Genomic DNA, 238,347 nt, shown 5'->3' on the forward strand with positions numbered 1-238,347 from the left:
TGGTTTAAAAGGGTTTAAGCTTTCTTGAAAAATCTCTTTCTTCCCACCTGATTAAGGAGGGTTAGCTTTTATACCTGCGAGGATGAGTTAGTCATACGGGGTCAATTAATTATAGTCGGTTTAAGCTTATATGCGAGCGTCGACCAACCTACACGGATCAGCGCCGCACGACGTCACCTCGAGCTTTCCGGGATGATTGTACCTGTGATGATATCGTTTCGTACAGAATGGTTCCTCCGCGGAGTACGGCGGAAGACGAGGGTCAGAGCACCGGCCAGGTTTCTCCTCCGTCTCTCTGTCGAAAACCCATCCACTCAGTAGCATATCTTTCATTTGGCACGAATGCAATAGTGTCAGGCCAGATAATGACGCTCACTTGCGGACTTCATGGTCTCTTCTCCTCTTGGTCATTTGCCATGTTAATCCAGTGCTTGGATCTACTCCCGGTTGTGATATCTCCAGACTATGCTGCTTCACTATCTTAATATACCTGCAAGTAGAAAGTTGTGTCTGAAAGGATATGCTCACAAGGCGGAACGCACATCCAACATGCAAATAAAAGATGCATGTATTTGGCCACCAGACAGAGAGGCCGTGTCCTATGCATTGTGAGCTCAAACACCTCCTCCACATCCAACATCCAACTAAAAGATACGTGTGTTTTGCCATCAGACAAAGAGGTCGTTTCCTATGCATTGTGAGCTCAAACATCTCCTCCACATCCAACATCCAACTAAAAGATACGTGTGTTTTGCCATCAGACAAAGAGGTCGTTTCCTATGCATTGTGAGCTCAAACACCTCCTCCACATCCAACATCCAACTAAAAGATACGTGTGTTTTGCCATCAGACAAAGAGGTCGTTTCCTATGCATTGTGAGCTCAAACACCTCCTCCACATCCAACGTCTAACAGAGCACTTAGCTCGCCAACGGAGAGAGTAAGAAAATCAAGAACTCATAAGACCGTCGAACTCTTCCTTTTCCTTACGCTCAAGAATATCTCCTAAAATTTACATGTTCCGAAAAGATAAAAACATTCTCACATCAGTATCAGTGAATAATGCACCACTTTCCGTTTCTTTCTTCGTTCAGGATAAAGATGTGGTCGAAGTCCATTTTTAATATTTTGGTAATAGAAAACCCACACATGATAGAAAGCCAAACAAAGATATGGTCGAAGTCCATTTCTAATATTTTGGTAATAGAAAACCCACACATGATAGAAAGCCAAACAAAGATGTGGTCGAAGTCCATTTCTAATATTTTGGTAATAGAAAACCCACACATGATAGAAAGCCAAATAAAGATGTGGTCGAAGTCCATTTCTAATATTTTGGTAATAGAAAATCCACACATGATAGAAAGCCAAACAAAGATGTAGTCGAAGTCCATTTCTAATATTTTGGTAATAGAAAACCCACACATGATAGAAAGCCAAACAAAGATGTTGTCGAAGTCCATTTCTAATATTTTGGTAATAGAAAACTCACACATGATAGAAAGCCAAACAAAGATGTGGTCGAAGTCCATTTCTAATATTTTGGTAATAGAAAACCGTCACATGATAGAAAGCCAAACGCAAAACTTTCTACCTAAAGATCTCCTATTATCACCAAATCCCTAGTAATCTTGGAAGATCCTGCCTCCTGCAGGCAGGCACGTCAGGTAACACTCAACTGCCCTATAAATACCCCCGAGTTCTAAAGGAGAAGGGGGGACCTCTTCATACAAAAACTCCCTCCACATCATCTAACTTGATCGTCGGAGGGGTCGGGCCGAGCATCCGACCCGACCTGTGTGCAGGTACAAGGGCGGGGTTGCATCTCCCCGGCGCTGCGGAAAAGCTTCACTCCCCACGCAACGTCCCAACCGGACCACCGTAATCGGCCACCTCAGCAGTCTCGAGGAACGCCGTGCAAGATCCCCGCACATTAGGACCCAAACCAAGCCGCATCGGCCCCGAGGCCACGGCATAAAGTTGTTTACACTAACAGATTGGCGCTAGAAGGAGGGCCTTCGAATGTCGAGCGATCAGCAGATCCACTCTGGCGAACCCGCAGCTATGGGGTTGCATCCGGTCAGCACTCCGGAAGAACATCCCCTGCGTGATGAACCCCGAGACGAACGCACCGCCACAACATCGGAGCGCTACTGGTGGTTGTTCAACGACCCGGGTTTATCGCCACCCGACACCCCCGTCGGCCCGTCACCCGTATCGCCTGAAGCCTTCCACGACCTCGCTCATCAAGTCCGAGCACTGGCGGGCGTGGTGAAAACTATCGTCCCGCTCGTCTACCAACCGACGCCCCCGCATATAACCCAGCCTCTGCAACAGCGGGAGCCCCACACCCGGACTCATGCATCACTTCCCGAGCTCCCCGCTTCGCCTCGGAACCGAACAGCCCAGCCCGGGAACCGAGAGGCGGAAGACACGTCGAGTCGCCCAAAGCTTGGGGCGCTGTCCGCGGACTCGACGAACGCCCTGCGAGCCCAGTTGCGCCTCTTTAGTCAACGCCTCGACGAAGTACAGTAGGAGGTTCGCAGGTCAAAAGGAGAGCTCGGAGCGGACGGACACCAAGGGTCCCCGTTCGCGCCCGAAATACAAGATCAAGTGATTCAACCACACTTCCGGCTCCCTTCGCTGGACGCCTATGACGGCGCCACTGACCCCGCGGACCACGTAGCCGCCTTTCGCGCCCAAATGGCGCTATATGGGACTTCTGACGCCTTGATGTGCAGGGCGTTCCCAACGACTTTGAGGGGGCCGGCCCGCGCATGGTACAACGGCCTGAAGATCAAGACCATCACCTCCTTTGACCAGCTCGCTCGAAACTTCGAGCTCAACTTCCTGGCCTACGCTCGACCAAAGCCGTCCGTGGCGTTGCTCCTCGGACTCAACCAAAGGGAGGACGAGCCCCTCTCCCATTTTGTGAACCGTTTTACGACGCAAATCCGAGGGCTCTCGGATGCTCACCCCTCTCTGTTGATGCAGGCATTCATGATAGGCCTGCGGCCTTCCAGGTTCTTTTGGTCTCTTGTGGAGCGACCCCCCACGGCGGTACCCGAGATGCTCCAGCGAGCGAGCCAGTTCATCGCCGCTGAGACATGAATGGCCGGGAGGCGCGAAGAGCACAAGAGGGTCAAGCCAGAGCCGCCCCGGCAGCAGCAATCCGCTGCATCACGGCGTAGGTTGGACAGATCCGACCCGCCGGCACCAAGGCCCCCTCTCCCCGCTTTGAGCTCGTCCCAAACAGAAATATTTCTCCACATAAGGGAGAAGGGGCTGCTCAAAGAATAGCGTTGTATGCGGTGAGGAGGTCAACCACTAAGAAGGTGGTCATCACGGTCTTCGACCTCGGCGGGGCTCCCAGGGTCAAGGGCAAAGTGATTGCCCCCAACGGTGAGATCGACCTCGTGGACTCCTCATCGGGTAGGGATCTTTGACATGGATGGCTATAGATACTGTTTTCTCAATCAAGCTAGCTGACTCCTATGGATGATTTTCTATTCGGTGTGGTGGTCACCCTTGCATACAATTATCACTGTTTTTCTATTTGGTGTGGCAGACACCAGCCTTTATGTGTGTGTTGGCTTCCTTTTTTACTTTAAGTAATAATATCACAGTACATTAAAATTTTACTTGTTAACCATCTTTGTAGTATCCCTTCCATCTAATTGCTACCTTTTGTAACACGGTGATTCTGTTGAACATAACCTTCGTTGTTGGGTTCTCACTCTAGAGTCTAGACACCTATATCCAAATCCTTGCAGAGTCCTGTTACGCCTGGTACTTCATAAGTTCAATATTAGAGCCCACGACTCTTAAACGATGGATTGCATCAACAATTGATTCAAAGAATTGATGTGAAGGATTTTGATGACAGAAGTTGGATGGCAAATTTGATACAGTTGTGGGGTTGCTGTGGGCTAACTTTATGCAATTTGTGGTATCTAATGCATGTAGAAGATCTGAAAGGCTACACTACAATAACCACAGAAAGTTGTCAGTTCAACTAGCCTAAGAGGTCATACCAGATGAACCATTCCATGAGCATATTGAAGAAGAGTGATTTGTTTATCAACTTCTCTTCGAAGAGCCACTGAAAGTGCAACAACAAATACAAAAGTTGGTTTTGCATATTTGGTGATCCTTATGTTGACATTCAGGGCAAATGGAAGATCAAACTAATAATGGTAGCCGTTGATGTTGAGAAAAAAAGAAAGATGAGCATGAGATTTGACAATTATGCACCAATTTTTATGCAGGGTTGTATGAAAGTGTTTCATGAAGCTTTGAACTTTGCTTAAAGCATAAACATATGATGTTTTGAGTACCTGACTGTTGCAGGCAGCAAGCTGATGCAATTCACAATAAGTAAGGTTTAGATGGACCTAAGATCTAGTTTGATCATATCATATCTAGAGATCTAGAGCATTTCCACCTATTTTTAGGATTTTTTTTTGGTGGATTTTTATGGATTTTCTTTACTGCTAAAGAGGTCCAATATGTTTTGTTTTGAACTTGTTTGAATTCAGTAGGAACCATTTATATTATGTAATAGTTAGTTGATATTCTTTTTGGGTCTCTTTTAAAGAGTTAAAAGATGCCTTCACGTCAGTTTGCCCGGCACAGCTCTTTCTCGAATTACGAAACATAAGTATGCACTAGTTTGTTTTCCGTATCTCTGGTTTTGTTCACATGAGAAATAAGAGTTGCTGATCACTTTTGCTTCATTTGGGTGTTTGGGTTATCTTCGCTACTCTTTCTCTATAGTTTTTTATGTTTCTTTCTAAACTTTTTGTATTTTTTTTCCTTTCTATTTGCTGTTTTCTTTAACCAAGATTTCTAAAAAGAGTATGATTCCTGTTGGGTTTTTCTATTTACCCCTCAAATAAAATCCTGGTGGTCGTCATCCCTGATATTGCATAACTACTGGCTTCCAATTGTTCTAATATGCCTCAAAACATTATGTAGGATACCCTATAACCCTAATTAGGAACACTAGGCATCTTACTGCATTTCATCTTTTTGTGTGTGAAATCCTCTGGTTGCTAACATGAGGAAATGCAGAATTTCCACCATAAAGAAAGTCAGATGAATAGTTTATCAGTTTAGTTGATTTGTACATGGGGATAGTTTATATCACGGTATAGAAAACCTTATGACACTTAAGATCCTTTGGAAAAAACTCCCGATAACTTGCACACCTTAAACAAAACTTGAACCACTGATATAGAGATACTCAGCATCTTGGTAATCGACCAGTCAAATCCCTGGCCAAACTGGGACTGTCCTTTTTTATCTCTTGCAGTCCAATGCTCTTAGAACGACTATAAAATCTAAAATCTATGAAACAAGATAGTCTCACTTTGTTTTGAAGGTCTCACTCCTTTCATTTTGTGTGATGTAGTTTTGCTTTCTTATTTTGATATCTTGGTTAATGTATCTTCATTCAGCGATTTCTTTGCTTGCACATCGTCTGAAGTTATAGCTATTACTTGCACTGTCTTTTTGAATTCTCGGTTGTCCATTTGTGTTTTAGTTGATAAATTTAGATGCAATGAGTCATTAAATTGTAGTAAAGCCATATAGCAAAATCAAATCTTCAGTTAGAGCAGTCTTGTATATTGAACTCCTTTCTTTGGTGATTGATGTCTTTCATTTCTCGCTTGTGTTTAGTCTTTTTTCCCCCTCTTTTTTATTTCTTGGCCTCTTGACATCTTTTTGCTAGGTGATAACAAAAGTTCTGTTCGATCGAATTGCCAAGTATGCTTTCGAGTACGCATGCCTTAACGATAGAAAGAAAAACGGTCACAGCTGTGCACAAGGCCAATACTATGAAGCTTGCAGATGGACTGTTGTTAGAATCATGCCGTGAGGTTGCAAAAACATATCCAGGGATAAAAAGTATAATGAGATCATTGTTGATAACTGCTGTATGCAACTAGCTTCAAAGCCTGGGCAGTCTGATGTTATGGTATGCTGCATCATATTTAGTTCACATTTAAAGTCCAGCTTTATTTTCCTTTAATGATATTTGTTTTTGCTTTGCTAGTTCTATGCCTCGGCAGCTATTGTCATACCTACTGTCAAATACTATATACACCACTGTAACAAGTTTAACAATTTATACACTACTGTCATACCTACCTCTGTCCCTCGTTTTCAACCTTGCTTTTTCTTTCAAGTTCCACTTTGATTGATCGTTTGATGGATTTTTCAACCGTATCGACACTTGCAATCATGTCGAAGATTAGAGGCTTCTCCGCTTGCTTGTTCTTGTGACATAGAATAGGTTACCGAAAAGTTCTTGTTTGAGTCCCTAAGTTTCTGCGAGTAATTAACGGAGACGGAAAATGGAATTCTGAATCCGAAGTTGATGTTGCCTATCACTGGTAGAGGTGGAGAATGAGATTTGTTACCCATCAGTTACAGAGTTAGATATATGTATAAGTGTATTTTTGTCATGTGGCAAACCTGACAAAGGGCTAAGGTTTGCCACGTGTCAAAAATGCACTTGTACATATACCTTATAAACTCTGCAACCGATGGGTAACAAATCTCATTCTTCCACCTCTACCAGCGATGGGCAACATCATCAACTTAGGATTTAGAATTTCATTTGCCGTCTCCGTTAAGTACTCGCAGAAACTTGGGGACTCCAACCAGAACCTTTCGGTAACCTGTTCTCTGTCACGAGAACAAGCGGAGAGGTCTCTAATCTTCGACATGACTGCAAGTGTCGATACGTTTGAAAAATCCATCAAAGTGGAACTTGAAAGAAAAAGCAAGGTTGAAAACGAGGGACAGGGGTGGGTATGACAATAATGTGTGTAAACCGTTAAACTTGTTATAGTGTTGTGTATAATATAGTATTTGAATATTGGACTGTGTTAAGTTGTTCATCTTCCTTTAAGGTAAATGCATTTTTTTAATATCTAATAATTTGCCAAACATAGTAAGTATTAACAAACTTTTCTAACCATAGCCAAGGTGTCAAGCACGACTCGGTCCATTTGTCGATGTTCAAAACTCGGAGTTGGCTCCATGCACGCTTCATCTATCGGTACGCATTCTGCTTCATCGTCGCTAGGCTCCTGCACACAGGCCTGAGGCGAGAGGGGAAGGGTCTTCCGACTTAACCCCTCCAAATGTTAAGTTAGCACCGATGTGGTTTAAAAGGATTAAGCTTTCTTGAAAAATCTCTTTCTCTCCACCAGAAGTGTTAGCTTTTATACCTGCGAGGATGAGTTAGCCGTATGGGGTCAATTAATTACAGTCCGTTTAAGCTTATGTGCGAGCATCAACCAACCTACATGGATCGACGTCGCCCCGAGCTTTCCGGGATGGTTATACCTGTGACGATATCGTTTCGTACGGAAGGGGCCACAAGCGATTGTCCGCCACATTAGAGTAGAATGGTTCCTCCGTGGAGTACGGCGGAAGACGAGGGTCAGAGCACCGGCCAGGTTTCTCCTCCGTCTCTCTGTGGAAAACCCATCCACCCAGTAGCTTATCTTTCATTTGGCACGAATGCAATAGTGTCAGGCCTGATAATGGCGCTCACTTGCGGACTTCATGGTCTCTTCTCCTCTTGGTCACTTGCAGACTATGCTGCTTCACTATCTTAATATACCTGCAAGTAGAAAGTTGTGTCTGAAAGGATATGCTCACAAGGCGGAACGCACATCCAACATGCAAATAAAAGATGCATGTATTTGGCCACCAGACAGGGAGGCCGTGTCCTATGCATTGTGAGCTCAAACACCTCCTCCACATCCAACATCCAACTAAAAGATACGTGTGTTTGACCTCAAACACCTCCTCCACATTCAACTAAAACATAGTTGTGAGAGATTAAGGAAATCAAGAGCTCATAAGTCCGTCGTTTCCTTACCCTCAAGAATATCTTCTGAAATTTACATGTTCCGAAAAGATAAAAACATTCTCACATCAGTGAATAACGCACCGCTTTCTGTTTCTTTCTTCGCTCAGGATAAAGATGTGGTCGAAGTCCATTTCTAATATTTTAGTAATAGAAAACCCACACATGATAGAAAGATCTTAAAACTTTCTGCCGAAAGATCTCCTATTATCACCAAATCCCTAGTAATCTTGGAAGAAGTACCAAGAGATACTCGAGCATCAACTCTGATTCGAAGCAAAGCAAGTCAAGAACAAAGTAGATATTTCTAAATTTCAGCACTATATCTCATAATTATTCTTTTGTGGTTTTTAATTGGAATTGAATAGAACAACCGAAGTAGGTTGCTTGCCAACACGAAGAACCGCGATGCATGGATGTCATTCAGATCTTGAGTTTTTAGAAGGAACCCAGTTGGGAGGTTTATTATTCTTGCTTTTTATCTCTTATTAGATCTCGTTAGATCTACTTTTCTTTTAGATTTTCTAGTGATATGAATTTAAAGATTTTCTTAAATCTACAAATAATTTATTTTACATCTTCTAATGAACTTTTCACTCCATTTCTTGGTGATTTAGTTTATATAAAAAATTCTATCAAAGTTTTTTTAATTTTTAATCCTATAAAATCATCTTTTTAATTATGTATAGGGTTTCAATGTTTAACTTTCGTAAGTATAAATATTTCAATGTAATTTTAAAAATGTAAGAATCAAAATACTAAAGATAATTAATTATAAATGATAATCTATAATAACAGTTGAATTACCATATATCACTAATCTTATTCACAATAAAAGCAACTTAGTGCCAACGCTTTAGGGAAAAGTAATATTGTTCCCAAATGTGCTCCATTCTCACACGAAATATGATATTTGGATTAGTGAGTACCAATCTAATTGTTAATTATGGTCACCTCTTGATGGTGGTTCGTCAACTATAATCTGATTTATTAGCAGACAAAGGGCTCCAATATGCTCCATTGCTTCATTTACTTGTAATTAGATAGATTAATTATGTTCTCTTCTTTTGTGTTATGGATCGAATTATGAACGATGAAATTAAAATTAAGATGTTACGTTACATGATAAGTTGTTGCCATCTCTTTACTCGCTTGACAAAATGACTACAAAACCCCTCTCTAGTGAGGGTGTCTTCGTCATTTGGTCGTTCTGTCTGAAACCCTAAACCTTTCGAATCGATGACCCAAAGACCGACATGGCGAGGCGAAGCCCTTCGCTTCTCCGCCACCTCTTCCGTGATGCCGCCGTCATCGTCTCGCCGCGGTCCCCGCGTGGCCGCGCCGAGGGCCGGCGTTTCGTGACCTACATGCCCCGCCCCGGGGACGGATCACCGAGGCCCGTGACCTTGATCCCAGGCGATGGGATCGGGCCCCTCGTCACCGGCGCCGTGCAGCAGGTCATGGAGGCGATGCACGCGCCGGTATACTTCGAGACCTATGAGGTCCACGGCGACATGACCACGGTGCCCGCAGAGGTTATCGAGTCGATCCGGAGGAACAAGGTCTGCCTCAAGGGCGGCCTCAGGACGCCGGTGGGCGGAGGGGTCAGCTCCCTCAACATGCAGCTGAGAAGGGAACTCGATCTCTACGCGTCGCTCGTCCATTGCTTCAACCTTCAGGGACTGCCGACCAGGCATGAGAACGTGGATATTGTGGTGATCAGGGAGAATACCGAGGGGGAGTACTCCGGTCTGGAGCACGAGGTCGTTCCTGGCGTCGTGGAGAGTCTCAAGGTATGAAGCTTTACATTTCTGCCAAAGCTTTGCGAGTTGGGGACTTGGACGAGGAACTTTACCTAATACTTATGATTACAATTCTCCAACTTTATAATTCTTTTCTATGACCTGTGATGAGGGTAATAATGGCGACACTCTGTCCGAAAGAGGGCAATAATGCCGACGTGATGTGCGCTGACGTCACCCGCTCTCGAACAACGACTTCATTGTTATCTGACCCAAAGCGCTCGACCGAGGCAGAGGAGAACGACCACCGAGGCACGCCCATACCCTGCGGCAGTTCGGTTCTCCACGCAACGTCAATAGCAATGTCAGACGCCATCAGAGGTACGATCCTGCCTCCTGCAGGCAAGCACGTCAGGTAACACTCAACTGCCCTATAAATACCCCCGAGTTCTAAAGGAGAAGGGGGGACCTCTTCATACAAAAACTCCCTCCACATCATCTAACTTGATCGTCGGAGGGGTCGGGCCGAGCATCCGACCCGACTTGTGTGCAGGTACAAGGGCGGGGTTGCATCTCCCCGGCGCTGCGGAAAAGCTTCACTCCCCACGCAACGTCCCGACCGGACCACCGTAATCGGCCACCTCAGCAGTCTCGAGGAACGCCGTGCAAGATCCCCGCACATTCGGACCCAAACCAAGCAGCGTCGGCCCCGAGGCCACGGCATAAAGTTGTTTACACTAACAGATTGGCGCTAGAAGGAGGGCCTCCGAATGTCGAGCGATCAGCAGATCCACTCTGGCGAACCCGCAGCTATGGGGTTGCGTCCGGTCGGCACTCCGGAAGAACATCCCCTGCGTGATGAACCCCGAGACGGACGCCCCGCCACAACATCGGAGCGCTACTGGCGGTTGTTCAACGACCCGGGTTTATCGCCACCCGACGCCCCCGTCGGCCAGTCGCCCGTATCGCCTGAAGCCTTCCACGACCTCGCTCATCAAGTCCGAGCACTGGCGGGCGTGGTGCAAACTATCATCCCGCTCGTCTACCAACCGACGCCCACGCATACAACCCAGCCTCTGCAACAGCGGGAGCCCCACACCCGGACTCATGCACCACTTCCCGAGCTCCCTGCTTCGCCTCGGAACTGAACAGCCCAGCCCGGGAACCGAGAGGCGGAAGACACGTCGAGTCGCCCAGAGCCAGGGGCGCTGTCCGCGGACTCGACGAACGCCCTGCGAGCCCAGTTGCGCCTCTTTAGTCAACGCCTCGACGAAGTACAGCAGGAGGTTCGCAGGTCAAAAGGAGAGCTCGGAGCGGACGGACACCAAGGGTCCCCGTTCGCACCCGAAATACAAGATCAAGTGATTCAACCACACTTCCGGCTCCCTTCGCTGGACGCCTATGACGGCGCCACTTACCCCGCGGACCACGTAGCCGCCTTTCGCGCCCAAATGACGCTATATGGGACTTCTGACGCCTTGATGTGCAGGGTGTTCCCAACGACATTGAGGGGGCCGGCCCGCGCATGGTACAGCGGCCTGAAGACCGGGACCATCACCTCCTTTGACCAGCTCGCTCGAAACTTCGAGCTCAACTTCCTGGCCTACGCTCGACCAAAGTCGTCCGTGGCGTTGCTCCTCGGACTCAACCAAAGGGAGGATGAGCCCCTCTCCCATTTTGTGAATCGTTTTACGACGCAAATCCGAGGGCTCTCGGACGCTCACCCATCTCTGTTGATGCAAGCATTCATGATAGGCCTACGGCCTTCTAGGTTCTTCTGGTCTCTTGTGGAGCGACCCCCCACGGCGGTACCCGAGATGCTCCAGCGAGCGAGCCAGTTCATCGCCGCAGAGACATGGATGGCCGGGGAGGCGCGAAGAGCACAAGAGGGTCAAGCCAGAGCCGCCCCGGCAGCAACAATCCGCTGCATCACAGCGTAGGTTGGACAGATCCGACCCGCCGGCACCAAGGCCCCCTCTCCCCGCTTTGAGCTCGTCTCAAACAAAAATATTTCTCCACATAAGGGAGAACGTGGTGGGGAGGTCAACCACTAAGAAGGTGGTCATCACTGTCTTCGACCTCGGCGGGGCTCCCAGGGTCAAGGGCAAAGTGATTGCCCCCAACGGTGAGATCGACCTCGTGGACTCCTCATCGGGTAGGGATATTTGAGCAGCCCCTTCTCCCTTATGTGGAGAAATATTTCTGTTTGGGACGAGCTCAAAGCGGGGAGAGGGGGCCTTGGTGCCGGCGGGTCGGATCTGTCCAACCTACGTCGTGATGTAGTGGATTGTTGCTGCCGGGGCGGCTCTGGCTTGACCCTCTTGTGCTCTTCGCGCCTCCCGGCCATCCATGTCTCTGCGGCGATGAACTGGCTCGCTCGCTGGAGCATCTCGGGTACCGCCGTGGGGGGTCGCTCCACAAGAGACCAGAAGAACCTGGAAGGTCGCAGGCCTATCATGAATGCCTGCATCAACAAAGGGGTGAGCGTCCGAGAGCCCTCGGATTTGCGTCGTAAAACGGTTCACAAAATGGGAGAGGGGCTCGTCCTCCCTTTGGTTGAGTCCGAGGAGCAACGCCACAGAGTCGAGGAGCACGACGCAGGCGGGCTGACCGCGCAGGTGTGTCTCGGGGAGCATTGGGCCGAGGAGCACGACGCAAGCGGGCTGACCGCGCAGGTGTGTCTCGGGGAGCATGGAGCACGACGCAGGCGGGCAGGTGTGGTCTCGAGCATCATGCGACCGAGGAGCACGACGCAGGCGGGCAGGCCGCGCAGGTGTGGTCTCGGGCATCATGCGGCCGAGACACACCTGCGCGGTCAGCCCGCCTGCGTCGTGCTCCTCGGCTCTGTGCTCCCCGGGACACACCTGCGCGGTCAGCCCGCCTGCGTCGTGCTCCTCGGCTCCACGCCCCCCGAGACCACACCTGCGCGGCCGGCCCGCTAGCGTCGTGCTCCTCGGCTCCATGTTCCCCGAGACCATCTCCCTCGCCGCGGCCTGCCCGATCGAGACGTGCTCGACCTCGTGTCGCCTGAGACTACTGCGGCGCCAAAGGGTGGTGGAATCACTTGATCTTGTATTTCGGGCGCGAACAGGGACCCTTGGTGTCCGTCCGCTCCGAGCTCTCCTTTTGACCTGCGAACCTCCTGCTGTACTTCGTCGAGGCGTTGACTAAAGAGGCGCAACTGGGCTCGCAGGGCGTTCGTCGAGTCCACGGACAGCGCCCCTGGCTCTGGGCGACTCGATGTGTCTTCCGCCTCTCGGTTCCCGGGCTGGGCTGTTCGGTTCCGAGGCGAAGCGGGGAGCTCGGGAAGTGGTGCATGAGTCTGGGTGTGGGCCTCCCGCTGTTGCAGAGGCTGGGTTATATGCGGGGGCGTCGGTTGGTAGACGAGCGGGATGATAGTTTGCACCACGCTCGCCAGTGCTCGGACTTGATGAGCGAGGTCGTGGAAGGCTTCAGGCGATACGGGCCGACGGGGGCATCGGGTGGCGATAAACCCGGGTCGTTGAACAACCGCCAGTAGCGCTCCGATGTTGTGGCGGGGCGTCCGTCTCGGGGTTCATCACGCAGGGGATGTTCTTCCGGAGTGCCGACCGGACGCAACCCCATAGCTGCGGGTTCGCCAGAGTGGATCTGCTGATCGCTCGACATTCGGAGGCCCTCCTTCTAGCGCCAATCTGTTAGTGTAAACAACTTTATGCCGTGGCCTCGGGGCCGACGCTGCTTGGTTTGGGTCCGAATGTGCGGGGATCTTGCACGGCGTTCCTCGAGACTGCTGAGGTGGCCGATTACGGTGGTCCGGTCGGGACGTTGCGTGGGGAGTGAAGCTTTTCCGCAGCGCCGGGGAGATGCAACCCCGCCCTTGTACCTGCACACAAGTCGGGTCGGATGCTCGACCCGACCCCTCCGACGATCAAGTTAGATGATGTGGAGGGAGTTTTTGTATGAAGAGGTCCCCCCTTCTCCTTTAGAACTCGGGGGTATTTATAGGGCAGTTGAGTGTTACCTGACGTGCCTGCCTGCAGGAGGCAAGATCGTACCTCTGATGGCGTCTGACATTGCTATTGACGTTGCGTGGAGAACCGAACTGCCGCAGGGTATGGGCGTGCCTCGGTGGTCGTTCTCCTCTGCCTCGGTCGAGCGCTTTGGGTCAGATAACGATGAAGTCGTTGTCCGAGAGCGGGTGACGTCAGCGCACATCGCGTCGACATTATTGCCCTCTTTCGAACAGAGTGTCGTCCAGTCATGGCTGACATCGTAACGCGTCATGTCACCATTATTACCCTCATCAACTTGTATGCTCCTTGTACATGGAATGGAATTCGAGTTGTCACTAGAATTGCCAATATAAGTTTTTCTTTTCATTATTGTTTGCATAAGACTTTCTTGTTCTTGTGGATCATTAGTTCATGTAGATAAAAATGTGTTTGGTCACAAGTGCCAGAGAGCGTGATGAAGCAAATGCATAATTATTTTCGTAATAGTAATCAGTAGGCAGTGGCAAAGAAGAGGTCGTACTGGTGGTGGCGAATGCCTGAATGTGGTGGAGATGAGGGATGATGTTGAAGGGGATTGAGCAAAATGACTGAATTTATGGTTGCTGTTTTTATTTTGGGACTTGATGCATGCTTTTTATGTAGTATTACAAATTAAATTAGCAGAGTTGACATGCATGGCTATAGATATTTGTTTTCTCAATCAAGCTATTAGACTCCTATGGATGATTTTCTTTTTGGTATGGTAGTCACCCTTGGATACTCTTATCGCTGACTATATATTTGGTGTGGCAGAGACCAGCTTTTATATGTTTGTGTCTGTGTGTTGTCTCTTTTTTACTTTAAGCTATAATATCACACACAGTACATTAAAATTTTACTCGTTAACCATCTTTGTAGTATCCATTCTATCTAATTGTTAAACTTTTGTAACCAAACCTTATTCACGGTGATTCCGTTGAACATAACCTTCATTGTTGGGTTCTCACTCTGGACACCTATATCCAAATCCTTGTAGAGTCCTGTAATGCCTGGTACTACATATGTTTGTTATTAGAGCCCTTAAATGATGGATTGCATCAACAATTAATTCAAAGAATTGATGTGAATGATTTTTATTGTTGAAATTGGATGGAAAATTTGATAAAGTTGTGGGGTTGCTGGGCTAACTTTCCCCAATTTGTGGTATCTAATGCATGTAGAAGATGTGAAAAGCTACACTACAACAACCATAGCAAGTTGTCAGTTCAACTGGCCTAAGAGGCCATATGAGATGAACCATGCCATGAGCATATTGAAGAAGAGTATTATGTTTATCAAATACTATTCAAAGAGCCACTGAAAGAGCAACAACAAATACAAAAGTTGGTTTTGCCTATTTGGTGATCCTTATGTTGACATTCAGTGCAAAAGGAAGGTCATATTAATAATGGTTGCCATTGATGTCAAGAAAAAAGGAAGGATGAGCATGAGACTTGACGATTATGCGCCAGTTTGTAGGCAGGGTTGCATAAAGGTGTTTCATCAAATCGTGATGTGTTGCACTTTGCTTGAAGCTTATACATATGATGTTTTGAGTACATGATTGTTGTAGCTGCAAGCTGATGCAATTCACAATAAGTGAGGTTCAGGTGGACCTAAGATCCAGTTTGAGCATAACATGTCTACGAGTTCTAGATCCTTTTCACCTTTTCTAAGGATTTTTTGGCATATTTTTTTTAGAATTCTTTACTGCCAAAGAGGACCAATATGTTGTGTTTTGAACTTGTTTGAATTTGGTAGGAACCATTTATATTATGTAATAGTCAGTTGATATTCTTTTTGGGTCTCTTTTAAAGAGTTAAAAGATGCCTGCAAGTCAGTTTGCCTGGCACAGCTCTTTCTTGAGTCATGAAAAACAAGTATGCACTAGTTTGTTTTCCGTATCTCTGGTTTTGTTCACATGAGAAATCAGAGTTGCTGACCACTTTTGTATTTTTTTTTTCCTTTTCTATTTGGTGTTTTCTTTAACCAAGATTTCTAAAAGAGTATGATTCCTGTTGGGTTTTTCTGTTTACCCCTCTAATAAATTCCTAGTGGTCTGTCATCCCTGAAATTGCATAACTACTGGCTTCCAATTATTCTAGTATGCCTTAAAACATTGTGTAGGATACCCTAAAACCCTAATTAGGAACACTAATCGTCTTACTGCATTTCATCTTTCTTTTTGTGTAATCATTTGGTTGCTAACATGAGGAAATGCAGAATTTTCACCATAAAGAAAGCCAGATGAACAATTTTCACTTTAGTTGACTTCCACATGGGGATAGTTAGATCACAGTATAGAAAACCTCATGACACTTAAGATCCTTTGGAAAAAGTTCCCAATAACTTGCACACCTGAAACAAAACTGGAACCCCTGATATAGAGATACTTAGTATCTTGGTAATCGACCAGTTAAATCCCTAGCCAAACTGGGACTGTCCTTTATCTCTTGCTGTCCATTGCTCTTAGAACCACTGTAAAATCTATGAAACAAGATAATCTCACTTCGATTTAAAGTCCTCACTCCTTTCATTTTGTGTGCTGTAGTTTTGCTTTCTTATTTTGATTGCTTGTTTACTCTAGCTTCGTTCTCTGATGTCCTTGCTTGTACTTTGTCTGAAGTTATGACTATTACTTTGACTGTCTTTTTAAACTCTCAGTTGTCCATTTGGAGTTGGATCAGTCCTGTTTTAATTGATAAATTCGGATGCAATTAGGCATTAAATTCTAGTAGAGCCATATAGCAAAATCAATCTTCAGTTTGAGCAGTCTGTATATTGTACTGCTTTCCTTTAGTGATTGATATCTTTCATTTCTTGTTTGTGTTAAGTCTTTCTCCCCTCTTGTTTATTTCTTGTCCTTTTGACATCTTTGCTAGGTGATTACAAAGTTCTGTTCTGAGCGAATTGCCAAGTATGCTTTTGAGTACGCATACCTTAACAACAGAAAAACAGTCACGGCTGTGCACAAGGCCAATATTATGAAGCTTGCAGATGGTCTGTTCTTAGAATCATGTCGTGAGGTTGCAAAAAAATATCCAGGGATAAAGTATAATGAGATCATTGTTGATAACTGCTGTATGCAACTCGTTTCAAAGCCTGAGCAGTTTGATGTTATGGTATGCTGCATCATATTTAGTTCACTTTTCAAGTTAATGAAAATTTTGGATTATTGTTTCTTAGATCTATTATTAGAGTGATTATTTTCATTTGGAGGGACAATGTAATTTGTGTAACTACTTTTATTCGTGTAGCTTCTGGACTGTTTGTTGACCACCATCACTATCATGTTGTTGTGGTATAATTTTGAAGTGCCTGGCTTCCAAGCAGGGACATGACTTGTGGCATGGGAACTACATGATATGTCATGAAAAATCTTAGTATAGTTGGGCATGGCATGTCATGGACACCAATCAATTGTTGTGTTTTCCTAGATAATGCTACATGTTGCATACTAGGACAACCTTGTACAATTTCAACAATGTATGATCTTTAGAATATGTAATCGTAAGAATCTCCAGCCCATCCCAACAGAATAACAAGAACATTTATGCGAAACATAAAAAAGTTAAATTCACTTTCATCACATGAGAAAGCTGATTTGAAAGGTTCAAGATACATTTGACAAAAATTAACTTCCCTCTTCTTGCATATGTAGCATAAGTTAGCAAATTCGAAAATAAGTTTATGATACTTCTAACAAGGCATCATATATCATTTATTTCATGCTAAAATGTGAATGGTTTATTTTGATTGAGCGTGGCCTTATGTAATTTAAGTAACATGTACTTTATTTACTAAATATGGATGATTTATATATTATGATTCAAGTGAATTGTATGTTTCAAACACAGAATATCTTATACACATGCTTGCATATAAAGTATCAGCACTAGATTGAATCTGAATCATCCATTTGCAGGTCACACCAAATCTTTACGGCAATCTGGTGGCGAACACAGCTGCAGGTATTGCTGGAGGCACTGGTGTCATGCCAGGAGGTTAGTTTAACAATGTTCTGACCTAAAGTTTCATTTTTGCTCAATTGTCTATCATTCATGCTGATGGAGGGGACCATGGGGATCTAAGTTATCGGCTTTCTGCATTTGGAGGCCGTAGGTGACAAGAATTTGACACAAAAATGTAGTACTACTCTTAGGGTGTCGACTCCTGCAATGTGCCCGTTACAGCTTTAGACATTGTTCTGTCTCCTTTGGCCTATGTAATTTTAGATTTAGATATATGGTATCTAGTTTATGTAATTGAACCTATCAATGCTGGCGACACATGGCACTACAAAGATTATACTCTAATAATCAGTCTCTTAACTTGAATTTACATCTGATCATCTTCTTTTTTGGGTTCTCAGGTAATGTTGGTCAAGATCATGCAGTGTTTGAGCAAGGTGCTTCAGCAGGCAACGTAGGGAATGAGAAGATTGTGGAGCAGAAGAAGGCAAACCCGGTGGCCCTGCTGCTATCATCTGCGATGATGTTGAGGCACCTGCAGTTCCCATCCTTTGCAGACCGGCTTGAAACCGCTGTGAAGCGCGTAATAGCAGAAGGCAAGTACAGGACTAAAGACTTGGGAGGAAGCAGCACGACCCAAGAAGTCGTTGATGCAGTCATTGCAAAGCTGGATTAAAAGCAGTTGATGCAGTTTTTGCTTCTTGTTGTTGTTGATTACTTATTTTTATTCGCAAATTTTGCAGGATTTGCTCATGGAATCCAATGAGACGTCATTTTTGTATAATAATACAAGGATCTGTCACTGAATCCAGGTGATATTTTGCATGAAGACAATTCACCTGTGAATTAAGCAGGTTGCAGAGCCAGGCCCTATGTACTGTGTATTATGTATTTAGAGAGGGTTAAGACACTGTGTTCTTGTAATAATCTTTGGAAAAGAATCATGGAGCCTCTGCACGAGGTGCTGAGCACGTATTCGGTTTTCATCTCGATACGATCCGTTCTGATCCGACCCGATATCATCAGTTCTCTTCGCACCTGCGTCCGAGCGACCTGTCGCCTACCTTAGTGGCGTGACGTGGGAGCCAGAAAACTTATCAGCGCACCAACCATTGTTTGGGTTTTCGCGAGATGCCACAACACCCGATGGAAGTTTCCAAGGTGATTCAGCCAACCCCCTCATTTTGTCTAGCGTCGATCGCGCATGAACTCAAACAGACGTCAAACTGACGTTGACGCCGTCGGTCTCACGTTCCAGGGGAGGAAAGGACGTGAACACGGACAGGTGCGCTTCTCGCCCTCCCCGAGGAGGTGAAAGAAACCCCGCGAGCAACTCCACCGCTTTGGCCTCCCTCATGGCGGAGCCGATGAGGGTTCGCGTGGAGTTCGAGGACCATCGCCGACTGCTCACCAAGTCCCAGCGGAAGGACGGCCTCCACCACTGCTGGATCCTCCTCGGCCCCCACCTGCCCACCGTCGCTGATCTCGCCGCCCACCTCGCCCGCTCCTTTGCTCTCCACCGCTCTTGCCCGCGCGGCATCTGCCTCTACGTACGCCGTTCCTCGCGCATCTCCCTCCTCCCCATCAAGAAACATTGTAATGATCTTGAGCTTCAAATCCTTAATATCATCTCATAATGGCGAAATTTTCTTGGTGCATTACTTCTTCTCTCTTCTTTTTTATCTATTGTCTAATCTTTTTTTACTTTTGTGTATGTTCTTGTTTCTTGATGTGTTTCTTTGAACTGCGTCGTCGATGCTTCTGATTATTGTTATGGTCATCATTCTAATGGAAGAAGCAGTAATCGAGTTTCAATTTGGGTGGGCATCCACATTATATGTATAATTTCTTAATCTATTTTTTTCTCCTACTACAGATGGATGAATTTGTCTTACCTCCATTTGAATCAACCAGCATCTTCAGGGACAAGGATATCATCAGGTATACATTCTTTTGACTATTTCACTTTTTAGGAATTATGAGATTCACTAGGACAAGTATCGCAAGGACGAACCTAAAGGTTGAGGGTAGTCTTCTCATATACTTCTGCATACTGCGCACTCATGATGTGTAGGCTATATTAAATTTGACTTCAGAGGATTCTAGTATTGGTCTTCATTCCTCACAAAATCAGCTGTTGAAGGTGAAGGTATTAACTATTGTTGTTTCTGTAGCTTGCTAGAGCATATTCAATAATTGTCTGAGATCCAATCTAGGTTAAGCTGAATTATATACAGTTATAAAAAAATGATCATTTTGTACATTCTAGGTTAAGCAATTCCTTTTGTGCAACTTTATACTTTCACTTGCTTTGAATCAGTAGACCTCCTGATGGTTTCCATCCTGTCAGATCATTATGTTACTCTTACATCTTCTCTTGTATAAACCGTTCATAAGTTGGCTCATGAGAAAAGGTTGAATCCTTGATGTATGTTTTAGTTTCCAATTTAAATGATACACAGGATTTGGTTACAGTTTAATTTTGTCATTTTAATTTTTAAGTGTATTAGTTAACTCTTTTGTGTAAAGCCATCACAATCAGGGAAGATAAATCTTGGAGTACTGTTCTTTTTTCGCTGCTCATAAATGTGCTGCTTCAGTGGTGAATTTTACATTTTTGATTACTTCCCTTAAAATGCCTAGTGTACATTATATCTTGTTGATTTCTTCTCATGATATCCAGTAAATTGATACTCGATGGAGGCACAATGACATAAGCGAGGAGAAGGAATTTATACATTGTTATCCTGTATTCTTGGAATTGCATTTCTTATAAGTATTTGTCATAGTAAGTTTCCATGGCATCATGGCCTCCCATAATGACACTGTGCTTCTTTTATTCTAGGGTGAGAAAGAAGGCTTGTAAACAGAGGCAGCTTCTTGGGACATGTAACAGTGCATATTTCATGCAAGATTCTGAGAATGTTGTGAAACAATGCATGCAAATTGATAAGAACCTTCTCGTTCATCCAGATCTCCCCGTGAACTCACGGACTAATAAAAGAAACAAAGGAGAGGGTAGCTGTGATTTTCAACAGAACACAACAAACATCCATGCAATTTTGAGTGAAGAGACAAACTTGAAAAAAAAGGAGCATATGAACAAGACTCGGATGTTGAAGTAATTTTTATTTGCTTTTATCTTTTATTTTTTAGAATTATGATTCTCTGTTTACCGTAGTTGTCTATGAGTTTTTATCTGCATTGCATCTTATTTTTGCTCAGTTGACCTTGTAACTTTTAACTTCATACGTTGTTAATCTTATTCAACCGTGCACTGAACATTGTAACATAAGTTTCTCCAAATGTTTCTAATTGCCTACATGCTGGAGGAAAAAAATATTGTAATGCTGGTGTTAGTTCCAGGATTCTTGTTCTACGTGTAATCCATAGACTTTGTTTACATGTAAACTAGATGGCACATTATTTTTCTTGATTTGATTAACTTGTTTCAGTACTGGCAGAGATGCTGTTTTTGATGGATGGATAATTCACAGGCATTTCTGTAAGAATTTCCTGAAAGAAATATCATTAGCAATCTGATTGAACAATCTAAGACTTAAATTACTTGAAAATCGGGATCTTAACAAACTCTTGGACATGCATTAGGCATTAAGGACATATATGTATACACATATACATATGTATGTGTATACATGTATACAGATACATGTATATGTACATGTACACACACACACTTTATATATATATATATATATATATATATATATATATATATATATATATATATATATGTAACAAATTTTATCGTCCTACTAAGTTTTTGATTCATTTCATTTTATCTTACATGATAGTTGCAGGGGAAGATTTATATAATTGACCATAGTGGAGTAACCTATAAGTACTAGGAGAAGGACCAGGGGCAACTTGGTCTTTTCCTAGTATGAGAACTGATAAATTGCTCCACTAGGAGCAATGTACTCTCCTCTAGTTGTAAATATTTCTTTTAATTAAGTCGCCTCTTATTCTTTGATGAAGGAGAAGGAAATTAAATCCAAGCAACACTGAAAAGCCTATCATAACTGCTGAGCCAAATGAGAACGTTCTATTCGAAAAGAATGAACGCTTTGTTCGGAAGAGAAGCAGCTTAAGGAGAATTTTAAATAGGAAAGATGGGACATCTGATGGAGATGGCAGATGTGATTCACTCATTTCAAACAGGCTTCATCAGGCGCATGCAAACTATTGTAGAAGTCAGCCTGAATCTCATGCTAATGGCAAAGCAGAACAGGTTTGTTATACTTACATTGCTGTTAAGCTTTTATAATTTTTATGAGATAGTTATCTTGTAAACTTTTGATCATAGATAATGTATAAATTACCTTTTTAGGCTTAAAAGTTTATAATTTCCATTATTTTGGTGTTAAAAGAAATCCTTGGGCAGTATTTTCAATTCTGCAGTCAAATGACCAGAGGCAAACATATGTGTAGATTACCTTATTTTCTCCTATTTCTGTTATGTGCGTTGTTCTTTCCCTCCTTAAGTAGCTGCTTGGAGTCTGATATATTGCAAAAATTATAAATTTAATGGAGTAAATTGGCAGATAATTCAGCCAGAAGAGATTTCTCGACAGATATTTGTCATAGTTTTGGAGCATTTTTTTTATCTGGACTTACCTCTGTGATATTATATATATCTGAAAAGTATGAAGAGTTTCTTGGTGGCTAGCCTTTGAGCTACTAGGTGGTTAAGTTGTCTCTGTGTGTTCTAGCAAATGATAGATCTATTTTCTTGAGTAGGGCACCCATGTTAGTCTGATTTAGCTTGCACTTATTTTTCTTGGTCACTATGTTGGTTTTATAGTTTAGTTAAGTTTAGAATACTTAAATCTTTATTTATAATTTTTTTATAAATTTTTTAAGTCTTCCTCTATCCCTTCATGTTTCTACCCCTCAATGTTAGTGGTATTACGAGGAGTAGCATAAGGAGATATAGAGGAATATCTAAAAAGATTTTAATAAAAACTATAAATAAATATTTAGGAACACTAAACTACATGGTATACAGTACCGAATGGTACCATTCGGTACGGGCGGTATGTACCGGTCTGACGGCATACCGGTACGCGGATCGCCCAGTACCACTACAATGCTATAGTATTATACTGTAGCAGTGCTACAGTGCTACAGTAATAAAGAAAATATATAAAATTATTCGGTACATCAGGGTGTACCGCTCGGTACACCGGTACCGTGCCGTACCGAGCCAACCTCGAAACACCGGTACGATACGGTATTGCATACCTTGCTAAACTAGACTAAGTATATGATTTTTTTACGTATCTTAATGAATCTCAATAACAACAAATGATCTATATTGTCGACCCCAAATAGTTCGGATTTATGATTTTGTTGTTGTATATATTTGGTTTTAGACTTAATTTGCTTACATGATTTTTCTTCGAACAACAGAGTGAATACCCTTTGCTTGTGGATGTCGGTTTGTTGAAAGCAATTTCTACGAGTGATGGAAGCAAGATGGCTGCACCAGCAAACAACTGGGAAGTAGCAGTATCAGTAGCAAGAGCCAAGGAGTCGAGTACTCATGTCACAGGTATCAACAAACTTTGCTCAGTGTGAAATATCATTTCGGCATCCGATTCATTTTTACGATGAAGCTGAGTTGCAGTTGTGGCAAATACAAAAATTTCTTGTCTTGTAGAGCCAATGCCAAATTCTGACTGGGGGCAAATGCAGCAGTGTTTGAGTGAGGGAATGAAGACTCGGCTTCAGGAGAATAGATGGGATTGCTGGATAGCAAATAAGATTAGTGCAACTCCCTGGCCATGGGCGGTGAGTGGGAGAGGTGCAGTAGGGACTGCTGATGGATCTTTTCGAGGAAAATGGCGCAATCGTGCTCCTGCCAAGTATGTTACTAATCTCAAATCTTCCAAGTCTTAGTCTTTTATGGGATTTGCTTCCCATTTATGTATATATTTTAGTAGTATGTCAATACGTTAGGAAACTGAGTTGTGGAATTTGTTAGGGATTACAAGAGTAGTTTAACCTAAATCTTGGTTTCTTTTGCTTAAAAATTTCATATTTTCTGCATGAGAGATAATGTCGAAATGCGATGTCTGTTTTCCTCTCATTTTCGAACTGTTTGTTTTGAGAAGATACTGTAGTAATTGCTGTTTAATTTACGTTAAGTACCGATTTGTTCTCTCGTATTAAACTGTAATTATAACTGTATTAACTGTAATTATAATTGAATATCGAATCATTAGCACGATCAATACGAGAATGATGTGATCCATACTGCCGCTCCCGGCGGTTTCGCACTCGTCGCCGAACGCCGCTCGGCACGTGACGACGTTCGTTACCGACAGCGCCATCCTGCTCAGGTCGATAGGGGACGACGACGAAGAGGGAGCGAGCCGCCGGATCGAGGCGACCAGAGACGCCGCCGCGGAAGGATCGCACCCGCTTGGCGCTTAGCATCTCCACCATGAACATCTTGCGCGCCTGCCGCCAGTACTCCCCGTGCGGCGCGAACGCCACGTCCCGGAGGCCGTAGGACAGCCTTTCCGCCGCGTACAGCGTCGGCCTGCCGGCGAAGGCGAGGTCGTGGGCCCTGAGGGCCTCCCCGGCGACGTGGGCGGAGGAGATGACCACGGTGGGGATGGAGCCGAGCTGGAGGAACATGAGCGGGCCGTGTCGCTCGGCCAGCGCGCGGAGGGCGAGGTGAGGATTTGCCCCGACCTGGTGGAGGTTCCCGACGACGGGGAGCCTCCACGGCCCCGGCGGCAGCCTCGATCTCTTCCTCCTTCCTTGCTTTATGAGGAAGAGGAGGAGAGGAAGGGAGAGAAAAAGGCATTCTAGTCCTTGTTGCAGCAAATTCTGGTGTGAGATGAAGTGCTGATTCCCAGTTTTAAAGAAGAAGAAGAAGCAGAAGCTTGCCGGCAGAGCTGGTAAGGAAGTCCGCTTGCAGCGTAGAGAGCCAATGGAAAGAAGTAGCTCCTTTCACTTCTTACCTGGTTATCTACGACTTGTCGGCATAGGTCATTAGTGGTTAATGGGGTTACGGCACGACTGCAAGTCAACCCAACTAATTTGTGGTGTCAAGGGGGGTTACGTCTCGACAAGTATTCAGTGTCATGTCGATGCTGGTTTCAAGTCAACTTCAAAGGACCAATTAGAACTGTCATTCCTAATTCGTACGAGCATCCACACACACGAAGCAGAACTGTGATCATCTCAATGTGAATCACTCGTTGCAGGTATTTGCTGAGGATTTTAGGGTTCTCAATCGGCTATTTTATGAGAAAGCAATCAGTGCATGGAGCGAGTTCGATTGGTTGTGCTGTGCTTCCAATCTGTGGATGGATTTACACAGCCTGAGATAGTCAAGAATGTACCACCAAAGGCTGATGCTTCACTTCTTAGTAATATATTCTATCATAATGCAAATATTGCACCTTTTATGCTACTTTGGAACAAAAGCTAATCTTTCCATTATAATTTCATTAATACTAATTTATGAATCAATTTGGGTTCTAAAGAAAAGCTCATTTATTAACCTGTGGAAACTAATCCATGCCAAGCAATACGAATTGAACTACCATATACCAAATCATCATCATCATCCATTGCTTCGATTAATCTAATCGACGCCATTAATATTCTTGCGTCTTCTTCAGATCCTCCGTAGCTTGTCCTTCACGACGACGGGGTTGGCCTCGGCGATCGCCGCGCGGCCATGCGCCTTGTAGTCGAACGCGCACTCGTGCGTCTCCGGGAGGCGGTGCGCCGCGCAGAACGTGCTCCCGCACCGGCACTCGAACCTCGCGCACAGCCTCACCTTCTTCTTGCACTTCCCGCACCGGTCCGCCGCCTTCGGGGGCTCCTCGCCCGGGTAGGAGGAGGACGGCGCGGCCGCGACCTTCCGGCTCCCGGCATCGGACTCCGCAGCGGCCGAAGGCGGCCGCATCTTCTCGAGCCGCTCCATGAGGCAGACGTCTCGGTAGCACCGAGAGCACAGGCCGCGCGTCGCGGGGCTGCCGAAGAAGCCGCAGCCGCTGGCGCAGGGCGAAGGGTTCTCGCGGTGCTCTCCGGAATCCATGGCGACAGAAAACTCAAAAGTCTCTGCTGATTGGAAGCGATGCAAGGCACAAGAAACGAGCGAGAAGTGGATTGCTAGAACGACGAGGCAACATATATAGAAGATTTACTACACAGTCCGAATCAGATTCGGACTTTTCCTAGTTGGATTCGGATTCCGAAGCCTACTGGGGAGAGGATTTTGTTTCAATTTGTTTTCGTATTCTTTACGTCGGGTCCGGATTCTTTAGTAGCCGAAATCCGGACCCGCCAGATTCTGACCTCCCCATCCAAACTCCCACTGCAAACCCGATACTCGTCATCCTTATCCTCCTTCCCCGAGTCGACCCGAACCGCTACCAGCGACCTCACTCCGGCCACGTGCCCCTGCATCACGCCCAGGCAAGCGTAGCCCTTGCCTTCGCCTTCCCTGCGCCAAATCCTGACCGTCCGATCGCTGCTTCCGCTGAAGAGCACGTCGTCGACGCAGGCGAGGCAGAGGATGGCCTTCCTGTGCCCCCGCAGCGCCCCCGCCACCGCCATGTGGCCCGCCGACTCCTCACGCTCCCACACCAGGATCGACCTGTCGCAGGCGCCCGAGTACAGCACGGCGCCGTCGCCGCTCAGCGCCAGCGCGTTCACCGCCGACCGGTGCCGCTCCAGCGTCGCCACCAACCTGTGCCGGCGCCTCCGTCCCTCCTCGACCAGGGAGCGCGTCCACGCCCTGATCCTCCCGTCCGCTGAGCCCGTGTACACCGTGCCGTCTCCGGCCACGGCCACGGCGTTCGCCGCGTCCTCGTGGGCCGGGACGGACTCCAGGCAGCGGAAGTCGCTGCCGCCGCGCCAGACCTTGAGGGTCTTGTCCCACGAAACGGAGTAGAGGAGGCCCTCGCGGAAGGCGACGGCGGACACGGCGTCGGCGTGCTCGACCCACAGCCGCTTCTTGTGGCGGCGGACGGCGACGTAGTTACCAGGGAGGGGAAGACGGCGGAGGCGGTCCGCGACGGTGGGGAGGGTGGCGTCGAGGCGGTGCCTACCGGAGCGGACCGACCGGCGCCACGCGCGGATTCGGCCGTCCTGGTGGGCGGTGAACAGCCTGCCGTCGGGGGAGAGGGCGACCGACTTGACGAACCCGGCAGACGGCACCCCCGCGAAGGTCTCGACCGGGCGGGCGGAGACGAGGTCGAAAACCGTGATCTCGGACTCAGACGCGGAGTAAAGGAACGAGGAGGTGGCAGAGACGGCGAGGGCGGCGGCAGAGGAGGAGGACGTGAGGGCCTTGATCGACGACAGGCAGAGGTGGGAAGCGGAACAGCGTACACTGTCGGGGTAATTGTAGATAGGGACAACGGACTGAAGGGAGGGGAGAGAAGGGAGGGTCCCGACGGAGGTGGCGTCGTCCTCCGTACTGGAGGGAAGGCAGAGCGACATTGCAGATGCACCGGCGAGAGTGGGAAGCGGAGGGGGGCGAACTACTTATCGTGCGAATGACGTAGCGATCGCGAGCTGCGTGGCGAAGCCAGAGAGAAAGAGACGTGGGTCCATCAAGTGGGGCCGAGAACTCCGCGTTACAACCGCATCCACATCTGCAAGCACACGTGCTCAGCGCGTGACGACTAGGTGCACGAGATGAGTACAAGTCTGCGTCACAGCTCGGTTCTGTTTCGCCGACGTGGAAGCAGTAGAGTAAAGCCCTTTATCTCTCATTTCCGGGGGGTCCACACGCTTCGGTGACCAAAGCCACAAACCCTTGTTTTGTCCCGCCAACGCTGCATGCCCGACAAGCAGTTGCCATGCAAGCGCTCAGTGATATCCAGTTGTATACAGACCACACCTCGTAAGCTCCAGGAAGGTATCCATGGCACGAAGACTACAGTTGGATGTGATAAGACACATCTGATAATGAGAAATATATCAATAAGAGCAGCATACCAAGTGTTACATGGCATCAGTGGCAGCAGAAACAAGAAGACAAAAGCAACATGGTTAACGGAAGCTGGCTTCACAATAATTGACACAAAGAGGACCATGGAACGGAGACAGTCAAAAGACATCTTCTCCAGAGTTTGCATGTCAGCTTCTCCGTAGAGTTGAATTGCATATCATCTTCTCCGGGAAAGCTAAAAGTTCAACTAGTGCAAAGTGCCTGATTCATCGAAATCTGACACAAAAATAGCTGAGCATAAGTAAAAACCAAGGTTAAGTTGTCTCTCACTTTGCATGGATCTTTTACTTTCCATTGATCCGATGATGCCAAGTGAAAATTGCATCATGGTCAGTGATGTAACCTTCCAAAAAGAGATTGTGAGCTCTCGCAGAACTGTGTAACATTTACTTCATTTGCGCATGAGATCCCATTAAATGCAGCAGAATTATTTACAGAACAAGTGCCAATGCTGTCGTCTTCTGCTGCTTCTCTTAGCTCAAGATCAAACACAGAAGGAACACATGAATCCATAGTATACCTCTCTGGCATCCTCAGTGTGTGTGCCCGAGCTACTCGAGGGTTAGGAAAACCTGTGTGGCACCTGCAGTAACTTCCCATGGAGCTAAGCATAGTTTTCGGTGCTGCGTTGAAAAGCTACCGGTTAGCATGGACCACACTGCATGCATAGTTCAAATCCATAGTCTCAGAAAAGGTAGGCGTGATGAAGTGCACTAATTGAACTTGTTTGATTGTTGTGGGTCTTCAGACATGGAGGGTCACCATGCTGGTGCAGCAAAGGTGTCCAAGAGCAGTGATGTCGAAAGAAGCCTAGAGCTCTCTTGTAGGCCTGTGGCTCATCGAGTTCCATCGTCGGAAGGAGCTCCAGAAGGTACGCACTATTTTGACGATGGCATGAGCTCATCATATTCCATGAAGCACGTCCATGTCTCGGTGCTGAAAGTACGGTGTGATGGACATGGCAGTCGGCATGCTGCCTGTCGCTGAGGGTTGGGCATTGAGGAACCGTAAAGAAGGTAGTCGACTGTGGATCACAGTGAGTTAAGTCCTCGGTGTCGTGTGTCAGGACAAAGAAAGGATGAGGAGGAACAAACAGCTCGGAGTTAGGTCAAGTTGGCTGAGGAAGAAGAAGCATTGGCTGTGTATTAGATTGAGTCTATAAAGAAAGGTGACAAGGGGAAGAACTGATCTCATGATATCGAGTTGTTCTTGCAACACCAAATAATCATCAAAGCTGTTTCAGATCCAGTGATGCTAAATATAGAGATTCATGCCATTTCATGGGTGTTTATGTTTCTATGTTCTGAGACATCATATAATATTTGTCTTTGATTACTAGTAATAAACTCACATATGAAGCTTACGCCTATAATAACAATAATTATTTAAGATTATAAATCTCAATTATTTGATATCGATTTACATGAAACATTTATTGCATGAGATAGATAAAACTAAGAGTATTTAAATGATTATTAATTATATTATATATTAAAGTCTTTTATTAGGTATTTATATACCTTTACTCATTATCATTTTACTACTTCTATCCAATATCGTATTAAACTTAATCCTCTCATTTCATCTACTATTAAAGTGAAATCTAAGAATTCACGAAGATTTGAAGGCGCATCATTTATTTGTCTTTGATTACTACGATCAACTCATACATGCATGAAACTTATAAGATGAATCAAAATCAAATTTGTTTTGATCTCATGGCAATATGGCATCTGCTTCATGATATAATTGAGGCCACTTATGACATAGCAATGTAGGAAATTTTTTAGCAGGTGTTTTACATGGCGATCACAATGTTAGTTCTAAATGCTATTTTTTTTGTTTATTATGTTTTTTATCTTCAACAATTTGAGGATCGTGTTACTATAAGAACAAAAAATGAGTATTTTTCTTTAAATACCGATCGATTAGTCCTCTACTATATATATGTTGACTTAAACATGCTATGATCTTTGATAACGAATCTACTATCAGCTGATACGTGATTGATATAGTTACGTTGATATACACTAAGTAAAATAATTTAGATCTTATTACCCCAAAAATAATGCATATATTCAAATCATTTTACCATCAACATGAACTGAAAATTATCTCTCTGTCAAATGTTGACACACAGAAAAGTAATATCAATTTGCAAATGTAGTGCCCGAAAAGCCATCATTCAGCATCTAATTTTATATAGTACTGTGAAATCGACATGCACAAAGTACCTCATCATTCTTGTAGGTCACACAAGCCTCAACTTGACCTTCTCTAGGAAGAATCAATGAGGCGTGAGGCTCAACGCCTTCTTAGAAGTCAAACTAATAATTAATGCTAGCTTTTCCTTGGGAGACAAACAAGTACCAACTTACTTGTAGGCGGCAGAATCCCATGATCCGAGCCGCATGTCTAATCCTATCTTATCCTTCTTTCCTCGATTATTAATTTTGTATTTGAAATCATATATTGTGCTAAAATCGATGTGGTCCTCTCCTTTAATTTCAATGATTTGTTTACATATCTATCCTTCTCGGAGATATCAAGATCATTCATGTGTATTCTTTACATTAGCATTCATCTAGAAAATTTAGGTAAATCAAGGTTAATAATCATTAACATTAACTATTTTGAATTTTTAAAAAATATACAAAAATATCATGATACTTAAAATACTTGCACTATGCTTATAATCATAATGAGTTTTTTCTTTTCTGATAAATGGTAGACGATGAACATGAGTATTGATCTCGGGATCGATAGTATTTAATAGATAAACAAAATAGCACCTTCAAATAATAATTGAATGTGTGTTCGGATCGAGATAGATTAACCAAATATATAATCAATGGACTAATATATTAAGTGTACATAATTTGTCGAATAAAATTAAAAACCTTCAATTAAGTTTGATATATCATTATTAGATTAATATTTTATTAAATAAAATTTTAAATTATTGTCATAATATACCATCATCAAATCAATACTTTTAACTAATAGCCAAATGATATTAGTGACAAAGATGAACTCTATATATTTATATATATTGTAATGCTATACATATATATATGTGTGATATAATATTTTAATTTTGTTTTATAAACCATGTTTCCTTCTCCACCATCTCACTCATCATATTCCAAGAAACTATATGACAAAAACATGCCCATTCAGTAAAATAGAAGCTACAAATGCCCCCACATGCCTTTGTTTCCTTCCTTCCCCACATTGAATATTGGAGGAGGGCACAAACTTGCAACCCTAAATGGGCAATGGGGCATTAATTTTTGAAAGCTTAGCTGATGCACAGAAACCATGGCCACTCGAAATCCGGATTCTTGTTTCAATGGTTGGCATGCATGTTGGTGTTTTGGAGATTGTGTTGTTGGTAGCAAAGAACCCCACACACACACACTCTCTCTCTCTCTCTTAGACCACTTGTAAATGTAGAAGAGGTTTTTCAATCATTTTATATTTTTATTTTTAATATATCTTTGAGATGGATAATATAAATAATTCTTAAGACTATTTTTTTTCTTCTATTTTAGGATTATTAAGAAGTCTTTCTTTCTTTTCTAGTGCACCTTTTTTTTCTTTCAGATATATATGAATTTCTTTTATCCAAAATGAATATTTTTATTTAATTTATCAAAAGAATATTAGGGTGTCATTCCAAGTTGACATTCAGTAATTTCATCTTCATCTCTCTCTCTCTCTCTCTCTCTCTCTCTCTCTCTCTCTCTCTATTTTCTTTATTTAGTCCTATTATATTTTTGGCCCAATTTTTTTTTCTTTTATTTTTACATGTTTTGTTTTTTTAGTCCATCTACCTAATTCACTACCCCTCTTAAGTTGCATTGACCATATTAAATGTATAAAGAAACAGTCATTCATAGTTCTATAACTTATCAAGAGATGTCTGTCTTAACTGAGTTTAATCTAACTTATTATCCATTGGCCAACCATAAGCCTTTCAATTACTCATCTCAATAACTTATATGACTCGTTCAATGATGGTGTCATGCAGCTTCAGGTCAACCACATGTCAATTGGATCATGAGGTGGCCTAACCCAACCATGGTCAAACTCCCTCTCTCTCTCCTCTGTGGATAAGCTCCACATAGTGTTCATAATTTAGTAAACTTAGCATATATGTGATTTTTGTATTTCTCTCTCTCTCTCTCACTATATATATATATATATATATATATATATATATATATATATATATATACATGATGATTAATCTTTATTGATTGTTCTCTCATCCCTTATATGCTCTGTATTTATCCATATTATTTATATTTTAATATAATAAATCATTTAAAAAATATTATAGAATATAAGAATATTAAATTTATGAGACAGCATTGGTTGATCCAACAAAAGATCTAATGAATCGAAATTTGAATGGTGGAAAAAGCAACAAATACTGTGAAGTGGAAAGCAAAGCTTTCGGCTTTGGGATGAAAAAGAAAGAGAAGAAGAAGAAGAAGAAGAAGAAGATCAAATCTAGTTAGATTGACCCCCCGAAATCCAACAGCTTAACTCGTTCCTTCCTAATATAGTAATATTATCTCCCTTTCCGTACTATATCTCTCTTCTTCTCACAGGGAGACACACACCCACACGGCGCCGGAGAGGGAGAGAGGTGGGGAGATGGGTGGGGTGACTTCCTCGGTGGCGGCGAAGCTGGCCTTCTTCCCGCCATCGCCGCCGTTGTACGAGGTGGTGACGGAGCCGGAGTCAGGGGTGGTGCGACTCAGCTGCTTCCCCCACCGCGAGAACGTGGAGGTGCTCCGCCTCCCCACCCGCCGCGGCACGGAGATCGTCGCCCTGTACGTCCGCAACCCCTTGGCGGCCTCCACTCTCCTCTACTCCCACGGCAACGCCGCGGATCTCGGCCAGATGTACGAGCTCTTCGTCGAGCTCAGCATCCACCTCCGCGTCAACCTTTTGGGGTACCTCCTCCGTTCTCTCTTTCGCTTTTGGTGTTGAAAGATCAGATTTTGATGGTTGGAGAAAAATCTATGCTTCTGAATCGTAGCCAAAAAAAAAAAAAGGGGTTCTTTGATGCAGTTCTGAAATCCTCGAGTCAATTTTACATTAATTTGCTTCTTTTTGGAGTAGATCACGGTCTCAGATGAGTTCGATGTGATGCCCTTCTCCTATTTGTGCTCTAATTTAAGTGATAAGTTAGATTTCCTCCGGATTTGGGTCTATCGAGACTTACCTTTCAAGCTCAAGATTGGTACGAGAAAAGCAATTTCTGTTGACTTTGATCAGTATATCTCATTTGCGGATATAAGCAATCCGATGATTAGAAGGTTGTTTTCATGTCCAAAAATCTGATTCTTTGGTCATATTAGAAGATATATGTTCTGTTTTGTTAAATGTGTGATTAGCATGATATTGTTTATCTATTGACTACAAATCTAACTTTAGAATAATAGCATCACGAAAGGAATGATCTTATGCGTGCCATAAATTAACAAGTCTCTGCCCTTTGACTTTGATGACATATCTTAAAATCCAAACAAACCAAGAAATCACATATTTGGTTATCTGTCATTTAAATGCTTCCACAGCGCCTTCATTGCATGAATAGTGTGGATCTGCCCCTACATTCATGTCTTCGTATTAAAATCGTTCACTGTCCAAATTATTGATTTTGGATATGGTTCCTTCATTATCCAAATCAAGGTGTCAAATTTTGGTTTGGTATCGATACGGTACACTTGCATACCAATCATTACGAGTTTATTAGGGGAAGGAGGCAGAGGCGGAGGAGGAGGAGAACGAGAAGAAGATGAAGAGGTGGATGCAGGGGCGGCTAAGGAAGAGTTGATGTTGGGGGAGGAGGAGGATGATACAGCAGTGAAGTATATCGAGGAGAGAAAAGCAAATAAAAAAAGACAATCATAACGACTATCATTATATTATAAAGAAAAAACTTTCCATATGTTAACTTATAACCTAGTAAGCCTGATACAGTGAGCTTACCTAATTAGCTTTGTTTTGAACCAGACCGAACAAAGTTTCATAGTTCACTTATCAGTAAATACAAAGTCTTAAATACTGATCCATATTACCATCTAATTAATTGACAAGCACACTACCTAGTACATCATATCTGAGTTAATCTTGTTGGGATAAGCTTATATATGAGTTGACCTCAAAACAATGTTCTTCTACTAACACTGGTGAGCTGAGCAGCTTATTATCAGCTGATGTCCCTCTGAGTTCTATTATTGAGCTGCATTAAATTTGTTGGACTGACATTGAATTCTTTATTGATCTGTAAGATATATCAAACCATGAACCTTTCTGTTCTGCAAAGCAAACCTGACTCATCTTTATGATCATACAGTCACTTTCAGTTTTTGCGAAACCTGAGGTAAGAAACTCTGTTTTCAGGTTTGCAGACGTATGTTCATCAACATTTGTCCTTGTCATTCTAAGTTCTTTATGATAAGTAAAATGCTACTAAATAACTAAACAGTTGTCGGTATTGCTTAATACCAACATTTATAATCTACTCCAGTTGCTTTATTTTTTAGTGCTGGCTTTTAACTCATAACTCTTTTCCCTAACTTGGCTGAAGCTTTCATATGCTTGCAGGTATGACTATTCTGGATATGGGCAATCATCCGGAAAGGTTTATATGCTCATCTCTCTACCTCTGCTTGATGACTTTTTTTTTTTTTTTGCTTTAATAGGTACAGGGTAACTGAACAGATTTGTCATATTTGTAGCCAAGTGAGCAAAACACATATGCCGATATAGAGGCTGCTTATAAGTGCCTTGTCGAGATCTACAGTGCTAAGGAGGAAGAAATTGTCCTCTATGGTCAGTCTGTCGGAAGTGGACCGACGGTGAATTTGGCTGCCCGACTACCTCACTTAAGAGCTGTCATATTGCATTGCCCTATACTCTCCGGTTTAAGAGTGATGTATCCCGTAAAACACACATATTGGTTTGACATCTACAAGGTTAAATTTCATGCAATTGCTTATGTTCCTTGTTTTTTATGGTTCAATTGTGTATCTTAAATTTTTTACTTTCATTTTGTCCAGAATATTGACAAAATATCATCGGTCAATTGTCCTGTGCTGGTAATTCATGTGAGTATATCTCTCTTACATTCTATTCTGAATATAATGTAAATGAATATAATATAAAATGTACATGAGAAATTTCCATCCTGAAAGGAACTTGTATTACTACTGACAGAAAAATACTTAAATACTTAATTGAGCTACTCCTTGAATTATGATGACATGATAAATTTTATGTTTGCATCTTTGAGGAATGTTATATGATATCTGCATCATTGCAAGTTGGATTTGTAGCTTCAGAGCTATTCATGGGTGCATAAACAATGACCTGTATGCAATTTCCGAGTTAGAAGTTCTCCAATTTTTCATGTCATAATTATTTCTAAATGTAATTACAGGCACTTACTAATACTTATTTCGATCTGCAGGGAACATCAGATGAAGTTGTGGACTTCTCTCATGGCACAAAGCTTTGGGAATTATGTAATAAGAAGTATGAACCGCTTTGGCTCAAAGGAGGAAAGCATTGTGACTTGGAGCTTTTTCCTGAGTACATCAAACACCTCAAGAAGTTTATATCTGCGGTCGAGAAATCGCCTTCTCAGAGGAGCACCTGGAGAAGAAATGCAGATCAATTTGAGCTATCGAGGATGAGCACCAGCCGCTTGGAGCCATCAAGGATGAGCTTTGGTCGGAGAGAAAGATCTAAGCCAAGCACTGCAAAGTATAAAAGCAAGGATCAGACGTCTCCCAATGTGGAAAAGCAGGAGAAGATGAAGATATCATTTGACAAAACAGAGAAGTCCAGGAGAAGTCTGGATTGCTTCAGACTTTCCGGGAAGCACGTCGCCGATCAACCGGATAGAGGACGTCGGAGCGTCGACAGATTGGATAGGATATGGGCCGGTTGAAGTCTTAATTTGTTTGTGGAATCCATACATGGGCTTGATTGTGTTGGGAGAAGTATCTGTACATTTATTTGTGCTTACCAATCATGTAATCTGTTTGTGGATGTTTATATGGCAATGAGTGGATGCTGAAAAGGAAGCCTAGATGACAAGTGATTGATGCTCTTGGCTTATAATTTAGCAACATTTTTATTCTTGATGTTTAAGCAGCTTTAACAGGGTGGAATAAGTGTAGTTGTTCATGTGGTGTGTATGTAATTTGTTCCTGTGGCAATTGACAAGAATATTTGGGAATGAAGCTAATTCTCCTACAATTGCAGTTAATTTGTTCCATTGATTTTTTTCATGAGGAGATAACTCCTTCTGCCTCTTTCATTGAGAAATATTAATGTCTCTGGGGAGAAGGATGCTTATAGTAAGACATGGAGATGTACAATGCCATAGAAATATGCAGGTCTATGTCATGGTACTCTGCTAATGCAACATTAGTGATCTATAGGACTTTGAGTAGATTTGTAGTTTGTTTAATCTGAATATTCTGTGTTTGCTACAAAGGTATTTTTCTATCCATTTGAGCAGATTATGCTTCACTTTTCCTTCATATATTTAATTGTTCCATGAACAACTATCAAAGGGATATATTGTGATGGATGTTATCAAATTGAAAATTATGGCTGCTTGCATCCATCAGTTGTCACCTACTTCTGATGAAAATTAGACATTTCAAAATCTGTTCAGTATCATCAAAAAGAAAATGAGTTTATGTTAACAAAATGGAGAAACTTTATGCTTGTACTGCACATTATTACAAAAAAAAAAAAAAAAACAGATGACAAAATTTTATGGATATAAAAGATGCTGCAACACAGCAAGACTTGGTGAACAACACAACATTCAATAATTTACTGGAAAGGTCAATTTAAGTAACAAATTTGAAGATTCTTGCCATGTCAAGAATCAGCTACCATATCATATAAGAAAGGTTTCAGCTCAGATGTATGTCAGAGATAAAGAGGCTAACTAACACAGCACACTAGTCCCAATTTAGCACCATGATCACATTAAAGTCAGATAATTATCAATCTGGAAGCTAATAATTGATGCCAATTATTATTGCTAGACATGCCTTAAGCATCACAGTATGAATGTAGGCATGCTTCAATATCCAAAATAAGCTAAAATATAAGTGATGGTTGAAATGTATTCTTAAGGATTTAGCACTTTTTCATTTGGAACAAACCAACAAGACTGCTTTTTTATATGTCAGATTGAGTTCTTCATAATGCAAAGTTAATATACTTTCAAATCCATTCAAAAGTCAAACTTATACATGATAATGAGAGGAAGTTCAACATATGACCCCCTATGTTATTGCCAGCATAAAATGGCAAGATAACATCATTCTGAGAGAAACCAAAGCATTAGCAAACTAAGTTTGCCAGTGAATCAAGCAGTTCAAACAGTAACAAAAATTACATTAGTGAATCCTTCTGTTTTGCTTGAGCCAGCAGCTCTCCTCTAAGTTGCTTAATCTCCATTTCCCTCTCCAATCTCTCATTCTGAAAGAATGGAAGTGAATCAAAACCACAAAATCATATCAGAGGCATAATTTAATCAAAGAAAAGAATAAGATTTTCTAAAGGCTATAATTGTTGCACATCATAGAGCATTTGTTCCATATAGTCAGTCATATTCCCTTATCCAGTTTACATTACTTTTATGACCAGAAAGTCCCTAAGTTATGACTAAAAGAACCTAAGATTGGTTATTTATATGTTGGCTAAGAAAGAATGCATAGTCCAGCCTGATACAACATCCAAAATAGAAGATCATTACCACCCATCTCCTTGGAGATCAATATGAGTCTGGGCAGAGCACTGGCAGTGAAAGACAAGTGACAGGAGGAACAAAAGGAAAAAGATAAGAAAATGAAAATGTGGCAGAGGAACTTTTAAACCTTGATAATGTTTATTCCAACTCCTTTACTCTGCAGATCACAACTGATAGGTTTGTTCCTTTTTCTAAGTTGCATCTTTTACAAATTGTTTAACTTCATTGTTGTCAAAAGCTCAATATTTCAAAAGGATATTTTTTCACTTAATTAACTATATTGGAGCAATAAAAAAAATTATACAGGATGCAAACTGGTACATTCATCATAAAAAAAATATGTTTTTTTCAAAAGGTATTTCAGGGAATATGATAAATAAATGATGATGATATTTAAAAATATTTTTAAGAATTATAAGAAATAAAGGGAGTCTTTCGGATAATATAAAAAATAATTACCTATCAGAAAAAAAAATAAAAAAGAAGTTTTTTTTTTCTGATAGGTAATTCTTTTTTATATTTAATCAAAAAATTAATTAAATATATATATATTTGAATCCTACTATGATATTCAAGTGTTCCTGATATCCTTAATTTATTTTTGACTTATTATAATATTTTAAAAAATATTATAGTATTTTTTATTATCAAAGTACTAAAAATACCATAAAACTATTAAAAAATAATATAAAGTGACATCATGTTTTAGGTTTTACATTGGTTTGATTAATGTTATGAGTTCATTTATATAATTTATAACTTTATAGTATTTTTGTTGTTGTGACCAAGATATTAGAACTGTAACAAACCAAAAATACTCTAACATACATGAACAATATAATCTTTTTTGAGGAACAATTAAAATATTTTTAAATTAAAAATATATTATTTAAAAAACAAAAAGGTGATGTCTTTTGGAAAAAAAATGAAAAAAAGATGTCTCGAGAGACAAGTCGTTTAAAATAAAAAGTTAGGCAAAATAAAATATTTAGGATGTTCTTAATGTCACATAAGAGTTAAAGAATAATATGAAAGAAAATTATTGCAAGTTTCAATAAATAATTAAATGACAGCAAATGGACAGAGATATGATATGCACGCATGTGCTTAGGTTTTAAGGATATATGTTAAATTTATATTTGAAGGAATACATATACAATTCATTTCTTTCATATATATTATAATATTTTGTGATACTTGTTAGCAAATAATTATGTTTTTTTCAAAAGGTATTTCAGGGAATATGATAAATAAATAATGATGATATTAAAAATTATTTTAAGAATTATAAGAAATAAAGGGCGGCTTTTGGATAATATAAAAAAGAATTACCTATAAAAAAATTTAAAAGAAGTATTTTTTTTTCTTTCCGGAATTCATATTTAGCGCCCCAAATCAGCAACATTTGGCGGAGTGGAAACGGAAAACATTTTCGATCATGTTAACAAATGATTAAGATCAACCACACGCAATAGCGTCAAATTTTGGCTTGGCCGCAACAATCGATGGAACGAAAAAACAAAAACAAAAAGAACCGCAACGCTTTTTGCATAGGATTTTCTTAGGGCTAATAAACCGGGGGCAGACTTGACTCGCTTCGTCCGGGACCTGTCGGAAGCCGAAAGGGGCGGGCGATGATGGATTTCCGTTGAGCCGCCGCTGTCGCTTCGGATCCACGCTGCTCCCCTCCTCCTCTTCCGCATTATCGCATCGAGATCTACATCAGCGCCGCCGCCGACGGCGCCACTACCATGAGCGGTTGCCCATCGCGGTGCCACGCCTCGGATCTCGCCGGCAGATCCGCCCTCAAATATCCAAATGGACGCTACCTCTCGCCCAGCGGTGGTCATCGACAATGGCACCGGGTATTTCCTTGTGCAATTGCGTGCTTCTAGTGTAAATCGACTGCTACTTTGATTCCTGGTTGCGTAAAAGTCGTGAATTATAGTCAAAATTAGTTGATGAGTTGACGACGTAAAGCAAGGGATCATTTTGGAGGAGACCTCGAGGATGTAGATTGAGATGTTGAATTCCTTTTTCGTCACTTGTGGATGCATCTTTAGGTTCATAAGTTGAGGGTTGTGAATTTGGTGTCGATCAGAAAGGGATTGTGCTCTTGAAATGATCCGAAGGTGAAGTGCGTGGAATCTCGAGGTTGGAGTGATACGTGAGAGGGCATGGAATACGTGGTCGACTGCAGATACCAGATGGCCATAAAAAGCGGGGTTAATTGTTAGACCGATGCTATGGCTGTGGTACTTTGCTAGTGTGTAGCAGGGTTTTGTTGATGCTTCTCGGCATGTGTTCCTTTATCTGTTGCGTGTTACATTAATGGGGATGTGGGTTCTGGAAATTAGTAATACGTTTTCTGATATGATGCCTTAACTTGCTTTGAAGTAAAATTGACAGCATCAAATGATGCTTTATTGTTCAAACACGAAGGCTGTTGTGAAAGAGGGAATGCCAAAGGTTCAACAGCTGAAGAGAATAAGGAAAACCATATGTTAATGGTCCAGAAAATTTAAACTGTATTGTTTTGGACTAAGTGAATTGTGCCATCAGCACTAGGAATAGCTCATCAGTTTTTTAAGGGCATTTCAAAGGTACATTGGTTAAAGTGGATATATTACTTTCACGGGAAACTAAACGATTGAATTTTTTAGAACTAGCAAGATTTTCCAGTTTTCAGTGATTGTTTAGTTGCTTCGTCAAAGGATTATAAAGGATGGTCAAGTTACTCCTTACCGAACTGAGAGAACAAAATTCGAGACACAGAAACAATCTCTTCAAGGATAAGTATAATTAACTCTTCCGTACTTCACAGGCGGGAGCCATGCTGATTCATCCTTTGGCAAAGGATTATCAAGGTCATTATGATGATCTTTTGCAGAGAGATGGGTTGAATATCATATTGTGATTTTTTTATTTAAATTTGTTTTGTTTGGTTCTTTTATATGAATATGACCCTTGTCGCTGAATAGTTGATGAGATTTGATAATAATCTTCCATTAGATTGCAGTCATGTTTGAAATAGTTCTAACTTCTAACTACATATCTGCTTACATGATGACCTGAAGCTTTTCCATTATTAGGTATACAAAAATGGGATTTGCTGGCAATGTTGAACCTTCCTTCATCATCCCAACCATAGTTGCTGTCAATGAATCTTTTTCGAATCAACCAAAGAGTTCTAGTAAGGGAAATTGGCTCACACAGCATACTGCAGGTGTAGTGGCGGACCTTGACTTTTTAATTGGAGAAGAAGCCTTAACATGTTCTCGCTCTAGTAATATGTACAGTCTTAGTTACCCCATCCATCATGGTCAGGTATGATAGTGCCAAGATATACAGGTCCATTTAATTTTATTTTTTTGTGGATTTTTTTGAGCTTATAGTGCCAATTTTGCAGGTGGAAAATTGGGATACAATGGAAAGATTTTGGCAACAATGTATCTTTGATTATTTACGTTGTGACCCTGAAGATCACTATTTTCTTCTAACTGAGAGCCCCCTTACTGCTCCTGAAACCCGTGAATATACAGGAGAAATCATGTTTGAGACCTTTAATATTCCTGGATTGTATATAGCAGTCCAACCAGTTCTAGCCCTTGCTGCTGGTTACACTACTTCAAAGGTACTTTCAGCTACCATTTTAGGACATTTTTTATTTTTAAGGTGGCACATGTGTTAAGTTACACCTATTTTTTGTTATGTAGATTAACACCTAGATTGCATTTTGATCTTGAGTTGAAGAAATTACTTGGTTTAGATAAATATATACCATTCTTGCTTTTTAATTTTATATGAAATGACATGCATTTCTTTTATGATTTGGAATCTAGGATAATTCCTGCCTTGAACTTGTAGTTACTTGTTTTGTGATTGATTCTAAGATATGAAAACTTGAGCCATTTATAGTATGACAAAGATTTGGTAGTAAGTTATTGCCAGTGTTTTGTAGGATTGCTTCTTTTGGCGCATAAGATTGCACAATGAATAGCATCTAGGTCTCATGCTGTGCCCCTTTCAAATATTACCATAGACATGAATTTGTTCTCTCTAATGAATGTGTTTTTGTTGTAGTTACTAGTTACGGTGTAAGTCAAGAAACTTGAATGTGATCTGGACTCATTTTTTTGGGCTAGGTGTTGTTCGAGATAAAATCATTTGAAATTTTGTATCCAAGTCTGGCTTCAACAATTGTTTACCAGATCCCATCTAGACCAACATTGTTACTTTGTACTTTGAATAAAAAGTAAAAAATTTGTATGCTATTTATATAATTTTTGGTTTGCTTTAAGTGATTTCTTTAGTTAGTGAAAGATTAGAAATAGTTTCTTTAAGGTTTTGCAGTTCTTATAATATAAATAAGATGGAATGTTTCCATGACTTTTTGAAGCAACAATAAAAAAAGAAAATAATGTAAGAATGATGACTGCTTTCTTCAGTATTTGGTTCAAAGCAAGTTTTCAAGGTGCATGGGACCCCATCAAGATGGTATTATTCTGGTCCATTTCTGTTTTCTCTTGTTTTAACTTTTTGTTGTTTATTTGTTGTTCTTGGCATAAATAAAAAGATTTTGTATCTTTATTGTCACATCCCTGATTTTTTTTTTCCATAGGATTACAACATATTTTCATAGGTACATAAAGAGCCAAATAAATAAATATTATTTTATTAATAAACATAAATTATAAATATTTATTATAATTTATTTATTCATGAAAATAAAAGTAAAAAATAGCCATAGGCTTTATTGAGAAACATAGTGATGTCAACTTTGAAATAAAATCCAACTGGCTCTACCTAGTGGTAGAGGAAGGTCTGCTCTCCATTAAAATCCGGTCTAGTGCTATTAGGAGGTTGTTTAGAAAACATAAAACAAAACAAAGAAATTCCAGTAATGCTGAGTAGGAACCCCTATAAGTCAATTGTAAAATAAATACATATCTAAAAATCAATCATCCTACTAGCGTATATCAAATACAACAAGATGAATGAGGAGGCCCATAGAACAAGATTTAATATCCATCCCGGGACCATCAATATGTATCGAGATTTGCATCAAAGCTATTAATGGCGTGGTATGAAGTGAGATACAGCAGAGCTTGTCTCTAAAATCTAAATGTCTAGTTTGCCACAAGTGAAGATAGAACATCAAGTACCTGTGGGAAGATTGCAAAAGATTCTAATTCCAGTATGGAAGTGGGAGTAGGTCTCTATGGATATTGTGATAGGATTATCCAAGACTACAGAAGGATATGATGAAATTTGAATAGTAGTGGACATGCTCACTAAATCTGTTCACTTCCTTCTTGTTAACAAGAAGTATTCCTTGGATAAACTAGCAAGTTTATACATTAAGAAGATCATTCGATATCATGGGGAGCCAGTTAGTATTATTTTTAATGGAGATCCAAGGTTCATCTCCATGTTTTGAGGAAGTTTGTAGAAATCCTTAGTTACACAATTAAAGTTTAGTATAACTTTTCACCTCCAAACAGATGGTCAATATAAGAGGACAATACAAACTCTTGAAGGCCTCTTATGTGCGTTGGACTTTAGTGGAAGTCGGGATATACTTGCACCTAATTAAGTTTTCTTACAATAATAGCCACCACTCTAGTATACAGATGACCCAATTTGAAGTTCTGTATGAGAGAAAGTGTAGGTCACTTGTGTGCTCGGATGAGGTGGGAGAACAGAAGCTTTTGAGACCTAAGATGATTCAAAGAGATGCTAATAATGTTCGAACTATATGTGTAATACCTTGATTAATTCTATACCGAAAGTGGATAAGACTAAGATAGACTTATAAGAGTATGAGTGTACTACTATCGACTTTAGCTTAAGTATTTTCTCTAGTGGTTTGTGTTCAATAAAGTTGACAGGTCAGTTAGCTTATTAGGCATGGGTTATAACATTTGGTAACAAAGTCGACCTAGTATTCGAACATGGTAAGGGGGCTCGAGTAGGAAAGGACTACCAGTCGATGGAGTCAGAGGAGTCATCACGACATAGAGCCACCATTGGGTTACGTCTCATATGCATTATGCTATAGTTTAATCTAGGCTATGCTTGGCCTTGATGAGAACATCAAGCCCTTAAATGGGGGAGTTTGTGATACCCTAATTAGTCTTACATCGGAAGTGAACAAGACTAAGATAGATCCATAAGGGTCTGTTGTGTGTACTACTATCAACTTTAGCCTTTAAGCCCTTAAGTTGGGGAGTTTGTATTCTACATCCACTAGTCCCGCCTTCACATCTATCTATGTTGCTTTTACTCTGATGATGTTTATAAGTTTGTACTTTGCATTCTCTGCCATCTAAAACTGAATTTCTCATTGTAGTTCTTTGAGATTGTATATAGTCTTATGGTTCATATTAACCAGTCTTATAATTTGCCTTATATAGTTTATGTTGACCAGTACAATTTTCAGTGTGAAATGACAGGTGTTGTAGTTGATGTTGGAGATGGTGCTACACATGTTGTTCCGGTTGCAGATGGTTATGTGATAGGCAGTAGTATCAGTTCAATACCTATAGCGGGCAAGAATGTTACCCAGTTCATTCAGCAGCTTATGAAGGTAAAAGTAAATGAATTTACACCTTCTATGCTTTTTAAGTAATCCAACATATTCTAAGTAATTTAGTTCTGCATTACATTTTGGGCAAAGAAATTTGTAACCATTTGATGGATCATAAATAAAGGGTTTTGATAAATTTTTTAGCATAGAAGTTGTTGAAATGAGACATCCGTTTACATTTTATATGTTCTTAAATTCATCAATTCTCTCTTCAAGATTTGCTTTTCTTCTCATATTATGTTTTCATTTTCTTGACTTTCTTGTTGTCATAGGCATGCATCAACTGATTAACATCATAAAAATATGTCTCTTATGACCTGTTTGGCTCAGATAGACAGGCATGACCTATTTTATTAGGTAACTATCAAATGTCTCAAGAGGGGAGGATAGAAGCCAAGAGGTCCTACGTGTGCAGACTTCTGGAGATGCAGAGACCAGCAGTTTTAAACAAATTTGGGACCATGTCTTTGGGTGGATCTCGAGAAGCAGTCTTCATGTGATGAAGTTTTTGGTGCTGAATAGACTCTCACCTCCAGTAGTAAAACCTATTACTGTTTGTTATGCTGACTTAACCTTTGGCCTTTTGATTTCTTCAATTTTAAATAGTGTTATGACTCTCTCTGATTTATTGGGGGTGGGTTGGTATGTCTGAGTTCCACCTAAGCTGAATGATGGCATCATTCGAAGGTGCTAATAATGTCTTGATAAGGGCCATACACCATGAAAGATGAGCTTGAAAAATTTTGCCCATGTTGAATCTTTAACGGTCATCAAGGACTGAAACTTGTAGGTAGGTCAAGGAAACTTAATTATGTTATTCACATCAACTGTAAATTTTTTGTTTTCAGAATCTTCGTGTCTTAAGCATAAGCATCCAATTTTCAATTTCAATAAGGTGTGGCCATTGTTTTAGCTAGAACCACTTGGATTTTGATTTTGCAAAAATGCTTGGTATGAATTTGGACACTGTTTTAAGAAGCACACATTGTGGCATATGTCCTGGTATTCACGATTAGCTATAATCATTCCTATAGGAGAGGGGTGAGCATATACCACCAGAAGATTCTTTTGAAGTGGCAAGGAAGATTAAAGAAGCATATTGCTACACGTGTTCGGACATTGTAAAGGTAATTTGCTTTCTATTTATTAGTTAATACATGATTTGAACTCAGGAAGGGGAAATATTGGCTTTTGATGCTTCGTGTAAATTTTTCTTAATGCTGTATCAACTCTCTTTATGAATACCGCTTTGTGGATGATGGATGATTAAACTTCTGTTTACACATTTCTGGTGTTTTAAGGAAATTACTATAATTAAACGACTTCATTTGGACATTGTCTGCTGCATGTAGATATGTTCATCATGATTATAATGTTTCTTGGGTAAAATGATCATTAATTTACACAAGATCTTAGAGCATAAAAGACGTGCATTAACTCCATAATAACGTCTGCATTTGAGTAGTGGATTTTATTGAACGGTAAAGTGAACTCATGCGTGGACTGCTCGTAAATCTCTCATATAATTATAGCCCAAAATTTTTTTCGATGGAACCTTTTGATGGTAGACAGCTAGAGATGATCCAGTAAAAATAAATCCACTCATAAGTGGCCATTTTAAGTATATATTTAACTACTTTATGGGATTTAATTGTCAGTAAAATCATGTTATTGGATTTCTTATCAATTTAAATGCAACATGCTTATGTGATGTGGGAGCTCAATAGTGTTCTATGATTTTCTCATTCTTAAACTTCGTGTGAGATATCTAGTTAACTGCTATGAATTATGCGGCAATAGATTTAGCAATAAGAAATTAAGAACTTCTAATAATTGTTAGCTGTTATATTTTCAATGACTAATTATTTTATTTTATGATATCAGGAATTCAATAGGCATGACAAAGAGCCTGGTAAATATACAAAGCAATGGGTTGGTACTAAACCAAAGACTGGGGTGCGATACTCTTGTGATATTGGATATGAGCGTTTTCTTGGTCCTGAGGTATAAATCCTATCTTGCCACTTCAATTGATTTTGGCTTTCAGACCAATTCTTATCATGAATAACTTGACAAAATTGTCATAATATGTTCATATCATGCAGATTGTCTTTTGATATAGCAATTTGTAATATGAAATCCTCACAAGATTTATTTCAACTGTTGTAGAGGTATTGATTAAATTGCTCTTTCATGAAATGCTATGAACCAAATCTTTTTACAAGTGATTTAAACTGATTTTTGGATTATCATAGTATCAAAGCAGGTAATTTTTTCAAATTATTTCTTCTCTGTCTTGTTTCCTTCAAATTGCTAATCTTGTTATGGTATCAGTGTTAGAATTTCTTGAAATGATCTTTGATTTGGAATCTGGAAATAGTAGATAACTACCTTGATGTATAAGATGCGATGAAGCTTGGTTTTTACCATGGTCGGTCCAGAAAGATATGAGCTACAAATATATGCACTGACATTGCAGAATACCTTGTTACACTTTTTCTTAATCAAGGGCTGTGGTAGAGGCTTGTGTCATAACTTAACTTTCTCGTGATCACTAAGCAAGCTATTTGATAAGATGGTATTTTATTATTTAGTTTCTCCGCTAACTTTGTAGATGCTACATCCAACTGGTATCATCATTAATGATGCACAAACATATTTATGCTGTACACTTCATCAGACCTGAATAAATTCTTGCGTTTCTAATCACCTTCTACCAGTTTTTGTCCACAGATGACTTGATGGATGTATTTTTTTCCATCTCAGGCGTTTCATGTGTCTTAATTTCTCCATAGCCAAATGTCTAATTTTTTTGGGCTTTAGTCTTTCCTTTCGAAGTCTTTTTGGAGCCCATTTGTGCTATTATCTGCTGGCCATTTTGGCTGGAAAGGATTTTGTGGCTATGGGGTTGAATGTGTGACCTTCTGTTTGCTGTCATCTGGCTTAGTCTGGTCAAACTGCATTGCAAAATTTTAAATTTGACATTAATTTTCAAAGCTTATGGACAATTTGAATAATGTGTTTTTGTGGTAATAGTCCTACTGATAATGAGCAGTTGTTTTGTATGTGTTGCTAAAGTTACTCCATGGACTTCTAATTTTTTGATCCTTTTACTATTTTCAATACAATTTTGGAGTTCGTATGATATGTTCACTTCTTTTTCACTAATAAAACAGGACTGCATTCACAACATCCTGTTGTTTGTTCATTGCCGTTGTTTGTATTTACATCTTAAGCATATGTTGTTATTGCTGTTTGTTTCAAAAATTGGTTTGTTATATGTGCAGATTTTCTTCCATCCTGAGATATACAATAGTGATTTTACCACTCCTTTACCTGCCGTTGTTGACAAATGCATTCAATTATCACCAATTGACACCAGAAGGGCTCTATATAAGGCAAGTGTTCAAATATTGTGGCTTCACAATTTAACTTTCCAGTTTCTAGCCATCATATATTCATGTTACTGTCTCAGAATATAGTGTTATCTGGGGGATCAACCATGTTTAAGGACTTCCATAGAAGACTGCAACGAGATTTGAAAAGGATAGTGGATGCACGGATTGTTACATCTGAAGCCCAATTCAAAGATGTAAAAGTAAGTAGTCTAATAAAATTCAATCTTCTTCAGCTGCTTGTATAGGGGGCTAATTTTTTGTTGTTTGGACTCTAGGCTCAACCCATTGAAGTTAATGTTGTCAGCCATCCTATTCAGAGATATGCAGTTTGGTTTGGAGGTTCTGTGCTTGCATCAACTTCTGAATTTTATGGGGTAATTCTGAACTCGACTTAATGTTTGCAATTATCTAACTAGCTAAAATAGGAGAATAAAAGCTCTCATTTAAGTGCGTCAAAGTGTCAAACTCTATATTATGTTTATCAAATGATTTATAATCTTTGCATTGTATGTATGACAGAACATTGGATTCAGTAGATATTCAAGTACAAATACACTTTTAATCCTTTGGTCGACCATGATTTGTAGAACTAAAGTATGATTTACTTTAGGTTTCATATCTGTAAAGTTTTAGGATCTTTCTGAACTAGAGTGTGATTTACTTTAGAACTAAAGTATGATTTACTTTAGTTCAGAATGATCCTAAAAATTCTGAACTAAAGTATGACTTGTAGAACTAAAGCAGATATTCAAGTTATCTGTATGACATATATGTATGATCTCAAACAACAGAAGCCCAGATTTACTAGATCCTAAAAATTGATACAAGATCCTAAAAATTGATACAATCTTACCACCATATCAGCTCATTCAGAATGATTCTTTGGGACCTCAAACATTTATAAGAATAGATCAGAAGGTACACTGTCTTTTAGTTAATACTCAAGACATTTGTAATTGTAATCTTTTTTTTTACGTCACTGTGAATTTTTTCCTTGCATTGTGGATTTAAATTGGATGCTTCCCTTTTTCATGTAGGCTTGCCACACAAAAGCAGAATACGAGGAATATGGAGCTAGCATATGCCGAACGAATCCTGTCTTCAAAGGAATGTACTGAAATCGAAGGATTGAATGCCAGCATAAACAAAGTTCATAATCTTTTATGAAGCCACAAACGGGCAAAAATCATTCCCAATCTGTACATTTGAGAGGCAACCAGAGGGGATTTTCAAGTTGTATATTAGATGTGTCATTGCCTCAGGTATGAATTACCATAGCAGTGATCTCTGAATACCCTGTTTGTGTTTTTTGTTTGGGTTATTCAGCACATATTCCTGTAAACTTCTATGGGATTATTCAGAACAAAGATGAATCACACCAACTCTCTCTAAGATGTCATATACTCTGTCCAAGCAAATGAACTGCCATGGTTGTGTTAATATTTCAACAGCACCAAATTATTTACTTTTAGAGAAATCACAAACTTGAGCAGAAGCATACTTCTTTGATGTTATCGGTGCAAATGTCATTGGTTCATAATTGCTTTAAGGAACAGGCAAATTAATTGTGGAATTGTGACAGTCGAAGCAGGTTTAAATGAGACAAAATCTGTGGGATTATTAACTGTTTTTGTTGGATTTACGTTTTCCAATACATGGCCAAATTTGGTTGGACTCAAGATGAGCAATGCAAGTTGGCACCTCAGCGGTACGAAGTTGAGAGAAAGTTTTTGGCCTCTAACGTACATTTCAGCAGTGTTTGAATCGTGGAAGTAAGTAATATTTTGCTTCGATCCTCAAATCAGTTCGATTGACTAATTAAATTCCCTTCGATGCTTTATATGTTATTAAAGATATTTATTTTTTAAAATATACATCTAAATATTTTTTAAAAGATGAAAGAAAAATTTATATATGTCAACGTATTTCTTCTTCTCTAGTTGTTGTCACTACTATATAAATAAAAAAAATATTTTACATAATATTATTTATAATTATTTTATTTTTAACATATTATATATATATATAATAAATTCATTGTCTGATTAATTGATTCAATGGTGACACGGTTTTGATTCTGAAGATGATAAAATAATAACGTGCTCCATTTCGTTCTCTCAAAACAAGGAAATAAAGAGTTGGTGGGGTCCGGACATGGAAAATGTGAAGGGACGTACCTTCGGTGACCCGCGCCGGTTTGTTACCGGCCTACTACTTCGTGGGGTGGGACCCCAAGCCCCTGTCACTCTCTCTATCGATTGTAGCGAACTTAACGTGCGGGACCCGCACGCGAAGGTGCGGCTCTTTTCTACGTCGGCTGCGGTTGGACGTGACTCTGCGCATCTCCTCTCCCGGCCAAAGGAAGCCGGACGACTCTGTCCGTCTCACCGATCCTTAAGCTGCCCCGCTTCCCCCCGCCGTTGCGATCCTCGCGAGGTACTCTGGTTCTCTCCGCCGCCGCAGGCTCCTCTTCTCTCCTCCTCTCCTTTCCCTGCTTCTTCCGTCCGCCGCTGCAATTTGAACAATGATGTTTCGACTCAAGGCGAAACCCTAACCGGTAAATTAGCTCGACGACGAATGATTTGCGTGCTTTGTCCGCATCTTACCCCGCGAATTCCCCGATTACCTTGGACTAGAATACTCCGGGCTTAGCATCGAAGCTACGCCGATGACTTGATCGTGTTTTCATCGTCTGATTCTTGGATTGTTGTTGCCTTTCGATGTGCAACAGTCCTCCCCTAGAAGCACAATAGAAGCCTTTTTTCCCCTCAAAGCTTGGCAGAGGCTGATCACTAGTTCTAGGAAGAATATTATAACTCTTTTTTGGTGTGTACCAATAACTTGGATAAATCAGCACTTGATAAGGCCATAGGAATGCCTCTTCTAATAGACATTTGTCTCTGATCTCATGTTAACAGTATGCTCTTTTGTAGAACTTGCCAATGACTGCAGAGGACTATTATCATTTCAGTTTTGTGCCGTCTAATGTCTCTCTCCCCCTCTCTATTTATTTTTTTCACTTTGTCATGACTCGCTTTAACTTGCGAATTTAAATCCTTGATTTCCAATCAACGAAAGATTGTACATAAAATTGAAATGGAATATCCTGACGTGTTACAAGATTAGCAAGATGAAGGGAGTATGAGTTGCACAGGTACAAAATATGATGTAGCAGGAAGAAAGGGTGACAGCCTTGTATGGAATGAATAACCAATAGTCTTCTAGAGCCACTGAGTAGATGGCTAGGCTTCTAGGTTATGGTTCCACATTAGATTTGTTCATAAATCTGCATGGTCTATATACCATGTATTCTGTCATGCTATGTACTAAATGGAACTAAAAGCTCTAGTCAGTCTGTTCAACAATAATATATTTCCTTTTTGTATAACACGTCCTCTTCTCTGGACCAATTTGAACTAGAGATATTTGTATCAAAACACTGCATGCATTTGCTTTGTTTTGCTTGATTAGTTTGCCAATAAACTTTTCATGCTATTTTGGTTATGATCATTCTCTCTGCTAATTATTTTTCAGATCAAGCACCTGTTCTATTCGTGTTAACAGGAATTCTGCTTCTTTCTTACTTCCTTGTATGTGGTCGTGTAATTTAATGTTACTTACTCAAAACATAGGGCTTGGGACCTTCCGTGTTGCTACAATCATCTTATCTATCTCTTATGGATATTCTTAGTTGAGCTTAAATTATATACAAAATATTGGTAATTATTTTTAGATTGTTATAAAAGTTTGCTTTATGCTGGATTTTTTGTAAATAATTTCTTATGCAATTACTATGTTTTGCAATATTGTTATGATATACTTACCAAGTTCTGTTATTGTGATTGATGATGATTGAATTCTTCAATATGCAATGCTTTGTGCTTAAATTATTAGTGATTGTTGTATGATATGTGTGTCCATCTTGTTGATCTTGGTTTTGATTGTTTAAGTCACTAGTTTCTGATTTGTTCAGAATATGTCATCTGATATATCCCTTTCGGTGGATGATGTTGATACTGTTGTTTTGAGTGGAGCACATGTGGCATTGATAGGTTATAAAGAAAAGAGGCAATTTGAACAAACCACATCATGCCTCAATAGTCTAGACTCAAAGATGAACATTCAGAGGCACAGGTATTTCATCAGGCTTTAGGAAGGAATTTATGTTTATAGGATCTGTGATAGATTAAGAAAAAGGAACCTTCTCTGTGATATATTTCATGTTAGACTGGCGAAGTAAGTTGCTTAGTTTTTGCATAATGTGTGGCATAATGTCAAAATAGGGTAATTGTTCAAAACTTTCTACACTACGAGGCTGTCAAGGTATTTCAACACAGGATAAGACAAACATTTTTTATAGGATCTGTGATAGATTAAGAAAAAGGAACCTTCTCTGTGATATATTTCATGTTAGACTGGAGAAGTAAGTGGCTTGGTTTTTGCATAATGTCACAATAGGGTAATTGTTCATAACTTTCTACAATACGAGGCTGTCAGGGTATTTCAATACAGTTACATTTGCAATTAGTGAAATTTTTACGAACTTATTAGGTCTCAATCTCAATATCACTTGGTATTTTGATTCCATGCAATTTTTCGGTATATGTTGTTTCCAACAACTACTGTTATACAGCATGAATCGACAACTGATGTTCTTACATTTTCAGGTACTTGGACATCATAAGATATTATTATTCTGTCACCAGATTTTAGAAGTATGAATAAACACATATTCTGTTATGTTTCTTGTGTATTTTAATGTTTCTAACATGTTTTACTCAGTTATATATCCAATGCTGATTGGATATGCGGGGAAATTAAATGCAGGAATGTTCAGATAACATAGTGCATTATGGGTTGGCTGAGCAGATATTTTAAAGGCTCCAGCCATAGAGTTTCAGAAGGACAATATCATGGAAATTATGGTGATTATGGAGTTTGGAATGAACGATCCAGTTCTTGGGTAATTGCAATGCTTTAGACTTGCTTGTTCATCTTCTTTACATTTTCAAGGGCTGTCTTTAAGTTCGATGTTATTTTTTGGAAATATGATATCTTCATTGCAGTTCTTTCCTGGGTGAAGGGTGCAAGAATGAAAATATAGTATAATCCAACTGTAACATGCCTAAAGGGAAAAATGATCTGCTTAGTGGATCCCTTAGTATTTAGTAAATACTAAATATGATTTATGCTCCTCTGCATTTCATTTATTTTGAATAAAAGAGTTATGATCTAGCGCAACGTACAAGAGACATGTGTCATATGTTCAGTGTCATGATGATATATCTTGTGTTTTCTGTGCCATGCAATATCATATATATATATATATATACATATATATATATATATATACATATATATATATATATATACATATATATATATATACATATATATATATATACATATATATATATATACATATATATATATATATATATATATACATATACATATATACATACATATATATACATATACATATATATACATATATATATATACATATATATATATACATATACATATATATATATACATATACATATATATATATACATATATATATATATACATATATATATATATACATATATATATATATACATATATATATATACATATATATATATATATATATACACATATATATATATATATATATATATATATATATATATATATATATAATGTTTCACTTGACTTTTGATAATATAACAGCTTTTGCAAGTTTATACAGAAAGTGTATTTTCTTTCTCAATTAAATATTCTTTTAATGGTGTATTATGTTAAATATGTCAAGACTTTCTATATTATTCCAAATTAGAAAAAGTTAGCTAAGATAATATGTTATATCATGTGTGCAGGATGCTCTGTCAGAGTTTGAAAATGAAGATGTGGACCGTGCTATTGCAATTTCCCTATCAGAAGAAGAGCAAAAGAAGGCAAAGGCAACTGGTCAGTTCTATGCTATTTTCATGTCCAGATAATAACTTGTTTTGCTACAAAATCATTCATCAACACCTTTCTTTCTTGCATATTTATTCAGGATTCCATAATTTTGGTAATGTTTATATCATTTTCTGCTTCTCTCTGTCTCTCAACAAAAAATGCATTAGAAAACTGTTTTTTCATTGAAAGGCATTTTCAGAATGGAAAAAGGGGAAAAAAGACTGACAGTAGTTAAAATGATCCTAACAAGCATGATCGGTTTTTGATAGCCATGGAAAGCTTTAATCCGCATCAAGCCTTTTATTCTTGTTTTCTTTTATGTTCAAATAATTGTGACTGGCAAGACCACATCGCTTTCTGATAACCATAGAAACTCTAATCTGCATCAAAGTGATTATTTCTTTGTGACATAGTTAAAGACATTCTTTAATTATTATAGACAAACTATAGGCAAAGTTTTTGTATTATATGGCCCTGGTATTCTCAACACTCTTAATATTGTTGTAAATAATTTCTATGTTTTTGTATTATTCTTTACCATTATGTTGTCTATATGAAAAAGTTAAATGGCTAGTCCATCTTATGACCTTATAATTTCTATTAATTTCTCTTTATTTTTTGGGGCACTGTTATTAAATTAACTCCTTTCTTGATGAGTAAAGTTGCAATAGTCATTAATTACTTATTAGTTATTCCCATTACTTTTCATTTATGGACATATATTGAGACTATTTAATTGGATGTCAAGACTTGTCATGGATTATATCATAGATCCAAATATATTGTTGATGTTTTACATGTGCCAGATTGTACTGCCTTCATTATATATATCATGTCATATTGGACCCTCTCGGTATCTTGTCTGTATCGACGAGTTCATGTTGCTCAACTAACTGAAATAGTATCATCTTTTTCAGTCGAAATGCCATATAGTTTAGACTATTTTTTCAGGCTATGTATCTTCAACCTGCTTTGGCTGATAGGAATGCTTTTGGCAGAGTTAGAACATCGAACATTCTTACTTCTATGATCTCTTTATATATTTACGTAGTGCTTAAAGTTTAGAACAGATGCATCTTTGGTTGTTTGATTTTTCAAATTTTGTCTTGGAAAAAAATTTAGTTTTACCAATATTGAAGCCTTAGTGAGAATCATATTTCTAAGTTCTAACTATGTTTGGCATTTGACGAATTGTTGCTCTATATTAGAAAATGCATCTACCTTGGAGGAAGATGAACAACTTGCAAGAGCTTTGCAAGAAAGTCTTAATGCAGCTTCCCCTCCTCGAGGAAATGGTCATGCTTTTCAACAAGCACCGTTACTCTTCTCGTCAGGGTTCAGGTGATTTTCACTTCACATTAGTGTCTATCTATATTATTAAATGCTAAGGTCTAATCATTGATCATCTTTTATCTTTAGGAGTTAGTGATGATACCAAAATTCTTTTGTATTTATTAATATTATTGCTCTTGTTTAAAGAGTAGTGACTAGGATTTATTTGTATAAGCTGCCTCTTTGCTATTAGGGAAAATATTAATTCATTGACCTTTATCAATCCTTGCAATTGGTGGAAACCTTGTGTGCTATGCTGCTGTTGCTTAAGAAGTTATCAGTAATGGGTATGCAATACCGAATGGTACCGCCCGGTATGGGCGGTACATACCGGTCCGATGGTATATCGGTACGCGGACCGTTCGGTACCGCTACAGTGCTACAGCATTACACTGTAGCAGTGCCACAGTGTTACTGTACTATACTGCAGTAGTGCTATAGTGTTACTGTATGAAGAAAATATATTAAATTGTTCGGTACATCAGGGTGTACCGCTTGATACACCGGTACCGTACCGTACCAAGTCAACCTCGAAATACCGGTACGGTACGGTATTGCATATCTTGATCTATATTCTGTCATACACCTGGAATAGTTTGCACTTGTTAAAAGCAAAATCGTTGAAGATAACACTTTACTTTTTTTATCACTCACCAGCTGTAATTACATGAACATGTAATGATTTCCACCATTTACAGAATTCCCACGGCATCTGATATCTCAATTACCTCGTCTAAAACTTTTTGATCTCATGAAATTATGGGGAAAATTCAAGAGAATCCTTATTATTGCATGTATAGTTTATTAAACTGGTTCCATTGCAGAACTTGACACATAATTCTATATTCATCGAACTTTCCGCATTTTCTGCCATATAACTTGTATTGCTTGTTAGTGACACTACAAAGTATTGATACTTTTTAAATAAATTGGCAGTATCTGCATGATACTTTAAAAGCCTACATGTTTTCTATACTTGAACATATATGCTGTTTACAATCTTATGATCCTTTTATAAGAAAATGTACATTTTCTATGAATTTTAAGATTTTATTTCAATTTTCATATGTCAAAAACTAAGATTTCATTCCAATCTTCATATGCCAAAAACTCAAAACACAATGGGACCCATGTTTGAGGTTCTTCTGTCTGCTTTTTCTTTGCTGATAAAGCACTGCATCAATTGTTCAGAAAATGTGTCACATAATTTATTTTTTCCTTTACCCTTAGAATTAAAGCATCTTGCAATGACAAAATGCTGCAATCATTCTTAGCCTTTTTGACTATAAGGATGGTGATTCATACTTTAAATTGGAGCTATTAATATCGACGGTCCTGTTGAGTTAGCCAGTTAACATTGCTAGATATTATCAGAAATAATAGTTTTGTTATGACAGGTGTCCATGACTCTTATCAACTGATCAAGCAGTTAGTAAATCTTAATTTGAAAAGGGAAAAATTCCTCTTGTTTCATGGTCACTACATATATGGACAGGCTTGATGATACTCTCTTATTGAATAATATCTGAATTCCATGATAAAAAAGATTTTATACAGTAAATCTGCTGCAATGTATTTTATTCATATTGTACCATGCATTATAACTCCAATGCAAGAAACTTTATCATCTATGTTCAATGTAGTAATGGTCTCCTTTTTATCATTCAGAACTTTTCTGGTTTTTGCTATAGGATATGTGCTGGATGTAATACTGAGATTGGTCATGGACGCTTTCTTAGTTGCATGGATGCTTATTGGCATCCAGAATGTTTTCGCTGCCATGCCTGTAGTCAACCAATATCTGATTATGAGGTAAGGAGAAAATGAATTATCTTTGTCAGAAATTAAGATCAAGTCTAATACTTGACATCTTTTTGGAACAGTTCTCCATGTCTGGAAAGTACCCCTACCATAAATCTTGTTACAAGGAGCTTTATCACCCAAAATGTGATGTCTGCAAGCAATTTGTGAGTGCTTATCTTGCTAATTATGTACTTGAAAGATCATAGAATTGAAGCAGTTTTTGTTCATTCTGGAAGGCTGTCAGGTTGTCTGAGATATTATTGATACACTGGTGCACTGTTGATGAACATCAGATCACAATATATTGCTTTTAAGTGCTTACTATAAATTTAGAAAACGTCAAGAGGACCTTGTGGCGGTCATTACAAATTCGAAAGCATTTGTAATGCTGTAATGTATTTTGACCTTACTGCAACAAAGGATAATTTTTCTTTGTCTGACAGGATTTTGGCAGCATTTGATTATGCAGGTGTCAAATGTTCTGAGTTATTGTATCTAAGTTACTAATGGATATTGCTTACCAAGATTACTTTGTTCAATGAAACAACAGCAATACAACATGCTCTCTCATTGATGTTGAAAATATCTAATCTTTTATTATTAAAATTATAGATTTAATAACTTTAGAAGCTCATGATTTCATGACCTGGAACGCACTTGAATTTGTAGCTGAATTTCTTTAGTCTGAATTTAAAATTGCATCAAGGAATGCCAGGGTAGGGTGTCTTGCAATTTTGATCCAGCTTGTGGATGTTCTTATTAATCACTCCTTTTCTGAACTTGTGGCATATGTTTAATCTATAAATCTGAACTCCTTTTCAGATTCCCACAAATATGAATGGCTTTATCGAGTACAGGGCACTTCCTTTCTGGTTGCAGAAGTACTGTCCTTCACATGAAATGGATGGTACACCCAGGTGCTGCAGTTGTGAACGAATGGAGGTTGGTTTTAGAACTTCAATATCATCTTCTAGGTTCTGTAGAATTGATAATGCATCCAGATGGCTCTCCATGTGATTTAAAGTTTAAACAATCGGTTTACTTCTCTATAAATTACATGCATCACCTTTTTACTGTGTGGTGCTCTTTCTTTCTTTTTTTTTGTGCTTTCCAGCCCAGAGACACAAAATATGTCACTCTGGATGATGGGAGGATGCTCTGCCTGGAGTGTCTAGACTCTGCAGTAATGGATACAAATGAATGCCAACCTCTGTACCTTGATATACAGGAATTTTATGAAAGTTTAAATATGAAAATCGGACAGCAGGTTCCCTTGCTCTTCGTTGAGAGGCAAGCTCTAAATGAGGCCATGGAAGGAGAGAAAAATGTGAGACAATTGCATCAAAAGTTTCATCATTAATGCTTCATTTTTACTAGTGAATTGGTAATTTATCTTTCCATGGGTGTAGGGGCATCATCACCTCCCAGAAACAAGAGGTCTTTGTCTATCTGAGGAGCAGACTGTCAGCAGGGTGAAAATCTTCGTCATCTATTTTTGGATGTCATGTTTGTTGAGATTGTGTTTCTTATTTACATTTTAGATCTATTGGTCTAAAAAACTTTGGGTTGCCAAATCCAGATTTTAAGGAGGCCAAGAATTGGAGCTGGAAACAAAATAATGAACATGATAACAGAGCCATGTACACTTACTCGCAGATGTGAAGTAACTGCAATTCTTATTTTGTATGGTCTTCCAAGGTATTGTTTAGTTACTTGAATTATTCTTGGCATCAGAAATGATTTTAGTCCCTACTAAAGTTGGTGTCTACCTTTTTGAATATAGCTCGAACTTTTTATATTGCCAAATGTTTGAGTTACTTCTAGCTAAAATCTTGGCATTAATGCTAAGATTTTTATCAATTTTCGAGATCTAGCAGTGATATATTTTGCAATCACTTCTAAAAATACATTCTTGAATTCTCATCTATGCAGACTGCTCACTGGGTGTATTTTAGCTCATGAGATGATGCATGCATGGCTTCGGCTCCAAGGTACTTCTCTAGTTTGAAATGTTTTTCTTATTGCCTTTCTTGTTCTCATTGTCTATTGATCTTTTTGGTCTTCTGTTGTATGAGTATTTTCCCATTTGAGATTACTAGCTAGCATCTGATTTCATGTATTAGTGTGAGAACTTTATTGTTTCAACTTTCAACATCTCAAACCCCACAGAATTGGTTGGTTGGATTAAAAGAGGCTTTTAGTTAAATTTTCCGATATATATTTTGCTGGTTCCTCTCGTGGTCATGATTATTAGTCTGATAGATAATGGCCATCTCATAATCGACTTTTGAGTGGTTGTCAGGACATTTCTTGGGGATATGCTCGACCAGGCTGCTTGTCCTAGGTTGATCTGGGTGGGGTGTTTAAAGGGTGATGAATTCTCTTGGACAAAAATGAGGACTTCTGAAATGCTAATTCCCCTGGCTGAGTTATTGTGTTTTAAAGTCGAGCATTTTCAAACTCATGACTTGCTTTAAAATCATGATTTATTCAAGTGACCATGTCCCAGTATTGAACAGTTGGATATCTTCTATTTTTCCCCAGTGGCTTGTAGCATGGAACCAATCAATCTTGGTGTAAAGTTGCCGAAGCAAATTTTTTTTTTCAGTTTTGCTGCCACCCATTTAGTATGTTCTGTTGTCTGATATGTTTCTCTTGAGTTAAGCAGCAGTGGGATTGAATCGAATTAGGTTGTCCAATCAGTCGAAATTCTTGAAAAATAATCAGCATCTCCATACTGCAGAAGACAATCATTTTTTCACCACCAACCACAAACAAATATTAATTTATGAATAAAAATTTCATAATTCATCTAAGGCATTGAAATCTCAAGTACAAAATAGCCCTTGTCATTTCACATTGTAGTTCACAGCATGTGCATTGGTTCAGTTTTGCTCTCTATTAATTTTACTAAATAATCTTCTGATTGTCTTACAGGATATCGTTCTCTTAGCCAAGAAGTTGAAGAAGGCATCTGTCAGGTTCTGGCGCACATGTGGCTGGACTCTCAGATCATCTCAGGGTCTGGCAACAATGTTGCATCCACCTCATCCTCTTCGGCATCTACAACATCGAAGAAGGGTTCCAGGTTTCAGTTCGAGAGAAAACTGGGCGACTTTTTTAAGCACCAGATCGAATCAGACACTTCACCAGCATATGGAGATGGTTTCAGAGCTGGTAACCGTGCAGTTCTGCAGTATGGCCTCCGGCGAACTCTTGATCATATCAAATTAACAGGGACATTTCCGTGCTGAAATGAAACGAAGAAGCATGATCTTTTTTTATATATTAATACACGATTCATTACTCTTGCCCTCAGATTATATTTCAGGTACTGAAGCTTTCAAAAGAATTATGCTGAAGAAAATAGAACTTTGTAAGCTTCTGTCCTCTAATGATTATTCTTTTTTGTGAGCACTTGCTGTCATCTATACAGAATAAGTTGGATATTTGATCCACATGATTCATTTGATAATTTTCCTGTATAATTTCTTTGTGCAATTCAGTATGAATGCTTACCTGGTTTGTGTATGTGCATATGTTTGACACGATAGAGATTGTAATGGTAAATTTATTTCTTGTGTTCAACTCGCTTGTTGTATTGTTGTTGTAATTGAACAATGGTTGATGAGTGACTTCAACCATGCGTTCGTCCGTTGATTTTATGTGTATGTGTATATGATTTATAAGAATAAAAAATAATATTAGATATCTTATAAGAGCATAAACTAAATCTTAAAAGCAAATCGCTTTTGTTAGTGTTTTTGATGAGGGATTAATTCCGTTTCTCATTTTGTTCCATTTGAGCCAGTAACTTTTACCGGAGCGAAAACCTACGTGTCTCTCTGGGCCTTTATTGGCCACGTGTCTCTCTGTGTCCAAACCATACTCTCCCAACGATATATATAGTATAGCGAAGTCGGTGGTTGCCTCTGGAATCCACGACTGCCACGAGTGCTGTCAAGTGGAGGAGGGACAACAACGAGGCGGAGGAGATGGCGTTGGCGTTCGACGAGTTCGGGCGGCCGTATGTACAATCTTGGAAAAAGGCGAACGAAAACCCAAGAAAGAGAGTCCCAAACTCATCCGAAATAACCTAAATCGAACAATAAATCACCGATCTCGTCACAAGAAACGAAAACGAATACCCCAGAAGCATGATTCTGCAAGCAACAGATGGGTAGGTCGATCGTGCTCGACAGCAGCTATTTCGCGACCGAACCCCGAGGGCTTTGTCCGGCCACGAGAAAAGGGCAGGAGGAGGAGGAAACAACAAGAAGATGCTTACACACCCATGGCGAGGTGGGTGCCGAGGCTGGAACCCACGAGGAAAGCTGCGGCAGATGGTGGCGGAAGAGGAGGAAGAAATCGCGGTGGCGTGCATAACTAAGAGAGCGGGGTTTGGGCTCGGGCAAGAATCGATATTAACGAAACGTCGTTTGACCGAACCAATTCCTTTGCCTCGTCACTTCTTTCTTGCCTAAGAATATTGACCTATTTCTTTCTGCATATGGAAGTCCAAAAAAATGCTCTTTTATAAAAAAAAAATAAAAATCTTTTTATTGTTTTTGTTAATGACAAAATTGTGTTAGGTTTATTATTATTATTATTATTATTATTATTATTATTATTATTATTATTTCAAGGCTATATGATGGATGATTCACTCATAAAAAATAATTAGGTGCGTTTGGATTAATGTTTGTTAATAAAATTTAAATGCTTTTGATTTAACTAAGGATATTATTCTATAAAAGGTGGATAAAGAAAACAATTATTGTGATTGTTGATGACTGACTACATTACATCATGTATGATGTCAAAAATCCACTAACACAGTATAGAGACATTTATTTCTTATTTCTGGCAAATGATTTGTATGTCAGTTTATTACAAGAAGTGAATGGAGTAGACGTATTCTCTTTCCTCCTAACAACAATTCTGTGTGATGATGATACCTTCTATATTCTTGTATTACAAACATGATCTAAATCCCAAGATTTAGGCACAAGATTTGTTGGACACAACAAAGCATTAAACAAGAAGCATTAAAGTTCATGGCTAACGAGTGAACATACATAACCTGTCAAAAAAAATTTCTATGTAGCATGTAATATATTATGCATGGGCAAGATATATCTTATCACCTTACATTTGTAAGGTAGCTAATAAATGATCTGAATACATGTTCAACTAATGTTGAGGGGAAAAACGAATGGGACATTAACTAAATATAAAAAATTAATGATAATAAGAGCTTATTTTTTTTTACTTCTATGTTACAATTTGTAATTTGTAGCTGTGCTGACATTGTTACAATATGGTGCCTAGCAACCATAGATGCAAGAAGAACATGTAAGCCATGATACTTAGCCTTGTTCCAGGACGACGCATCAGTAACTGACCACCAGAAACCCTGCAAAAGCAATAAGCATGAAATCGAATAATATTAACCTGTGAACAAATCAAACTGGCATCTATTAGTTGAAAACTATGCGCCTCGGAGGCAGAGATATGCATGGTGTTAAACTCGGCATTTGAAAGAAACAATACATATGAGAAGCATGATAAGAAAAATGCTGAAACACAAGAAAAGAGTTTATTTGTGTCAACAAGGATCGTTTATGTCTGTTTCGATTTTCTAAAGAACCCTTGCTCTGACTGGATCCAGGAAAATGCAATGACCAAACAAGCACCACCTTGCAAACTAAATTTCTGCTGAAAAATGAGTTTCGCAAAACAATTTGGCAGTTTAGGGTCTTAATGAAGCTACTGATATTTATGCTTTGTCTAATTTGGTATGTTAGTGTTCATGAAAAGGACAGTAAACTGATGTCAGAGAGTGACCTAACTGCCTGAATTACCTGTATCAGATATTTGTAAGAACCTAGAGAAAGAATGTGTTTGACACTAAGATAAATACATCATAGAAGTTGGCACTCAAGGGAGATATTAGGAAAAAAACAAGATAGCATGACAACATCAAAGGATAAGATGATGATTAATAACTCACCAAACACCATCAATTCGATCTGCAATCAACTTCCCTTGTTTTGGGATTAGACCAGTAGTATTCAGAGATTTGAAAACATGGCCTGTTCAAGACAGAATGGATACAGAGTTTTCAGTGTAATGCAAATGCACGAGTGCTGATGAACTATTTTTTAAATCAGAAGCTTGATGTCAAACCTTTGGCATCAATCTCCCGGGCAGCAATTGAATGAACAGGCCCTGAATCAATGTTGAGGATGAGATGGTCATTTGACCCCTTCCGCATTGTTCTCAATTGAGCAGCAGTTGCAACAGGTAATATGTTCTTTGCCAAGAGTCCCTGCAAAATATTCATGCGGAGTAAAGCATCATGACTTCTCATAACTTGAACTACATACTACATATCCTTGAAGGGTAAACAACTTCTATTTCATTCTTAAATATGCATGCTTTTCTTTACTTATAAAAAGGTTAAACTAGAGCCAGATGTTGAAAAACTTAATTGTAAAGCCTGTTTTAGGTAGGACCATGGCCTGACAGGAAATGAACAAGGAAAAATATGATAGGGACTTTCTTCTACAATTGTATGTATTTTATTCTGTACATAAATTTATATAAAGAACACGATTCTCAAATTGGTTTCTCTTCTACAATTCTGGAAGCGATTCTCAAATTGGTTGAAAATAACACCTGCACGATTAAGTCCACAATGTCGACCAAAACCAGACAATTCCAGGTGGAAATGACCCAATTCAGCTGATTTGATGAGTGGGCTTGCTAGAAGCACCAATCTGGGCTGGTTCCTGGGCCATATACGCATGACTGGGTGGACCACGGAAGTCCAAACCCGATCCATAAGCTTGGGTCTGAAGACTCTTTGGCAGAAACCCAATCCACCTATTACTTGCACAGTTTGACTGAGTTGATAAAACAATTATGACCAATCAAATTCGAACATCAATTATTCTAACCTTGTGCAATCAAATGAGAAAATGGAGAAGAAATTATGCGAGGTTATGTGTGTGCACTTAGCAGGATCTTGAACAATTTAAAACCAACTGACTTGTTAATGTTTTATCATACAATAATCGTTGGGCATTAGTACTCTTGCTGATAAAAAGCCAAAAGACTAACTTGCAATTGTTCAGAAATCAATAAGATAATGAATAGTGGTTAATGGAAATTTATGTGATCTAGGATGTCCATGTTTCTTTAACTCTACAGATATTGTACAAAGTTTCTTAATTTACCTGGTATTGCACTAATAAGTTCTTTGGAGTTATATCTAATTCAAGGCACTCCAAATTCATTATGACCAGATGCAGCCTAGTTATGTTCAACATATTACTAAGTGATTTTATTTTAGACCTTAATACCTCTTCCCCTTTTCTGGATCACCTTACCAGATGTTCTTTGCATCTGAATTTAAAAGAAATAGCCAAATTGACTAACCCAGTACAGTAACATACTGTCACGGACAAACTTTGAAACAGGGTGTTTGATGTAATGCTTATGTATGTCCGTGTCTGTTGGCATGTTCATGCCTTGTACAGTGTGTAGAGGGGCAGCCGAAGGCTTATAAGTCCCATTTTAGTTGGGTTGGTGGCCTCTTTAGGCTTGTAAATAAAGGTTGTGTCATGTGGACACGTGAGAGAGCTTTTCGGTCTGTAATGGACCATTTTACCCTTTGTTGTGCCACTGTTCAGAGCTTGTAAAGTCTGTTTGTATTTTGCATTGTCTATGAAGTGTTTTTCGGACATGTTTGCTTGTGGATCCCAATTGAGGCGTTCTCTTTTGCCTGTTCTCCCTTTTGTTGGTCCTAAGGGACAATGGGAGTCTTCGGGGAGGCTGACCTTTGCGGACGGACACGCAAGGGTGCCGCACGACTTAGGCAAAACCAGCTAAGGTCGTGACATTTGGTATCAGAGCGGGACAAGCACTCATAGAAACACTTGACATGCAAACGTGGGGGACCTAGCAGGGCTGCGTTGAGGGCAGTCAGCACACGCGCGACCGTTTGAGGGAAAACGGGCATGGAGATGTAGGGAAAAGAGTCGCTCAGAGGAGCGGGCATCTGGCATTGGCATTCAGAGGAATGGCCAACCCTTCGCGCAAGAGGCACCACGAGAACAGGCAAGCTTGGAAGAATTTGGAGCGCACAAAGGTTGGGATGGCTGAGTTTGAGCTACGGCTCAACGTTGACAACTATACTTGATGGTGCTCTAGGCAAGCGAGGCGCTTGGCAAGAATGAGACCATGCAAGGTGGAATGAGTTGCTCAACGACCAAAAGAGTTATGCAAAGCTCACAGAGGTGAGGGGAATTGCTAACTCGAAGAATTTGGTACTCATGCATGGGCTTGTATGCGGACGATGGAATGTTCGTGGCCATCCCAAGGCGACCGAGACTCGGCGCCATGGAGCATTGAAACTTTCTCTTCGGCATGCGAAGGATACGTCCGGAGGAGGCTGAAGTGTGCAACGAGTTCAGCATGTTGCTAGACCTTGAGGGGTGCAGTGGGGGCTGTATTGACGGGGAGTCGCAATCTAGCAAGTGCGTTTGCAGGAGGCAGAACAATGCACAGTTTGTTCAGCAGATCGGAGTAGTCCAAGGGGATGGGGGTCTCCGAAATGAAGAGAGATGTTGCTCCAACGGGATAGTTATCCAGGAGGGATAAGTCTCGGCACTCCAGAGGGAGAATCATGTGAGACAGACTTCACATGTTGAGGATGAGTACCTCACAAACAACAACTCCACGAAGCTCGATGGACTGAGCAAGCGGCGAGGAGTCGTCGCATGATCTCGCTCGAGAGAATGCATTGGTGGATGCATTGCGAGATCAAGTGGGGGAGCGACCTGAAGCAACTTAAAAGAAGGCACACTTGGAGTCGATGTGGAGATCGGACTCAAGGGAGGGCTGACCCGTGGAATGGTGGGCGCGAGGGCCACCATCGACTCAATGCAGAAACGAGGAGCGGAGCAACTTGGGTGTAACTTGGCGAAGTACCCAAGCCGCATGAAGGGAGCCAGCAGAGAAGTTGGAACATGGAGCAGAGGCATAGTGCTTTTCTTAGACAGAGGTCAAGGACATGAGCTCTTGCAGAGGCAAAGGCAGGATCATGTTGTTCCATGGGTCCTTCATTCTGACGGAGTGGACTCATCTTGCATGGTGCCAAAGACGAAGGGAGCTTCGGGGCACATGCACCTTATCTCGGAGGAGTATTTAATGAAGGAACTAAGGCGACTCAATTTGCGGAGGCGAAGTTGAGTTCAGAAGGCCTTAGCACGGGGCAAGAGGACGCAGAGGCGGGTACTCTTGAAGAATATGCCACAGTGTTGCCATTCGAGTTGCTAGGAAGGAAGCGGTGCGCAGCAGAGATTGTGCTGGTAGGGGCAGAGGCCCAGGATCCAGGCAATGGTGCACAAATTACAGCGAAGTCGGCGGACTTCGGGAGATACTAGGCGACGGACTGTCCTAGAGCGGTGCTTCATCTAGGTGTGACCCAAGAGTGGGTGGATGAAGATCGATTGCCAAAGGAGCGAACAAAATCGAAGGTGGAAGAGACCCGGCGATGTATTGGCAGAGGCCACACATGGAGGGTTCACAATTCGAGTTTATTCCCCAAGGATCAGAATGCAATGGAGATGTCACCAGGAGGCGACATGGTGCAGCGGATCGTGGTGGAACAGTTCGTGGCAATGCGATACACACAACTTGTCCCGTGAGGGATGTGATCATATGGAGGTATGATCGGGAGCTACTGGGAGCTCCGCTTTGGTGAACAACACGACGGCAAGAAGGGCTATGGATTCAAAGAGTGAAGGCCATGGTACCGCAGAGGCGGGTCTTCCGGGCGTGCACCGAATTTTGCATCGGATGAAAACCTTGGTCATCAGCATATGGGGGCTGGGTTCCACCAAGGGAAAAGTTCGAATGCAAGTACCAGTGAGTTCCATGGGAGGGACTTGATCATGCAGAGGTATGATCGAAGCAGCTGGAGAGTTGGATTGCTCCAGAGCTCATATTCGCTTAAGGGAGCCCGGCAAGTCAGAGGACAAGGCCGAGTAAGCGAACGTTGCTACCAAGGAAGCTATGGAGAACAGAATCGGTGCAAACCCTACAATGCGATGGCAGAGGCCATGCATGGGAGTGCAGTCTGTCTTTCCATCGACCAGAAGGAGCTGCTTGGAGAACACAGAGGTGTTGAAGCAGGGGGTCGAAAGGGGCGAGGAAGCGACGACGAGTCCAGAGGGACTTAGCTACCCAAAATCAAGCATCAGTTAGAATGGAGGTGGACTCAAAGGAGTGCCACGGAGACATCTCTACTGATCGTGAAGAAAAGGGATTCAGATGCGAGGCGACGGATAGTAGGGCCATGGGCATGGCAGCGCCATGGTACCGCAGAGGCGGGACTTCCGTGCAAGTCATTGATCCCTTGCTCTCACGGAGGGAGAGCGTTTGGTCGTGAAAGGGGCCGAGGAGGTGGAGCATGCAGAGGCAATCTCCAAGTACCGGGACAAGGCTGAAGGGCAGAGGCCGAGGAACTTCGTAAGACCGGTGTCAGTGTGCTTCTCATCAAGACAGCCGTAAGTGAAGGACTTCGGGTCATGCAAGAGTGCACGACCAAGGAACGAAGCTGGCAGTACGCGGTGCTGTACCTTTGCTACTCAGTGGAGTAGGCGGCAGGGTTGATGGAGAAGACGGTACAATCCCAGAGGCGACCTCATCTATCAGAGAATTACTCCAAGTTGGGGTGAAAACTTCCCGCATTCCAGAAGTTCGATGGCATTGAGAAGGTGAATCACAGTAACTAACTCAATGCAAGGAGTGCAAACACTTCAAGTGCTTCAGAAGTGTGAGCAAAGAGCGGGCGAAGACCAGTAACCAGCTCGATGCATGAAGTACAACCTCGAGAAGGCGGGCGAAGTCAAGTAACTTTTGCCTTCTCAACTCTTAAGAGAATGGGCGAAACCGAGTACCCCAATTCTCTTATCTATCCAGCAGAGGAGCTCTGCACAAGTTCAAAGACCCTTCGAAGATAATGGAAGACAATAGTTGTCAAATCCTCACCAACGGTGATCAGTGCTACTGAGAGTAGATTGTCCGCTTCATTTCCCAACGAAATGCCAATCGAAAGCGGAAGTGATGCGAACCTACTTGGATGTGACAACTAACTGAAAGAAGAGTCAATGAGCAGATTTTGTGGAGGAAGGACCCAAAACTTCAGAAGTTTGCGAGGCGATGCTCGTTAAAGCTCCAACAAGCATCCACCCAGTTCAAGCAGCATGTGGAGATTTTGAGAGACTGGCGCAGTAAGGATGGTCTTTTCCTTCATTTGGTGGATCCGCAGGAATCAACGAGGATCAACACAACTCAGCCAACCCCACACCAGAGTCAGAGTCATTGGCGAGTTGAAGCAGCATGGCGGATAAAAGGTTCGACTACTCAAAAAAAAAAAAAAACAGCAGCGGAGAGCAGCTGGGAGCCAGGAGGCGCATTGCAGCTGGAGCAGAAGATTGAAGACTCAGCAAAGGCGAAGAGTTGCAGTGTTCACAAAGGCTTCGACGAGGACGTCGAAGGGATAAGTGGGGGAGAATGTCACGGACAAACTTTGAAACAGGGTGTTTGATGTAATGCTTATGTATGTCCGTGTCTGTTGGCATGTTCATGCCTTGTACAGTGTGTAGAGGGGCAGCCGAAGGCTTATAAGTCCCATTTTAGTTGGGTTGGTGGCCTCTTTAGGCTTGTAAATAAAGGTTGTGTCATGTGGACACGTGAGAGAGCTTTTCGGTCTGTAATGGACCATTTTACCCTTTGTTGTGCCACTGTTCAGAGCTTGTAAAGTCTGTTTGTATTTTGCATTGTCTATGAAGTGTTTTTCGGACATGTTTGCTTGTGGATCCCAATTGAGGCGTTCTCTTTTGCCTGTTCTCCCTTTTGTTGGTCCTAAGGGACAATGGGAGTCTTCGGGGAGGCTGACCTTTGCGGACGGACACGCAAGGGTGCCGCACGACTTAGGCAAAACCAGCTAAGGTCGTGACAATACGGTACCAGGACCGATAAAATATCAGCAACCTCAACTGTTCATTAATCTAGCATTTCACTGACTCATATATTGCACTTAGAAAGTTAAAAAATTAAGGAAAAAAGTAAAAGTTTCGGGAATATCTCACCACATCTTCAATTTCAGATATCTCCGGTTCCAATGTTGTGGGAGTTTCTTCAAAAACAGTCCTTTCTTTTGTGACATCCTGCTGAGTATGAATTGAATCCTCAAGAATTTTTACCTTCTCTGACAATTCTTTGATAAGATTATCTTTTGCTTGTAATTTAGCTCCCAATTCTTGTGCTTTAGATTTTAAGTTTTCAGATTCTAATCTTGAGGCTGTTATCAGTCTCTCCAGCAGTGCTAGGAGCAGTTTTGCACTTAAAGGTTTTTGATCTTGGAGTGGATCATATCCCCCTAATCTTTTTACGATTTTCTCCAAATCACCAGTGATTTCTAATAATTCATTCTTCTGCGATTCCAATTCCTGATACTTGATATCGATTGTTTCAGCTGACCTTTTCAGATATTCAATCTCACGCACATGGGACGCAATCATCAACTGCATGTCTTCCTTATCGTAAGTCAAGATATCCATCTTTTTCTGCATATCAATGACTTTATCAACTATAAAAAAGAGTTTCTCAACAGGACCTGAGTACTGAACTTCAGGATTGTGTGTTTCTGTCTCAATGAAATGAACTTCTAGCTTATTAACTTTATCCATCAGCGCGTTCATTTGGCTTTTGAACAATTCCAGGCCACCGATTTCTGAATGACAAAAAGACAAAAAGAATGAGAATTGAAGAAGATAACACAAATATCTAGAAGAATAGCTGGATGTTATGAATTACCTCTGTCTAAAGCATTTTGCATTGTCAGAAGTTCTTGTTCTTTGTCCTTCAACATATCCTCCTTGGCCTGATAATTCTCTACCTTAATTTTCATATCATGGCATAACTCTCTCAATGCTTCAAGATCTCTCTCCAATGTAGAAATTCTTTCTTGGTCGATCATCTGCTCTTGAATGGCAGTTTTAGCAATCGATTCAGCTTCTTCCAGTTTGCTTTTCATATCATCTGTGGCTGTTAACCAGACTTTCTCTGAATTTGATGACTGTTGATACTGATTCTTGATTCTCTTTGCTGCAAGTAATAAACTATCTGCTGCCTTAGCATAACATTCAGTATCCTTCTCTTCTAATCCTCCTGAAAAAGCTTCCTTATCTAAGGAAGACAATGTGCCACTTGAATCACTAAATTGATTGAGTTCTCGCATAGCATCAATGCATGCAGGAAAAAGTGTCATCAATCCTTTCTGTAAAGAAACAAGTTTTGCTTCTTGAACCTTATTATGAGCTTCTAATTTATGTACATCCAGCTTTAAGGACTCGCTATGCTCAAGAACATGAACAAACTCGTCTCTAGTAGCTTGCATGGCTTGCAATATTCCTGCTATGTGCTCGTCTAGAATCTTGCAGAAAACTTCAAAATTGTCACCACAAAGCTCAGCTCGAGCATGCAGACTTCCTACAATCTTGGCCAAGGATGAAATATCTTCATTGTCAGCAGCACTTGCCTCCAATTGTATGGCCCTGTTGTCCATGAAGTCCTCAAATTTTGGTAGAGAAGGAAGCTCTCTAAATGCAGGGTCATGCTGGTGAAGTACATATCAATAGAACAATTATATCAAAGTTTCAACATAATCCTCTTAAAAACAAATAACACAACAATCAAAAATTTTATATTATAAATGGTAAGATAAATCAAGAGGCAAAACAAAATGAAAGGTAGCATTTGAACTCATCAATTTATTCAAAGCCTGAAACTCTAAAGAAGCAAATGAATGGTTGCAATATGTTCTCATCTCTGACATATAAAAGCTCAAATGTTATAGTATTTCTTTGTTTCACTTACTATGAAAACTCATATAAACTAGAACATAGTAAAACTGTCACTTTGGTGTTGAAGCAAAGGTTTTAATTTCTGAGACTGTTACAAAGAATCCTATCGGACCAATAGGTATTAGTTGGAAAGAAAAAAATTAAAAGTATTGCTTACCATGTTGATACAGTCCGTATACTGGTGATATTGTTTGCTCATTTTAAATTAGGCAATCATCGTGCATGTTTCACTAATATTTGACATGATCATAACTTGATATGAGTATGTTCCATCATAGCCTTAATTTCATCTTTCAACTCTCCGTGAAATAACCTTCCATCTATCAGCTGTAGAGCCAAATCAAGTAAATGATAGTGGCAAAATTAGTATCAATCACTCTTTAAAAGGGCTGCTAGTGCACAGGACTCTCATCAATTTGGGGTCTAGAGAGGTATCAATGTACATAGCCCATACCAGCTCAACTCTGGCCACCTATATCACCAATAAGCAACCTTACAATGAACTACTAAGATGCTGCAACCTGTCCTCTTACTTCCTTCCACTTGCACATCGACTTGATTTCTTCCCTATTTTCGTCTTGTTTGTTTTCATCACTACTACAACATGGGTAAAAAGGCATTTGACTAGCAGTGACCAAAAACAAAAAAGCAAGAATTATATAAGCAATAAACCAATACATATAAGAGCTCTTATATAAGTGAAAAAATAAATCACAAATACCTGCATGCTAGGATGCACACGTAGACCCACTGAAGAAAAGTGGCTGTGCATATTCTGAATAAGATTGTTCATTGTTCTCAATCCCTCAATACTTTTGCTGAATTTTTCAGCCATTCTGGAAAATAGACTCTCATCCTTTATGAACATTTCTAAATATCCAAGTTGATTATTTAGCTCAGCTGAATGGTTCTCTATAATTTCACGAGTTCCTGCCAACTCCTCCCGGCATTGAATTAATTTGGCATTCAAGTCAATGATCTCCTGTTCACTTTTGGCCTCCAATTCTTTCATGTCAGTATTTAGTCGAACAATATCCTTTTCTGCTTCTTGTAATGCATCTTCAAGTGACTTTATAGTGGCATAGGCCTCTGATAACTTTCTAGCATGTGAAGAACTCTCCTCCTTGAGCTTCTCAAACTCATGCTCAATAGAAATCTTGCCAAGTTGGATGACATTCTTTTCTTCAACAGTAAAAGAAATATGTTTTTCTGCCTTGGACAATTCATCCTCTAATGATTTAATAGTTGCAAAGGCATCTGATAACCTGCTAGCCTGTAAGCTAGCTTCATCTTTTGCTTTATGAAGCTCTTCTAATGCATTACTTTTTGCCACTTCTGTTTGTTGAATGTATTCAGCAATCCAATTAACCTTTTCTAAGGGCCCTTCAAGGACCTCAACACTAGGAACAACAATTTTTCCTATAGAACTAACTAAATTATTTAATATGGTGCCTCTCTCATGCAAAATTTGTTGGCTTTGCTCTCTTTCATCCTTCAATAAGACTATATCTGCCTCTAGCTTCTCAATGTGCTCAACTTTAGCTGACAAATTTTTTATCTTCTCTTGGTACTCGTTGATAGTAGAATCTTTTAGCTGCAGCTCATGTGTTCGGTTTTCAATTTCAATTTCTTTCTCTTGTACAGAGAGTTTTAAGTGGTCACGTTCTTGCATTAAACCCTTTCCTTTCTTCACAGCCATGGATAGCTTCTCTCTAAGCAGAGAATTTTTCTCCTCAACTAGATCTAGCTGTTTCTGTATGGAGTCCTTCTCATTTTTTAAAACAAATGCTTCATTTGACAATTTTGTCAGCTCATCTGATAGTTTCACCATGGCAGATCTGTCAATCATCTCATCCTCAAGAATCCCCTCACACAATTTCAATTCCTGAGCTGTTAAATATAGTGTGCTCAACATCCTTTCATACCGTTCAATTTCAGCAAGAGATGACTTCATCTTTTCACTGACCATAATCATGCATTTCTCCGCTATAGAACTTGTATCCACAGAAATATGGTCATCCAATGTGCTTTCAGATAATTCCAACAATACTTTCATCAACTGATCTTTATCAGAAGAAAGTGTAGACAGTTTTTGAACCATCTCCTCATATTTGCATTTCAAATCTTCATGTTCATTATGAAGAATTTCTTTTGCTGACTTTTCTTCCAGAAGATATGATTCCAGGCAAGCAATTTCCTTATGTGCCTCTGACATTTCTGTTTCGTGTGACACCATAGCAAGCTGGAAGCCACTAATTTGATCCCGCAGCTTACTGTTATCATCTTTAGCATGCGTGAATGCAGTCAAAAGCCAATTAATTTGATAATCTAATTCCCTGGGTGAAACATCTTCTGGTAATTCAATGGAAGATATGGCATCTCTGATTTTCTTATTTTCCAGAATTATGATATCTGCAGCATTCTTTTGGTTAACAAACCACCTTACCCTATCAATTGTCTCCATGGAAAGCACTTCTTGCAGGGAATTTGTCGCCAACATAATTTCTTCAATTTCTTGAAGAAACTTATCCCTTTGCGAAAGTGACTCTTGAAGAGCGCTAACTAAGTTATTGGTTGCATTCAAATCCTCAATGATCACCTTAGCGGTCTCAAATTCATCAGTTTTATGTTGCAACTCCTCCAAGCACGTCTCAAGCTCACTTGTCCTCTCATACAGTAACTCTTTCAGCTCCTCAAGGCTGACTTCAGTAGCTTGTAGAGCCTCAGACTTCTGTTGCAACTCCTGCATGCATTTCTCCAGCTCACCTGTCTTTTCTGCCAAGGACTGTTTCAATGAATCACGATGTTGAACCAATGATTTTCCCTTTGTCACTGCAATACTTAGCTTTTCTCTGGTAGCCACCAACTTGTTCTCTGACTGTTCAAGCTCTGCCTTTGTCTTGTTTTTCTCCACTTCTGCTGCTTCTAGACTCTCTTTCATTCTCTCAAGCTGTTCAACGAGTCTCCTATTTTCTTCCTCCAATCTATTCATTTCCTCGTGAAGATAGCCCTCCTTCGTCTTGCTTTCAAACAACTTCTCACGAGCAAAACTGAAAATATTACCCAATTCATTTTCTTCTGAGGCTGTGAATGCAGGTCCAACCTCTGCTAAGCACTGCTGAAGTAGATGGATCTCTGATAAGAACTGGGAATGTTTTTCTATCAACATTAATGTTTTCTGCTCAACAAGAGAGATGTCATCAGTAGGAGAATCTTTAATGGACATGTGTGCTTCCCCAACCACTGATTCAAGGGAAGAGAGTAACCTTCTGGTAAGAAGGTTAGTTGAGTCCTCCATAGACTTTGACCATGTTTTGCGAAGTGAGCCCAAGTAGGAAAAAATGACATCATGAGAAACAGAAGATTCTGAGGCCTTGACATTGAGATCCTCGATTTCTTGGTCTTTTTCATTTAGAACAGCACGAAGCTCCCTCATTATACCATCAGAATTTATCCTCTCATCTAAAGTGGATTCCAAATCAACTAAGAATTGGGAACATTCATTCAACATCAAGTGCAACGGTGTGGGTGATGACAATGCCCTATCCTCACCCCCACTTGTTTTAAGCTGAGGGAGACTAACTGACTCATCATTTTTGGCAGCAGCAAGTAAAGAATGACGATCAAAGATGTCCTGAAGTCTTCGCCAAAGGCTGACAACTTCCTTTCCAAAAACCTCTCTTTCATCCTGAATCAAGAATTCAACTTTCAGTTTCCACTTCATAGAAATTCATCGAAAGAAACTAAGATCGAAAGAAGAACATAACCTTGTACTTCTGGCATTCAGCAACAACGTCCTCTAGCCGAGCCTGAAACCTGGTAAGTTCGTTGGTGCCCAATCTCCCAGTAGAGCTCTCCCCGATGTCAATCACCGCCATCGACTCCTCCAGCCGGAGGCTCCGCGAGACCGCCACGCCTAGTTGATCCGGCGCATCCTCAAAAGTATCCTCCCTCCCCGAGTCGTCCGTGGACTCCTGCATCGACCCGTCGATATTTACCAGGATGCCACTGTCGGGTTCCCCTGGCGACCCCCTGGAATCCTGCGCCGCAAACCCTTGAGAACGCAATCACGCGATCCAAAACCACCACAATCAAGAAAAGATCCCAACTTTCAGCCTCCAAAAGACACAAATGACCATCCGAATCGAGTACCTGATCCCGGTTCCCGGGGAGATCCACGAGCACGCCGTCGCTGCTGCCGCCCTCGTCGGAGGACTGCTGGGCGTTGCTGGGAGACCCGGGATCGGCGAAGCTCCGCGAGCCCCCGGCACGGCGGATGGGCTTCACCTCCTCGCTGCCGGAGCTCGAGTCCCCGCTAAACGACTTGGGGGAGGAGTCGGAGTCCGAGCGGTCCGGCATTACTCACAGATCAAGAATCCTCGCCAAGCAATCGAGAGGAGCGGCCAAACCCAGAAGAAAAAGATAGAAGATCCAGAATCAATTGGAGAGTTCAAAAGAAGCAGTAGATCCACGGGACTCGATGAATTCAACACAAATTGAAACCCCGAAGGAATCGGGATCTGGGGAATGGAAGAGCAGAAGCCGCCCAAACGGACGGAGAGATATTGGAGACGTAACGATGAAACGTTACACCGAATCCGGAGAGAAGTCGGGGAGGGGGATACGAAGAAGAGGGGCGAGGGTGCGATGTGGTATGTCTACGTATAGTCGTTAAAGCCCCGGACCCACCTGTGGGACAACCCGGTGCCAGCAATCACAGGGCAGGTAGCCGGCTGGGTGCACGTCGACAGCGAAAGACTTCTTTAACAGAGCAGGAGGTAGGACGAGACCACGAACACCACTTCAAACTTTACAGGAGGAAGCATCAAAAGAACTCCATATAGCAAGACAACATGATCTGCAGATTTGCTAATTTGCCTGATGCTTTTTCAGTCATTGCAGGGGAATTGAGATGAGATTTGCAACACTGATAAGGCCAAAAACATATGCAACATGGCTTTAATTACCCAAACAGATCAACAATCCAAGAGTCATACAAGTTGCAGCTACCATTGTTCACCATCTATCTGCAAATAGAATTTGTCGAATAGTATGGTTTCTTCAGCAGCCTTTCAAATGGTTTGCAATAAATAAAGCATTAACAGCAACCGATCGATGGTTTATTGAGATTCCATCTTCTGACAAGGAAAAAGAACTGTGATACTAGGCCATTCTTTTGGATGAGATTACAAGCATAGCCGGTGCCATTCCGAGTGATGAGCCTTTCTCTGTGAAGCCTATGACTTTGAAACGAATGTAGACTCGGCAAGATCAATGGCACGAGCAAGCGCTGCAGCTTTGTTCTCACATTCTCGCTGCTCATCATCGGGGTTGCTGTCCGCCACAATGCCAGCTCCAGCTTGAAGGTGCGCAACCCATTCTTGGCGCCTGCCCATGTCCTTGTATGAATACATGGTGTTGAATCGGCTTCCAGTTGGAAAGACTATGGTACGGAGGGCAAGCGCGATATCCATGTTGCCGGTAAATGAAACCCCTCCAAAGCCGCCACTGTACGGCCCCCTTCTTGTGACTTCCAGCTGATCAATTAACTCCATCGCTTTTACCTAATCCAAAGCAAATCAATATTAGGAGTAGGACACAACAAAGAGATGAGTGAGGACCAATTACGAAAAAAAACAGATGCTTTTGTGACTTAAGTCTCACTTTCATTATGATCGTAATGTAATGTAGCAAAAAGTTTCTTTGCGACGTTCTTGTATCAGATGTCCAATAATCAAGAAATAGTAATTACAACAACAAGGACCATATGATCACTTTATTTCTACAGTATCTCATATTAGATGGCAGCAACTAACCACAAGTAATCAAATTCCTAGTTGGTAAAAGGAGCCACATATCAAATTAGTTACATGATTAAGCAACAAGCAAAATTAGAGAGAAAAGGAATGCCCGAAATGCTGGCATGCATGTTCATGTGCTATAGAGAATCAAGATAATAAAGAAAGAAAATACAATTTGGAAATGAAGGTCTATGGGGCACAGAGACCAATGAGAAGGCCTTAAATGGTGGTACTAGGTATTAGCAATAGGTCAGTTTCGACAATAATGAGGATAAGGTTCTGAATCTTCTGATTGAGGAAATTCGGCAACAAAGAAGCACAATTCCAAGCAATCTCTATGAGATTGCTTCATCTGAACAGACCTATTTCATATTTAACACAACAAGGATGCAACTTACTTGGAATAGAATTTAAAATAGTGAAAAGATTTACCCAAAGGTCTTGACAGGCATACACATTAACTTATCAATGCAGGTACTATATTTCCATGAGCAAGCCAAACTGAAGATAATGCATTCCAGATAAGTAAAATGTTGAATGGAACCTTTGGAGCTCCGCTGACTGTTCCTACAGGCAAAGCAGCACGGAGAGCATCCCAGCAAGTGAGATGATCAAACAACTCTCCAGTAACCTGTAAAAGTATATGATGTCAACTCGCTTCCTAAAAACATAGATGATAAGAAAGTGCTTATAGATATGTAAGTTCCATAAAACATGGTAAGTCCTGATCCTTAATAATCAGAAACAGGATTGGTTAAGTCCTGATCCTTAATAATCAAATAAGTCAGAAACAAAAAGAAATAAGAAATGACCGTTGCAGGCTTGATTAAAAGCAGTAGTAATAATAAGACTACTAGCTACCCTAGTGGCATGCTCACTATGTTATTTCAAAATAATAACAAAGTCAATGACATCAAATGTAGATGATCTAAACTTGATGAAATTCAGGTGCCAAAATATGACCATCCATGGCAACTGTTAAAAAAAGGTTTCATGTTCATGTTTAATGGAACAGACCTATTTAGATGATAGCTTTTGACTATAGCATTTTGTCAAAAATAAAAAATCATAAAAGCCCAGCATGGTTAAATTAGACAAAAACCAATCATCTTATTTGAAAATTGTAAGGACTCACCGTGGAGCTGATGTGCATCACATGCGAGTATCTCTCAATATTCATAAGTTTCTCCACCTTTACTGATCCAGGTTTTGATACCTGTCATCATAAACATGTCAAACGATAACAAATTAGGGGAATGAAACAAACTCATGCAACAGAAATAAAGGCCAACAAGTTTTGCAATGGATATGCCAATAATAAGTACTGTGATATTTCTTAATGCATAAGTTAAACAAGTAGCATCTATATAACCTTGATAATGATTTTTTGGAACTGAATGACTTAAAGGAAAGGGGGGATACACTATGCTTATAGCCATAATCCCTAATATGGTATGAATTATAAAATCACCAACTATCATAAACAGCTATCCTATGAATTATCTAACTCTTATTGCTTGTCTAAAGTCTCCTCATCCATATTAAAAGCTCATCATATATCAAAGGTGAAGACATTACAGAATATATCACCATAAAGAAGGTTGCAAACAACAAAATTAACTTGATGAAGGGACAAGTTTCAAAAAACAGTGAGCCAATCTCAATATGCTCGTCCATCTATTAAGGAACATTAACCATCACTCATGTTACTGTAGTTACGAAAAAAACATGAAATGTAGGAAAACCTTACACCCTGCCTTGACAGCAGAATGCCATTAGAGATATCTCAATTGTGCAATATTGAGATTATATGAAAACCTTACACCCTGTTCTTCTTTTGCAGAAGTATCTTTTGCATACTTCTGCAAAAGAAGTTTATATGAAACCATATTTTTTGCAGTTTTGCAAAACATAAGAACAATAGTCTTAAATTAAAAAAAACATGTCAAGCACATATAAAGAAATCAAGACAAACCCTTCCAACATCATTCCGTCCCAAATCTACAAGCATAATGTGCTCAGCACATTGTTTTTCATCATTAAGTAGCTGTTGTTCATTCAATTTATCCTCCTCATCCATTCTTCCTCTTTTAACTGTCCCAGCAAGAGGTCGATTAATGATTGTCCCCTGCGAACAAGAGGAAACTTCAGTCTGCATATGACAAAAGATCATTGTCTTTCACATCATAAAAGTATCTGAGAAGAAAATTCATAATCTGAATGTACAAAAAGTTTAACAAGAATATCCAAATGTTTGAGCATCCACAAAAACTAAGCATAAATTTTGATGTTACAAGTTTTTCATTATATAGCGCAGGATGAAGATAAGAGTCTTGACTGTGAAAAATATAAGTTCCTCCAATTGTGGGTGCAGAATTAATAGCTCATGGGCAATACTGCATCTCAGAATTGAAAACATATGGATTAGCATAAGAAGGCAGCAATGGAACAGACATCCAATTAGATGTATCAAACCAAAAAGGAGTAAAGAAAAGATATAATTCCATTCTTATAGAAATTGCATATCTATATGTCAGTATAAATGTTTTTATTTGTTACTGAACCTTAAACCAACTTCAGGAGATTAAAAATATGTTTAGTCATCCAGCATTGATATTTACCAAGATATAAGTATCCAAAAAGCCAGTGCCGTAAGCATTGGCGTGATGAGTCAGATGCCATGAGTAACAGAAAGGAATAGTGTAAGATACAACTGCAATCATTAAAGATTATAAGTAGTCACTAACTACCTATTACTATTGAATGATAGAAAATCAACTAAGTTATGTTGGGCTTCATCCAAAATTGATCTATAGTCAAAATTATTCACAACAAAAAAGATCAAGGGAGATCAAAGAAATGGTTTGTCATCGTGATTTCAATAGTCATGATAAAATAGGTCAAGGAAAAAATTTATTGCCTTTGAATTATTTACTGGCATTAACCTCAGTAGAGCTTAATGATGAGAGAGGATCCATTCAATTCCAAAAGTTGGAAACAATGACCTTTTCATAGTAATAACTCAGATAATCCAATTGATGCAGTCTCTACAGGCAACTTAGCAAGTAAACTAAGCACGACTTTTGAATTTCCTTGTCCTCCAATCAAATTAGTTGTTTCATTGTACCATTGAACATATTGCTACCATGAATTGCACCAGCTATGTCTTGGAAAGGAACAGGATTTTGATTAGCACACACAACTCCTGATAGATAAAGGACATATCCCGTAAATGAGGCACCCAAAAATATAAGGTCTAGGGAGGATCAATATAAACAGTCTTCCGAATCCCAAAATATAAATAGGTTGTTTATGTGACTCGAACCCTTGTCTTTCAGATCACAAAGGAGCAATCTTACCATTGTCACAAGACTTACAACTACTCACATTGGAAATAATATGTCTAAGGTAGAAACAATGTGTAAGGTACCTTATGTTTCAACCTTACCAAAGGCCAAGGTAGAAACAATACCAGCTTATTGGATTCTCAAAAACAACTATGATAAAAATGTTGAATCTCAGATTTTGATGATGAAACTAATTGATTGTGTTTAGATGTTTAACTGCATTTCGAGTGATGCAGGTCTACTCGATCAGGATTAGACAGTTGACGCAGGAGGAATTGACGTTGCGCCGGAGGAGATCACGTCAGGATATTGGACGGCAGAAGGCTTCGGACGTTGGGCATCGGGCCAAGGAGAGCGGAATTGCGCCAAGGATATCGGGGTTACGGAGGTCAACCGCCGATTGGGCAACAAGCCACAAGAGAGGACGATGCGTTGAAGAATCGGACGAAGCGCCAACCAATGACGTGCCGGGCAACAGAATGTCAATTCGCGTTGTAATAATTGTCTAAATCGGAGTAGAGTTTTGGCTTGTGTGTGCAAGATTAACTACGATAAAGACGAAGACATAAAGCGAAACAAAGTGTCAAAGTCAAGCGTGAAGGATTTGTTGCAAGTTCGAGAGTTCGACGGAAGTCCGAAGGTTCGTCGGGAATGCTGTCGGAACTAGCCGAGAATGAGTAGGGAGCTTGCCGAAGGGTTTTTCGGAAGCTCGCCGGAAGGTTCGTTGGAAGTTCGCGGAGCTAGCCGAGAAAGGTCGGAGCTTGCCGAAGAAGCTCGTTGGAACTCGCCAAGATCAAATCGTGAAGTCTAGGAGCTTGCCGGGAGTCCACAAAATGTTCTCCGAGAGTTTATCGGAAGACCGCCGGAAGTTCGCTGGAAGCTCGCCGGAAGAAGTCTTGACTTACGGACTTTGTAATAGCTTAGGAAATGTCTTTAAATTTGTAGTTAGCAAATAAATTAGGGTTAGGATTAGGTGTTAATCCTATAACCCAAGTAGGGGCCAATTGGGCCCGAGTTCGGACTGATTTGGGCCAAGTTTGGAGCCCAACCAGTGAGCTGAAATAGTGTAGGCGGTGGCACCGCCCAGAACCCGAGAACTGGGCGGTGGCACCGCTGGATTGAGCGGTGGCACCGCCAGCCTCGGAAACCCAAGAGAATTCAAAATTTGGAGCCCAAATTTGAATCCTCTTGGGGCCTATAAATACCCCTCTATTCTCAGCTGAGATAACAACCTTTGAGAAGCAAGTGACTGAGATAAAAGTCTTAGCAAAGTCTTTAGCAAGTTTTTGTTTTCAACAGCTTGAGTGTTCACCTCCCTCTTTCTCTTTGAAAATTTGTAAGAGTGTAAACCACTTGTAAAATGTTGTAAGAGGGGTATTTGTCCTTCCCCTTCAAAGTGATTTGCTAGTGAAAGTTGGGAGCCTCATTGAAGAAGGCTTCGCAAGTGGATGTAGGTCATTTTGACTGAACCACTTTAAATTGGTGCGTTCCTTGAATGTGTGAGTATTTACCTTCCTGAAATTGTCATTTACAATACTGCTAGCTTTCGGATCTTATTTTCTCATTTTACTCAAGTTACTATCAAAACGAAATTTCTACGTATTTACGAAATCGTTTTCAAACTTATGAGTTTTAATCCGCTGCACTAATTCATCCCCCCCTCTTAGTGCCGCTCCGATCCTAACAAGAAACAATATGTCTAAGGTATCGGAGTTTAATATTACCACAGCAATTGCAAGCTAAAAATGCAAGATGTAATTTGATTCATGGACACAAATGCAAAAACAACAATACCTTCACCGGAAACAGAAAAAGGCCATCTAAAAATGTTCATAAACTTCAACAATTTCTATTACATACCTTCTTTACACGAGTAAGAATTTCAGGGCTTGATGCTACAAGAATACATCCCCTTGCCTGGATTTTTTTCACCAAAGTTAAGAAAGTGCATATAATAAACACGAGAAAAACAATTTATAAATACACACTAACAGAAGGAAGGCAGCACCAAATTTATCAGCATATAAATACTTCACAACAAGATTTCAAATATCGATTAGTACTGTCCATACCCACAGATATTTGCTGGCACCGGACAGTATTAATTTTTATTTTTATTTTCTGAACTGTCCAAATCAGTATACTATATGAGACACTGGTACCATGTGCACCAACCAGTATTTGCAGCACAGGTCAGTCTAATGTCTGATATACTGATACTATACCAGTTCGGTATATTACCATAACCAGTTCTGATCGAGATTCCAAACCTGCTTTAAAGTAAATTGAAATGCAAAACGGTTGATGAAAGCTTAACATACTTGTAAATATGCCATATATGGGCTTGGATTCACAATTCTTAGTGCTCGGTAAACTTCAAATGGATCTGCAAATGTACGCCGCTCAAAACGTTGGCTCAAGACGATCTGAAAAATATCACCTGCAAAGATACGTTCTTTTGCCTGCAAAACTGCCTTCTTGTATTCTTCACTTGTCATTGATGACTTTGTTAAAGTAGTACCAAACTGCTGAGTATGCATTTTTACGGATCCAGCAGAAAGCCTGGGCCTAAAATATGAAACTACAAAAGATTAATATGCAGAAAGCTGACAAGAAAAAAGAAGATAATTTCTCAACTAAAAGAACTGACATAATTACTCACACATTGACATTCTGCACCTTAGACAGAAAATTATCCAAATGGTTCTTCCCATCTTGATAGGCTTTCTCAACACAGGAGTACCGATCCACTTGCACCCAATGAATCACATATGCTTTCTGTGATGTAATTGAAGTATTGGCATTTGAATCATGAAATAAAATCCTTTACAAAAATTTGGAAACATCCCAAGAATAAAGTATCACTAAAAGTGAGTTATTTGGTTATGGTCACCAAAACAAAGTAACATCTATAAAATACATAATTTGACATATTTGTGAAATGTGTGGGGACACCAGCTAGTACAAAGAATAATTAAATTCAAGACACAAAACCATATGACAGGGCTACAAAACAGATGCCACTGACAATTCATACATAATATGGTCGTTAAATTGTATCATATCTCGATCAGATATCAAAACAATATACGACATGAGCTCTTCTTACATTATTTAATACCACATATAATTCCTGTATTCGTATTTGAAACATTGTTGAAAACAATAACAAATTTTATGTTCCCTTCTGTAACGAGTTATCGCAAGGTAGAATGGTAGATGATAGACACTTATGCATTAACAGATAAGACTAAACCAATTAAACCACAATGATAGTTTCTCTAAAGTTAGAGATTTGAACTAGCAGTGATTTCAAAAGTGTTAGGCGCTAATAGGCGCTAAGGTCCAAAAACGCCTAAGGCGCTAGGCGCTCGCCCAGGCGCTCGCCCGAGCGAAGCGAGGCGCTAAAATATAAAAATATATAATATAATTAATAAATATAATTATTTAAATAAAAATATGCTATTAAATTAAGAAAATTAGGTATAAAATCACAATAAATAAATAAATAAATCATAATAGTATATTTTTATTTTTAAATAAAAATACTATCAAATAAATAAAAATTAATAATATTAAAATAAAAATAATATATTAGTAATCTAATAAATAAAAATACTATTATTAGTATATAATTAACAGTATACTGTTAATATACTGTCGACAGTATAGTGAGAAGAGTGTGAGAAGACCGAGGCTGCTGAGGCAACGGTAGCAAGCGACAGTCATAGCTGGAGCGGGAGCGAAAGCGGCGAGCGGCGGCGACAGCGGGAGTGGGAGCGGGAGCTGCGAGCTGCAGTAGCAACAACAGCGGCGAGCGACGACAGCAACGACGAGCAGCGATTGTGGCAGCGGCGAGCAGTCGGCGAGCAACGATTGTGGCAGCGGCGAGTAGCGACAGTAGCGGCGAGCAACGACAGTTGCAGCGGTAGCAGAGAGCAGCGACAACGGAGAAGAAATCTCGACGGTAAAATTGCAAGTGTTAGGGTTGGGGAAGTCAGGTAAATCACGAAAGGGAGCATGATATCGGTGATTTAGTTGGTTCGATTGAACCAACAAAGGCACCGGAGACCAACCGGACCTAAAAATCTGGTTCGGTCGTCTAGTTTAACCCAGGCGCTCGCCCGAAGCGCCCGACGCCTGGGCTTGGGCGAGCGCCTAGGCGGCGCCTCTTTGAAGTGAGGCGCCTAGACATGAAGCGAGGCGCTCGGGCCTCGCCTCGCCTCGCCCGAACGCCTAGGCGAGCGCCCGAGTGCCTATTGAAATCACTGTGAACTAGTATTTCTAATTTCACATAGATAGTATCCAACTATCCATCTCTAGTGTCATTGCTAATTCAAGCACCAAACAAGGTAACATCTCTCTAAAGTTATAGATCTTTCCCTATCTTTCCACCGCACAAGTCATAAAATTTTTCTAGCTAGATGTGGAATGCATTTCAGTCATTAATTAAGCAATTACATAGGTTAGCCTTGTACATCAAGATAAATCCATTTAGTGGACAGAAAATGTATTGCATTATAATAAGCATGGGCAGAGAGATCTTCAGTAAGATAATAGTCAAAATTAACTCTTTGGTTCAAGATCAGGTGACTGACACAACCATATTCACCAATATGGAAGTTATTGAAACAAAGAAAGAAAGTTATGCGGGACCATTTTCATTATTTCCTATTTATTTAATTTTTTATTAGATTCAGGTGTCTTTTGCAAATTTTATAAGTTGCCACATAACATTTGTTGCAATCCGATACTTGTCACCATGATTATCCAAGAAGAAGTAAAAAGTAGCCAAACAAAAGGAATGAGACAATAACAGTTTTGATTGAAGTTCTTAAAGAAAAAGGGAAGGAAGATTTCATCTCTAGAAGGAAGTTTCTTCTTGATTAAAGATCATACAAAGATGAAAATATATCAAGATATATGGGAAATTATTTTCCAAATCAGATCTAAAAATTTATTTTCTTTAGAGAAGGAAAATTGTCATGAATGATAAGAGCATAATGAGATACAAAGGATCAATAAATAATTAGTCCATCAAAGGAACAATTTATCACCCTGAAGAAAGAACAAATACCTCGTGTGGAAGTTCAAATTTGTAATAAACAGACCAAGGAGGAAGATAAACAAAAAGGAATTCCTTATATTCCACAATGGAACAATATACAAGAAGGAAAAAAGACATAAAGATCAATTCACATTAGAACTGCAAAGTGCAATAGCAAAAGAGATGAAACACTAATAACATTCTCACGTTCCTACATCTTCTCAAGGCAACTGACAGTACCAAACCTCTTAGCCTATCTTCTTTCCTTGTTTTTTATCAATTTTACCTTTTTCTTTTTTTTTAAGGAGAAAGATGAGCTGTCATTGTGAAATAAAGAAATTAGCCAATTGAACTTCATCAACAAATCATGCGAACATAATAGAGTATGTGTAGTGAATCAAGACATCATTCCAAGTGAAGCTCATTGGAAGTTATTAGGGTCAAAAATATCATACCTTTTCCACGTGGTCAAACACTATGACATCATTGTAGAGTCCTAAGTGGACATCTGGTAAGTTCCTGTCATCCTTAGGAGCACTAGAGAATGGAAGCTTTTTCTTCTCAACATATCGCACTGTATCATAGGAAAAATACCCAACCCATCCACCTGAACAGAAAAAAAAAAAAAAATCATGGAGCACTCGTGTAACAACATTTAAAATTTAATGTTTTTCATTGCATTCATATGCATGGCCTGTGATATCCATCCTAAAACAATTAAATGAAAAAACAAAGATTGTACTAGAGCTTCCTATTGCCAAAAGGAAACAATATGTTAAACCAAGAAGTATATCATTCTAGCAAATTTGATCTCTAATTTGGAGCTAGAATTTGCATTCAAGAGGAGAGGATTCTATTAGGTACAAGTCAAAACATAGAAAGGCAGCCTAGTGTATACAACTCTGAACTCCCACCAATGTGTGGTCTAGGAAGGGCCAAAGTTCATAGCCTAGTGTATACCCATTCAACAATGATTGAAATCTAGATCACTTGTGTTGTAAAGGAGAAAACTCACGATAACACCATGGCCTATGCTTTTATTCTAGATAAAATATACTTCTAAAATTTTACTATATACAAAATGTTGTATTTTACAGCAAATCAGTTGTACACACAAGATCATGCATACTAATGCTTACAAAGCATGAACATACAAGGAATTGACAAAATTGTCTCTATGCTCTAGGAAGTGGGAAATTGCTGAAAAAAACAAATGATAGCAACTATATACTGTAAAGAAAAATTGGTTTATCTTTCCATGTAGAGAAGTGTCCTTTAGCAATCATAACCAAAGTAGGATTTGTAAATGTAAAATTTAATAGAAAGAGGACCTTCAGGCATGACTTGCCTTCATTGCATGTAATTGTCTTTACAAAAGAAAGTACACATTGATTATGCACCATTATTTCTCTACTTTTTGTTCCCCTTCTATTTATTCTTTAGACACAGCTACTACCTCTGCCTTCAGTATTATCCGCAGAAGAACGTGAACATGAATATCATAAATTGCAATCAGAATCAAAGGGCAAGATGATTGGCTTAGAGCCTCCTAAACGGTGTAGCCACTAGTAAAGAAGGTTACAGACTTCTGATGAGACCTAAAGCACCAAGCATAAGCTCAGTTAGCTTAAAACCACCCAATGGGTCACATTAACACCCAAATTTGTCGAATAGGTAGGACTTCTAATGTTTAGAGCGTAAAAGTGGTTCCATATATGACATGATGTTCAGCAACTCCCAAAAGCACCAAGTAGCTATTGATATTCCTAGGATGAGGAAGGATGCATACAATCCTTCCATCGTGCTCCGATAATTCTAAACAGACCAGAATTATCAATTTGACAAGAGTTTTCCTTGTGAACTTTCTCGCAATCGCCTACAGCGCATGTTTATGTATGGTTTTAGAAGAAAAGTAAGAGTTGATCATCAAATAAAAAGGAAACAAAAGGTTACCACAGAAGGCATCAGGAAGTTCATCGATAAACTGTGGGGTCCAACCCTCCATGATCCTCCGGGGAATTTGCATAGGGTCCTCGACAGTCTCCTCTGTCATGCGCCCTTCCTCGTGGTCCATGATGGAGACCGTGTTCTCCTTCGCAACAATCTCCATGGCTGGCTGAGCTCCCACCACGCTGTATCGGCCCTGACCACGAGAAACCTTAAACAACGAGAAGCGAGGAGAAAAGAATGACGAAAGATGAACAGCAGGTCTTACGACATTAGTCCCCCGGAGACCTTGCTCCACCGACTCAAAAAGAAAGCTGGGGGCGTCGCGGTCATCCTCCTTCACGAGACAACGATAGGCTTGCACAGGGGTGAGGTGATCGGAGAAAATGCACTGGTAGAGGGGCACCAAATTACCCTTCTTGGCGGCCTCCATGAACTTAAAGGGCTCATCATTGCCAACTAGAAGAAAAAGCAAACACGTGGCGCGCATTATTCGCATACAAGATACTCGAGCTAATGCTGCCACAAGGAATGACGACGGCGTCGGTACCTGTGGCGGAAACAGAGGGAGGGGGGACGGCGGAGCATCTGATAGAGGGAATCGAGCAGGAGGACAGGCGGCGCAAGCGGTACCTTCTAGTCCAAGCGGCGGCGGCAGCGTAAGGGGAGCGAAACGCCGGGGTCGGCCGGCAGCGGAAGAGGCTCGCCGGCTGGACGCGGGCTGGAGCACAGGTTGGGATCGCGAGGGTTTCCATTGTTAGTTACCTCCGCAAGAAATGACGAACAGCAGCAGCAAACCAAGAAAACAGCGAGCCAACGCCGACAATCCCAAGAGTATATCTCGTGTCACACGATCCAACTGCGGTGACGGCATGAGGTCAACGTCGTAAACGTGGAAAACGAACTAAATCAACGTGAATGAAGTAAACGAAGACCGAAACCAAAATCTCAGGAATCTCAAAACGAATGGTCCCAAAAAAACCCTCAAGAAGCAAACTTTAAGCTACCAGATATCTTAAACCAAAGAGAAGTAACAGACTCCTGGAGAACGAGACGCACATCCGAAAGAATTCCTCCTTGTTTCCTCGTTCCTCGTCACAACATTACGCTGCCATCGAAAAAGACGCGTCAGGAAGATGACACAAGTGTAGACTGGCTGCGGAGACGGCAAGCGAGGTAAAGAAGAGGGGCAAGGGGGAGATGGAAGGGGGGCCCGTGTGTGTGAATGGGTTTCCCACCCCTTGGACGGGTACCTGCCGACAACCAGCATTATTGCGAACCACTCCGAGTGGGTCCCAATGAAACACGACTAGAATACTGGCAAACAGTGCGGGTGAAGTGGTCGTCCGTGATGATAAGGGGCGATTTTTGAGGTCGAAGGAGGGAGGAACCAAGGGAAGAGATACACCAATCGGGGGCCCATAAATGCTCGCCAATCTCACGCCGGCAAAGAGGGGCTAAGAACCGGGACCCACAACAGCAGACGATCGAAGAAGCCGTCGATCACATCAAGAGGCTACTTAATCACCGTTGTTTCATTGGTGATGGCTGCCCGTCCATGGTACTTCTTCTTCGGTATCTTTAACGAATAATGTTAAATCGGAAAGAACGCGATCATGTATTTAAAGCTTCTGAAACCGTCGACCAATATTGCATCGCTCTATTTGAAAATGGCTTTCATGTTTAGGAAAATTACGATCGAGAAGTATTTGATGACCAGTTATTGAGATTTTTAGATTTCGAATCTAATGTGGTGAGATCTTATTCTTTTTTAAGGTGGAAAGCGCGCATATGGTAGTCTACTGTAATGGCTCATGATTTAAAACATAATGAATAAAATGCGATAACAATTGTCTAAATCTGGATATCATTTATTATACTATATTCACACAAGGTTTATGTAGAATCGAAATAAAATAAAATAAAAATGCGCAAAAACCTACCAGGAAGCTTACAGCTTCAACATTAGTAAATACAACAAAAGAGCAGACGTATATATACTTTACCAAATGTTCTCCAGATGAAAAAAACACTTGATGGGGTTTCAAATGCCTAAATACTTCACAGGAGTATTTGATGAAGGAACAGAAGAGGAGGAACTACCCCAAGGAGGTCATAGGGTAGCATGCTCACAAATTACAATCATTTTCATGCATGCACGGAATGGCACAGCATTTGGGCCTCTCTAAAAGATATGACTAAGCAACATCCAGATTATGAGTGCACAGTTGAGACGTCTAATGATTCAAGCCAACAAACTACAGTTTTATGTTCAGCTATTGAATCTTAAAGTAGAACAACATGATCAGCAAACACACAAAATGAGACACAAAGGATATCGCTTTAAGACACTTGTTGAGTGGAAAACATGAACCGGCATGAGGGTTGCATCTAGAAGCTCGAGAAGCAATGGTATATAAATGAAGCAAATGAATGGAGATGAAGGTATTGGAATAAAGGATTATTACAACACAAAGAACGGCTGCTGTAGATTGCATACAAAAATGCTGTCCGTTTAGTGTACATTAATATCGGTGAAGTGCCCAAGCTGGCTTACTCAAACACATTTCGGCCTCAATGTACAGACTCCCAACCTGTTATCATACTAAGAGCACATCCACATGCTACATTTGGCAGGTATGTCATACAGATCCTCGAGAGTAAGGACCAGAGAGTGTATACTGGACTATCTATCAAGATACTGAGCTTCAAAAGTTGATCTGATACGCACTCAACCCGAACTTCTAAAAATCCATTAGGGCAGCATCAGTGTCAGATAATGGTGCTGCAGAAGGATAAAACATTTTGTGTCAAGAATTTGTTGAGAACTTCAGGTGAAACACCAGTATGAAAAACTACATAGCAATTTTAGAGATACATAACATTCCTGTTAAATGTATAATTATGTACTAACTCGCATTAGTGACAGTGGGCAGGCACTATAAAGTCGACCATAAAACATGAAATAATGCAAGAAATAAATGATATCTCAAACTACTCAATATTATGTCATTTATCCTAGAAGTTAAAGACATTTGAACCTCATATGAAATATATCTAAAATAGATACTTCAGTCAACAGATGTCGGTGTATGATGTAGTGAGAGGAAAACAAATGTACTGTTACTACTATAGACAAAGATATAAATGCATAAATAGCAATCAGTTGGTGAGAAAAGTATACCAAGCAAGTCCTCATAAGTATCCTGGAAGAATGATGATTCCATTAACAATGGGGGTGAGAAAACTTGATCGAGAGCATCATCAATATCAGGATATACTCTTTTTGAATTAACAGTGGCTGGTTGAATTAAGCCTGTCTGATTTGTGTGCCCGTCAAGCCCATATGAATTAATTGATAAAGTTTGAACAGAATCTAGCTGGCCCTCGGAGTTAGAGAAAAAAAATTTTGAAATATTGTGATTGTTGTTTTCTGGTGGAGACAAAACTAATTGTTGTTTTCTTCGAATAGCAACAGCATCTACTTCTTTTAGTGGAACTCCTGTAGATAGAGGTATGAAGAAGTGTTCAGAACCATCATCTTTGCTTCTTTCTTTTAGCAATTCTGAGTTTCTTAATGGTCTTGACAATGCTGCTTCGCGAACAGAACGCCTTATACTCTGAACATTGTAATTATCATCCTCTGTATAACAAGAAAAAGGAATTATATATAGAGACAGAAACCATGCTTACTGAAATTAATGTGACTGATAACCAAAGAGTGCAATGATAATATCAAAGAGAACAGTTGCCGGTATCTAAAGTTGGAAGACAACTGTTGATGCTAACCTTTTGCTGCGCTACCTGTACGGTCATTTGTGAACTGAGACTCTACTGATGTTCCCACTGGCAAAGATTCCTGGATGGATTGAGTGATTATAGCAGTCCTCTTTGATGTGTGTGTATTTTTTCCTGATGAATTGGGGGCCAGGCTGATTAAATGAGGGAGTTTCAGAACAGGACTTGTGGAAGCTTTCTCAAGCTGAAGGGATGAGAGTCTAGAATTTAACGTGACAACATCATCGGTAACAATATCCTGATCATGAGTTTAAAAAAAAGGCATTATTGTAGAAAGCATAAAAAATAAATGACATTTATTTAGAATTCTCAAACAAATTGAACAGTTTCACGGACAAAGACAGGATTCTTACTTGAGCCCCTTGTGACTGCATATTTAATGTTGGTCTTGCATTAAACCCATCCATTGTAGTTGATGAAATATTTTCTACTTCTTCAGTGAGATCTGCAATAGATTTTTGCATTGCTGGAATGGCTTCCTTAAGTTGACTAATTAGTCCCTTCATTGCAGAAAAAGTTGTGATTAAAAAATTGCCACCAAGGCATCAAATCCAACCTGTCTTAAAGCAGGCTAACTTAAAAACCTTTGATTTAATGTATTTGACCTGCAAATGAAGGACCAATACAAGATACATGATTGAAACAAATTTTGACTTGTAAGTCATTTTTTATTTTTTTATTGTCTTATGCCGGCACAAATTCTTAAAACTCTTTTTTGTTAGTGCTTTCAGGTTGTGGGTAGCTTCTCTAGATCCCAGCACCAAAATATTCGATTGAAAAAATTTCAAGGGATTTTAAGATAACTATAGTTTGGAGTATCATGCAAAGACTTGGTCTGTACTAAACTATTGATAAATTTTAGTATATACGGAATTCACAGTGGGTGAAACAAGCATCCAAATGATAAAGCAGAAAAAAAATGTACCACTAATGGAAGTGTCAACTTACCTGTATGCTAACCAAATGTTGGCGATGTTCTGCTAGAGTTACAGCCAAGGACTCAGCATGCCCACTCATAACATTATCCGATGAGCTGCGGAGTAGCTCTGGGCCCTCCCCATCATTAGCCTTGACCTTCAGTAGAAAAGGTTAAACATATGTCACCAAATTGTTGAGATTAAAGATGAAGTTACAAAACTACACTATATCAGTATTTGCTAAAATAACTTTGCAGCCTGTAATTATGATTTCCAAAACCACCCCACATACGACAGAAGGTTGTTATCATATTCAGATTACCCAATATGATAAAAAGCAAATAGGCCTTTCTCTGCCTTATTATTAATTTATGGGTTTATTTGGAATATCCAGTATAACCATAAGAGCAGATTGAACTATTGTGAAATCTTAATCTATCGATCAAATCGCCAAGTCATTGCATAAATTTCTGTTGATGAAATCAGATTATCATGATCTGGCTTATTTAATAGTTTAAAAATCATTTAACAATTACATGTGCTAGCAGTGGACAATATATATCTTTTTTGGAAAATTCAATCATTACAATGTAGATTGACATATTTAAACGATTGACAAGCTGAAAAGTTGCTCCAAAAATACCCCACTTGTTTGTTGGATGGTGACTTGCAAATTATATGAAACAAACAACTTTCCAAACATCTATAACACATACAAGTAGTATACACAAACTCTTTAACTATTTGCACAATGTTCGTGCATGCGTCGTTTTTAATCACCAGTTCAAGGGTTGACCTTCTTAGGACTTCCTTTCGAACTTAGCTCGGTACAGTGTGTGTGTTAAAAAAAAACTATGTCGCCTCAATACTCCCCGTGCTCTGCCCGCGTTAGGAGAATGTTTCCTTCTCCCCGCATGAAAAAAAAAAAGAAAGGCGATGTCGCTTGGTTTCTACCCGCATGGGGAGAAGAAACTGTTTCCTTCTCCCCGCACGAAAAAAAAAAAAGGCGATGTCGCTCGATTTCTGCCCGCGTGGGGAGAAGAAACCATTTCCTTCCCCCCACGCGAAAAAAAAAAAAAAAAAAAGGTGACGTCGCTCGATTTCTGCCTGCATGGGGAGAAGAAACTGAGGGTTCCTTCTCCCCGTGCAAAAGGAAAAAAAAAAATGTCTCGTTCCATCTGCCTGTGTGGGGAGAAGAAATCGCTTCTCCCCGTGACACCACCGAGGCTTCTTCTCTCCCCGCACGGATGAGGAGAAGTCGTCGACGATACCGAAGCCTCGTCGCCTCAGACGAGAAGGCGACATCAACTGCGGCATCCGATGAGGGAGGGCAGGGACGGATTTGGATCGTCGAGGGAGAGTGGTGCCGGATCTTCAGGTTTTCTCTTTTCTTCTTCTTCTTCTTCTTCTTCTTCTTCTTCTTTCTTCTCCCTTTGCTAACACCATTTGGTAGCGGGCGATGACGGTCAATTTCGGATGATAACAGAGCGAAAATAGCTCCAATCGACGCTACCGCCCGGTAACGAGCAGTCCGCGTATCGGTCTACTGACGGACCGATACGTACCGCCCGGTACAGACGGTATTATTTGAAATTAAAATCCTTGGAAATAAACGATGTGGGTATGACCTGATCTAATGACTGAAAAATTATAAAAAGCAGACTGCAGCAAGTAGAAGCAATGGAAGATCTCCAACTTAATGCTCTAAGGATACTTGTGAACGAGGTCCTAGTGTAAGCAAAATCATATGGCATGGACTGAATATATGGATAACAGTAAGGAAAAGGACAAGTACAATTTGCATGTCAGATATAACTAACTACATTTTTTAACCTCCAGGGTATCCTGTCATGCCCAAACACATTCTTTTGCAGATTTTTAAGTTGCGTGGGCCAAACACAACCTCCATGACTTATATACCGAGCGGTATATATATATATATAAAACAATGTGCAATGTCGCCTCTCTTCTCCCCAGTAGGGGCGACGTCGCAGAAAAACGAGGCAGTATATATATATATGTGTGTGTATATATATATGTGTGTGTGTATATATATATATATATATATATATATACCGCCCGGTAGCGAGCGGTCCGCGTACCGGTTTTCTATCGGAACGGTATGTACCGCCCGCACCGAGCGGTATCATTCGAAATTGTATACCTTTCTTCAGACAACATACGTCGAAAAACCTATTACAAAAAAAAAAGAGGTAAAAGAGATGTATCTATGAAAATTAGAAAGAGGTGACTTAGATAGCAAGGTGTTTGTGGAGTCTAACATGACCAAAAAGAGTATAACTTTAAAACACATCAAATGTGACAAGGGACATGAAATAGCATATTTCAAAATTTTGGCAAAATGATGACCTAAGTTAAATGAGAAGAAAAGGTAGAACTTAACATGCTAATAGATGGATATTATACTAAACGAACCTAATGCAGGATACTACATCCGAGGGGTATAAGATCTCCAATCATCCACGGCAAAGATAACAATGGGGATACAGAGACAATTACACCCTAAGAGACATTTACATCTAATTTTACTAAAATGAACTGGTTTTTTGTCTAAGTAGCTAATGATAATCAACGAGCAGCATAAAAAGGTTTTACTTTTTTAAATATGCCTGTTATTAGCTCCTTTGATACAATAACCATAAGGTCCCTAGTAAGTGGACATGAAAAGTTGGATACAAAATCATACCAAAATCAAAACAGATCAAAAAGTAATCATCAACAAACTAGAACCTAGCTTCCTCTTATTTTGAAGGGGTTTCATTGTCATTTTTGCAGTTGGGAATAAGTTTTTATCTTACCAAGTATTTGAAAATGGTACTATTCCAACTTAATTGTGAGGGCTAATGAGGAATCCATTAGGCCAGAAAACACAATAGGCTTTACAGAATCAGAAGTACTAGTAATTATAATGTGAAATAAGCATGATGTCAATATCAAAAAGGAGATGAAGACAAATAAGTTGACTATGAATTATCAACTACGAAAAACAAACCCTATATATGAACTAGGAAATACTGTCAAGTTGCTAAACTATCCATTAGCCACAGATATGCATGATACTAACAAGTTCACCATTTGGTCTTATGGAAGAAGAATGATATGAATGTTGAAGCACATTCTGGTCCAATTCTTGTGGCATAAATTGTTTAAGATGAATCAACCTACCAGATGAAGAGATTGTTTATGAATACGTTGTAAAGCATGAGTCCAACGTCTGAGAATTTCAGCAACATCAACTGTAGGATGAACTATTCCACCCCTATCAACCATCTTTGAAAGAGTCTCACTTTTCACTTGAGGATGAGGTAAATTCATCTGCTCCTGAACATCTACAGGTGAAGACATTTCACCAGAAGAAACTGATAGTATGCCCGAATAAGGAACATGTGAAGTTGGATCCATAGCTGCAACCAAAGATGACCCAGAGATGCGATATCTAGCAAATCAAAGTAAATATAATGAGAATCCTAGTTATTATGGAGGAATTTCTACCAATTATTGAACTTTACCTATGGTCACGATGGGCTATCAAATCCTCAATTGGGCCGGATGCTAAAACTTCATGTTGACCTGCATATCAAATAATGATAAAAGACTGAGATGAACAAGATATCAATTTATCACAAGTGGAAAGCTTAAAAAATGACAAAAAGGTGAAGAAATTACAATTCCTTCATTAATGTACAATCAATAAAATAATCAATTGTCCTTAGATATATTGACCTTTCTCCAAGAGCTCCAGTAATCATCCAAATAAATGGTTCAATTACTTCCAAATTCATGAGTTTTCGTACTAACATCTCTAAACCTATAATAATTATTAAAAGTTCAATTAGAAGTTCTACATTGAAATCATTGTTTTGGTATTTCACAGGTAAATCAGTATTTTGGAAGAGATTCACCAATCTAGTTCATAGTATTTTGGTAACGATGTACATTAATTACTTTCTGAAGTCACTTGCAAGTTGCAACATTAAGCAAATTATTTTGGTCTTTGAATGGATTCCAGAATAAGAATGGTTTGTCTTACTTTGGTCTTTCAGTTGTTAAAAATATATAACTGATCAAAATAATTTTGATTGGAACCTAATTTCAGCATCTCAACACATATCATGGAAAGTGCAAAAAGCATCATGAACTGGGATATGAAACTTAGATTAACTGAAAAGAACAATGCTGATGATTGTATTCACAACACCAGCAACCTAGCATAGTAAGTAACTTCAATGAGATAAACCAGACAATGTAGCTTCTATTGTTTTAAATTAATTACTACTAACAAACCGATCAAGTTTTAATTTTTGCAAAGAGTATGTGCCGAAAGCATAATTCGAGCCCAAAACCTTGCAATGATCTGTCAAAGTCTTTACCAGCCAGGCTAGCTAGCACCTTCGACAATGACAACTCCATTTTAGTCTATATGCAATTACTGAGATATAATCTCCTTCCATTCAGATTGTTAAAATTCAATTTAAGAAGGGCCATAAGTAATGTCAATGTGAGAATAGTGAACATAGGGAAGTATGGGAACACGGATTTTTGCCATTCTGTTGTTAAATAAATATTTACCCATTATAAAGTTTTAACAGGGCTTAAAACTGCAATTAAAAATAATAAAAGCTCTAATGAATTTTGTGTACTTACTCCTTCGAGCTAATAATGACTCCCAAAGGCGAGTAGCCTTGGTTATTAACTGTGAATTCTGAGCAGAACTGGAGACATGATCTTCACATGATTCCCCTTCCGATTTAGCTTTGCTTCTTATGTCCTGCAGTTTTTCCAACTCTTGCTGCAAATAGGCCTAAATAAAGCAATTGGCATTGAGAAAGATAATATCAGTTGTGTTGTCTGCAGAAGTAAATATAAAGAACTTGGAATCAAGAAAAGCCGAAAGCTGCAATTCTATGAAAGAAACTACCTCTTCAGCACAAAGACCACGAAACTCAGCAGTCATTTCATGGGCCAAGTTTGACCAAGTGGTTTGTCTGTGAACAGCAGCATTTGCATTTTTCAGAAATCTTCTTCTTTCAAGAGCTATTCTAGCCTGCTTAACAAAAAAATTATTACTAAAAGATAAAGCAAGCTCACTAAAGTAAATATAATCTGTTAACGATAACAAGAGTATACTTTTAATATTTTATATTACAAGAAAAATATATTCAACAACCCATGTATTCCAAATTGTTCATAGACAAAGAACAATGCAGTTAGAAAAAAATATATACACAAATTTTAGCTCAAATCTAAGGCTTGAGAGAAAGAACCAACGTAAATCTGATTTTACATGTTTGTACTGAGTTTCACATTTTAATCTAACTCGATCTGAGAAATTAGTTAATATACCTGAAAATGTTTCTAACATCTATATTTGATACAATCATTTAATGCATAAAAAAGTGTTCTGAATCCACATCAAACCATTGGATAAGGTTTAGATCAATTTGGTAGTTCTCCATGCCTACTGACAACTAGATTACAAATCCATCATCACATTTTAGGATAGAGAAGCAATGAAAAAAATATTAAAGATGATCAGAATACAAGATAAAAGGTCCAGTATGATTATTAACATGGAGAACAAATAAAGGAATGCAAAGACAACTTGTGGAAAAAAAAATAGAAGAACAATAATCACAATCAAGCAGTTAAGTCAAACTGATATGGGACTTGAGAATGAGGAAGAATGGAAAAATAAAAGAAGTGATAGGTCGATGCAAAAGGCAAAGGTAACATTTTCATTTGTAATGTAACATCTTGCATCATCAAAAGGATCTTCACTTGCTCATTTGATATTTATTAGAAATTGGGTATTGCTTTTCTAGTTTTCAATTCTATACTGAGAATTGTGACTGGCTGGAAAAGAAGATCCTGGCCGGAAATTAATAGATGCAATACCCCAAGTCAAGAAAGGTACACTAAAAGTTTACAGAATTATCTAGTATCAAGCCAGTGAAAGAAAGAACCAATTCATGAGATTACCTTAGTCACTGGAAGCAATGCAGCAGCGTGTTGATAGGAAGCATCTGTTAGAGCAGGAGGCAGAGGATTAGAAGCAACATCAGCAGCAAATGTTCGTTTGTGAACCTCTCGCAAGGCATGCACGGAAAGTTGCCACAGAAGCTCAACAAATCTGCATCCAGGAATCCAATAATGTTCCATGTCATAAAGGTTGCAACAGTGTAGCAAAAGAATCAAACAAAGGAAAGGAATGTTGTCTTCATGTCTTGTAAAAGGCATATTGTCTTCTATCAATACATTTAAAATATATCTATAAAGATCCTTGCAGAACTTTGACATCACTCGGCTCTATCACAATAACATTTCCCCAAATCAATGAACAGTAACTATCATGTGTCTTGACGTCTTCTTTCATCATGTTTAGCATACAGCACCCTAAAATCCTACCACCAAACTCAGACCCCAACACCCTTAACAAATTTGGGAGTCTTTTCTGCTCTGGATCATTCCTAACCACATCAGGTGCAAAATATTATAGAGTGTGATCTGGATACATAAATTTTAGATTATTTGTTCCTTAGCACATGAGTACCAGGAAAGAAGAAAATTAACCACTAAATTAACTTGATTTGGACTCGCTAAATTCAAGTATGAGTCTTTTTCAGAATTATCATCTGCATGGCTTTTCTTTTTCATTGAAGATACTTCTCAACAAACTGAATGTTACCGATGATCGTAGGAACATGGTCTCCGGTTGATTTTTCATTCTGAAGCTACAGAGAAGAGAATCCTTTGTTTGGTGGTAATGAATATTAAACCCAATTATTTGGGTTGTCTACATTTTTCTTACCATTGAGCTCTATTGGGGAAAATATTGTTACTCAATCTCAATCTAAATCAAGCATTTTAAATTATTTCCAATAAAGATTCAAAATATTTCTTTTTATCTCCTCACGCCATTAGTTCTAATATACTTAACCTGTCTATAGATCCCTTTTTGAGACACATGCCACAGAAAATGGGTTTTGCCTCAATGAAACCTCAAGTGGAGCTATTCTCAATTCTTTACGAATATAAGGATATACATAAATATATTCATTCAGGCCTCTTCGATAACTACACATGTCAATTCTAACTAAGTTTGCCGTTCACCGCATAAAAGAAAAAATAACACAAATTGCAAATAGGGCCAATAACCTCAAACTAGAAGGAAAAAGGAATCTGGATCCCATTCTTTCCATATGGGAAGCCAGATATCAAAGAATGGAGCATAAGAAGTTAACACTTGACAGAGAACATAGAAAATCCCTGTGCTGACCTCGGCCCACAACAAGTTGCAAGGGACGAAACCCTAGAATTACTCCGCGGCAGCACCCCTTGCGATTCTAGCTCACTAATAATCCCTTGCACGATCTGCAAATCAGAAACCAGACATAATTATCCAGAATAATTTACATGAATAAGCAAGAAAAATTGACATGAAATCAGCGATGAAGACAAACCTTTCGGAAGTCACGAGACTGGGCAGAGTCGAAGATAGGCCAAACTTTATCAAAATCCTACAAAGAAAAATCAGCATATCCCTATCAGCTTTGAGAAATTAGGGAAACCGTCCGACAATCTGAATCAATTCGATCTCGTTGCCTTGGAGGATCCGCGGAGGGCGCAGAGTAAGAAGTAGAGGAGCTGCTCGCCCAACTTGGGATTGGAGTGGCGGAAATGCCCCAGCCTGGGACCGCCGCCGAGAACGGCCGGATCGAGGCCGAGGAGGAGGCAGTTGGTATACATCGCGTTCTCGAGCTCCGCCTCCCTCTCTTTCTCTCGCTCCGTCGCCATCTCTCCGCCCCCTCTTCGATTCGATCTTTCTCTCTCCTCCCTCTCCGCCTCGATCGTTCAATAGATCTCCATGGACGGGCCTCTCGTTTCTGTCTCCGCCTTCGTTTCTTTATTTCGAAGGTTTTGGGGCTGGCCAAGACGGAAAGGGCCCACCATCAACGGAGGCCGCCGATTGGTCCGTTTGAAATTCTCGGGGGGTGCGGACACCACCTGTGGTGTAGTTACCGGCGTGTGGAGTTCGTTAGGGATTCCAGGCAACCAAGAACGACTCCCTCGCGCCGGATATGATCAACGGGATCAGTGGGTGAGATCGACGGTGAAGAAGCGTTTGGTGTCGTGATCGGGTGTTCGTGTTTGAGTGTCGAAACCATTACTTCGAAACGCTTGTACCGTCTTACTCATCTTCGTACCCGTCCGGTCGAGATGGCCCCACTGATGAATCGCGACAGGCGAACCGCCCCGTTCCGATGCTTGTCTTGGTTGTTTGAATTTGAAACGACGTTGGTAGACGTGGATGCAACGCACCGTGTACGTCCGATGTCGGGTCAAATTCAACGTACCAGTTTTTTGACAATTATATTTCATTTCTCACTCATATATATATATATATATATATATATATATATATATATATATATGAGTAATATATTTAAAAAAATTCGTATTGATAACGTCATATTAAGAAATTAATTTTTTGATTATTTCTTTATAAATATATCATATATATTCTTAATTTATATTAATTTCAATAACATCTTTTTATTCCCTGGTTACAATTTATTTTTTTTTCTTTTGCTTATTCCTCTTCTCCTTTTTCTAATCGCTGAAGGTGAGATAAAATGACTGAGAAAAACAGATGATAAAAAGGAAAAATATGATAAATAATTTTTTGATGTTTATTATAATAATTTAATATTTTAGAATTATGTACATTATATAATAATAGTCTAAAAATATCATATTCTCAATTGTATTAACTCAGGAGATATCATTTTTCATATACTTATAAATTGTCTAGCATAATGCACGGGCAGAGAGCATGCGATGATGGTAAGAAAGGAAAAAAAATGATAAAAACAAAATTAAAGAGTCTGTGAATAATAAAATATTATTTTTTATTAATTTTTAAGAAATCATAAATAGTAAAAAGGGACTTTAAATGGTAAGCTTGTTATCTCTCCTACCATCCCTCGCCTCCTCCTCTTTCGCCTCCTTCTCATGGTTTATCTAATTAGTTATTACACTCAAATTATACTCATTCACAAAAGAAATAAAAAATATATTATATTATATATTATATTTATTTTTAAAATTTTAATTTTTTAAATATATATATATATATATATCAATTTTAATATAAAATCGTCCTAACTTATCCAAAAAAATGTTACACTTGATTTATACTTTATTCACATAATAAAATAAAAATATATTATTTATATATATAATTATCCTTGGTCTATGAATTGTGTCCTACTAGTTCTAGAAAAAGTTTAGATTGATTTAGTAAAATTTAACTCGAGTTATACTCAATGATAATTATTTTTAAAAAATAATTTCTTAAATGAACATTGATACTGCCCATGTTTACGGGCTAATACTTCATTTAAAATTTTAATTATTTTTAATTTTATAAAAAAAATAAAAAAATGATGCTAAATATCTTATAATAATATGAAAATAATTTTAGAGAAGTTTGGATTAATTTGTTGTAAATTAACTGAGTGAATCTCACCCTAATAGTTCTAAAGAAGTTTAGATAGATTTGATGAAATTTCTAGTTACACTCAATCACCAAAAATATCATATTTAAAAATTTATTCATCATAAAATCATAAGAAATTAAAAAAAATCTTATAATCATATACTAGTAATTTTGGATAAGTTTGAATTGATTTGTTGAAATTATTTTGGTTATACCTAGTTGAACTCGAGTTATACTCGTTTACATGTTAGCAAAATTCAACATGATCTATTAAGTTTTGACCCTAACAATCCTTTGATTATATTGAATCAGCCTTTGAATCCATTTTTTCGAAAGTGGATGTAAGTCATTTGATTGAACCACTATACATCATGGTGTTTCTTGAATGTGTGAGTGTTTAATTTTCTGAACCATTTCTCTACTTAGCTGCGAATCGTTCGGTTTTCATCTTCCTATTATTGACTATCTTTACTCGAGCTATTTTAGCTAAGTCATCATTCGTCGAATCGAAATATCTATACATTTACGAAATCGATTTCAAACTTAAGAGTTTTAATCCGCTGCACTAATTCACCCCCCTCTTAGTGTTGCTCCGATCCTAACAATCCTTTGATCGTATTGAATCAGCCCTTAAATCTATGTCTCCAGATAATCCGATTCAATGGTATTATTGAGACTTTTTAGAAAAGAGACATCCCTTTATAAAAATTAAACATGAGGCATCGTTTGCTAAAAGTTTAATACTAAAATTTTTTCTAATAAATTAGTATATATATATATATATATATATATATACCCAAGAAGTTCCCTTTTGAACGAGGCACTAATTTCTTAAAAGGGAAAATTTATGAAAAAAATAAAACATAAAAAAAGAGAACACCATAAAACGAAAAGAAAAAAAAAGCAAAAATCAAACATCTATATTCCTCATGATCAGTGATTGTACTTAAAACTTTAAAATTAACGCATATATATTTATGTAAAATATAAATACATCATGATTAATTTCCTATATATAACTATTATTTGATAATAAATTAAAATTTTAAAATGACATTAGTATAATTTAAAATATTATAATCAGAACCTTAGAAGTATATAGGTATTTATTATTATTATTTCTTTGCTACTCGAACAGAACACGTTATTTTTGGACTTGAAAAACGATGGATATGTAAACATGAAGAAGAATGGACGAACGAAAGTATAGAACAAGAGCCAGACGTCACCCATCGATATACCCATCAAATAACTTACTGCGGGGTCCACTGCTATCCCGAGGTACGTGAGACGGCAACAAAAGCCTGGTACAGGAAAGAATTTTTTCTTTTGTTGGAGCACTTCCGCACCCATTCCACCTCGATCAAAATATACTGGATGGTCTCTTTCCCTTTCTTTTCTCCCGCTCCGATTGGGAATTAAGATCTCCATGGACGCAGAAGAACCAAAGGTATTCTTTCCCTCCCGTCTCTTTCACCTATCTCGGTTCGAGTCTCCATCTATTGTCACTCGTGCTTGTCGTGTGTGCGATGCCTTTACCCCGCGCATCAGTCCTAGGGTTTTCTGTTGCTGGGAATGATGCGGACGATTGCTTCAGTTGTCACGATATCTATGGGGATTTTCTCAGTAAACTCACGAAGTTAAGCGATCGATTATATTAAAGAAAGCATGGATGAGCTGATACTTGAGTAATTTGCATTCGTTGTATGTAACTAGTACGAGGATGAGTCTTGATCTGCATTGCGTATAACAGTTTATAGGTGTAGATAACTAACGTGACAAGAGATGTTTGTGTTTGTGCTTTATCTAACCAGAGAAGGCGTTGCCGAGCCTTCTCTGTGTAGTTAAGGTGGTGGAACTGACTTTTGGGAGTTGGATTTTGTTTTCCTCCTTGGATTTACGTCAAAAGAATTTTCCGTGTTATGGATTAATATCTGATATGTTGACATGTTGGTGTGACTGTATATGGCTCCAATCTTATTTAATCCACACAATTCGTGTCAAATGTTTTCAGGCTAAGCTCTTAGCTGTGCAGAAGGAACTTGGTCATGAAATTCGTGTTTTCACTAACACAACAGCCTCTGAAAAACCGGACGATGTTTCTGCTTCGGCTACAGGTTTTTATCTTTGAATTATATCATATACTACCATCCTCTTTGTTCCTGTTTATTCTTTTTTCACATGTTGTTATATTCTAATATGGAAAGAACCTAGTAGAGGTTCTTGTTCATGATTGATATACTTAAAATTTTCCCATATGTAATACTTTTATTTGGCTTAAGGTTAGCCAGGCTATCCAGAGTTGTGTTTTTTCTCTTCACATGATTAATTAACTGCTTATGCTATGTGCAGAGGAGCCAGATGACTTTTATGATTTTACACCTGAGGATTATTATCAAATAATGTCTGAAAAAATTGGAGGTAATATTGACAATGTTAGATTAAATGATTTGCATTTGGAACTGAGTTCTGTGTGGTGGTAGTTATATTTTGAGGTTTTAGTTCTCACTATCCATGGAAAACGATGCATTATTATGTTGTCCAAGCCCCTTACACCATGACCTGGAACATTTCAAGTAAAGTTCAGCTGAGCACTCTTCATTCCATGGAAAACATTTCAAGTATTATACTATATAATACTTTTGAACTTTTTTTTTAATATTGTTATACTGAAATCCTGAACAGCACAATCACAAGTTCTCAAGACCCGTAAAATACGGGAGGCGGAAGCAGCAGTCCGTAGAGCAAGAATAACCAAGGTACATAATCTAACTGGATTTGTCCTCCGTTCAAGATTCTTACTTAGATGACATGGGATTCAGCTTATCTTTCTCCTTTGCTACTTTAATTAAAGATGCTTGGCCATTTGTCTCTATGAGTGAATGGGGGAAGGAGGGAGGGAGGATTTTATGTTGCTAGTAATTAATTCCCTTTTTTAATCTTTTGTAATGATCATTTTGTCATCATTTAGATTCTCTCCCATTCTTGTTTTTGTATATTGTTTTGTGTTGGGGGGAGAGAGAGAGAGAGTCAAGTATATTGTTTTTGTTTCTTCCGCTGACATGGAATAGAAATTCAGTCAAGTTCCTTTGGAGTTGAAGTTGACATCAATTGGAAGAGGAGCTAAGAAGCTATTGTTGAGTTAATACATGAATCCTGTAATGGAGAGTAAATGTCTAGTTCTAATCTATATACAGACTGTGTGGCTGGCTAGATTGTTTGGCTGGAGGAGTCTTGAATGGGCTCATATTCCACCTAAATCGTGGCTAGGAAGGAATAGCAAAAAATTATGCAATTATCTTAGCTAAATTAATTGTTTAGTGATAGATAAAATCTTAAGGTCCCTGACTGGTTTGATCGGAAACTTTTCCTATGAAAGAGGAGATGACATGCTAGTTAATTTCTCTGAAATAAAAATGACATGTGCAACCTCTGTCCCTCTTACTGTCTCCTTTGTCAGTTTTTTGATATTTCTGTTTTCTTTCTTGGTGCGCATCTCCTTCTCCTCTCTCTCTCTCTCTCTATTGCTCTAGCAGTCCGGCTACTGTTTCCTTTTTAAAAGCAATATCAATTTAAGTGCTTATTTTTTATGGTATTTGTAGTTTTTCTGAAGGAGTTATAGCATGAGTTAACAAATTAAATAAAATGCTAAAACAAGAGAGGAGTCAATATAGCGTATTTTTGCAAGAGTTTTTAAGAAGCAGGTCTCATTGGTTGTGTACTAGCCCTTTCCCCCTGTTAGTATCTACTGTTGTGTTCCTTTCTTTGGAACATGGTCTCTGATTTCCGATTTCTATTTATTTTTTCTTCTCTAAATTTTCATGCAGGCTGTTATCAGGGTTCGCTTCCCTGATAACTATGTTCTAGAGGTAAAGTTTCAACCAGCAGAGAAAATTCAAAGTCTGATGGATCTTTTAACAAAAGTAGTTGCTCGACCGGATCTGCCATTTTATATATGTAAGTAATGAGCCTGTAACTGTATCTTTAAAAGCACAACATAGCATCAGTAAAATGTAATCCACAGATAGTTATATCAACAAAATTATCTTCTGTGGTAGTTTGCTGTAATTTGTCTAAATGCAAGTATTCCAAGTGGCTAATCTTAAAAGACATTAGATTTTTAAAGTAAAACATTTGATTATATACTCTAGTGAGGTAATTGACAAATGTGCATGGATATGATATGTCAAAGTTTGTGCCATTGATCTTATTCAAGGTTGTAAGATAGCCTGTTTGAACCTTAGTATATCCTCTACATACATCACTAGGCATTCTTGCATGTTTGATGGTTGACCACTTGTATAAGCATCATTCTTTTGGTCTCTTGTTCTCTGACCATTCCTATTGACTTCAGCATCAGATGTTGCTTGGGGCTTTCCTACTACCTGTTTGACAACTTTCCTGTTTTCTCATAGTGATGTGAGTGCCTGTCTAACAACATTCCCTGAATTTTATCCACATGGATGTTGGTCTTGTGTTAGTGTCTGCTACATATGTTGTGGTGCATAATGCGGTCATAAGTTAGAGGCATGCCATAGAGGATTGTACTCCATATATTGATTGTGAGTAAATGTGTTCCAATCCAACCATTGCATGGTAATTCCTGACAAGCATATAAGGTTGGATAAAACATTAGATGCGATACTTGATATTCTAAATAATATGCTCTAAAGCTGTTACCTCCAGCTTCTTCAACACAAAAAAAATGTTGCTTTATCCTCTTTTTAATATTAGTTGAAATTATCTTCAGTTGTATAAGCTAAGACTAAGACATATCAAGGTGATACTAGACAAAACACGAGAATTTTGAAAATGTTGTATAATTACAATGCACATAATTCCCCATCATGAAAGTGTGCCTGTTTTTGTCCTTCTTTTATCTTTCATAATCTTCAGAAACATCTTCCATTCTACAGTTGAAAACTCTTCTCTATATGCAAAATTCTTTGACTTGATTATTTGCTTTTATTCTTGACTTTGGTCATGTTTTTCAGTATACATGCATTTCCTTTTTAAATCAGATTGCTTTATCTGATGATTTGCAAGGTTGAAATATGTCATCTTGTATCTATGTTGGGCTTGCATACCATGTGGATACATGGTGAATTCAATTTTTGGCCAGTGCCTGTGGCACAAAAGGAGCATGCCAATTGCTATCACCTGGTACATATAATGCCAAAGGGGTACTAGCATGTGTCTGTTCCATGAAATATTATTTTTTGTCTGTAAATATTCTTCTAAGGCTGTTTAGTTGGCACAAGCATGGTTTTTGCTAAACTGAATACTTGATTTCCCTAAAAAATAAGTTGCTATATGTATGATAATAATACATTTGTGGCCTAAATAATAACATGAACTTTAAAATTAATTAATACACCCTTCAGACAGCTGTGGTAATCATTTTCTTTAATTGGGAGTTCTATCCCCATCATCCAATTTTTTTCTTTAAGTTATCTATGATTTCCTCTATGGAAAATGAGGTATATATCATGCATTTTGTTATCATTCTTAGAAATGTTACCATTTAATTTTTCGTAAAGGTGGTGTAAAATAAGAGTTTTTATTTGTAACATTAAGAGGCTAATGAAACTAATGTCATGCATGTGAATAATTCTCTAACAAATTTTGTTTCAGATACCACTCCTCCAAAGGAGCGAATCAAAGACACATCAAAGGACTTCTACTCGGCTGGTTTTGCTCCTGGGGCTATCGTTTACTTTTCTTATGATTGGCCAAAAGGTTTATTTACTTAAATTATATGCTAGGTTGATTTGGTGATTCATCAATTATTGCAATATTTTGAGAAGAGAGCTACTAACTGGTAGTTGTTTTACTATGTACAATCCAATGGTTGAATAAAACTACGATATGTTTCTTGATAGTGGCACTGCCTGGTGACTTTCTGTGTGTTACACAGTGTGCTTTTTCTGTCTACAAAATCTAAATAGTTACTGCTGAATTTATCTCTTCTGCCATTTGGATGAGACCTTTTCTCAATTTGTTTATTGCTACTCATAATATAAAATCTAAAGTGTTGCACATTTGTTTCTGAAAAGATGCACTCAAAACTTCATATCAGAATAAACTGAACCTTTTGAAATATATAGTCATTGTCTTTGGGTTTTTGTTTTGTAAATTAACTGTTATGTTTCTAAAAAGACAATTTTAAGATGGGCCTGCAACAGAGAAGTTGTATGATTGTAAGAAATTAGCCTATTTAATGAGTACTCAAATAATTTGTCTTGGTTGTACAAGAATTTCTTACATAACTGGAACTCCGAAGTGCTGATTTATTTTCTAAAATTTTTCAGGTTAAATTGCAAATCTCATTGTTATGTTAACTATCTGTCTTATTTGACATTATTGTCCACATTGAATTTCATAATTTCACTAGGTTGATAATGAACCACAAATTCATATACTAAAGAAATTTGTTGCTTGGGACATTCCTTTATGATCTCCTTTTTACTACGTTATTAAGTACGCCACCATGACTTCTGTTACTGGCACAGAATTATAGGAAAGAAAATTTCCACTTTTTCCTAGTTGCCTGTATAGAACATGCTTGACATATTTAAATTTAAATTTTCTAGTGCACTAATGTAGTTCAACGATCTGCAAAGCCTGTTTCTGTGAAACTTTTACGATGTGTTTTGATATTATGGTGTGGCTTGTTGATGTTAAGAAGTAGTATCTTGGATTTTGGTTGCAGATTCAGTGTATGATAATGCAGTTGCAAAGGAGGGGCCATATCTTCGTGATGATATTCTATCCTTGAATGGATTGGATTTGAGTGCCGAACAAGTGGAGGATCCTGTTCATCCTGAACAAGAGCCAAAACCAAAACCGCCCGAGGTTGCATCTCCTCTTCCTGATCCTAAGCCAGCTGCAAAGAAGCCAACCAAGCCTAAATGGCTTAAACTGTGAAATGTCTCTATAGGTAATTTTCTGCCTTCATTTTCTTGTTTGTTAAACAAACCAAAATCTGCACCAATGAGACTTCAGATGTTGTGATTTCTCTTCAAGAAAAAGATCCATTATTGAAATTTGCACGTATTGAATTCTATGGCTCCAGTATTTTTTTTGGTTCTCTTGTTTGTTCATTTGCATTCTGATGGCTTTCTTTCCGATGGCAAAATTATAACTACAATTGTCAACTAGGTGCTGGCAAAATTTTCTTGTGATATTAGGTACTGGCGGCATGAAAACTCCAGGGCGCTTTGTCATGGATTCCCATCTAAGCCTAGCACTTTGGTTCTTTACCGTCAACAATCAGAGGTGGGGAGTAACTTGTAAAGATGATCTTGCACTTTGATAAATCAGTATCTTGTACATTGTTCAAATATAACTACTAACTGTTTCTGGTGAAAATGCTTCTCTTTGGTTCACAGTTCCCTTCCTTTATGGGAAACTCTTCTTATCAAAGCTTTTGCAGGAAAAGCTAATCTTTCAAGAAATGCCCCACTATAAGCGAAAACAGCAAAGGTAAGACCCACGCTCCCCACTGGTATCACTTTTATGTGATTTCTTATTTGCAATGGCAGATGAGACTGTGTGGTGATCAAGATTTAAAGTCGTTGCTTTAGGGTTGAGTTTAATTAAGGGTTTGTCATAGGTGGTTCGGTGGTCAAAAGAACAATAGTAGGTGCAGTCCATAATTCTATATATTATTTTTAGCCGACAAGTTAATTTTATTAAAAAATCATAATATTTACACAAATAAAACCTTCGAGTGAGGTTGACATGATCTCATTTGTGAGCGGCATATGCCGTGGAATCTACAGACATCGGTGGTACATGTGATAAGACTCGATAACTCGGTCGAGCGAGAGTTTGGTGGAGTTCGAGTTGGTACCCATATACTTAGTATATTTTATTTTATTTATTTAACCGTTTCAATTATAATTTGAAATAAATCTGAATCCAATTTGAAATCGAACATGAAACCAACGGGATCTGAAAACACTCGACCTGCCCTAATTACCATCCATAATAAATAAGAAATATATATTTTTTTAACCAACATGATAAACAAGAATAAGAAGGCCCCAAAATTGTGGAAGCCAGCCTGTGGAAGCGGAGAAGTTTGCAATATCTACGTAGCCAACTTGTATTTTGCTAGCATATCCCACTGAAATGTTGATTCCTTCAAACTTTCAAGTTTGTATGCATACTGAGCCAGAACGGTGTTGGGGAAGGCAGCCAATGGTGAAAACGAAAACGGTGGTCTGAAGTTGCAGCACGGAAATTGATGACTACGGCCTCATTCCATTGATCGGAGACGTGCTGCCATTATTTGCACTATTGCTTGTTCTTTCTTGTGCTTGTTGTGAACATGGGGCACCTCCTATTTATCTGAACAATACAGGCGTTGGTAACGGTTAGTGTTTCCTCTCCCAATTAACGATCCAAAGCAACACAATAATTAATAAAACCCAGAGGAGTAAGCGAAGTGGCTGTACTTCAAAGAGCTACGTCTCGTTTGTACTCTCTTGATGGACGAAATCCAACGATCCATGCGCTGCCAACTCATCGCGTAAAACTCCCCGTAATATTTTCTGCATTTTTTTTCTCCTCCTTTTCTTTTCAACATATCGCGCCGCTACTTCGAAACCGGCGGTTGGATGGGGGGAGAGAGAGAGACGGCGACCGAAGAGGGAGAGCTTACCTGCGAGCATAAAAAGGAGAGAGATCCCCAATGCCTCCGTCGCCATCAGCAAGATCGCTCGCCGCTTGATAGTTACGGTTTCGCTCTCTGCTCTCTGCTCTCTTTCTTCCAGCGATTTCTACTGCTAATTCTTGTTCTTTCTTTGTATGCCATGGACTTGGTCTTGTCCGAAATTATCGAATCTATTCCTTCTCTCCTCCTATCGTATTCTCGGCCTTAGTCGATCGCATAGGTTGGAGAAGTAGACGGGCGTAAGTGGGTGGCGATTAAAATTCTTTTGGTAGAAATACTCTTTCTTGACTACAGATGCAATCAAAATGCTTTACAGAGGTCAAGTGGTTTGCGTGCTATGTTGGCTCAGTGGCTCTGTAATGCTTGGTTCATGCAGCACATATGCATGCTAGATAGACTCTATATGCTATGCAGCGCACTAAATGGCATCGCAGTATAACAGCATAGGGTTCTTACCGGTGATAACACACGGTGATTATTGATTATCATTCAGACACCCTCACACGGTTCATGTATCTAAGAGTCAAGGTTCTGCCCCTCGATTCAACAAAGTTCCTCCGGTTTCATGCATCTTTGAGAAAATTGGTTTTAGTATTTTGTTTTATATGTTGTTATAGTGTCATGTCAGTAGATAAATAATCACTAATGCATTCTTCTTTGCATCTCAATTTCTGCCTTTTTGTGGTTAGCCTTTTCCTCCCACAGTCTCTTTAAGAGAGATATTTGTGTGATGAAATCCGATCCATCCTCAATGTGTGAATGATCATTTCTCTATCTAATTATGCAGTTTTTATCTACAAAGGATAAGATCATCATACTGTGGTCAGCCATGTCAACTGTATCGGATGCATTTCTGAGAAATGACTCCTTCAGAAGTAACAGTTTGAGGAGTGAATCTTTTTCAGAAGAGAAAGACACGGGTATTGTACAGGAGGTTGGTTGCTTATCCATAATTGTGCTGGGTGCTTCAGGTGATCTTGCCAAGAAGAAAACATTTCCTGCGCTCTTTCACCTTTTTAAACAGGTTCATGTCGCGTATCTGTCCTGGAACTTTGTCATTTATAACTTGATGTGTTAGAGTTCATTATTCAGATTAACTGTGTAGTTTCCTTTGCTGACTAATATGTATAAGGACCTCCTTATAACTATATTTTGTTGGCAGAAATTTACTTAAAAACCACCCTGTTTTGTAATTGCACTAAGATGTTTAATGTTCGCTTAATCTTGATCAATGCTTTATTGGCTCATGTCAGAAGTATATTAATGTCTTGATTTTATCAAAATTATGGTTGATGTCTAAGCAAAAGGCTACTGTTTAGGATGTTAAAAATATGATAGCTTAGATTCTTGAATAACATGAGTTTTTTCCTATTTATAATGTGATGCATGAGACAAGGAGAAACTATGAGTCTTCTGTCCTTGATCATTTTTTGGCCATTGTCAAATAATATATGCACAATATTTTTTCTTTTATGTTTTCTAATTACTGTACTGATGATAATCTGTCCATTTTACCTTGTCAATTACTGTACAAACATAAAAGAAAAAATATTGTGCATATATTATTTGACAATGGCCATTGTCAAATAATATATACACTTACCTTTTAATTTGGTTTCTCGGCCAATATATTTTTCTTGTTTATCTTTTTTTTTGTCTATTGCCATGATGGAAAATTCAGTAACAAAAGTGTCGAGACTGAATATGAGGTGGCTGCTGGATCCCCATTTACTGGCATTCTGCCATTTCATGAATAATTCTATATTGAAGATAGTTTGAAGATTTTGTTTAGTTATTGATTGGTTTTATTATCCCATGCATGTCTTAGTTGGTGAATAGTCTCTTTATGTTTTTGTTTATCTCTAGACTCATTTTTAATGTGTCTTAAAACTTGGGTTCATGCATCCTATTACACATTTAAAATTACATGTTAAAAAATGTTAGATAATGTCTGATTATTTATGGACCATTTTTTCAACTTTTTATGTTAATCAATTAATCACGTGAAATTTTTCCTGGGACATGTAAGCATGCTAATTTCACGTTTTTCGGTTATAACATCTGAGCTTTCTTTTCTTTGTGATATATGGTTTATATAATTGACATTTCTTTTGAGTAAACAAATTATATAATAGATGTAATTACTCCACTAAAGTTCTTATATTAACTGAGACATAAATAGGGATTCTTACAAGAGAATGATGTGCACATTTTTGGTTATGCCCGGTCAAAGCTATCAGATGAGGATTTAAGAGAACGCATATGTGGGTAAGATTTTGTTGTTTCCATAAAGCTTCTTGATTGCTAATGAGCTTCTTCAATAATATTGGCCTTATCTACTTTGTGAATTGTGAAATATCATCTTGGGCATTCTATTTTGCATTAATTATTGTCTGAGATTTTGATTGTGCATCGGAGATTTTTTTATGTAATGTATATAATTTTGGATATTGAAACAAGTTGCTAACTCATGTATGAAAGGAAAAGAAAAGTTCCCAGAGAATATTGTCCATCATGACAAAGGGTTGAATCTTTTACTTGAATGATCTTTAATTTCTTTTAGCAGGACGAAGGATCAAATATGTCAGAGATTTCTAGTATGACAAACTGGAAATGTTATCTCCTGGTATAGGCTAATTATGTTATCTGGCTGATCCAGCTGTCATCACCTGATATATCTTGGTAGTTCACTCCCCAGGATTTGTTGTATTCTGCAACTATGATAAAGTTGGAAGGTTGATAGGATTTGATGGGGCTAATTGTGGTTACCATTTTTGTTTGGGTTCTAGTGAGGTCTACTTTCTTTGTGAGTGCTTCCACCCTCATCCTCTTTTCCTTAAAGAAGAAGATAAAAAATAGTTCAATTATCATGCCAAAAAGGATCTTAACATGGCACGGCACGAACAATCTGAAGCCACATGAATTAAAATTGGAGAAGTATGTTGTGTGATAAATCCAGGTACTGGTTTTTTAAGGCAAAGTTTTGGAACATGAAAATGAAAGCATTAACTTGAAAGGTTGAAAAAATAAAAGTAAAAAATCTTTTCTAAGTGGTGGGTTCAGAAGTGGCCAATTAAAATGTTAAAATTTTGGGATGTGTACATAAACCTATATACTAGGCCAACATTTCGTGCATACACAATCAATTATGTGAGTGAATGTACCGTGAATATCATTGAAAAGGTTGTGCTGCCCACTAGAAAACAGATTTTACTTGTAGTTGCCTATTCATAGCATCAATCATGTTCCGATATCCTATAGTGGCGAGTGCAGTGACATAATTCACCATTATTGCTGGACTGGCTTCTTCATTTCCACCTGTGGGAGTATTTCAGAAGTGAAAATGGCCTATAGAGTGTATATTAAATGCAGTAGGTTATTGCCACTTGCATCTTCATTGCTATAGTGAATGATCGTATTCTTTTTAGCTTATTGGAAAGTGTTTTAACTTCATTTTACTGGAAATGTTCCATTATCCACTTGCTCTATATTGTTCAATGACTTTCAGTTCTCTCCTCATCCACCACTTTTGCTGCTGAAATCAGTGAGCTTATGCTCAGCCCCTTTTTCTTAAAGAATAAAACAAAATATTGTTTATTGTCATGGGCAAAAAAATCTTTACATGGCACGACAGGAACAATCTGAAGCCACATTAACAACACTCAATTTTCTTCATTACATATTTTACCCTATGGGAGTTCATGTTTGCAAAGTTCATAAGACTCAAAGGATATATAAACATAGGAAACTTTGCAGGTTGATAAATGCAAGCACGAGAGTTTCGATTGCATTTATGCAAAAAATTGAGTGCCACAAAAATCCATCAATGAGATATGATGGAACTTAGTTTGACTGGTGATATTGCAGCTGACAAAGCTCAATGGTGGGAAAAGATTTATGCAGCTAAAATGGTTGGGACCCCAGACATTGTAATTATTGTTGTTGAATTAGAAATCAGCATATGTAAACTTCTATACTTTAACAACTTGTGATGATATATTGATGTTTGTTACATGTGAAAACATATTATGAATCAGCAAGTGAACTAAGATGAGGGTTAAATTAGATAAACTGATTAAGCATTAATGGTGCTAGGAAAGGTATTGGAAGGTCTAAGAAAAGTTTATTAGAAAAAAATAAAAAAGATATGTGAGAGCGTTTATTGAACTAGTGATATTGCCCTCAACAAAGCAAAATGGCAGGAAAAAAAGACTAATATAGCTGAACAAATAGTTGGGACCTTATAATTTGTTGTCATAGTAGCAAGTGAATCATGATTTTTCACTATTGATGATGAAAAAGCTAGTCTACAGGATAGATGAAGATGTATAGTGCTTTCTATGGTTAAACTGAGGCTGCTCAAGAGGGTCGACTCCAAGCACAGCATAGGGATGTGTTGCATGTTTTAACTGATTACATTCAAGTCTTCGAATAAGCCTCAGACAAAAAAATGGTAGTACTCCGTATAAACAGACTTCTGCTTCCTTTTTGCAAAGACTTTTCTGTTCAATGTTCAGTTAGGGAAAAATGAGCAGTGGAAGAAAATTAAGCACTTGCAGTATTACAGTGAAGATTCTAACATTAATTTCTTTCTACAAGGAAGTTTATAATAGAAATTAAATTTTGTTAATGCTATTCAGATACCTTGGGCAGGCTGCTTCAACTGAGCCAACAGAGGTTCTATCAAGGTTCTTGCAATTGGTAGATTGACTCTATCTCTTCGATCTCTCTTATTCTCTGAACTTTTGAGTACAGGAAATGTAAAATTTTATTGTTACTTTGCAGATTCAATATGTTAGTGGTTCATATGACAGTGAGGGTGGTTTTCAACTATTAAATAAGCAAATTTCTGAGCATGAGATATCAAAACGAAGTGAGCCAGGAACCTCCCGCAGGCTATTTTACCTGGCACTTCCTCCATCAGTTTACCCTTCTGTCTGCAAAATGATAAGAAGATACTGCATGAACCAATGTAAGCTTCCCATAAATTTGATAATTTGATAAACAGGTTTGCCAATATAAAATGGTGATAAGATGCACTTCTTGTAGAATTTAGCATCTGTATTTACCATCTGAATTCGAATATTTCATGCTTACTATTATGTAGATTAATGATTGATATAATTTTAGGCTATTTTACCTGGCACTTCCTCCTTCTGTTAACCCTTCTGTCTGCAAAATGATAAGAAGATACTGCATGAACCAATTGTAAGCTTCCCATAAATTTGATAATTTGATAAACAGGTTTGCCAATATAAAATGGTGATAAGATGCACTTTTCGTAGAATTTAGCATCTGTTTTACCATCTGAATTCAAATATTTCATGCTTACTATTATGTAGATTAATGATTGATATAATTTTTTCTTCTTTCTTATTATTGCCACTGAAATGGATAAATAGTAATTGAAGAAACCATTGGGATCATCAGGTTTGTTGATGACAAGTTTGACTTACTGCTTGTTATAAGCATTCATTTGGATAAAAGTATGCTTCACCGGTAAAATCAATTTCTATATGAGAACATGCCGTACACCAATGGGTATATTTGTGGACGTTTATGTTTGCCATGTCATTTGAATTTGTAAACTTTATTTATATTATTGATGACAGGTCTTTTAATTTATTCTTTCCTAGATACTTTACTATGGTTAGTAGGTTAGCAAAAAGTTTTTAGAGTCAATTTAGCACATATGTGAAGAATTTTTTTTTTTCTTTTGATGATTTTATAAACAATTATTTCTTTCTCTGCCACATTAGAGAGAGTGTGCATTTGTGTTTAACTTTTCATATTATTTCCATTTTATGTCTGTTCCCCTTTCTTCTTACTACACTTAGTTCACAATCTTAACATAATAAGTGGGTAATTTTCTGCCTTTGCTTTAAAAAAACCATCACTGTATATTAGGATTGAAGAGCGAACCACTGTATAGGTTTTAGCAAAGGTCTGGAGAGTTCTATGAAGCTTCATTAATTCTTGTCTCACTACACTTAGAATGGTCATGGTCACTCTGAGAACAATTAAATCTTGGTTCTGATAAGTGTTACTAGATGTTTTTAGGCTTTTAGCTTACACATTGTGTAGCACAAAATCTTAATAAAGAAAATATGATTCAGAAACTGTTTTCAGATAAGTTTGATCTTATCAGAGGTTTTGTCTTCTTTTTGCACACTTGGAATTGCAATAACATTGATAATTTACTGCTTAGTTTTTATCCTATGAATGATATAGTTTTAAAAAACATGGGTAAATTCATGAGCGACAAGGATCTATCATGCATACTTACTGTTACAAGAATCACTGTACCACTCTGTCCTTTGCATTTAAAACATATAATTCTCTTTCAAATTTGCCTTCTGGTGCACTATCTAAACTTAGATTCTTACCTCCTTTTCCATTTTTCTTGTAGATACGAAGTTAAATCTTATCACATCACTTTGGAGGTTGCACTGTTGATGCTTACATTCACAAATTGAAGTTAGCATTTTTGGCAGCCTAGATTTGTAGATTCTGTATGATCTTATGTTATCGTTTCATGTTTCATTTTTAAGAAAACTGCTTGTTATACAAAAATATTCATCCTTTGCTATGTGATTATGTCCAAAGTTATTTCTTGCTGTCATTATAATGTCTCATATTCTTTTATCTGATATGAAGCTACACCTTTCCTCGTTCTTTAAACTGATACTTCTCAGCTGATCTTGGTGGGTGGACACGCATTGTGGTTGAGAAACCTTTTGGAAAGGACTTGAAAACTGCAGAAGATTTAAGTTCTCAGCTTGGAGAACTATTTGATGAAAAAGAGCTTTACAGAATTGATCACTACTTGGGAAAGGAGTTGGTTCAGAACTTGGTAATAATGTGTAACTGGAACTTATATTTACTTTCGAAAGGAAAACTGAAGGGAAGACACCCCACAATCTTCTTTGAAATTTCTATTTTCATTTAATTATCTTCCTATCTCTGTTTGAATTTACAGCTGGTGCTACGTTTTGCAAACCGCCTCTTTTTGCCCCTTTGGAATCGAGATAACATTGACAATATACAGGTAATTTTTGTATTACAGTAGAAACATGGTTAAATCCATGATCCATGAGGATAACTTAGAATTCTGTCATGCATAGTATTGCAAACAGGTACCTTTGTTCTGAGCTTTTCATCAGGAGCATTGCAGACACCAAATATTTAATTTTCAGTAATTCAGTCCGAAACCTTTACCTGCCTGGTCGGACCAGTATGGGTCTGGTACTTATCACCATACTGACACATGGTATGCTGGTGTATTGGTTGGCGAGGATCAAACAGGAAGAGGGTTAGGGGAGAGGAGGAGGAGGAGGATGGGGGAAGAGGAGGGTCATCCAAACGGCTGTCAACAGCAGTCGAAATTAAATATAAAAAAAACAGTTCGAAACTGGATCAGGCAAAATTATTTGATCCAGTTGTCGGATCCTGATTGGATCAATGCTGATAAATACTGATCAATACACAAATCCAACTGGTTTTTTGAAATCACTATTTCTCATTTTGCCTTTTGATGTGATCATTTGGAGGGTGAGCCATTAGTACCATGATTAAGTTTTTTTTATACAATGACTATTTATTTTCTTTTCTTATCCTATCTTTTCTAAAAGCTCCACGACCATTATTTCAACTTCTTCAACTCAGTGGCACTAGCTTTTGGATGTGTTGTTTTCTAAATCCTTACTGTTTAAATCACTTTTGTATTTTGGTTAAGTGCATATAAAAGGCACTTCATGTACTCGATATTATTTTATGGTGACGCAGTCATTGTATTTCATGAGTTTGAGAGGTGTTGCCATTGTTCTTGCTTCTACCATAATGGTTTAACTTTTTGATATCACATAAAAAAATTATTTTTTAATGAAAAATATGTCAAAACTGGTTTGGCCTTGTAATCTACAATATTCTCATTTACAAGTCTATCTGTGATTCTACAGATTGTGTTCAGAGAGGACTTTGGAACTGAAGGACGAGGAGGATATTTTGATGAATACGGGTATGTCCATTATATATATTTTGCAAATTTGAAGGAAACATATCCTCTAAACTAAGAACCAAATCTTTCTCTTGGCATTGGGAACACTTTTGTTAACTTTAGCATTGCCGAGATTGTTGTTGAGTGAAGACACATGTTTATGGTGACAGGAAAACTCCAGAGATAATTTTGCATGTTTTTAAGTGAGATTATGCCTTGGAGTTCTTAGCAGTTATTTGTTTATTGAAGTGGGGCTCCAATTCCAACCTCCAACCTTTTTCCCTAAAATGATTTGAAATTTTGAAGTATAGAAAATTTCTCTGTAAATTGTTAAGATTGTTGGGGACCACACTTTTAACTTCCAAGGAGTCCATTATTTGCAATGCAAATAGCTGCTACTGCTAAAAAAAAGTGGGGTCAATATCTTGTTTATCTGTCTCTTGTTTTCTTCTGAAACTATTGGTCATGAACTATCATACTTGTAAATTTGTGGCGAATAATATTCGATTACACTATTTGGTAGATTAATTAAAAAATAAAGCTAACTTCATTCATTATTTTGCAGAATCATTCGTGATATCATTCAAAATCATTTGCTTCAGGTAATGGAAATTGGAAAATTAGAGATAGTTGATTGTTTAATCTAACAAACTGTTTGGTATAAGGTTTTTTATTTCATTGAATATATAATAATTGTTAAATAAGTTCTTATGTACTGATACAGGTACTTTGTTTGGTTGCCATGGAGAAACCCATTTCACTTTATCCTGAGCACATTCGGGATGAGAAAGTGAAGGTCATAACTGATTTTCTTTGGTGGAGAAAGCTTTGTCTTCATTTTATAGCATTTCTTGAACATGATCATTCTTAGCCATCCCACTCTGTAGTACAATGTATAAATTATGACGTTTTTTTTTTTGCCTCATCTATCCAAACTTTGTCACATGAGTATGGTACCTTTTTCTTACTTTTTCTGTTGCTATCAGGTTCTTCAATCAGTGATACCAATAAAACTTGAAGAGGTCGTACTTGGACAATATGAAGGCTACAAAGATGACCCAACAGTTTCTGACAGCTCAAACACCCCAACATTTGCAACTATTGTTTTTCACATATACAATGAAAGATGGGAAGGTTTAGTTTTCCTTTTGGTAGACCTGTCAATTATAATACTCAATGTGCACATATTTTTATTCCTTTTTATTGGTCATCTCTCCTTGCTGCAATACATAGAACAATAGAGAAAGGATTGTCATGTTGATCAGCCAACTTGTGTCATAGATATTGACAGTGGCATGATTTTGGCCTGTGCTAGCTGGCATTAGGAACATGTCAACTGGCACATCATGATATCATGTTGTGCTAGAAAAATATCAACATGTTCTCATTCTATGAGATGACTATCTTTGCCATGATGATATGTGGCAAAACAACTTTTGAACTGCCATTTTTATTGTGCTTTTATGAATTTCACTAACACTTTTAAATCATGCAATGCAGGTGTCCCTTTTATTCTCAAGGCCGGAAAAGCTTTAAATTCTAGAAAAGCAGAAATTCGTATTCAATTTAAAGATGTTCCTGGGGATATCTTTGAAAGTATGGCTTTTAAAATTTCAGTTAGACTCTTTATTTATTTGTCAACATTCTCTTTTAAAAGTTTTCTTTTGGTCAGTCTTGTCCTACCCATAATGATGAACAATGTCATGGATCTTGGATAGCAGTTCACTTTAGACGGTTTCTGGGAAATTATAAATTAAATAAACATAATAATGTTGATGCTTCTATGGTTCTACCTTAACTTCGTTTCTTGCCCACTTCGTAATTTCCTTTCCATTATCTACTTACAGAAACTTATTTCAATGTTTTCTTACTAAATGTGATAAGGTAAAAGGCACGGGAGAAATGAATTTGTCATTCGCCTGCAACCGTCAGAAGCCATGTATATGAAACTAACAGTAAGTTATTCATTGCTTAGAACTGTCAGAGAGGGTATGATATCATGTCATCATCAGTCTTGTAGTGTGTATGCCATCTAATGGAATGTGCATTTTAGTCATAGGCAACTTTTTGGTCTCTTGTTATATTATTTCAAGAGTTGTTAGACATCAGACTCCAGCCTTTGTGCCTGTCTGGCTGCATTCACCCTGTTGGTTGACTGTAAGAAGTTCAATAAATATACCATACGGTCATTTACAATAAAGATTCCATCCTTTGAGACCATTGCATGGTAGATAGGGAATTATATCATATTCCAGTGATTATCATCAGAATGTTGATATCATGCTAGGACTATTATGACTTATCTCCTGCTTTTGGAACCACTAAAATGTTTTTTTGCTATTGTATGTCCACGCTATAACGATTTAGCTTGTAATTTCTTTATCTTCTTCCACAGGTCAAGAAACCTGGACTGGAAATGTCAACCATACAGAGTGAACTAGATTTATCTTATGGGTTGAGGTATCAAGATGCCAACATCCCAGAGGCATATGAGCGATTAATCTTGGACACGTATGTTCAGTAACTTCTATTAACTAGTATTGGCTACCTTTTATACAGACTCGGACTATATTCACTATCTGTATCTTTATAGCTTGCCACATATTAAACATGATAGATAGTCTGGAAACTACAATGACCATCTGCTATAGTTTTGAAATGTCACTGAGAAACTTAATGGAGGCATAGGATTCCAAAATTGACCAGGATTACAGAGATGATTTTATTTCTTGGCTCTAAAACATGTCCTAGGAAGTTCAAATGCCAATCTCTATGACTACCGAGAATGTTTGATGTTTCCAGTGTATGATGTCTGAATTGATATGCTCAACCAACCAATAATATATGTATGCATACGAACTATGAATTTCTCATGTTTAGGGAATTCATCTATATACTGCAGCTTTTATTAAGTCTCAAAATTTAGCCTGATCTTGGCGTTTATTTGTTTTTTTTTTTCTTGTTAATTTGAACTTGTGATTTCCTGGTCACCTATTTTCCCTTCGCTATCTGTTATCATAGTCCTAAAATTGATTTCTCATTGCATTTAGAAATCCATAATTTTCTATATTTCTTGTTGAAATTTTTTATCTGCTCGGGAGTGGGTCTGTTCTACATCACCTAACTTGTTGAATATTCATTTTGACAGAATAAGGGGTGACCAGCAACATTTTGTGCGCAGAGATGAACTGAGGGTATCTACATGCATAATTAATCAACATTAAAAAAAAAAAAACTATGGTTTGGTTTTTACTGTATTGCTTGGGTTTATAGGTGGCATGGGAGATATTCACTCCTCTTTTAAACAGTATTGAAGAGGGGAAACTGAGGCCTATTATGTATAAACCAGGCAGCCGTGGTCCAGCAGAGGCAGATGAGTTACTTGCCAAAGTGGGATATGTGCAAACTCATGGGTACATATGGATACCAGCTACCTTATAACTTGCTTTGATAGTACTTATTAAGTGACTTCTTTTATGATTTATGCTTCACTAAAAGAGTATGTTTCCAATTGCAGTATATTTCCCATCATGTTTGTGAGCCTATGTATCTATGAGCACAGAGCTGTGAATGGCTGAATGCTTTGTGTCAGATAATATGGTTCTCTAATGAGTAGCAGTATTTCATGTTTTTCTTTCTTGTGCTTATTGTTGGATTCCACTATGTGCTCAAATTTTAAATAGATAAAGTTTCCTCTTGCCTTTTTGAAGTCCAATGTGCCATTGATGTGTCAATCGTGTTAGAATGAAACATATTGGTCTTAATCTGTCTGAAATATAGCAGACTTGCTGATTTACCCAAATGTCTCTTGGGCCATTGGATGCTTGTTGTGCTTCTCATCCTGCAACATAGGTCACAAGGTCTCATAAGATTACTTGAAAATATGCAGCCCGTATAAGATGGGGGGTGTTCGACAAACTTTCTCTATGGAAGAGAGGTGCTTTGTTGTCCAAGATAGGGGATGGTGGCAATGAATTTGATAAGTAGGATTTGCATAAAAATAATTGAAGGGATTAAAAACTTTTGTAGAGCCAAGGATTCGAGCATCTTAACCATTTTATTTTTGCAGCCCTACCACAATCTTCACATTGTGTGTTGACGCATTTGTTAGCGCTGCTTTATCTTATGTCTCATATATCTCAAGTTGATTGGGATCTTCATATCGATGTAACATCTGACTGTCCAAATTAAAATTATCAGAGCTCAATTATAAGTGGTGGATGTTGATCCATAGCCCAAAAGCAGAGGGACAATAATTCAAGCAGACTTGATTGAACTGTAGTGATTTGGAAAAGAAAAAAATTGTGGACTCAAAAAGGCTTGTACGTTGGATTTATCTGACACAAGTTGGGCAGATTTTGCATTACACATTAACATGACAGGCATCTGATACAGCTGATGTTTTGATTAAGCTTTTTTCTATCCCAAGTCCAGAGTGTGATCATATTGCACCTGAAGGAATTTGTTTTGCAATGTATTTTGTTTATGCATTGACTACCAGATAGAATAGGGATGAAGGATTTTTATCAAATTATTAATCTAAACTATCAGCTATGAGAATCATGTAGAACTAGACATTTTGTAGGAAGATTGATTTAGGTGAATAATTAAGGTGACTAATGTAGTTCATCAGGATTTTGTTCTAGTTATGTTGTCTCTCTTTTCTGTTCCCCTTATCTGTCCATCCAGCAAGTCTATTATGATTTGGTTTGGGATTATCAATCATTGGTGTTACCCAAGGGGGCATGGCTTATTTTTATCATAAATTTTTATTAATTGTGGTGACTGATACAGGTTTTTACAAAACATCTCTGTTGCATGAAGCAAGTGTTCTTTTTCGTTGACATACAATTGATGTGTTCCATCACAAATAGGTAAGTAAAATGCTAGCTAGCTATTAAAGCAGTAAATATGTCGGTAAAGCTATTCATATGTGCCGTGTGCGTCAATTTTTAGTCCCAAGTGTTTTTTCTGCTTATGTTAGTGCATTCAGGACCATACTTCTCATTGCGCCAATAATTGGCGATAAAGTTTCATATTGTTCTTTGACAAATATTGGTAAGGTAGAGTGTGACATCTGATTAGCTCTATCTTCATTCAAGGAGGGTGGTGAATGATCATATCTTCTGAGTGATAGCTCCTTTTGCCCTTTAATTATGATTGTGGTGGTCACAGGTGCACCTGTAGGCTTCACACTCCAAGCTTTTTTCTTTAAATTTTCCTTTCCAGTTTTGATGTTTGACTCATTGTACATTCTTTATGGGCACAGCTTGGAGTTTAGTGATTTCCTTATCTCATGGAACATAAAGTTTTCCCATGTCTGTTGTCTATCAGAAGCAAAGTTGAGAAAGAAGGGTAAGAAAAGGGGAATAAAGAGAGGTTTTGGTAGTTAGTTAAAAGGATTGTTCATTGCTTGTTGCATTGTGGCAGGCCATGCTTCCTACATGTCATGTGCTGTCTTGAAGCTTTCATGCTTGGACTCAGATTGGGACCATGACTTCTCTCTGCTTTTCTTGCGAAGCACACCATGTTCTGCTTGCTACTTTTTTTGGGGATAGGATGACAACTATTTTCATGCTTCTATTTAGCTGCACAGACAAAGAAACTGACCACTGAGCTAAACCAAAAATGACCTCATCAGTTGATCACTCTCCTGTTCCTGCATTCATGGACATTGTTGGCAAATCTTCAGTCTCCTGATTACCTGAATACAGTTGTGGTTAAGTTCTAACTTACCAGCCTCAGAAAAACTTTTGATTTGCTCCATCTGGGGGAGTTACAGTCATAAGTTGCATGAATTCCTCCAGTTATTTTTTTGTTACAGAATTTAATTGATCTTCTGTTTGTAGCATGTGATGGTTACTTTTGGTTGTTCACTTTGTAGTCCATTGGCATGTGATGCCCTCCTCCTCATGCTACTTGCCACATGTGGTGTGTTATGATCTTGTGCCCCTTGAAATGCCACAGATATTGGTGCCTGAGAAAAAAAGGGAAGCAGGAGAATTTGGATCTAGAAAATAGCACTTCCAGAACCCAACAATTTCTGCTGATTAGATCAGTTGTCACCCCCTCCATCACAACAATGATTGGAGTTGCTTAGCCTGATTAATGAACAAAACATATGATTGGATAGAGTAAGCTGCTTCTCACCCTGTTCACTTTTTCTCCATGCAGAGTGACAGCTGAATGCTATGCTACTGACTGAGATTTGAATTCATGTTGTTGATTGTTCCAGCAATATACTTGGTCAAGTAAGAAAGATTTAATTCTCCTTCATGACATCCTCATGTTAATTTTGCTTGATCTTCAATACTGTGCATGGTCCCAAGTTAGCACATTTAAGTTCTGGCAAGTAGATTAATGTATAGTACACTACAAAGAGTAATGAGGGCTTTAATTGAACCTCTTTGTTTGGTCCCAAGTGTCATCAATGAGAACTCATATCTTCTACCTCCCAAAAGCTTCAACATCACCTAATCCAGCATATTGTGTGTCAATGATGACATGCAATTTCTAGTGTGGGTTTAATGTGAAGTAGAGTGGTCAACCAATTACTGTCCTTCCATTGATTTTTGCATTTATGATTAGATGCTTGTGAAGTGATGGTGTTGCCATCACCAAGATGTGCCAAAGCTTTTAAGTTAAGGCCTAATCTCTATCAAATGCCCAACATATGCTGTTTTATTTGTCCATTTACTAAATTATATAGCAAATTCTTGTGATATTCATCTATTTCCTCATTTCCTCAATACAATTTTCTAATTTTGTTCTCATTTTTCAGTCATTGATTTATTTTTTTTAGCATAAAAATAAATATACTTCATATTTCAAGAGGCTTATGAACAGACCTAGCCTATTGCGAAACATATATACCATCAATTTTAGATGAGTAAAATTCTTTATACAATTTAAGCATGAAAATTATTAATCTAGTTTAGTCCAATCGATATTATTTAAGTTTCATGTACCTTACAACTAATATGAAGATATCTTTTATTTTTTTTTCTTTAAGAAATTTCCTTTTAGAAAGATTAATTTTGTCTCTGTCTATGTCTTGGGTTGAAACAAATCAATATAATTAGTTGGCTCCTAAGGATCAATTGACATTTTTCATTTCTTTTATGAACAGAAGTTATATATATATATATTCTAATTTGAATTGTATCGAAAATACTACAAAAATCACCTAAGTATTTGAATCTTCATTTCGAAGTATACGAATTATACCTCCCTGGTTAAATCTAACAATTTTCTTCAATTTTGACTCTATTCCAGTAGAGTATTCGTATAATAAAACTGTTTTAGATCCTCCAGAAACATATCTTTATTATCTAAGCATACTCGAACATGTCGTTTGAAATCACCCAAACAAGGAGAAGAGCTCAGAATGACACACGAGGAGGAGCAGCTCAAGTCAAAGACAGTTTTAGCTTTCACAGTTAAAAGAGGCAGATTCTTGAGATGTATGAAGAGAAGACCTCGGTGATGGAGAGGATGTCCGGCCCCAGGAAAGCGACTGCAAGCCAAAACAGATGGAAGTCCGGATTTCCCAATGCCACTCACTCTGCCTGCTTCCTGCCTTCAATATCTGAACTCAATCGATGGCTTCTTCTTTGTTGACAAAGATGATGAAACAAAAATGTTGCACGGACTCCCACTCGAATCCCCACGAGCATTCGGAGCAGCATCTCATGGGGTTATCTTCTTGTTTGTCTCTTTGCGGATTTGTACTGTGTGTGGTGTGCATCCTCTAGTCATCTTCTCCACTTGTCTCGAGAGGTTGTAGTGAATTCAATCTCCTATCCTTCGTTTGTGTGCTCTGCTTTCTTTATCATTATAACTTCCAGCATTCCAAGATGTTCGTAGAAAACCAGTGGCCAAGACATTCTTTCTTTTCACTCAGACGCTGACAAATGATCCTTCACATAAAACTAATTTTCTGACGTGGAAAATGATATGATACTGCATTAGCTAATATCTTTATTCTTTCTGTCTGAATGTTTTGAGGGAATATATATATATATATATGTCAGATTGATGCAGTGGGAAAAAGGTGAGTTCCAGAAGTTTGCATGAAAGCCACAGTGTGGATAGCATTTGATTCAACTTATAGAGCTTGCATCATATTTCTGGTGATTAGTCCTCCCAGATATCAATGAATTCATACTTGTAAAGAGCCACACATGTCACTGCTACGTTTTCTTTGCTGACCAACCATTCCTTCCTTCTATCAGTCCATGACCTTTTCTGAGAGGTGGTGTAGATATGATGTAATATCACACACAAGAGGGACGGAGAGAGAGAGAGAGAGAAAGAGAGAGAGAGAGAGAGGTCCCATCATGTTAAGCACAATACCACTCGAAGCTTTTCCCCACTTTTTGCTTTGGGTGGCAGAGAGCAGCCTGTGTTTTCCTTCTTCACTGCAAACCACCCTTCCTAGCCCTAACCACAATTACCACCCCTTCATGCACTTGGAGAGAGGACCACACACACCTCCCCACATCCGATTCACACCAATCTCCTCTCTGTTGCCTTTAAGTTCTGATGTCTCTCCATTTCATTTCGCCAACTGCTTGGCTTTGACTTGGTCATATCATCCACTGTAAGTTCTCTTTCCTAATCCTCTCACCTGTCTCCTTACCATCAATCTATTATTACACTCAGTTGTTCATAGTTTTTGCTGTTTCTTTGAGTCTGTATCAGCTTTCCTCCTATTCTCCAATTATTTTAGCTGTATATACTCTTTTAGCTTCTTGGAATCTGTCTTGCTCACATCTTTGTTCTGCCAGCCTTCAATGCTTTGAACTACCATGAACCATATTATTCTGCAGTGTCTTGGTATTGTCTTCTTGCTTAGTTTTCATGTGATGCATTTGATCTTCCTGTGCTTCATGATGCTGCATAGAATGAGTTCTCACAGTATCCGCTCCTCTTTGCATTTGAAATGGTTCGCCTTCCTCGGGCATCAGCTGAATGCCGGATTCTTACTTCCCCCTCCGGTGGGAGAGCACCGGAGACCAGTGGTGGTACGCGTCCCCGATCGATTGGGCAGCAGCTAATGGCCACTACGACCTCGTCCGGCAGCTGCTGCATCTCGACGCCAATCTCCTCATAAAGCTCACCTCCCTTCGCCGCATCCGCCGGCTCGAGACGGTGTGGGACGACGACGCCCAGTTCGTGGACGCCGCCAGATGCCGGTCCACCGTCGCTCGCCGCCTGCTCCATGAGTGTGAGGGGAGGAACGGGAAGAACTCGCTGATCCGTGCCGGCTACGGTGGATGGCTTCTCTACACTGCAGCCTCGGCAGGGGACATGGGCTTTGTGCAGGAGCTGCTCCACAGAGAACCACTGCTAGTCTTCGGTGAAGGGGAATATGGCGTCACTGACATCTTCTATGCCGCGGCGAGGAGCAAGAGCTCGGAGGTCTTCAGGCTTCTGTTCGACTCTGCGGTGTCACCGAGGCGGTCCATAGGTGGCGGTGGAGGAGCAGACTCTGGTTTTAGGTGGGAGATGGTGAACAGGGCACTCCATGCTTCTGCCAGAGGAGGGAGCTTGGAGTTCTTGAAGGAGCTTCTGGTGGACTGCTCAGATGTGGTGGCTTACAGAGACATCCAGGGATCCACCATCTTGCATACTGCCTCTGGTAGAGGACAGGTTGAGGTGAGACACTGCTTGTGCTTTCCACAGAAGCCTTGATCTTGATTCATTGTTTGCTCTACAACTTTGTTTGAACTAGTGATTCTTCAGCACTCATGTTGTCTGTGGCATCAGAAGCACCAAGTTTCAGCAACTTCATTCTAGTTTCCATCAGACTACAAAAATTAAGGTTTGCGATACCATCCGATACACAATGATACAGAAGATATTTATTTGTCTGAAAATTTAAGGGTAAACAGGGGGATACTCCCAAATACAGGCCTTAATACCGTCCGATACTCCCGATAATAGGACAATTTCTTCATCTTATCATTTGAATTTTTTTCTTCTTTTTTTGAAATTTGGTATATCATACGGACCGATATGGTCCTAGTCAAAGCCCTAGTAGTATCGATACACGAAAATTGTAAAGCATTGCTGCAAATAAAGACTCATATTGATCATGTAGCAGCAAATTATTGTTGTATCTGTTTGAGGTTTCAACATCATTAGAAGAAAGGGTATTCTTCATTTCTACTCTTATGAAACCTTTAGGGAAAGAACAAATCTAGGCCAGGTTGTAGACTCTATATCTAAAGATGAACTTACAGCCTTCTCTAACTGGTTTTCCTCATACATGAATCTTTAAACATACTTCAGCAATCATCCAATTTGGGTTAATTAGTGGAGTGTCAATGCTGAGCACCTGCCTTTTACAGCATCATGGAAGTCTCCACAAGGCTAGACATGACCAACTAAAACTAGTCAGGTATCAAATTTGGTGCTAATGGAATCTCTCTCTCTCTCTCTCTAGCTCTTGTGTCATCCAAGTCTTAAATAGTTCCACTTAACCAAGATTTCATTTCATTTCAAAGTGGCATTGCTATGTTTTGCTTGAATCAGTTGTTAGCTACACTACTCCTTAGACTTGTGACTTAAAGGAAGCAGAAGCTAGAAATTGAAATACATGCAACATTTTTGTGTGATTACACATTGTGAGAATCATGATGACTCAATTGTATATCTTACTTCTCTATCTTGCAAGTTGAGCAACTTATTTAGAGAAAAAAAAATACATCTTATGAACTTTAAAATACTATTATCTTATTTAGACAACAAGTTTTCTTTGACTAATTATATTATGAACTAAAGCAAGCAAAAATGTTTGTGTTCTACTCTAAAGCAGAATGGATAATGTTGCAGTCCACTGGGTTGAACATGGCATGTTCTACCTTAGAATTCTACAAAGCATCTTTGCTTTTTGTGTTCTAATGAATTGTACCTCAATCAAATGGCTACTTTTCTAACTATAATAATGCAGGTAGTCAAGTATCTACTTGCATCTATCGACATGATCGACTCCAGAGACAAGAAAGGGAACACAGCATTGCATGTAGCAGCCTTTCGAGGACACTTACCTGTTGCAGAGGCCCTGATGGCGGCTTCACCCTCTTCCTCCCGTTCGATCAATGAAGCTGGCGACACCTTCCTTCACATGGCAGTGGCAGGCTTCAGAACCCCGGGTTTCCGCAGGCTCGACAGGCAGATGGAGCTGGTGAGGAAACTGATCGATGGAAACGCTGCGAGCGTTCAAGAGATCGTCAATGTCAGAAACAAGGACGGGAGGACCGCCCTCCATATGGCCGTGATCGGCAATGTGCATGCGGATTTGGTCGAGCTCCTGATGACGGTCCGATCCATCGACCTCAACGTTCGAGATGGCGATGGCATGACGCCGCTGGATGTGCTCCGACAGCACCCTCGATCGGCGTCGTCGGAGGTGCTGATCAAGCAGTTGATCTCTGCGGGAGGGATGGCGAACTCGAAGGACTACAGAACGAGGTCGGCCATCGCTTCCCACCTAAAGATGCAAGGCGTTGCGAAGAGCCCAGGCACCGCGTTTAGGGTTTCGGATGCGGAGATATTTCTGTACACGGGCATCCAGGCATCGGACGCCAGTGCGAGGCCGAGCTCGTGCTCGAGCGCCAGCAAGAGCGAGGTCAGCCACTTCAGTGCCGGTTCGGATAGGAGGAAGAGGCAGCAGATCGGTTCCATCGGCAATGTGGCGAGGCATCTGAGGGTTCTACTCGGGTGGCCTCGGAGGAGGGGGGAGACGGCCGAGACTTTAAAGAAGGTGGTGGGAGATGATGAGTCGTTGGAGTCCTTCAAGAAGTTGGTCGACCGGGGAGAAGCTCCGACTCCACTCCGGCAGCAGTTCTCCAAGTCGACATGGATGATGATGATGATGGCAAGCAACAAGCGACCTCTTTCCGTGAGAAGCGCGGTGCCGAGTCCAGCCACGAGGAAGAAGTTTGCTGCATCGTCTGCGATGGAGAAACGGAAGGGCATTTGTTCGGAGAACGAGAATGATGGCGCCTCCTGTTCCAGTTCCTCCATGAATTATAGTGCGGTGGAGAATGCGACCCCGAGATGGAGCCTTGTGAACGGCAGACTGATGAATCAGTACTTCTGCTTCGGGGCACAGCACACGGAAGCAGATGAACAGCAATCTAATCATGCATCCAAGCCCTCACTGGTGGTATCGGCGGTTTGATGATCTTTAGTTTAAGCATTTGGTGCAGTCAGTAATACCCTACCCATGGAGTTTGTCTACGTTCTGCAAAGCTTTTGAAGTTTGCATCTGCTTTGTGTTGTGTGGAGTTTCATATAGCTGCTACCTGTTCGGAACCTTTTATAATAGGAAATGAAGATAAAAAATAGAACTGATGCTGTTCTGAATTGCGTTTACTAACGAGTAATCGCTAGCATATAAGCATTTGCTAGACATGCCACGGAACAATGTTGACAATATACAACGAAGGATACGCCAACTGACTAGGGGCAATTAATCCTCGTAGGCAAAAAAATAAGATCCTGAAACAGCTACATCAATCCTATCTTGATTTGGTAACAAATCACAAACAAGTTGTTCTAAATGAACAAAACTCGACATCTTGAATCCGGAGAGCGATTCAATGAGAGCATCGGACAAGAAGTAAAATAGTAAGACCTTATTAAAGCTATTTACTCGATGGACTGTATGACAATTTGAATCCCAGTGGCCTTACTGTACTTCCCGAGATAGTCGGCATTTTCAATTGCTATCGGTGAAATCGGCGTCAATCACATCGCCATTCTCAGACCCCTTGGAAGATGGTCCGGAAGACCCAGCATCAGCTCCAGGAGCAGGACCAGAACCGGCACCAGCACCAGGACCAGCACCGGCTGCGCCTGGCTGGTTATAGAGCGATTGTCCGAGCTGCATCACCTCCTGGTTCAGGGCTGCCATGGCATCCTTCATGCTCTGAGTTGATCCACCAGCAACAGCGTCCTTGAGATCCTTCAGCTTTCCTTCCACCTTTTCTTTGACAGCAGCAGGCACCTTATCTCCGAGCTCCTTCAGTTGCTTTTCTGTCTGATAAATCACAGACTCAGACTGGTTCTTTGTGTCGATGGCATCCCTCTTCTCCTTATCCTCTTTGGCAAACTTCTCAGCTTCCTTCACCATTCTTTCAACCTGGATAGCACCGTTGGCAAACATCAGTTAGAAGTTAGAACATATGTGGATTTGCAGACAGCCAAATTCTAATGTTTGAAACAATAATTATGGTTTAAATGGATAAACTAAATCGACAGAGAAGTGCAAAGGATCACAAGCGTGTTGGCTTTAATCTTTCCAAACCATCTATGCTTTCTTAACACATTTGGCTGATCTTTCAACACAAACTTCAACCCGTAGAAGGTAATGAAGACAAACTAGACCTTCAACATATCGATACTTGACCTTTAAAAGATGGGAATGGAAACATCTATGGATCATTCTACATATGCAACAACAAAATCCTGCGATGAGTGAAGAATGAAGAAGTGGTTAAATATGATACTGGGAGAGCTCACCTCATCGGTGGGCAAGGTGCTAGCCCCAGTAATAGTGATATCTTGTTTCTTTCCAGTACCCTTGTCCACCGCGGTAACAGAAAGAATTCCATTGGCATCAATATCAAACTTGACTTCAATCTGTGGTACCCCACGTGGGGCTGGAGGGATTCCATCAAGACGGAAACTGCCAAGTGATTTGTTGTCTCTCACAAACTCTCTTTCACCCTGAAGAACATTAATCTCGACACTTGTTTGGCCATCTGCTGCTGTCGAGAAGACTTCTGATTTGGATGTTGGCAGTGTTGTGTTCCTCGGGATGATCTTTGTCATCACACCACCCAGTGTTTCCAAACCAAGAGATAGAGGTGTAACATCGAGAAGGACAATATCACTGACATCACCTGCCAACACTCCTGCCTGAAAAGTTGAAGTGCAGAAGTAATTAACAACACTAATATAAGAGAAAAGACAAGAATAAGAAAGGACTATTTTATCTTTTTACAAGCACTGAAATCTGATTTCAAAGCACCTTAATTTGAGTTCATTTACAGATTACAAAAACAGAACTTCATTCATGATAGTAAATCCTGAAGATGTACTGTGAATTCAATTATAAGCATGCTAATAAAATTGGTGCAGAAGAAAGAGACCAATATCTTTGCACAAATTTGTGTATGGGTCAACCGGATGACCAACAGCAACAAAGTGCTCAGGACAGATTTTCATCAAAAATATTTATCATGAAGTCATCAATGCACAGAGGTTAAGGACACTAGGGTCTCCCATCATAGCCATCAGAATTTTGTGTAAATTTTCAACATCAGAGAGTTCTGCACATGCCATGGCACCAGAGTTATGGCGGCATGTAGCTTGAAATACAGATATCACCTGACCCATAAAATCACAAGTAATGCAACAGATGTTCTATATATCCGTCTTATAATGCTGTGTTGTATAGATAAATTACTCTTATCAGTTCTAGAAAATATGTATGTTCTATTTTGAGGTTCATTGGAGTTTAAAAAATTAGTAGTAATCATCGGATTTCAATATGAATAAATAAAGTGACTGAACTTTTCATCGTCATAGGAGCACAACCTTGTTCATATATTTATAAGATTCTAGCATAAAATTGGCTCAGTTTTGTCACTTAGGTAGCTCACCAATTATTATAAATTGAAAATTTGAACTAACAACATAAATTTCAAATTAACTAATTGCTCGAGTCCATGCTAATGTTTATGGAAGCCAAACCTGCACTGCAGCACCAAGAGCAACAACCTCATCAGGGTTGACAGTAACATTGGGCTCCTTCCCAGTCATCTTCTTCACGAGTTCCTGAACTGCTGGGATACGAGTTGACCCACCAACAAGGATTACCTCATCAATGTCTTTAAACGAGAGCTTTGCATCTTTTAAGGAATTATCTACAGGAGTTTTAAGCCTGTTTCACCAACGGCATGAGTAAAGATGAAATAAGTGTCAGAAAAAATATGAAGCACACATATACATTATCCAGCCAATAGACATCAGATCAGATCCAAAATTAGTGAAACAACCAGAAAAGCAGTCATCAGTGTAAATCATAATGGTTTTTTTTGCGTTTTATACAAAAAGCGGCCTGAGCAGGCTTAGATTCTGTAAACTGACTTGTTCTACATCGCAGAAAGAAAAATTCATGATATAAAATTTTACTATACCTGTCAAGAAGGTCTGAACATAGTTCCTCAAACTTGGCCCTTGTAAGTGTTGTCTCTATGTGCTTAGGACCATCAGCAGTAGCGGTGATAAATGGTAAACTGCCAAAAGATCGGACAGAGAGTCTAGATTAGAGAGGACTAAAAATATCAAGAAAACCAAATTCAGAAAGAACATAGTGAAGACAAAGAAAACATGGGCACAACAGAATCTAACCTGATGTTTGTTTGGGTCAAGGAGGACAATTCCATCTTAGCCTTTTCTGCTGTTTCAGTCAGTCTCTGAAGGGCTTGTTTGTCCTTCAGAAGATCAATGCCTTCATCTCTCTTAAAGTCAGCAGAAAGCCAGTCAACGATTCTCTGATCAACATGGAAAATAATATGAATGCATTTATACCATCCACATAAATGCATTTTCAGTATACACAACTTATGTGGCGATATATATTCTTCAGTGAGCATAACTTAGGATGCATTCCAGTGAACAGGTAGATCAGCAAAATTTTGTCAAGTGTGTAGCTGCTTAAGTGTATGTGAGAATAAAAGATTCAGTGCTGACACCAGCACAACCCTGTCCAGAACATGCTAATAGAGATGCTGTATAAACTATACTATAGTTTTTTGTTAAAGGATAGAATAAGGAACTGAAAGAACAGGAGTTATGTTAACAAGAGGAGATACTTTCAAATGTCAGTTTGATACTAAAAGTTTAAGAGGAGGGGTATTTAAGACTGTAGCCAGATTAAAAAATAAAAAGAAACTAATTGACTGACATTTCATATGAGCTCAAAAAAAATGATAGAACATTAAGCCCAAGTTCATAAATTCATCTGAAAAGATGAAAAAGAAAAGCAGTCAATGGAAAGAAAAGACTGGACTAGAAGCTACAGAAAACTTGTACCAGAAAGTAGAAACCAACAGGAAGAAAATAACATCATCCGTTCCCTCTCCAACAGTAGGTTAAGTTTTAAATGGTATATAATGCTACTGTTCCACACTGGAGAAGAGAAATGTTACTCATAGTTATCCTTTCTAGAAAAAATATTATGCTATTCACTAAGCTCATGTAAATAGAAATGATTATTCCCATCCCTTGGTTTGTCATGTGGAGCTCACCATATTCTGGCAACTAAAGACAACCAAACTACAATATATAACATAGATAACTTGCACTACTCAATTCAATGACTGGAACTGGTATATCTATGCAACCATGATAGCTGCAAACACTGAAAAATTTAGTATTTTACCATCATCAGCAGAACAATTGCACAAGGGGGCACCAATCATGTGCTTAACACAATACAGATCAAGCATAAGATAACGACAGCACCGGGTTTCATATTCAAAATACAAAAGAACAAAAAAGTAAAAAATAAATACTACCAGAGTTTCGCATATTTAACATAACCAACCTTGTCAAAGTCATCACCACCAAGATGTGTGTCTCCTGATGTTGAGAGTACTTCAAAGACACCATCTCCAACCTCAAGAACTGCAGTATATTGACATAGAGGCTGTTACAGAAAGTTAAAAGGAACTACTTTTCTCAATAAAGAAAGGAAATAACTTTAACCCATGAACTTCAAGATTGGAAGGAGTAAATCTAAATGATTTATGCTTGGCAGAAGCAACAATGACACAGAGTTATGGAAGCGGTGTTTGGGAGAATAGTAAGCCCCAGTACCTGAAACATCAAAGGTGCCACCTCCCAGATCAAATACGAGAATAGTTTCATTACTCTTCTTTTCAAAACCATATGCCAATGATGCAGCTGTCGGCTCATTGATGATACGAAGAACTTCTAAGCCAGCGATACGACCGGCATCCTTTGTAGCTGTCCTTTGGGAATCATTGAAGTATGCAGGAACTGTAACCACTGCTTTTGTAACCTTGTCATTCAAAAACTTAGATGCATCATCCACAAGCTTTCTCAAAACCTGAAAAAACAAAGACATTCAGCAATCATGGAGAAAATAGAGAATGCACCCCATTCTTAGCCTCAAAACACAGGAAGGCTATAAAATCACTAAATTAACTTCAAATACCTGCAGCCATGGTAAAGTTCACTCATAATCTCCAACTATTTGACAGATACCAAAACTCAATATCATAACAGTCTAACAAAAAAATTTAATTATGTAAATCAACAGTAAACTATTAAAAATTTTGAGCCTGGGATTTTAACATCATAATGAGGAAAACATACACCATTTAGATTAATCTCCAATTGTAATAGAAAACCACAAACAAAAAGAAAGTAGCAACCACTATAAAGTGTACTCTACATGTATCTTCAAAGAGCAAGTTCATTGTGTGGATTCCATAAAAGAAACTAGCAAACAGATGCACAAAACACAACGGCAAAGAAAAAACAACATCAAGAGCACAAAACATGATGCTTCAAAGAGTTTGCCAAACTCAAAACACTATTTGATCAGGTTAGTACATTCGTTCCAAGCTTCTGCCGTAGGAACTTAAAGAGAAAGAACATGCAAGAAGAAAAGCTGCCAAACTATAATCTATCAGAAGCTGACATTTTCCATAAAAGGAAAGAAGAAATAATTATCCAAGACTAAGGCATTAACATATGGTCTCTCCAACAAACTCCAAACATGGAACAAGAAGCATACTGGTCAAAATTACTGAGAATAGATCATTAAGCTCGTAAGTATTTACTGTTCTACAAGATAGTGGCAAAAAGCGAACTAAACGGTTGGGTAAAACTTCAAGATAGAACTCAAAATCCATCACCTGAGCCGAGATCTCTTCAGCAGCAAACTGCTTCCCGATGGCAGGGCAATCAAGTTTGACATTCCCGTTTTCATCCCTCAGCACCCGATACGAGACTTGCTTTGACTCCTCATCCACCTCCGACATCTTCCGCCCGATGAACCGCTTGACAGAGAAGAAAGTATTCTCCGGATTCACCACTGCCTGGCGCTTGGCAATCTGCCCGACCAGCCGGTCACCGTTCTTCGTGTAGGCAACCACCGACGGCGTCGTCCGCTGGCCCTCGGCGTTGGTCACGATGGTCGGCTTCCCGCCCTCCATGGCCGCGACCGCCGAGTTAGTGGTCCCGAGATCGATCCCCACCACCTTCTCGCACACCACCCGGAGCGGCCCATAGCCGGACCGCTGGTTCCGCCTCCTCGCGCTGAGGCGAGCTCCGCTGGCGCTGCCAGGTCGGCGGACGCCGAAGAAGAGGGAACTGGATGCGGCGACGCGGGAAGACGGCAATTTCGAGGAAGGAAAGAAGGGGACGGAGCCGAGAGCGTGGATTTGAGCCGCCGAGGTCGCCATCGACGGTGGAATACAACCTTCAATCGATGGGGGCGACCGTAGAGCCCAAGGCTAAGCGCCAACCCTAATCCGAAGCCAAATGAGGGGGAGAGAGAGCAGCTTTAATAGACGACTTCGCTGGTGGACGTCGGAAGAGATAAGGGCAGGGCAGGGTTTTCTGATGAACGGTAAGGGGAAGAGGAGCGTCCTAATCCAACGGCTCCCGTGAACCCCACACCAGGCGAACGGAGCGCCGTGACGGCCGTCTACTCGCGTCTTCCCAGTGGTTTAATGGAGGAAGGACAGACGCGTGGCTGCTTCCCGACCGATCTCGACGAGTCTTAACCTGATGATGCAAGGGGACAAACCATAGAAGCCAATCTTAAATAGGGACAATTAGGATCCAAAACACGCTCGTGGAACTGTTTGATAGCATCATGAGAATGTCTATTATAGATATTATGATTAACCAGTTGAATCAGACTTGAATTGCTTCACCATTAATGACATCAACAACTTATAAACCATCTCCAATTTCTTCCCACTTATAGACTAACTCGAACTCAATTTGTTGATGACAATGTTCGACAATAAGATTGTCACGCTAATAAAATAGCACAAACAATCAATGGAGGGATATTGCATCAAGCCAAGTGCTATGGAGAAGATGAAGATGATTGAAATATAAAGCATTCAATCTAAAAAAACTCTTTCTGAAAGAGCCTTAAGGCTCAACTATAAAGAAAAATTGTGTGAGCATGATATGATCATATCAAACATACGAGAAGAGAGGAACATCAATTATAATGCTTTGAAATAACTGAGTTCTTTAAAATCTTATTTCCAGGCAGTAGTTCAAGATTTAGCATTCAACAAAACGAAAAAAGGGAAACAACTGATAAAAAGGAAAGTTTGCATAGTTATCCAAAATCTAACATGCTAGTGAACATAGCAATCCAAATAAAGGTTAGAGGTTCTTCAAGACGGAAAAACTCATCCCATGTTTACATAACCATCCCGCCATCAATGGTAAAGACCTGCATTGTATCAGAGTAAATATTCTCAGAAAAAAATTGCAAAAATAATAATGGCTAAAAGCAGATCAGTGATGAAAGCCAATAAAATAAAACAAAATAAGGTTGCAAATATTTTTGTTAACTATCATAACTGTCAAAAGCATAAACCAAATCATCTCAGGAGAATCATACAACAGGCATCTGTTCATTAACTAAAATGGCATTTACCTGCCCGGTAATGTAACTCGATGCAGGATTAAGGGCCAAGAACTCCACTAAGCCAGCAACTTCTTCTGGTTGGCCATACCTCGCTGAAAAGTCATTTTAAATAATAACGTTCTTCTTATATACATAAATTATGACTTTCTGCAAAGTTTCTAGAGAAAAATGGAAGCAGTTTATAATCTAATCATAAGTAGCTCAGCCCAGAACAACCCAAGACCTCTAGGTTTACAGAGGTAGCCTGAAGCGTCAAACTGAAAGGGAAAATGGGAAGGCTAAAATGATTATCTTTGTAGTCTTGCCAAGTCAGGTAAATTTCTTCCAAGTGGAGAGTTGCAAGAAGAAATACATGTCCACAGACAATAGTGAAGTTTACAGCTGTTGACAGTCACTATAGAAGATCTGCTCAGTATGTTATTCCAAGAAGTTATATTTCCAATCTTACCTAATGGAATGGTCTGCAATATTTTCTTTTCGATGTCTTCTCCTAGTTTAGCAGTCATATCAGATGCAATGAACCCAGGAGCAACAGCATTAACCTAGGAAGTATCACCAAACAGTCATATAAAAGGAATTCACAAAATTAAATTGCAAGGTTTACAAAAGAGAATAAACTGACATTGATATTTCTGCTTGCATATTCTTTTGCAACAGTTTTAGTAAAACCAATCACCCCTGCCTTTGCAGCACTATAATTAGCTTGGCCAATGTTCCCCACTAGTCCAACAACAGATGCTATGTTGATGATCCTTCCCTGTCAGAAGCATATTGAACAAAAATTGCATCGAGTTTGAAGAATGATTTGGACAAAAAACAAAGGCATAAATCTGCTGGAGCAAATTGATTAACTGAATACGACAATCTGAGTACTTCATATATCGATGAGTCATTTTCCCGGACTGACTATATCTACTATCATGGAGATATAGACATATAGTATTTGGTAATAAAGCACAAATGATCAAAATTACTGGCCTCACGAACTTATTGATAGTATCTGCTTGCATAACAGGTGACTGGGAAAACTTCAGGTTGCAGACCGTTATGAATCTTGTTTCCAGAAATAATTCCTAGATATGTGGAATGATTTGGGCACTCGCTCTCAAGGTCCAGACTAATTCAAGAATACAATACCTATCTGGAGTAGTTTCTAAAAGAAGAAAGTAGTAGAAACAAAAGATTTTAAGTAATTATTAAGAAAATAAAAGTCAGGGAATCCATTGCCAGGAAAGATGTGAAAAGTGTGTTTAAGAGCCAACAAGATGAAATCAGGTTAGTTCAAAATTCGGTGCTTAGACTAAAACCTTTTACTTGAATATATTAAGTAGAGAGTATAGAAATAAAGTAATGGGAAAACTTAAGTAAACCATGAAAGCTTGTTAAAATTCCCTTTGCTAATAACTAACCCTAAACCATAATTTCTTGATAAGATTCAGTCAATCAAATTTGATGTGTACTTGAATTGACAACTGCATCCTAATTCAAGTTATCCCCTCTCTAATAGCAAACTATGATATAAGACCTTATGCAGCTCTAATATACCCATTATCACGAATATTTTCATGTGATCACATGAACATGATCTTAGTTACTTTACTGCAATGACAATAACTGGACAAACACTAGTTGTCCTTCTTTTCTTGCTATCATATTTTAACTTATAATAGAGAAACAAAAGACGACAAACAAGTCAAAAAAAGGTTTTCCGATGGTACTACACAGTATTTCATATTGATAAAATAAAATGAATTTGTCAATTATTCAATGAAGAAAAATCACCTAAAAATCTAAAATTCCATGAATTTCAAAAGAATATTGATTTCTTGATACTGACTTCAAACATATCCCTGCCTCTCAACCCTGCCCCACCATTATGAATAACCATGACAAAGTTATGGTTATGAACACATGATCTATAACATATAACAATTAGAACATCGAAATTTTCAAGCATCTCAAACAAATTAGGCAGTAGCTTTCTGTTAAGTATAGTTTACTTTAATTAGCACCAAAAAGAGCATCACGACAGACAAATCAACAAAGTTTCCTTTTCTGGATTTCCAAGATTTGCCATGAGCCAAAAAAGATTTTTTTAACGTTAACCCAACAAATTATGTAGATAACTTTTTTCTGGATCACAAATTAATCAACCACTATCTATTAACAAACCAATGCGAAAGAAATCCTTAGGCGGTACCTTTTTCTTCTTCAACATAATTTTGGCTGCTGCCTGCAGGAGAATTTATTGCACCAATGAAGATAAAAGATTCACCATCCAAAACTTGCAAAGTCAATTCCAGAAGGTACAAGAACACAAACCTGTGTGCAAAGGAAAACACCAGTAAGATTCAGGTCAATGACTTCCTGCCATTGTGATTTTTTCATTCTCATCAACAGAGTGTCCCGTGTAATTCCTGGAAGCATTAATGTTTGGTCTCCATTAGAAAATATTAGAAGCAAACAGATCAAGTAGTGAAATCCTAGGAACCTGCATTGTTGACTAAAATGTCAACCGTTCCCCATGTATCAACTGCCTGAAGAATCACATATGCCATAAAATCAGCCAAAGATTAGGTTTATAGATTTGTTGAATATATCCAATGTTCTTGACTAACAGTTTTTATCATAGATTCCACATCAGCTTCTTTGGAAACATCTCCACCAAAAGTAATGGCTTGACCACCGTATGCATCTATCTGCGAAGTACATCAAACATCAGGAATATGCAAACAATGCTAAAAAAAATTTGTTAAGTGCATTGTTAAAAAATTTATGCTGCTCGTTACTTTAGAAACAGTACCCTAACCCTTTAAGAGTCATGTATCAATGTGTATCATCGTCATATTTCTGTGTAAAGATTAATTTTGATGACACACGAAATATGCACTCACCAGTCAGACCACATGCCAATACATTGTATGCCACATGCTGACTAACAATCGAACATTTTTCCCCAGTAGTATTCCAGGCTACATAATAACATAGTTGTACGTGGTTGTATATACCAACCACCAGTATTCATGGTGTATATACCAATCACCAGTATTCAGATCCTAATTTTCATTTATCACATACCAACCTGAAAAGTTTTTGCTGGTTGTATAACTTATATATAGAATGGATCTGAAACAAAACTAACAAGAGTTAAAATGATTTCTGAAGAAAAAAAAAAAAAGCTATTAAGAAGAAAATTTTGTTTGTTCGGCGCAAAGAAGCAAATGCGACAAATGATGAAGAAATTGGGAAACCCCAGACAATCATAGTGAACTTTCCTCTGAATTGAATAGAAAATAAAATTTGTAAAAGATAGGCAATATGGACCTACTTCTTTGGAGACTTCTTCAGCTTCCTTTGATGATCGTGCATAATTCACGAGAACCTGAATCAAACAGAGAATTATGCGATAGAAATTCAGAAAAGCTGTTCAGCATTAGAACTACAATATGAATTTTTGCATAGTTATATGAATTACACATTCATGACATTTACAATACAGTAGAGATAACTCAATGAACTTTTAAAGCCCATGAAACGATTTCTTTGGTACCTTACAAAGCATGACAATTGTCTTTTAACAGAAATGTAAGTTCTAGGTTCAAAGTCGCAGTACAGCAAAAGAAATGATCATTCAACATGTTGTCAAGATGTAGATATATCTCAACAAAAATTTCAAAATTCTGATATATATCAAAATAATATTTCAGTTTTTATTTTTGGCCCCATCCTAATTCCTGCTCTACAGCACCTAGGCCAATCCCTATTCTAGTCCTATGATCTTGGTAGAAACCTTGTATATGACAGACAATTATGACAATAACCTCGGATACAAGCTAACATGAGAAAGCGAGTTTGCTTGGTTGCATGAAGTTGGTCTATTACAGTAGAAAATAGAATGTCTGGTCTTAATAGTTAATTCTATCAGTAGGCACACATCTTATATCAACTGACCTTGCAACCAGCTTTGCCTAGTGTTAAAGCTATCGCTTTTCCTATACCTCTAGACGCTCCAGTAACAATGACAACAGGTGCTTCCACTTTTTGAGCCTCTGTAGTAATTGACTGTTCAACAGCTGCAACATACGTCCTTACACCTGTAAATGTCATTAATAGATGGACCACATGGTCATCATTAAAACTAGCTACTTGCAATGGAAGTATTAAGAAGAATAAGTAATAAAAAGCAGCTGTCAGAATTTGCTTATAAACAGATTTTTTTTCTATTAGAAATTATCATACTGAACTCGATTCCAAATCCGTTGATCAAAAACAAAAAGCACCGGAATATGGAATTGATGGAATGGCATTAGGCATTTAAAAGAAGAAGTTTTTTTTTTTTTGAACTAGAGCCAAAAAAATCAATTTTTTCTTGAAGTCCACGATAGCATCGTTTTGATCTATTCTTTTAATTGCCAAGTGTCGTAACTCATAACTTGTCAGATTGTTCTTTAACGAATGAAGAACGAAATTGAGACTTGTTAAAATTGATAATTATTCTTGAAAACCCTTAGGACACCATCATCTATTTAGCATTTTGCAGATGGACATGATCTAAATCACATCTCTAGAGTTATACACCTTTTTGGTTCTCCTAATCGGGTCGCAAGAAGGAAACGGTTACCAGAGAAGGCGACAGTTCTATCAGGTCTGGAGTTGGAGTTGAGGGACAGGGACCTGGCGACGAATCCATGCCTGGACATCGGAAGGAAGCTGTGGAGGTTCGCGGACCTCCGGAGAGGACCGGATCTGACGGGGATCAAAGAAAGGCCAGTGAAAACAATGGAAGACGCCGCCATCACAGATCTGGAGAGCGCCAGAAGGCGAAAAGAGAGACCGGATCCGTAGGGACGGATGGTTGCCAGAGAAATGGAGTAGGAATGAACTAAAAAGGCGAGGTCGCGTCGGAATTCTTGGAATCCCCGAAGGCGAAGGAGACGAGTTGGGGGTTTTGGAATGGGTTTGGGTGGGGTTCGACTCGAACCGTGAGGCGGTCGGCCCGTTTCGGGTGCTTCCTTTACGTCAAGATGCGCGAAAGATCTGATGTCTTAATCGACCACATCCGTTTGTCGAGTTTATTTAGACAAGCCTCACGTAATTGTCGAGCAGTCTGCGGGAGTACTCTCTTAAGAGCATTGTTATGTTATAGACACGATATAGTTGATAATGTCTTAAGAGCATTGTTATGTTAGCTGAGGATGATGAAAGTGCTATGGATATGATGTTAAAATATCAATCACCTAAATATCGATATGTCAATTATAAAATGCTTATGTGCTTACCACATGGTACTAGTCACTAATATCTAAGGAGCATCCTCACGTCAGTCATGTACAATAAAAGTGATGTAGATGTGACGCTGAAATATCGATCACTTAGACTATCGACTATCTATCGTTAAGGTGTCGACTATTTAGTACTGAAGTGTCGATCATTAATGATGATGTAACGTTGAGGTATCAATTATATAGCATCGAGATATTTACCACGTTATTATTTTTATACTAGGTATCAAACTAATGATGATGTAGATAATGTATTATTCGAATATGTATTCATTACATTCAATATTTTAACATCCAAAATAATAGTATAAAAAAAGTGTTTTTTTCAAAAAAAATATTCAAATATTTTAATTTCATTAAAAAAAATATTCTTTTATCTAAATAAATATTCTCTTTTAATATAATGATTAGAGCAACCAATACGACAAGATAGTCAAGATTGTGATTGCTATACATCTTTAAATATGGACCTTTCAAGATATCTATGGCAAAGATGGTGTAACTTGTTGGACGGATCTCAACCTCGACCCAAAGCTAGGGTCGCTAGAGCTCCCATCGCTCCCCTCGCTCGCCGAGCGACCCTTTTATCACTCTATATTTGCATTGGCATCAATGCAAATGCAAAGTGATGCTGCTTGCCAACTACATCGACGCCAACACAAACGTGTCATATGTTGTTTGAGCCAGGTCGATAGCCAAGGAAACCAAACAACTCGATCCAAGGGAGTCGGACCATGGTGTCCACGATGAAGCACGCTGCCTTGCATGAGCCGTATAAGTTGAAGAGCCGGAATCGATCAGGATAGACATTGCCCTATTGAGCACTAACTAGAGCTCATCCATGTCTTTGTTGTCGTGTGAGAGGCCATTAGAGCATAGGGCGAGCACAACTACGAACGAGTCGAGGGAGGAGGCAAAGCACTTCTTGCACATGGTGAAGAGCTTCGAGTGGGTGGGAGCGGACCACGAGAAGGAGGGGGTGGGTAGAGGCGTCTTCGACTATGGTGTGGTGGGAGAGGGATTTGGGGATTTCAAGACTTTGTTCCCAGGAGAATGGGGTGGTAGAGGTGTGGGGGGATGGGGAGTACCCACCATCTACGTCAACGCCAACGTAATTTGTGAGTGGTAATTACATCAACATTGATGCATAGTGACGATGTGGTCGACGATATATTCCTCATGGAGGCGGGTGGTGTTGGAGACAGTTAGACAATTGTGTCAATATCGATGCTAGTGATACTGTCGTTTGTTACTACCGATGTCGTTCGCTACCGAACGTTAAGATCATTTTTTTTATCCTTTATTTTTATATTTTTATCAATAAAACTAATATTACTACGACAAATAGATATAAATATTTTATTTTTATAATTATAAAAATATTAATATATATATTTTAAAAATATAAGAATCGAAATGTTAAAGATAACAAACTATATGCAATCAATAATTTAGTTGGATCGCTGGGTCTGCTCTCGAGAGTTGCGGCGCGGCGTTTAGGTCCGATTCCAACTTCTCCGAGTTCACCGAGTCGACCCATTGGGCTCATATAAAAGACAAAAGCGACAAAAAAGCCGAGGCGGTCTGCGCGGGAAGTCAGACGACGAGCGAGCCCTAGGGTTTCCGCTTCTGCCACTGACGACGTCACTGGCCGAGCGAAGCCGCCTCCTCTCGCTGGTACTGTTCTCTCCGTCCCTCTCCGCCCCTATCTGCTCCTTCCGTTTCCTCTTGTCTCTTCTACGTCTGTATCATCATAAGGTCTCCTACCCTCTCTGCTTCTCTTCTCTCCGCTTTTCGCCTTCACTATCCCGTCTCCTCCCCTCTCTCGTTATGTCTTATCTTCCCCTCTCTGATGATATATATGATGAAATCGCCAATTGTTTGCATTCACATGTTCAGATCTTGCGGTACCATTCAGCCTTCGTGTTGATTCTTGGATGGTGTTAGTGTTTTGACTTACCGAGAGAAGTACTTCCTTCCTGTGTCCTTCAGTTGTCTGAGTTGGTTCATTCAATTCCATTGTGTTTTAATTCAACAACTTCAAATATTCTGTTAATATCCTGTCAAGAGCTGGACTTATCTAAGTGAAGTAACTCAAATGCATACTAAGTGTTCCTTTTCTTATTATGTTTGCACACTTGTTCATGTACTAGTGCATATAATTGGTTTAGGCGAGTCATTTCATATAATCTCTAATGTGTAGTTCTATATTTGCCTCCGAGGTTTATCCATGTGCATAGCTTATAACACCTCTTATTGTGAAAAGGGTTATTGTATGCCTTTTATCTGTCATGGATCAGAAACTAAAAAACATGCATTTGATCGAGGTTAAAATATATTTAATTATTACAATAAAATATCATCATTGATGTGAATGACCACTCTTTGCCTTAAATTAGTATCATTCCTGAATCGAGCTACTTGAGTGGAGAGACCAATTGAACTGGTGTAAACCTGAAAGAAGAGCACACAAAGCAATGAAATTAGTATTCATTCTTACAAATAAGAGATTCTGCATTAACTTTAATAAAAATGCAATTATTAACTGAAGAATATACGGGAGTTACTAATATCAACGAAAGAATTGTATATAAATTTATTTATTTATGTGCATCTAACAATCCAAGTTTGCAACCCTTTTCAATCCTAGGTAGGAAAACTGAGTTTGACAACACCTCATGCTAGTGAATTGGTTATTAGTTATTACATATGACTTCCTTTTTCTTTTTTGCTTCTTGGCATTCATGCAACTAGCTTGTTTTCATTGCTCTCCATTATGCCTAAAACCATGCTACTTCATTCTGACTGGATCCTGATATTGATAACTATTTGCATTCATGTTTATGTATGTCATAGCGGACTGACTATTCTGGTTGTGTCTTGATATTGTGGTAGCATATTAGCACTGAGCACAGGCATGTGCCAAGACTGATGCTTGCATGTAGCTGTTAATGTTATATCCAGGTGACTGGAGTGGCAATGACTTATGTCGTATTATTGGTACATGATGAATTGGGTGCTTGAATACATGCTGCTAGATGATTATCAGCTTGCCCATGTTCCCTGGCAATGAACTCGCTGATTTTGAGATATAGCCATTAGATTCAAAATATATACAAGTTTCTTGCTGGAAATTTTGGTAGCTCACTAGTAATGTGAAAATTGGTACATTAGTGTTTTACATATGGTACCAGAAAAAACGTGTGCTGTCACAGGGTCACTTGCAAGCACGTAAGTCGACTACAACTTGGTTAAAATAAATTATGATATAGATCGGTGATGGCTTTTTATGCTCATCAAAAGGCAACTCTTCTTTCTGTGATGACAGGTTTTTCTTGGTCAACTAGCTTTGTTCTTCAGATGACATACTGCATCATTCTATTTTCTATGCTTGATGTTCTTGTATTAAGCTGAGATTTTCTCCAGTTGCAAAAGTTGTGACTAGGAGCAGAGATGCACATGTCTAGTTTTTGCAGTTGCAAATGATGTTTAAGGTCCGCTCTCAAGAAAGCAACATGCAAGTTTGTTGGCATGCACGCACCATGTATGTCACTGTGCATCTTGAGATATAGTTATGATTCTCCTAACTATTATGGAAGTTGCTAGATGTGGATTAATAATTGTTCTTAACACCAAAGCAGATCCAAATTCATTGGGCCTGAGTATACATGAAAAATATATATAAGTGAAAGATAAATTGTATGTTTTCAATTAATATGATTTTATATCTGATGAATGTAGTTCTGCTGTTGCACCTGAATTGTATGAACCTTCTTTTGGAACTGAGCCTGTGTTTATTTTATGAGTATGTGGCGAACAGGGAGATTGTAGTGGCCCTGTTCTAAGTGCACAATGCTCCTTTCTTTTTGGGCATTCAAGATCCCAAAGTTGGTCCTGCAGCTGTGCCATTTTATGTTATAAGTATTCTAACAGCATTGAGACCTAAGAAGTTAAATTTCTAACACTTTTAGTTAACCTTGGCTTATATAGGAAATAAAAGTATGCAGAACTGTGATTATGTGAGGTTTGTCAACTTTGTTGACACTACTTAATTTCATTCTTTGCTTGTATGAATTGTTATGAGGCATCACAAACTTCTTATTTGGTGATACTAAAATGGCAATCTGTTTTACTGATTTGAGGCTTAATCATGTCCAAAGAAAGTTAAATACACAATATTGTTGTTTCTTATACTCCTTACAACACCATTAGATTCAGTGAGATCTGAAGGCCTGTCATGTTATCAACATCTTTAGTTCTCTTTCACGAGAAAAATCATACATAACTGTTTATGTTAACCCGACCAGGTATTATAATTATAGGTTTTCTTTTTTATGAATCTTTTGGACCAATAATACGTTTATCCAAAAAGTTATAATCTTTATTTGATTGTCACACAAATCTGATTTTTAAATATTTATGGCACAGAGGTTTTTTGGAGCATGTGTTGCCAGCATGACATGGTATCTGGAGCAATAATCTCAGAATTTGATGAAGGCATGAAGTTTCCATAATTTTTGACAATTTGTTTTGACTTGCAGGAACTTTGGAAGAGTGGGTCCTCTAAGGCATCCAAAGATTTGTCCCTGTAGCCAAATCAGGAGCTCATTCAGGCAAATGCAGATGAACACTGCCCACAATGATAATTCACGAGGTTCCCTTATTGTTCTGGAAGGACTAGACCGCAGTGGGAAGACTTCACAATCTAATAGACTGGTCACATTCTTAAAGGAAAAAGGATTATCAGTTGAATTATGGCGGTTCCCTGACAGAAGTACTTCTACCGGCCAAATGATATCTGCATATCTTGCAAATGAATCACAATTAGATGATAGAGCAATACATTTGCTTTTTAGTGCAAATCGCTGGGAGAAAAGGTAACATATGCCTGATTTGCCGAGTACTTACAGTTTATTATGGTATGTATCACCTCCACTTTTGTTGTGACCCTTATTGTAGATATGAAGGTTCCTTATTGAACTAGTTTGATGCAAATCTATGTTTCTGCAGAATTTCAGTTTATCCATAGCTTTTGTGATCCATTGTTGACAAATTGATGTGGCAACTATTCAGTGATTAGATATGTTTGGCATGGCATACATCCTAGGATCTGAATGGGAGGAGTAATTTTGTTACTGAAAAATTCACCATGGTCTTGACATGTCCATCGGCAAATTCATTACATGGCATGGAATCTTGAAAATTAATTGTTGAGTTAAAGCTATCTTCTGCAGATAAGTCGGCCTTGTGTTATACTGGTCCATTTATGATGTGAACTATAATTACCTTACTCTATTTCTTAATCTGTTTTCTAACTATTGTATCTTCTTTTTGAAGCTGACGTGCATGTTTAATAAGTTCATAAGATACAATTTGTGAACCATTTCTGTCAAATATATAATCATTTAGCTGCAGTATCTGGAACTGTTTATATAGTTGCTATTTAGATGCTTCAGGAATATATAGCCATGATGAATATAAATGTATTGCTTCTGTCATTTTAATATCTGCCTTCAATTTTCATGCTTGAAGACAGTTATACATTTGCTTAAATGCATCTATGGTTGATTCCTTATTTGCAGATCACTAATGGAGAGCAAGGTAATGAGTGGAACCTCTCTTATTATTGATCGCTATTCATATTCTGGAGTAGCATTTTCTGCCGCAAAGGGGCTAGATGTAGAGTGGTGTAAGGTAAGTTTCCATGAAACCAAGGATCTGTATATCCAAACATTGAACCAGCTTACATTACAATATTGTATTCTATCTATGTAGGCTCCAGAAGTGGGACTGATAGCTCCAGATCTGGTTATATATCTTGATATATCTGCAGAGGTGGCTTATATATTTTTTGTATTTCATGTTTTTTTTACAATATTCAAGGAGTATTAATGGTCATTTGTCATAGTTGTAAAATACCATATTTTGAGAATTTCATGGACAGTTTCTTGTTGTGATGCTTAATCCTGTGATGAACACCTAATGGGAAATCAATCTAAATTGAATCATGTTATTGGAACAATGCAAATAATTCAAATCCTCATTAAGGTTTTGCCAAATGAATACGTGTTCATTATAGAGTACACACGCTGAAGAAGGCTCCATGAGAGCGCTGAGAAGATTATAATGAGCAATCAGACCGAGTTGCATCCTTTAAAAGTTAGTGTAGTATATATGAACAAGTCAAATGGAGGTAGTTGAGAGTTAGCTAATTAAGATGAACACCTTTGCTTTTTGAGAAGTCAAATTTAGACAAGTCGCTTTGAAAGCCTTTGCTACTTGACAAAAGATAGTGTTTTTCTTGTTCTCATTGAAAATTTAATATGTTTTACTTGTGCACTGTGTATGCCTATTTGCCTGAGAGCCTCATTTAGGCTTATCAGGGGTTATTACCTAGGACAGTGTTGCGAGATTGTGGTGGTTCTTTTGTTATGCCAACTAGTCATCATAGTGCTTGCTACAGGATCTTATCTATTATGCTATTCAGGTTGAATTATTAACTTATCTATGCTTTTGTTTTAAATATGCATTACACGGGAAAATATAAGTGCTTGCAGTTATCAAGCTCGATCATGAGGACAACATGTGCTTTTTCCTTCTTTATTATTGCTCAGCATTTAATGTTCATCATTCTGAAATCTGTAATTTGAATCCTATTCAGAAAGCGGCAGAAAGAGGAGGCTATGGCACTGAAAGGTATGAGCAGCTGGAATTCCAAAAGAAAGTTGCGGAGCATTATCGGACCCTTTATGATGCTTCTTGGAAGGTAGCATTCATTTCAGAAGTTTCTGTACTAAATGTAGTTATTTGATTCTACTGTTGCATTCTTTTTAATACACTGGTTCTGGTGTTAGATTTACCTGTTTCATAATGTTGTGTTAATAATAGCCCTTTAATACTTCTGATATTTTAGTTATAGCCAGTGTTGATCTACCATAATTGCCCATTTTCAGAATACACACATTGTTCAGATGATATGTTCTTTTTCTATCACCCAGACTAGGTTCATGCCCATTATAAGAATTTTGTTTAGTTTCAGCAATCCAGTTGTTCTAGAATGTTTTTTCTTTTGGTCTCGTCTATGTCTAGTAAAATCAAGTCAATATCATCGGGGTCGAGCATTCTTGACATAGATTTCTTGAGTGAAAAAAAGTTCAGCATAAATACAACAGATTTAGAGAACATGACAGTTGACTTTGTCCCAGTGAGCAAATATTTATGCACAGACTGCTTCAAATTTCATTTCTTGCAATTAATAATTTTTTATACTTTTTCTCTAAACAGACTGTTCTTGCAATATAATTTTGTCATCATCTATTCTGTATCTTACATTTGCTACAATATCCTGATGGCACTGACATGCTCAAGCTGCAGATTGTTGATGGTGGCCTCCCTGTGGAAACACTGGAGGAACAGATAAGAGAGATTGCGTTGGGTTGTATATTGACATGCCAAAAGGGCAAGCCACTCAGCAAACTCTGGCAGGCCAAATAGTTCTCTTTAATGGAAGTCTTCCTTCATAACGACCTGCATCCTGCAAGTATATATTTAGATTGTATCCCTTTTTTGGCTGTTCATATTCTATTCATTAATGCGATGATTATCTTGCCATACAAAATGGCTTTATCTCACATAATCATCGGACATATCTCGATTGCTTGCAGAGGCTTGTAACTGCATGTACGCTTCATCAGCTGATTTTTACGTTCTTGATGATGATTTCTTGGTCCTTCTCGGCCTTGCTGGTGCAGCAACTAAGATTTTCAGGTTCGTTTTATAGAAGTAATCTGTGTTGGAAAGCATGCACATCGACAGTAGATGATTCTTAGCTTTTGTTGTAGGCGAGTTGAAGACCCACGTTTGGTAATTTTCCTGTAGTCAACAGCTTTAAATAGTTCAGGGCTCGACTGTCATGGTTTATTTACCTGTAGGAGCAGTTATTATACAGCATGGGTGAGTTGTGATTGACCGAATACACTGTTTTTTCCTCTGAATTGTGATTGATATCCTCGTTAGCATTTTTTTTTTTCTCTTTCAAAGAACTTCTCGAAGTAGCATTCAATTTGTAAATGATAGTTTTTTGTTCAAACTTTCCCATAAGCACAGTAGGAAACTATTGTTCTTAGTGGGAGAAAGACCAACAACACCTACTTTTTTTATGTGAATCCATTCCAAATTTTATACTGGTCGGGTAGGTGGACAGGTGTTTAAATATTATAATAAAGATGCAGTTTCTAAATGTTATTTTTGTTATAGAATGAAATTGGGAAACCTGATGATTAAAATATAAAATTTGGAAAAATAGGCCAGCAATATTTAACATGTGGTGAAAGATTAATGGTGAGAAAAAAATGAATAAAAAGGATGAAAGAGAAAATAAATAATTAGAGAGATAAAGAGTGCGTGTGATAAAGAAAAACACTGACAATAAAAACAAGAGTGATATGATAATATAAAATGATGATTAGAGCGAGGAGTCAGCTCGCTTAAAATACATTTTATTCTTTTTCTTTTCGTAAAAAAAAAAAGGACTGAAACACCTATGATCAAATATGGTCGATGTCGGAGGTTCGATTCTATCCGACTGTTTTCGTTGAGCAACAAATCAACACAGTAGAAAAAAATCGGCGATTAAATAAGCTTGAGAAAACGTTGCGGAAGATGAACAAGTCGACGTGCGATTGTTGCAGAAATAAAAAACATGCCCCGAAAGCCAACCTATTTACGTATCATCTCTTCCTCCGCTGCCGCTACTAGCTGAGACTTAGGGCCGCCTTCACGTCCAGCCTCCACGCGCAAACGCCGCCGTCCAGCCTCCACACGTCGCATGGCGCCGCCAGCGACGACGGCGGAGGCGGCGATGGAGGCCCTTTCGTCCTCCTCAGTCGCCTCGCGTACCACACGCGCACCCAGCACGTGAACGCCCGGCACCTGCCCGCCGCCGGCAGCAGCCCCTGCGAAACCAGCCCCACCCTCACCTCCTCTTCTTTCTCCGCAGCTCCGCCTCCCTCTAAGGAGGAGCAGCGCTGAGCCGTACCCACCACCATCCTCCGGTACGCCTCGTTGATCCACGTCACCCGGTCCCACTCGTCGGACACGAACCCGGGGCACTCGTCTGCCGCCAGCGCGGCCGCCACCGCCTCGTCACTCCTCCAAGCGACCTCCCCCTCCCTCCACGCGTCCGTCTCCGTCACGCACTCCACCGTCACCCACGACCCTATCGCCCCGACCGGCGGCACCACGCGCGGAACCACCACGGCCGAAGGAGGAGAAGGGAAACTAGGAGACCGCTTCGGCGCCGCTTCCCGGTCGCCTTTCCTCTCCGGCGTCTCCGGTATCAGCGACAACGTCACGATCGTCGACGACGACGGCGACGGGTTCGCCTCCGCCTTCCTCGGCTTCCTCCCACTCGCGCCGGCGGCGGGATTAGCGGATCCCTTCCGTTTCGGCCTCCTGGGCGCGGCGGCCGTCTCCGCTGCGGCAGCTACGGCCGAAGGGGACCCGGCGGCAGGTTTGGGCGCTATAGGCCGGAAGCGGATCATTGCCCGGCCCACCTTCCGCGCGACGTCGGCGTCTCCGCCTCCGCCGTACATCGTAACACAGCAACCGCCTCTCCTCTCGATCTACTCCTCCCTACTATTTTATTTATTTCCCTCTTATTTACTTCCAGTAGCGATCAACGAGGAGACTAAATAGCGCGAGGGCGGCCGACACGTGTCCACGAGGCATCTCGCGCTCCCATTGGAGCCAGGCTACAGGTGGCGCGTCCAGAGGCAAAGAGCGCGTGAAGGTCGGGGTGGGGCCGTAGCGGGGTGGGAGGAGGGTCGTTCTCGCCAATGAGATGGTGCCAAGTTCTTCTCTTCGGATGTGGAACTCTAGACGTAGGGACGAAAGAACTGGACACGTGGACGTATGAGACGGGTCGTCCATTGTTGCCGTTACTGGGGGTTAGACAGAGACGGCTGGGTTGCCTCGCATCAATCGACGCCTTTGAGAATCGTGCCTTATCGTATCTCGACCAATGATCAGCTGCCGCATCGCTCACGAAGCTTAAAGCACACGACGTGGACGGTCAAATCCATTCTTCGTCTTTTGGTCGTGTGATCTCAAGATGTTGGCGAAGAAGACAATTAGCTAGCTATACTATGTATACTATACTGACACATGATATATAGGAGTGTATCGTTCGCATCGACCTTCTATTAGATTGGTCTGTACTCCCGTACCGAGTGATACGTCGTAATACATTACGATGAATCTTGATCGTAATATAATTTAAAATATATTATTAAAAACTTTAATTAGAAGAAGCGAGATAATTCGTATTACCAATAGTAGGAGAAATCTAAAAAAAATATTGAAACTATAATAAAAAAAATTAATTAAGAATATTGTCTATTTATGAAGTTGGACAATATTTGTAATGTTATGGCTTGTTGTTGTTGTGTTACTATTTAAGGGATACAAGTACCAAAATGTTGATGATGGAAGGGTATGCATGTAATTTTCTGCCGATTCTAAAACCACTGGATCCACTGCACTCACCACTGCTGCTTGGGACCTTTCTGTCAGATGGCCTATTTCTTCCATCTTAGTTCTAGTAAAAGCTATCCACAGGGATGGAAGGAGGAGAAGAATTGCCAGCTTGCAGAGTCAGTGTGCACGTTATGCAAGCATCTGATGTTTCACCAAACATGTCCTCCTCGATCATGGAGTTCGATGGCAATGAATGAATGAATGTTGATTTTGCAGCTTATGATCGTTCTTAGTTGAGATACGATATGAGAAGCTGATGCTGTAGTAGGTATATTCTTTGTATGATTACTTGGTGTTATCTGCGTAATATCATGAAGAAAAATATGATATTGATTGAAATCTTGGCTTACAACACTGTTTTCCAAGCTGTAGTTCTCGGCATGGTGGATGCCAATGGAGAATGGGGACAAGAGCCATGGAGACAGTACAGTTGGCTGCTATAATATTTTGCTCAGTCTCACGTTGCTGCAGCAGCAGGTTTCAGAGAGATTCTTCCTCCTCCCTTGAGAGCCTCCTCCGTCACCTGCTTTCCTACTGTGAGAAAGGTTGCCATTTCCAAGGTGGTATCATTCCTTCTTTCCACTCCTCCACTGGATCTATCTCTTCACTTCCATTCCCTTGGCCCGTTTCCCGGAACTCACACCCATGCCTCCTTCCCAAGCAGCCTCCTTTGTCATCTCCGGCTCGAACAGATCTTTAGATCTTGCTCTGTGGCTGTGACTTGGGATGTGGTATGCTAAGCTGCACTCGATTTTGAGCTGCAGTTGCGGGTACAAGTAGAATGAGCTCGTTCTCTTAGCTTACTTGTGAGCGGATCTGAGCTACCATGGTTTCCGTTCCTTGATGTGAAGATTTGGTTGAAGGGATCGGATAGTGTTCGATGTGCCGTCCATCGCACTGGTTTCTGAGACAATGAGGCCTATGGATAAGCCCTGCGCCAACGCATACAGCTTTGAGTTCCACGATGGCGCCGTCGCCAACAACGCTCTTCACCGCCGGAAGGTGTTGGGGTCGCGCAGCAAGCCGACCCCTTCGAAGTGGGACGATGCCCAGAAGTGGCTGGTGGGGCTGTCCGGCAGCGGAGATCACAAACATGCGGTGAGCAAGCCGAGGAACTCGAACGCCGACGACAGAAGGCTGCTCTCGTCCTTGTCCCAGCGAGGAAGGGACTCCTGCAGCAGCGCTGACGGAACCTTGGAGTACGACATAGTGCTCGCGGTCACTGCTCAGGAAGACGAAGGGGAAACGAAGAAGATAGACTGCAGTGAGGCGCTCTGGCGGACGAACAAGCCGATCGAGGACTCGTCCATGGTGGTCAGATCGGTGTGTCTGAGGGACGCAGGCACGGAGATGACGCCCATAGCGAGCAAAGAGCCATCGAGGACCGGCACGCCACTGCGAGCGACGACTCCGGTGTCGAAGAGTCCGATCTCTTCGAGGTCGTCCACCCCGGAAAGATGCCGGCGGCACGACGGCTATCAAGCAGGGATGAGGAGTGCGGAGAGGATTGGCTGGCCTTATGGAGGGGAAGCAGAGGTCGACGGTGGCAAGTTCTCTGAGATCAATGGCTCAGAGCAAGGTAGGAGTTCGAGCTCGCTGGAGTCCCGAGCCATGGCATGGGATGAGGCAGAACGCGCAAAGTACATGGCCAGGTAACTGTGACTGGTTTGCTGCTGCTCGTGTTCTTCCTCGTTTGCTTTGATCCTGCTCTGTGGCATTGCAATGAAACATGAAGCATTCTCCTGCCTTTGTCCTGCATTTGTAAGGAGTTTGATGCATACTACATTTGAGCATCTACTGTGAAATCATAATTGATTGTTCTTTGGATAAATCTAAATAGTTGTTGATTTAGGCTTAGAGAAATATTGTGAGAATTCTTGCATCGAAGAAGAAGGAAAACAGGGCAATCGGACATCGACGCAACCCAAAAGCTTAAACTAAAGCTCGCGATGCAGCATAGAACAACATAACATTAGAATGCAACATTGATCTCAGAGAACTGCAATTCACGTATATATGTTGAACCGCAATTGTATTACACTTGACGGCATTGGGTTTTGTTGCCTGGTCTATATGATTCACATATATACGTTGAATGCAACATTAGGATGCTTGGCTGCATCCTAAGAGATGAAAGAACTGCAATTCTCATCATCCAAATTTTGTGCGATCTCTAATGAAGCTGGTGGATGTGTTACATTCGCAAAGCATGAATGCGAACTATTTCTTCATGTTATTTAGGAAATATTTTGCACAATAAAGTTGCAAGTCATAATTATTTTAGGTCAATGGCATGGATCTTTTGCCGTTGTTGAGATATGTAAGAAACTAAGTATTTTGCAGAACATGCCCAAATATTTCTCTTCTACATGTTGAGAGTCCCAAAACAGTAAGTCCCAACTATTTGAGGTTGGCCGCATGAATTGTTTACCGCTATTGAGATCCGTAAAAAGCTAATTTTTTTGCAAAACAAGAAAAACTATTTCTCTTCTACATGTTAAGAGTCCTTTCTCTTCTAGTGCTCAGATGCATATTGTACATTGTTATACTAGAAAAAATAGTGATTCTGCTGCTTTGTCTGCGACAACGCATCTGCTATTAGCATCTCATTATTTCTACTTGTTGAAATGATTTTGTGTTATGCATCTTCAGATATAAGCGTGAAGAGGTGAAGATACAAGCATGGGAAAATCATGAGAAAAGAAAAGCTGAAATGGTGATGAGGAGAATGGAGGTATAAAACAAGCATATTTTCTCCCCTTCTTTTTTATTTTCCTCATGGAAGTTTTTGTCTTAGAAAACCTTATGGTTATAGTTGAGGTTACTTCAAATTGTCAGAGTTGGAGACATGAGGCATCTGTCTTGATACCTCTATAAATATAATTCTTGGACAGTAATTAAACTAAAACACATGCTTGGCACGATACGGTAACTTGCGCATTTTCTTTTATTCTCTATGAGATAATTCTGGATAATTTTCATTGCTTGTAGGTTAAGGCAGAAAGAATTAAATCACGAGCTCAAGAAAAATATGCAAACAAGTTGGCGGCAGCACGAAGAATGGCTGAGGAGAAGCGTGCCAGTGCGGAGGTCAAACTGAATGAGCGTGCCGCAATGACTTCTGAAAGAGCAGATTACATTAGGAGGACAGGGCACTTGCCATCCTCAATTTTCTCCTTCAAGTTGCCTTCTCTTTGCAATTGAGGGCCATCGGATGTATTGTAGGAGCCGGTGCTTTAGGTGTTACTGCATTACTTCTACTCTTGCACTGACTGTATCAACTGATGTTCATCATAATTTCTATTTCTTAAGAGAAATGCATTCCATATGTATCTTCTTTTTGCTCTCAACCTTAAAAATAAGAAGAAAAAAAATCTTCTTGAATTTGATATATTTTGGCAGTATCGATGCCATTCAAATCCAATGTATGAGACCAACCAATACGAGGTCAAAGAAGGGTCATTCTTCTTCACTGCTCATAGGTCAAGGCAAGAAGAATCAGATTGCAAGCTCAAGAAAAATTAGCATAAAAGTGGGCGGTGGCACGAAGAGTGGGACAGAAGCGTGCCAAATCGGAGGCCAAACTGACCGAGCGTGCCAGAGGTAACTCCCTGAGTGCAGATTACATTAGTAGGACAGGAACACTTACCATCCTCTTCTTTCTCCTTCAAGTTGCCATTGCCTTTGTAGTTGAGGGAACTACGACTTTGATCCTGCTCTTGCACTAACTGTATCAACTGATGTTCTTCCATGGTTTGTATTATGAGAAAAAGCATTCAGTGGATCTTCTGTTTGCTTTCATCTCCAGCATTTCGTAGAATGATAGTGACACATCTATCTTCTTCTTCTGAACCAATAACTAGTTTTGTGCCTGCTTGAAATTGATACATCTTACTAGTATCACTGCCATCTTATAGGTGCTATATCCATATAAATTATTTGTACTCTTCTTACCAAAGATGACAAATTGCAGCAAATATCATCTTCAAGTTGCTGGCATTTCATGTGCGCTTCAACCCTATACATGGTTATCGATGATCCTTTCTAACTTTAACTCCTTACTATGCCAATACTAGTTCGACTCCGACACCCAAAAATGCTTTGCATATTCATCTAACACGAATACAAACTACTAGTTCAACTTTGATACCTAGAATACTTGGTAGATTCATCTGATACAAATATAAACTACAATCTGATTAAGATTTGAGGTGGAAAATATTATGAGTGTCATGCCACAATAGCATTGTGACGATATCTATTTTATCTGAAAGAACACAATGATGAATCTTCCAATTATCCAAGAAAAATAGGGTTGAGAAATGTTTTTTTTTTTTGAAGGAAAACTTTGGATCTATTTTGGTAAATAAATCATGCTACTATTCTTTGAATTTTTGGGAAATTTTTTAATTTAATTTCCAAACTTAACTTCCTTCATTTTTTTAATGTTTTGATTAAGACTTGCTCATAACTTCTATAAATAAACTTCGACAAATTATTCCAGCATAATTATCAATGAATAATATTGCTTGGCAGATCAAAACACTGAATTGCTCAACATGCCCCAAATGTTTTTTTTTTCCTGAGTTATATTTGATTCAGATGATAAATTTTCTCATTTACATTGAATTACAACTAATACTTAAATTCTATCATGCAATGACACAAAATTTTTGAAGATATATAACTATTAACAGTACAATTTACTCTTCTCTAGATAAATATTCCTCTAAATTTGATGCATAATGCATAGGGAATATTCCTTCAAACTAATATTTAAAATACTACATGGCAACTATCAATTGTAGAATTAATGAGATCCATAAAAAATAAACAAATATTTTACATATATATGTAATATTAAATTCAAAGTGATATTTAATATTAAAAAAAATAAAAAATAAAAATTTAATATTGCATATATATATATATATTTAATATTAAACCATAAAAAATAAAAAAAAATATTTTACATATATATTTAATATTACACACACACACACATCCACAAATTGAAGTCTTTTACACTTCATTATTTATTTTATGAATCTAACATTTTCCTGAAAATTCTGAAAATTCTAATACGAGGATTTTTTTTAAGATCACAGGACGTATGAAAAAGCACAAACATATATTACTCGTAAATCGAAACCACTATCTTCCTAACTATTACTTAACTTCGGGTCGGGTCATATGGGTTCGGTTTATACCCGATCCTTATTGAACCCGTAAATGATCGTTACTATAAATATAAAACCCAAGTGAATGCTCCTCTTCTCGCTGTAGACGCGGAGGGATCGAGAACTCGAGCGGTGAAAGCGAAGGTCTCGGTGATCGATGGCGTCGTCGTTGATGCAGTGGCTGATCAATCCCCGCCGCAACTGGTTCGCCGCCCAGCACTACAAGGCCCTCTGCAATCGCCTCAAGAAATACGGTGATCCCACCATCCCTTGGCCCCTTCTTGGTTAGGGTTTCTGTCTTGGATTTTTGGATCTGCTCCGATTGATCTTGTTCTTTCCCTTTTCCCCCCTCTGGTCTAGGGCTGCGGTACGAAGATCTGTACGATCCGTTGTACGATTTGGACATCAAGGTGGCCCTGGCGCGGCTGCCGCGCGAGGTGGTGGACGCCAGGAACCAGCGTCTTAAGCGCGCCATTGATCTCTCCACGAAGCACGAGTACCTTCCCGAGGACTTGCAGGTGGCACCGGATCTTATTATAATCTCTTTAAGCTATTTGTGGTGACTATATGATTGTTTCGAGGGTGTGGTCATTTGAATGCGTGATGGACCGAGCAGATTAGTTATGGTTTTTAGGTGACATGAAATGGATGTGGTTTCGGGACTTTAGGCTGCTTGGAGTCTGACATTGGGCAATGATCTCGTGTTGATTTGTAGTTAGGCTGAGGGTTGAATTGCTTTTCTATTGACGCCGCTGGAATTAGATATAATATGAAAACCATAGAGATGGTCTTCTGGTGTGTGTTTGTCGGGGTGATATTGGATTTTAACCTGGAGGAACCTGGGACCGTAGTGTTTTAGAATTACTTTCAATTGATGACATTGCATTTTATTGCTGATGACTTGGGGCAATATATATTATATGCATGCTGAAAGTCTTTTACCTATTTCCTTTTTCACTTATGATTATCTTTGTTCTAGCCGGAACAGACTATACTTGGTGGTGTCAGGGAACACGTCTGTATGTTAGCTAAGGAAGACAGTGTAAATTGTGGCACATGACAAGGCTTCAATTTTGAGAAGCTTATTTTGGATGAGCAAAACATGGGCAGCACCTATATTCAAACAAAAAGTTTTCTGTTGTCTTATCAGGATATTTGGGTGCCTATCCAGTTTTTAGTTATCCCTACTTAGCCTTTTTTTAATCGACATTTATTTTTTGAATTTTAAGGGGGATCATGATCAACCATGAAACTTTGAGGATACTGAGAAGAACATGCTTATTCAACAAGAGAGGTGTAAAACATTCAAACGCGTTATTAGAAAGGAGATGACTTTATAGGCTTAGGCTTATTGTTTAAAATAAGAAATTTAGATATTTGAGAATATAATCTAATTACAAGGTAATTTTAGACACAAGAATTGTTAAATTTGTATCAAATTTGAAAATATGACCTACCTCGCACAAGATGTAGTTCTTTTGGGAAGAAAATGTCGTTGGTTATTATTTGGAATTGGTTGTGCTGTGGCATCAGCATAACACTTACGCTGTTTGCTTTTGCTTGTTACTAAAGGAATTGCCAGTGCATGAAACTCCTACCAACGCTGGGAGGGTCACATTACCTTGCTCTTGCAAGCGGGGTGTTTTTCTTTCTAACTTTTTGTTTTGTTACTTGAAGATTGGTCACCTGGTTCAAAAGGGAGAAAACTTATCGAGGCACTAAACTCAGCGTCATATTAAAAATCAAAATGATCCATAACTTGTTTTCCACATATATAATTATTTGCTTTTGCTTGTTGTCATATTAGGAAAGCAGTCTCATCCTTGTTTATCATTACAATAATGTGACATTTGAGGCCTATAATATGCACTTGACATGAGCCTTCTCATGTCTTGGTGAGATATCCTGTTGCAAAATTTCATTAACTAGTAACAGAGGATTTTTGCAGTTGTCAAGAATGTTTTACTAGATTATTCATAATATCTTGGAGAACTACATCCATTTCCTTGGTTGAACATGAATACACAAAAGGATGGGATGCTATATAATTCTTATGCTTGGTAAGTATCAATGGTTGATTGACTATATATTATCGACTATATCTTAAATTGTTCCACGTTTGCACTAATTTTATTGTACAACACTTCCAGTCCTTGCTAGAGATATTGATATGTTAGCACCATTAGATGTAAGAACTTCTTCCTATAATTACATGGTGTATATACTCTCACTTGTAAGCGATGCAGAACGATGACTCTTTTATTGGTGATGCCTGCAAAATTTGTTTTGTTATTCACAGTTTCTTTTGGCTTTGTTCATGATGTAAAACTTCTATATTCTTTTTGCTACTCTTCTCCTGGCTCGTAAATTAGCTCGAATTACATATTTCCATCTATACAAAAAATCATTATTACATTCTTAATTATCCGGGATGGATCATTTGACCTTTAAGTAGGTAGTCTAGACTCATAGGTAATTCATGTCTAGTAATGTACCATAATTTCTTATTCGAGATTTACCTTGATTACCATTTGTAACAAAATTTTGTCTTTGCAGGCATTGCAAACACCTTTTAGAAGCTATCTTAAAGATATGCTGGCTCTCGTGAGTATTTCTTATGAACAAATCTTGTTCTCTCTCTTTTATATACTTTATAGACATGTAAAATCTTATTTCTCTTTGATGCTTATTGACGTGTAGTTCAACTAGTATGTTGCACCGTCACTTTATTTGTCTATTACTTGCTTCTTATCTTATCCCATAAGTTCCAAAGAAGTCTTTCTTCTATAATTCGTGATACACTACATGTGATTGAGAGTGCTACCTGGGTAGGGAAGGGGAAGATATCTAAACCATATTCTAGGTCTACATGATATTAAGTGGTTGCTCTAGTCATTTAACAAGGGCCTTTCTCCCCTCTGTACTGCCACCTGACTAGTGGCCTGAGATATTCTCCCACCTCCGAGTCCGTTCCATCACCTCTTCATTCTTGGTTTTAGACTCAGTTTTTGTTGCCAATCTTGGTCATAAATTAGGTAACATAATCATGTTGCATTTAAAGGCCATTCTTCTCGTCATCTTTTTTTCCCCTTAGTTTCTTTATGTGAATTTGTGATTCTGCTTTTTATTGTGTTTCTTTAATCATTCTTTTGAGTTATCCTCAACAGCCAACATGATGTTTTCTTGTTGTGTTTTCTATAGTCAAGAACGTCTTTTATTCCTTTTAGGTAATATATTCTCTTGTGTCATCCGCCACAGCCATGTCTTTCTAATTGTAATATATATACATAACTTTTCTTTTTTGTGTTGGTAATATGTTTAGCATTTTTGGTAATATATGTTCTTAAGTAAATAGCCTCTTTATGGTTCTATTTTAGTTTTCGGCTTGTCAGAGTTCTGCATTAAATCAAACGAAAATGTGGTTGCTTTGCAGGTGAAAAAAGAGAATGCAGAGCGTGAGGCATTAGGTGCCCTCCCTCTCTATCAGCGCAGTTTTCCATAAAATACCCAACAAGGTTATACCCTTCCCTGGCCACGAAACTATAATGAAATAAGCCTGACAAGTGACATTGGAGGCTGTTAGTGGTTTATGCAACCTTTTTCCATGAAATTTTGTTGGGTTGACTTTCCATGTTCACATTCTTAAATCATTTTATGGCTGTGATAGTCATGGTAGCACTTATAAATTCAAACCCTTGTGGTAAATTTGTTTTTAATCACATTGTTGTGAGTTTGTTTTGACATGGTGGTGATATCTTAAAGAGTTTTCACAAAGATGATGGTATGTTTGCTGTTATCTTCTGGGTGTTGCCGAGTGCTAGAGGTGTGGGCTACATATCTCACCGATATGTTCTCGCTGGGAATTAATTGAGGTCCTAGTTATTACAGTGTTCCGTGAAGTTTTAGTTAAATCGAGGTTTCGTTGGGTTTTTTTACAGTGTCAAGTAATTTACAGTGTTCAGAGTTCACTGATAGTTGTTTGATTGGAGCCGTCTTTTATAAGAGATTTGACGTGATACAATTGGATTTATTTCGAAATCTTATTTCATACATCCGTTATGATCATGATAGTGGAAGAGGTACATCTATGGAGGAATAACGTGGAGCATGCCACCTTCGCTTTCTTGTGAGGTTAGTAGATATGACAAATATGATCGAGTCAGGAACACGACTCGGTCATAACTAAATATATTTATTATATAAATCATAGTACATGCATTCCTTCAAATATTAACATCCTTTAGGTATGCCTGCCACTATAGTTAATTTTAGTTTAATCATTTCTAATCATTAGTTTGTTTAAACTCAAATAGCATGTAAAAAAAAAAAAAAATCTAACATATTCCTAATATATTTTACCGTCATGATGAGTTTTTATAATATTATATATAGATTAGAGTTTCAACTAATAAACGATAGCTTAGAGATTGCTTATATGTCAAATTCAAACTTAAGGGCGAATAATATGATTTTCGATGGATAAATATGTATGTTGTTTTATGAAAAAAAATAATGCATATAGGTAGTTACTTACTGTTATTGGGCTGACGAATTTGATGGGTTGGGACTTACGAGCCAACTACGCTTAATACATTATCATTCAGGAATAATTTAGAAAAATGAAATTACTTTTGTACTTAATCTATTGTTTCAGATATTATATATATATATATTTACCATTTTACTATTAATTTAAATTTAATAGCGCGTGGCAGCCGGGTAGAAAGTAAAAGCCAACAGTTGCGGCCGGAAGCCGTCCTGCGCTTCCGCTCTTCATTCAGCCCGTCTCTGTTAAAAAGCCACCCTCTTCGCCTGTCCACCGATAACAGCATCAGATCGACCGCCGAGCTGCGGAAGAAACGACGGCCGGCTCGCCCTCGCACGACCTTGGCGCCAAGGTAGATCTTGAACCCTAACCCACGCTTCCCTTTGAAGCCTTCGAGTCGTTCTTGCGCCCGTCCTTCGCTTCATCTTCCCCTAGGCTACAATCTTCCAGAGCGGCAAGATAGATCTCGAGTTTTGATCGACGCTTCCTCCATCCGCTGCCTCCATTCGAACCCTTCGGCTCATTCTTGAAACCTTCGGATCATTCTTGTACCCTCGAATTCCTCATCTCCTGGATTTCCATCTCCAATGGGATCACCCAAGGCATCGGCGGGTACTCTCCCTCTCATCCTGGACATCGACGATTTCAAGGTATTCCCTTTGCATTTTTAGGATCTTTCTGCTCGGTGGAGCACGGATTTCGTCATCTTCTTTCGCGGTTGATTTGTTTCTGGGGAACTGTAGGGAGATTTCTCGTTTGATGCGTTGTTTGGAAATTTGGTGAACGAACTTCTCCCCTCGTTCCAAGAAGACGATGCCGATGGCGCGGATGGCGGAGGAGGGCAGGACGCCCTGTCGAATGGCCCTATGCGAGGGCTGCAGGGGACGGCGATTCCGATGTTCCCGGCGGTGGAGGATCTCCTCGCGCTTTTCAAGGATTCTTGCAAGGAGTTGGTTGATCTCCGGCAGCAGGTTCTTTATCAACCAAGGTTTTTGGTGTCAAATGTTGATTTTGTTTTCCGCTAAGTGCTAAATACATGCACTTTGGTTGAAGATCGATGGAAGACTCCAGAATCTGAAGAAGGAAGTTGAGGTCCAAGATGCAAAGCACCGTAAGACGCTTGCTGAGGTTAGCACAACATGCTTTTAGTTATAGGTGATCATGGAGTAAATAACTCTTGTGAATGGAATTCGATCGAAAGGTTTTATATCATTTGAAGATTTGTGCCTATTTACTGTAAATCTTGCGTTTTAGAAACAACTTTTAGCAAGTATTTTCAGATTACCTAAACTTTGGACTTTGGGACCTTCCAAGGAAAGATAAATTATGAATACCAGTCTTTATTATTGGCACTTGTGGTCATCAGTAGAGTTAAGGGCATGGATCATCTGTTGATTCTTTGGTGTAGGGCTGTGAGTGGATGATTGACAGGGTATGGAAATATGGTAGCACAAATATAACTTGTCATACTAGACTTTCATCTTGAGCTAAAAGTGCATTATGACAATGGAAGGGAAGAATAACACATCACTTTAGCATACAGTTGTATGAGTATAAGAGTGTTACCTCATGCAACGTCAGGAGTATCTTTCCTTTTTCTTGTTGCACATAATAGTTGTATATACTGCTGAAACAGGATGTCTTCCTTGGCATTCTGGTACTCATGTTTGCTTATTGGAAGCAGGCCTTTCTACATAAGTTATCTCATGCTGATTGATGGTCACTACCTTTTACATCCCTGTCTGAACATGCTGTTTTGCTTGTCTCTTGCAGTATGCTTCTAAAGGTTATTGTGATTCTTCAACGTCAAAACTTCAAAATTACCCTCTTGTGATTCCATCATATCCCCTTTTTTCTCTTTAGGTGTTTCATGCAGATCTGTGATGCGAAGTCTCTTTCATCTGACTATTGATTAATATGAAAAACAGGTATTTAAACATGTAGATTTAACTAAGAGTGCATATGCTACCTGTCCTTCAATTGAGAGTAAAATCTGAAAAAAAAACATTTACTTATATACTCAACTCCTTGTTCTTCTAGAGTCCAGCATTGATTTTTTAGGTGGGTTATGTGGCCAATTATAGCTACTCTTATCACTGCTTGTTGGACAAGTTGAAATCCCTTGTCACCTTCCAAAATGCTCGATCTAGTATTGCTTGCATGTAAGAATGTGATACTTGTCTATTTTCTTTCGATAACAAAGTTGGGCATGAATGTTTGTGATTTTTTTTTTCTTCTTGCCATCTACCACATAAAATGAATTATTATCTTTCCCCACTATATTAGGAACAACTTGGTTAAGCTATATAAGTTGATCTTTATGGAAGCAATGAGCACTAGTATTTCATATATTTCTGCTTACTTTTTTCTTCATTGTTTCAGCTTGAAAAAGGGGTAGATGGTCTACATCAAAGCTTTCAGAGACTGGACTCCAGAATTTCTAGTGTGGGACAAACTGCTGCCAAAATTGGGGACCATCTGCAGGTAAAGTTTTTGCGTAGGGTAATAAATGAAGGAGCATTACTTGGGACGATGCTGCTTCTCTTACACATGCTTATGTTGCAACAGAGATTTATGTCCAAAGAAGTTCTTAGTCTGTGCATGCTTGAAGGCAATCATAGCTTGCAATTCACTGAATTTTTATTTATTCTATTTTTGATTGTTAGAGTGCAGATTCTCAGAGAAAAACTGCTAGTCAGACCATTGAGCTTATTAAGGTAATGAAGCAATTACTTGAGGCTATTTATTTTTTCTTCTGTTTCCATTTTCTGCTAACCGAGTTCAGTTTAATTTTTCAAAAAAATTACAGTACTTGATGGAGTTCAACAGCAGTCCTGGTGACCTTATGGAACTTTCACCTTTGTTTTCTGATGACAGTCGTGTTGCTGAGGCTGCTTCAATTGCTCAGAAATTGCGTAAGTTATCATTTTCTCTATCTTATGGGTCTTCATCCTTTTCTAATTTCTTTATTTATACAAACTTGTACTTCATTAGATATCATAATTTATATGACTAGTTAATTATAGACCAAGGGTGCTAAGATTGCTCCATAGCAACCTATGCATCAAAATTTGAACCACAGTAATGATCTTCAGATCTGTGGATTCATATCTGCATACATCTGACCCTAGTTCAGTATTGGATTTTTTTAGTTTAATATTTTGTTTTTCTTTGAACATTTATTCTTTGCCATTTACCATTGGTTTACTGCTGTATCTTTTTGTTAGAGATCACCTGTTCACATGCATAGCTCCTTGGGTATTCTTGACTAGGTGTGGAAATGGAATCCTAGTCACCTTTCTTTTTCCTCTCATTAGACAAAATAATGGTAGATATACTTGTTATGATTGATTTCCAATGTCTCTTTATATAATAAAGTGAGTGCTGGTGAAACTGCTCAATAAACCTGCATTTTTTTTCTGACCATTTTTGTTTCAGGAATTTAGAATTGCCAATTACTAAATTGTGCTAGATTTATTGTTATTTTGTTGCTATAATGACTACACAGTCAATTGAGGAAAGAAATCCAAATGAAATTAGCTTCCTTATTAGCAGTTACGAATATAGTTAAACTGATCTAGATCTTCCTCAGTGTACAGAGAGCTCTACAAAGTGTTTGGTGTGGCAGGACTTAGATGAGTTCAATCAGGAGCGTGAACTAAAAGATATAATGCATCCAAGACATTGTATTCATTTTCGGTTTTGTTGATGTACCAAGCCCTTGCTTGTAGCCTTTTACCTTGTTTGACTTCTATTTTGTTGGACCGGATGGAATCATTTTTAGGGAATGGACTAGCATATCCCTTAGGAAAGACTGGTGGTACTTTTGGAAGGGTCAGTAAAAAAAGACTGGCGGATAAAGTCAGTTTTCTTTTGAATGACAGGTTTGCAGATGACAAGTAATGGATAGAGGACTTTGTATCGAAGCAATCAACTTTTTACAATATGTTTGCTTGTCAAGAAGTTGTTTATGTTGCATGGCAAACAAGATTAAAAAAAAAGTACACTTGACTAGGATGGATTCTTGCTCATGTTCATTATGGGAGAGCTTAACATAGATTTCCAGTTATATAAATATAGTGGTTGTAAGAATTGCTATGGCATGCTTGCCCAAGATCATTATTGAGGTCTTGTTGAAAATTTTTTGGAAAACTGAGATTAGTTATGAAGGGGTTGGAGGGGCATGGGTGTCTAATAAATTCCTGTTTTCGTATTGGTTAGAAGAAAAGTAGTAGTAGTTGATTTAAGGACCTTAAATGATGAATCTTATGCTACCAAATGTTTTGAAACAATTGTGCAAATGATCTTGTTGCTTGCATTACCTGTTATATTGGTTACGTGAAATGCTGTATTCCCATGGATATAGGTACAAAGGACTGGAAATACTTGGTATTAGAAAGTAGGTTATATTCTTAATGGTTGTATTTGGAGATTTTACTATCCTTGCATTACTAAATACTAAAGACGAAATGGATTAGAGAGGTGGTAATTGTGAATTGTGATTGCCTTTTGGAAGTTGACACAGTAAAGCTACAATCCTAACTTATTATGAGCATGAAATAAATACAGAAAACAAAAGATGAAAGAGAAAATACAAGGCAAGAAACTCAAAGAACAAGATTGCTCAAGTGAAGGATAGATCTTTGTACTGAAGACACTTGAAATTTCCTATCATAGAGGCCCAAAATAATTTACTAAAATAATTCCTCTTCAACTTTTAATCATTGAAGGATTCTGTTGACAATATGGGCGGGGTGTCTGATGATCTTAAGATTCTGTTGTTCTTTTTCTTTACACGACACAACAGAGAAGGAGAACAATCCTGCCATTTCGAGGTGAAATCAGATCCTTCAGGAGTCCCAGATGTCCAAGATGGAATGATTAGGCGCCGGCATATATTTATCATGGCTCCTTTATAGGTTAATGGTGGTTTCTGTGTGGAATTGACTTCCATTAACTATTTGGATATATATATATATATATATATATATATATATATATATATATATATATATATATATCTGTGTGTGTGTACATATACATATACATATATACACATATAGTCATTTGTGGTTATTTGCCCTCTTAGTTATCTGGCAACTTTTGTTGTAAATGATAGGATCATTTGCTGAGGAGGATGTTGGAACACATGGAATTAATATGCCATCAGCAGTGGGTGCTGCAAATGCTAGCAGGGGTCTCGAAGTTGCAGTTGGAAATCTTCAAGACTATTGTAATGGTAGGCTTTGGAAGTACATGGTTTTCTGATAAGTATTTCATGTTCCTTCCATTCTTTTAGATATTCACATAGATATCTTTTTCTTGTTTAGAGTTGGAGAACAGATTGTTATCAAGATTTGATGCAGCATCACAGAGGCGAGAATTGTCTACGATGGCAGAATGCGCCAAGATATTATCTCAGGTATGTAGCTTTTGCTGATATGGTATGGCTGGTAACATTGTGTTTTGACTTTTGTGGATGGCAGGTTTAGGTAGTTCCTTATGGGTTTGGGTTGCAAATGGGTTCACATGATTAAACCCAATTATTGATTTGGTGGAGTTTGGATTTAGGATTTTGACAACAGGAATTTGAATTAACCCAATTAATAATCAGTTTGATGCATTAATCTCTCGGCTTTTGCATACCGTTTTAATTGTATCATGCCTGAATCTTCTGAATGAGTCAAATTGTGTAGTTACTGGGCTTATCAGATTGTTCATGTCAAATTTCAGGTTTTGTGAGCAGGTCAAATCTCAAAAAATTAGTTTTCTCAACCTTAATTTGATCTGATGAACCTCTTCATTAAAAAGGTTACATAGATTGGCTGAGATCACACATATCTTTAGGTCGGTTGAGGTAGCTTTTGGCTTAATTATTATATGGGTTGGGTTTGTGTTAAAAGTCCTATTCTAGTATATGCATTTCATCGGAACACAAACTATACATAACTCATTGACTCCACTAGCACAAACCATCAAGCCCATGTTTTATGTTTGGACTAATGGAATTAATTCAGTTTGAAAAATCTAGAAAATATATATTTCTGGTTTGTTTTAATTTTTAATTTTTTTTGAAATCAGGTTGAATTGTATAATGCATCTATAGATAACCATCTATGTTACTGTTATTGTATTTTATTTATTCTAAAATTTTATTTCTAATTATAAGTCATATGCTTTCTTTTCTTCATCTTCTACATACTCTCAAGCAGGGTCTGCAGTACCGAACTATACCGTCCAGTACGGGCGGTATGTACCGGTCCGACAGGTTGCCGGTACACGGACCGTCGGTTACCGGTTCGAGTGCACTGTAGCACTGTAACAGTGCTACAGTACTCGGCACACCTGAGTGTACCGCTCAGTACATCTGGGTATACTGCTCGGTATACCGTACCGTACCGATACCGAGCACATGTCAAAATATCGGTACGGTACGGTATTGCGAATCTTGCTCTCAAGTCTCAAGTGTCATCTTTTTATGTTTTTACAATTCTCATTTTTCTTGATAATTCTTTCTGTGTCTTCTTTGGAAGTTTTACTTTCATCGAGCATGCTCCTGTTACTCTCATCTATATATGGTTTTATATCATGCTTATTTACTGATTTACCAGAGACTTCATTGAAGCTAAAACTGTAAATTAGAGATTATTATTTTGCAAAACTCAAGTATATCTATGTTTGCTGAAGTTACAGCGTTTCTCTAATGAAAGACTTTTATAACTTCATGTGCAGTTTAACAGGGGGACTAGTGCCATGCAACATTATGTAGCTTCACGACCTATGTTTATCGATGTAGAGGTTATGAACACAGATATCAATTTAGTTCTTGGTGACCAGGGTTTACAAGCTGGTCCTAGTAACATTGCACGTGGCCTTTCTACATTATACAAAGAAATAACAGGTTGTAATTGACCCACTCCAACTAAATTTTAAACAATTGGCTGACATTTTTTTCATAGTTTGTATTTGTTGACTTTGATTACAGACACTGTGAGAAAAGAGGCAGCAACGATAATGGCTGTTTTTCCATCACCTAACGATGTCATGTCAATTCTTGTGCAGGTATATAATTGGAAGTCTGTAAATCCTCATTAATGCTGAAGCAAGTTGCAATTTTGGACGTGTAAGACAACTAATTTATGTTCATTTGTCTGTGTCTCAGCGGGTTCTAGAGCAGCGAGTAAGTACAATTCTGGACAGGTTATTAGAAAAGCCATCCCTTGTGAATTTACCTCCTGTCAATCAGGGTGGCCTTCTTCTGGTAAGATGTGCTGATAGATTGTGCATTTCAATTAGATATTAGAAGCACTAAGAATCTCATATTAATTTCTGGTGTTTGAATTGGATCTGCAGTATTTAAGAATATTTGCTGTGGCATATGAGAAAACAGAAGATCTTGCTAAAGAATTACAATCTGTTGGCTGCGGTGACTTGGATGCTGAAGGTATATACAATAGAATAAGTATCATAAATTCATCTGATTCACTTTTCTTCTACTATCTGAATGAGTCGTTGCTAGTCTTCTGGGTTAATGCTTTTAGTTACTACTTGCTAGTAAATACTATTTTAAGCCTTAAGTTCTATTACAACATGCATAATTCACAAAAAATTATTTCAACAATATAAACACTAGTAGAGAAGCTACAAACACATATCAACCTTCAGGGGAAAGATAGACATCGACTGCGAGTTGAGGGTTGGTTAGGTTGGGATTAGATAGGAGAATGAGGCTTATGCTTGGGCTATAAATGCGTATTTATAGGGACTGGTCAAGATCAGCTGTCCGTTTTTATGCGATGGGTTTATGATACAGAGACATTATTTTGTTTGGTTTGGGTTGAATTAGGTTTTAGCTAGATAAACCGAGATTGGATCAATTTTTCGGTTTTTTTCATTCTTTAAATCTTAGTAACTCAGTGAATCTGTTTTTGGTCAGTCTAAATGCTTAGCCACAATCAGAATGATGCTGTTGGCTTAAAATCTTTTATTTTGAGCTCAAGCTCATATAATAGATGTTCTCAAGATTCAGTATTCCTTAATAAGTAGTTCATATTATTTTACAATTTGTTGGAGATCACACTACTCGAGTATTTTATCCTATCTTATCAGGTCTCACGGAGTCGCTGTTTCTTCCACACAAAGACGAGTATCCAGAATATGAGCAAGCATCCCTACAACAGCTGTATCAGTCGAAGGTTTAATTTCATATGTGCTAATAGAAAATTATTATTCTGTTTCAATATTTTTCGTTTTACGATTGTAGTACATAAATACTGGCTGCTTTGACCTTGTGCTGCAGATGGACGAGTTGCGTGCAGAAGCTCAGCAACAATCTGAATCAACTGGGACAATCTCACGTACAAAAGCAGCGATAAGTCCATCTGCAAGCCAACAGATATCAGTTACTATAGTAACTGAGTTTGTGCGGTGGAATGAGGAAGCAATATCTAGATGTACTTTATTCTCTTCACAGGTTAGCACTAGTTTGTCCCTTAAAAACTCACTCCAACATTTTGGTTTTAAGTATATAGTTGGTGATAGCTGATAGAGATTTGACTTAATGGATATTGGTATTTACTATTTTTTCCAAATTTTGTATTTTAGTTGTCTTTTAACATATTTTTAAGTGTATTAGCAAACAATATTTGTTGGTCAGCCATGATGATCTAGAATCTGTTCTAGCATTTCGTAATTTATGTCCATCTTTTGTGCATGTCCTATAGCATTTTGTGCAACACGTATAACAAAGCGAAGACTGTGTTTGAAGGTAAACAAGACATGCCAATGATTCTGTGGCATCCCATCATCCTTAATGGTTACTTATCTTTTGTTATGGGATTCTTATCCAAATTTTGAAAAATATCATGAGAGAAAGAATAAGAATTGAAGGTTTTATGATTATGGTTTCCCAAGAGGTAGTACCCGACTACCTGTTACATGGTTATGATAAATTTTGTCCAGGGGTTGTTTTCAGTTAAAGAGGACTAACATCATAATTACCAATGAATAGTGGAAGAGGGCTTTCATTTTGAGTCTTCTCACTTATCTTGAAAATTTTAGGATGTTTCCATAGCACATGCTTGGTAGATAAATGTTTCATTAGACGGGTAGTGATCGCCCTGAGTTCTTATTTGGAACAAGATTACTATTGGTATATAACCTTGGTAAAAGTCAAGGGATGCTGATGACTCACTTGTTAAAGGATGTGAGGTGCAAAAGGTTAAAGTTGCAGATTTTTTTTCTTCTAACATGCTTAATAACAAGAAGCATGTGTTTAACATGCATTTCTTTGATTTGTTCATTTAGCTAATTGTTGGATAACACTGTTTTGCAGCCCACTATCCTTGCAGGTAATGTGAGATCGGTGTTTGCCTGCTTATTGGGACAAGTAAGTTTGGGACAAATAATCATATTTACTATGCTGACTTATCTCCTTTTAATTTGTTTTATTATAATGCTGAATTCTTTATAGGTTAGCCAGTATTTAACTGAAGGACTTGAGCGGGCCAGAGAGAGTTTAAATGAGGCTGCAGCTTTAAGGGATAGATTTGTTATTGGAGCAAGTGTCAGCAGAAGAGTGGCTGCAGCAGCTGCTTCTGCCGTATGGTTATTCTACATTTATCTTTCTTCCTCATGCTGACCTTTTTGTATATTGACATCGATACAATTTGCATGCAATCGTAAGGCTAGCATATTGTGAACAATTACAGGCTGAGGCTGCTGCTGCTGCTGGTGAGAGTAGTTTCAGATCATTCATGATTGCTGTGCAACGGTGTGCTAGTAGTGTGGCAATACTCCAGCAAGTAAACCATCCAGAAACATCTTTACTGTTTATTATACTATGTACAACTGACATTACCACTAACAATTGCTGTCTTTTTTAGTATTTTTCAAATACTATTTCTCGGCTCTTACCACCTGATGCTCATGCGGCGTCTCTTGAAGAGATGGGCACAGCTGTCTCTAGTGTAGAGGGTGCTGCTCAGAAGGGTCTTCAACAGTGTATTGAAACTGTCATGGCTGAGGTCAGTATTTGTAGTCTTATTTCTTTCTTTTCCCTGTATCGTAGTTGAAACATCCACCTTTCTCTTTATTTCTTTGGAACACTGCTTTGATCATGAGAGTATTAGGTTGTTAAGGTATTAAATAAAACACGGGTAGAACCGATTTTGGTAGAATGGATGTCAAATATATTACAAAAACTAAAGCCAGATCGTGCCATTTGTGGCCAGATTTAGATGGAAGTCGTCTATTTCACTTATTTCTTATAACATAAATCCATGATTCTAAAGATGCTTAATTTTTTTAGAACCTGGGGTGTATTTTGGACTGAGGTAATCACACTCAAACTCATTAGAATATATAGTTTTGATTTGTTTATTTTAATTAGCTTGCATTCAAATTGTTAAATGTCAATCTAACTTAAGTGCAGGTTGGATTTTGGATAAACAATCGGGCTGCCAAATGTAACCTAAAATTTACATCTCTTGAGTTCAGATTAATTATTTCAAGATTGAAGTAATTAGTAATGTAAGATAATAGGAGGTGCAAGCACAGAATTCCCAGTTACTAAAGGATTTTGTCAGGTATTAAGTTTATATCATTACATTTTTTTTCAATGGACAAATTTACTAGGAAGATTCACGTTAGAGCTCATAGTTTATGTTGTTTATTGGTGACATATTCTGATTAGTCATAGTAAGGACAACCTGGTTTGGGTGCTGGTTCCTGGTTGGACTGCCAAATACCAATCGGCATATATACCGGTCCAACCAGTTTTTAAAATCATGGTGTGTCTAACACCATCCTTGATCAACAAAAGATTTGGATGCTTAGACTTTTGCAACTTAATACTGTCAACCTACTCTTCATACTCTACTAATATCAAGATGTGCAAAATATAGGATGGTGTAAACTCAAAGCAATTTGTTGCCACATCAGAGTACCTTGGCAGTACTTATGCCACATCAGAGTTATATGTTTCCCTTATTGGCGATCCTTTTTCTTGCTAATTTTTCCTAATTTTACATGTAAAGTTTGTTAATTCTCAAATTCCAGGTGGATGCTACTATCTGGGTTTTATCAGTTCTGTATATACCTTTTGCAGGTTGAGCGATTGCTGTCCGCAGAACAAAAGACTACAGACTACCGTACTCCTGATGATGGAAATGCTCCAGACCATCGACCAACAAATGCGTGCATAAGGTGCATTTGAGTTTATTTTGCTCGACATTTGGGTAGTAACTCATGTATCACTAATGTGTTCAATGGGGACATCTTCAGAGTCGTAGCCTACTTGTCTCGTGTGCTTGAGTCTGCATTCAGTGCTCTAGAAGGTCTCAACAAGCAGTCATTTTTGACAGACCTGGTAAGCTTACATATGTAAAAATCTTTGGTTATGAATCTTTAATTGTTGTTACATGTTATCGACTGACTAATTGGTAAATTACACAATTGTAGTTGTCAAAGAATGATAAGTACTCTGTCCTCATTAATTATGCTGGATATCCAATCTCATGTCTGTGTGTCTCACATCTGTTAAGTTGAGTTTATCCTTTTTTTTCTGCCTTAGAAAAAATAATTTGCACTTCTGATATAGTTGAATATCCAGATGGTAGAAATCTCTCCTTAACTATTTAAACCTGGTGCATATATTCATTGTGCTACTGGAGCATTTTGAGGACCAGCATGTAACATATTAGAAATGGGATAATTAGCTAACCAGTAGTCATCTACTGATAGCCGTGCCTACATAACCATATTATAGGAGTGAATTCTACCAGACGTACTATTAAACAGACATGGAAATGCAATACATTGAATGTTGATCATGTATTTGTTCTCGAGATCAACAAATAAGTTTTTCTGATTGTAGCCTGCTCAATTTTGCTATTCATCATACATCAGCATATGCCTATGTTATATTCTTGATTATCAGAAATTTTACTATTGTTAATGCATGAGAAACTGGCCCCACATTTAGTGGATATTGACTTATTGAATGGAATTCTGTAACTTCAGGGGAATCGCTTGCACAAGGGGCTGATTAACCATTGGCAGAAGTTTACTTTTAGTGCAAGGTAACCATTTAAGTTACTTTTGATTACGTCAGTATTACCAGAAAATATTCTTCAAAAATGTCCTTTATTCTTATTATATTGGAACTTAGTGTGATTTGCAAATGCTTATAGTAAAGCCTACCGAAAAGTGTGACCATCCTCATTAAAAGTTTATAATCTCACCAGAGCAAATGCAAGTCGATGTAATAACAGGATCATAAAATTCACCATTTGGACTTTTTTTAAACAAAATTGATACTTGTTGATTGTGCATTGAGAGGATTTCTTTTTGCAATGATGATGTCATCATGTATCATTTACTTATCATGACATCGGATCCTGTGTGTCATTTTTGTGAAGAAACTGTCCTTTTTATGGTTATTCTAATGACTGTATTTTTGACCAATGTATAAGATTTACTTCTTTCCAGTTACTTTGTAATGGATAACATATATTTGTTTAAGGCATGCCGCTGTTATATTACTATATATTTATTTGTGCAAAGCACAAACTAGGCTATAATTCTGATGTTAATATTGAAATGGTTTAAAAATCAATGGTAATTTATTTGATATAGAACAGATATCAACAAAAGAATCTGAACCTGAGTAGAAAAATAGGTCCTTTGCATTTTTTTTAATAAAGAACCTAGGTTTTGTCCAAGCCTGTCTCTGCCTACGAGTATAGAAAATGAGCACTTAAACAAGGTTATCTTGATGAACTGATGTTACAATGAAAATTCAAGTTAAGAGAAGCCTCAAATCAAAATAGCAGCGTAATGTTCATTTCTTTGCCATCATAGTTAAGATTATTGATTGCATGAAAACATGTTTTTCAGGTCGACAAAGGGGGCCATTAACAGACCTCCTTGAAACTATATGTATATTGTCTTGGTAATAACACTGCTTGATTTTACCCCACAAAAATGTTTGCAAGTAGAAGTAGCCAACACTAAATCTGTTGAAGCACTTCATCTTTCTGTAGTTTGTATAAGTGCATTAGTCATTCAACTTTTTCGAATAAACTAGAATTTCTTCATAGGTTGGAATTCAGTTGTATTCTTGTTTCTCATCCTACCATTTTGTTTAAAATACTATGTTAACCTGATTGATTACCTTACAATGTGACACCATCAATTATTTCTCTTTTGAATGAGTGTTTCTTAATGTAACTGTGCCTCTGATTCAGCTATATAAGTTGGGTTTTCATGATTTTTAATAAGTTTTTTTTTTACTAAAGTTTTCTAGTTTTCTTAAGAGGAAGAAAAAAGAAGCCAACAGAATATGATATAAATCAAAATTCTGCATTTGATGCTTTTGTGAATCACCTGTGGTTCTCATATTGAACACTCACTCACAGTGGTGGGCTGCGGCTGAAACGTGACATCACAGAGTATGGGGAGTTCGTTCGCAGCTTCAGTGCTCCTTCCATTGATGAAAATTTTGAATTGTTGGGCATGTATGTAATTTCATCCACATCATTTATTATTTGCTGGAAGTGTAGATCATACAATCTAACATACGATCGTTTACAGAGTGGCAAATGTCTTCATTGTGGCACCCGAAAGCCTTGCTTCCCTGTTTGAGGGTACACCAAGCATCAGGAAAGATGCATTGAGGTATCCACCACCAGCTTTTTTGTCATTACAAACCTTTTCTAAGCAACCTAAAAATTTTGTTCACCGTCAAAATAAGATGGGTTTGACTTTTTTTAATGATCTTTCTCTTTTTGACTTTTTTCAGGTTCATTCAACTTAGAGATGACTTCAAGACTGCTAAAATCTCATCCATGCTCAACAGCTTGAAGACGGACTCATAGTTTCAATAGAACAAAAGCAGTAGCACAAAGAGTCACTCAGTTTGTAGAATCGGAGCAAATGGAAGCTGCCACATTTGGAAGTTCTGGCTGTCGGGAGTGTCCACTACTATCAGGTGGTCGTGGATTCTCACTAGTGTTCATGAATTAGAAAACTATTTCCTTCCAGTATTTTGTTGTAATTAATTTTGCCCACTTCGTGTTAGTTTTGCATTACAACGAATAGACGTCATTTCTTTTAACTGATGTTTGCACTATTGTTTGAGTGGATAACGTGCAATAGATGTCATTTCTTTTAACTGATGTCACAAAACAACAGGACATGAAAGGGCATATGCAAAAAGAAGATAGTGGAGATTGATGTTTTGACTGGTGTTTTCTTGTAACTGATGTCACAAAACAACAGGACATCAGTTATAACTGATGTTTTGTTGTTATTCCCACTTCCAGTGACACTGCCTGCCACTCCTTAAAGCTCTCTCTCCGTTTAGATAAATGTTAGATAACTTATATTGATGGTGACTTTGTTCAAGAAGCCATCTAATTCTCCAAATGATTTGGAAAGCAACTTAACCTTATGTCTCAGGTTTGGTGCGTTTTTTTTTTTTTTAATCTTTCTACATTTGTTAATGTAAATTTTAATTTTTTCTATGTCATAATTAATGATCATTAGATAAAATTTACGTTGATGGATGATTGAGATGTTAGATAAAAAAGATGGTGAGTTCATGACAAGATGCTTGCGCTAATCTTGAAGTTGTTATTGCCACAAAGATCGCTATCAAGTTTAGATGACAAAAGATAGACTTGTTAGGATGATCGAGTTGTTAGCTTAGGGAGATGCTAACCCTAACCCTTATTCGATCCCTGTGTGCTTTGATTTCTTGTTGTAGCCTCCTCGAATGTCTCTCTCGAATGTTATCATAAGTATATGATGAGATTGACCGAAATTTGTATGCAATATAGATTAGAGAAAATAGAAAAGACAAAAAAAATATCATATAATAGGCTTAATTGGATTGGATCTTGGATTGATGATGCTCTAGAGATTAAGATGGGCAAGGACAGATCCGATCGATGTGTGTACTTTTAAGTAATATACCAGACAGTCTTCTTTTAGGTGATGATCACGACAGAATCGTGTGCATGCTCCCACAAGGACAAACAATTTGTCCCGAGAACTCGAAAGACACTTTGTGCGCGCGCGTTTCAATCAATTTAAGGTTAATGTTGTCCGAGACATGTGTTTATTTAGGACAAAAGGAGGAGCTCAGTATAATGTTTCACAAACATTTCTCTTCTTTTGTTTTTTCTTGTTCTTTATATCATTTAAATTATATAATGGGATTTTTACATATCGAGTCTTCTGAAGTTTTTTGAATTGCGTATTTTTCTATATTCCTTTTAATTTTAATTCCTTCCATTAGCACTCGCCCATTTTGATCCGGTTATTTGGATCAAATAAGAAATCATCGGGCAGTTCGGGCGTTCCCGATCATGCACGAGTTAGAAAGAATGCACTGTCAACTCCACCCACGTGCGAAGAGTCAGAAAGAGAATTCGAAGAATTGAGATCGTGACCCCTCACATGGCGGTACTTTGAGGGAATGAATAAGTAGCGTTCATAAAGTGATCGCCCAACCCTGAATTGACTCAGTGGTGATTCAATTATTCGACAACGATTCCAAATGTCCGACGATTATACATAAGATTAATTTTCTTCTTACTCCATGGGATTTTGTTATAAATCTCTTAAATTTTTATAATTTACTTACATCTAAAATATTTTTTATATTTTTAAAAATATAATATATAAGTTTCTTTCGTCAAGATTGAGTTAATATTCGTTAGAGTTTACTCATAATAAATTATTAATATAATAATATATATTTTATGATTAAGATCTATTTTAATTCTTGTGATTTTAATCATGAACTTCTTAAATCATAATAATTTACTTTTATTTAAAATAACTTAAACATAGTATATAAACTCTTTATGTCAAGTTTGAGTTAACAGACATGAGAATCTGTTTACGTGATATATTGATTCATAATAAAATATTAATATAATTATATGTATATTTTAAATTTTTAAAAAAAATTAAGATTTTCGTCAATAACAAGAATGCAAACGATCACCAACGGCAACACCGCTGTTATCTATAAGGGTATCGTTTTCTGCTTGTGAAGCAGAAAACGAAGTCATCTACTCTTCTATGTGATCAGGTTATGTGGGGGATGAGGAAGCCAATGGGCGGGCTTTTGACTCCAGCGGCTGGCTGAAGACCGGCGATCTCTGCTACTTCGACGGCGATGGGCTCCTGTTCGTGCTGGACAGGTTGAAGGAGCTGATCAAGTACAAAGCCTACCAGGTTCGCGCAGCAACTGTCTCTTCGTGGAAGAACGAGTGTTCAACAGTGATAACGTGGGTGAGCTGCAGGTTCCACCGGCGGAGTTGGAGCACCTGCTACAGTCGCTACCAGGAGTCGCCGATGCTGCTGTGGTTACCATTCTCTCTCTCTCTCTCTCTCTGTGCAAACGGCAGTTATCCTGATGCGGAAGCAGGTCAAATACCCGTGGCGTTCATAGTGAGGCAACCAGGCCACGACCTAACACAAGCACAAGTCATGGGTTTCGTTGCAGAGAAGGTTATCTCCCTCATCCATCTCCTTCAGAGCGCAGAACCAACCAAGATCAAAGCTGACGCGTCTCATGTGTGTTACAGGTAGCAGCATACAAGAAGAAGTTTCGCGGAGTTGTGTTCACGAACTCGATTCCCAAAACAGCGTACGGGAAGATCCTGAGGTCCCAACCGCGCAACCATGTCGAGACTGTGAAGTGGCAGACTACGTGCGACACAGTCCCATGCATCTTATGCCATCTCTATGGAATATGACTAGAAGTTGTTGTTATGGTTGATCGGATCTTTCTGTGAAGTCGACATCATTCATTGCTACCTCCAAATATAAACAAAGACCATTGCAATCACGCACTAAAAATCATGATGGATTCACACAAGAAAGAAAGATTTCCATAGCATCAAACTACAAATCACAAAGGATCAAGTTTCATTACACACAAACTTGTACTAATCAATGCTTGAGGAAATAATCACTCGACCCCTCTTTATTCTCATCATCTCCTTTGACCATCATCATCATGGCCAAAGGAGGGAGCATCTCAAGCAGGAGCTTAGGAGTGAAGGAACCGAGTGTACCAATTGGCAGATGACTTGAGGTGGCGATTGAGATTGTTGTCATAGTCAATGTAGGTGAGCCCGAAACGTTGGGTGTAGCCTTGCTCCCATTCAAAGTTGTCTGTGAGAGCCCATGCAAAGTACCCTTTTACACATACTCCCTGTCTGCAATGACGAAAGCAGAATACGATAGAAGATCGATCAGAATTTTCTTTTCACTATATAGCTCTGACTATTTAAATTAAATTCAATCTTTTTTTATAGCAGATCACAAGAGTAAGGAACATTAAATAGAAAAAGGATGAGAGAAGAAAGCAAGAAGAGGGTGAAGATGGTATATAAATTTTTACTGTGGTAGAATAAAGTGGATTTTCGGTCTGTAATGGACCATTTTACCTTTTGTTGTGCAACTGTTCAGAGCTTGTAAAGTCTGTTTGTAATTTGCATTGTCTATGAAGTATTTTTCGGAGATGTTTGCTTGTGGATCCCGATTGAGGCGTTCTCTCTAACCCGTTCTCTCTTTTGTTGGTCCTAAGGGACAATGGGAGGCTTCGGGGAGGCTGACCTTTGCGGACGGACACGCAAGGGTGCCGCACGACTTAGGCAAAACCAGCTAAGTACTTGACGTGGAGTCGCAATATATACACACACTCATCAAAACAAGTTTTCTATTGAAAGAATAGTGGATTTTGAAATAGCTAATTTAAATGACAAACTAAATTGAAATTTCTTCCATGCATGGAACCATCATAATACCCAAATGATATGAATAGTGGATTTCTTTGGTTGTTTATATGGGAAAGAAGATGACAATAATCATAACAACAATGTGATGATTAACTTATTAAAAAAATAAATATTTAATCTCAAAAATAGCCTTCTAATTTTGACAATATGCTATTGATTTTTTTTTTGGCTTTGCTAAGTTTCTTCCTAACAAATCAATCTTTTAAGTTCATATTACTCTAAACATTGCTAAATACATAGCTTTTTATATACCTTAGAAACGAAAAAGAATGCATGTACTCGAGCTCAAATAATTAAGACTTACGGTTTTATATGTCTACAAATAATGTGGTTTATTAATAGCATAGTAGATTTTTCAATATTATCGATGCAATAAATTTATTTAAAATCATAGAATCAATTATATAAAGATCTACCAAAGTAATTTACATTGAGATTAATAGCATACCGAATGGCTTGTCGAACCTCAGCTAGATGAACAGAAAGATAATCTATTCTGAATTGATCTTCCAAAGCTTCGTCCAAGGGCAGTTTTGGGTTATCCAACTCACATGTTCCTACAAATAATAACTTAAAATTAATGTACCAATGAATTGTTATGTTAAGCAACTTCTTATACTACTTGAATAAATTGATGCATAATTGTTTTTTTATTTAAAATATAGCTCCAAAAAATATATATATATATATATATATATATATATATATATATATATATATATATATATATTTATATTTCATGCATCATTCGTTATGCTTAAACACAAAGCTTTCGAGTTCATATTTAAGACATCAATTTCACAATCCAATTCTATAAGCTAACTCTAAACTTCATAAAATAGTGATGAGATTTCTACTAACCGTTCTCAGTAATGTAAATATGCGGATTTTGATATCTCTTCTTCATATGTAATAAAAGTTCTTTCATACCATGAGGATAAACATTTATCCAAGTGCCTTGCTGCAACAAAGAAACATAAATATATTGACTATTTAGGCATAAGAATTAATGTAGAACAAGCAAGCATTATGCATGGATAACACAAATAAATAATATAATAATTGCATTGATAAAAGTTAGGTAATATTATGAATCTATGAGCTCATATAGTTGCATTAAGAATATGGAAACTACTAAAATAATTTTCAATTTGCATAGACTCAATTGAACAAGTGATGGATGTATGAATGTGGAAGGTGATAGATAAAATGTCTAAAGTTTGGATAAAGGAATTAAAATGCAACTACCTATTATATTCGATATTATTCCTTCCTTAATCTAGAAAATGTATATTTTGTTATAGTATATATTAAGAGTTATAGGAGCGTAAATTGTCGGATCAAACCAGAAAACCAGAAATGAACCTAATGGTTTGATCACATAAATGAATCGAAAATAAAAGATGATTGGTTTTATTATCATAAAATATATCAATGTAATTATAGAGATAAAATGTATATATGTGTTCCAAAAAATATAGTGCATTTTATCTTCATGAGTGAAATAAATTTCATGGCTATTATAATTATAATTAGGAAAGCTGTGGCAACTAAATATAAAATATATTAGCTATAATTCTTATTTCTTATGGAAATCAGATATGCTTGACTTCATGTAATCAATTTCTTTATACACCGGTTATTTAAATTATATAATACTCATTAATAACTAATTCCATAAGAACAAAAATATAAAAGTATATCATTTGGTAATTGTTCATTTAAACTAAAAACAAAATGAATGAGCCACTTCATATGGCACTAAAATATATAATGCATACCATTTATCATCAAATAAAAAGGAAAAAATGTTTGTTTGAATCTTTTATTTAAGTTAGTTATTTTCTGACATTACTTGTAAATACTGTGTCACATTAATACAATATACAAGATAATAATTAATTAATTATATATATATGTATGTATATATTTTCATGAGGGCTAATCTAAAGAATAACACAAACAAAGAGTTACACACATCTAAATATACACATAAGTCTAGTGTATATGATCTACAAAATTTTGGTGATATAGAATATCAGAAAAAATTAATGGAATCAATGAAAATATGAGCTTACAAGTTCTCCGATTGGGACATTATTTTTAGAATCTGCAGAAAGGAAATAAAAACACATTAGATAAAGTAACAAAAATTATGTGATGTAGTCTACAATAGAAAAAAAGAAAGGAAGCCTATTAAATTATTTAAGAAATATTATTTAAATAAAAACATAAATAAATTTATCTTCAAAGGTAGCATTTCATCTGGTGGCTATGTCAAATAAATTAATAATATAAATAGAAAGAAATTTTGATGAGATTTAAGGATATCAACATACCAAGTTGCTCAGCATATGAATCAGTAATACTAAGGATAGGTGTGTAGTTTGGAGACATCGGTGTTGCCTTTGCATATCTTGAAGTGTAATAGTTAAGCCCAATGAAATCATAAGAGCCTTTGATCATCTCTGCCTCATCGTTTGTGAAATATGGGAGCCTCTCTTTAACTAATGCCCTCATAATAAAAGGATAGTCTCCATAAACTAAAGGATCCATATACCTAAATATGATGAAAAAATATATTAGCTAATCATCCACTTCAATTCACACAAATATGTATATGCATTGTCTTAATACAAGAAGACATTATGTACTAACCATCCAAGCATGAAGTCAATAGCCCTATTGGCTGCTTCTATATCTTGATGAGATGTGGAATATGGTTCAAACCACATGCTCACAAGCGTTATTCCTACTTCACCTTCTTGAATTGCCTGAAATAAAATGTATATTAATCTAAATTACTCTAAAGAAAAATAATTTATGTTAATGCAAAAATATAATTATCAAAATTAATTCGAATATCGGTCGGTCGTAAGCAATCTAAATTTTTAAGACAAAAGGCATAGGTTTTTTAGTATAATGAAGAGTTATCAAATTTTTAGTCAAAAGGTAAGCAAATAGAAAAATACCAACCAACTTCACAATTACCTTAAATTCTTTCTTGTACAAAGTAGCAGCAGCTGCATGAGCTAAGATGAGGTTGTGAGTAACAATGTAAGGTTCTTTCAAGGAATCACCCACTGGGCATCCTAAGAGTTGAGAACATCTCCCTGGTGCATGTTTGCCAAGGGAGTACCCCATGCTACTAAAAGACCATGGCTCATTTAATGTGATCCAATGCTTCACTCTGTCACCAAATTTTTGAAAGCATACACTTGCAAAGTTTTTGAAGTCATTCCTGTGGAAAAATAAAATAAGATGATATCAGATTACATGACATGTCTAACATAATTATTCTTACAAAAAAAATATATATATATAGAAGCATGATACTTGGATGGAAGGAATCCCAGTAAGAAAATTTTGCACTAAAAATTATTTTTTTAGCATTTTAAATTACTAATTAGTTTTTAAAGATAATGATAAAAAAGCAACTGACAAAGGGATTCATAACATGTGTAATGGCTCAAAGGTTTTGGAACACAGTATGTATTTTTTGTTGGTTGATATTTTAGAACACAGTGAAGTTTGACTGTATCTTCTTTCACAAATTTCATCTTAGGCAATGATTTATTTATACTCTTTGAATAACTACACAGTATGTGAGGATTATCATGTGAACATCAATCAAGATTTTGGTGAAGTAATACCTAAACTACAAAATTTGCTACCATATAAATTAACTTCATTATTATTGTCAAAGCCTTATGGAAGAATCATGAGTTGACTCAGATGCTTACACTATCTTACTACTCAAGAAACCTCCATATGCATCTTCCAATGCTTGTGGCACATCCCAATGGAAAAGAGTCACATAGGGTTTGATACCTAGACATTTAGAAAATAAAGATAAATCCATTTTACATGTAATTTCAGTAAGATAATAGAGTATTAGATAGAATGATTATTGAACATTTTTTTTCTCACCATTTTTTAGGAGTTCATTGATGAGATCATTGTAGTACTTGATTCCTTCTTGGTTTATGCCACCTTCTATTGTGCCCTCTGCATGCAAGAACATTGTTATATGCTTAGTCATTGCATAGATATACAAAACAGTGTGGTAAACTCCTCCCTCTCCTTCAATAAAAAATATCATTAGATAAATTGTATCACTGATGATATAACACTTAATATTGTTCCAAATGATTTGGTCCACATTATTAGCAATATCCATATAGAATAGAATAAGAGGGAAATAAAAAGGCTTACTTGGTAAGATTCTTGACCAAGAAATGGAAAACCTATAAGAATCCATGCCCATATTCTTCATAATCTCAATATCATCCTGTAATTAAAATAAGGTCTTAATCACATGATTTAAAAGTACAAAAAACATGAAAACTCAATTAAGAGATTTGACCTTTTGTAACCCCATTTACTTACTTTGTACCTGCGATAGGAATCAGTCGCTACGTCCCCATTTTTCTTGTCTGCAATTTTTTCTGGAAAACAAAGTATCATTAACCTAAGAAATCAATCTACAAATAAATAATGCATATAAGAAGCAAAAATCCAAAGGCTCAGCTTCGACACATTAAAGGGATAGGTTACACTTTCCATGTTTGTCGAGCATTTGGAGTCAAATCCATCAAAAGTTTACTCTCTCTTTTTTCGAATAAAAATATATTTGTATTATATTAAATGACATATATGATGTTTACACGTGGACTCACATATAGATCTATCACTTTGTGCAATAGTATCTTATAGAGCTTAGATATCTCAATACACAAACATATATATACAAACACAAGTTTGCACACTTGTGTCATTGTTAAGGTCAAAAACCTGGATGGTCATGGGTCAAAGTGTCCCATACACTTGGCCCCCTTCCTGCTTCATTCCATGCTCCTTCCACCTGCACCATTATCAACCTCACTTCAGTTACCATTTTGTTGTCTATTTACTACTCTATATAAATGTATCGATATGAGAGAGAGAGAGAGAGACCTGGTAAGCAGCAGAGGCAGCGCCAAAGGCAAAGTCAGGGGGGAAGCTGCTTCTCCCCAAAGTGACATGAGGAGGGAGTGTAGCCGGGGGCTTGACAGCCACATTGCCATTCCCTTGAACAGAACACAGGATGGGAGAGAGGGTTCGTCTGCCATGGCAAGGTTGCACCCTGGCCTTCCCCACGCCCCTCACCCATCCATATTGGCTTGCCTTGGGGAGTTCAAGAGAAGCCAGGGTTCCTTTGTTCAGAGGAACACAAAGGAGAGCCATGGCGATGCTTGCTGTTTCCACTGCAGATGGATAACACACACACACACACACTCCTTATGCTTCTGTGGCGAAGACGAGGCGACCGAGCATGGAGTATATATAACGGAGGCCTCGTTGATCTGGGATCTCGTGCAATGCACGTGACCGATGGTCACGTGTACCGAAGAATACCCTCTTCGCTTGTTTAGTGGTCCTCTCACCCTAATTCGATTCCTATTTAGCTGATGACATGAAGCATTATGCTAAAGGAATGATGCAATGCATCTCTCTCTCTCTCTCTCTCTCTCTCTCTCTCTCTCTCTCTCTATATATATATATATATATATATATATATATATATATATATATATATATATATATATATATATATATATATATATATATATATGAAGGATAAATGATGAAAGTAAGATTTTAGTTTAAAACTTTATAATATATTGTCAAAGTTTTTACTAACTAATATCTTCAATAAATAATGATAAGATTAAAACCCGATCCCTAAGTTTTAAAATTTTTTCATATTTTATATAATATATGAAATATTATTATTATTCTATAGATCGATCCATAAATTAGCCTAATTATTATATAGTTACACTATGTTATGGTATTTTTTTGATAATATTAAAAAATAGCATAACGTAGTATAAAAATATAGTGACATAATGTGTTTCTACAAGTTTTGTAAAAGCACCATAAATATGATGTTTTTTCACTGTATTATAATGTTTTTACTAACACAAAAAGAAAATTATAACAAACACTACACGATAGTATTTTTCTATTACACTATGGTATTTTCTTGGTATTATTGAAAATAGTATAAGGTAGTACAAGAATATTATATTTAGACATATTCATTCGATGGATCGGTTTATAAAAAAATAAAAAATAGATAGGTGATTGAGAATATTCTTATAATCATTTTACTTTTAATCAGTGGATCTCGGTAAACGCTTTCAATTCTTACTTTTGATCATTTTCTTGAACTCTCCTCACTAACTTTGGCTCTAATATCCTTCGATTATTATCATTATCGGACAATGCTCTTAGTCCTTTTTTTAATTTCTTCTCAGACATAAATATGTCATAGTAAATTAATCCATTAGCCTAATGATATTGAAACTCAAATTGACACAAGTATTTCTATAAAAATAATAAACTATATGGGATCAAATATCTAATGGAAGTGGTAAAGTATATTTAGGTATTTAAAATATGATTTTTAAATCAAATAATAATTATGAGTAACGTATGAATCCTTAGCCGTTAAAAATTTGTTAGTAAGTCTATCAAAAAAAAAATTATTGAATATAATTTTCAACTCTCAATTTTTAACGAGTAGGTTCGATATATCATCATATCAAACGTAATTTTTGATAAACAAATAGTTTATATCATCACCAAATCAATATTTTAGTATGAAATTATTAGGATCGAAGTCGTCTCCAATCAACTTGTAATATGTTAGAGATGGACTAGTAAATAAAAATCACAACATGATTACAGATTCTCTCCACCATTCTAATGTACAAAAGTGATAGCATTATCTATTTCAAATCCAACGTCTACCATAATATTCTTATCTTGTTGTGCATATGGCAGCATGTGAATCATGTCAACTCAATAAAACTGCTTCCAACTACATGATGACACGTGCTTACATCATGAAAGCGTGGGTAAATCTGCCGTGGTCAACTCTCACTTAATTGCGATGAGCATTGTATGTGTATAGACACTTAGCATCCGACATGGTCAACTCTCACTTAATTGCGATGAGCAATATATATATACAGCAACAGCAGAGACCAAGTCAACTTGCGTTGCCTACCCATGCACAGCACGTAAATGCCATGCACGGTTTCCAAAGCTGGGAAGAAAAAGAAATGATACATCTGACCAGTAAATTTATGCACCTCGCAAACTCCCACCAATTGACAAAAACACAAAAGTATATTGAACTCTTTTTAAGATTTGAATAAGAACTTCGAGGAATTCGGTGGCATTTTCCCAAGTTATAACTCACGTTCCGCAAGATAGATCAGAGAAAACAATGTGAGGGAGGTACTGTTGCTGACGAGTAAACCTTTGCACCACATACTTGCACTCGCATCCAGTTGGGCTTGGAAAAGAATAATACCTATGGCGGATAAGAAGAGTCTACAGGAAAGTTAGCAACTCGTCATTACGAGGAAGGATTATTTGGATTGGAACGATAGGGTTCATTGGAAACGGTGCATCTGATCTTTAGGTCAATTACTGTGGTTGTTGGTATAATTTCTTATTGTATGCGTGACTCACGTGAAGAACCATTAGGTCTTAATGATCATGATTTCGGAGTGAAAAATATATTCATTTATAAGAATCAAGAGTTCGAAACCTCATCCGATAAATTTTAAGAAAATAAATTTAACGGATGGGAGGATCCATTAATTCTCAATGATCATAATTTCGGAGTGAAAAATACATTCACTCATAAGAATCAAGAGTTCGAAACCTCATCCGATAAAATTTAAGAATGTATCTAATAAATTTAAGGGGTTGAATATTTTTTAAGTGAACTCCCGATTCAGTACTTTTGCAATATCTCTGCTCAAAGAATTTATTTATTAACAACAACAAGGTGTCAAATTGCTCGGGTGAACATTCAAAAGCTATCACCTCTATAAAGATATCAGAGTATGCTACTGTAGCCAAAAGAAAAGGCTTTAATCCTTCAATGCAGCATAAAACACTTAAAAGTGGTCTCTCATTTGTTTGCGAGCGAGTTAGTTAGCACGACACTAGTATCGTAAAGATATCAGGGCAAGCCATGAAATGACAATCATTGTGTTGCTTGCTAAATTCATACATATGAAGCACTTCATGTATAACCACATACCGGACGAAGAAAAACACAATTTTAAGAAGCCTAAGAACAGAATACAGTTTAGTGCGTTTTATGTTACAGCTTTATTACATGTCGACAAAAGTTGGTGTCGTCGATTGACCTTGAGTTGCATCGTTCTGAATTGGCGCATTAAGGAGAAGCCTAGAAGAGGAAATAATTCCGTGACAAGGGAACAGAGGTTGCTGAATCACATTTGAGAACTTCACCATCAGCTGTCACTTTGTAAGACTCTGGGTCGACATTTATCTCAGGCAATGCGTCATTGAGCTTCATGTCAAGTTTTGTGAGGCCACGCACGTTACCAACAGCCTTCGTCAGCTTCTTCAGCCCATACTGGTTCGCAATGCCTGCATCTTTCGCAACCTGGAATTGATAGCAAAGTTGAGATCAGATAATGTCATGCACAGATTTTGTTAATAATACATTTGATTAACCTAACAGATCAAGTCCTGTTTTTTTTACTTTGGCAACGTTGCAGACGCCAAACATAGTTTTTTAATGATATTCTGCATTATAATGATTCTGGAAATCCTGTAACCAACTCTATTTACTTGTTCTTTCTAAATTAACATGATAGCATACAATTGAGCATTACAAGTCACCCTCTAACACACAAGTCTGGAAGGTTTGTTTATTTGCCAAAGTTTCAAAGACTTGCATGGCTTACCAACGTACTTCAGCAGAATTTTATAGCCATTAACTCTACCTTAAAGACACAAGAGGTCTATTAAGTTTAGCTTCCTTTCGTCACTAATTTAGTATGCATATGTAGTGCTACAACATAATTTGTCCTGAAAAAGAAGAATTACCTTGCTCACAAAAGCAATAGAGTTGGAGCTTGCTGCTTTGCCAAATGCACCAAACATAGGCCTCATCATAACCTGTATACACATTTGCACTACCTCTTTTAGGAACACAGATACAGAAGCTGTAATGGAATGATAAATCAAATGACAACTGATCACCAAAGTCCGAGTCAAATTACGACATGCTAGTCATCAGAAGAAACAAATATCTGACTTATCATTTTCCACATCAAGAAGTCAATTCAGAACCATAGGAAAAAAAAAAAGTATGGCAACCAGTATAGCTCGTAGAGGATTTGACTAAATGAAGCTTGCCGATGAGATAAAACCAAATCATGGAAAAGAAGAAATACCGGTTCTGGTGTAGGAATGCTAGCATTTGGATCACCCATATTAGCCCATGCAATCACACCACCTTTAATCACCATTTCAGGTTTAACACCAAAGAAAGAAGGTTTCCAGATAACAAGATCAGCAAATTTTCCAGCCTGTCCAGATAAGGGTTAAGATTGTATTGCATATGATATAACAAAGCTAAAACTTTTGTATTAACTTATGAGGAACTTCTTAGAGAACACATTAGATATTCCAACATGTTCAGCATTATTTATATGCTTCTGCATGCTCCCAATTATTTCTTAGGTTTACCTCTTCAGCATAGACTTACGTGAGGACACAGATCTTCAGTAAAGTTTAACAAGCAGGAAAACTATAAGACAGTAAAAGCGGTCATCCAAAAAATTGATTTTCCTCATAAATAAATTCTCAAACTGTATCATCTAAATATCATTGAAACACTTTCTAAAGATTTGTGTTTTTATTTGTCAAAAAGAATTTAAATTAGAAATCTTATAAACATAAAATCAATCTTTAAGACATCAAAACAAAAGAAAGTTATGGTTAGAAAAAGGATATAATAAAGGGCTTTTTTAAGTCAAACACACTTAACATCTATTGTAGAATTGATTCAGTACATATTCCCGGTAGTTTTAACTTTTAAGTACAATCTTCGTTCAGAACTAAGACTGCTCTGTTTGCTATCATTTTTTCTCTTTTTTTTCTTACTCTCACGCTCTTCTTTTCTTTCTCTCATGCACTCTCACCCCTCACCTTACGGATTGCATCACCGTGGCCTTATCCTCCACCCTGCCGCCACCACCTACAGCGTCCTGTATGGATCACTGCCACTTTCTCCCACTCCTCATCTGCCTCTTGCTTTTTCCTCTTTTCTTTTTTTCTTCTTCTCCTTCTCGCATGCACTCTCTCTCCTATCCACCTTCTCTTCCTCCCTACAGCAAAACTGCTGCCTCATCCCTGCTTTGTTACGTCACTCACTACCTATTCCTCCTCCTCGTCGATGTCACTACCACCTACTCCCCCTCCTCATCTTCATCCTCTACCTTTGCCACCACTACCTCCTTCATCTTCTCCTTCTCCACTAGTTCTCCACCTCTCTTCCTCCTCTTTTACTTCTCTCCTCCCCTCCTCTCTCACTCTCCATGTGGTCTGAGTGGAACCAAAATGTACCCAGTGTTAGTGCATCAATCCATAGTAGTAACTTACCAGTATAACCACTAATTGGTATTGGCATTGAACCAAGATTTTAAATCTTGGTTTGAACTATTTTCGAAGATTCCCACAATATCCTTCTTAGTGGCGTATTCTCTAACAAAGAGGCAATCTACTGCATGGCACGTCAAGCAAAACAAGGATTTTTTAAGGTGTCAACTAGCCCGGCTAGTAAAGACTTTGATAGTTTAGTACACGATCCTAGGCTCGAATCCTGTCTTTACCACCTACTCTTTGCAAAATAAATCTACTGCATGGCACTTCAACCAAATTAAGGTTTCGAGAATGTCAAAGTATGAAGCCCTTACTCATGTAACTAACACTAAAATCTCCAGGTCACGCCAATGAGTGGAAATTTTCAGAATTTTCACAAATTAACAAAGCGTGGATATAAAAGATCATTTTTTGAGCCCAAACACAAAAGAAAACAAGCACAATGCTGCAAAATCCAGCAGACACCTCTGCTTCCTAATTATTTTCTTTAGTTATAAAATGAAATGTTTTTCTTTCTTTTTCAAAAGGATTTTCAGGATGCAGGTTACACAATAAGGCAGAATTTTCATGATGATCATGATTAGTCAAACCAGGATCCCTAAAAACTGGTGAGTTCTAGATGAATAATAAGGAAGGAGAAGTTCTGCCGACTTGACTAACTAAATATAATTGAAAAAAAACCATCCCGCACAGGGTGGTTGGTATATCTGGATATACCAATACAGTTGTATAAATATGGTGTACATGGCAGTTTGGTTTTCAGCCATTTTCTCGATCCTGCTGTTACTAAGAACACTGCATAATAAGATTCTACAACATAGCATTCCTAGAACAAATAATCTTTTCAAAGTTACAATGCTTTAAGAATAGTTATTCTCAATCAATAAAAGTACATTAAAGTGTAATTTAATTTTGACATTATTTATCTTATGTTATCTGAAACTAAGGATGTTCACAACACAATCATAAACCACATGGCATGTAGGAAAGCAAAACAGTAGATATTATTAGTCCTTGCTATCAACAAGCATACACAATAGTCCAATTCACTTGAATTCCATATCCATATATTTTTAGTTAATGTAATTTGAAGATGTTCAAGACAAATCCATAACCCACATGCCCCATATTATCACTCAAAATCCAATATAAACAAACGAAGAAGGCATACCTCCAGAGAACCAATACAATGTGAAATGCCATTAACTATAGCTGGATTGATGGTGTACTTTGCAATGTATCGCTTAATCCGGAAATTGTCATTGTCACATCCACTGGGTTCAAGTGTTCTACCTCTCTGCTTCTTCATTTTGTGAGCAGTTTGCCATGTCCGGGTAATCACCTACCAAATTAATAGAATTTTTAAGACTGAAAGAACCCTAAAGCAGTACCAAAATTACCAAAGGAATATGGTGCCTAGGTTGTTTCCTTTATTGTACTGCAACAATATTTTATAAGCCAAAGAAACATGAGCTCATAGGCCATAAATATACTGGTTTTACATAATTGGAATTCATTGATAGAATATATATCTTTGGTTTCTAATAAGCAACAAATGATCTCTCAAGTTTTTTTAAAAAAATTGATAGCCATTGCTCATTCTATTATCCAGGCATAAGTCAAACTACTTGAGTAAATTTTCAGCAGTAAGTAGAATCATATAGTTGTATAAACCTTGAGTACAGAATCTAATTTATATGAGATTTATATACGACATGCAATTTCATCGAATGCCAGTGTGTGCACAAAACCTGTAATGAGTAAGGACCACCCTGCACATACAGTGTGCTTATGTCAGTAACGTCACTGACATGAGATATTCTATAAGTTGTACAATTAGCTTTTCTAGGTTGGAAACCTCCAGTTTGCACTGTCAGATTATTTCTCCTCTATTCTACATGCTGCTATTCAGCAGAAAATTTGTGAATTGCTATATTTATACTATTGGAGATGAGATAGAACTTAGTAGTATATGCACTGCCGGGAGTTATCCTCGAAAAGTGCATAGTTTTAATATCCTTTCCTATCATGGGCTTCAAAGTGCATAGTCTTGGAGTTCAAAATCCAATCATTGTACTTGAAAGACTTCCTCAGCAGCATTTTCAAGTAAGAAATTTGGAGTTTGCTAATAACAATGTTCAATTAAGTCTGGAGTTAAATCTTTGAGATGATATAGGACTATATACACATTATTAAGCATGTGTTTTATCTTTTTCTCAGCATGTAATACTTTCTCCTCACCTATATGGAATACCATTAACCAGATATTTTCAGCATACTTTAGGATTATCTATGGTCATGCCACTTGGCACTGATAAAGTCAACTAGTACCAGCAGCAATAGCCCCCTATAATGATCTTATGATGTTTTAATGGAAGCTTTGGCTTTCTTGGAGGTTGCTACTAACTATGGGCATTTCAACTGTTAATGAGTCCCTTTGTCATTTGCCTCCATTAATATGTATGTATGTCATCATTAATCCACCAGAATGCATGTGTTGACATGGAACCGGCACTTGGTAACAACAGATGCTGCATCAGCTGCCAATCAGCACAGGACAAGACAAAAATAAGACAATCCTTGCTCAGAAATTGCAGTTAAGGGATATTAAAGGACCTCTCCAACACGACCCATAGCTTGTGAATCAGAAGAAATGACACTGATAGCTCCCATATCATGCAAAATGTCTTCTGCAGCAATTGTTTCAGCACGGATCCGAGATTCGGCGAATGCCACATCTTCCGGGATGTCTTTGTCAAGATGATGACAAACCAACTGCAAGAGATCAGCTGGGGTTTAGATGTGAATAAGGTAAAACATCATGAAAACAATAGATAGTTTATGTATTACCAGCATATCAAGGTGTTCATCCACAGTATTCAAAGTAAAAGGGCGTGTTGGATTTGTTGATGAAGGTAAAACATTTTTTACACCACATACTTTAATAATATCTGGAGCATGACCACCACCAGCACCTTCACTGTAAATGGGGTTAGTCTTATTATAGCCATATCACTCAAGTGCAAGGAGATCTTTAACTCAATCCTCGGATCAAATTGTGATATGCTACAAAGGCAGAGTTCAATTGTGACATGAATCTAAAATGGCCAAGCCTCATTCAGAAGTTCTAAGTTAGGTGATGAGTATCAGGGCAGAAATGGTATTCACAGTTTCTTACCAACTTCTGATAGAGGCAAATAGAAACAAGAAAGAAATAATTGTCCTGATTGCAATCAGGTTTTAGTCAGGTACAATGTGGTTAAAATAGATGTCATTCTACTTCTAGAGAAGGCCACATAATTAGAAGTGCAATGCTCTGGTTACACTGAGGAAAAGTTGCCATCCTAATATGTTATCATTACAATTCATCAAAGGAATTTTCAGCCAGTCTCCAAAGTCCAAACAACCAATTGAATGGATTGCATACAACATGGTGCTCAAAGTCCAAAAATCATACATTTGGGCTCTAATGGATCTATTAGGTTTTCCTTTGCCCGAGTCCTAAATTGTTGTCTTGATGATTTTCTCTCACACTTCGGCCTATGTTGATGTCTGAATCTTGTCTAAAATCTGATTGGAAGTTCTCATGAACGAAACTGAACTGTGATTTGAAGGATGAAAATTGTCACATCCTCTCTACACACAGATCAATGCTAAGAAATATTGTTGTTTTAAGTTTAAACTCTTCCACTTCACCATATGTTGCTTTATCTTTCTTCTTCCTAATTGATTTATCAAGAAACTTGATGAGCTGATAAGATTTTTTTTCTCTTGGAGAAGAGAGAGGAGAGAGAAAGAGAGAGGCAGATACTGATGCTTCAAGAATTTTGGTACTTGACTTTCAGTTCTGAAAGCAAGGAACAAGGACGATTGGTGCTTTGGATCAAGGGTAGATTTTTATATTTTTACTTTAGAAGCAAACATGAGCTATGGCCAATAAAATTCATTAGAAAAGAGGAACCACTCATGATAAGCACTTGGACAAGGAAGGAAAGCAAGTCAGAGGATAGAGATAGACCATAAGATTGCAGTCATTCAAGTGATACAATCTTCAATTTTCTTAATGTAAATATTCAGTCCAATTATACCGTTGACTTCCACCATTTGAAATGGCAAATTTATTTGATAGTTTAAAATGGATGGGACCAACAGATAATTATTGTGGTTGATCTCATGGAAACCATCCATGAGGGAGCCACATATATATGATCAGTGCATCATCCATACACATAATTTGATAGAGTAGCAATGGAAGAGAAAGCTTGATTAGGGAAGGTTAAGAAATTTATTCTGAACTGCTTAAAAGGTAGCAGGCATATTGATACATCAACTAGGCGGCATTTTGTTCTTTCTCAAATAAATTAGGAATCGGTTTGTTAACATCTATAAAACAATTTCACTTGTGCAGGTCTTTTCTATCTGACATCCTTACTGTATTTACAAAGCCCTTACATCAGTTATGAGAGAGAAGAACTTTCTAAACTAACAGAAGTAGCTGTATGTTCATAGCTTAAAAGTAAGAGACTTGTTCTTAATCTAAATGAAATTTTATCTTAACTGATTACAAATGCCTTTTTAAAGCTTACCTATGATATGCATGTATTGTCCTATCTCTGAAAGCAGCAATTGTATGTTCTACACATCCTGACTCGTTCAGTGTATCTGTGTGAATATTGACCTGGTCAAGATTTCAAAGGAATGTCAAGAAATACACATCTAAGACAAAGAAATCGTAAGAATGGTATCATGAAAGTTACTTGAATATCATAAGCATCAGCAACTGTCAAGCAGTTATCAATTGCTGAAGGAGTACTTCCCCAGTCTTCATGAAGCTTAAGACCCATTGCTCCTGCCTTAATTATCTCAACTAGCCCCTCTGGTTTTGCACTATTTCCCTGGATATCCATTAGAATGTTTGTAAAGAGAATTAGACAAATCATTGTGAATATACAAATAGTACTAGTGGGTAAGCAATAAAGTGTCTGTTGGTGCAATATTACTACATCTCCTTATAATAATGTAACCTCAGATTCACTTCAGCAATAATACAACTCCAGATTCCATTGATATTAGGTAAAAATTGGAGTCTGTGAAAATGAAGAAAAAGAAGTGATTATCCTTCTTTTATGAGGCAAAGATTGTCGGCTTGAATTAATTTAGTGGAAGCCAATCAGTGACATTAGCATGTGATACACATCAGAACTAGAGGTGGAACATTAGTACCTTCCCTGTAAAGCCAATATTGATTGGCAAATCATCAGTTGATTGCAGCATTAACTGCATTTGGAATGGAGCAGGTGTACAAGTAGTTGCCCGAGTCCCATCTGCAGGTCCAGTACCACCTCCTACTAGTGTTGTGATACCTAAACATATGACATTGTTGCCCTATTAAAAACTTGGTATGTACTTGTAGTTAAAATTAACAAGATCTGATCCAGAGTATCAGCAACTACAATAGAATCATCTTGTTTTACCATCCACAGCAAAGAAAATCAGTGACTTAGGGCTCTGCCATGCTCCAGTTGATAAACTACAAGATGCATGGAGAGAACTGAATAGAGTATATGAATTATGATTAATAACTAAGGTGCAACATTCTTTGATGCATGCAGCCACAAGTCTCAAAAAAGATATCAAGACTTCAAGTTCCATGCAGCTTGTAGAAAGTATTATCTGACAGTTTAGAACATTTCTTCAGTGCTTAGAGAAGTATATATATTAGCCACAAAATGAAGCTAATGGAACTAATCTGAAATATAACATAAAGCTAAATGCAGTAAAAGAACTTATGCTGAACTCTGAATGATAAAAAATAAAATAACTCAATTTAAATTAAATAGAATGAATTGGCATTCACATAAATACTTTTATAATGTGTTCTTAAATGCATGATTTCATTTCTGAAGCCTGGTAGTAAGATCGGTCTGGTTCTCAAGTATATGATTTCTTAGGCACATCCAGCATCCCATTAAATATATTATCTATGTCCTCATCAGCACAAAAATACAACCTAAGTAATTAAGCTCTCAAATCCTACTCAACGACATTTAACTGAAATTCGTTACATAGTCCAGATTCTTGAATTTCTTAATTGAAATCTAAGCAGATTATACTCATTAGTTAACCATCATGGTTAGCAAGTAAAAGTGCTGACCACTAGATATTGCCTCCTGCACCAACTGAGGGCATATAAAGTGGACATGACAATCTATGCCTCCTGCAGTTACTATCATGCCCTCTGCAGCAATAACTTCAGTACTGACCTGCATTGAGATATACAAGATCCAAACATTATAGCCAACAGATTTGTTATTGCTTTGAAAAGAATAAATCTTGCATCAAACGTAGAAGAAATACCCCAACAATCATGTTTGCATCCACACAATCCATTACATCTGGATTTCCTGCCTTCCCAATAGCGACAATATTTCCTTCTTTGATACCAATATCTGCTTTATAAATTCCAGTGTAGTCAATTATTACAGCATTCGTAATAACTGTATCTAAGCAACAAGAGGTTGGATAGCCAGTAGCCTGCCCCATTCCATCACGTAAAACTTTTCCACCTCCAAACACACATTCATCGCCATAGACTGCAAAATCCTTTTCAATTTCTGCATATAGGTCAGTGTCACCAAGCCTTATCTTATCCCCAGTAGTAGGCCCATACATGTTTACATAGGATTCCCGAGAAACTTCTGTGGTTAAGTTAGAATCTGTTCCAGTGACACCTTCACTGCCAACAACCATTAGATATAGAAAAGGAATCAAGCTAAATACTGTTGACTTTGACAGACTAACGAAAAAAAACAAACATGCACCTGGAATCTGACTGATCTGCATGGCCAAAGCCTTTTGCTATCACATTTTCCATCACCTTTTCTATATAAGAATCATTGACTGGACCATCTACAAGACCATTTCCGCCTCTGATAACTTTGCCACCTCCAATATTGACAAGGGTTACATATTTGGCATCCCCCGGCTGGATAAGTATATGATCCAAAAGCAAATTGTCAAGCTCCACAAGAAACAAGGTTGTACAAAAGTTTTAAGCCTTTAAGTATGGCCACATTAGGAGCTAAGCAGAATGCCTATGCAGATAATTGGGCACCTAAAGTAATTATATTAAAATATATCAATGAATTAGTCCACATATAGTGCAGCTACATGGCTCAAGCTGGCTTGCCAATAATGATAACTATTGTGAAAAAGAAAACTAGAAATTCAGCAACAAAAATTTCAACTCCAAAGTGAGGGGAGCATGACCAGTGTTTCTTTTAGTGTTCAAAACTTCAATTGATAATATGAATATCTAGCAGTGAAACCTAGAATTTTTTGGCTTCTACAGAAAATGAAAAGAAAGGTAACTTTCAAGGCTTCTATAGCTCACAATGATGACCAAAAGTGCTTCTTCTGCAAGCGCTATGTCTTTCTGTCAGAGAACAAGAGGCGCACTGACAAAACAGATTGCTATTGTCATAATGAAAGTGCTTTCAGAGCATGAAAATATTGGCATTTTTTTAATACCAATGCAGTGACAGTATTTCAATAAAAGAAATGAATAACCATAATGACTGCTGATTTCACTTAAGTCTGAACAAAAGTATCAATGTTTAAGTAAAATATATAGTTATATACTATATACAATGAGGTCTTGGCAATGTTGTGACTCCCCTGAGAATAATGTGAACAAAATAATCTGTACATTAGTATGCAGACATTTAACAGTAATTCCTGGGAGGAGGAGATAACAGTAAATAGCTATATATTGACTGAGAATCAAATTCAAAATATTGACCCCAGGTTGTGCCAGTCCACTAATGGAACATAGGTTCTAACTACCTGTTCAAGCCGAACAACAGACGTATACCATAGAAAAACTTCATAAAGTAAGCACAGTTCCAACGAGAGGATTAAGAATGTACCCAATTTCAACTAGACAGATGCTTTTTAAAATGTTTTTTTGGTAGATTTGTAAATCCTGAGAAATGAAGAATTTCATCCTTTTTTAGAAAATTTTAACAAAGTGTATCTAAAGAACCTCCATAAATACAAAAGTAAATCCAAGCATGACCTAGATCTCCTCAAAGCACCCTCCCTCGTTTGTCAGTATCTCTAGGAATGTTCAAGTGCCACTGAACTACATGTGATACTACACAAATGATGTTAAATATGAAGAGGTGAGAACAAAAGATCAATGCGGCTAAACCCAAATAATAAGGCTTGTTGTTGTTGTTGATTATGATGATGATGATGATGACGATAATGTTAAATATGAAGGGAAGCTTGCAATAAGTACCTACACATTCATAATCCAGAAATGATGTATCAATTGCTCATGAATAAAATTTCAAAGCCACTATTGATTTCCAAATATGTCATTTGTTTAATTTTGTGTTTTATTGAGTTGTACAAAAGCTAGAAAGTTTTCATCTAAAATATATAAAGTGTTGATGGGCATAACCTCAAACCGTGTAGCAGTTCCTGCTGATATGTTTAATCTCATACCATAAGCCCTTCTTCTATCGAAAATCAAGTATGGGTTAACCTCAATAAAGTGATAATGGCTTCCAACCTGCAAAAGAATTGTGTCAAAATAGTATAATAACAAAAAGACAAAGAACATGTAAGAAAATTATGAGAAACATCAACATAAACCACAAGCACCTTAAAAGTTTCTAAGTTTCATGTCATACCCTGACCCAATAATGACATATTCTATGTTCCTTGTATCCATTGATACAACATAAAACAAATTCATAGCTATTTAGACCTCTATATATGGAGCGTAAACAAGTACAACAAAGCAATATACCAAATACCTTATAGGCTTCCGAATCATGGACCACCATTCAGCCTATGGCACCTCATACCAGGTGACATATATATCCTTTTCATGCAGGAATGTGACACATATCCTTTTCTAAGTGTAATTGATTTAGATTTTTTTAAAAATGACAAATGGCATATATCCTTCTCAGGACTGCTTATCCCATTGGCGTTCAAGGGTGGGGAATATTTCAACTAGAACTTGAGAGAGTTCTCAAATGAGACTGAGTTGTCAAAGGCTCTGTCAAGGGGCATCCACCATGATCAAAGTTACTGCTAGAATGTTCGCCTCAGGCTGCATCCTAGGTTTTCACTTCCACAATATCTCCTCCTGCTCCACCTCCGTTCTCCCTCATCTCTTTCTTTTTCTTGTCACTGGAATGGCTATGTTGGTGCAACTCATAGCAGGGCAGTAAGGCAGATGACAATCAGCTTTAGTTTGTGCTGTGGAACGGCTCTCTTGTTCTTAAATCATCAATATTACTAAATCTGTCATCTTCAAATAAATTCTAAATCAACTTTCCATATAAACCAAAACTTAACAACATCTTCTGTCCATATTTCAAAACCACCAACATCAGAATCTAATTTAATGATGTCAATATGCTGTCAAATATGTTTCAGATCTCAATGAGATCGTTCCACCAACTCATTCAACTACTGACATATTGGTGCAGTTACTTCAGTAGTAGTACAGTCACAAGATGAAGTAAACCAATTCAAGAGAATAAAAGAAAGATTTAGGCTCCCAGTAGTTGCATGGTTGTCGTTCCACTACTGACACAGTAGTGTAGTTCGGCAGAGAACACCTGTGTCTATCATGGTTGTACAAATCGTTAAATAGTTTTATATGAATGGTAGAAAATGAGATATCGGCCATTGCTTTGAGTCAACTCTAGTGTAGCGATGGTGTGTGTCAACCATCCATAAGACATGGAGTCTCTAATCTTTGAAAGGTGAAACATGAAACAGACTAATTGCACAAGGCCAAGAATCGAGCAACCTTACCTGAATGGGCCTATCTGCTTTGTTAACGACTGTTATGGTGACAGCTCTTCTTCCAGTGTTTATTACAATATTCCCAGAGCCATAAATAATTTCACCAGGGAAGCTGTCATGTTCATTCCCGACAAACTTGTCGATTGAAGGAACTGCAAGAATCCAAATAGAGTTACTGTATTTACAATGAAAAGTTTCTTCTGCATATTAGGTTAGCTGGAAGTTTTTAAAACATCTGCTTTTACTTTGCCCAGAAAAATGTCAGCAAAGAAAAAACAAATAACAAAGTACCTCTTTCAAGTGTTCCAATTTACCATGCATAAAAAACAAAAGGCTTAGAAGAACAAATTGACCAACATAATATCCTGAAACATGAATATGATCAGTAAGGTCATATCAGTGTAACTATCAGCTTACCCAGATTCCTACAGTGGATGTATATCACATTTAGCAAGTACTAACAAAGATATGGGTACGTATATCCTGAATTACTTTGAAGAATTTGACTTAGTTATGAACTCAATACATGGTTAATGTTTATCATTATTATGAATTCAATGCATGCCCTTTTTGACCATTAGGTTCTCAAACAGGAGTTTCATTTGATGCACTGGCATCTGAGAGGTCAAGTACGGTCAGATAAAAGCAACCTAAGACATGCATGGAAACAGACTATTTATATGATTTCAATTCCTAACACCGAGGCTGCAACGAAGCAAATTTATTGCTGCTGTCAGGCCTTCTCCATGGTAAGAGTTCCATTCAGTATTTGAGTTTAAAAAACTGTCAACTGCATGGGTTGATCTGAGGCACTTAAGCAGTCAGGAGCAGTACAAGGTAAAAAACAAGCATTAAGGATGACAGTTCCATTCATGCTGATATATACCAAGAAGCACATACTGTTCCAACATAACGATGCACAGGGAATTAGGGATACCCACCAGTAGTATGCAGTACCCATTTGATACCTTTTCTTTTGTTTTGTTTTGTTTTTTTTTTCCCTTCATTCAACATACAGCATTGGACTAATTGACCTAAAAGGAGTGACTAAACCAGCAGGAGCTGGCTCAGCACCGTTTGAGTCAAGGTTTGAGCTGGTTTGCAAGGGGCATATTGCATAATGCAGTACAAGTCACGCCAACAGTTAGCACCCTTTTGTTTACCGCCAAAACTCTTGGCACAGTTAGGATATATTTGGAAAACCTAGGGAAAAGAATAACTATGCTGCTCAGACTCTGGTACAAAGCATCAAGTGCAACATGGATCTTAGTTGTCACATGGTTATTGCTCAGACTCTGGTACAAAGCATCAAATTTTCATCTTCTTCTATTTCATTCCGTTGATGGATAACCAATGAAACATGTGTGCATGTATACAACCTGTCTCAGGCAGGCAACAACAACAAAAGGGACCCTTGCTGCTCTCCATAAGTATGTTGATGTTAGACCCTCAAATCCTTACAAATTTTGCTAACTAGTCAGTGCCTTCACTGGCCTGTGTACATCCATGCTCAATATCATACATATACAACATTTCAAAAAGAATATAGAGACAAGAAAAAGGTTCTGTAGATGAATATATGTATATATATATATTTATTTATATGTATATTATATGTTATTATATGTATGTATATACATATATGTACATGCATTTGTGTGGTTCATCTCAGGTTGACCTGACAATGCAAGTTTCCAGTTCAAGTCAATAACCACCAAATAGAAAATCGACAATCCAAAATGAAGTGCCCCATATTAAAAAAAATCATGAGATTTAAGATCTACTTACTGATTCATCAAGTGGTGTAAATATTAAGTGAAACAATAAACTTTGGACTACTCATTTCTGGATGAGTTGACAGGTGGGCAAAAAACTTAGTATCATATGTTTCACTTAGAGATCCTTAATAGAATCTGGATCAACTATGACGATTTGGATCTTTTACTTTGAATATTCTACATTAAGTACTGGAGATTTTAAGTTAACCTAAGACTATTGTGTTACATAGACGTATGCATAATGATACAGTTAACCTAGTATAAACTTTAAGCCTTAAAGGTACCAACACATTGACAAATCTTATATGAGAAATCAACACTGTGAAACACGATCTGTTTGCTCCAATAATGCAGGAGATTTGATATTCAAAGATTAATATTGTTTGTTAATGTGTAGACTGTAGAGAACATAAAGTAGAAAATTCAACTTACCAAAATAGTTTAATAGGCCAAGGATTAAGTTAAAAACATCATTCATATAGTCGGAGTAGCTAAATACAAGGTGACATGATGAATGAATATAAGATATTAAAAAGCGAGGACTTTTTGTTTCTGTGCAGTATACACTTTGAACATGGTGACATTCCAGCAAGAACCCAGTTTTTGTATAGGACAGACGAAGTAAATAAAAATAATTTATAATTTTATATCTAAGACAGGTTCCAAAGCAGAAAGGCCTATGGAAAAATTATGTGCCAACTGGTCCAGTCCAGCCAACACATGCTGGTGTGTCCAACAAATTTTAGCTATTAAATATATGGAACAAAATACAAGCATTTAAGTGGTGCAGGTCTCTAGCTTGTTCATTTGTTTGAGCCAGGGTCTGCCGTACCGAGCCATACCACCCGATACGGGCGGTACGTACCGGTCCGACAGGTTGTCGGTATGCGGACTGACTATTACCGGTCCGAGAGTACTGTAGCACTATAGCAGTATACTGTAGCACTGTAGCACCTGGGTGTACCGCTCAGTATACCGTACCGTACCGGTACCAAGCCCAGGTCAAAATATCGGTACGGTACGGTATTGCGAACCTTGGTTTGAGCATATGATAATCTTGGAGAGCTCTACCTGGAAGGAAAGAACCATGTAATGCCAGCTCTAAATTTCCATTATCACTTGCAATTGGATCATGTATGGTGACTAACTTTGTCCCATCTGGAAATGTTGCCTCAACCTTAAAGAAGAAGAAATGTCAAGTACTGCAGGAAATTGTAATAGAAAAAAAAATCAACAAAAACGCCCATCATCACAAAAACAATCTTAAAAACATCCAAAAACAAAATAGTTTGCTGGAAGATAACATAGACATAATATTTTGTCTAATTAAAGCAGAAAGCAGAGGCTCAAACTTTGTCAGGACTGAAGGGTATCAAGAGGAGAATGATAAATATCAATTGATGATCATTGCAAATGCTTAAAATGCTTTAATGATCACCAAGAAACCACCAATACCAAAAAAAACCTGTGGAAAAGATTTTAAAACTCAACATATATGAAAAAACTTGTTCTGCTACTAGCCCTTGTTCTTTTGCAGACCAGAAGAATATCTAGGATGAATTAATAAAACTAATTTTGAGAAAATAGGAAATGCATTCCACGCAATGGAAACCAACACCTTTCACTTATTTGACCTTCATCAGTGAAGCAAACATGCACAATACAGTTCTTTTGACTACTTCTCTAACATATAAATAGGTATTTCTTATACAGGGAGTAGTTTTTTTTTCCCGAACAAGACCCAACAAATTTTTAATTGTGAATTACCACTATTTCAGCTCTCGTAAATATTAAATCATCTGAATAAGGAGCTACAACAATGAAAAATAAACTTATACCTAGAAATAAGATAATTCTGCTGATGATGAAAAACAAAATATGACTGACCATTAATTTGAAGAGGAGAGGGGAAAGAAAATTAAGCATTAAGAGTAAATAGAAAGTTAAATCCATGTGCAAGACTACTGCAGGTGAGATGTAAATTGTACACTATGTTAACCAAGAATCTTGCAGGTCTGACCACCTCATCATATATTTTCTTTTTTTTCCAATCACAATTTGCTGATGGTTTTCTCTGTAAGTTAATAATAGTAATACGAACATTCAATTATAGCAATTACATGGCTGCAAATTTTAAACTATACAAATATGAAGGAATAACCTGAACAGTATCTAAAAGATGTCTAACGGCTGGAAGAACCTGTCGCCTGATAACCACACAAAGACAAACATAATCAGGTGGTGGCAGCAAGAAACAGCTGTATCACTATGTCAAAAGTGAAGTCCCAACAAGATAACAAAGAGCATATTTCAAGATGCGGTGAGAAACATTGGATGACATAAGAATTAATGCTTTCCTTTTCATATACCATACACATGCCAGCTGGTGGCAGGTGCAACTTGTAGAGTCAAATGCCTCCACGATTACAGAATAGAAATTAAACAAAAAGAACCAAAGCAGATGGAGAAAATGAAACAGATAAAAAAGTATCTATTCAGCAACCCTGGAACTGGCTGGAGGATAATGAAGATATTAATTTAAAATTTAAGGTGATAATTATCAGACTACCTCATATTTAAAGACGATCTTTTAAGATAGTTACAAATCATCTATGGTTTATAGGTCAGTGTATTAAAAAAAAATACCCAAAAAGTTGATGTAACCAACTCAGTATGTTTCATATGTATGTCTAGTATTAGAGATGTCAATGGGGCAGAGGCGGGGGCGGGGGTGGGGATTGCTTCCCCCATCCCCTCCTCATCCTGCATCTTCCATCCCCACCTCATTCCCCATTTAGATGGGGCGGGGGCCGAAACCCAAAGCTAATTTGAAACACAAGCTAATGCACTAGAATAGTTTTACTGATATTATTTCATCTGGACCAGTATATACCAATCAGTATTTATTTGTCCGGGCATGAACCGGGATTCTCCTTTGATCTCCTCCTCGTCCTCCTGCCCCCTTTCTTGATATCATGTACCAATATCTCATGTGTCAGTATGCTAGTATGAACTGGCCCGGACCAATTCGGCCATAGACTAGTATGGATCCGGTACCCAAGATTCAAAACTATGACGGTAACGACTATCAACAACGAATGGATTGCTATGGATCCGGTACCCAAGATTTAGAACCATAATGGTCAACAAGCTCAAGATCATTCTCTTGTAACCAACAAAACTATAAAAGCAATCTAATGTATGAGATGTGCTAATCTACAGTTTTATCCCAACAATGGAGAGGTTATTTTCATAACTCATTGCATGGTACCCAAATTGTAAAGGAACAACCTAACCATGATACCAAGACTAGCCCTGAAGCAAATCAACTATGATTGAGAGAAAAAGAAACAATAACATTGCATCTTCTCATCTAACACAACAGCACTTTTCAAGCAATTGATGACTATAATTAAAAACATACAGAAACATAATCTGGTACTTAGTCACTAGTGACCACTAATCTCACATGGGCCTTTTTGGTGAGAGCTGCCAATTCCCAGATTATCTTATGGTATTTACATTAATAAAGAAAAATAGTGAGCAAGAATCTATGATTTTCAAATAGCTTGGCCTGTTGTTTACTCGATGACCATATCCATCCTCCCAACTTTGCTTATGCCATGCCATAGTAATGAGCTTATTCTTGTGAACCTAAACCTATCTACTTCCATCTAAATCTTCAGCACTTATGGTAGGCATTATGCTCAATGACTGGCCCAGGTCCAACCGGAGGATGAGGAAGAGAAGGTCGAAGAAAAGGCAAAGAAGGGGAGGTAGGGAAGGAGATGGAGGAGGAGGAGGCAAGAGGATGTGGAGGTGGTAGAGGAGCAGGAGTAGGCAGCGGAAGGGTGAGGAAAAGGAGGTGACGTGTAATGGAAGGAGGACATAGCAATGGCTACATGATGATGACAGTGACGTAACAGAGGTGCAGACACCAACAACTCAGCAAAGAGGAAGGGCGATGATGATAGAGTAGGGAGCAAAAAGTGACCACAGCACTAGGAGGAGGAAAGAAAGAGAGAAAACAATCATGACAATTATCATCAATAAAAAAAGGAATAAATGTACCAGATGCAGATGGTAGGCTTAATGACAATGTTGTTCAGTATTGGGGTATCAGACATAGGCTTAATGACAGTGTTGTTCAGTATTGGGTATCTAGTGCCTGGTAACCCAAGTACGGGAAACTTACTAGTGGTGTAGCCTATACTGGACCAAACCTAACAAAACTGCCTAACCTGCATCCCAGTTCACTATCAGACCAGTAACCACTTGCTTGTACTGACTAGTACAAGCAATATTGTAAACCTTGAATTTTTTTTTTTTAAGCAAAACCAAACTATTCCATTACTTGCCCATTAAGTAGGGCCAAAATTACAATTAAAAATATTTGGCGCTTCTGCTCCCCAAATGGAGATGACCTGAGATAGCATGTGGTTTTGATTTTAAAGCAAAACCAAACTTGATTTCGTTTTTGGCTTTCTCATTTCAGCCAAGGTCTTGTCATCTTGAGATAGCATGCGGTCTGCAGCACCATATTTCTAGTTAAAAATGTTTTAAAGTACAAGAAGAGGCATAAGAAGAATAAATATGGCAAAACATGGTGCCAAACTAACAAATTTCTCACTTCTCCATGGAGTTCACAAAAAGTAAGACATAAAAGGCAAGATTACATTTCTTCATCAGTTTTATGATCCATACCCTCACACCTTAGCAAAACTAATCCTTGTGAATAAAGTATATGAGATCATGTAGAGCTGTTTTGACTAACAAAAACCGCAAAACAAAAAACTATTGTCTGCAGCTATTTGTATTGATTACATCATCTACGATTCTACATAAATATAGCATAACTCAGATAGTCACTTACCTCCCTAAAAGCTGCTTTCCAAGGTCCATTAAATCTGAAACTTTTTTGTCTCCATCACGAACAAATTCTAGAATCTATGTGATAAGTTCATAGAACAGGAGTTATATCGTTTGAATTATGAGACTTTGATGTATCATTTGAAAACTCATGCATCACTACACGATAGTGAACTATTTTGAGTCATTCTTGATAAGGCAGGTTATCTAACAAAAACGCTCCAGAAGTTTAAGTAGCATCAACTATCATTAATTCAAAGTCATTGCCAGAAAGTGCTCAATAAAAAGCAAAATGATCATAGAAGATATCCCAGACCAAAATAATCATCACGATTCAAACATCATATCAGAAAGCTAAAAGAACATATTCTTATGTGTTGATGCATATACCAATGTCAAAAGTCACTTATCATAATGACCATATTAAGCTCTGCATGTTGCATTATTACATCACGCTATGCTACGTACAAGGGCCTGTACTCGAATCATGATTAGAGCAACTTGCCACCAGCTGACCGCCAGGAGTTCCTCAAAAATGTATCATTAAAAACACTGACATTGGAAAGGCCAAGAGACCACCATTGATTTCTGTTACTGAAGGTCGCAAAAATCGACAGTGCATTACAACACAAAATTTAAGTGTGTTCAATTTTTCAAACGGACAAACACTAACAAAATTTATCGATGAACATCACAATCAAAGGCACGCATCGCAAATAATTATCTACAATGAAAAACCAAAAACTGAAAGACGCAAGCAAAGATTAGTTGCTGAGTAAGCATGAGGCCATCAAGATGGGGTTAAAACGCACCTGTGTCGCAATCAACGCTACAGCTTCGGTGTAGTTGAGACGCAGGCCACGAGCCAGGCGCTTCTGCGCCAGGAACCCAGCATTGTGGAGGGCTATCTTCTCCACCTCCCTGGGTACCAACTTCATTTCTCGGACAGAGATCGAACAGCTACAGAACATCCACAAGTATTAGAAATAACCCTAAAATCCTAAATCTCTAGATATAACAATCTCAAAAGCGATCAAAAATGGAATCAAGGATTCAAAAAATGTATCCCTGGCATTGCATCGGAGGTGGGTTCACCAAGCGGTGAGCACACTTATCCTCCTCGTCCAAGATATTTTCCCGGTCTCAGTCTGCGTTTTCTGCCCCTTTCTCGGCACATTTTCAACCATGATTTCTTCTTCGCTTGGCTTCTCACAACGATTCGTTCGCAACTCGAGCGGCGAACAATTACCATTAAGAACATGAAGAACTCGCTCGAGCCCATCAAAAGGGCATGAGAACACACAAGAAAAAGAAGCTTTCCTCTCGATTACAGCAATATAGCGAAGAGATTGCTCACCTTCGCCTCCTCGATGCGGTTCGCCGGATCGAATGGCCGCTGGCTTTGTGCGGGATATATCGCCCACTCTCTCTATTAAGGGCGAAGACCAAAACCATCGAGGGCGACACTAGTCTCTTATTTATATACGGCGAATTCTCGGAAAAATTCCTGCTTTTTTAAATTTCCCGTAAACCACCCTAGCTATGAAATTTTTCGAAACAGCATCTTTTTTTTTAAATGACCATTTTATCACTATGCCGCCATTCGTAGACTCGCCCCATCCCCTCACCCGTGGCTCTCGCCGTCGCTCATAGACCCGCCTCCTCCCCTCGCCTACAGCCCTCGTCATCGACCATAGGAGAGGAAGGAAAGGGGCGCGTCGTCAACCGCGGGCGAGGAAGGAGACGGGGCGGCTGCGTGCCCTCACCGTCGGCCGAGAAGGGGAGCGCCTTCGCCGTCGACCGCGGGCAAGGAAGGAGGGGAGGCGGCCCGCGTGCCCTCGCCGTCGGCCGCAGGGGAGGAAGGAGGAGGGGGGGTGCATGCCTTTGCCGTCGCCGCCTCGTGAGAGGATCGCGGGCGGAGGCGGCCCTCGCGGCTTGGCCAGCGGAGGGGCAAAAATGACTTTTTATACGATCAGAGGGCCTATTTCGGAATTTTCAGCGCTATGCGGGAAATTTCGAAAAATATGAATTTTTTTGTTAGAATTCGTTCTTAATATATTACTAACAGCTTAGGCGAGTGCGTGTAAGCTCACACACGTGGCCACTTCTGAGTACCCTCGTCGATCGGCGTGTCAGCCAGAGTTGCGTCTTTACGTGGCAGCTTATTGTCCGTTGGATGAAGACTAAATGGCACCGTATGCTGTTATGATTCGTGCAGAAAAATGATGACCCTTTGTGAACATTTCAGATTTAACCGGACATGCTAATATTTCTAGAGAAAAATCTCTTTTAGTTTTTTAGGAGATATCATTTTTCCAATGGTCACCCTTACTTTTTCTTAATCATAAGAATATATTTCACATGACATCAGTTTTTTCTTTTTATGATTGGTTAATAGAGTGAATCTATCAATAGTTTTGAATAAGTAGATAGGCTAAAAACACTCTAATTTTCTTTTCCTAGTTATTCTTATTCTTAGACATAATTATTTAAAATTATTTTTGTATATAAGTTAGTTTTCATTTGATTTTTATTCAATTTGTCTTAGTTATAGTATTTAGTCGATTTATCTAAGTTATAATATTTTTGAATAAAACTATGATATTTCATTAGAGAATAGTGTAAGTCTTATATATGAGAATTGGATTGATTCAACTTGTGGACTAATCCGTATGATATTTGAGTAAATAAGTTATCTTGGATACGCATAAAGAATCACCCTTCATGAGTAGAGATGAAATAATAAATGATGATCGGATAAAGACGAGGGCATATTTTTTAGTATCAATATAGTTTCGGTCATGAATACAAGTAGAACAAGTCTTATCTTATTTTCATTTTATTAATATTATTATATATATATAATAATAAGAATAATAATATTATTATTATTGTAGAGAGAGATAGAGAATTAAATATAATACCTATGACTCCAACATTCCAACATTAACTACTAAACTGATTTTGCATTTAATTTTTTAATACACTTATACTTTTATAATAAAATTTCCAACATAGATTTATTTTTTATATATTTATTTGATCATGATTATATTTGGATATATTTAGTTATATTTATATTGGATATATTTACGTTTGAATATTATTATGGCATGTAAATTTTCAAATATTATTATTATCATTTATAAATTTTGGTATTGTTATTAGTTTGAATATATATGGATTCCTCAGCATTAATGAGGATTCATCTTTCCCACCCTTACCCTAATATATTCGTCAAAGTATCTTTTATTGTTATTTACATAAAATGATGAAAAAAAATGATAGATAATCAAATGATACAATTTAAATATCAAGATGAGTAGATGAAAAATAATTTACGAGAAATAAAAATGCAATCGAAAAATTATATTTTCTTATTTTTTAAGATGATTATAGGAGATAAAGGATTGCCAATAACAATCTCTTCTCAAAATTGCCCATATTTCTATATTACATTATATTATGCTTGTTAGGATTATATACCCATTTAGATCCACACCCGAGTCCACTTCAATGAGATATCGGACGCAAAGTTGCTTGGCATGGCCCAACGTAGTCCTGTACGGGCGTATACCCGTTTCGGCACATTGACCATGCCGCCTTACGAAGCGAGCGGTTCGGGTCGGATCTTTATAAATGGAGGTCCTCTTCCACCTTTCCCCTCTTCCAAGCATCCTTCCCCCGTCGCCTATTAACTCGTCACTCGATCTAGGGTTTCTTCTCGCTTGTTCTCGACTCATCTCCCCTCCTCGTCTTCGCATCTCGTGAATCATGAAGCTTGATCTGAGTGGTCTTCAGTCGTTTACTTCGATCCCCGGCGGCGCCGTCGACGGTCTCGGGGAAGACCTCTTCGCGGCCCCTTCGTTCCAACTTCCGGCCTGCTCCGACGTATGTTTTTTATTGTTTCGTGAGCTTTGTTCTAGGTTGTTTGTGATTGGTATTGATTTATTGTTTCTTTTCTCGTGGCTTCAGTTCGATGGGTTTCAGAAGGACGCGATCCAGATGGTGAAGCCAGCGAAAGGGACGACGACGCTCGCCTTCATCTTCAAGGAAGGCGTCATTGTCGCCGCCGATTCGCGTGCTAGCATGGGAGGATATATCTGTAAGCATTTAGTTTGTTGGTTGCTATTACGATTTGCATTTTTCCTTACGGTTCTTCTAGCAATGTATAGGGTTATGCTATCTTAAGATGGGAACGGTTAATCATTTGAGTTGCCTACCTTATTTTTGGCCGACGACAAAAATTGCAATGCAAGAAATCTGCAAATTGTACTTTGTCTATATAGAGAAGCCTAAAAAAATGATACTTTGTTAAAATTCTGCGCTTGTTTGCTTCCTGTGCGCCTCTGTGACACTGATAAAGAATTACCAAGGAAAAAAAATCTGTGCTTGGCGATTGTGCAGAAATCAGCAGAATTTGATTTTGAATACTGTGTTATATTGAAAGATTGATCGAACATTTATCTGTCAATGGATTTTATGAGGAAAAGACTTCTTCATTGTTTGTAATCCTCTTAAGCAGTCCTTTTAAGTTAATTATTTGAAGAAGTGTGTAGTTATTTGCATTTAGCTGTGCTACTAAACACAAAGTGTGTATTTTGCCATTGATAAGCTTGGCACTTTTGCAATAAACAGCCTTATATATTGGCGGTTATACCTGGTCATTCAGTAGCTTTTTTCTTTTTTAAGTGGTTGTTTTTTGTTTCCATGATCATCTTATATAAAATATATAAGGCCCAAGTTTTTAAAATTTGAAGAATTTTATAATTGAATTTGGTGTACTTAAGAAATTAGAAAGAAAACTTTATTTAATTGTGTATGAAGTTATATGAAAGTTAGTATACCTATGTTGATGCACTGTTATCAGTCATTTTCTTGAGAGAAGTTATCCAAAACAATTATCTACATGTTTCTCAGCTTGAGGCTTAACTAGAAGTGTTTGCTAAATTTCATTAAATTTAAGCTTAAGCTTTTATGGCCACTGCTTAAGATTATAGTTTGGTCTTTGGACCAGGCCAATATAAGTATGGTGACACTGAACTTGCTGGGATGTGGATCTTGATTGGACCATTGGTGAGTTTGCCCATATTAACTTTCAGGAGTCTAGTCTCAAAGCCCAAAGCATGGGCTGACCCTATCAGAGGTCCTTTTGAAAAACAAATTTATAATCGACCATTCGATCCCTGAAGCTAAACCTTCTCTTATTAGCAACTATTTATGAGTTCAAAACTGATGTGCTTTTTTCACAGGGGTAGCTCTTCTTTCTTCTCACATATGATGATTTCATGCTTCTCTTGCATGCTTGCAATGAGTTTCTATGGGTTCAGAATGTCACACTGTTGTCGGTTGGTGAATTTGTTTATTACATGATTGGGATGATCTGCAATCTTTATCATAAAGGCAAAGTAAACCAAAAAATTACTAACAGCTAAAATTTTTTGCATTGGAACGTGCTTCCGTATCCTCTAGTGACAAAGATTAATTAAATAGATCATTCCTAGACATCATGATAAGCTTTTGCCTGTTATTTTTCTGGGAACTAAATGTGCCTCTTGCTCAATTTAATGTTTATAGGACATGTTTACTCTTATTATCAATTAATTAAATAGATCAATCCTAGACATCATGATAAGCTTTTGGGTCTTTTTTATTTATTTATTATCAACATTCTCAAAGTGAATGATCAGTTAAATTGAGTATCAAGCTGCTTGTCCAATGGTTTGGTTTTCTTACTGCACCTTTTAATCTCTTTCATCTGCAGCTTCTCAGAGTGTTAAGAAAATTATTGAGATCAATCCATATATGCTTGGTACAATGGCTGGAGGTGCTGCAGATTGCCAATTCTGGCACAGGAACTTAGGGATCAAGGTATAGCTGTTTCTTGTTCGTACATGTTTGTGTATAGTGTACACTTGATAGTATGCTTATACAAGTGGGTCTTTTACCTTAATTATCTTGTTATTTGTCCATTACTAGTGAATTTTGGTTATTTCTGTGAAATATTTTGATAGTCTTCATTTTTATCCTGTACAGTGCCGCCTGCATGAACTGGCAAACAAGAGAAGGATCTCAGTCACAGGTGCTTCAAAGCTGTTGGCAAACATACTTTACTCTTATCGTGGAATGGGCCTTTCAGTAGGAACCATGATCGCTGGATGGGATGAAAAGGTATAACTAAGTTTCTGTTAGTTTATCTTTTCCCTATCTTCAATTCAGCTGAATGACCGGTCCTCTTTGATTTAGGGGCCTGGATTGTACTATGTTGACAGTGAAGGTGGAAGGCTCAAGGGAACACGCTTTTCAGTTGGGTCAGGAAGTCCATATGCTTATGGTGTTCTTGATAGTGGGTAGGCATTTGTTATCCAGTAGTTGTCGTCGTCGTTGTCGTTGTTTCTTTTTGTTTTGATCTTTTGTGGTTGCTTAAGCTGGATTAACTTGTATTTGTCTATCTGTTAGGTATCGTTTTGACATGCCAGTCGAGGAAGCTGCAGAACTGGCACGCCGAGCCATTTACCATGCAACTTTTCGTGATGGAGCTAGTGGTGGAGTGGCTAGTGGTATGTCTACATTTTTTAGACACTTGACCTTTTCTATTTTACTATGTTTGCAAGTGTTCCACTGCTTCCACTGAATGATATTGATAAGTGGATCAACTTTTTCTTTTTCTTTTTCATCATATTCTTCCAGTTCATATTCTAAGGTCATTTCCATTAAAATCATGGTACTGCTTGTCTAGAGATCTCTAGCCTCATGTGGTGCTTTTCTTACAGTTTATCATGTTGGCCCTGATGGTTGGAAGAAACTTTCTGGAGATGATGTGGGTGAGCTTCATTACAAGTATTATCCTGTGGCCCCAACCCCTGTGGAGCAGGAAATGACCGACGCCCCAGCAGCCTGAGAGAGCAGCCTTTGATTCTTTCAAATTCCTGTTGGGTGCGGTAAATTGAACCTGGTAATAGTAGTTATACATAAACTTGACATGTTGTTGAAAGCAGCTTTATCGGACCTTTGAAGTCATTAAATTTAATCGTGATCACCGTCTTTTTCTTTCATTCAAGCATGAGAAAACGTTATCTTCAACTGAAAGGAAGAAACATCAATCTGAATTTTATGTTGATGAATCGCCAGGTTGTGTTAAATCCCAGGGATGGATATGCTTGATCGTTGTTGCATTTGATCAACATGCTGTTCACTAATTTGAGTTGCTGCCCTCTCAAATTGGCATTAACATTTGCATATCATTGAATTTGATCGACCGGCCTAATCTTCTCCATATGATGTCTTTGTCTGTAGAAGTTCTTTTCATTAGACGTTGCTTCATCTTTCTATTTCAGTCATAGGTTGCTTGATATGAACTACCATCCCATCCCGAATCCAGTCACCAAAGCATCCAAATAGCTACAACAAAACCACTATTCAGGCATTTAGGTCTGCTTGCGACTGTAATGAAATTGCTAGCAATTATGAATACTTGTTAAGAAAACTTTCATGTGTGGAGATGAATTAAGGATAGTCACTAGAAGAAGGTAGAAGAGATCGAGTCTATACACATGATGGTGGTCTCACAACTTACTGCTAGAGATATAGTGACAATCGCGAGCTGTACTGTGTCAAGGTGGGCAACATCGTCGTCTACAAGCATGACGGTTTAACCAACGGGTGCATGAACCTGACTGACGGCACAAGTGCAACAACAGACCAACCTCATTTCCAGGACTCGATCTTACTTGCAGCGCTTCTCCGACAACCTCCAGACCAAACCCCCATCATCGAAATCCTAAGAAGATTCAGCACCACTCAGGCTACCTCAATCGTAGCACCCATCGCATCGCCAACACCCCCACAACATCTTCCCCAGTAAACCTTCTCATCTCGGCCACGATAGAGAGAGTACGTAAGTCCGCGTTGCCCGACGAAAAGCTAGATTCCTGCCAAATTTCTTGTATTGGAAAGGTGGGCGGGGCAGAGACTGTCATGATGGGGGAAAGGATTTCTTTACAGTAGAATCATCCTGAAACATATCTAGAAACCATTGTGATCAATCTATCTTTCTCTGAAACTACTTAATATCTTTTGCGTAAGGAGATGAGATTCTCAAAGGAATGTTGCCCATGCTGTGTATGTATCGCCGTCGTCTTCATGACTCAGCACGGCTTCAAGAGAGATCACAATGGTCTGTTAAGGTCATGGCCTTTTGCATCTCGAAGAGCCAGACAGACGCATACGAAGTAGAAAGGAAAAGAAATAAACAGCAGCTTAGGGGGACCTGCTGGTGTGACAACATAAAAAGGCACACAGCCCTTTGATGCTGATCCAACGGCCGAGTGTCCTCTACGATCTCAAATTGTTTGCCATTGATCATTTAGATGGCTGATTTGTTTATTCTAATGACTTGGTTATAATTGGCGTAATTATTTATTATTCTCTCTTTTTTTCCTCACCCCCAAAGCTGCCACCTTTACCATTCCTCCTCCCCCGCCCCCGTTCCTACCAAATCCCTCGCCGTTCCTCTCCCCGATCGATCTTGATCGGTTTCTTCGATTTTTATGGATCTCCACCGTCGCTTCCGTGGAAGCGCGTGAAAAAAATTTGAGCTTGATTTCAAGTTCCTCCTGCCGTTCATCGTTCTTGTTTTCTCTTTATTCAACCGAAGACTGAATTCCCTCTTTTCTTGCTTCTTAATCCATCTCGTAACCTATTTCTATTAGGCTTTCCCTTGAGTTCTGCAAAATTCCAGCTTTGGGTGATTTGGGAAATTTTCTGGTGTTGATTCGTAGTCCTGCAATCGTCGTTCGGCTTAGATTAATTGTTGCCTCTCTGCTCGTTGATTCTTGTTGTCGGATCGGATTCCTTTTTGGAATGGCTCGAGAAAGTTGTAATCTTGACCAGGATGAAGCAGAGATCTTCAAGCCCTCATCATCTTCTACCCGTTCTGCTACGCCACCCTCCTCGCCATCATCATCACCCCAGCCGCCACCTTCCTCCGCGCTTCCGAAATCATGCGATGAATCCACCATTCACAGGCCGGAATCTCCGGCCCCAGCGATGACTGTCGCGGCTTCTTCCACGACAAAGCTCGACGAGGAGTCGTCAAAGCCCAGGGAGGAATCCCCGACTCCTGTTAGATTCAGTAACAGGTGCTCCACTTGCCGGAAAAAGGTGGGTCTCACCGGATTCCGATGCCGCTGCGGCGACCTCTTCTGCGGTCGCCACCGTTACTCCGATGCCCACGAGTGTTCCTTCGATTACAAGGCCTTAGGGAGAGAGGAGATCGCCAGGGCCAACCCTGTGATCAAAGCTGCCAAGATCATCAAGATCTGAGGTATAAAGTTAGCACCTTTTTTTTCTCGCTTGCTCAGAGCCGTAGGTAAATTGGTTCTTGTTTGTTTGAGTGATCTACACTGTTAATTGAACAATTAAATATGCATCATATTGTCTGAAGTTGGCTGTCCAATTATTCTTATGATAGAACCTTTGATTTTAATCTCTATGGTGTTTCATTATCAGCAACATCAACATAAACAGGTGAAGCATAGATTTTGTCTGTGTCAGTTCTTCTACTGGTTGGAATCAGAAGTTTTCTCCAGATGTTCAATGGTATGGAATCTGAATTAGGTGTTGATTCATTTCTTTTGTCACTGAGGTAAACTTGCAGTGTTAAGCTTTTCGTTATCGACGTACAGAGAAAAAGAGTAGCCTTAGTTGGTAAAGATGAACATTCATCTTGCAATAAATTCCTTCTCTATAATATGCGGCTTCGGATTATCTGTATGTTATGAAATAATGCAGCATGTCTGAAGCCAATTCTCTATAATGTAGATCATCTCGAGTACTAACTAAAAGAATTCAGTTAAAGTCATGATCTAAAAACGATTAATATTGTAGTGGATATTAAGGAAAGCACATGGAACACGAGTCTTTTGTTTCTTTTGGTGTTCGTGGCTATCGCCGCTTTCGTTTGGTTGTCGTCATTAGACCTAACTTTGCATGATTAGCTTTCAGAAAGAACCAATCGGATAGGTGGTTCGTCTTCCATGTGCCATTCTTATATTGTCGATACTTATCAAGTAAGTGGTTGACAAATTTTTCTCTTGTCATCTTTCTCTTTTAGTAAAACAATATAACACTCTGTCGACATTTCACGCATGAAAACTCTCCTTCAGAATAGTTCACCAAATTGGGTTCTACATGTGCTGTAGTTTCTACATGAGTTATACGAAGTATAGGAAGCTTTCTTTGATACATTGCTTACGAAGGGTCGATGAACGTCATCTTATTCTTGCAAGTAGGCAGGTCTTGTATCTGATACTCAACCCTGGTCATCGAGTCGTAAACAAGCAACTTTACCATGACACCAAAGCTTGTCCTTTAAGATCAAACATCTCCGCAGCTTCGGAATAGCAAATCTCTGGATGATCATATGGCCATGTTCAATTTCTTCTGTAGATGCTTTGTCATTGTCAAGCTAATAGGTGATGCACTGACTCGAAATACTGCTATGACTTTTCCTGCCTCCTCTTTCATGGAGCATGAGCAGACTCCTTAACTTTAAAGACATGGCCAATCTGATTCATTTATGTGCAATGTAGGGTTAGGTAGCCATTACAGCTTGTGGAAAGCCGACCTGGAAATGACATGCAAGTGGGCTCAAGCTTTCCGATGCCACAAACACTAGCTTTCTGAAAGCATGCTTCTGCAAGGGTGCCTCAAGACATTGTTGCACTTGCAGCGTTTTGCCCCCATGTCAACAACACAGTCCAATTTGGAGGCTTCTCATTTAAGCAGATTGTTCAGTGCCACAGGGACCAGATGGGCTTGAGTTTAAATGTCTATGGATGGACTAAGTAAATGAATTTGGTACAACTTTCATCTTCTATCAACCCACTCTGGTGCCTTTTGGAGTGGCCACTATTGCCTGCCTCCAGTATGCCTATCTACATATTAGTGTATTCTATAAGAACCCTACATAAAAGTGGTGGTGATTTAGAAGTCTTAGCTGTGGTCTGCATCTATATTTACATCCTGTGTAGGGTTAATTATCGATTATCTAATGTAATTAGTTATTTTTAATATTTTGATTTTTATATTTTTAAAAATTATATTGAGATCCTTATACTTACGAAAGTGAAATACCGTTGATGAAAATACTGTACGTGTTCAGTAATAAATCAAAATTAAATAAAGTTAATTATATAATATTTTTATCAGTAGAATCGATATGAGAAGAAACGAGATTAAATATTTTACTTTAAGGGATGTTAAAAATTGAGATGTTAAAAATAATTAATTATAGATGAATAATATATAATTATAGGAGAAAACTTTAGGGATTGAGGTGTTGATAATTAAAAGAAGAAAACCTTTTTTATTAGTTGATTACATAATTTGAGAAATATTTATAATGAATTAAACTTGGTAAATATTTGATTAGGACTTACTATATCCAACATATGAGGATCGTTCGTTTATGATTTATAAAAGGTGACTAAATTACTTATATGTTAAAAACTAAAAATCAAAGAAAATGAAGCTGAAAATATATAACTCGGCAAGGCAAAAACATAATTCGAATATATCTTTCTTTGCCTTCACGAAAGACACGTGACATGACACCTGCAAGCTCGTCTGCTTGTGAAAGCATCCGTATAAGCATGAGGTGGACTTCATGCACTTGAACAGGTGAGAGCTCAATTTCCACCCTCTCCTTTTTGCTTTTTGACTGTTCTCTTAGATTCATTAAAGTTAATGTCATAGTAAATCTCGTTTCTTTTTCTTGGTCATTAATAATAATATGATGAATAGATTCATTATCTATATTGTTCAAATCTAATGTCAACAAAATACGTCTCGATCTCTCTCTCATATTAATGTCGCCTCACATTTTGACGCCGCCCGAGTCGCCCACGCGTTATTTCTTCTCGTGACCTTCTGGAATCATGTTTTGAATGATTCATGCAGATAGTCAACTTTCTCGTTTATGAATACTTTCCAAAGTTTGACCACATGCACACTAAATCATCTCATATATATATATATATATGTATATATATATATATATATATATATATATATATATATATATATATATATAACAGGCAGTGCAATTTGGAGCCGAGAGGTGACGTCACCCGTGACGTATCGAGGGGTGATTCAGTCGGAGCAAAAGAACGAGTCGGAGTGAGGAATTGTTTCCGTTTTGGTTTCAGTTTTGATTTCAGTTTTGGTTTTTGTTTTCCGTTATTTTTGTTGGCAATATGAAGCGGAGAGTGTGACGGGAGAAAAGGGGGTGTATGGGAATTTTCTCGTCGTCTTCGTTGGTTCCCAACGAGTAGGCGAATCCTTCCTTCCTCGCCAAGAAACGGCGCCTCTTCATATACCACGTTCCCCTTCCTTCACCCCTTCGCGTTGGTCGCCCTACCTCTCAAACCTCCTCCTCCGACGTCGACGATGGCGCAACCGCTATTTCAGCCGCCGCCGCCGCAGCCAGTGTCATTAGACCTCCGTGATCTAAAGGCCCTCTCGGTCCTCGGCCGCGGCGCCAAGGGCGTCGTCTTCCTCGTCCGCGCCGCCGCCTCGTCCGGCGAGGAGGCCCTCGCCCTCAAGACAGTCTCTCGCTCCTCGATCGAGCGCAAGGCCTCTAGCGGCGACGCCTACCGCCGGGTCTGGCTCGAGCGCGACGTCCTCCTCGCCCTCCGCCACCCGTTGCTCCCCTCCCTCCGTGGCGTCGTCTCCACTGACAGGATCGTCGGCTTCGCAATCGACAGATGCTCCGGCGGCGACCTCGCCTCCCTCCGCCGCCGCCAGAGCGAGAAGATGTTCTCCGACGATGTCATTCGGTGCGTATCTCTCCGCCGCCCTCTTCCTCAAACACCATGGTTCCCATTCGTGTCGGTCTGATCCGTATTTGGTGTGATCGCCTCTGCAGCTTCTACGCCGCCGAGTTGGTGCTGGCGCTGGAGTACCTCCACGGGCTGGGGATCGTCTACCGAGACCTGAAGCCCGAGAATGTCCTGATCCAGGACAGCGGCCACCTCATGCTCGTCGACTTCGATCTCTCCGCTAAACTCTCCTCCAAGCCGCTGCCGGAACAACCACTCAAGTCGTCACCACCCACCGCCGTCCGCCGCATCGAATCCATGCCGCGAGGCACCGGCATGAAGAAGAAGAAGAAGAACACCAAGATCAAGGGAAAGAAGTCCCCGCGCCTCACGGGCTGCTTCTCCTTCAACGCCGGCGTGTCTCCGGAGACCGTCGAAGCTCCTCCCGCCCCGAAACCACCTTCGGCGTCGAAGTGGTCGTCGAGCGGGAAATCGAACTCGTTCGTGGGGACGGAGGAGTACGTTGCCCCGGAGATCATCGAGGGCAGAGGCCACGACTTCGCGGTGGACTGGTGGGGGCTGGGGGTGGTTCTCTACGAGATGCTCTACGGGCAGACGCCGTTCCGGGGGCAGAACCGGAAGGAGACCTTCTACCGGATCCTGACCAAGGAACCGGAGCTCGCCGGAGATCCCACGCCGCTGCGCGACCTCATCCGGAGACTCCTCGAGAAGGACCCCGAACGTCGCATCACAGGCGAGGGCATCAAGGCGCACGAGTTCTTCCGTGGGGTGGTCTGGGAGCAGGTGATCCAGGTGTCGCGGCCGCCCTTCATCCCGACGCCGCTGCCGGATCACTGGGAGTCGGGCGACGCCGGCTCCGAGGGGCTCGACGTGGAGAGGACCGTGGACGAGGTTTCCGCTGCCAAGGAGGCGGCGGAGGCGAAGACGGCCAGCGGGAACGGGGCGGAAGGCGTAACCGTTTCCCCCACCGCCGACGATTTTTCAGTCTTCTAATATTTTTTCTTTCTGATTCATTATTATTTTTATAAATAATTATATTATTATTATTATTTGAAACATTATTCAAATCACTGCCGGAGGCACCAAAAGGCGGCCGTCGTGCCACAGTGGTGTTCTACCGACAGTCGTCACTTCAGTCACGGGGAGGGTGGCGGTTTTCGTACAGCACATAAGGAAGGACTAATGGTTTCATAACTGAGATCAAAATTCGATGTAAAAAATCAAAGAAACTGTCTATTTATTATTATCCGTTAATTGCGGTAATCTTTCTTTTATTTGCTCTTTTTGGTGAATATAAAATGCTTATAAAAAGCAAGATTGTGTGTTTCTTTACGAGAAAAAGAATCGCTTGTGGTGGCTGAAACGTTGAATCGGATTCCCGGACCGGTTTAGAATTAGATGCCAGATTTTTTGATTTTGTGTGCCGTCGTATCGAAATCGATTCATACAAAGAGTGGTACGTAAGAGATTAGAAAATTCATACCTTTTTTAATGTAAGTAATGTAAATGATACAATTAATATTTTTAGTCCTTTTTTATGCCACATATGTTCTTCTCTCATCTTTTTCATCCTTTATATTCAATCTGAATTCGAATATTTTGACAGCTCGATCCTAAATAATCAACCAAACATCATAATTTATTATTGTTGTTGTACGTTATCATGAAGATTACTCCTATAATAATTATTGTTTTTTCTTTGTATCATATACAATTTGACTCTAAACATGACCAAGAAATAGGTCATTTGGGTAATAAATTAAAGCTCGATGGATGGATGGATGCATCAGTGATTGCACCCAAAGGACCAAATCACATGCCCTTTGTTACGCCGTAGAAATAAGCGTTGGAGCAACAGCACGTGATCGGCTAGCTTTGATGGAAGCCATTGAAGGCTTCTGTTGGGGAGAAGCAGCAGGCAATGGCGGATGGGTAATGGGCACATCGTCCCATCGTCTCCTCGAATTAGCATTAAAGAGGCGGCAAAGACGGGTGATGGCTGGGGAGTCATCAGCTTTCTCCACCTTCGCTTCTCCTTTTCCTGAATGCTTTTATATGTTTAGCATCTGATCATACCGTGTAAATTGCTTTTTGTAAAATTGTTCCCGTAAAAATCTAACTCAAAGAGACATTTAACTTATTAATCCTGATTAATATTAGATTTGTCATAAAAATGGTAAAGGCATACACGACTTAAAAAAATTCTTAAAGGGTAATAACTTATATCGAGTGTTTCATCAAAGTATCGAACGAGATTTTCTATAGTTAAAAATATTTGATCATTAACGGATAGTTATATTTTGACATTAGATATTATTTGAATATGAAAGATAATTTTGTTAGTATAAAATTTGTAATCATACTATCTGTAATATCCGTGAAAAAAAATTTATATCTAGATTGAAATAAAATAAAACTAGATGTAACAATACTTTGATGCGTATCTTTTATTATTATTTAGAAGAATAAACTTTATCTGATCTATAAAAGGAACTAGACACTACTTCTCCTATCTTTCTATCAGGATCAGGTAGATCGGTAGATTAGGGAGATTGAGAAAAAAAATCTTAATCTCTTAATTATATTAAGATGCTACTCTTTGGCTCCCAGAGGTCTTGTCTATTTATAGACGAGAACAAATAGTCTAAAATAAATTATTATGAGAGTTCCTCCCATCAAAAGTATCCCCTAAGAAATCCTATTATAATATGAACTTCTTTTCTATTCATCAATAACCAGAATCAAATTATATTTATAATATATCTTATCTAATTAAATAAAATTATATAATCTAACACATCTCACATCTCATATGGTATGTGACAATTGAATATACAAATATCATTTCCTTCAAAAAAATATTTAAATATAAAATAATAATAACACTACACTAATATAATCTTATAAATCAATTAATATACTCTCTCTTTTAATTAATTGGCAACTATAAAGCTCATAATGTTTAGCTCGAGATTAATAGCGATAGACTCATGTGAGACACGACTTAAATGAAATAAAACACATACACGAGATTATCACATCTTCTACTGCCCAAAAGGCAAAAAAAAAGGAAAGCTCTCTATCTTTCCACGCGTTTCAACCAACACCGCCAACTTCAACTTTGGAGGAGGAAGAAATGCTCGGAAAAAGGCAACCTTTTTGGAGTTGGATGTTCCATGACAAAACCCCCACTTGTTGAGGTCCTATGAGTGATAGCCGTGTTTGAAATGCCCAAATGTCACTTCCTCGGAAGATTCCGAATCAAAAGTGTTGTGTAATGTCACAATGACAATGATGATGTTATGGAAATGAAAACACATTGATTTCTTTTTGCTTTTTGATTGCATATCTCTCCTAATCATATCTAAAAAATATAGATATTTATTTTAGTTCGTACTGTTACAATTAATGGTGTTCTTCGTATCAAGGAAACTTGATGAGTAGAAGCTAACATTGTTCATCGTGCGTTCCTCTCATGTGGAAATCGTGAGACCAAATTTGGGTTGGGGGTCACCAAATGGTGGATTTGTTGCACCGATTGGTCTCTCTTTGTATTTTTGATGTCTCCGATAAAGATAAAATATAATCGGTGCGATGTTATCTTTGTTCTTCCGATCAAAGTTTATGTGTTCTAACTTAGTTACATTATTTTTGAATAATAATACATTTTTTTTAGAAAAAATAATAATATATTTTTTTGTACTATAAGAGAAAATAAAAAAAATTAGAAACATAAATGAGGAATTTTTTGTATGGACTACTTTTTTCCTCTTTGAAGGGTTAAGCTTATTATTGGGCCCACTAACAAATCAATTTAGAGGCCCATAATTACCCATTATCTCACTTGCGTAAAATAATGAGCTAAGGAATCTTCTTCTTTTAGCCATAGGACTTTCTCGATCGAATTTATCGTCACACTCGACATTCTCAATTTGATAATGATCCCATTGTATTATTCCAAAAGCTCGTAACATCGGTCCTGATAAACCCCAATTTCTTGCTTCCTCTCCGTCGATAATGCCCACTCCTTCAACTCGCTCCAAAAAATAAGGATTTCGCATAATATGTTATTGATATTCAATAATTCTTGGTAAAGAATAAAAGCTAAAATCTTTTATTTTCGCTCTTTTTCTTGTTTCAATGGACTCTTTTATTTTCATTTTTGTTGAACTTATTTCAACTTCCTTAAAATGTTAGTTACCCTCAAAATGTTATTGTTTCAACTTATTTCACTTAGTTAGTTAATCTTAAATTGTTATTATTTGATACTTTTTATATATTAAGTGGATTCTCACTTTTTTTCTTTTATTTTTCACAATAGTCTTAATATTTTTAATTTTTTATTTTATTTTATCGACGAGCCGTATTACTTATAATGCTAAGGTTGATTCTTTGCGACCTGAACAATTACATAAATATGATCACATGCATTGAGTTTGTCTCTTTTTATTGTTTAATTCATTTTGCTCTAAATTGATCACAAAATATTCAAATTACATAAATATGATCACAAGAAACACATTCGTATCCGATTGGAACCCACACAAAGAAGAGTAAATACGATCGCAAGAAACACATTCGAATGTGTATTCATCATTCAATTTGCATAAATATGATCGCAAGAAACACATTCGCATCCGATTGAAACCCACACAAAGAAGCATTATTATGCTTCCAACATTGAACGAGGAATAAAGGAAGAGAAGATGGGGAAGCGTTCAACGATGTGAAGCATTGTCCTAAGCATCACCATTCGGCAATGCGGGCGTGAAAAGCTTCCTTCCCACGTGCCATGGCCGGGTCAAACGGGATCAAGAACATGCGAGGTTGAAGACTGTAGGCAGTCGTCGTTCTCCCATGAGAAAGAAACCCTAATATAATAAACAAGGGGAGAGGATTGATGTGATTGTTTGTGTGGAGAAACTACAAAGTGTTTTGGGACATGACATGAAACTTCTTTTCATTTTATACGATTCTTTGTACACCACCCTTTTCCCCTTTTTTAGTGTTAGGGCCATCTTTCTAATTGCACCATCTTATGCAAAGACCACCCAAGGATTCCATTTGACCATTAGGAGAGGACACTCCTCTCTCTCTCTCTCTCTCTATCTATCTATCTATCTATACCTATCTATCTCATGCAAATTTAAGATTTTGCTCTTTTATCCTTACCAAACATTCATTTTGCAAAAACATGAATATGATATGAACATTTGCTATATTTTGCAAAATATGTCCTGAGCTATTTGAGTATGTTGATGTTAAATTTGGTTGTCAATCCATAGTCATTGATTCGATTTCACACTCAATAAGTAGTACTCTAGAGATTATGTTTTTAAATGATCTTGGATCTTCTACCATACTTAAAAGAGATTATATTTAATAGTACGGATCATAGGATTACGCTCGATTTATATATTTTCCAACGAAATAAAAAATATACATTGATAATTAATATACGTTCCGCAACACATACAAAATGCATGACTAAAATAGGATGACGACGACAATGTAAGGCTATGCTCTTAACAGTTCGAAGATGATCTAAAGATTTGTTGGACCTCAATTCTTTAACAATTTAAACCCTAAGGTCATAGGGTGGTAAAGATTCATCTTAATTATTTCCCATGCTATCTTAACTATAGCTATAGCAAATAGGCACCATGGGGTGCAGTAATCTGAACTCTAATCCAATAGCCATCTTAATTGTGACAACAATTCTGGAGCTCTAAGCCAATAGCTACTTTTCTAGTACAACAAACCTCCATGCCTTCTTCTCGGCCACTGATAGCAACATATAGCCTATAAACCAAAGAGGTAGTAGAGAGAGAGAGAGAGTGTGTGTGTTGAACCATAATATTCTCATCTCTGATGACAAATAGATTTGTGTGCAAAAGCCTATATATCTACTCTCCTCATTCTTGTCAGGTTTCTAAGATTGATAATGAACCTATGTATAGGATACAATGTTTATTATCGTTAAGGATCCTTTCCCCCTTAGTCTATATTCTTCTTTCATTAGCACTTTGCATTGGTCGATCGATCCACCGCGTCCTAATACTATCGATATTAGGGTACGGAGGTAGAACTCTCTCTCTCTCTCTCTCTCTCTCTCTCTCTCTGTGTTCACATAGCATCAGATCTTAGGGGAGAGACTGTACAAGTTGGCAATTTTCTGTGAAGTAAATGAAGTGAGTACATGGTTTGGATTCATACACGAGTGTACAGTGAGATATTACCATTGCTTTACGTTATGGTGACCATATAACTTTGCATCCTAACAAGGAAAAGCCCCAAGTCCATGTGAGAGATCATAATTGTTGCAGGAAGGGTTACATAGAAAGAAGCATGTGGCATCAGAGTTTTGCACCACTCTTCTTCCCCAACTCCATATAATATATGGAGTGCACTCCTCGAGGAATGAATGATACATGCACACGTGTGCAGGAGGATCAACTTTGGCCCATGGATTCGAGGCATGCGTGCTTCATCTCCCCCACATCATGGATCGATTGGGTTCATTCCATTTCATCGGAGTCTCCTCGCCGGCCTCCCCACCTCCTTCTCTTCTCCCCATGCAGCCTCACGAAAGTCTTCCTGGTCAAAAGGCCTGCATCCCAATCACTGTTACTAAACCCATGCTTATGCAGATATCATGGTATTAAGTCTTTTGGAAGTAATGGATTAAACTACTCCAAGTTAGCATTCCTATGATTTAGCGGGATTCCATTTGGAAAATGAGAGTGGTCTATGTGAGACAAATCCCAGACAGACCTCCCTTAATCTAATCCCAATCCTCTCTCTCACTCTCTCTCTCTCTCTCTCTCTCGACTGTGATGTGCTGAAAGAGCACTATATCGTGAAAACCGGGTCCAACCCAACACGAAGACTGCGACCTGCTAACCCTAACCTGAGGTGGAACGAAGCCTACTATGTAAATGGCTACTGAGGGACTGAGGAATGAGAGAGAGAGAGAGAGAGAGAGAGAGAATGGATTGATGTGACGGTAAGTGATTCTTTTATCATTGTTTTGAATCCAGCACTGTGCTCCTCTCTTCGGTGCGGTGAGTCTCGTCCTTCGTGCATGGAAATGTTCACGTCTTGATAACAAGGAGACACGGGCACCCCGCCGATTTCTCCTAGGCTGAAGGCGGAAGCCATTTCCTAGGGCTTCGAATGGTCCCACTCTCCTTTGACCATCTCTTCCAGCACATCAACTGTTGTCTGCTGCTTAATGATCTGAGCTTTCTTGCTACCACCTTAGATAATGAAGAAGAATAATGCACATAAATATCTGTTATATTCTGATGCTTTGGCTTCCATTCTACTCTCCCTGGAGGAGACGTTGTCATCGCCCAGGCAGCACTAGTTGTATGGTTGGCCACTTGCATGAGGAAGAGGTCTTTAGTATATGTATGTGGAGCCGACCATGTCCCTTGTAAGGGATGGTAGCTGTCGACCACCAGGCACGTGTTCGTCGCCGCCCGCCCGGCCTCCCTCCCCCACCAATGGCTGCGCCCCCTTGATGAACCACCCCCGTCCTTTGCTCTCTCTCTCTCTCTCTTGTCCCACCGATTCGAAAAGGCACAAGTGCTCTCTGTTTGCCGATTCCTATTCAAATTACCCAACTTGAAAGTACAGACGTGCGGCAGAGTATGTGATCTGAAGTTTGATATCGCTCATCATAATCCATATACGATGGATGATCTTTCAATGCAGTTTATGAAACATGATTAGATGTCCGTGCATGCATGCGTGCGTGCGAAAGTGGCAGATGCAAACGCCTCATTCACCCATATAAGCACCTCAACACCTGTGAGGACGTGTACATCGGCAGGAGCAAGTACGGCGATGAGGATATTTCGTGTACACTCCCTCGCAGCGAAGGGAATGATGGGAGACACGAGTGTACAAGCACAAGTACTGTCTCACGTGGGCACGTGGGAACAGCGCGCATGCAACGCACGCCCGTACAATAGTCTCGGGCGAGGGAGAGAGAGAGAGAGCGAGGGCCTGCCAACCCTAGCTTTGGCTTTTCGAAATCCTCCTCGGTCATTAGTCTTGGTTAGGCTATCATAACGCTTGGATTACCGAGAGGCGTTTACCTTTTTTTTACAGTGGATCACAGGCTTTGCATACGAACACTGTAACAGGAGAAGAAGAGAGAGAGAGAGAGAGAGAGAGAGAGAGAGGCCATGTGTTTTACCATGTTTGATTCCTCATGGACGGTCAAACTTTCAAGAAGGCGGGTGCACCACCCAAGATGAAAAGAAAAACCTCCTTATCTTGTCGAAAGATTAATCTAATCTTTAGCCTTAGTGGTTTATTCACCATTTATGTTTAGAGAGAGAGAGAGAGAGAGAGAGAGAGAGGACATGATGACAAGAAACAGAGTAAATGAGGAAGAGGCGGTACCATTGCTATGAGCATCAAGCAGTCACAAAAGCTTCTTCTGTTTTGCTTGGTCGAGTGTGTTTAAGGTGGAATTGGTCAAAAAGGTTAGTGAGATATGGAAGGGCAAATAAAATACACAGCAGCCTTTCAGAGAGACTAATAGTAGTGTACACATTTCACATACACTTCCTCTCTCTTCTTCGACTTATCTCTTTAGCGAGCTTTGCTGTCATCTGCTTGTTTGTTTGCTTACAGTATACATATATATATATATATATAAAGGCACAGTGCTTACATTTGACATGTTTCTCTCTCTCTCTCTCTCTCGCTCTCTCTCTCTGGTTTTCCTCACCTTTTCTTCCTCGCCTCTCCAACCCCCAATGCGCTGCTTTCCTCCCTCTGTAACTCCCATGTCGTTGCACTCTTCATCCTCCTCCTCCCTCCTCTTAGCTTCCCACTGTTGAAAACCCTCTCCATCGACCCCACACCCACACCCTTCTGTTTTACTTCCCTTTCCCCACAGGTTCCCGCAAAAAGACAAAGCCTCCTTCCCCCCCTCTTTTAATGGCCTCCATGAACAACTGGCTAGGCTTCTCTCTCTCCCCTCAAGAGCTCCCCGCTTCGCAGTCCCACCAAACCCATCCTTCCTCTGGCATCATCTCCAACGACGAGGTGTCAGCCGACTGCTACGGCCTCTCCACCGACTCATCGTCGACGGCTCCCCTCGGCATCCCGACTCTGCGGCCAGATGGCTCTTTTGGCATCTTGGAAGCCATTCACAGGCCCGGCTATCATTCCCAAGGTGAGTACGGAAGTAATAGCTTTGGACTCTGCCATTGCATGAGCCAGCTTATGCTACTTATGAGCCTAAGACTCTGATCTGATGTCATAGATTGGAGCATGAAGAGCCTAGAGTATAAAGGAAGCTCTTCTGAGCTATCGATGTTGGTAGGGGCAAGTAGCAACCAGAACACAATGGACAACGAGCAGCCCAAATTGGAAGACTTCCTCGGTGGGCACTCTTTTGCGCGACATGATCAGAAGCTCCCGTCCATCGCTGGAAATTACGACAATCCCGGCGGCTACATGTTCTCCCATGGTTGCAACAATGGAGGGCTAATGAGCAGCAATGCAGGATGCAGCAGTAGCTCCATTGGGTTGTCGATGATCAAGACCTGGCTGCGGAACCAGCCGGCGCCACCGTCGCAGGTGGAAGGACACGGAACCGGCGGAGCTGGTTGCAGCACTATGAATGGTGGCGGTGCAGTGGTTGGGAACGTTGGTGGCGCACTAACAAGTTCACAGAGCTTGTCCCTGTCGATGAGCACCGGGTCGCAATCCAGCTCGCCGTTGCCGCTCATGGCGGCAGCTGCGAGTGGGGGAGGGGAGAGCTCGTCGTCAGAGAGCAAGCAGAGGGAAGGTAGTGGGGTGAGCGCTGCACTCGATGCACAGAGTGGCGCGTTAGAGACAGTGCCAAGGAAATCGATCGACACCTTTGGGCAGAGGACTTCCATCTACCGGGGGGTTACAAGGTTCACCATGCAATCCCTAGAAGTAGCTTTTGCTCCTTGTTTGATCTCTTATACGATCTCTTTTCTCACAGGCATAGATGGACAGGCAGGTATGAGGCTCATCTATGGGATAACAGTTGCAGAAGAGAAGGACAGACTCGCAAAGGTAGACAAGGTAAACTTCTCTAAACATCAAGGTTTAATCTATCTAGAGATTGAAGGTTCAGTGTTGCTGACTACCCTTCGTTTTGCTTCATCTCCTGCAACGACGTCACCTTCTGGATCTGTACATTTTCTACCTGCATGCAGTCTATTTAGGTAAGTCAACCGAGGAGGCTCTTCTTTGGTCCCTCTGCAGTGCATGCATCTCACATCTGCTCTCTTCATCTGAGCAGGTGGCTACGACAAAGAAGAAAAAGCAGCTCGGGCTTACGATTTGGCTGCTCTCAAGTACTGGGGTACTTCCACGACCACCAACTTCCCCGTAGGTTCTTTCTCTCATCGTTACAACGCTGTTGAAGCAATAGTATTGCCATCTCTTTGACTAAGCTGAATCTTTCCAGATAAGTAACTACGAGAAAGAGTTGGAGGAGATGAAGCATATGACGAGGCAGGAATACGTTGCCTCTCTAAGAAGGTAGCTCTGGATTTCTTGTCATCTCTACTCTGCTTTGACTACTCATCCATGAACATCCATCGCATCTAGTATAACTCAAGTTGTTGAATGCAGGAAGAGTAGTGGGTTCTCTCGCGGTGCTTCTATCTATCGTGGGGTGACGAGGTATATCACATCGACATAAGTACAGATTTCCTTACCTTTTTTTTGTTTGGTCAAGCTTTCCAGTCTACTAAAGCAGATGATGATCAACTTGACAGACATCATCAGCATGGAAGATGGCAAGCAAGGATAGGAAGGGTAGCTGGAAATAAGGATCTGTACTTGGGAACCTTCAGTAAGTTCCCCTCGATTTGATGCCGTATTTGTGCCTACTGTTTCCTAGAAGCATAAATTTGCTGGCATTGCTGTAGGCACACAAGAGGAAGCCGCAGAGGCCTACGACATTGCGGCCATAAAGTTCCGAGGCCTCAACGCCGTCACCAACTTCGACATGAGCCGGTACGACGTGAAAGCCATCCTCGAGAGCAGCACGCTCCCCATCGGCGGCGCCGCCAAGCGACTCAAGGAGATCTCCGAGCACACGGAGGCGAGCGTCGATGGGAGGATGGCCGATGTTGGCAGCATCACCTCCCATCTGACCGACACCATCAGCAGCTACGCCTCCCACCACCATGGCTGGCCGACCATGGGCTTCCAGCAGTCCCAGCCGCTCGCCGTTCACTATCCTTATGGCCATCAGCCCCGGGGGTGGTACTGCAAGCAAGAACAGGACGCCGTCATCGCCGCCGCCCACGGCTTGCAGGACCTCCAGCAGCTCAACCTGGGGAACAGCACCCACAACTTCTTCCAACCATCCGTGATCCACAACCTCGTGAACCTGGAATCATCATCGATGGATCATGGCACGGGGTCGAATGCTGTGATCTACAGTGGAAATGTCGGGGGGAGTGGTGGGAGCTATCAAGTGGATGGCAGCGGTGGGTTCGTGATGCCCGTAGGCACCACCATGGTGGGCGATCAAAACAATCCAGGCAGCAGCAGTAGCTACGCTGAGAGCGAGGGGAAGCAGATGGGCTATGAGAATATTCTGGCCACCGGTGATCCTTATGCTGGTAGAAGCATATATTATCTATCACAGCAGTCGGGGGGAGGCAGTGGAGTGGTGAAGGAGAATGGCTATGAGCAGATGAATGGGTGCAACGCTTGGGTGGCTGCACCAGTGCAGGCTTCTGCAAATGGAGGGAACAATGTGACTGTTTGCCATGGAGCTCCACTTTTCACAGTGTGGAATGATGCTTAGGTGAAAAGGGGAGAGGAGAGTAGGTTGACTAGAAGGGAAGGAATGTGGTTAGGGGAAAGGAAAGAAAAGAAAATTCTAGTTAGCTCTGGATTTTGATTTTGATTTTTCTGGATGATGATGATGATGATGATGATAAGGTAAAAAAGCTTCTAAAATTTTCTTTGTTGGGTTAGTGTAACTCCTCTTCTGTCATTAGCATTATCCTCAAGTTATGGTCATGGCTTGTGAGTATTGAAGTACTGATCATTGATCATGTCTCACTTGCTGTCAATTTTGGGAGCTTCATATGAATGGATATGCTGCCTGAGGGGTTCTGTAAATTCAACTACAATTTGTGCTGCTTTAGTTAAAGTAATCAGATCTTTAGCTGTGGCTTATGAGATCCCATATATTTCTATGTTGGTTATCAGTCATACCTGATTTAACTTCGACTCAAAATGCTTAAGCTAAAATTAACAATTGTACATCCACTAAATCATAAATGTTAACTTTAATTTAAGTTACTATGATTTAGCAAATTAAAATACTAATGCTACATAAATTGTGTCATGCCTACACTTTTTTTTTTCTTTCACCAAAAGTATTATTGATTGAGATTGTACTTTGTAATTCATTTTCCTTTTGTTCATGAAAAGGTTTTATCAGCGTATCATTCATTCCTTGTAGGTAGAGACGCCTGCAGTGGCTAAGAATAAGATCTCAAAGTATACATGTCTCATGCAGTTTGGAAGAGTGGCTTCATCTTCACCCTTTAGGGTTCCAACTTGTTGCTCCTCCCTCGCAAGTGACTTCTTTTTCTTCTGCAAGTCAACTTCCACAGTGTCTCTAACCAGTGGATCTGTATCTCACACACTTCAAAGGCTGTGTTTAGTTTTCTTGCTCTGCCAACACAAACACAGATGTGGGGATGAGGAGAATCTCTCAGTCGCTGTGAGACCTGTCTCCTTTAATTAAGGGATCTTTGACTGTCATTACTGTTATGGAAGTGATGGAATTTAAGATACTATATATAATCTAAGATCGAGGAAACCAAAGTTTAAGAGAACGACACTTCAAGAGTTGTGCTTCGTACACGTGCATCTGTGCACCCTAAGACGATCAAGAATTCAAGAGAATCCCGATGCAGAGTGTAAGAACAAAATGAATGATGATTTGGCCATTAATCAGAGATTTTTCTTTCTTTTTTGTTTGTAGTACTCTTCTGTGCTAAATGCCGAGCATATACTTCCCCTTCCCGTGATTTCTCTTTGATGTCATTACAAACAGTAGGATTCTGTTCTTTTCTCATTCTTTAAGTTCGATGGCTACAGTTCAACTGTCGCTCTCACCCATGAACAAGAGAAGGTTCATTGCATGTCATATACATGTTGTGTTTGTGGCACCAAACTCTTGCTGTTAGAAAATTGAGAATCATGGATGTATTCTCATGAAACAAACCCATCTTGTTGTCTTTCTGTAAGAACAAACAAAAGTTGCAGGCTAAATGACAGTAACATTAAGTGATCACTAGTTTTTCCTGCTACCACAGAGCAGGAAATGATATATATTTGGGTTTTTACTGACCCGAAGAAACCAAAACTGCAGATAAATGTGGTATTTGATGTCACATAATCTCTAGTTTTCTACATGCAAAGCAGAAACCTGAGAATGAATGTGTTCTCATGATGAAGCAATAAAGGAAAGTTACAGATTTAACTGCAGTAATGTCAACCGGACACAATTTATGATTTCCTACGACATATCTGCTTCATGCCCGCAACTAGTCTCTCTGTCCTCTTGCCATGGCGTCTGTTCTCGGCCGCTTCCATCTCGGTACTCGGAGAGAGAGAGAGAGAGAGAGAGAGAGAGAGATATGGATAAAGACACATGAATGCATCGCCTCGTTGGCCGCACCGGATGACGACGAAAAGTGCGTCGGCCCCATCTCTGACAACGAAGCGAGGGGGTGATCGATGTTCCTACCTGTGTCTTCATCTCCTCCTCCGGTGCGATGAGGGCGGCCTCCGCCGCATGGCCTGCCAATCCTTGGACTGTAAGGCATGGATTGGCTGCGTGGGCTTTATGCTGTTCTTCTTCTGCATTCACCATGAGTCTGGGAATTAAAGGTGCAACAATGGGCCGAATTGGGATGACCACATGTCAGAATAATATGATGCTTTTTGCGTAAGGTGGGGGACTCGATCGAATCCAGATCTTGCACACATCTTTTAGGCATTACTTTCTTGAATCAGCGACAGTGTTATTTCAGGCACGAAGATTACAGCATATAATCGAGAAGCAAACTCGATGATAGAGACAACAAGACCAGGATAGCATTAGAAGTATTCTTATTGCATGGCTGCAGTCTACGTAACGTACGTCTCGTTGAATCGAGCATCATCGTCAGCCATCCTCTTCGCGGTCCACAGCCATTAGTACCTTCAAGAAACAAATGAATCGTGAGTCTCCATAGCTTGGCACATGCAGTCGGAAGACGGGGGAGGAGTCACGATGTATACCTTCTTCCGCCACAGCCGTTCTCTCTCTGGCAGTTGAAGAACATGGCCGCGACGGGATCCCCGAGGTTGTAGAGAGCGGAGAAGTCCTTGGTGTTGAAGTTCTGCCTCCACCCAGGCGCGTCGATCGTCTGCCGGACCGATTGCCGGAACAGCACGAACACGAAGCGGTGGATACCAGCTGTTGGCCGTGGGCTCTCGTAGCAGACGATCTCATTTCCTGGGAATCATGGCAAGAATTAGGTGCCCCTGTTGTGCCTTGAGATTACAGTACAAAAGAGTGATGTTGCTTTCACCCACCAAAGGTGGTATTAGTTGTCTCTGGGATGTCTGTCACCAACCTGAAGCACCACAAAAGAAGAGTCAGTAGATGCTTGATGCTTCATTGCTAGATCGCAGCGCCTGCAATAAGCGAGATGTGATCTTACCAGTGCAGGTGCTCTCTTTTGGTCGGGTTGCTGGGGCTCGGTGCGTCTGGATCCACCATCACCTTTCCAAATCATCATGTCAATTAGTGACTGGTTAACAATGCTACAAGTCGACTTAATGATCTTTATATTTGTCGACTCCATGCGAAAAAGCATGCATAAACATGAATTCTATGATTCTTCATCGACATGGAATCAGGACATCTTCGTCCTTCCTGCATTGTCATGGAGTCGACTCTACCTCGAGACAACATGGTCGAGAAGATTCGGAATCCAAAAAAGATGTCAGAGAACTACTGAAGAGATTCGATCGGATGATGAACTATGACGGAGGTAATAGTAGCCTCCATGGTTCTTCGGATGTAGCTGCTCGTCGTCTACCTGTCGATAGTTGATGCTACTTACCAGCGTGTACAGAGTCCTCATGTCGTGTCCTCGGATCTCAACCCGGGGCTCTTTGGCGACGGCGGACGGTTTGAGCTCGGATCCATTGGTGAGTTCCTTGCTGTTGTAGATCACCCGAAACGCCGCGGAAGTGACAAACGGGTCCAACACATCACCAATCACATTGCCTACGACAAGAGGATCCCTCGACATGATTAAGGATTGCAGGAGTCACTGGTAGCAGAAACGTGGGAGTGATGGAGACTCGATGGATGGGTACTTCCTCCCTCAAGGTGGCTTGGAGGCGGATTGATGGATGAGAGGTCCATTTAAATAGCAGCAAAGCAACTCCATAGGAACTGGAATCTGCTTTTCTACCATAGAGTATGATTTGAGTCTCTGTCAGTGGAAATGCTGCAGATCTGCATCTCCACAAGAGCAAGTGGTTCATGCATTGCATGGTGAATAAATCTGCCGAGTTATTCTCTAAATCTTCCAACCTCTCGAACGAACGATATGTTCAGCAGAAAGTGGATTGCCTTTTGACCTGCCTTCCTCCAATCTCCTCCCTGAAATGCCTCAGGAGAGCTGCGAGCTGCATGAACAGAGCGAGCATTCGCACCAAAAGTGATTCGTTGAGCTCAAAAGCAGGGCCGTGACATCACAGCCTTGACTTCAGTTCGACCATGACAGCAATTTGCCATCTCACAGGGGTGTCAGGGAATTGGGTGCTGCTGAAATTTTCCGAAAATTGTTGCGCACAGAGGTCGAGCTCATCCGTTGAAGGAAGGAAGGAAGGAAGGAAGAACATATCTGGTCAGATGATTTCAGCTGGGAAGAACAGTTTTGCATGGAAAAGATGGTGATCTGAAAAGAGGAATAGATAGGAATCTAGGCGATCATGATATCGGATGCCACTGCCAGCCGTCTTCTGCAAACAATGTGCAGAGTTCTTCCATGATCTGTAGCTCCAGGTGGAAAGGCGATGCTCAAATCAGGTATGTCCCAATTCAATCACCTAAGCAGCAACTTGCAATTTGGCAAGCGTACAACAAGTGGAAGACAAGCGTAGCAAATTTAGCTGGTTTGACTCTTTATTCTTGTGTGTGTGTTCTATTAGATCTTCAACACATCAAAGCAGCTGGTTGCATAGTTTCAGGTCAGCATTCACCTTTCAACTGTCATGGTGGGATTCAGTAGATCATGCAGACTGCCCCCACTTGATCTTATGCTTAGCACTTCATCACCGAGCCTGATTCTCCTGCCAGGTGTGCACCTCAAATTACTTTCTTTGCATTATATGAAAAGTTGGCTTCCTTTTTTCCAGAGGAAGAAGATATGGGAAGACATTCACACGCAGGTAAAGAGAATCTCTTTCATCATAAAGATTTATAGAGCTAATGATTAAGAATAAAGAAGCTTGTTACTTAGGCATCTGTTTTTGGGGGCATACATGAATGAAACAGTGAGTCAAAAAGATCAGTCCACAAAGTCGATCGCAAAAATGAGTCAAGAATTTTCTTCTTCCATTTTCGACATGATTAGCACGCTCTCAAATTACCATTATCTCTTCATCAAAACCATAAACTTAGCATTACCTTTACGATCGATTGATTATTACATGAGATGGTAGTAAAATAACAGAGTCATCGACGCCACCACTCCGACCCGATGGATGACATGAGATGGGGTTTGAACGAGGGGAGTTCTACTTTTTCTCGCAGTTATACCTCTGCAACTTCCGGTCACCGGATTCTCTCGCCGGTGTGTCGCTGCCAAGTGACTCCTCTTTTGTCCGAGAACAGAAGCTTCTGCTGCGTCGGAATCGGAATGGGGTGTGGAGAGAGAGAGTCGCTTCCATCCACACAAAGCTGGCAATATATTCTTCTGGGAGGTGTGTTATCAGTCCATAATTTACGCAAAAAAGAAGGCTCCATTACGCTCCTGCAGGATCGATTCCCCATGCACAACTCAACTCACATCTCCCCGTACTATGCTTTTCGAGGGCAAGGCAGCAGCAGGTGTTGGCACTGATTCATCCAGCCTACTGATCTCAAACCTAGCTTTAACTCACCTACCGCAAGGTTGGATGGCCGGAGGGGGCGACTCCCATCCCAAGTGGCGAATGTGGGCTGGTCAACAAAGAAGAGAGGGAACAGAGGCACGTTTCGCCATTTTTAGTTCTTACTTAATGGTGTTAATATATTCTATTTTACTGCCGAAAATAGTTCGATCATTCTGTCACAATTATTTTAGGGGATGGATGATTTGATGAATTTAATTGTGATCGGTAATGACATCGATGGAAGATTTGGAAGTGGATAGATTTAACTCTCACAAGCTTTGGGAAGTAATACCCAAAAACCCATTTTTATTATCCATTAAAGCCTAAATTAGGCCTAAAGTTCCAATTAGGCTATTATTGTCCAAAAACAAAAGTCCAAAGACTCTGGTTCAATTTAACTGAACTGAATTGATTGATTGAACCAAATTAGTTATTTATATATAAAACTTAAAATTATAAATCGATAATTTAAATTAGATTGGATTTATGGTATATTCATTTATACCCCCGAGGTGTGATCGTCCCAACCGAAGACGCCAACCAATATTTTGACCCACGGGTGTGATCGACCCCCATGACCCGTTCGACCGAGCGAAGGCTACGACACATTGGTTCATAATTTAAATTAGATTAATTAGTTTTGAATAAGTTAGGTAGGTCTGAAATAATTCTGATTTGAAGTACCTTAAATCAAAATCAAATCAGAATTTTAATTTGATTCAATTCAACACATAATTATTTGATTCGAATCAATTTGAACACTCCT

General features: G+C 38.8%; 29 protein-coding genes and 2 long non-coding RNA genes across 61 annotated transcripts; 17 read left to right on the top strand and 14 right to left on the bottom strand.

Moving 5' to 3' along the window:
- The first annotated feature begins 2,702 nt into the window (after window positions 1-2,702).
- LOC135649999 (uncharacterized) lies at window positions 2,703-3,110 on the top strand. Its single transcript, XM_065169031.1, has one exon. The coding sequence runs from the start codon at window positions 2,703-2,705 to the stop codon at window positions 3,108-3,110; it is 408 nt and encodes a 135-aa protein (XP_065025103.1).
- Window positions 3,111-9,099: 5,989 nt separating this feature from the next.
- On the top strand, window positions 9,100-18,584 carry LOC135650232 (isocitrate dehydrogenase [NAD] regulatory subunit 1, mitochondrial-like). 3 transcript variants are annotated; one of them, XM_065169488.1, is made up of 5 exons: window positions 9,108-9,680; window positions 16,525-16,764; window positions 17,568-17,646; window positions 18,015-18,209; window positions 18,357-18,584. In XM_065169488.1, exons 1-5 carry the CDS (start codon window positions 9,144-9,146, stop codon window positions 18,377-18,379), a joined length of 1,074 nt encoding a protein of 357 aa, XP_065025560.1. In that variant the 5' UTR covers window positions 9,108-9,143; the 3' UTR covers window positions 18,380-18,584. The 3 variants fall into 3 exon arrangements, with proteins under 3 accessions (XP_065025561.1, XP_065025560.1, XP_065025559.1); XM_065169487.1 differs by having other exon boundaries at window positions 9,109-9,680; window positions 18,015-18,447; XM_065169489.1 differs by lacking the exon at window positions 16,525-16,764 and having other exon boundaries at window positions 9,100-9,680; window positions 18,015-18,447.
- Window positions 18,585-18,712: 128 nt separating this feature from the next.
- On the top strand, window positions 18,713-23,685 carry LOC135650231 (coilin-like). 2 transcript variants are annotated; one of them, XM_065169486.1, is made up of 7 exons: window positions 18,713-19,163; window positions 19,490-19,554; window positions 20,459-20,502; window positions 20,587-20,734; window positions 21,613-21,865; window positions 23,047-23,188; window positions 23,297-23,685. In XM_065169486.1, the coding sequence occupies exons 1-7, from the start codon at window positions 18,969-18,971 to the stop codon at window positions 23,533-23,535; spliced, it is 1,086 nt and encodes a 361-aa protein (XP_065025558.1). In that variant the 5' UTR covers window positions 18,713-18,968; the 3' UTR covers window positions 23,536-23,685. The 2 variants fall into 2 exon arrangements, with proteins under 2 accessions (XP_065025558.1, XP_065025557.1); XM_065169485.1 differs by having other exon boundaries at window positions 20,459-20,734.
- Window positions 23,686-23,826: 141 nt separating this feature from the next.
- On the bottom strand, window positions 23,827-25,224 carry LOC135650000 (cytochrome P450 71A9-like). Its single transcript, XM_065169032.1, has 2 exons — window positions 25,204-25,224; window positions 23,827-24,492 (listed from the first exon to the last, which is right to left on the bottom strand). The coding sequence occupies exons 1-2, from the start codon at window positions 25,222-25,224 to the stop codon at window positions 23,827-23,829; spliced, it is 687 nt and encodes a 228-aa protein (XP_065025104.1).
- Window positions 25,225-25,270: 46 nt separating this feature from the next.
- Window positions 25,271-25,696, bottom strand: LOC103997180 (zinc finger A20 and AN1 domain-containing stress-associated protein 2-like). Its single transcript, XM_009418343.3, has one exon. It carries the CDS (start codon window positions 25,694-25,696, stop codon window positions 25,271-25,273), a length of 426 nt encoding a protein of 141 aa, XP_009416618.3.
- Window positions 25,697-25,742: 46 nt separating this feature from the next.
- LOC135649003 (protein JINGUBANG-like) lies at window positions 25,743-27,127 on the bottom strand. The gene has a single exon (XM_065167086.1). It carries the CDS (start codon window positions 27,103-27,105, stop codon window positions 25,882-25,884), a length of 1,224 nt encoding a protein of 407 aa, XP_065023158.1. The 5' UTR covers window positions 27,106-27,127; the 3' UTR covers window positions 25,743-25,881.
- Window positions 27,128-31,994: 4,867 nt separating this feature from the next.
- LOC103997182 (uncharacterized) lies at window positions 31,995-35,905 on the top strand. Of its 2 annotated transcripts, XM_009418346.3 has the most exons (6): window positions 31,995-32,140; window positions 32,239-32,586; window positions 34,247-34,283; window positions 34,381-34,617; window positions 34,702-34,749; window positions 35,112-35,905. In XM_009418346.3, exons 2-6 carry the CDS (start codon window positions 32,285-32,287, stop codon window positions 35,592-35,594), a joined length of 1,107 nt encoding a protein of 368 aa, XP_009416621.2. In that variant the 5' UTR covers window positions 31,995-32,140; window positions 32,239-32,284; the 3' UTR covers window positions 35,595-35,905. The 2 variants fall into 2 exon arrangements, with proteins under 2 accessions (XP_009416621.2, XP_065025332.1); XM_065169260.1 differs by having other exon boundaries at window positions 31,995-32,586.
- A 3,079-nt stretch (window positions 35,906-38,984) lies between these two features.
- On the top strand, window positions 38,985-48,807 carry LOC103997183 (actin-related protein 3). The gene is made up of 10 exons (XM_009418348.3): window positions 38,985-39,286; window positions 40,514-40,748; window positions 40,831-41,055; window positions 43,864-44,010; window positions 45,045-45,137; window positions 45,895-46,014; window positions 47,298-47,408; window positions 47,486-47,608; window positions 47,684-47,782; window positions 48,446-48,807. The coding sequence occupies exons 1-10, from the start codon at window positions 39,240-39,242 to the stop codon at window positions 48,524-48,526; spliced, it is 1,281 nt and encodes a 426-aa protein (XP_009416623.1). The 5' UTR covers window positions 38,985-39,239; the 3' UTR covers window positions 48,527-48,807.
- A 904-nt stretch (window positions 48,808-49,711) lies between these two features.
- Window positions 49,712-60,083, top strand: LOC103997184 (protein DA1-related 1). Of its 4 annotated transcripts, none has more exons than XM_018831104.2 (13): window positions 49,735-49,844; window positions 52,076-52,123; window positions 52,236-52,371; window positions 53,276-53,366; window positions 54,569-54,701; window positions 56,384-56,504; window positions 56,576-56,659; window positions 57,318-57,437; window positions 57,610-57,822; window positions 57,905-57,967; window positions 58,075-58,193; window positions 58,428-58,486; window positions 59,433-60,083. In XM_018831104.2, the coding sequence occupies exons 3-13, from the start codon at window positions 52,261-52,263 to the stop codon at window positions 59,747-59,749; spliced, it is 1,431 nt and encodes a 476-aa protein (XP_018686649.2). In that variant the 5' UTR covers window positions 49,735-49,844; window positions 52,076-52,123; window positions 52,236-52,260; the 3' UTR covers window positions 59,750-60,083. The 4 variants fall into 4 exon arrangements, with proteins under 4 accessions (XP_018686652.2, XP_018686649.2, XP_065022685.1 ...); XM_065166613.1 differs by having other exon boundaries at window positions 49,766-49,965; XM_018831107.2 differs by lacking the exon at window positions 52,076-52,123 and having other exon boundaries at window positions 49,712-49,844.
- LOC135648710 (uncharacterized) lies at window positions 59,281-61,006 on the bottom strand. Of its 2 annotated transcripts, none has more exons than XR_010501044.1 (3): window positions 60,788-61,006; window positions 59,646-59,745; window positions 59,281-59,558 (listed from the first exon to the last, which is right to left on the bottom strand). It is a non-coding gene; the product is annotated as an uncharacterized LOC135648710 (long non-coding RNA). The 2 variants fall into 2 exon arrangements; XR_010501043.1 differs by having other exon boundaries at window positions 60,784-61,006.
- A 564-nt stretch (window positions 61,007-61,570) lies between these two features.
- On the bottom strand, window positions 61,571-75,029 carry LOC135650233 (trans-Golgi network-localized SYP41-interacting protein 1-like). Of its 2 annotated transcripts, none has more exons than XR_010501481.1 (8): window positions 74,588-74,939; window positions 74,203-74,475; window positions 71,157-74,123; window positions 69,387-70,188; window positions 69,187-69,303; window positions 62,685-62,826; window positions 62,509-62,590; window positions 61,571-61,911 (listed from the first exon to the last, which is right to left on the bottom strand). XR_010501481.1 is itself a non-coding variant. In XM_065169490.1 (8 exons), the coding sequence occupies exons 1-8, from the start codon at window positions 74,792-74,794 to the stop codon at window positions 61,809-61,811; spliced, it is 5,220 nt and encodes a 1,739-aa protein (XP_065025562.1). In that variant the 5' UTR covers window positions 74,795-75,029; the 3' UTR covers window positions 61,571-61,808. The 2 variants fall into 2 exon arrangements, 1 of the variants encoding a protein (XP_065025562.1); XM_065169490.1 differs by having other exon boundaries at window positions 68,660-69,303; window positions 74,588-75,029.
- Window positions 75,030-75,380: 351 nt separating this feature from the next.
- Window positions 75,381-87,809, bottom strand: LOC103997186 (anthranilate synthase alpha subunit 1, chloroplastic). Of its 3 annotated transcripts, none has more exons than XM_009418352.2 (12): window positions 87,637-87,809; window positions 87,128-87,436; window positions 86,846-87,036; window positions 86,584-86,773; window positions 85,086-85,237; window positions 82,246-82,361; window positions 81,905-82,151; window positions 81,444-81,500; window positions 78,212-78,364; window positions 77,372-77,452; window positions 76,781-76,867; window positions 75,381-75,999 (listed from the first exon to the last, which is right to left on the bottom strand). In XM_009418352.2, exons 2-12 carry the CDS (start codon window positions 87,330-87,332, stop codon window positions 75,673-75,675), a joined length of 1,806 nt encoding a protein of 601 aa, XP_009416627.2. In that variant the 5' UTR covers window positions 87,333-87,436; window positions 87,637-87,809; the 3' UTR covers window positions 75,381-75,672. The 3 variants fall into 3 exon arrangements, with proteins under 3 accessions (XP_009416627.2, XP_009416628.2, XP_065025563.1); XM_009418353.3 differs by having other exon boundaries at window positions 87,617-87,772; XM_065169491.1 differs by having other exon boundaries at window positions 87,585-87,711.
- Window positions 87,810-89,025: 1,216 nt separating this feature from the next.
- On the bottom strand, window positions 89,026-99,201 carry LOC103997187 (AUGMIN subunit 6). Its single transcript, XM_009418354.3, has 13 exons — window positions 98,916-99,201; window positions 98,774-98,830; window positions 98,590-98,684; window positions 97,293-97,443; window positions 96,232-96,357; window positions 95,958-96,114; window positions 94,823-94,883; window positions 94,479-94,749; window positions 91,324-91,449; window positions 90,729-90,875; window positions 90,367-90,613; window positions 89,762-90,220; window positions 89,026-89,362 (listed from the first exon to the last, which is right to left on the bottom strand). Exons 1-13 carry the CDS (start codon window positions 99,105-99,107, stop codon window positions 89,322-89,324), a joined length of 2,130 nt encoding a protein of 709 aa, XP_009416629.1. The 5' UTR covers window positions 99,108-99,201; the 3' UTR covers window positions 89,026-89,321.
- Window positions 99,202-102,123: 2,922 nt separating this feature from the next.
- Window positions 102,124-108,200, top strand: LOC135649580 (plant UBX domain-containing protein 1-like). 2 transcript variants are annotated; one of them, XM_065168082.1, is made up of 8 exons: window positions 102,124-102,262; window positions 102,827-102,929; window positions 103,165-103,233; window positions 103,498-103,571; window positions 104,640-104,769; window positions 106,447-106,551; window positions 107,525-107,752; window positions 107,974-108,200. In XM_065168082.1, exons 1-7 carry the CDS (start codon window positions 102,242-102,244, stop codon window positions 107,737-107,739), a joined length of 717 nt encoding a protein of 238 aa, XP_065024154.1. In that variant the 5' UTR covers window positions 102,124-102,241; the 3' UTR covers window positions 107,740-107,752; window positions 107,974-108,200. The 2 variants fall into 2 exon arrangements, with proteins under 2 accessions (XP_065024154.1, XP_065024155.1); XM_065168083.1 differs by having other exon boundaries at window positions 108,003-108,200.
- An 804-nt stretch (window positions 108,201-109,004) lies between these two features.
- LOC135649579 (glucose-6-phosphate 1-dehydrogenase, cytoplasmic isoform-like) lies at window positions 109,005-121,122 on the top strand. Of its 3 annotated transcripts, none has more exons than XM_065168081.1 (17): window positions 109,005-109,551; window positions 110,280-110,516; window positions 111,675-111,760; window positions 114,133-114,193; window positions 114,278-114,464; window positions 116,188-116,345; window positions 116,472-116,540; window positions 117,451-117,509; window positions 118,054-118,090; window positions 118,213-118,284; window positions 118,475-118,622; window positions 118,989-119,084; window positions 119,373-119,443; window positions 119,884-119,999; window positions 120,637-120,682; window positions 120,762-120,901; window positions 121,006-121,122. In XM_065168081.1, exons 2-17 carry the CDS (start codon window positions 110,322-110,324, stop codon window positions 121,064-121,066), a joined length of 1,602 nt encoding a protein of 533 aa, XP_065024153.1. In that variant the 5' UTR covers window positions 109,005-109,551; window positions 110,280-110,321; the 3' UTR covers window positions 121,067-121,122. The 3 variants fall into 3 exon arrangements, with proteins under 3 accessions (XP_065024153.1, XP_065024150.1, XP_065024152.1); XM_065168078.1 differs by lacking the exon at window positions 109,005-109,551 and adding an exon at window positions 109,616-110,020; XM_065168080.1 differs by lacking the exon at window positions 109,005-109,551 and adding an exon at window positions 109,619-110,020 and having other exon boundaries at window positions 120,762-121,122.
- Window positions 121,123-122,736: 1,614 nt separating this feature from the next.
- Window positions 122,737-125,094, bottom strand: LOC135649581 (uncharacterized). Its single transcript, XR_010501331.1, has 3 exons — window positions 124,967-125,094; window positions 123,892-123,961; window positions 122,737-123,800 (listed from the first exon to the last, which is right to left on the bottom strand). It is a non-coding gene; the product is annotated as an uncharacterized LOC135649581 (long non-coding RNA).
- A 750-nt stretch (window positions 125,095-125,844) lies between these two features.
- On the top strand, window positions 125,845-129,863 carry LOC103997190 (uncharacterized). Of its 2 annotated transcripts, none has more exons than XM_009418358.3 (3): window positions 125,845-126,090; window positions 126,458-127,148; window positions 128,446-129,863. In XM_009418358.3, the coding sequence occupies exons 2-3, from the start codon at window positions 126,462-126,464 to the stop codon at window positions 129,676-129,678; spliced, it is 1,920 nt and encodes a 639-aa protein (XP_009416633.2). In that variant the 5' UTR covers window positions 125,845-126,090; window positions 126,458-126,461; the 3' UTR covers window positions 129,679-129,863. The 2 variants fall into 2 exon arrangements, with proteins under 2 accessions (XP_009416633.2, XP_009416634.2); XM_009418359.3 differs by lacking the exon at window positions 125,845-126,090 and adding an exon at window positions 126,097-126,326.
- Window positions 129,864-129,960: 97 nt separating this feature from the next.
- LOC135649756 (stromal 70 kDa heat shock-related protein, chloroplastic-like) lies at window positions 129,961-136,104 on the bottom strand. The gene is made up of 8 exons (XM_065168510.1): window positions 135,455-136,104; window positions 134,388-134,640; window positions 134,116-134,195; window positions 132,918-133,060; window positions 132,704-132,802; window positions 132,258-132,447; window positions 131,022-131,420; window positions 129,961-130,641 (listed from the first exon to the last, which is right to left on the bottom strand). The coding sequence occupies exons 1-8, from the start codon at window positions 136,001-136,003 to the stop codon at window positions 130,219-130,221; spliced, it is 2,136 nt and encodes a 711-aa protein (XP_065024582.1). The 5' UTR covers window positions 136,004-136,104; the 3' UTR covers window positions 129,961-130,218.
- Window positions 136,105-136,783: 679 nt separating this feature from the next.
- On the bottom strand, window positions 136,784-142,193 carry LOC135649757 (3-oxoacyl-[acyl-carrier-protein] reductase 4-like). The gene is made up of 11 exons (XM_065168511.1): window positions 141,839-142,193; window positions 141,169-141,311; window positions 140,546-140,599; window positions 139,836-139,916; window positions 139,709-139,754; window positions 139,540-139,634; window positions 139,418-139,450; window positions 137,840-137,974; window positions 137,666-137,759; window positions 137,227-137,309; window positions 136,784-137,019 (listed from the first exon to the last, which is right to left on the bottom strand). The coding sequence occupies exons 1-11, from the start codon at window positions 142,011-142,013 to the stop codon at window positions 136,987-136,989; spliced, it is 972 nt and encodes a 323-aa protein (XP_065024583.1). The 5' UTR covers window positions 142,014-142,193; the 3' UTR covers window positions 136,784-136,986.
- A 1,869-nt stretch (window positions 142,194-144,062) lies between these two features.
- LOC103997194 (thymidylate kinase) lies at window positions 144,063-150,588 on the top strand. 9 transcript variants are annotated; one of them, XR_010500937.1, is made up of 11 exons: window positions 144,086-144,176; window positions 144,399-144,467; window positions 145,464-145,730; window positions 145,828-146,043; window positions 147,041-147,376; window positions 148,082-148,193; window positions 148,275-148,334; window positions 149,161-149,265; window positions 149,874-150,039; window positions 150,164-150,266; window positions 150,341-150,588. XR_010500937.1 is itself a non-coding variant. In XM_065166004.1 (10 exons), exons 4-9 carry the CDS (start codon window positions 145,982-145,984, stop codon window positions 149,991-149,993), a joined length of 795 nt encoding a protein of 264 aa, XP_065022076.1. In that variant the 5' UTR covers window positions 144,086-144,176; window positions 144,399-144,467; window positions 145,445-145,730; window positions 145,828-145,981; the 3' UTR covers window positions 149,994-150,039; window positions 150,164-150,588. The 9 variants fall into 9 exon arrangements, 8 of the variants coding, with proteins under 8 accessions (XP_065022080.1, XP_065022076.1, XP_065022075.1 ...); XM_065166004.1 differs by having other exon boundaries at window positions 145,445-145,730; window positions 150,164-150,588; XM_065166003.1 differs by having other exon boundaries at window positions 150,164-150,588.
- On the bottom strand, window positions 150,237-152,165 carry LOC135648367 (uncharacterized). Its single transcript, XM_065166002.1, has 2 exons — window positions 151,218-152,165; window positions 150,237-150,371 (listed from the first exon to the last, which is right to left on the bottom strand). Exon 1 carries the CDS (start codon window positions 152,090-152,092, stop codon window positions 151,253-151,255), a length of 840 nt encoding a protein of 279 aa, XP_065022074.1. The 5' UTR covers window positions 152,093-152,165; the 3' UTR covers window positions 150,237-150,371; window positions 151,218-151,252.
- Window positions 152,166-153,478: 1,313 nt separating this feature from the next.
- On the top strand, window positions 153,479-156,380 carry LOC135648480 (uncharacterized). The gene is made up of 3 exons (XM_065166225.1): window positions 153,479-154,687; window positions 155,688-155,769; window positions 156,027-156,380. The coding sequence occupies exons 1-3, from the start codon at window positions 153,948-153,950 to the stop codon at window positions 156,237-156,239; spliced, it is 1,035 nt and encodes a 344-aa protein (XP_065022297.1). The 5' UTR covers window positions 153,479-153,947; the 3' UTR covers window positions 156,240-156,380.
- Window positions 156,381-158,305: 1,925 nt separating this feature from the next.
- Window positions 158,306-161,958, top strand: LOC103997197 (cytochrome b-c1 complex subunit 7-2, mitochondrial-like). The gene is made up of 4 exons (XM_009418366.3): window positions 158,306-158,469; window positions 158,576-158,733; window positions 160,772-160,819; window positions 161,649-161,958. Exons 1-4 carry the CDS (start codon window positions 158,373-158,375, stop codon window positions 161,715-161,717), a joined length of 372 nt encoding a protein of 123 aa, XP_009416641.2. The 5' UTR covers window positions 158,306-158,372; the 3' UTR covers window positions 161,718-161,958.
- A 1,005-nt stretch (window positions 161,959-162,963) lies between these two features.
- Window positions 162,964-177,001, top strand: LOC103997198 (exocyst complex component 5). The gene is made up of 25 exons (XM_009418369.3): window positions 162,964-163,113; window positions 163,212-163,411; window positions 163,505-163,732; window positions 163,815-163,889; window positions 165,144-165,245; window positions 165,428-165,478; window positions 165,571-165,676; window positions 167,881-168,000; window positions 168,092-168,183; window positions 169,494-169,662; window positions 169,747-169,823; window positions 169,924-170,022; window positions 170,115-170,205; window positions 170,871-170,956; window positions 171,061-171,234; window positions 172,096-172,149; window positions 172,234-172,362; window positions 172,472-172,564; window positions 172,646-172,786; window positions 173,869-173,966; window positions 174,045-174,129; window positions 174,783-174,841; window positions 176,180-176,278; window positions 176,355-176,438; window positions 176,563-177,001. The coding sequence occupies exons 2-25, from the start codon at window positions 163,349-163,351 to the stop codon at window positions 176,636-176,638; spliced, it is 2,451 nt and encodes an 816-aa protein (XP_009416644.1). The 5' UTR covers window positions 162,964-163,113; window positions 163,212-163,348; the 3' UTR covers window positions 176,639-177,001.
- Window positions 177,002-179,644: 2,643 nt separating this feature from the next.
- Window positions 179,645-185,867, bottom strand: LOC103997199 (furostanol glycoside 26-O-beta-glucosidase). Its single transcript, XM_009418370.3, has 13 exons — window positions 185,537-185,867; window positions 185,375-185,444; window positions 184,970-185,028; window positions 184,796-184,871; window positions 184,511-184,588; window positions 184,324-184,411; window positions 183,572-183,821; window positions 183,239-183,354; window positions 182,920-183,140; window positions 182,659-182,690; window positions 181,442-181,541; window positions 181,029-181,137; window positions 179,645-179,998 (listed from the first exon to the last, which is right to left on the bottom strand). The coding sequence occupies exons 1-13, from the start codon at window positions 185,804-185,806 to the stop codon at window positions 179,830-179,832; spliced, it is 1,638 nt and encodes a 545-aa protein (XP_009416645.1). The 5' UTR covers window positions 185,807-185,867; the 3' UTR covers window positions 179,645-179,829.
- A 2,654-nt stretch (window positions 185,868-188,521) lies between these two features.
- On the bottom strand, window positions 188,522-209,475 carry LOC135650228 (urease-like). Of its 3 annotated transcripts, XM_065169477.1 has the most exons (19): window positions 208,901-209,474; window positions 208,356-208,503; window positions 207,548-207,621; window positions 204,836-204,881; window positions 203,746-203,851; window positions 200,906-201,048; window positions 199,533-199,643; window positions 197,887-198,050; window positions 197,423-197,801; window positions 197,220-197,328; window positions 196,289-196,428; window positions 195,823-195,960; window positions 195,652-195,743; window positions 193,916-194,045; window positions 193,682-193,840; window positions 192,237-192,407; window positions 189,856-189,990; window positions 189,506-189,577; window positions 188,522-189,059 (listed from the first exon to the last, which is right to left on the bottom strand). In XM_065169477.1, exons 1-19 carry the CDS (start codon window positions 208,996-208,998, stop codon window positions 188,838-188,840), a joined length of 2,637 nt encoding a protein of 878 aa, XP_065025549.1. In that variant the 5' UTR covers window positions 208,999-209,474; the 3' UTR covers window positions 188,522-188,837. The 3 variants fall into 3 exon arrangements, with proteins under 3 accessions (XP_065025549.1, XP_065025551.1, XP_065025550.1); XM_065169479.1 differs by lacking the exon at window positions 189,856-189,990 and having other exon boundaries at window positions 208,901-209,475; XM_065169478.1 differs by lacking the exons at window positions 204,836-204,881; window positions 207,548-207,621 and having other exon boundaries at window positions 208,901-209,475.
- A 1,743-nt stretch (window positions 209,476-211,218) lies between these two features.
- On the top strand, window positions 211,219-214,667 carry LOC103997201 (proteasome subunit beta type-5). Its single transcript, XM_009418372.3, has 7 exons — window positions 211,219-211,434; window positions 211,519-211,648; window positions 213,308-213,414; window positions 213,580-213,714; window positions 213,790-213,893; window positions 214,003-214,103; window positions 214,317-214,667. The coding sequence occupies exons 1-7, from the start codon at window positions 211,318-211,320 to the stop codon at window positions 214,442-214,444; spliced, it is 822 nt and encodes a 273-aa protein (XP_009416647.1). The 5' UTR covers window positions 211,219-211,317; the 3' UTR covers window positions 214,445-214,667.
- Window positions 214,668-215,854: 1,187 nt separating this feature from the next.
- LOC103997202 (zinc finger AN1 domain-containing stress-associated protein 15) lies at window positions 215,855-218,415 on the top strand. Of its 6 annotated transcripts, none has more exons than XR_001975712.2 (3): window positions 215,855-216,868; window positions 217,054-217,143; window positions 217,836-218,415. XR_001975712.2 is itself a non-coding variant. In XM_018818695.2 (2 exons), exon 1 carries the CDS (start codon window positions 216,406-216,408, stop codon window positions 216,865-216,867), a length of 462 nt encoding a protein of 153 aa, XP_018674240.2. In that variant the 5' UTR covers window positions 215,855-216,405; the 3' UTR covers window position 216,868; window positions 217,054-218,415. The 6 variants fall into 6 exon arrangements, 3 of the variants coding, with proteins under 3 accessions (XP_018674240.2, XP_009416649.2, XP_009416648.2); XR_010501197.1 differs by having other exon boundaries at window positions 218,136-218,415; XM_018818695.2 differs by having other exon boundaries at window positions 217,054-218,415.
- A 1,239-nt stretch (window positions 218,416-219,654) lies between these two features.
- Window positions 219,655-221,659, top strand: LOC103997204 (serine/threonine-protein kinase OXI1). The gene is made up of 2 exons (XM_009418375.3): window positions 219,655-220,382; window positions 220,472-221,659. Exons 1-2 carry the CDS (start codon window positions 219,994-219,996, stop codon window positions 221,376-221,378), a joined length of 1,296 nt encoding a protein of 431 aa, XP_009416650.1. The 5' UTR covers window positions 219,655-219,993; the 3' UTR covers window positions 221,379-221,659.
- Window positions 221,660-229,090: 7,431 nt separating this feature from the next.
- On the top strand, window positions 229,091-232,591 carry LOC135649223 (AP2-like ethylene-responsive transcription factor BBM). The gene is made up of 9 exons (XM_065167413.1): window positions 229,091-229,581; window positions 229,672-230,311; window positions 230,383-230,465; window positions 230,600-230,608; window positions 230,686-230,774; window positions 230,854-230,927; window positions 231,021-231,071; window positions 231,167-231,243; window positions 231,320-232,591. The coding sequence occupies exons 1-9, from the start codon at window positions 229,344-229,346 to the stop codon at window positions 232,207-232,209; spliced, it is 2,151 nt and encodes a 716-aa protein (XP_065023485.1). The 5' UTR covers window positions 229,091-229,343; the 3' UTR covers window positions 232,210-232,591.
- Window positions 232,592-234,694: 2,103 nt separating this feature from the next.
- Window positions 234,695-235,773, bottom strand: LOC135648900 (protein FLOWERING LOCUS T-like). The gene is made up of 4 exons (XM_065166911.1): window positions 235,538-235,773; window positions 235,133-235,194; window positions 235,005-235,045; window positions 234,695-234,924 (listed from the first exon to the last, which is right to left on the bottom strand). Exons 1-4 carry the CDS (start codon window positions 235,727-235,729, stop codon window positions 234,695-234,697), a joined length of 525 nt encoding a protein of 174 aa, XP_065022983.1. The 5' UTR covers window positions 235,730-235,773.
- Between the last annotated feature and the right edge of the window lie 2,574 nt (window positions 235,774-238,347).

The sequence above is a fragment of the Musa acuminata genome, chromosome BXJ3-9, assembly GCF_036884655.1.
Source record: "Musa acuminata AAA Group cultivar baxijiao chromosome BXJ3-9, Cavendish_Baxijiao_AAA, whole genome shotgun sequence".
Taxonomy (NCBI): Eukaryota; Viridiplantae; Streptophyta; class Magnoliopsida; order Zingiberales; family Musaceae; genus Musa; species Musa acuminata.

Coding starts and splice junctions, on each gene's coding strand:
- LOC135649999 (XM_065169031.1), top strand. CDS start 2,703: ATGGCGCTATATGGGACTTCTGACGCCTTGATGTGCAGGGCGTTCCCA.
- LOC135650232 (XM_065169487.1), top strand. CDS start 9,144: ATGGCGAGGCGAAGCCCTTCGCTTCTCCGCCACCTCTTCCGTGATGCC. Junction 9,681..16,524: donor GCGTCGTGGAGAGTCTCAAG/GTATGAAGCTTT, acceptor CATCTTTGCTAG/GTGATTACAAAGTTCTGTTC. Junction 17,647..18,014: donor CACTGGTGTCATGCCAGGAG/GTTAGTTTAACA, acceptor TTGGGTTCTCAG/GTAATGTTGGTCAAGATCAT.
- LOC135650231 (XM_065169485.1), top strand. CDS start 18,969: ATGGCGGAGCCGATGAGGGTTCGCGTGGAGTTCGAGGACCATCGCCGA. Junction 19,164..19,489: donor CGCGCGGCATCTGCCTCTAC/GTACGCCGTTCC, acceptor CTCCTACTACAG/ATGGATGAATTTGTCTTACC. Junction 21,866..23,046: donor CTAATGGCAAAGCAGAACAG/GTTTGTTATACT, acceptor TTCGAACAACAG/AGTGAATACCCTTTGCTTGT.
- LOC135650000 (XM_065169032.1), bottom strand. CDS start 25,224: ATGGATGATGATGATGATTTG. Junction 24,493..25,203: donor TGGATGATGATGATGATTTG/GTATATGGTAGT, acceptor ACTGGGAATCAG/CACTTCATCTCACACCAGAA.
- LOC103997180 (XM_009418343.3), bottom strand. CDS start 25,696: ATGGATTCCGGAGAGCACCGCGAGAACCCTTCGCCCTGCGCCAGCGGC.
- LOC135649003 (XM_065167086.1), bottom strand. CDS start 27,105: ATGTCGCTCTGCCTTCCCTCCAGTACGGAGGACGACGCCACCTCCGTC.
- LOC103997182 (XM_065169260.1), top strand. CDS start 32,285: ATGGGTGGGGTGACTTCCTCGGTGGCGGCGAAGCTGGCCTTCTTCCCG. Junction 34,284..34,380: donor ATGGGCAATCATCCGGAAAG/GTTTATATGCTC, acceptor TCATATTTGTAG/CCAAGTGAGCAAAACACATA. Junction 34,750..35,111: donor GTCCTGTGCTGGTAATTCAT/GTGAGTATATCT, acceptor TTCGATCTGCAG/GGAACATCAGATGAAGTTGT.
- LOC103997183 (XM_009418348.3), top strand. CDS start 39,240: ATGGACGCTACCTCTCGCCCAGCGGTGGTCATCGACAATGGCACCGG. Junction 41,056..43,863: donor CTGGTTACACTACTTCAAAG/GTACTTTCAGCT, acceptor TACAATTTTCAG/TGTGAAATGACAGGTGTTGT. Junction 46,015..47,297: donor AGCGTTTTCTTGGTCCTGAG/GTATAAATCCTA, acceptor TTATATGTGCAG/ATTTTCTTCCATCCTGAGAT.
- LOC103997184 (XM_018831107.2), top strand. CDS start 52,261: ATGGGTTGGCTGAGCAGATATTTTAAAGGCTCCAGCCATAGAGTTTCA. Junction 57,823..57,904: donor CCATGGAAGGAGAGAAAAAT/GTGAGACAATTG, acceptor CCATGGGTGTAG/GGGCATCATCACCTCCCAGA. Junction 58,487..59,432: donor TGCATGGCTTCGGCTCCAAG/GTACTTCTCTAG, acceptor ATTGTCTTACAG/GATATCGTTCTCTTAGCCAA.
- LOC135650233 (XM_065169490.1), bottom strand. CDS start 74,794: ATGCCGGACCGCTCGGACTCCGACTCCTCCCCCAAGTCGTTTAGCGGG. Junction 70,189..71,156: donor GTGTGCATCCTAGCATGCAG/GTATTTGTGATT, acceptor GTACTTCACCAG/CATGACCCTGCATTTAGAGA. Junction 62,591..62,684: donor CCGGGAGATTGATGCCAAAG/GTTTGACATCAA, acceptor TGTCTTGAACAG/GCCATGTTTTCAAATCTCTG.
- LOC103997186 (XM_009418352.2), bottom strand. CDS start 87,332: ATGGAAACCCTCGCGATCCCAACCTGTGCTCCAGCCCGCGTCCAGCCG. Junction 82,362..85,085: donor TGTTTGACCACGTGGAAAAG/GTATGATATTTT, acceptor ATTACATCACAG/AAAGCATATGTGATTCATTG. Junction 76,868..77,371: donor TGATGCACATCAGCTCCACG/GTGAGTCCTTAC, acceptor ATACTTTTACAG/GTTACTGGAGAGTTGTTTGA.
- LOC103997187 (XM_009418354.3), bottom strand. CDS start 99,107: ATGGCGACGGAGCGAGAGAAAGAGAGGGAGGCGGAGCTCGAGAACGCG. Junction 94,750..94,822: donor ATAGCCCATCGTGACCATAG/GTAAAGTTCAAT, acceptor TTGATTTGCTAG/ATATCGCATCTCTGGGTCAT. Junction 90,221..90,366: donor TACAGGTAGCGCAGCAAAAG/GTTAGCATCAAC, acceptor CTTGTTATACAG/AGGATGATAATTACAATGTT.
- LOC135649580 (XM_065168082.1), top strand. CDS start 102,242: ATGGACGCAGAAGAACCAAAG. Junction 104,770..106,446: donor GGATCTGCCATTTTATATAT/GTAAGTAATGAG, acceptor ATTTTGTTTCAG/ATACCACTCCTCCAAAGGAG. Junction 106,552..107,524: donor TTCTTATGATTGGCCAAAAG/GTTTATTTACTT, acceptor TTTTGGTTGCAG/ATTCAGTGTATGATAATGCA.
- LOC135649579 (XM_065168078.1), top strand. Junction 116,541..117,450: donor ATAACATTGACAATATACAG/GTAATTTTTGTA, acceptor GTGATTCTACAG/ATTGTGTTCAGAGAGGACTT. Junction 118,623..118,988: donor ATACAATGAAAGATGGGAAG/GTTTAGTTTTCC, acceptor CATGCAATGCAG/GTGTCCCTTTTATTCTCAAG.
- LOC103997190 (XM_009418358.3), top strand. CDS start 126,462: ATGCCGGATTCTTACTTCCCCCTCCGGTGGGAGAGCACCGGAGACCAG. Junction 127,149..128,445: donor CTGGTAGAGGACAGGTTGAG/GTGAGACACTGC, acceptor ATAATAATGCAG/GTAGTCAAGTATCTACTTGC.
- LOC135649756 (XM_065168510.1), bottom strand. CDS start 136,003: ATGGCGACCTCGGCGGCTCAAATCCACGCTCTCGGCTCCGTCCCCTTC. Junction 133,061..134,115: donor GTGGTGATGACTTTGACAAG/GTTGGTTATGTT, acceptor CATGTTGATCAG/AGAATCGTTGACTGGCTTTC. Junction 131,421..132,257: donor CTCTTGGTGCTGCAGTGCAG/GTTTGGCTTCCA, acceptor TCAACTTTTCAG/GCAGGAGTGTTGGCAGGTGA.
- LOC135649757 (XM_065168511.1), bottom strand. CDS start 142,013: ATGGCGGCGTCTTCCATTGTTTTCACTGGCCTTTCTTTGATCCCCGTC. Junction 141,312..141,838: donor TAGAACTGTCGCCTTCTCTG/GTAACCGTTTCC, acceptor TGACATTTACAG/GTGTAAGGACGTATGTTGCA. Junction 137,020..137,226: donor CGAGTTACATTACCGGGCAG/GTAAATGCCATT, acceptor GATACAATGCAG/GTCTTTACCATTGATGGCGG.
- LOC103997194 (XM_065166004.1), top strand. CDS start 145,982: ATGATGTTTAAGGTCCGCTCTCAAGAAAGCAACATGCAAGTTTGTTGG. Junction 146,044..147,040: donor TGTTGGCATGCACGCACCAT/GTATGTCACTGT, acceptor TTTGACTTGCAG/GAACTTTGGAAGAGTGGGTC. Junction 148,335..149,160: donor ATCTTGATATATCTGCAGAG/GTGGCTTATATA, acceptor AATCCTATTCAG/AAAGCGGCAGAAAGAGGAGG.
- LOC135648367 (XM_065166002.1), bottom strand. CDS start 152,092: ATGTACGGCGGAGGCGGAGACGCCGACGTCGCGCGGAAGGTGGGCCGG.
- LOC135648480 (XM_065166225.1), top strand. CDS start 153,948: ATGAGGCCTATGGATAAGCCCTGCGCCAACGCATACAGCTTTGAGTTC. Junction 154,688..155,687: donor CGCGCAAAGTACATGGCCAG/GTAACTGTGACT, acceptor ATGCATCTTCAG/ATATAAGCGTGAAGAGGTGA. Junction 155,770..156,026: donor TGGTGATGAGGAGAATGGAG/GTATAAAACAAG, acceptor CATTGCTTGTAG/GTTAAGGCAGAAAGAATTAA.
- LOC103997197 (XM_009418366.3), top strand. CDS start 158,373: ATGGCGTCGTCGTTGATGCAGTGGCTGATCAATCCCCGCCGCAACTGG. Junction 158,470..158,575: donor CAATCGCCTCAAGAAATACG/GTGATCCCACCA, acceptor CCTCTGGTCTAG/GGCTGCGGTACGAAGATCTG. Junction 158,734..160,771: donor ACCTTCCCGAGGACTTGCAG/GTGGCACCGGAT, acceptor TTGTCTTTGCAG/GCATTGCAAACACCTTTTAG.
- LOC103997198 (XM_009418369.3), top strand. CDS start 163,349: ATGGGATCACCCAAGGCATCGGCGGGTACTCTCCCTCTCATCCTGGAC. Junction 163,890..165,143: donor ACCGTAAGACGCTTGCTGAG/GTTAGCACAACA, acceptor TCATTGTTTCAG/CTTGAAAAAGGGGTAGATGG. Junction 165,677..167,880: donor TTCAATTGCTCAGAAATTGC/GTAAGTTATCAT, acceptor TGTAAATGATAG/GATCATTTGCTGAGGAGGAT.
- LOC103997199 (XM_009418370.3), bottom strand. CDS start 185,806: ATGGCTCTCCTTTGTGTTCCTCTGAACAAAGGAACCCTGGCTTCTCTT. Junction 183,355..183,571: donor TGTACAAGAAAGAATTTAAG/GTAATTGTGAAG, acceptor ATTTTATTTCAG/GCAATTCAAGAAGGTGAAGT. Junction 182,691..182,919: donor TTCATATGCTGAGCAACTTG/GTATGTTGATAT, acceptor TCCTTTCTGCAG/ATTCTAAAAATAATGTCCCA.
- LOC135650228 (XM_065169477.1), bottom strand. CDS start 208,998: ATGGTTTTGGTCTTCGCCCTTAATAGAGAGAGTGGGCGATATATCCCG. Junction 193,841..193,915: donor ATGAACACCTTGATATGCTG/GTAATACATAAA, acceptor GATCTCTTGCAG/TTGGTTTGTCATCATCTTGA. Junction 189,578..189,855: donor GCATTCCTACACCAGAACCG/GTATTTCTTCTT, acceptor ATGTGTATACAG/GTTATGATGAGGCCTATGTT.
- LOC103997201 (XM_009418372.3), top strand. CDS start 211,318: ATGAAGCTTGATCTGAGTGGTCTTCAGTCGTTTACTTCGATCCCCGGC. Junction 211,649..213,307: donor TAGCATGGGAGGATATATCT/GTAAGCATTTAG, acceptor TTTCATCTGCAG/CTTCTCAGAGTGTTAAGAAA. Junction 213,415..213,579: donor ACAGGAACTTAGGGATCAAG/GTATAGCTGTTT, acceptor TATCCTGTACAG/TGCCGCCTGCATGAACTGGC.
- LOC103997202 (XM_018818695.2), top strand. CDS start 216,406: ATGGCTCGAGAAAGTTGTAATCTTGACCAGGATGAAGCAGAGATCTTC.
- LOC103997204 (XM_009418375.3), top strand. CDS start 219,994: ATGGCGCAACCGCTATTTCAGCCGCCGCCGCCGCAGCCAGTGTCATTA. Junction 220,383..220,471: donor TTCTCCGACGATGTCATTCG/GTGCGTATCTCT, acceptor TCGCCTCTGCAG/CTTCTACGCCGCCGAGTTGG.
- LOC135649223 (XM_065167413.1), top strand. CDS start 229,344: ATGGCCTCCATGAACAACTGGCTAGGCTTCTCTCTCTCCCCTCAAGAG. Junction 229,582..229,671: donor GCCCGGCTATCATTCCCAAG/GTGAGTACGGAA, acceptor CTGATGTCATAG/ATTGGAGCATGAAGAGCCTA. Junction 231,072..231,166: donor ATCTATCGTGGGGTGACGAG/GTATATCACATC, acceptor TCAACTTGACAG/ACATCATCAGCATGGAAGAT.
- LOC135648900 (XM_065166911.1), bottom strand. CDS start 235,729: ATGTCGAGGGATCCTCTTGTCGTAGGCAATGTGATTGGTGATGTGTTG. Junction 235,195..235,537: donor TGAGGACTCTGTACACGCTG/GTAAGTAGCATC, acceptor TGATTTGGAAAG/GTGATGGTGGATCCAGACGC. Junction 235,046..235,132: donor AAAAGAGAGCACCTGCACTG/GTAAGATCACAT, acceptor GTGGTGCTTCAG/GTTGGTGACAGACATCCCAG.